The 288,358-nt window shown below is 39.7% G+C and overlaps 4 protein-coding genes across 12 annotated transcripts; all 4 read left to right on the top strand.

Moving 5' to 3' along the window:
* Positions 1-5,234: 5,234 nt before the first annotated feature.
* On the top strand, positions 5,235-71,362 carry LOC127624262 (laminin subunit alpha-4-like). 2 transcript variants are annotated; one of them, XM_052099005.1, is made up of 40 exons: positions 5,235-5,544; positions 13,477-13,578; positions 14,245-14,372; positions 24,288-24,368; positions 24,675-24,889; positions 27,302-27,402; positions 30,172-30,352; positions 32,342-32,425; positions 32,982-33,133; positions 33,297-33,407; positions 34,387-34,498; positions 35,039-35,203; positions 35,286-35,479; positions 37,681-37,797; positions 38,304-38,452; positions 38,557-38,698; positions 39,862-39,955; positions 40,826-40,942; positions 41,851-42,036; positions 42,224-42,363; positions 42,711-42,875; positions 44,062-44,207; positions 44,357-44,519; positions 44,768-44,901; positions 45,130-45,301; positions 45,426-45,557; positions 45,724-45,866; positions 45,983-46,112; positions 46,296-46,433; positions 46,558-46,691; positions 46,818-46,976; positions 49,052-49,205; positions 49,290-49,474; positions 49,604-49,793; positions 52,568-52,723; positions 59,410-59,566; positions 60,282-60,412; positions 68,324-68,417; positions 68,686-68,805; positions 71,124-71,362. In XM_052099005.1, exons 1-40 carry the CDS (start codon positions 5,449-5,451, stop codon positions 71,267-71,269), a joined length of 5,616 nt encoding a protein of 1,871 aa, XP_051954965.1. In that variant the 5' UTR covers positions 5,235-5,448; the 3' UTR covers positions 71,270-71,362. The 2 variants fall into 2 exon arrangements, with proteins under 2 accessions (XP_051954965.1, XP_051954964.1); XM_052099004.1 differs by having other exon boundaries at positions 5,237-5,544; positions 59,407-59,566.
* Positions 71,363-74,071: 2,709 nt separating this feature from the next.
* Positions 74,072-101,200, top strand: tube1 (tubulin, epsilon 1). The gene is made up of 12 exons (XM_052099012.1): positions 74,072-74,209; positions 74,429-74,502; positions 77,593-77,645; positions 77,789-77,843; positions 81,384-81,499; positions 91,355-91,476; positions 93,384-93,571; positions 93,978-94,150; positions 96,687-96,827; positions 97,070-97,210; positions 99,785-99,959; positions 100,129-101,200. Exons 1-12 carry the CDS (start codon positions 74,185-74,187, stop codon positions 100,276-100,278), a joined length of 1,413 nt encoding a protein of 470 aa, XP_051954972.1. The 5' UTR covers positions 74,072-74,184; the 3' UTR covers positions 100,279-101,200.
* Positions 101,201-145,883: 44,683 nt separating this feature from the next.
* On the top strand, positions 145,884-161,015 carry LOC127624276 (solute carrier family 22 member 6-A-like). Its single transcript, XM_052099021.1, has 10 exons — positions 145,884-146,535; positions 148,132-148,235; positions 150,991-151,145; positions 151,344-151,512; positions 152,253-152,379; positions 154,891-154,997; positions 155,771-155,982; positions 157,869-157,977; positions 158,460-158,672; positions 159,466-161,015. Exons 1-10 carry the CDS (start codon positions 146,176-146,178, stop codon positions 159,536-159,538), a joined length of 1,629 nt encoding a protein of 542 aa, XP_051954981.1. The 5' UTR covers positions 145,884-146,175; the 3' UTR covers positions 159,539-161,015.
* Positions 161,016-168,511: 7,496 nt separating this feature from the next.
* LOC127623867 (tyrosine-protein kinase fynb-like) lies at positions 168,512-269,662 on the top strand. Of its 8 annotated transcripts, XR_007968102.1 has the most exons (16): positions 168,514-168,657; positions 188,236-188,277; positions 220,748-220,980; positions 221,903-221,999; positions 233,369-233,467; positions 234,558-234,661; positions 234,757-234,906; positions 238,947-239,111; positions 242,832-243,011; positions 243,483-243,559; positions 250,602-250,755; positions 251,774-251,905; positions 254,428-254,830; positions 267,090-267,182; positions 269,206-269,348; positions 269,483-269,662. XR_007968102.1 is itself a non-coding variant. In XM_052098441.1 (14 exons), exons 4-14 carry the CDS (start codon positions 220,758-220,760, stop codon positions 254,634-254,636), a joined length of 1,590 nt encoding a protein of 529 aa, XP_051954401.1. In that variant the 5' UTR covers positions 168,514-168,657; positions 188,236-188,277; positions 213,872-213,956; positions 220,748-220,757; the 3' UTR covers positions 254,637-257,821. The 8 variants fall into 8 exon arrangements, 7 of the variants coding, with proteins under 7 accessions (XP_051954400.1, XP_051954401.1, XP_051954402.1 ...); XM_052098441.1 differs by lacking the exons at positions 267,090-267,182; positions 269,206-269,348; positions 269,483-269,662 and adding an exon at positions 213,872-213,956 and having other exon boundaries at positions 254,428-257,821; XM_052098442.1 differs by lacking the exons at positions 267,090-267,182; positions 269,206-269,348; positions 269,483-269,662 and adding an exon at positions 211,003-211,097 and having other exon boundaries at positions 254,428-257,821.
* The last annotated feature ends 18,696 nt before the right edge of the window (positions 269,663-288,358 follow it).

Raw genomic sequence — 288,358 nt, 5'->3', positions numbered from 1 at the left:
CGCCTCTGTTGTGCAGGACATGACGCGCCAAGTGACTCTGCCTTTTTTAGTGGGTTTTCGCATTCCTTGAATTGTTTTGAACTCTCAGGCGGCATTAATGGAAATTTAGACCCTACTGTAACGTATCTGGCAGGCAATGACACAGGAGCAGATGATGATGTGATGACGAACCCAGGTGCAGTTTATTTACATAAGTGTACTCCAAAAACCCTAACTAAAAACTTGAACATAAACATGAACTAGACTTGACATAACATGACTCGACAATAGCTTGACTTGACCTTGACTTGACTTGACCGAACCATGACACAACATTACATCAACAATACTCGACAAAGGACAATGGCAAACATGAGGGCTTAAATACATGACATCGGGGTCCTACCCAATGGGGGAGGAGGTTCTACAAGAATTGTGACTGGGGCAGAGGGGCTTCTGCCCAATGACGATGCAGTTTACCAACAGGGAAAAGTTTCAGCAGAGATATACATCGCAAGGGGTTACCTACGGGGAACCGGCGCATGCGGAACACCTGTCCCAGTACGGGGCTTAGTTAGCACATGTACTGACCCGGCAGCGAGTTTCTCCGCAAACTCGCCTGCCACAGGGCTTGGAGGAAGTCAACCAGGGAACACATTTGTGAACGCTACTGGGAATCAACAACGCATATCTTCAGCTTAAGGGAGGTGAAAGTTGCTATGTACAAGCAATATACCCGGCCGTCTGACCCGGACTTACCTGTTCATTCCTGCTAAGACACGGGACAAAACCCTCTCAACGCGGATATTGTAGAATTTTGAAAAGGTGTTAGGTGTAGCCCAGCCCGCTGCTCTGCAAATATCTGTTAGAGAGGCGCCATTGGTCAGAGCCCAGGAGGCCGCCACACTCCTGGTGGAATGGGCTTGTAGCCCTGCAGGGGGCGGCACAAGCTGAGCTTGGTAAGTGAGCTTGGTGGCGATTTCCACCCGTAAAGTGGCGGTATTCTTGCCCTTCACCGAGGTGAAGTGGACGCCACTGAACCTGGGCGGGCGCCTGGCAAACTGAATCATGTAGCCGGATTGGATGGCCCGGGTCAGCCATTGTAACGGATTGGTGAGTGTGAGCCATGCGTCCAAGCTCCGGGCGAGGGGGACCAAGGGGACAATTTTGTTGGACATATCATCGGTTGGGGCCTCGCGGGAGGGCAGAGCAGAGAGGCCACATTGACGGGGCTTGGGCCTTGTGGCCGTGTTGAGTCGAGAGACATTGAAGCACCTGACTCCTGATACTCACCAGCAGATTGGTCGAGGAGGGGGGAGGAAGTGTTTCGTCCCCACGGTCCGTCGAAACCCTCCAGGATTGAGCCTGTTTGTGCCACAGCTTGGTGCGCAGGGGCGGAGAAAACGTCACATTGCCATGGTTATGTCCTTGCAATGATGCATACTGTATGATCCAGCCCCTAAGAACCACCTTAAGTGCCTCGCAAGCCACACCCACAGAGGATACTAAGGACCAGTTGGTCTCCATATTAACATTAATTTCAGCCTTTAACACTTGTTGAAAATCAGGATTTTGCAAAAGTGATAAATTAAAGCACCAACTATATGATTTCTTTTTCTCCGTATGTGGCATCACCTCTAAACAAACCTGGGTGTGTTCTGAGACTAAAATGTTTTCAATTGAGCAATCAACAACAGATGAAATGAGGGAGATAGTTTAAAAATCTATTATAGTATAAATCTTATGAACTGGTGAAAAAAATTTATAGTCCCTACCACATGGGTTCAAAGTCTCCAAATATCTGTAAGGCCAAGATTTTTACACATCCTGTGAAGCGTCGATGTTGCTTTAGGAGGCTTGCACACTTTTGCTTCACTATGATCAAGACTGAGTCCATCAAAAGATTAAAGTCTTCTCCCAGTATTATATCATAAGGGGTGCTAGTGGCTTGCAACATCCCTTCAAGATCTATAAAAAAACCCAGGTCATCAACGAAAGGTGCGTAGATATTAGCCAAAATCAACCTTTGCCCCTGAATTTCTGCTAAAACAATAACGATTTGTCCTAATTTATCTTTAAACTGTTTGAGACATTTGAATTGTAGATGTTTACTTATCAATGTAATGACTCCCCTGCTCTTACTTGAGCCAGCACTAAAGAAAAAATGACAACCCCATATCTTCCCATATTTTTCAGCTTCCTGTGGGGAAAGATGCTTTTCTTGAAAAAACACTATATCATATTTCTTACATTTAAGAAAAGAAATAACCTTCCTTCTTTTTATGGGGTGCCCCAACCCATTCACATTCCACATGGAGAGATATAATCCACTCATATTTTTTGGCATTTTGACATATTAGAAAAAATAGATTGTGTGTCAAAACCAATATCATAAAGACCACATTAGTGTAAAAATCAAACCCTAAATCTCCCACCAAACCAAACAAACAGAAAAAAGAAAAACGTGCGCATTTAGCCCATGCACGACCATGCCAACCGGTATCCAAAACTCTAAACTCAAACAGTCCATGTACGCATACGAGAGTCCATTAGATTGCTCAAATCAAGTGTTTCAATACAGATTTTGTGAGATAGAATTAAACAGTAAAAAATTGTCTATAAGACAAACTTCAGCCAATAAGTGGAATAAACACAAAAAAGTAGATTCATCCACATAACTGTTCCTCCACAGAACAAGCCCTAGCCGCTAGTGGAACAAGAACAAAAAAAAAAGTTCAGCTTCCTCGGACAGTCAAATGAATTTTCAGTAAACCAGCCCATTCGGCCAATTAGTGCAACAAAAGACCCAATCACTCCAATGTCCTGCAAGAGATGTTCCACAAAACAAACTCGAGCCACTAGGCGGAACCAGCACAAAAAGAAACAAAGAAGGCACCCATCTTCCTCAGGCAGTCGAGTGAATGTTCAGAGAGTTAGGCCCCATAAACAGCAACATGAAAATCACCAAATGGCTTACTCACTCCAATGTTTTATAAAGGACAGTGCTTGCTGTGGGCGTGTAAATTCTCTACAGCCATCCTTAATATCTATTCTCAGTTTGGCTGGAAACATCACAGCAAATGCGATCTTATGTTGATGTAAGAGATTCTTGCATTCCTTGAATCGATCACGTTTCTCTTGTCGAATTCACAAAGTCTGGCAACAAGAAAATGTTGTGGTTATTCCAAGAAAGCTTTCCTTTGCCCTCGCCTCGTGTAACACAAGATCTTTATCGGATGATCTCAGAAATTTGTCCAGAATCGATCAGGGCCTGTCTCCCTCAGCGGATCTCTGAGCCAGGACTCTGTGAGCTTGCTCGATATCCTGTTCATGGCCTGTTATGTTGAGTAGACTCGGGAAGAGCTCTTCTAGGAAATTCACCATATTTCTGCCTTCATGCTCAGGAATTCCAACAATTCAGATATTGTTTCGCCGATTACGATTCTCCAAATCCTCCAGTTTTTCCAAAATGCCCTTCAAGTCTGTCTTGGTCGCTAATGGGTTAGCAGCTAATTCCCTCTCTAATGACTCCAGATAATCTATCCATTTTTCAATGTCCGACAATCTTGTAACCTACCTAGAGAATTGAATCTCCATAGAAGTGATCGATCGACATATTGCAGTCAAATATTCCAAGTCTGCGATGACTTTTGCCAGCATTGCAGACATGCTTGACAGTTGGCATTGAATTTCTCTCGCCACACCGTCCAAACCGAGTCCCTGGTCTGCGGCCCTGTCTGGGGTATCAGCTTGAGTAAGTGTCTTTTCATGGCTCCAGAGCCCAAAGATTTTGAATTCTTTGACTTATTGTCTTCATAAAACAGTTAAGAATCAGGGTGTAACAAATCTCACCCGTTTATGATATGAAAAGTATTAAAACTAGAAAAGTGAGCAGAGCTTGCCGCTTACACGTTCGACCCTTGCATGACGTCACGTGACTCTCTCAACAATGTAATTTTGACTAGGTGCAACATGAATAACACAACAGTGCCTGTCGACTTGGCTGTTTTTTTTTTCATAATTTTTTTTAAATGGGATTTTATCAGATCCTTCATAAAAGTGTTGTGAGCCATGAACAAAACCAACTGGTTGTGAGGTAAATTACAACATTGACACAAATTTTGAGTCAATGTTGTGTTGTCTTGAAGGACAATAAGACAAAGTTGCAAGACTGTGTACATAACATCTTCCATGAGGGAATGAACTATAATCCCATGAAGCACTTCAACTGATGTAATCTAATTAAAAACAAAGGATAAATACTATTAAACGTTTTGATTATAAAAAATATTTACATTTTATTGAAAACTGTTCAGATTATATATAAATAAATAAGTTGTTTATGAGTGTAGGGAGACCAACCAAACACACACTGCATCAGAGACTGAAACACACACACACAAACACTCTGCATTTTTATATGTTCATTATAAACTTATTTTTGTTTGCCTATCAAGCTCTTTTCCTCATGGGCACCACTGGCTAGTCCCCACGATGTATATGATATATTGTCCCCACAACGTAAGCCAAACCCGAACCACATACACATTCAAATACTTAACTCCCATGACCCTCTTACAGAGGTGTCCACTGACTTCAGTCCTTTCGGAGTCTATAAATAAACTTTTCTTTCCATTACAGTCTATGTGGTAAACATACAGTAGAATGAATTAAAAGGAATGTTTTGGGCCCCAAAAGTATCTGTGATATGTCTTTTTGGCTCTAGTGAGTGTAGTATCCAAACATGATGCACAATTTTCTATTCTGGACTGGAAGACAGGGTAGAGTTTAAAAACTCATGGGAGAGTAAAAACTCCTATTTAAGATTTTTCACTTCTAATTTGTGACTACGCAACAAAGAGTAACCAACACATAAGACAGGGGAAGACTGACCCTGTTGTGTATGTGTGTGTGTGTGTGTGTGTGTGTGTGTGTGTGTGTGTGTGTGTGTTACAGGAGGACAGTGAGATGGTATTTCCACAAGGTTCATGATGTTAAGAGACAGCCACATTTGGAGGGTGGGCCACAGCCAAGGTCAAAGGATAGTGTAATATGCAGAGGGCTGTCAATCAACTGATCTCTGTCAGATCAAATTAACCAAAGTTTCACTAGAAAACAAAAGCCATCTTTATTATTCTTTCAGGGTTTGGATTCTTCACACTAACTTTGTCAGCAACATGTGATTTCCATTCAAGATCTTGTGAGGGAAGTGTTTGTGTGTGGCTGTGTGAGGGAGAGGGGGCAGGGGTGTATGAGAGAGGAAGTCCAGAGAGATTGTTTTACAGGACTCTGGGCAGAGCTGGCGCAAGCGAGAGAACGTGAGAATAGACGAGCGCAGTGAGAGGCTGGAGTAAGAATTAGAAAAAGTATCAAGGGAAGAAAGAGTCACAAGGACAGAGGAAGAGCTCTGTAGCGGGGAACATAATCACACACATTGCCAGGGCTCGCAAAGTCACTGCGGGTGGAATCATGGCCTCTGTGCTACTTCAATCTTTCTGTTTTCTTGGTATCCTATCAACACTCATACTTGAAGCTTACTCGCAAGAGTTTAACACAGTTTACAGGGTAAGTCCTCTCTTTTTGGCTGAGAAAAGATAAAGATATTCACAATTGAAATAATGTCATATAACAAAAGTCTCAGAATGGGTCCAGATCTAAGGTTATATATGTATTTTAAAGTATAAAAGTGCATGCTGTGGGTCTAGTGCTATTATTATTTGCACATATGCTTTTAATTTCAGAGCAAGTTCTGGAATATTTGAATTGTACTGCACTCTTTTTAGCTCTGCGTTCACACCCTATTGCACTGTTTCCACGTTCAAAGAGCATGATCAAATTCTCCCAGAACCAGTGTGTTTGACCTGTGCTATCCATCTTAGTTTTATAGCTCTATTATTTTGCACCTTATTTGTGTCCATTTTTATTTTTCCTATGGAATTTCAGGAGAAGCATCTGAGACAAATTGATCCTTGTATGAAACATGAGTCAGAACTCTATCAAGTATTCTGAACTGTGAGAGAGCAATCTTTGAACAGTAATACTATGGGTGTCCACTTGTTGAGTTGAATCTAATGTTGTATTGACATTCAGGGTTTAATAGGCCATGAAAACAAGCTGCAAAAGATCTAAATTGAGAGAGAGGTTTATGCATATGTGTAAGTGTGTGTGCCGTGGTCTGGAAAATTGCTCCCCCCAGCAGCTGTTGATCGTCTAGATCCTGAGGTTCTGAGGGCAATGTCACTCCCCACAGGAACCTCAGCAGAGGCGAATGGAGGCCAGTGGGCTATGCGAGTGGGACCACTTATATCTGTACCAATGAATTTGCTGTGGATCAGACGAGAAAAATCCTCTGTTACAAAACCCAATGACCTGTCTAACTAGAGAGCATCTTCCAAATTAACATTTCAGTTAGGATGCTTAGAACTCTGCTTAAAAATAGTTCAAACCAGCCATGGATGTTTAGCTGTTTTAATCTTGCCTAAGCTGGTTAAAACTAGTCTCCCAGCCTGGCTAAGCTGGTCTTCATCTGCTCTATCTGGTCTCCCAACCAGCCCAAGCTGATTTTGCTGAGAGGTCAGTTGGTCTCTTATCCTGATCCACTGAAAAGTACCCAAAACCTTTCTAAAGACAGAGCTTGGGCTGGTTTAAACATTTAAATTATATAATTTTTTTTTAAATAAAGCAGTGTTAAAGCCAAAAACAAGAGTTTAGATTGATTATACTATAGTTTGGCTCAAGAGGCTCTCATGTGAATGTAGTCAGATTTTCTGAAATTAAGTAATGATGTTAATCTCATGAGCTTGTCTGCACAGTTGGTGTGTGACATGTTGAAATTAATACGTGGTGTGTTCGTCCACTCACTCTATCTCAAAAGGAAAATATCAGAAACTTAATTGATTCTCTGAAGTAATGTAAACAGTGTAAGAAATAGAGAACGAAAGAGAGATGGATTGCAGACGAGGAGGAAACGGTTGTTGCCATTTGCGAGAATGTCTCTAACAGGCCTGAAATGTGTTTATATTGGCCAATGTGGATCCAACTCAGGACTGATGACACTTTGGATCAAGTTCAGTTTGAATAACCATATATTCTTTGGTTACAACCATTCCAAATTTTACTGTAATGCATGCAGAAGGCAATCGTGACTAATAGCTAGCTATGTGCTTTTATAGTCAGGCATGAAGTCAAGGTCAACTTTGCAGAATATTCTGGCCAAGAACGTCCATTTAGACAGGAAGTGTTCGTCTGACTGAAAAGTAAAGCAACCAAACCGAGTCATTAGTTCTTCCTCAGAAGTGCACATTGTATCTACCAGGTACCTTATACCACAACTTTATTTCCAGGTGGACTTGTATAAACATGTGCACTCTAATTCTTAAAAGTTGTGTAAAGCTAGCCATTCAGATTGGGGCTTGTGGTTTTTACAAGCGCTTGCCATTTCTGTGTGCAATATGCATCACAGTCTGTGGACGTGCAATCTGACACTGAGATGATGGATTTTTTTAGCTTGGCTACATGATAATCAACATAAATTGGCATGTCTGGGAAACAAGAAAAGAATACCCTACATTTTACAGTACATCTAGAACCTTCTACTGAACAGTTAATAGTATTAAGCTATTTGTACACTACAAAATGAAATGCACATTCAATGCCACATTCTGTACACAATCTATCCTTATTCATGAGTTTATGATCACATTTTAACAATCAATTCTTTGTTTCAAGTTCTTCTTTAAACGAGTAAAATGAACAGATTCTTAAACATTGCTATTATACAAGAATGCAAATGTACTTTCAGTTTCCGGATAACCATTTATTTGTAATTGTTTTCATTTATTTGGAAAAGCCATCCTTTGAATGAGACCTTGGACTCAAAGAGCCAACTCTGATTATATAAAACTGATTCAGAATAAATGTTCCTGTCTAATTACAACTGTAATCAGCTCCTCTTATATTCTGAGAGATAAAGAAAAATAGTTCAATTGGAGCAGAGATTGCTCATATATTTACTCTGTATCAAATTAAAGTGGGTTCTACACTGTTGAGACAGTGAGAGTGTGTGGTGTGTGAAGGTCGGCTTTGTTCTTCCTGGTGTGGGAGAGGATTGAATTAAATACATCTCACTACACTACATTGCTGTCATGCCACTCAATAATCCGGCAGAGAGTTCAGAGGGTATGAAAGAAATTCTTTCGAAACATGTGGCTCATTATCAGGGGCTACACTATAGACTAGTGACTGCACTATACCTTCAATTATACCTGCATTGATACAACTCCCCAAAGTAGATGTATACCTGTGACTATGTTTAACTGATTGATCCTAAATAAATCTTTGACATATAAACATTGTTTTGTTTTGTCCAGGTACTCAAAAATCAATGTCCTATCAATAAAACAACATGAATAAGGACTCTCAAATTTCATACGCAAACACACACTCAAGGCAGAGGTTTTGTTTCTCACACTGTTCAGCAATGACTCAAACATGGAATCTGCTCCAGCTTCCCACGATCCTTTGCTCTGAGAGTGCCCTGTGTATAAGTTCTCATGACAGCTGTTTAGCAGTCTGGTAAATCGAATCATTATCCAAGGGGGGCCCAAAAATACTGTAGCGCTTACATTGACTTCTGCCTTCATTTTCCAGGAGGCATCCTCAGAAACATTTGAGCTTATTGAATATCTTTTAATCTCTCAAGCAGCCTGTCCTATGTTCACGAAACGGCTCAGTCGGAGATGACTGAATTAAACAATTCTCACTACACTATATTGCTGTCATGCCACTCAATAGTAGAGAGTTCTGAGGGCATGTTTATTGGGGGTTGCATCATACAATTAAAACGTTTTACTATATACACCTTTATACAGTTGATAAAACACTCATAGATTCTTCAAACATGGAGACAAAAAATAGACAGAAACTTACCTTGTACAGTGCATAGGTTGTGTAAATTAGGTATCACATCTATGTCATTTTATTTGTGATCCATGTGTTTATTGGCAGGATCAAAAGGTGATAAGAAGCTCTGGCTTGGAACCTCACTGTTTTATTGGCAACATTATGATTCACATTAACCCACAACTAGAGGAAAGAGGAAAATATGACATTGTGCACACAGCAGCAGATTGTGAAATCCCGTTTGGATCTCTTAAGAGGAACACCAAACCTGACGAGACTTTTCGGTAACACTTTAGAATACTGTATCTTACTTAATGCATAACTAATAAGGAATTACTGCAGAACTAATAGGTCATTCTTCATTAACACTTAAGTCACTACTATTAACTACTAAGGAAGATGTGTTAACTAATAAGTATGTAATAGCATTTTATAGTTGTGTTAAGTAACAATTAGCTAATCAATAACTATTGAATTCGATCATGCCTTCTGATGAACTACTTTTAATTATCTACTAATTCAGCTTCAGGAGAAATGACTATTGAGTATCTACTCGTTAGTAGTTAATAGTAGTGACTTAAGTGTTAATGAAGAATGACCTATTAGTTCTGCAGTAATTCCTTATTAGTTATGCATTAAGTAAATACAGTATTCTAAAATGTTACCGACTTTTCCTTCTGGCATTGCATTCACACACACAAATGTAACCCCCATAGTGATGTCATCCAGTGTCAACCATTTTTCATCTGATGTTGTTTGCACTCGCAATTCAATAGCAACAACAAAATCAATGGCTGCAACCGAAGAAAAAAAAAAAGAGCAGCCTGACTTTCTGCCTAATCAGTTAATGGCTTAACCAACTGTTTTTTTTTATGAATAGAACTCTTAAGAAAAATTGTCTAAGAACAGTTTGAAAAGTGCATTATGTTCATGCCACCTCTGTATACAGCCTTCGATGGCAGTATTTTACAGTTTTCGGATGCAGCCAACAACACCAGGATCGTAGCTACAATTTGGTTAGGGCTCTTTTACACAAATAGTTTCTTGAAGTTACAGTCTTTATACTGGGTGCGTGAGCTGTGCAAGCAGCGTGTGGAAGCCGCAGTGAGAGGAAAGATTATGTGCCTATTTTAACCACTTAGCACATGCTGAGCTCAACGGAAAACATGTTGAAAATGTACTATAAATCTATTTATCAATAGAATATTTTACAATAAAAGCTTTTATGACTAAAAATAAATACTGTAAAACTACTCACCAATTGACTGAATAAAAGACATCTTGATGCTAGTTAACCAAGTAGTAAAAGGCATGCCACACTTTCCTCATGTAAACTAGATTTCATGATGGTTTAGTTTATAATAGAGTAAAATTACCAACTCTCGATATACACCTTATAATTTATATCCATTCTCGCAAGGAAAAATTGATGTAGTTAGTCAGAAATTACTTTATTTCCTGTATAGTCATACAGTACAAATAGTACAGATGCAATGGAAACTCAAAGTGTGTCTTTCGTTCAGGTCACAAAGCTCTGCTCACCCCTTTCTCACACACACACACACACATACACACATGCACGCACGCGTGCGCACACACACACACACACACAATATGTTAGACAGTCAATTCTCTTTGGATACTTTGTTGTTTTTATGTTATTTTTGTTAAGGGAATTGGAAAATTAGCACAATCCTGAGGCTAGCAGCTACAAGTTTGTTTACTGATGGCGGCTGCCAACTAGCGTTTCTCTTTTCTTTTTGCGTCATACTTGTTCGAATAATTACATGTTGCAGCACCTCCCAATGTCCTTCTTCTGGGGTAGAAGTACCTACCCCAGAGTAGGTGAAACAAGTCCCTCTAAAGTCCCTCAAAATGGCTAAGCGGAAGTACAGTTCCTTATTGCGAAAATGACTAGCAGTACTAATTCCAAGTAAAAGTACCAAAACAGGCTTTAGTTCCTGCCATGGGAAAGGGCCTATTGTTTATTAGAGCCTGTGCTCGGCCAAAGGAACTGAGAAGTGATAAAAAGAAGAGCGTTTGCACCTCATGGCAAATGGGGTTACATGGCTGCGTGCATAAACAATCCAATGCCCTTTATGGTCAAACTGGTCATCAGACGAGTTATTAATGTTGAGTGATTGCAAACAGGCAGAACAAAATCAATCAGGTTTGTGTCAAAATATCTGATCTGAGCATTAGACCCGGCAATGGCTGTATATTATGTCTTTAACATAAATGAAACAATAGTGAAAGGAAAAAACACTCACCGCTATACTGACAAGAAAAGCACTCAATGTTCTTAGTTTATTTATTTGATTGTTTCTTTAAGTTTTTTTTTTTTTTTACTTATACTGTATATATTTACTCATATAAAAAACATGAAGCAATGTTTACTTATAGAAATATTTACACAAAATGTATAATTCTCTCACCATTTACTCACCCTAATGGCTTCTCAAACTTGTATGACTTTCTACTGGCGGAGTTATATTTTGGAGTTACCCAAAACCAAGTGGATTTCTTCAGAAGACATTGATTAATCCATCGTATGAATCATATGGAATACTGTTACGGTGCCCATATGTCCTTTCTGGTCCCCGTTGACTTAAATCATATCTCCAATTGGTATTGAGAATTGTGAAATTATACTGGTATCGGTGTCAACTACTAAAATTATCCTAGTAGCTATGAACATATTGTCATGACAGCTCTTGTAATAATTTGTGCAAGATAGAGAAATCATAAAAAAATATTGTTGGACTAGGGTTATACGAAGAGGTATGACATTAATTCCCATAGAATTCTCAAACAGAAGAGAACAGAATTTCAAATCAGTTCAATACAGCATCAACATTTATATAGCCTCCTATCCAATACTTCTGAATAGAAATAGAAATGTCAGTGATGGACAGACAGATGGACAGACAGACAGATTGATAGATGGATGCAGTGCAACACTGTTTCAGAAGGGTTAAAGACTCTCTTCTGTTATAACTGATCTGAATGTACCATGCTAAAGTACTTCCATATGCTGTCTTTTGATGCCGTGAGACTGTTGTTCTGGTTTTGATTGCTCCCATATGACGGCCTGGTATGACCCTCAGGCTCTGCGGCAGAGTGCGGTTTTAGTATTGCATCCAGTTAATCACTAAGCCATCTTGTGAATAAAACAGTCAGGAGGGACCTACTGCCAAGTTTGTTCCTCCTCAAGCTCTCTTTGGGATTAAAAGAAATTACACTGAAAACCCTAAAAATTGTACTTAACTCAATTGACTGAGTAATCTAGTCCCCTCAGTTGAATTGAGTAATGGCGTCTCCAAAAATTGTGTAATTAAGTTGACTTAGCTTGGTGATCATATAGAATTAACTTAATTATTTAACTAGGTAACTAGATGCAAGTCGACTTAACTCATATTTACTATTGAAATATTGTATTGTAAAGTATTGTTTTTCTACTTAATTTTAGTTGAACTGACTCCAATTTAGAGCATATAATAACCAATGATGTCAATGGACAGGACATGTCGACTAATTAATCGGATTAATCGCATACATCATTATTTGCTGAGAAAGCCCCCCAAATAAAGATAATTAATCAATAATTAATTAAAATATCTATAATATAATATGTAGGGCCTATAATAAAAATATATTAAAGAATTTTAGTTTGAAATAAATTGTATTATTGTGGCAGATAAAGCATTGATGAGACAATTTAAAAAGTGACTTAAGAACTCAATATATTGTTTTATTCTCATATCATTGAACAAACCTACAGTTGATAGCAAATTTGTTTCCCATTGAGTTTGTCAGTGTGTCCAGTTCTCACAGTACGCATTCTTGTGTTCCGTCTGTGCTATTTTTAATTGTCACTCTATGTAAATGTGTATGCCCAAAAGTGCTGAACGCTGCACACTGTGCTAGATAGCTACCGCTTTGGGGTGTGTTTGTAGTATGCAAACCTAGTATGTATTGTCTTTCATTGTCTTCAGTACACGAGCAATAAAATAATTTTATATATATGCGATTACAGTTGAAAAGATGCCAGCTTCATTTCCTAATGCCCACAATGGTGCACACAACAGTGTTGATTTATTACACGTTTACATACCGAGCCTCCGTATTGCAACAATGAATGCGTACAATCATGATTTGAAGTCAGTTTGAAGTGAAAAAATACATAATGATGTGAATAAAGCACTGAATCCAGCAGAAACTCCAGCATTAAAGGCATATTTTAAGTGCTTATGACAGACTTCACTGTGTTCAGTTCACAGTGAATGACTGGCACCTGGAAAACGCTCGCTCACCTTCAGTGCAAAACGTGCCAGTGGAAACTTTTTCAAGAAATGTTTAATTAAGGCAACTTTATTTTTTTACAGTAATGACAACATATTGGTTAACAGTGCATTTCTGACTTTTGGCTTTTACAGTACTTACTGGTACAGTAAGTCTATCCTGAAAGGTTTACACATTATTGTTAAAAAATAATTTACTCTATGGAAAAATTGCTTCCGGAAACCTTACACTCTTTGTCTCAGTTTGTGATTTTACTCCCTTTATTGCTCATGTTTGTGCATTTCTTCATTGCAGGTATGTGCACGAGGCTTCTTCTTGAGTGAGCAGGAGACCTGTCTGCCCTGTAATTGTAAAGGGCATGCCGATAGCTGTGAGGACATCACTGGAATATGCATTGTAAGTTTGATTTCAAAACTGTTTCATGAAGGGCCGAGCAGGCCACCATCGGGCTGAATGGTTCTGAGCATGGTGAGGAAAGGTTCAGCAGGGTACGATTACAAATTGTTCTCGTTGACTCAAAGCCAAGATAACTTGATAAGTTAGATAACTAAGATAAGTTTCTAGATAGCTGGCCAAGTTTGCTAACAATTGTTGATAGAAATGACTGCATATTTAGTATTTCTCCATGTTTTATGATGTACTAGTAAAGTACATTATTTTTCTATGCGCCTCTTTCAACTGGGTGGGAGATTACGCTAGCTAGCTCGTTAAAACACAAGTATCATTCGTCCCAATGGTGGAAAAGAGACTATGCGTTCAACTTTTTCAACTATCTTTATCTAACATAATATTCCACAGCCAACTACTTTTAACAGTAAACAATGGGACCATGTGGAATGAGTCAATGCATTCTCTAAAGAGAATTTGGATTTTAATTGAAACCAAACTGCTATTGTGAGAAATCTCTAATGAAAACGATGTGGAGCCATTATGTTGATTGCAAAAGCTTCCAGTAAGAGTGAAAACCTCAAGAAGTCTAAATCATGCTGCAGATTTCTGGCGTAAATCAGAGCAATTACGGTTTCATAAGCAAATATGCTTATTTTGCTTGTTGTGCTTTAGGAATGTCAGAACCACACTGTTGGAGATTTCTGTGAACAGTGTGAAGACGGCTTTTTACCTGCATATCTTCCTGACGGCACCTTCAGTTGTAGACCGTGTGCCTGCCCGCTCTCACTGGAGTCTAACAAGTGAGTCCAGACTTCTGCACTTTATAACCATAACAGCACTTAGGAGACAGAATCATACTTTTCCCGTGTATAATAATAATCATAATAATAATAATAATAAAACACTGGTTAATTAAAAGCAAACAATAAATTAAACGGTTCTTAGTCTTTCTCTGACAAAGTTTCTCCATCATTCACTGATAAATAAAAGGGATTGTGTCTGAGCATTGAACTTGTTCACTTGCACCAGTATCCTTTCAGTTCAAACTAGTTTTCAGTCTCTAAAGCACACATGTAAAAGCACTGATTATTAGATGCTGTTAATACTGTGTTAATATTGTACTTTTCTATATCTACTCAAATGTACAAAGATAGAATTGTATAAATTAAGTTTTGTACAAATACTCTATGTCCGATAGATGGTTATACATTTTTGTTAATAAGGTCTCTAGCATAAGGGATCAATTATTCCTCCTTTAACATGTGTAGAATAATCGGGTTTAGGGAGATTCTCACCTACTTCAGAGAAATCCATAAGAAATTGTACATCAGTTGCAACCATCTAATTGTCATACAGATGTTGTTGCTTTAAGACTTTTCAGGGAAGTCATCAGGACCTTAGGCCCTGCATTGTTGTCTATAGTAAAAAGCTTGCTAGTATCAGGATGTCCTAGATGAGTTGAAGATTGTGATAGTTTAACTACCTCTGAAGAAATCCTCATTAGATCCTATAGTTGTGAATAACTATTGACTAATCTTAAAGTGATCATTCATCCAAAGGCGGAAATCGCGGTAGGGTCGGGGGGTCAGGACCCCCCCATCTGAGGGTCATCATTCTTAAAATAATGTTTATTGTCCCCCCCAACATTTTTATGACATTTTCGCCCCTGCATTCATCTCTCAAATATTAGAGAAAGCTGTAGCTACAGTATACAGCTTTGGTGGTAGTGAAGGATAACAATATTTTTGAGAAATGTTTTTCAGGATTTAGAGCAAACAACAGTGCAGAGACTGTCCTTTTTAAGGTGACAAATAACTGAAGTGTTGCTTTATTTAAATACAGCCTTTGATACAGTTGATCAGATCATTTTAATTGATACATTGAAGAGATGGGTGGGAATATATGGGGTGGCATTATATTGGTTTGTTTCCTACTTGTCAAATAGGAAATTTGCAGAGTTTATTGGAGATGAGATGCCCTCCTCTTCAACAATTAATTGTGGTGTTCCACAAGGATCCCTGTTAGGGCCAATATTGTTTGCACTATATGCAGTATGTTACTGCAGTATGTTACTGCATGGTTGTGTGATTCGACAATTCAACATTTATTTTAATTGATATGTAGATGACCTTCAGTTGTATTTTTCTTTGAAGCCAAATGATCTGACTAATTTAATTGTTCTTCAAGCTTGTATAGCAAACCTCAAATTTGAATGGCATGTAATTTTCTTCAGTTAAAAACTGTTTAAATAGAGTTTGTTATATTTGGTCATGGCTTTAAAAAGAGTCAACACTTAGACAGGTGGTGAGAAATATTCAGCAGGTGGTGAGACATTTGGGCGTCTATTTTGATACAAATACAAATTTTGAGTTCCATATCAGGCAGTTAGTTCAGTCTTGTTTTTTTTAGTTCAGATGAGGAACATTTCCAAGGTTAGACATGTCTTAAATATAAGGGGTACAGAGAAGCTTACACATGCTTTTATTTAGACTCACCTAGATTATTGCAATGCCCTGGTTCAATTTTAAATCAGTGCACTTTAGTACAGCTCCAATTAATGCAAAATGCTGCAACTTTAGTTTTGACATGAACTAGATTATTCACTGCAGAAAATCGTAGATTTTTTATTAGGAATGACAACGAGGCTGAGAGGGATTGATGTACAGTCTTTTCAATGGACTGTCCTACAGTTTAAAGTGTTTTTATGAGTTATAAAACCCAGATATCATGAGTTGTGGAAAATCAGATGTGATCAAGGAGCTTTTTACTGCTTTATACCATGCATGCCATTGAAGAGATGGTAAGTCTATCCCTCATAGCCTCGTCAACATTCCCATTAAAAATCAAAGATGGCGCTACAGTGAATAAGGTCTATTACATACTTTTCATTGATTACCAATTCATTTTGGTTGATTTTAAGATTTTATTAAATTACATATATGGCATTACATGGGTTGGCGCCAGAATATTTAACAGAACTTTTAAGACCTTATGAAACATTTAGACTTCAAAATCGTTTGGTTATGTATGTAACCTCCGTTCCCCGAGGGAGGGAACGACATGTTGTGTCGGAGAAGCGACACTAGGGGTCTCTCTTGAGCGCCGATATTCACCTCTGACCTATTGAAAAGGGCAATGAGCAATGGCAGTCAGTATTGGCATACCCCGCCCCCGCATGCGGGTATTTAAGCGGGGCAAATACGGAAGTTCAGTCAGGATTTTTCTAAGGAGCCGGAAATGGTACGGCCACAACAGTGGCTCGGTTCAGCGACATGGCGGAGGAAAGACACAACGTGTCGTTCCCTCCCTCGGGGAACGGAGGTTACATACGTAACCAAACGTTCCCCTTCTGTGGCTTTCTCCACGTTGTGTCGGAGAAGCGACACTAGGGGACCCATTCCAATCTTGCCATGCGCTGAACCGTGTATGTGAACCGCCGATACAGAGGCGGGCAGGGATTCCATCCAGTGCCACGCATCGTCCGTACCTGGCTGCACGTACCCTTCCCCAATGCCCCATAAGAACATCGGGATCCTTTTGGTTACCCTGGGGGGAACAAGGCGATGTTTGCCAACATGGGAACGGGCCAGCCTGGCTGGGCCTCTTTTCTCTCTATGTTTCTCGCATAGAGCAATCACGGCCGGGGCCCTTACACGCATATAGGGAAGGGGGTCTTATCCCAGACCCTGCGGAGACCACACCTGCCCTTTTTCTTGGGGAGGAAAAGTGGTAGACACGTCACACGGCCGTCTTAGAGCTCATGTGGAAAGTATGGTGCGGTGGTAGATCCAGCCTCGAAAGGGGAGTTGCTACAGCACGGCGACCGAGGCAGCTGTAACTGCCTAAGGGGAGACACGGGGTCCGCTCGTAAGGGGACAGAACCGTGGAGTTACACACAGGGGAGTCCGAGCAGGAGGCCTTACCTGTGGAGCACCTATACCAGTACAGGGTAGCCATTAGGGTACCGCGGTGGCTGGGTCGGCGAGTTCCTCCGCTGAACCAGCGGACCCGGAGGGCTGGGGAGGAATCGACCAGGGGCCCGACTTCGGAGTGGAAGCCCTGGGAAGAAGAGCACTACTTTACCTTGGCGTCAGGAAAAGGGGCTGAGCGCAAGCGATCCACCCGGCCGGTCGGTCTACGTGTTACCGAGTTCTACGGGCTCGGACCTGACAAAACACGAGGCGCTAACTGACTCAACGCGGAGGTTGTAAAACCTCGCTGAAGGTGTTGGGTGTTGCCCAACCCGCGGCTCTGCAGATGTCTGCTAGGGAGGTGCCCCTGGCCAGTGCCCACGAGGACTCTACACCCCTTGTTGAGTGAGCTCGGACCCGCAAGGGTAGGGGCACGCGACCTGGGTGTGATAAGCCAGTGTGATGGCGTCGACAACCCAGTGGGCGAGCCTCTGTTTGGAGATGGCATTCCCTTTCTGCCGTCCCCCAAAGCAGACAAAGAGCTGCTCAGAGCGTCTGGTGCTCTGTGTGCGGTCCAGGTAAATGCGCAGGGCGCACTGGACATAGCAACGAAAGGGCTGGGTCTGCCTCCTCCGGGGCAGCGCTTGCAGGTTCACTACCTGATCTCGGAGCGGTGTGGTAGGAACCTTGGGCACATAGCCCGGTCGCGGTCTTAGGATCACAGACGTATCTGCCGGACCGAACTCCAGGCAAGTGTCGCTGACAGAGAACGCTTGCAGGTCCCCAACCCTCTTGATAGAGGCAAGCGTGATCAGCAGGGCCGTCTTAAGGGAGAGGGCCCTGTGTCCAACTGATTCAAGCGGCTCGAAGGGAGGTCTCTGGAGTCCTGCCAAGACTACCGAGAGATCCCAGGAGGGAACTAGGCCTGGCCGGGAGGGATTCAACCTCTGGGCGCCTCTCAAGAACCTGAGGATCAGGTCGTGCTTACCCAGAGATTTGCCGTCTACAGGATCGTGGTGGGCAGCAATAGCTGTCGCGAGGAGCCTGAGTTCCGAGAACCAAGTCCGAGTGGGCCAGTAGGGGGCCACCAACGTGACTTGCTCCTCGTCCTCCCTGACCTTGCACAGCACCCGGTGCAAGAAGGCTCACTGGGGAAATGTGTACTTGCGCAGCCCGAGGGGCCAGCTGTGTGCCAGCAGCGTCTGTCCTGAGGGAGCCTCTGTTAGGAGCGTACCAGAGCGGGCAGTGGGAGGTTTCCTGGGCGGCAAACAGGTCTACCGGGCCTTGCCAAGCCGTTCCCAAATCAGCTGGACCGACTGGGGGTGAAGCCTCCACTCCCGCCCGGGCAGGCTTTGTCATGATAAGCGGCGTCCGCTACGACGTTGAGCTTGCCGGGGATGTGAGTGGCACGCTAGCGACCTGAGTCGCTGCTGGCTCCATAGGAGGAGACTGCGGGTGAGTTGTGACATTTGGTGGGAGCGTACGCTGCCTTGGCGATTTATGTACGCCACCACCGCGATGCTGTCCGATCTCACGAGGACATGTTTGTCCCGAACTAACGGGAGGAACTTCCTGAGAGCAAGAAGGACGGTCAGCAACTCCAGGCAGTTGATGTGCCAACGCAGCAGGGCCCCTTTCCAACGGCCCGCTGCTGCATGCCCGCTGCACACGGCACCCCACCCGGACCGGGAGGCGTAGGTTGTGACCAGAACGCGTCGGGACACCTGCTGCAGGGGCACTCCTGCCCATAAAAAGCAGAGGTCTGTCCAGGGTCGGAGTGTTTTGAGGCAGGCGGGGGTGATTCTTACCCGATGCGTGCCGTGGTGCCATGCTTGTCTCGGGACTCGAGTCTGGAGCCAGTGCTGGAGTGGTCTCATATGCATCAACCCCAGCAGCGCGACCACCGTGGAGGACGCCATATGCCCCAGGAGCCTCTGGAAATGTTTTAGAGGGACCACTGTGCCTGGCTTGAATGAAGCGAGGCAGTCCAGCACCGACTGAGCACGCTCGCTCGTGAGACGTGCTGTCATTGAGACTGAGTCTAACTCCAGCCCGAGAAAGAGATGCTCTGAACCGGAGTGAGCTTGCTCTTTTCCCAGTTGACCTGAAGCCCCAAGCGGCTGAGGTGCCGGAGCACCTGGTCTCTGTGTGTGCATAGTAACTCTCGAGAGTGTGCTAGGATGAGCCAGTCGTCAAGGTAGTTGAGTATCGCGGATGCCGGCTACTCAGTAGCGGGGCAAGGGCTGCCTCTGCGACCTTCGTGAAGATCGCGAGGGACAGAGACAGGCCGAATGGGAGGACTTTGTACTGAAACGCCTGGCCGTCGAGCGTGAACCGTAAGAAGGGTCGGTGTCGTGGCAGAATTGAGGCGTGGAAGTACGGCGTCCTTCAGGTCTACTGCTGCGAACCAATCTAGATGCTGAGCGCCAGCCAGAATATTTCTCTGCGTGAGCATTTTGAATGGGAGTTTTAACAAGGCCCGATTGAAAACTTCGCAGGTCCAGGATTGGTCGTAAGCCGCCGCCTTTCTTGGGTACAATGAAGTAAGGGCTGTAGAAACCCTTCCTCATTTCGGTTGGAGGGACGGGCTCTACCGCGCCCTTGGCTAAGAGGGTCGCGATTTCTGTGCGCAGGGAACTGGCATGCTCGCCGTGTACTGCGAAAAAGCGGACGCCCCTGAAGGGGGGCGGGAGCCGGGCAAACTGAATTGCGTAACCGAGTCGAATGGTCCGGTGCAGCCAGCGTGATGCGTTGGGAAGTGAAAGCCACGGCCAGCCGGGGGGCAGTCGAGGGCAAGCGGAAGGCAGGATTGCCGCGTCCGGTGTACCGGGACTGTCGTGATCTGAAAGCAGATTGCCGTGAGAACGGCATTTGTGGGCCATGTTACCCAGAGGCAAAGGAAATAGCTCTTTTATTGAGAATGTGGGTACCACAGCCCCCGTCAGGGGGTGTGGCAAATGAAAAAACAAAGGATTCTCCTCCAGGCCCTCCACCGGGGGATGGAGCGGTCTTACCACCTCCGGAGCTAACGTCTTCGGCTCTGGGTCGGCTGTCTCAGGAATGCTTGGGAGCCTTCCAGGTCCTAGAGGGGGTTCGTGAGACAGGGGGCGTGCGCCGCCTGCGGAGTGCTCGACGCTGGGGCTGAGAGAAGGGCCTGGGTTGAGGCGGAGCAGGAGCTGGTTTCTTCGCAGGGGGACGCCCTCGGTGGGCAGACGGGGCAGGGCCCGTAGCGGCAGGTCTGCGGCGGGGCATGATGTGGGAGATGGCCTCCGTCTGCTTCTTCACCACGGAGAACTGTTGGGCGAAGTCCTCGACGGTGTCACCGAAAAGGCCAATCTGGGAGACAGGTGCGTCCAGGAAGCGATTCTTATCAGCCTCACGCATCTCGACCAGATTGAGCCAAAGATGGCGTTCCTGGACCACTAGGGTGGCCATCGTCTGTCCGAGTGCCTGCGCTGTGGCCTTCATCGCTCTCAGGGCAAGGTCGGTCGCTGAGCGCAGTTCCTGCAGCACATCAGGATCAGGTCTACCCCGTGCATGTTTCTGAGAGCTTTGGCCTGGTGGACTTGCAGGAGGGCCATCACATGCAGGGCGGAGGCAGCGCATCCAGCCGCACTGTAGGCCTTCGCGTTGAGTGAGGATGTTGTCCTACAGGGCTTGGATGGGAGTACGGGGTGACCGCACCAGGAGGTAGGGCTACCGGGGCATAGATGGTACACAACTGCCCTATCGACATGGGGAATCGCGCCGTATCCGTGGCACTCTCCGCCGTCGAGGGTGGAGAGAGTGGAGCAGGTGTCACCTAGACGAGCGGAGAGCGGGGCTCTCCACGTAGACGTCAGCTCATCATGCACCTCCGGGAAAAACGGGACCGTGGGGATGCGAGGCCGCGAACGGCGCGCTGCCCCCAGGAACCAATCATCCAACCGTGAAGGCTGTGGGGAGGATGGAGGGTTCCAATCCAACCCCATGCTCACGGCGGCCCGGGAAAGCATGTCAGACATCTGCGCGTCGGCCTCAGCCTGGGCCTGCTGGCAGTCGAGGGGAGTCCTCAGCATCAGACACCGCACTCTCCGATGCAGCGGTGAGCTCATCTGCTTCAGACTCGGGAGGATAGACGGCCAGGCTGTGAGGCGGGCCGCTATCGCCGCGAGCTTGGACGGGGACCAGCGAGCATGTCGGGGAACGGGAGGTTTGCGGGGGGCTACCCGGCGAAACCAAACCCGCTGCCGCCCCCAAATCGCCCCCAGCGCCAACCGCATCGTCCTCAATCCCGGGGTGCAGCTGGGGTGGCTTGCCTTCTGTTGAAAGCAAGCCGCGACCGCAACGTGGTCATGGTCATGTTCTCGCAGTGAGAACATGAACCATCCACAAACGCCGCCTCGGTGTGATCGCGGCCCAAACACACGAGACAGCGCCTGTGGCCGTCTGAAGCGGAGAGGCTTCTACCGCATCCAGGAACGACACGGGGCGGAAAGGCATCTTGAAAAAGCCGCTGTGTTTGCTCTTTTAGAGAAATTTGCTCTTTTACAGGAAATTACTCTTTTAATACACAGTGTGTGTGTGTGTGTGTCTGCGCTGTCGAAGCGCTCAGGGGCAACAATGCACGCCGTGCAAAGTACAGAGAAAGCCGCTGTTGTGCGCCATCAGATCCAACAGCAAGCAGATCGTCAGAGATACAGGAACGTTCAGGGTGTGTATTCTCGCAGCAGACTGCAAACAGACCATCGGCTCCGAAGAAATTTTCTGACTAAACTTCCGTATTTGCCCCGCTTAAATACCCGAATGCGGGGTATGCAAATACTGACTGCCAACTCTCATTGGCCCTTTTCAATAGGTCAGAGGTGAATATCGGCACTCAAGAGAGACCCCTAGTGTCGCTTCTCCGACACAACTTGGAGAGAGCGACAGAAGGGGAACTTCTTGACATGAAATGTTGGCTGTTTTAAGACGCAGACACAAAACGAATGGTTTTAGAGCATTTGTAGTGAAGGCCTCACGATTATAGAACAACCAGCCCTGGGATTTTAGATATGCTGAATCTGTGTCTGTTTTGAAGTCTCGTCAAAAGTCTTTGTATTGGTCTGTTCTTACTGCTATGTGAATGTGTTTCATTGAGTGTGTTTTGATTTTATGTTTTGTAAAGTACATTGTGCTAAACTGCTAAAAGGTGCTAAACTGAAATAAAGTTATTATAAAATATCTACAAATACTGATGACATCACCATGCAACATCTTATGTCAACTACAGTGACTCCACTCTGGATGTGTCATTAAAAGTATCACATTCATCAATAAAGCTGCAATTATATGAGCATCACAATTGAAAATTTCTCTGTAACATCAACTGGACCTGGTAAGGAGTCCACAAAAACATAATAAATATAGTATGTATGTATATATATATATATATATATATATATATATATATATATATATATATATATATATATATATATATTATGGCTGTCAATCGTTTAAAAATTTTAATTGAATTAATTACATGGTGTCCCGATTAATTAATCGTGATTAATCGCATATTATACAAATATTTACTGAGAAAGCCCCTCATATAACAATAATTCAATATATAATGATGAAATAATGATACATAGTTATCTTTAAATATTTAAAAAGTATATATATATATAAATAAAAACTATATTCAGATAATTAAAATGCATTACATTCTTGTTGCAGAAGAGTTAATCATTGATAAGACAATACAAAAAGCGGCTTTAGAATACAATGTATTGTTTACTACCATATTATTGAACATAAGCCAATCATTGGCATACAGTTCACAGCAATCCATTTCACAAGTGAATTTGTCAATCAGTTCTAGATTTATTATTAGGGCTTGTTTAAGGATCCGTCAATGAACAGCTGCGTCAGACATGCTTGTGTAGCGTCTTGGATGCTTTGCATCATAAACATAAAATGTTTAGGTTACTATGTCAAGTTAAATATAGTTTAATACTTAGAACACATATTGAGATCACTTAGTTCGGATTTGCGCTCCATCAAGTGTTTTGAACGCAAGAACGTAACACGTGTTTGTGTTGTTCTGCTGCTCAAGGGCGTTTTTCTTCACTGTATAAACTGCACATTGCCACGCAGCTGAAGCTTCACTTATTGCCCTCTGGAGTAAACAGGTGGTACTACAAGCTTGCATTACTCATGAATCTTCCATATTACGGTCCAGGGACATTGCGATTAATGGCGTACATTTTTTTAACGTGTTATTTTTAGTCAAATTAATCTAACTGAATTGACGCGTTAAATCAACAGCACTAGTATATATATATATATATATATTATTTATTTTTGTCTTTTGAAGATGTATAGCCAGGGTCCAAAATTAACATTCGCTATGTGCCAAATGCAAGTAAAAAAATAATTTTGGCACATGTGTAAATTTATTAGGAAATGCAATACAATCAATGGTTTAAATAACTACCATATAAGGATGTTAATCTGACTAATGTAAGTGATACAAATCAAACTCATTCTACGCCATCTACAAAAGAAAACATACATTTGCTTTTCTTCAGTGGAAAATTTACCATAATGAGTTTCTAGAACTCAATCACGAATATGGAATATTTCTTGCAGTAGAGGACTAAAAATAATGCAACATATTTGTAACAAGTATTTATGGACAGAACTTTTGGAAATTTTTATTTTGGATAAATAAAGAAAAAACTTTTTTGAAGTGGCTTTGGTCATAAAAAAGAATGAATTCTCTCTCAGAGAGAGGGCAGCAATCTCTTTGATGACTTTGATTGTTCTGTGTGTCCACAGCTTTGCAGCCCACTGTGATAAAAGGGGTGATATTCTGAGATGTATGTGCCAGGAAGGGTATGTTGGACACTACTGTGAGAGGTCAGTTTTCCACCCATACACAGCACATTAAACAGAAGATGCTTTTTCGTGTAGTGATAGGCTGATAAGTTCATGGATGGTGATTTTCCGTTTGGAAACATTTTTAGTGAATTTTGCATGAATATTGTGTAAAATAAGTGTTTATTCCAGCAATTTTGTGCAAATACTGTATGTACTTTACATATCTCCATTATTCCGGCCACCCAGCTAGATAACAGTATCGGCATTGCCATTTAAAAACCCATATCTGTCTGTGATTAGTTTCACGATTTCATTAATGACATTGTTGCCTCTCTCACCACCAAGATGTGCTCCAGGTTACTATGGCAACCCCATGAAGGTGGGCGACTCCTGTAAAAAGTGTGATTGTAATGGTAACTCTGACCCCAACCTGATCTTCAACGAGTGCAACAATGTGACAGGCCATTGTTTGAACTGCTGGGGTAACATCGCCGGGGACAACTGTGAGCGATGTGCACCAGGTTTCTATGGTGACGCCATCAGTGCCAAAGACTGTCAGGGTAGGTGCCAGGGGCGTAGAAATACATTGCTGACCATTTGATTACCTAAGTATAAACACTAAACACACCAACAAAAATAAATAATCAAGCTCAAATAAAGCCAAAGCAGGATCAAGCTAATTTGAAAATGATGCTTGTTATTCAGTCATGTCAGTGGTCTCACGTGGTCTGAAGCCTGTTTACAATCACGGCAATTTATTGGCTGATGGTGCTTAAGCGACGCCCATAGGGAGCCTTCTGCGAAAGGTACGAGCCTATATACAGCAACTAGAGAGAGTATGGCCAGCCACGCAATGTCTCGTTCCCTCTCAGGGAACCAAGGTTATGTAACCAAGACGTTCCCTTTCGAAGGAAACTTTTGCGTTGCGTAATGCAATTGGGATGAATACCATCACTCCATGTGAACAGTAACTGTAAACTCTCCAAGCCAAGTGTCTTCAACAGGGGGTCGGTACCACAGGGGTCCACAAATTATTGTTTGATGACCATTGGCATTTGTAATAATCGTTCACTCGCACGCGAGCGACAGCGAGGATTGTGAATTTTAGTCAATCGACATGTTGAAGTCCTTCGCATCTGCATGCCAAATCTATTAAAGTGTGACTAAATGGTATAGTATGCATAGTCAGTAGAAGCGCGCAGCCCAGACAAACCCTTCACATAGCCATACTCATCATGAGCCACTCAATGCACAACGCACATCAGGTTTAGCAGCGCTGGGGAGGGCTGTGTGAGTAAATGCGCCTGCTTTGCGTTGGTCACGTTGTGCGGTTGAGCAGATGACAGCCTGCTTTCAGAACAATAGCGTACTTGCCTGGTGTAAATAAATAGTTAGTCTGAGATTATCAAGATGACATACACGGTCCTCAACATTCCACACACACAAGACGGTGTCCTCACGTGTTGTCACTTAAAAGGGAGCGCATAGTCCTCAGTTCGGCGTGAGTTGCTTTTAATTAGGCTTGTGGGACCACAGACTTACTCCCGATTGAGTCATTACGCAACATTACGCAAGTTTTCTTCAAAAGGGAACACAGTGTACCCACCAAGATGAACTGCATTCTTGTCCACACATTGTTCAGTGCAACAACCTTGCTGCAGCTAAATGTTTGGTACAACCTGATTTTAAATTATATTTTTGACTTGAGTTAAATCAGTTAATTTACATGTTAGCACATGAAAAAATTGTTTAGGTAAAAATTGTATTCTGTGTTGACCAATTCTTCGTTAAATGTGCTTAATCTATATTAAATATGATTTTACATTATTCATATTATTTTCCAAAAGGATTTTTTTTAAAGTTTAAATAAAAACAATCTGAACCTAAAAATGTGCTTTGTGTGGTAACATCTAAAATAGATCAGGTATCTCCTTAAGGTAACAATTGCAGGTTGCCACTTTTACAGAGTGTATAAGGCACTGGCAAACTCTCTAAATGTACAATTAACTCATACTGTATAATCGGTCAATCATTTTTTATTCAAATGTTTCAGCTTAAACATGAATTTTATGCAATATTTGTTGCCAATGTGCGTTTACAAAATTAATGTGTGAGAAATTGCATGTATGTAAGCAATAGACTGTTACGCACGAACAGAGTAATGTTGAAAGCGACACATAGTAATAGAGTTTACACTTTTTGGGGTAGTCAACCTACGAATGGCTTACTTTGATTTGTCTCTGCATTAACCTTGTATAGGAATCCTTATGATGCATTCATGAACTTCAGATAATTACATTTTTTTTTTGAATCTTTCATTAAGATTCTAAAGCTTTAGAATCTTAATGAAGATACCTTGTAGAAATAGAAATAGCTGAAGTGCATTTCAGTTAAAGGATATTCCGGGTTCAATATAAATTAAGCTCAATCGATAGCAAAACATCTGGGTTACAGTGAGGCACTTACAATGGAAGTGAATGGGGCCAATTTTATTATGTTAAAATACTCACTGTTTCAAGTAGCCACAAGACTGTATATATATATATGTGTTAGCATGATTTTAACCTTTTCTGTGTAAAGTTATAGCCAATTTTAACACTTCGTTGCCATGGCGATGTAATGTCAACACACCCTGAAACCCTAAAATGGTTGTAAAAATTACAATTTAAACAACTTTACAGCTCAAATAATACATGAGTTTTAACAGAAGAATTAATGTTAGTGCTATTATAAAATTATAAGCTTCACATTTCTGCCTTTAAAGCCTCCAGACATTGGCCACATTCACTCGCATTGCAAGTGCCTCACTGGAACCTCCATTTTAGGTTTTTTAAAGAAAAGGAGGGATGAGTCAAAAAAATCTTTTGGGTTAATCAACATTACGCCACAAATGCTGTCAGCTGAGCTTAACTTATATTGAACACTGAATATTCCTTATAAGTTTTTTGAAAGTTTCTCTTTCTCTGTTTCAGAGTGTACGTGTAATAAATGTGGTACTGCATCATGTGATGACAGGACAGGTGTGTGTCACTGTAAGCCTGGGGTCACAGGTCATCTGTGTGACAGGTGTGAGGTATGGACATGTGCAGTGTTTCAGAGTATTACATAAATATCATGTCTGCTTGGCAGTGTAATGATGGGAAGTTAGGAGAAGGTAGACAGGGGTGTGGATCCAAATGCTGGTTTATTAACAAACTGAATAAAATAAACAAACACATGAACAAAAGAACAGTCCACGATGGGAAAATACAACTAAAGCACGGACGAACATAAAGACGCTACACGGGTTGGGGAAACATCCACGAAGGGCAGAACGAACACGAATAAACATCCAGGGAATAAGAAGACCAAGAGTGAACATCAGGGAACGGGAACAGCGAACGTGAAACGACATAAACATTCAACAATCGACAGTCACTAAACAAAGAACCAGGGTTTAAATACACAAACACAATGAAGACTAAACGAGACACAGGTGAGAACAATGAAGAGTGCAGGCAGTGAGAGAGGCCAGGAATTGTGGGAATTGTAGTTTATATAGAGACAGTGAAACACGGGGCGGACAACAAGGAAAACGTGACATGGAATATGACGTGCTGAGTGAAACAGAAAACGCGGACCGGACCACAAGGAACGTGACATAAACGTGATGGGTGAAACAGAGAACATAGGGCAGACACACAGGAACGTGACAGGCAGGTTTAAAATAAACAATTGATTATTTATTTGCGCATATATGGGTGTCACTTATATCCCAGAAATGTATATTAATTGAAACAAACACATTTTAGCATTTTTCCTTTTTGTCAGACAAAGGTCACATTAAAACTTTGAAACTTCTTGGGCACTATTTACCATGCCTTCATCATTTATTTTTGCAACTTAAAAAAAATATATAATAATAATAATAAGTTGGTACTTTTGCTATTTTCTTTAGATGTTATCATTTTAATCTTGTAACAGCATTTTAATCTTAAAATATTTTAATCTTTTAATCTCATAATAATATACTGTGATAATCTAAAAATGAAAGTAAAATAAAGAAACCAATTAAATTATAAAAATTATTTACATACATTTTGACCCTGTCCCTCAGTTGTGGTGTCATTTCCACCAAAACCTACACATTTTCCACAAATGAAGTATTTTAAAAAGTGTTTTTGGAACACTATTTTAGGGATCAGAAATTAAACAGTAAATCATGACTTATGATTATACTTGTAAGTGACTAGTTTTGGACTTGTGTGGCATTAAATGTATTTATTAAGCCTTTATTGGCTAATTTCTTATTCTTGCTTTATAGTCCCTCTATATTTGAGTTTGTCATAACTCATAACAATGATTTTTTTAGCTAAAACAAATCATACCAATAGCTAGTATGATGCAAAATACATCCTTATAAAATATACCAATATAAAACAGCAGGTACATTCTGACCACTTATTTGAAATTATTTCAGGTATTGTCCTCAAGTGTAATATGATCAAACTGTATCATATTTCAGGTGTTGTTGCAATTCACCAATGCTGGTCAATAACCTTTAATTCAGTCTGACAGACTGATGCATGATAAATGGCTATAAACATTTCTACCAGCTGGAAAATCCAGCTTAAGCTGGTAGCTGTGTTTTCAGACTTGGTTGCTGGTTTCTAGGTGGTCCAAGCTGGTCATTAGCTTGTCCAAGCTTGTCTTTAGCATCAGCTCATGACCAACTTAGACCAGCTCATGACCAGCTTGGACCAGCTACCATGTTTCAAAACACATCTGCAGTTTAAGATGGATTTTATGAAACCGTAATTTGCATTATTTTCATAAAAAATATGGATTGTCCACATGACAATGGGATTACTCATCTGTTTAACCTCTATCTGTAATAAACTCGCATCGTATGAGCCAATCTCCGTCCAAATATGGAACTGCACTTGTCACAAATACATGAAGTCACATCGACCCAATATCAACCTGAACTCGTTATACTGGACACTTTTGTTAACTTTTTGTGATTTTGTCACAAAGTCAGAGCTGTGTGGCTTTAAAATAGATTTGCGAGTGCATATGACACGTTTTGAGTGTGCGCTGTCGTATATATGAAAGCAAGTGTCAACTTTTGAGCGAGAGCCAATGATATCCGAGTGCAAGTGGAGAGATTTGTGCTCGCACAACCAGTAAATGGATGCGCTCTCAAATTATATGCATGCGCTCACGACATTAACGGTGCTATAACGCAATAGAGCTATGCTCTATTAAGCCAATCATTTTCATTTATCTTCACAATAGATTTTTATAGTATTTATGTATGTTTTGATTTCACTTGGTGAACTTATCATCAATCTCAGTGCCACCCCTGACATGCTCTGGCGCCCCCCCCTTGCCTCCCAGTTTCAAAACCGTGGCCCTATTCTATATGGTAGTTTATAATTTGGGGTGCAAATAGCATCTAACACTATTTGCCCGTAGTGCAAAGAGGATGCTTTTTGTTGTTATTTACACTAAGCAACAGAAGTCTCTGCCTTCTATATTTATTTTATACTTATAAGTTGCACATTCAGATAGTGTAATGAGAGCCTATAAAGGATGTATTTTGCACCTAACTAGCTATTGGTATCTTAATAAGTAAATCGTTAGGAGAAAAACAAAATGTAAAGAGGCTATTAGGGTAAGAAATCAACGAACAAAAGCCTAACAAGTTTAACTTAGTTTTAACTAAGGAAGTTCACATTTCTGAAAGTGGAGCCAATAGTGCCCATAGTTGAAAAACCACCATATATGCTCAAATGCTTCCATACACACACTGAGAACATCTAATCAGCAACATCTGAATCTTCTAATGTTTCATCTGTAGGAGGGTTACTCTGGATTTGGCAGCTGTATGGGATGCCATCGGTGTGAATGTGCCTCTGCAGCTCTGCGTGCCACCTGCCACCCTCTTACGCACAGTTGCCAGTGCCGCCCGGGGGCCGGAGGCCGGTATTGTGAACGATGCCTGCCAGGATTCTGGGATTACAGCACATCCGGCTGCCAAAGTAAGTATGAACCGTCTCACTGCATATGGCCTGATTCACTGCTGCAGTAGGTTCAGCCCATTTCACAGCCCTTGCAACAAATTCCTCAACTTCCAGATCTAGGCAGGGCAGACTGAGGGAACTGTAACTTTTATTTGCGAAGCATATTGGACTCCCATCAATATATGTGGATTCCCATCAACTCTGCCCCAGAGCAGTTCTTTGGTGCGCACCAAAGTTCGGCTTTCACTAACCAAACCCTTATGCCTACCAAACTCTTTAGACATTGTAGTATTAGATTTGTGTCATCAGTGAGTACCACCATTTTAGTAGTGGATCATATCAATGTATCTAGTTGGTAGTGACTCAAATGGAAAACATGGTAGATTCCCTTTACTTTTACTACCAAAATGTCAGCCATGGGGAGCTGCTCGCCAAAGGCAATTTCTGAGGATACAAGAAGCTATGAGAAATGCAGTTATCTGTAACAGGCAAATTATATGTTATCAATACCAGTTCACTTCCGCAAGTTAGAACGGATTGCTTTCGTACGCATTGTGAAGTGTACTGGAGTCAACATGAACTGTAGCCAGGGATGGACTGGAAATCTGGCACACCTGGCATTTTCCCGGTGGGTCGATGCTCTTTGGGGCCTATCAGGGTCGAACTGGCCATTGGAAGAACCGAGATCCCCCCAAACAAGTTATGGGCCAGTTGCCATGTAAAATCCCGGGCCGATTTCTCTTCCCAGTCCAGCCCTGACTGTAGCCATATCGTAACAATTTCAAATGGACCCAACAAGTTCTAATGTGAAAGCATGCAGTATTTCAGCAACTTAAGTTTCACTTAGCAACAGCTAAAGGAATAATTCATCCAAAAATTACAATTCTGTCATCATTTACTCACCCAAACTTAGTTCCAAATCCAAACCTATGCCACTTTCATCCATGGAACACAAAAATAGATGTTATAGAATGAAGGCCACACTTTTCCAAAATGACAATAAATCAACATAAAAGTTGTTTTTGACTGAAAATCTTGTTCTCTGAATTCTTCATCTATTTAGATAGGATGCCCCCAACAAGTCAGGTTTGACGTCATTATCATCTGTTCATCACACAAAGCTATCGTATGACTTATATACTGTAGTACAAGTCTTATGGATTACATTCATGATTCTTTTTTTGTCATTCTGAGGCTTGACAGCCTGAGTACCCATTTGCTTTCATTACATGGAAAAGAGTGGCCTGAACGGAAGTCATACAGGTTTGGAAAACAAACATGGGGGGTGAATAAATGATGAAAGAATTTTCATTTGGGGTGAACTATTTCTTTACAATTTACAAGTACTCGTCATGGCCATTTCCCTGTTCACTACTGTACTCTTCCTTCTGGCCTGTGAATCTTGTGAGAGAATGAATGGGGTCACTATCTTCCCCCCTCCTCCAGAATAGAACAGTGCTGTTCCCACAACCCATCATCACTCATGATGCAATGAAGGCATCTGCAAACCAACACAGCTCTGTGGCCACCTGCAGATGAGCATGGGGATTACTACTAATAATGTATTACATATGACATCATCATTACCACTCTAACATACCAGTCTCAGTCTAATGCAGTTCTGGTCCATGGAGGTTTTTTAGTTGTTTAGTGTATCTCCAACGTTAGAGATTATAAACATATGTGCTGAAGTTTGTCGATCTGTTGCACTATTATTTCCATTCAATGCTGTGGATATTTGAACTTTGCTGGGAAATATGCTGTAAAAGTTTAACTTTTCTCTTCAGCTGCTCAGGGATGTATTAATGATCATTTGTGTGTCTGCAGAGGGATGTGTAATGTTTCATTTATAATATGTGTCTCTTTCATTAAATTAGGTTGGACATTTTGTGTAATACACTTTGTTTGTGCTCAAGGTTGTGTAGTTGCTCAGTATGCATGTGATTTTTTTGCATAAAGGTATTTATTATGCTCATTGTGTACTGTTTGAATGTGTTTCTCACTCAGAGTGTGATTGTCCAGAGGAGAATTGTGACATGCACACAGGAGAGTGTCTGCCTGAGGCCTCACAAATCAGCGAGTGCAACATCAGTGAGTTCAGTTATGACACAACACAATTAAACAATTATAATAATTCAAACAATATACAGTGGGGTTCAATAGTCTACACTGAATATCTGGGATTTTAAATATAATTTAAATTTGGAAATAAATATCATTTAAAAATATTAATAAGAATATTTCAAATTATTTTTATATTATTGATATTACAATATCATTTTGTCATTGATATACAAAATCAAAATATGATTTTAAACTACATTTTAAGAAAAGTTTAAACAAAGGAATGGAAAAGTATTCTATGCAAATTTGTGAAATTCTTGTTAATTTTTCAATGCAACCTTTCTGTTTACTATGCTGAAAGCATAATTAATCATTATTATTATTTATAATTTTTTTTTTATTTTTATTAAAAATAGCAGCATGTCTTACATCACACGCAATCAAATGCATGGATCGTTGAATTGATTAAAAGACAGACAGAATGATCGACCGACCGACCAACAGACTGATTGATTATTTTGCCACACAAGTCTTCAGTACATAATTCCTAAAAAATTGCACCCACCATTCCCCACCTGTGCAGACTGTGATGCGTGTATCTGGAATCTGATTGGAGACATCCGTCAGTCCAACAAAACTCTGGACAAGGTCAGAAACAGCGTGCTGAACATTTCTTCAGGAGCTGCTGCCAATGACCGGTTAAAATACTACAACTACACAGCGCACAGACTACAGGTAACAACACTCCAACCGCAAAGATTACAGTGAAATGCACCCACATGTCACAAATTACAGGAAGAACACAAGGTTATTTAAGCAGGTTGACAAATATTATGGGCTGTAGTTGAAATAGAGGCTTTCAAACAAAAGTTGATGCTGTGACTGTGTATTGTACCAGGCTCAGTTTGTAGGTTGGAGGAACAAGTCTGCAGTAATGAGGTCTGATACAGGACACCTGGAGGAACAAACCGCAGAGCTGCTTACTGAAATGGATCTGCTTACAGGAGCGGTAACTATCATTCCAGCATATCCTCATTATCATTAATTACTTATCTGCATCCCTACTTTTTTCCTGTCATGTGCTGTGCATAGGTGCGTCTCATCTCACTTCCTAGGTCCCCATGTCGTAAATCAGTATATAGTGAACAGGGATTTGTGCACTGGCAAGGGTGTTGATCCACTGAGCATTGGGAGGAAACTTATGACTCAATTATCTGGACACGATTATGAGGTCATACATTAAAACGCAGCTTGTATTAATCAACAACACCAATGTGTAAATTACATTTTCGTGGTAGATTTTAAAATGTACAGTGTTATCATTAAAGATAAATGGCATGAATAAAGGAAAAAATACAAAAGGAGTGTATTTTTAACCTTCTCACAATGTGTTACATGCTGCTGCACAAATAGACATAACAAACAATCCCCCATGTAGCAGATCTAGCCAGGCTGAAGCTGGGGTTGTGGTGGGTTTCAGATAAGAAAAATCTCGCAACACACTGCAGAAAAACCAGCTTCACTGCAAAAGAGAGGCAAGTCGATTGGCTGCCAGATAACAAGTCAGAGGACCAATCAACATATGTCTTGCTAGCCATTTGGCTTAACGTGTCACATGTAAGCAAGCCGATTGGCTAACAGATAACAAGTCAAAGAACCTATCGGCTATATATATAATATATCAAATAAGTATATAATATACTTTGAATTCAGAAATTGAAAATATGATCATCATAGTACATGTGCATTCAAGTAATTGTTTTGTGTGAATTGCATTTTTATGTATTTTGGATAAATAATAAAACTTAAAAAAATAAGACTTTTATTAAAGCACATAAAATGGCAGTTTGAGTAAATGCTGTCACAGGAAGACGTACCAAACAATAGTCTAAACAAGTACACGTTTACATAGACAAACAATGTAAAAATAGCACAGATGAACAATAAGAATGTGCCCACAATGCTGTTTGTTCATGTTGTTTTGTCAGGAGGAAGCGGTGAAATCAGTGGGAGAGCAGGTGGATCAAGAGACCCTTGAAAGCTCCACGCTAGCGAAGACACTTAGTGCTAACCTCTCATTTCTCAATGTCCTCATAGAGGGTAATATGAGATCTCCCATCCATACAAACCAACACATCATAAACCACAAAAAAATAGCTTCTTTTGAAAGCTTATCGTGGACTCTATTTAAAAGAGCAGGGCTAATTGTCACTCTTTTGACTTTAATGGTTAAGATTAAGGTTTATTTTTGAAAGTCAGTTTATTGCCCAGGAAAAAAGATGCAGTTAATTACTCACATGTTGACCTTTTGTGAAAACATGCCACAATAGCAATGTTGTAGCCCCATCACCCCATCTACAATTATTTTGTACTCTCTTCAAGTGTTTCAAACCAACATACAAAACCACTGTTAGAGAGAGAGAGAGAGAGAGAGAGAGAGAGAGAGAGACAACATACTTTTGGATTTTTTGGACTTCAAACATATTTACTGAGATATAGCCCTTGGGAGAACTAGCCCTGGTCTCTCCTATTTGATCCTCAGCTCGGGTCTAGATTTGCGACCCCCTCGTTTCAAGTTATGTCTTCTTGTTTTCATTGCAGACAAAGAGCTTGTCATAAATCCTTCTGTGTGTGTTTCAGATATGATCAGGGATTGGGAGTTGTACAGTGTCCATCAGGATTTGGATCCTGAGGTGAAGAGGCAGAAAACAGCAGAGGCTGAACGTATCTTGGGCTGGATGAGGATTCTGAACCTCTCACCCAAAGAACCGCTTGCTACTGACGAGTCTTCCAAGGCCCATGAATGTGAGTTTCTTTCGAACTGAGTTCTGCTTGTGTGAATCTGTGTGTTCTCTCACTCAACTTCTCCAAACGTGTGTGAGTGTAGTGCTACGGCGTGTGCGTCTGCTGGAGAAAACTCTGATGACTACGCGGGGGCGTCTGTCACCTGTGCGAGAGGTGCTGGGTCGATTCGCTTCCAGACTTTCTCAGGCTCAGGATCTCCTCAACAAAGCAGAGGACTCAATGCAGCAGACACACAGCAAATACAAAACCAACCAGCTCAAACTTCTGAGGAGAGAGGTACCTTCCACACACAATATTACAATTGTTGTGAATACATAAACCAGTTATGTGAGAGGAGTAGAGAGACAACAATTTACAGGTCATTCAAGCATTCTGTTTAGAACCTGCCTCAACTCTACTCCAGGTTTGCCATTTCTAGGGCCCTATGATTTCAGCTATGCCGAAAAAGCAGACGGAAATCTCAGAACTGAGTAATAAAATGGAATTAAGAATAAAATGATGAATTTCACAGAATTTGAATGAATTTGGGATGAAATGGATGAAAATAGTGTAGTTCATTTACTCACCCTCATTTTGTTGCACACCTGTATAACTTTCTTTCCTCTGTAGAACAGAAGAGAAGATGTCATGCAGAATGTTAGCCTAAATTACCATTCACTTTCATTGCATCTTTTTATCAATACAACGAAAGTGAATGGTGACTGAGGCCATCATTCTGCCAAACATATCATTTTGTGTTCCACAGCTGAAATAAAGTCATATAGGTTTGGAAAGGAAGGTGAGTAAATGATGACCAAATGTTCTTTTTTTTTTTCCTTTTTTTTTTAAATTAAATTCACACATAAAAAATATAAATAAAGCTAAAAAATTACTATTGTACATGGTTATGCAAAGTATAAAAGATTTGTGTTGATTTTCCATTTAACCACAATGATAACATTTTGGTCCTACCCACCCATACCTGCTAATAATTACTTCTTCTTTTTTTTTTCTCAACAAAATATGTAACTTTTTAACCCTTCAATTATCTTAGGGTCATTTTTGACCCAGTACAGGTAAAGAATAAGTAAAAAATACAGCATGGTTAAGAGAAACAACCATTTAAAACAAATAGTTCCTTTCCATTGTCATCAGTTGACAATTTCAAATCAATTTTGACTCCTATGGGAAGAACCCATTTTACCTTTGGAATTTCTTGATGTTTTAAGGCTTTAAAATGTCCTAAAATAAAGCCAAAAATGTAGCTCATAGCCCAATATTAATCTCTAGCTTCCCCACCTGCTCCACTTGGTACAGCATCTTTCCCAATAATTACATATTTTCCTCTCAAATCGGGTTTGTCAACACACACACACACACACACTCAAACTTGTTTTTATATCATTGTGGGGACTCCATAGACTTCCATGCATTTTATGGATTTTATATAGATCAAACAATGATTCTGTCCCCTAACTCTAACTCTACTCCAAACCTAACCCTCACAGAAACCTTTTTGCATTTTTACATTTTCAAAAAAAAATAACAAAGTATGTTTAATACCATTTCCCTCGTGGGTACCATTGGCTGGGCCCCACAAGGTAGGTATTCTCAGGTTTTACTAAACTTGTGGGGAAATTTGTAGTCCCCACAATGTAGTATAAACATGTACACACACACACACCGTATGTATTTATTTTTTTTACAGTTTTGAACAGTAAATATGTTAGTAAATAAGTTTACTAACTTGATTTTATATGATGGGGCACTATGGGGCTAAAGGCCCCCAATGGTAAAATGTAATTTAATTTTCTCCTAAAACATTAGATGGCTGAAAGAACTATTATGGCAACTTTTTGAAACCCCTGTAACACAGCAATAAATTGTTTGTCAATAGTGCGAATGAATGGATTTGTTGTAATGATGGCAATTTTGGCTGCTGGAAAAAGGCAATAGAGTTTCATTTGTGAAATAAACATGTACTAACATTTTATCTCCAAAAAATGTAAACAGTTAACTTTCTTCAAGCAGTATAAACCAGAAATTGTTGTAATATAGTTAAGCAATTTTAAAATGCCAAAAGTGATTGATATAAACGTAAGCGTAATGTTTGCCAAGTTTTTTATATATATATATATATATATATATATATATATATATATATATATATATATATATATATATTTATTTATTATTTTGTGTTTTTAACAATTCTTAAAGAAATTATCTACTCCTTTAATATTCAATACATATAACCCCCTAAAAGGAAGGACAAAAGGAGGGTGTGGTTTCTTTCGAAAATAAGGGGGTTCATGTAACTGTAATGGAATTCAATTACTGTATCCTGATTAAGTAACTCAGTTCCATAATATATTGCGTTACTACCCACGCCTGGTGGATTATCTGAAATTATAGAAATTATTGTCTATTTTATCATGTTGTTTATTGTTTATATTATGATCCAATGTCAGATAAACATTTCATTCCCACTAACTCAGGCACAGCAGCAGCGTCTTAAAGAGACCTACGAAGATGTCAATCAGACCCTTGCTACTACTGAGGAAATTATCTCTGTGGCAAATTTGACCGTCATCGAGATGGAAGATATGGTGATGGTAAAGCTAACTGTCTTACACATTATATGATATATACAGTGTATTATTATGTCCACAAAGACAAAACCTTGTCTGTTATTTTAGTGACACAAACACACATACATTTTTTTTAAAGAATGATCACACAGATCTTTTTTTCTTCGCACATAGTTTTTAAATTAAATTTAATAAACACTGGCAGGAGTGTAGAAGATTAGCAGTGAATAAAGGCTTACATTTTGGTCTGTTCATCACACAAATAGCTATCAAATAGCTGTAGAAGGCTTAACATATAGTGCATGAGTTGTTCTGACTACATTTATGATATTATTATGGTGATTATTTGGTGTTTTTTGGCGCTTTACAGACATGACCCAAAAGAGCAATGTGAAAATAGATGAAAATGTCTACTTTGGTGTTCCATGGAAACATTAACAGCATACACATTTGGAACGATATAAGGATGAGATAATAATGGCCTAATTTCTATGTAAACTATTTATATGCTACTCTTACTGTGCGTGTAGAATGTGCGACAACAACATGCTGAAATCGATGGGGCCAATGTGCTACTGGAAAGGAAGACAGAGAAGCTGTCTATGTCAGACAGAGATCTAGTGCTGAGAGCTGAAGACCATGCAAATGAACTGGAGAGACATGCCGAAGAACTCAAATAGTAAGTGTCATTCAACTTTATTCAAATTAGAAACACCAGCATTTAAAGGAGAATTCAGCTCACTCCATTAGTATTGTTATAATATACTCTGATCTCTCCTTTAGTAATCTGAAAGGCAGTGACGCAAACGGACATGTGCAGAAAGCCCTGAGCGCCTTGAACGTATATGATAATATCGTCAAATACATCAATGACGCAAACATCACTGGCGTGACCACTCTCAACATCTCCAGCAGGACTCATGATGTAAGGAAGGATGTCGATTCTGTTATTGTAAAAGTTCAATTTAGAAGATTTTAACAATAATGATCTTATGACTCTTCATTCATCAGTGGCAGCAGATAGGGAGAAAAGATTAATTCCATTTCATGCTCATAAGAGCCCTCCAAAAGCAATCTGTCACTGGTAAAACATCTAGAATAATGATTACTACACTACATACAATTTATACTGTGTGTTATCTGGGGGGTTAAAGGGAATAGTTTTCAATTGGGATACACGATTTTTGCCATCATAATGGTGTAGTTCCAGCATCAACCAGAAGGGGCTCAGGGGTTGATGATAACCAGCCAATTCCTGATCCCCTGGTTAGGACTATTACTGCATTCCATTCAATTTGGAAAGTCATCATTTCCAACTTTCCACTAGGCAAATTGCAAATGAACGCCACGTAAAAACTTACAACTTGGAAACTAGAGTGAAAAATAAGAACTCCAATTTATTTAGCCAAGATGAAAGTGCATGATTTTACAAAAAAGCTTTGCACAAAGGGAAGTACACGCAATTACTAATAAATATGAACTTTTACTCTTATAATACTCATCAATGAGTCGAGGTTCACATAAGATTATAATAAAACCTTTGTCAACGTTTGCCAGTCAGTTGTTTAAAAAACAGTCGATTTTACAAATTTTTTTAATCGTACACCCGTATAACAAATGCCAACATCGCATAGCATAATTTATCCTCTGCAATTTAGTTGGTAGGAGACTTCACCGTGTACAATCAGAAACACTTGCTAAGCTAACGGGAACATTTCTGTTTTGTTTCCATATACCGTAAGTCATCTTTCAAACATGGTGCAATGAATTGCCTAAATGGTCAGAGATCTGAGATATCAAGTTGGAATATCCCACATCCGACTTTGAATGGAACGCAACATATGTTCCTTTGAAAGAAATATTGTTCTAGAACTAACTAAAGATGTTCATTTAGGAATATGTCTCACATGGCATGTACCATGGACATAAATGCAGTGACAATGTAGCAGTCATTCAAGTGAAACTCCCGTCAACTGGTCCGAAACTCTCTCCCAGTGCCCTGGCCTTCTTTACCGTTGAGTCCTGGAAGCCAAAATGTTCACAATGATTTTTGTGATTATCTCATGTGTTTCCTGATGTTTCTCATAGGCTATTGATGGATTAAACTCTCAAATGAACATCCTGAGTCCTCAGAGTGACAAATTGTTAAAAGAGGCAACGTCCCTACGCTCTGAACAGAAAGGTGAAGCAGAGAAGGCTTTTCCCGCTATTTTCTACTTTCAGGATATTTTGGATTTCTGTGAGCATTTAACAATAAGGTCACATTTATGAACATTATTTAATGCATTAGGAGTCATGAACAACATTTATTATCTATGTAATAATATATTATCTATATTCATTGATGAAAGAACATCCGTTTATATTTACTCATGCTCATTAATTTTTCATTAATGTTAACATAAAAATGTTTACTATATTAGCAAATGAACCTAGTTGAAATGAACCTTAACCATGATTAACAAATGCTGTTGTTGAGGGTGTTTCTCAATCAGCTCCCTATATTGTGAATCATTATATCGTGAACACAAATTAGGGCACTGGCATGTGTATTCAAACACAGATAAATTACATAAACAAAGAAATACATTTCAAACGACTGTTTGAAAAGAATGCTTCCATTTCATGGTCATTATGGATGAAAAACATCTCATTTAATAGATTATAAGGTTTTTACTTTTTTGATATTTTACACTTGTGCTCGTCTTCTAACGACTAGGAGTTCAGAAGACATGACGACATTTCCGGTAAGGGAACACAGTATGCGACGATGCTCCCTGGTTTTTATGGTACATTGTGGAAGTATTTTTGGGAGCGAATGTTTCAGTGCACTGGAACAATTGTGCAGTTGAGACAGCCCTAGATATGGTTGACTCTAGAGGCTCCCAAATAGTAGTTAACTAATGTTAGTAAATGGAACCTTATTGTAAAGTGTTGCCAAATTTCCATAAGATGCTCGTATGTCAAACTCCACATTTCTCTAGTATTGTCAGCAGAAGTTTTGGATTATACATGTTTTCAAATGTTTAATGCATGTTTATTTCCTTTGCAGAGGTTGAATCCACTGTGCTCGACAACAAGAAATACATAGAGGAGACCAATGAGATGATGGAGAGCTCTTCGAAAAAACTAGCTAAGATCATCAGTGACATCAATGCAATTCAGAAAGGCAAAAATAACAAATAGTTCCTTTTCATCTTATTGTGTACTGCCTGTTTACACCTGGTATTAACATCCATTATGGGAAAACCATATCGGGAGATTGTCAGAACACATTTGTAAAGCAAATGCCAATACACCCTAATGTGTCCTGGGCAACATCGAATGATGGCCTACTCCCCGTCAATCATCCGTTGCATTAAAACAAGTGTTTGTGCTGCTTTAACAGAAAACAAGAGTCCATTCTAAAGATCTGGAAAAGTCCAAACATGTAAATGAACAAATTCAGTTAACATAGAACCTTAACTAAAATAACAATGAGTATTTTGCTTGAAATGTCATAAAACTGCACACTACATCTTATTCAATTTTCATGAGAGTGCTAAATCAAAAGGCAATTTAAGTGCCAAAGCCACACGCAGCTGGGCATGGATGGGAGTGTTTGTGCCATCTTTAGGTGTATACACGATAATTGTGGGTGTATTGACAAAAAGATATAAGAGGCAGATGTTAAAGAAGTTACCTTGTGCTTACTTATGCCTGGGGCAGTGGTGGCTCAGTGGTTGGGGCTTAGGGTTACTAACCAGAAGGTCGGGGGTTCAAGCCCCAGCACCACCAAGATGCCACTGTTGGGCCCTTGAGCAAGGCACTTAATTCCAGGTTGCTCTGGGGGGATTGTACCTGTAATAAGTGCACTGTAAGTCGCATTGGATAATAGCATCTGCCAAATGCATAAATGTAAATATAAATGCCTAAAACTTGTGTGCATGAACAAAAATGAAAATTTCTTTGGCCATGCCAAATAACTTAACTGACTTTGTGCGTATGATGTATTGCATAACACTACGCTTAAGATGTAGGACCCTACATGTTTGTAGATGTGCTTGTTTTATGTTTATTTCTGTGTTTTTGTGTCAGATCGGACACCAAAGCGTCTACAGTTCACTCAGGAAGTGGCTGAGGGCACTCTGAACCGCTCGGCTGATGTGTTGCAGATGGTGACACCCATTTTAAAGAGAGTAGAAGAGTGGAAGGACAACATGAAGAATGAGGCGTATTCCCCTGCAGCATTTGAACGCTCTGTGCTGTCAGCTGGCGAGGCGGGTATGACCCACTTCCACAAAACAGAGAAAAGTAGCATTTACTACATTATTTACTACATGAGCAAATAAAATGTATTCCATACTAAACAATGCATAATCCTTTAGTGTATGTTGGCTTTTTTTATCAGTGAATCTGTGCAGGATTCTGTAGAGTCTTGCTGATGTCTTTTTATTCACTGTGTGTTAAGTGGAGGACCTTTCAGAGATTGTGCCAGAGCTTCTCAATAAGCTGCGTGTGGTCGAAGTGAAAAGACCTGTGAATAATGTCTCCACAAACATTATGAAAATCCGAGAGCTAATTGCTCAGGCACGCAGCGTCGCCAAGAAGGTACATTACTGGCAATAACAGATCCTCTTGTCTGAGTAAATTAAAACCAACCCACTAATTTCCTATAACAGTAGAGTTGCGCAAGTAAAAATCCCATTCAGTTTCCAAAGAGAAAACTATTTTAGCATTAAGAAATAAACCTTTTGAGAGAAACCCACCTTGAGTTCCAACCTCTACCATAAGGTTGTTAAACAACGGTATATGTTTCTGTAGAAGCCATAAGTCAGTGTGATGTGTTAACTAATATCATTTAAATATTTAACGCTGTTAAAGTTTAAGGGCTGTATAGTGTTATTGATATCTAGTTGCATTGTCATGCTTGATGAAAGCAAGTTGTATGATTGCAGGTGCAAGTGTCCATGAAGTTTAATGGCCAGTCTTCCGTGGAGGTTCATCCGCACTCCAACCTAGACGAGCTCAAAACTGTGACGTCTATCAGTTTCTTCATCAGAGTGGACCCAGACAAAGACCCCATAGAAGACCGCTTCCTGCTCTACCTGGGAGACAAGCAAGTGAGCACTAGCAACAGAGGCAGGGGCCAAAGGGGGGAACTGCTCAACCTTGAATGTGTGAAGTGCTGTCACACATGAATAGTGCAATAGAGAGGATTGTCGAAAGTGAGGGGCCAATGGTGAATAAAAGGCCAAATTAATAAAGGATAAAGACAGAGTGAGAAAGAGATAGAGTTGGCACTCAACACTCCCAGCAGGACTTTCTCAACAGACATAGCTGCGCAATAAAGCCAAGAGATAATATTCAAAGTCTGAACGAGGAAGACAGGAAATAAGAGCCCTAGAGAGAGAGAGCGAGCACTTGCCAGCTAAAACTTCAGAGGCAAAACTCAAAAGACTACAGATGAAAGAGAAAAGAACAGAAGCATACGTGAAGGAACAGTACATAGAGAACAGAGAAAAAGATTGTTGTGAATATGTGAACAGTGCAGCCTTTGAGTGCAGACTGTTTCTGTTACTCCCAAAATAGAAAGAAGCCTTCAAAGACAAGAGATCATTTACATAAGCTTCTTTAGACATCACATTCACTATTTGATGCAAGAAATACATCTGCAGTGTATCTTCTCCACATCCATCCCTCTATATTTAATTTGGTCTCTTCACTATGGGAATTCAGAAGTTACTGTCTGATGCCCTGTTAAATGTCCTGTTCACCCAAAAATCCATTGTGTATTTATGAGTGTTATTAGAGAAGCATGGTGCTCAAGCAATAACATGAATTGATTAGCATTCAAACAATGTGCAAAATCTTGACTGAACCCCTAAAATAGGTTTTATGTGTGCCTTCCGAATATTTTGAATTTTATAAATAAGCCACATAGAGTACTATTATGATACTTTAGGGTGCACTTTCTTATGTTCAAATTATGTTGACATTGGACTTCCACAATATAGGCCAGACTGCCTTCACAGCAATCATGAACCATTCTGAAGTTCAAGTGAAGTGCACCCCAGGGCCAAGGTTTTAACTTTTGGTGCAGCTCTTTGGTGTGCACCCAAGTTCGGAAAGCAAATTTTGCACCAAAACTACATCAAAGGTCCAAACCAAAAGTTCTAGTGTGAAAATGTTCTCTAGTGGTTCATGTGTCCTGATTTCTATTCAGCAAATACGTGTGTATTAGAAAACATGTGCAAAAATGTTCTGTATTATGTTCATTTAACTTTTTGTGTGTACGTGTCCATGTAGGGACAAAAGGACTACATGGGACTGGCCATAAAGAATGATAACTTGGTGTATGTGTACAATCTGGGAGGAGAAGATGTAGAGATTCCCCTCAGCTCAAAGCCGGTCAGCTCCTGGCCTCCTGTCTTCAACCTTGTTAAAGTGGAGAGGTAAAACAACTGATCTGATCTTCCACAAATGCTGTATGGTTTTTTAAGGAAACTGTTCACACAGAAAAGTTATTTAAAACTTTTTGGGCATATAGCTGTGTCATTGTCTATCATCATTGGATTTACCCTCATTTCCTTTTCTTTGGTAGGTTGGGTCGTCATGGTAAAGTGTTCCTAACTGTTCCGAGTCAGGACACCACAGCAGAGCAGAAGTTTATCCAGAAAGGAGAGGCAGATGGAACTGACTCCCTGTTTGACCTTGACCCTAAAGACACTGTCTTCATTGTGGGAGGAGTGCCAGCTGATGTGAAGGTGCTTAAAAAAAAGATTTAACTCACTTTTCTGTTAGGATAATGCCCAAGTTGCAAGATCATTGTGTAGAACACAGAACATAGGCCCAGACCCTCCCATATTCAGCCAGATGTTGATTTTGGCTGCAGAGTTGAATAGCTTGTTGGCTTTGTACATCCATAATGCATTAGCCTTTCTTAGAGAACCAGTCTACTTAAAAGGTAAGTGTTTTAGTTCTAAATTCTAATTATGTCTTCACATTCTTTCAGCTTCCTCCAGCTTTGAGCTTGGCTCCTTTTGTTGGTTGCATAGAGTTAGAGAACTTGAACAGTGATGTCATCAGTTTGTACAACTTTAAAAAACTTCACAAAATGGATGTTGTGGCAACAATGCCTTGTCCCAGGTAAAGAAACACTTTCCTAAATCCCCATCTCCTATGTACTTTGGAGGTATGTGGTGAGGTTTCAGCATGCAAAGAGTTAAAAAACTTCCATTATCATAACTCTAAATGTCAACGGGCAGTCTCTGATATTTCTCACTGAAGCTGCTGCTGTCTCTGTGTTTGACTGAGGTCAAAAGTGGCACTTCATCTATGGCTTGTTTACACATAACGATCTCTCTATATTTCCAGGCATAAGTTGGCTTTCTCTCAGAGTCGTGTGACAAGTTATTTATTTGATGGCACTGGCTATGCTTTAGTCAACAACATTGAGAGAAGAGGCAAAATTGGCATTGTCACTCGATTTGATATCGAAGTGCGAACTGTTGCAAACAACGGCGTACTCTTCCTAATGGTTAACGAGGTAACATGTTTGCATTATAAATCTTGTTCTGAAATTATTTTGAATATGTATTCATTCTGGATACTAAAAAGCATTCAAACTGAATGACTGTGTATATTATTTAATTTATGATGGACTTCCTTAGACAAATTTCTTTGTGCTGGAGCTGAAAAATGGGTTTCTACGTCTGATGTATGACTTTGGTTTCACCAATGGCCCTGTCATAATGGAGGAGAATTTAGCCAAACTCCACATCAACGATGCCAGATATCACGAGGTGAATTCTATCTTGAGGCCTCTTTCTGGACGTCTATCAAGTCTTGTATTCAAATGTTTAATCACGTACTGTGAAATGCTTCATCGGATGTTGTCAAGAAATACAAATGAGTATTTGGACATGCTTGGCAGGTTTTAACACCTCAATGTTTGCATTTCTCTCTCAGGTGTCTGTAATATATCATCACACGAAGAAGGTCATTCTGCTAGTGGACAGAAGCCATGTCAAGACCTTGGAAAATGAGAAGAAACCATTACCATTCTCTGATATCTTTATTGGAGGAGCTCCTTCTAGCATTCTGCTTTCTAGGTGAGAAACTTGGCATCATCAAGGTCTAAGACTATCTTTAGTCCTACATAAACAAAATTATGCACAGGTTCCCAGAGAAGTACCTATTTGAAATATTCCATATGACTATCCCCCAGGCCAGAGCTGTCAACTCTGGTGGGGTTGAAGGGTTGTGTGAAGGGATTCCAATTCCAGAAGAAGGACTTCAATCTCCAGGAGGAGCCAGGAACCATAGGGATCAGCAGTGGATGCCCAGAGGAATCATTTGTATGTAGCACACATTCCGATCAAAATAGCATGGCAATATTGTTATCATTGCCACATTGGACTGTTGGCTAGTAATATGAAGTGAAGACTGCACCAGTGTATTTAGAATAGGGGAAGTGCACACTTACTATAAACAATTATTTGTTTGTATTATTTACATTTTTTGTTGTCTTCTACCTGCAGATGTCCCGTAAAGTATATTTCACAGGTGAGGGCTACCTGGGATCCACAGCTAAAATTTCACCATTCCAGACATTTGAGGGAGGCCTGAACTTCAAAACCCTACAGTCCAATGGACTCCTATTCTACCACAAAGATGGGGTACAGTTCTTTTTATAAAGCCTTACCCTTTCTCTAAATCATAACAGGCAGGCAATCTAATTCTAACCCAAACTCACAAAAGGCACGAAGGTCAAATTCTTTTCACTCTTGCTCTCCATCTTAGTCAGATGAGTTTTCTCTCTCACTGGAGAATGGTGCAGTGGTACTCCAGTCCAAAGGGACCAGAGTTAGATCACATAAGAAGAATTACAATGATGGACGATCTCATTTCCTGGTTGCAACCGTATCAAATCAAAAGTAAGTTACTGGCTTTTCAAATCAATGTTCCACCTTTCCCTAATGAATACTTTATTTCAAATTTAGCTCTGAAGCTGACCAGGTATCCTTATATGTATAAGCTCATTATATCAACAATTTTGGTAGGTATGAACTTATCATTGATGACATAGACAAGCAGGAGAAGAAGAAGCCAGCCTCCACGTCTCAGTCAGATAACACTCTGAAGAGTTTCTACTACGGAGGCTCTCGTACAAGTTCTATACAGAATTTTACTGGCTGCATCAGTTACGCTTACATTAGCAGGTAATGCACTGTATTCCACACATCTACAACCCACACTTATTTTATACCAAATACAGCTCCAAAACATGGTGAGCTGCCTTGTTTCTATTGTCTACATAGGCAGTTGCATTCTCAGGGAGCATCCTAACTGAAATGTTACCTCATGTAGGCTGTGAGATACACTACGTGTCAATACATAAAGTATGCCGCAATCATATATATTGAATGCATCAAAATATTATACAGTGTTGTGAAAAGTATTTGCCCTTCCTCATTTCTTCTATTTTTGTGTATTTTCCATAGTGAATCGTTTTAGATCTTCAAACGAGATATAACATAAAAAAAGGAAACCTGAGTAAACACAAAATACTGTTTTCAAATATATATTTTTTATTGAAGCAAAAAGTTATCCAACACCTATATCTCCCATGTGAAAAACTTACTGCCCCCTTAAACTTAATAGCTGGTTGTGCCTCCTTTAGCAGCAACAACTGCAACCAAGCGCTTCCGATAACTAGAGATCAGTCTTTCACAACACATTTGTGGAAGTTTGGCTCCCTCTTCTTTTCAGAACTGGAGGTTCATTGGAGGTTTTTCAAGTCTTTGAGGTCTTGCCACAGCATCTCAATTGGGTTCTAGTCAGGACTTTGACTAGGCCACTCCAGAACTTAAATTTAGCTTCTTTTGAACCATTCAGAGGTGGACTGCCTCCTATGCTTTGGATCACTGTCTTGCTGCATAATCCAATTGCGTTTGAGTTCAACTCACGGACTGAAGACCAGACGTTCTGATTCAGAGCAGAATTCATGTTTCCCTCAATTATTGCAAGTTGTCCTGGGCCTGAAGCAGCTAAGTATTCCTATACCATCACACTACCACCACCATGCTTGACCATAGGTACGATATTCCTTTTGTGGAATTCTGTGTTTGATTTATGCCAAATGTAACGGGACACCTGTCTTACAAACAGTTCCACTCATGAGTCCACAGAAAATTCTCAAAATGTTTGAGGATCATCAAGGTGTGTTTTGGCAAAATTCTGATGAGCTATAATGTTCTTCTGGGTAAGCAGTGGTTTTTGCCTTGCCACTCTTCCATGCATGTCATTTTGGCTAGTGTCTAGAACAGTAATCTTTGTTGATGTGAGAGAGGGCTGCAGTTCCTTGGATGTTGTCCTTAGCTTTTTTTTTGTGACTTCCTGGATGAGTCGTCGCTGTGCTCTTGGAGGAATTTTGGAAGGTTGGCCACTTCTGGGAAGGTTTACTACTAGGCCAAGTTTGCTCGATTTGGAGATAATGGCTCTCACTGTGATTCTTTGGACTCCCAGAGCCTTTGACATAGCTTTTTAACCCTTCCCATGCTGATGCATTTCAAACACCTTTTTCCTCATCATTTCTGGAATTTATTTCAGCCTTGTCATAGTGTGCTACTGAGTGAGACCTTTTAGCCAACTTCATGCTGCAGAAACAGTTCTATGTAGGTGTTGATTTGATTGAGCAGAGCTGACATTAATCAGGCCTGGGTGTGTCTAGTCCAGCTGAACCCCATTATCAATGCAGTTTCATAGATTTGGGGATTTAGTAACAAAGGGGGCAAATACTTTTTCCACACAGGCCCAGTTGGTATTAGACAACTTTTTTGCTTCAATAAATAAAATTATTATTTAAAAACTGTATTTTGTGTTTACACTGATTGCCTCAGTGCGGCTCCAACTGCACTGAGGAATATTGGTCACAGTGTTTACACTTTAGATGAGTTACTTCATAATTAAACTGATAGACATGATTTGAATGCACAAATAGATTAAAATATATATTAATACAGGGATCACAAGTATCAGTCCAATATCAGGAGAAAAATTATCATGATATATGATTGTATTGGCAAAGTCCTACATCATATGTAACTGATTTGGAACACCATTCACAGGCAGCAACTCTGCATGCCACAAAACAGTGCACTTCATGTGAAGCATATGTGAGACTGAACTCACAATTGCTTCCAATAGAGTTAGACATTTATTTCATCTTTTTTTTCAACAATAGGTTAAGTCTGTGGTCATTTATGGAAGTGTGCCATGTGTGTGTATAATACAGGCAGGATAGAGATATAGACCCAGAAGATTTCCAGCGATACAGTGAGAATGTGCAGGTGTCACTACAGGACTGCCCACTGGAGAGACCCCCAGCTTCTCTGCTCAATAAAGATAGCAGAGATTCCTCCAGACAAAGGCCAGGGCACTCCCGCAAGGTGCAACAGACATGCACAGAAATACATAGATACAGTGTGTAATTATGCATATGCATACTTAAACATTATGTTTGCTGCTCTCAGGTGGGCAGGAATGAGCCCAGCCTACCACATAGCTTGAAGAGCAATCCTTTGGATGTTCCAGAGACAGAGGATGCTTCCTGTTACCTGTCCTCCCGCCCAAGAGTTACCCACAATGCCCACTACTATGGAGGCTTCGCTCACAGCCACCATGAGTACACAGGCATTGCCAATGCTATCAGAGATGAGTGAGTACCAGTGCTCATGATTGAAAATGGACTTAACTATATTATTCTCTATTGATTTTTCCAGGAATCCCATTAGTTCAAATGACAAAACTTAATTAACAGTGATCTCCATTTTTCCATCTCTTTTAGATCTTACTTTTCTCTGTCTCTGAAGACAAGTTCAGCATTTGGTCTCGTCTTCTACCTGGCTGACGAATCTGAGCAGAACTTCATGGCTCTGTTCCTCACTCATGGCAGACTTGTGTTCACCTTTGGCTCAGGCCAAAACAGCGTCAGAATTAGAACCAAAGAGAAATACAACGATGGACAGTGGCATTATGTAAGGAAGCTAACAAAAGATTCACTCATGAATTTAAAGATGTCACTTGTAAAATCCTTGCCACTAGCTCCAACAAAAGGAATTGCAGAAATAATGGTCGGTTAGAAACACATGGAAGCCCACATGTCAAATTATACTTCACCTTAATACTGGCATACCACAAGTATCTTTTCAGTTGTTAGCTTCATTTGTATAATCGTTTCCCATTACATCTATTTGTGACCATACAGTATGCTTTTTATTGCAAGCCCTGAAGAGACAGACACAATCACCTACAATCACAGAGTCATGTAATTCACAGAGTAATCTGCCTATTGAATTACTGTCAAAATGAGGCATTGCAATAAGTGACAGGGAAATGGAGAGAAATGTCAGAGGAAGTTGTTTAATATGTCACCCCTTATGTTCTTAAAACCTCCAACAGTAGAAGGCAAAAGTTCAGCAACAGTCAGTAAGTGTGACATCCCCAACCAAGGTCTGTCACGATAACTAATTTTGTTGGACGATATATTGTTCCGGAAATAATTGCGATAAACGATATTATTGTCATTTAAAGACCATTTTATACCACTGATATAATGATAATATAATAGCATAATAATGCAGGAACACCATTTCAAAGAGCAAAAAAAACTTTTAATTCTTAAGAAAATTCAGACATTGGAATCGGAATGTCAAAAGAAATTGTAGTCTGAAAGGCCCCTCTTCATCTCCAACTGAGGTTTTTGTTTCCAGCTCGGAAAACTGGATGGAATGGTTGTTTTAGATGAGCTTTTAGATTACAGGGATCAACATTAAGCATTGTGATGTGCTTGTCCTTCGGACAAGTAAATTGGTCATTTACTAAAAATGTTACTTGTCCAGAGAGAAAAATATTATAAATTATACATTTAATACTGTATGTGGCTCGTTGACAAATAACATAACTGCAAACCTTTATCAAGATTGAAGATTTATCAACATATAAAAATTAATCAACAAACCCACACCTTTACAATTAACATGTCCTTTCTAGAAACATGTCTTACATCCCTGAAAAAACAGAGATTTTTGGCATGTTCCAGCAGGATATCAAATGTCAGATGGAACAACCCACAAAAAAAATCATAATATTCATGACATGAAAATTAATAGTATTTGTTAAAATTACTTTTACATAAACAAGTATTTTTTTTTATTTAAATAATAAATAATTAAAAAAAAATTTACTTGATGGTTGTATGATCCAGCATTTTAGTTATTAAATAAAAAAAATTGGATGTGTTCAAAATTTCTGGTATGTTCAAAACCGCATGAAACAAACATATAGTATAGTATTATAGTTCTAAGATTTATTTTTTACATTATTTTTTTAGATTATGTAGATTTCTGTTACAAATGGAGGCAGCGAAGCAGACGAGGAGATGCGGATCCAATCGCAGTTCAACTTTATTAAGTAAACAAACAGGCAAAACACAAAACACGGGAACAAAGGAAAAACCCTCAATGGGGAAATAAAACATAAAACTAGAAAACACGGGCAGGGAACACATACCAGGCTAACAACAACATTCAACGAACGACAAGGAGTGAACAAAAGCAGGGCTTAAATACACAGGGAGTGATAATACAAATGAGACACAGGTGAAAACAATGAACAAAATGGCAGCGATGATGGCAGGTGGATTCTGGGAAGTGTAGTCTTAAACAATGACAAGTGAGACAGTGGAGCTAAACAAGGGACAAAAGTGAAAACTATGGAATGCAAAAGTGACAAAAATGGCAGAGAGAGGGCAACAGTGAAACAAGACAAGGAATTCCTAACAATTTCATTATGGAGAATGTTTTTTTCATGTATTTTAAAGACAGATAATATATTTTCATTTTATGTATATTGCTAATATTATAGTGTTTATATTACCATTTTATTTAAATGTTTGTATATTATTACATATTAAAATTGACTGATTCACATGGCAGAGAATACCTGTATATGTCAGAAAGAGCTCCAGAGAGATGAAGATGAGAGATGTAAAAGGTGTTTAAATGTTAACTGGAATTACTTATTATTACTTAATAATTTAAGGTTTCAATCAGGCAACTTAATGTAAAATTCCATTTATTGCCACTTTTCATTGTCACTGTTTTTAAACAAAGTCGACATAACGGTTCCTTCACGTTAATGGGATCTCCCCTTTCATTCGGCTTAATGCCAAAATGTTCCCACACCGGAGCTCTGGAATGCGGCTTTGAAACCAAGTCCATTTGTACTTATTCTTCCAAACCTTCTGGCTGGAATTATGCAGTCATCAGGAAAAACAACTTCAAAACAACTATTAGCTTCAAGTAAGACATAATCTTCACCTGTCGCTGTCCACTGTGTGTGTGTGTGTGTGTGTTGTGTGTGGAGCTGCCTGAGCCCTCCTCCGACACAGAGCGGATGAGAGCACAGACGCAGCGTGACTGGCAAAAATGTTAGTGACATTCATTCTAATGTAAACAAACATGCATGTAAATACAATGGGCAATATCGAGGTCATGTCCATATATCGTTCGATATGTTGATAACGTAATTATCGTGGCAGGCCTACCACAACCAAAATCCAGCTGTTTCAAGTTGGCAAGTGTGATGCCGCTTTTGAATGCCGAGATGTTCATTTGTTGGATTTGTCAGTCTTAAAATATGTTCTTCAAGTTAATACTAAGTGTTGACATTTAGTTTGCCCTATATCGCTCTTACACACTCTTTGTTTATGACACTCTTTATCTGTCTCTGTCTGTCTCTCTCTCTGTAGTTTGTCCTTATCAGAGATGGGAATATGGGCAGACTGATAATTGATGGTCTAACAGTATTAGAGGACAAAGCTCCAGGTGGAAACATCTCACTGCTAGTCCACGATCCTCTCTATGTAGGTGGGGTGCCACCTGAACGGGCTCAGAAAAACATTCAGGTATAGTGATCCCAAACAAAGGTACTTTCTCATGCCCCTAGGTGCAGCAAATCATTCTAATGGAATTATGACTTTAATTATCACAGGAGCTGTCAATCATTTTATATTAACCATGTTTTGGGAGTGTTAGGCTTTTTGTTATCACAGTATGACACTTCTCATCTGTCAAAATCTGTTGCCCAAGAGGCGTTCTACAAACACGGCTTAACGAGCACGACCCAATGAACTCTGTAGAAGAGCACTAAATATTCCGATGCCTCAAGCTGTAGCACCCTGTCACAGTAAACCTAATGAAATATCTTGTGTTCTTGCAGGTTAAGAAAATAGTATTTAATAGCTTGCTGGAATTTTGTGTGAAAGCTTTCACAGTCATGGACTCTCAAGTTCTAGTGAAGCCTGTGGGGTGGACAGCGCTCTGGGATGCAAGCAGCTGCACCAGAGTAACTCACTTGCGCTGTTACCCTCACAGATCACTGCCAAGCACATAGAACATGTCTGTTGATAGTGATAAATGATTGTATCTGTTCCTTGTTTTGTTACACCTTGAGTAAACCTTGGGAAAGTTTTATGTTTTAGTTTAGTTAAGCTTTTTATTGTCATCGTACAGTTTAAGCTAGTTAAAGCTATCGCCCAACGTGAATCTCGAAGCCAAGACCATGAGATTAAAGTCACATGCTTTACCAAATGAGATAGCCAGGCTTCTACATGTGTCAGTTTACATCTCATTAACTCAGTACCTCAAGTTTTTAGTTAAGGGACCAACTTTAGCAGGATTACCTATAAATTATTTTCATACATTTTTCAGTCTTATTTAGAGCCTTACAACTCCAACCCCCAAAAACATTGTACGCAAGTATGTGATCTCAAATGCTTCTAGCTCAGTTTATTGTGGCGTTGCATTCTGAAATGCAAAACATACAGTACATGCTACAACCCTAAGTGAGGTTCAAACCCATGCTGTACCAACTGAGCTAACAAGGTTTCAGTACCTTCTGGAGCAGCATCTAACTAGTACCTCTAGAGTTTATATAATAGGCAAAGTTTAGCAGGATTACCTAAAACAAGGGTTGGCAAACTTTTTGACATTTTACCGTACTATGTGTGTAACGTTTCCCACAAGAAGGAGGACAGGGAACAGGTGTTCAGCAACAGGTAAGCTTTTAATTCTCTTTTCCAATACACAATAGTGATCAAGCGCACTGAGTTGGCTTGTCATCTCCCCCTGACTGGAGGCTCGGTGTCTGCTTTTATGCCGCTCTCCTCGTGCTCACTGGAATTAGAGACAGGTGTTAGGCATAATTTAGCTCAGGTGTAAGCGCCCTTACCGCTTTCCTCTCCCGGACGGGCGCTTGACCACGCCCCCGCTGCCACATACCCCCACCGCCCGACTCAGGCCGGGCACCATCCGCCTGCCCACCACCCCCCATTTCTGGAGAGAAAGTCGGCGACAGCCATCTGCACCCCTGGTCTGTGGACCACCTTGAATTTAAAGGGCTGGAGAGCCAGGTACCAACGGGTGATCCGGGCGTTAGTATCTTTCATGCGGTGGAGCCACTGGAGTGGGGCGTGATCCGAGCAGAGGGTGAAGGCCCGCCCCAGCAGGTAATACCGGAGGGTGAGGACCGCCCACTTGATGGCCAAACACTCCTTCTCCACGGTGCTGTACTTAGTTTCCCTCAAAGAGAGCTTCCGGCTAATGTACAGCACTGGGCTCCTCCCTCCGCCACCTGCGAGAGTACGGCCCCCAGCCCTCTGTCTGAAGCGTCCGTCTGCAAAATAAAAGGGAGAGAGAAATCAGGTGCATGAAGAAGCGCCACAAAGTGCGGCTTTAATCTGCATAAACGCCTGTTGACACTGCTCCGACCATTGAACCGGATCTGGAGCCCCCTTTTTAGTGAGGTCAGTCAGCGGGCTGGTGACGTCCGAATAATTAGGCACAAACCTTCTATAATAGCCAGCCAGCCCCAGGAACTGCCTCACCCCCTTTTTGGTCTTAGGTCTAGGGCAAGTCGCAATCGCCGCGGTCTTATCAATTTGGGGACGCACCTGGCCCAGATACCGTACCTCCACACGCCCAATCGCGCACTTCTTAGGGTTTGCCGTGAGCCCCGCCCGCCGCAGCGATCTCAGGACGGCCCTCAGATGTTGCATGTGCTGCTGCCAATCATTGCTATAAATGATAATATCATCTAAATAGGCAGCGGCGTACGCGGTGTGAGGTCTGAGGATCCGATCCATGAGTCGCTGAAACGTGGTCGGCGCCCAAACAAACCGAAAGGAAGCGTCACAAATTGGTGTAATCCAAACGGCGTTGTGAAGGCTGTTTTCTCACGGGACATTGGTGTCAAGGGATCTGCCAATAACCCTTTGTTAAATCCAAGGTCGAATAAAATCGAGCAGTACCTAACCGATCGAGCAGTTCATCAACACGGGGCATTGGGTACGCGTCAAATTTAGACACCGCGTTGACTTTTCTGTAATCCACACAGAATCGAACAGACCCATCACTCTTGGGAACAAGAACAACCGGGCTGGACCAATCACTGTGGGATTCCTCTATTACACCCATATCAAGCATCGCATCTAATTCCTCCCGTACTATTTTCTTTTTATGTTCGGGTAGCGATAGAGCGGCAACGCACCACCGCGCCCGGCTCGGTCTCGATGTGGTGCTGTATGATGTTTGTACGGCCCGGTAGAGGGAAAACACATCCGCGAAATTCCTTTTGTAATTCGGAAACCTCTGTGAGTTGCCGCGGTGAGAGTTGGTCTCCACAAGTAACCGGAGTGTTAAGATTGTAGTCTTTGTTTACCTCCGGTCCGAGCTCCGCCCTCTCGGAACTACCGTGGCCAACGTCACAGAGGCCGCCTCCTCCCTCCATAATTTCAGGAGGTTGAGGTGATAAATTTGACGTGCGCCCCTCTATCGGTACGTTTAACTTCATAATCGAGATCCCCTACTGGTCGTGTGACCTCAAAGGGTCCTTGCCACTTGGCGAGTAATTTAGAGCTTCGATGTTGGGAGTAATACAAGTACCTTATCCCCGGTGCAAATTCCGTAGCCGAGCACCCCTGTCATACAGCCGGCGTTGGCGTTCTTGAGCTTGGAGCAAATTCTCCTGTGTTAATCGCCCCAGTGTGTGGAGTTTTGCTCTAAGATCGAGAACGAACTGAATTTCATTTTTGCTATTAGAAGGTCCCTCCTCCCACGCCGCGGATGACGTCAAGGACACCACGGGGCGTCGCCCGTACAGCAGCTCAAACGGGGAGAACCCTGTGGAGGCTTGTGGGACCTCTCGTACTGCAAACAACAGGGGTCTAGCCACTTATCCCAATTTCTAGCGTCATCGGTATGCAATTTACTGAATCATGTTCTTGAGCGCTTTATTAAATCGTTCCACTAGGCCATCAGTCTGCAGATGGTAAACGCTAGTGCGAATCGATTTAATGCCCAAGAGCTCGTAAAGTTCGCGAAGTGTTCGTGACATAAAAGTCGTGCCTTGATCGGTGAGGATTTCTTTCGAATCCCCACCCGGAGATTATCTTGAAGAGTGCCCCGCAACACTACGTGCAGAGATGTTGCTCAGAGGCACTGCTTCCGGATATCGCGTCGCGTAATCCACTAGGACTAACACGGCGATGTCCGCGTGCTGACCGTTCTAATGGCCCGACGAGGTCCATCCCAATTCTTTCGAAGGGGACCTCGATTAATGGTAGAGGGCGCAATGGCGCTTTGGGGTGGCCGGTGGGTTTACCAGCTGACATTCACGGCACGCCGCACACCACCTGCGGACGTCACCGTCAATGCCCGGCCAATAAAAACGGGCTATTAGACGGAGAAGTGTTTTCCGTTCCCCTAGGTGACCGGCCATAGGATTATAGTGAGCCGCCTGGAAAACCATTTCCGGCGGCTCCGTGGAACCAATAATTGTGTTACTTCCTCCTTTGTTTGAGCGTCCTGCGTCACTCTATATAACCGATCTCTAATCATGGCAAAATATGGGTATGAAATGGCGATGCCCGGCCGGAGCTGTTGACCATCAATTACTCTCACTTGGTCAAGAGCATGCTTAAGGGTTTCGTCCCGCGACTGCTCTAGAGGGAAGTCCCCTCAGGGAATTCCCTGAGAGGAGGGCGGCCACCTCGCCCTTTCCTCGTCATCCCGAGCAGCCGAGGACGGCCCCGGCTCCGCCTCCCCTGCCAAAGCATCGCACACCGCACACCTCTTTATGCAGGACCCATCCGCACAAATACCCTCTAAAATATCTTTAAAATTCGGCCAATTATTACCCAAGATTAGCGGATGGGTGAGGCGGGGACTAACCGCTGCCTCCATACTATGTTTTTTTTTCCTGAATTTAATCACCAAAGTCACCATGGGATACTTGTGAACATCCCCATGCACACACCTCACCCTCACCAGTTTAGCTAAACCCAAAGCCCCGGGTTGAACCAAGCGTTGGTGGATGGTGGTCTGATTGCAGCCGGTATCCAGCAAAGCTTGGTAAATACCCCCCCTGATCCTTACCGGAATCAGGTATGCTCCAGCCCGATAAGGGGCAGCCTGCGGGACGTCGGAGACCCGCACCACCGTCCCCACCTCCATCAGCGAACACTGATCCCGGAAGTGGTCCGGGTCTCCGCACCTCCAACAGGCCGGCCCAGGCGTTGCGGCCGCACTTGTGCTGGCGGGCGCCCCCACCTGAGGAGGAGAGCGGCTGAAAGACGGGGAGTGGGAGGGTACATTCTCCCAAGGCTGGAAAGCTGGTCTCTGGAACCCTCCACGCCTGCGCGGGGCAGGAACGGGCCCTGGGGAGAGAACAGAAGAAGAGACCAAAGGGGAGGGGCGAGGGCAGTGGCAGACACAAGGGAAGGGGAGAGAGAGAGACGAAGAAGAGGGCTCGTCCGCCCTCGGGATCGCCGCCAGATGGTCCTCTGCGAGACGAACGGCTTCCTCCAGCGACGCCGGGCGGTGGCACTGGACCCACTCCACCGTTTTCGGGGCAGCCGCTGACTAAATTGCTCCAGTACCACCTGATCGATAACACCCTCGACGTCGCGGTCCCCGCTAGTAGCCACCTCCGACAGGCGTCCGGAGCCGTTGGGCAAATGCGAACGGGCGACCGGACTTTTCCAACTTCATGCCCCGGAAGAGCTGACGATTCTCTTCCGGGCTCCGACCGACCCGTTGCAAAATGGCTCTTTTAGGTCTGAATAGGCCAGGAGGTTAGTTGCCGGCAGTTGTTGAGCCGCGAGTTGAGCTTCCCCGGACAGGAGAGGAACTAGGCGGGCTGCCCATTGTTCATGCGGCCAGCCCCAGATTTCTGCCGTTCGCTCAAACAAATCCAGAAAGGCCTCAGGATCGTCTGCTACCCCCATCTTCTGTAACGTGGGCGGGGGCAGCGTGGACCGGGTGTCCGGGGTCGCGGCTGTGGCCGGCGCGGCCTTCTGGCTGAGGAGGCTCCGGATGGCGTGCCAGTCCTCTGCCTGAGCCCGCATGATCTCAACAAACCGGCGATCCTGGTCCTGCCGGAGCTCAAGCAGGGTTTGTTGGTGGCTCTGGTGTAGTGCCGCGAGGGACTGGAGGATCTCCGTCAGCTGGGAGGACTCTACGGGGCGACCCATCTCCATACTTGGATGAACAAATCCTGGGTTTCGGTACCAGTGTAACGTTTCCCACAAGAAGGAGGACAGGGAACAGGTGTTCAGCAACAGGTAAGCTTTTAATTCTCTTTTCCAATACACAATAGTGATCAAGTGCACTGAGTTGGCTTGTCATCTCCCCCTGACTGGAGGCTCGGTGTCTGCTTTTATGCCGCTCTCCTTGTGCTCACTGGAATTAGAGACAGGTGTTAGGCATAATTTAGCTCAGGTGTAAGCGCCCTTACCGCTTTCCTCTCCCGGACGGGCGCTTGACCACGCCCCCGCTGCCACAATGTGTTTTTCTTTTTTATGTAGTTTAATTCACCGTCATTGTGTTTTAGTAGCGTGTGTGTTGTATTGGAAATCTGAAATATTAATTGCTTATTCTTTTTTTTACATCATGTGTTGTTCTGAAAGCCAAAAGCAACAAATAAAATACAAAAATAATGGATATCATCCGCTCAACTATGCTGCATGACACACGCAAAGGTGATGCGTTTACATGCACTGCCTGCATTGATCTGCACCTCAATATCAACTGCTGGTGATGACCGAATGGTTTACACACGCTGTGCTCGTCCACTAGTGCAGTTTCATCACACTTTATTTGTGTTTAGCTTCATAATCAGTTCATAACAACGTACAGTAAAACATCCTTCAATTTCCTGAAACATACTGTTTGCAAGTATGTGAATGTAAACACTTCTAGCCAGAGACAGATTAGCTGAGAGGGATCACTTGTATTAAAATGAATAGGAGAAATTGGAATGCCCAATATGATGGGTGAAAAGAAACTCCCGCCTTACAGGAAAAAGAGCCAATCAACATTTTTTATAGTCACGTCTGCTGTTAGTTAACATGAGAATGTGCACGTGCATTAGCTGGACCTGTCTTATACAATAGTGTTTTTTGTTTGTTTGTTTGTTTGTTTGTTTGTTTTGCATGATCCGAGTTTAAGAAGCACGGAAATGGGCAAATTATTTGTAAACATAGGGCTGACAAACAAATGACCATTGTCACTCTGCTGTTTTCTCCTCTAGAAGACATCTGTGTCTAGCTTCTCGGGCTGCGTGCAGTCTCTCAAACTGAACAGACGCTGGTTTACCTCGGCCTCCCACCGTTTTGGGGTCACACCCTGCTACGAGGGCCCCTCCGAACCTGGGACATACTTTACTGAGGAGGGAGGATATGTGCTCCTGGGTAAAATACGATGCAGCTCTAAAACTCTCTCTCTCATATTCCCTTAATTAAACCCATGCTTTATTTCTGAGAAAGAGAAGACAGTATTCTGACAATGGCTCCGTGAGCCCTGATGAGTCTATCCACATCATTTATTTAAGTTTTTTATTTGTTCCTCAGAGACATTCATGGAAAAGTGATTTAAAGGGGAAATACAGTTTCAGTCAATATATACTATTTTGCACTATGTGGAAAAAAAAACTAAAAACATTATCTCATCTCATATCATCTGCCATTTTGAGGTACAAGCCAAAAAAACCTTGCAAACCCTTAACATAAGCTAGAACTATAGACAGACAGAGGCTCCTGTGAGAGAAAAGGAATGAGATATGCCTGATCTTACCATGGTGAAGCAATCTGGTTGGTTGGTGCAGAGGTTGAAGAGGATTCAAACAAACCTCAAGGTCTTGGGAAAAAGAGTTGCAGCTGTTGAATATGCATAGAGAAATTTCACACCCCACTGTGGTGGTCAAGGGGTTACACGTTCACATAACTTGGACTAGCTCAGCTGAGGACACAATTTCAGCATCCACTTTAGATGAACTAAATACAATCACACAATTGCCAATCAAGAATCATATTTCTTGTTGTCTGAATGAATGTCATATTGTGCTTACAAACAGATCCAGGGATAGTATCCTAATGTAAACCATGCTTTTTTTCACCTGACCTGCAGATGACTCTTTTACATTTGGACAAAGATTTGAGCTGGTGATGGAGGTGCGCCCCCGCGTGGCATCTGGAGTGCTGCTGCATATGTTCACTGGAGAGAAGGAGTATCTTACCATGTACATCTATCACAGCCAGGTTTGAAGATCATATCTGAGATCTTTTAAAACCTCCTTATGCATTGTGGTCAAAGTTCTGTGAAAAAAGAGAATTGCAGTGGTTATTATTTCATCAAAAATAATTAGTGTTTTTTCCCATTAAAAATGTTTTACTTCTAAATAAATTAATTGTAATTTTGAAATATATGTATAAAATCCTGACCACTCACATTAGTTGAGCAACCTTATAAAGCTGTTTTATTCTACATGGGGCAACCCTTTTAGAATCACATGACCAGCTGAATACTACTCGCCTAATCTTAGTAACCATCTTGCTATTTGACACTTTCACTCTTGTATTAAATGAATCATGACTGATTGTGAATACTAGATGTCACTGTAAATCCAAGATTGAATGAGCAAAAAGTTACTTAGTTCACCTTTAATACAGAACAAATTCTTAAAACTTGTACCAGAGTAATTGTAGCTTTTATTTTTAAATGTAGCTTTAGCATTTTTCAGTTCTATCGTTTCTATGGATGGGACGATATATCACGAACCAAAAAAAAAAAGACAAACCATATTGAGGCAAAACTAAATATTTCAAAATATGCAACATTCATTTTTGTCCATGTGATCATAAAATTAATGACCCATCATAAAAATAATGACCTGTCAAAGATCATAATCTCTCTATCACTTGATTTTACCCCACTACGCTTATTTCCTATACCGTTTACAGGGTTCCCTTATCGAGAGGTCTCTCCTATTGCGTAAGTAGCTTACACTATGGGAAAACTCAGTTTCTCGAGAAATATTGAAGTCTTTATGTAAAACGCATTGCAGCTGCACAGCAGACAGTGATGAGCGAGGCAGCTCGGTCATTGGCTGTGCTGCGGCAACTGCTCGAACCAATGACGGGGCGATTTAGAACGCGCCACCAATGGGGCGCCCGCTTCAGCGCTCATAGCCTGCTGAAATTAGCATATGAGGGCTATATAATGAGCATCCCGTCATTCCGGTTCTTTAGATTTAATCTCCTTCAGCGAAGACCTTCTCTTCGCTGGATCCTCCGGATTGTTGGAGTCTTTCGCGCCGTTGAAAAGCTACAGCGGGACTGCTAAGAGGACGCCGGCACCTTCAGCCGCCTGAAGCCTTCTGCTACGCCATCCGGCGCGCGATCGCATATCCTTTTACTAAGCATATCCTTTTACTGCAAGCGCCGCCTCGCGACGCTTTTTAAGTAAAAGAGTGATGTTTCTAAGGCGTTGTTTCAGATGCTTTCAGCCTGCGCCTCGTGCAGAGGCCCTCTTCCTGACGGGGATCATCACATCATTTGCACTCGCTGCCTGGGACCAGACCACGCAGAAGCTGCACTCATTCAGGGCGGATGCCCCGAATGCGACTCACTGGGCCTCGCCGGGCTGCGCGCACACTTTGCCGTTTTCACCGCAAGCGAGCCGGCTGCCACCGTGCTGCCACCTCTGTTCGAGCCGCGCAAGAAAAAGCGCCGCTCACCGAGGATGCCAGAGCACGTAGACTTCAGTGACGTCACGCCGGCTCAGTCCCCGCGTGCTTCACCGCTACCAGAGATCTCCCCGCCGCCCACGAGAGCGGACCAGCACCCCTCCAACAGAGCGGTGGGTCTCGTCTCGTTTCGACGCGCCAGGGGACGACGATGGAAAGGATGACATTCTTTCTATTGACGCTGCATCCAATGACTGGCCGGGCTCGTTCGACCCCGCGCCATCGACATCAGCGGACACAAGCGCGGGCACCAGCATGGAAGAGACCGCCTCAGCAGCAGCGAGCAAAACGTGTTAAACATTACCCAGTCCCCTTACAGGCGGCTGGAAATGTCTGTACAGCAGTCGATGGGCCAGTCACAGAACTCGCTCACCTGCACTCAAACGCCGTGTTAACGGCAACACACAGAAAACACAAAAATCATTTTCTGCCTGTGTCACTAAGGGGTCACGTGTCCACGCTAAAGTGCGACTCCCACTTATCAATACTGTCCAAACAGTGCCAAATACTTCCCCAGCTCCAGCTGGACTGACCCATAAATGTAGATTGTGTGCCTACTGTCATGTATGCACCACTACACACAAGCACTGTTCCCACAGTTATAGACGCTTCCCCAGTAAAAGCGGGAAGTACTATAAGTATAGCTGCATGCCTGCTGTCATGCACGCACCCCTACACACACATACCCATACAGTTTCACACAGCTCTCTAAATGCCGCAAGCATCACAGATGCAATGCGCGAGCTAAGAAACTCCCCGCTAAATGCGGAAAGCTTTATGTGGCTGCGTGCCTACCACAGTATGCACCCCCACCCATAAGCGCTGGCCATACAGTTCCAAACAGAGCCGCGAAGCATCACAGATGTGACGCCAGGTCAAGAAACTCCCGCTAAGAGCGGAAGCTTTATGGAAGTGGCGCGTGCCTATGTATGGACCCCCACCAGTAAACACTGTAGTTTCTAACATTTCTCCGGCTCTTTCTGCAGAGCATTACGGAGATAACGGCGTGCCTGTAATCTCACACGCACTCAACAAAGCTGCTCAGCTGCACAGACGCCTCTGAGAGCTGTAAGCTCAGTGTAGAACATTAGAACATTACCCAGTCCCCTTACAGGCGGTTGGAAATGTCTATACAGCAGTCAATGGGCCAGTCATAAAACTCGCTCACCTGCAATCAAACGCCGTTTCACGGCACACACACAGAAATCACCAAAAGAGTCATTTTCTGCCTGTGTCACTAAGGGTTCACATGTCCACACTAAAGTGCGATTCCCACATATCAATACTGTCCAAACAGTGCCAAACACCTCCCCAGCTCAGGCTGGATGTCTCAAATATGTAGATCGTGTGCCTATTGTCATGTATGCACCACTACACACAAGCACTGTTCCCACAGTTATAAACACTTCCCCAGTAAAAACGGGAAGTGCTATAAGTGTAGCGCGTGTGCCTGCTGTATTGCACGCACCCCTACACACAGCTACCCACACAGTTTCAAACAGCTATGCCGCAAACATCACAGATGTAATGCGCGAGCTAAGAAACTCCCCGCTAAATGCGGAAAGCTTTATGAACGTGGCGCGCGTGCCCAGTATGATGAATGCACCTCCACTTCAAAACACTGTTCATACAGTTTCAAGCACTCATGCTGTCAGCATTTCGGAAATAGCGCATGTGCCTGTACTCTCACACGCACCTCTGCACTCGGCACTCAATACAGCTGCTCAGCAGCACCTGCGCCTCTGAGAGCCGTAGATTCTGTGTTAGCACAAAGCGATTTGCTGGCGGGCCCATACGTCACTGCGACACACCCCAGCCGGCATTCAGCCCATATCTGTCGCGAGCAGAAGCCTGGGAAAAAAAAAATAAATCCCCGACATGCCGAAATGGGTTTTTGAACATAATAAAACACGGATACTCACTTCAATTCGCCAGAGACCACCCCGCTTTTCAGCGGTGGTCGAGACGAAAGTGAGGAAAGATGTGTCACATGTTCTACGCACCGAGGTGCTCAAACTGATAGAGAAGGGCGCTATAGAAACTGTTCCTCCCTCTTTGAGCGAGGCAGGTTTTTACAGCCGCTATTTTCTCGTCCCAAAAAAGGACGGTGGCCTTCGCCCCATCCTGGATCTCAGACATCTGAACAAAGCGTTAATGATTCGCTCGTTCAGAATGTTAACAACCAAACACATCACATCCCGATAGCGCCTCATCACAGGCCCTTTCTGAGATTCGCTTTCGAGGGACAGTCATACCAGTACACAGTACTACCATTCGGCCTATCATTGGCCCCCCGTACATTCACGAAATGTATGGATGCAGCACTTCCCCCCTGAGACAGCGGGGAGTGCGGATACTGAATTACCTCGACGATTGGCTAATCATAGCACAATCAGAGGTTCAGTTAATGACACACAGATCTTGGACTATCAGCCATTTACAATGCCTGGGTCTGAGAATAAATTTTGCAAAGAGCGTGCTATCCCCCAGCCAGAATATTTCTTTTCTGGGAATAGTGCTAGACTCAGTGCAGATGACAGCGCCTCTCATCAGAGCTGCGCTTTATTCGATGCCTTGCAACATCGTTCAGAACGGTGCGCGACGCCCGTCAAACGATTTCAGAGAATGCTCGGCCTCATGGCCTCGGCATCAGCTGTACTCCAGCTAGGATTGTTGCACATGCGTCCTCTCCAGCGCTGGCTCAAGAGCCGCGTCCCCACTCACGCCGTGGCGCTCAGGCCACTTTTTGATCAGAGCGAATCACGGCTGTATAAAAGCCCTGACGCTCTGGAAAGCCATAAAATGGTATCAAACCGGCGTGAGTCTGGGCGTGAATACGCGGAGAAAAATGATCACGACAGATGCCTCCAAAATAGGATGGGGGCCCTTTACGAGGGCAGGTCTGTTTCCGGTTTTTGGTCAAACCCGAAAAGCGCCTACACATAAACTGTCTGGAAATGAAAGCGGTCGCCTTGGCTCTCAGAGCCCTGCTTCCGTACCTGCAAAACGAACACGCCCTGGTCCGAACGGACAACATGACGGTAGTTTCGTGATATAAATCGCCAAGGTGGACTCAGGTCGAGCTCCCTGCACTCTATGGCCAGGAGCTCATTCTATGGTCACAACACCACCTGCGCTCGCTAAGAGCAGCGACGCGTGCCAGGCGCCCTGAACCAAGGAGCGGACATGCTATCCAGAGACAAAGTTCTCCCAGGAGAATGGTCTCTCCACCCTCTGACGGTTCAGTGGTTATGGCTGAACCTTTGGCAGGCGGAGGTTCGCCTCCAAGGAAAACGCCGCGACTGCCCTCTCTTCTCAAAGCACGGACGCTCGCCCAAGTTTGGCCGAGCCGCCCTTGTATGCTTTTCCCCCGATCGCGATACTGCCTCAGGTCATCAGTCGGATCAGGGAGGTGAAATGTGCAGTGCTCCTGGTAGCCCCACTCTGGAAAAACCAGACGTGGTTTCCAGAGCTGGTACAGATGATGCAATCTGCCCCATGGCCGATTCCGCTGAGGCAAGACCTCCTTGGACAGGCCAGCGGGATGATTCTTCATCCCCGCCCCGATACCAAGAGCTTGAACCCCAAAACGTGCGAGATACCGTGCGTACTCGCCTTTTTGCATAAGCTGCTGGAGGCGGGCCGCACACCCTCCACGCTCAAAGTCTATGTGGCTGCCATAGCGGCGTCACACAGTCCTGATAAAGGACATTCATTAGGAAAAAACGATCTGATCGCTCGTTTCCTAAGAGGCTTAGGAGGATGAACCCTCCTCGCCCACCTTCGGTGCCGATCTGGGACCTGGCCACGGTCCTGGGCGACTCAAAGGTGCCCCGCTCGAACCTCTCCGAACCGTGCACCTCAAGCAGCTCGCTCAAAACCACGCTCTTGCTGGCACTTCGCTTCAGTTAAAAGAGTGGGCTGACCTGCACGCGCTGTCATCAAGCTGCTTGCCTGGAATTTGGACCTAACGACTGCAGAGTTGTCCTTAGGCCAAAGCACGGGTATATTCCTAAGGTGCTCTCCACTCCCTTCAGAGCACAGGTGATATCTCTGGCAGCGCTATCGCCCTCAGCAGACGAAGGCGACGCAATTTTACTCTGCCCGGTCAGGGCTCAGAGTATATTTGGAACGTTCTGCCCTGTTCAGACAGACGGAACAATTATTCGTATGCTTTGGCAGCCGAACTAAGGGTCTCGCTGTTTCAAAGCAACGAATATCGTGCTGGATAGTGGATGCTATAGCGCTAGCTTATGAAGCCAAGAGCCTTCAATGCCCCTTAGGCGTCAAAGCTCACTCTACGAGGAGCATGGCCTCCTCGTGGGCATGGTCGAGTGGGATACCCATTTAAGATATTTGTGGCAGGCTGGGCCTCGCCTTCGACATTTATCAGGTTTTATAACCTACAGGTCCCTCACTACATTCCAACATTCTATCAGTCTGACTGTGGAATGAGCTGGAGTATGTACATGCTGGGCATTATCTCCTCCCTTATAAGGTCCGTCTCTGACCGACTTAGAGGGTTTATTATGCATACCAGTACACAAAAACTCAGTACATAAGATGTGTACTTGTGTTTAGTACAAGGAGCCCCACCTTGTAGGTAAGGGCTCTGTCATACCCCACTAAATAGCTCGCCTCTGGCCGGCTTGTGGAATAATCACTTTGCTTTAAGGCTCAGGCACCTGCCTCTGGCTTTATACAGCTGAAGTCAGCACGCACGGCGTTTTACATGGGGTTCCCATAGCGTAAGCTACTTACGCAATAGGAGAGACCTCTCGATAAGGGAACGACTCGGTTACTAACGTAACCTCGGTTCCCTGAGAGAGGGAACGACTATTGCGTAAGCTGCCGTGCCTGTGCTTGGTCAGTCGCTTCAGTCGATTGAACCTAAAGAACCGGAATGACGGGATGCTCATTATATAGCCCTCATATGCTAATTTCAGCAGGCTATGAGCTGGCGAGCGCCCCATTGGTGGCGCGTTCATCGCCCGTCATTGGTTCGAGCAGTTGCCGCAGCACAGCCAATGACCGAGCTGCCTCGCTCATCACTGTCTGCTGTGCAGCTGCAATGCGTTTTACATAAAGACTTCAATATTTCTCGAGAAACAGAGTTTTCCCATAGCGTAAGCTACTTACGCAATAGTCGTTCCCTCTCTCAGGGAACCGAGGTTACGTTAGTAACCGAGTCGTTCGCACAAGGTCCTTGAAGTGCTTAAACTGCTTGAATATAGTTCTTAAAAATGTAAGTACTGGAATACCTGAAAAATCCATCAAAGATGAGGTCCCGCATTCCAGTCATTGAAAAATGTGTCTTTTAATACCCTTTATTGTTCTTTAAAGCCCATTAAAAATTTAACAAGATCACTGAAAACCGAGACGTCTCTCTCGTTAATAAGAGATGAAGTAACTTCTCTTTTCTTATTGGCCTATTGAATATATGAGAAACTCTTATTTCAACTTTGATTATTTATAATGTATTAAAAACAATATTTTGATAAGAAATTTTAATGTGAAATTTGCACAAACATTAATAAAAAAAAGTGTTATGATTTTAAATTGAGATTATATCAAATTGTGAACCTCGCATCATATATTGAATCGAATAGTGAGGTAAACATATCATCCCATCCCTAATAGTTTCAATTTAGGGTCTGTTAACACAACAAAGTTTTTAACTAAATACTGAAAACTTTTTATGCGTTTTGGCTGTTCGTTTACACGACAATGCCGTTTTTGTGCCTCAAAATGAAATTTTTTGAAAACGCTTTTCAAAGTGTACGTTTCTGAAAATGATGCCGTTGTCGTCTCCGTGTAATCATGCAAAAGTGCTAATTTGTGAAAACGATGACGTCATTCACAAGCGTATTACGTGTTCAGCCTATAGGCATGAATTTCGAGAACTTCGTTCCTTACCTCCAGGGCAAAGAGACCAACATGAGATCACCAGCTGGAGTCCTTAAAAAGGTGGCGTGCTTTATAGTCCAGGGGCACTTGTAGTAATAAAGCAACCTCATCGTCCATCCTGACAAAATTGCTCGAAGCTTTCGCCATCTTCATTGCTTGTATTCACTGCTCTGTGGAACAATGCTTATGTGCGAAGGCACGTAGTGCTACTTTACAGGTGACTTCGCCAACTATTGCCTGGCATGCCTAATACAGTGTTTTTAGTTGTTTTCGCAGATCTGTGTGAATGGGGATTATTTTGACAACGTTGTTGTCTGTACATGAATCTTTTAAAAACGCAAAGGAAACACATTTCCGTTTTTAGTACATCGTTGTCGTGTAAACGTATCCTTAGATTTATCTAGTTTCAGTATTTTAGGGCTGCCAAAGTGAATGTGTTTAAATGTTTAATACTGTTAATACATTTTTATTTGAGTTTTTACAAACAATAATAATACTTACTTGTACATATTTTTAGGTGTTTGTGGTGGTAAATAATGGAATTCGTGAGTTCTCCACACACGTGTCTCCTAGACAGGGAATCTGTGATGGAAACTGGCACAAGATTACAGGTAGAGACATAAAATGAATAAACTTTTACTACAAAACCTCCAAGCATTGTATTATTGTGTAATTTTGAGAAACAGCTTAATGCATTAGCAATAGCCTGCCTTTTTATGATACTTCTTGGTATCTATCCTGTACTTTAAGATTTTCAAATCATCAAACTTCCCTAAGTTCCCTGTGAAACATGTCAACCTCACTGTGTACTACATGCTCATTGCCTACTCACTAGTGCAATGCTAACATTAAGCTTTTGTTGATTGTTTTGCTTTCCAGTGATTAGAAATGGAAACGTGGTGCAGCTGGATGTGGACTCAAAGGGGAATAAAGTTGTGGGGCCTGTTAATCAAACAGCAGAGAGCACCAGCCCTCCAGTGTTTATTGGAGGAGCCCCAGGTCAGTCGTTTTTTTTCACATCAGAGAAAATGATCAGTATTGTCACGGTCTAAACAAAGTGAAAGGTGGGATTAAAATGAAAATCTAAATTCTCACTTCCGACCTCAAAGCGTACCAACATCACACATGTATGTACACACCACAAGATGGCATCATGACACAAGAAAATTGCATGGTAATATGCCAAATTAGCAAAAAATTCAAAGTCATGAAACTAAAATGTGTCATGTGTTCCAAAAATATAATTATACATAACATTATAATTTTATTAAACGTGCCTTCTCAGATTCACGTTAAAATTAGGCAAGTCACCACAATCTTGGAAATGAGGACAAATGAGTTGAGTGATCACTTCACATATAATAAAACACAGCAAAGTTAAATATATAATTAAATTAATTAATAATAATAATAAAGACAACAAACAATTCTTCCAAGTAATATACAGGTGAAACTCGAAAAATTCGAATATCGTGCAAAAGTTCATTAATTTCAGTAATTCAACTTAAAAGGTGAAACTAATATATTATATAGACTCATTACAAGCAAAGTAAGATATTTCAAGCCTTTATTTGATATAATTTTGATGATTATGGCTTACAGCTTATGAAAACCCCAAATTCAGAATCTCAGAAAATTAGAATATTACATGAAATCAATAAAAAAAAAGGATTTTAAATACAGAAATGTCGGCCCTCTGAAAAGTATAATCATGCATATGTACTCAGTACTTGGTTTGGGCCCCTTTTGCATTAATTACTGCCTCAATGCGGCGTGGCATGGATGCTATCAGCCTGTGGCACTGCTGAGGTGTTATGGAAGACCAAGATGCTTCAATAGCGGCCTTCAGCTCTTCTGCATTGTTTGGTCTCATGTCTCTCATCTTTCTCTTGGCAATGCCCCATAGATTCTCTATGGGGTTCAGCTCAGGCGAGTTTGCTGGCCAATCAAGCACAGTAATACCATGGTCATTGAACCAGGTTTTGGTACTTTTGGCAGTGTGGGCAGGTGCCAAGTCCTGCTGGAAAATGAAGTCAGCATCTCCATAAAGCTTGTCTGCTGAAGGAAGCATGAAGTGCTCTAAAATGTCCTGGTAGACAGCTGTGTTGACTCAGGACTTAATAGAGCACAGTGGACCAACACCAGCCGATGACATGGCTCCCCAAACCAACACAGACTGTGGAAACTTCACACTGGACTTCAAGCATCTTGGATTGTGTGCCTCTCCATTCTTTCTCCAGACTCTGGGACCTTGGTTTCCAAATGAGATGCAAAATTTGCTCTCATCAGAAAAGAGGACTTTGGACCACTGAGCAACAGACCAGTTCTTTTTTTCTTTAGCCCAGGTAAGACGCTTGACATTTGAAGCCCATGTCCAGGACCCGTCTGTGTGTGGTGGCTCTTGATGCAGTAACTCCAGCCTCAGTCCTCTCCTCATGAAGCTCCCCCACACATTTGAATGGCCTTTTCCTGACAATCCTCTCCAGGCTACGGTCATCCCTGCTGCTTGTGCACCTTTTTCTTCCACACTTTTCCCTTCCACTTAACTTTCTATTAATGTGCTTTGATACAGCACTTTGAGAACATCCAACTTCTTTTGCAATTAACTTTTGAGGCTTTCCCTCCTTGTGGAGGGTGTCAATGATGGTTTTCTGCACAACTGTCAGGTCAGCAGTTTTCCCCATGATTGTGAATTCAACTGAACCAGACTGAGAGACCATTTAAAGGCTCAGGAACCCTTTGCAGGTGTTTAGCTGATTAGAGTGTGACACTTTGAGCCTACAATACTGAACCATCCATCCATCGTCAACCGCTTATCCTGTGTACAGGGTCGCGGGGACAATACTGAACCTTTTCACAATATTCTAATTTTCTGAGATTCTGAATTTGGGGTTTTCATAAGCTGTAAGCCATAATCATCAAAATTATATCAAATAAAGGCTTGAAATATCTTACTTTGCTTGTAATGAGTCTATATAATATATTAGTTTCACCTTTTAAGTTGAATTACTGAAATTAATGAACTTTTGCACGATATTCTAATTTTTGAGTTTTACCTGTACAGTAGTTCATTAGTGTGAGGCCAGAAACTCTACGTAAGTGTCCAAATGCAATGTTAAGCGTATTGCGTTTCATTTGAATTGCTTTGACGCGTTCCAGAAAACACAATGAATGAAATAAAAATTGTGTGATGTGTACATGTGTACATGTACTGGTGTTTCATAGTTATCTGTTCCCAAACCAGTGTCAATAACTATGGATTGTAAATCTTAAAGTGACAGAGTTTACAAACTGTTTTACATTTTTCTCTGCTCCAGCCTCCATGTTGCCTGAGAGTCTCCTCAGCAGGAGGGGCTACACAGGCTGCATAAGGAACCTGTCTGTGAACGAGTCTCCTGTGAGCTTCAGTAAAGCGGCCTTGGTCAGCGGTGCAGTCGGTGTGGGCACCTGTCCTGCTGCCTGAGCGACTTCCACTCTGGGTCTCAACAGCAACAGAACCAAACCTTTGTTAATGCTTATCTACCAATAAAGTATAAAGCAGCATTGATGTCTCTAACATGCCTCTTTAGCATTATTTAAGGCTATTTTATATTTTACTGATGTACTGCAAATAACGAGCAATGCAATCATTATACTAACTTGACACTAAAAGATCTTAAATTGAGGTCAAGGTCCAATATAAAGTCTTGTGTCATCAAAACACTGATACTTTTTTGAATGTAAAAATTGCAAAACAATTACAAAGCCATAAAGTAAGAGAGTGAGAGAGAAAAATAATGTTTGGAATGGAATATTATCTTACTATACTTACTGAATACTGCATAATGTTTTGTTTTTTTTAAAAAAGACAAGTGAAACAGTAGGTATTATGCTGCCTTCACATGCTATCTGAATTAGCGTAAATATGAGATTCCTTCTTGGAAGATGCACATGAATGATCCCTAATATAATTTTGATACCCAGGGACTAAAAACTAAATGTTTTTCATTTCGGTTCATTCTGAGCAAAAAATTTTTAATTCGGAAGTTCTGCAGCCTACTTTACAAATGTTTACCTGTTAGAACAAAATAAAAGAATGGTTAATAATGTTATTTTTAAAATGGCAGTACTGTGAGCTAAGGGTGGGTGAAATACCAGTTGCAGTGTTCTCAGATCTCGCAAGAGATTCAAGCAATGTGGTCTGGAAGAACATGCCCAAAATAAGTCACTTGTCTCACCAAAATAAGTGAAAATAAGCATATCAGCATAGAAATCATAACAAGCATACAGTTAATTCCAGTTTAATTTTTATTGTAGATCTGCATCTAAGTAAAAAGACAGCAGCATCAAATCTGTATTAATGCATCATATCTAACAATAATTCAGTGAAGACTTGGAAACAACTGAAAATTTTACTTTTTACTTCTAATAATGTTTTCCTTGCATCTGGATTAACCGTACATTGAGTAATTATACATAGTTGTGAAAAAGGTCTTCAGTCACAGAATGCTACATCCACAATGGTCAAAGAAATGTGTGATGCAGAAGTTTCCTTTAGAATCAAAGCTCGTATTTTTTCAGGCAAAATGAAGTAGTGTAGTTCCAGAAATTTACTGTGATAAACCCTTTGGCCATTGGTTTCATGAAAAAGTTATTGGAACAATTAACCGGCATTAAAAATAAAGTTTTTACTCCAGAACAACTGAAAACGACTTAGTTCCCGTTTTTGGTAACGTTCTGTAAAAAAATAATTCTATAAACCATTTTTAGTCCCTGTTGATAGCTGATTTTCCGAGTTGGGAGGAGATGTAAACTTTTAACATGGTGGAGGAGAGTATGGTTTATGTTAAGAATGAGAGGTAATCATTTTTCTAAATACGTTGTGCTAATTGTTAATGCTTGCCGTTTCGGTCATATTCATTTATCTATATCAGCAACCATTTGAAGCATGCTTTACATTTTTAAACTGTGAAAATAGCTTGTATTTGACCAATATTCCATTATCATCAGCAAGCTAACTGAGAAATAGGCCTATGTATTATGGTGTCAAAATAAAAGTTCCTCAAGAAATATGTATGAATGAACCCGTTGTCCATGTTTCCTGTTCTTTCTGATAACAAAACATTTGAACACAACATACTGGCAATTACCACTTCAGAAGTGGGAAGTAGGATAAAACAGATGGCACAAGAGGGCAGCATTATTCCACAATCAAAATTTCAAGTATCAAAATTAATATACTACATTGTTGTCACATGAACTCTTCACTTCCAAATCCAGCTATCAACTTGGAAATAGAAACTATTTGCATTTTAAATTCATTCAATTATTTTAAATGGTTAAAATTGTGGCTAAAATGATCACTGATTCATTAACATTTGATATCAAAGAACAAGTTAAGCACATTGCATTGTACATTTTGCAAATGTGAGTTATGGAGGTACTGTATCCAAACAGAAAATGTGCTTAATGTGCACAGTATACATACTATAAACTGCAGAATTAGTAAGAGCTCCTCACTGCTTTATCTGACTAGCTGATTTTCTGCTTCATTGTGTATTTAATAAAGCTGATTTGAATGATAATATTCAAATAGTATCTGTATGTACAGTAATTGAAAAATGGGTGTAATGATGGACTGAAAGCAAAAATCTTTGAATACAGTGAAACGTCTCACATTCAGTTCATAATGTGGACAACATAAGAACAGTGGAACGTAATAGAATTTAAAAATAATAATATGCTGGCTGTAACTTCAAAACCATATAAAACCAGCCTCGAAGACCAGCTAGGGTGGGGTTATCAGCAAGGATATTAATAAACTTGATTTAAAATACAATTTTGATACAGGCTGTAGAGGATTGTAAAGAAAATAATAAATAAATGTGAATTAATAAATGCATTATTGGCTTTAACAAACATATGTAAGATAGTTCCAGAGTTTGGAAATACAAAAACAGCTATTTATGATTAGGTTGTGTTTAATGTAAAACAGACAATCCAGAGATTAAATACATTCATTATTTGCAGTGGACTGTTATAGCTACACACATAAATGGAAAGTGTAAAGAAAACACTTTTTGTGAGAAGTGGAAAATGATCATTCACTAAAGCACCAACGATGAACAACGGGACAAACCAATCAAGAATTTAAAGCAACGAGAAAAACAACCCCTCAGAGGATACCACAATAAACCAATCACTATTTAAACCGATGAGAAAAGAAACCAAACAGAACTTTGATCCTGCTTACGTCATCAACCCACGACCATTTTCAACTAGAGGCGCGAAACGCCCACTATTTCTATGGTAACACTACAGAACGTTACTCACAAAGCAGCAATGGTGTAATAAAGTCACATTTGGGAATGATCTGATGTTATTCCACGAACTCTAAAGATGACACAATCCATAGTGGTTCAAGGTAAGATAGTTTATATCTGCAGTTAGCGTCACGGACTAATATAGCGTTGAACGCGACACAAGTGTCTTCGTTACAGGAGCTGTATAGATAGTAAAGCAAACCGCTGTTTACCTTTCTATGTTTAGTTTCTCAACTATGTGGTAATACATCCGCCTGCCAGTGAGCCTTGAGCTTGTCTCTTCTTACCTCATGTCTGAGTTTTGTGTTGTTTTTGCGCAGTTGGTCAGTGCGGGAATCAGGTGGGATGCAGATTCTGGGACCTCGCGCTCAGAGAACACGCGCACGTCAATCAAGTGAGAACTATGACGTCATGCACTAGCCGCAAATAATACATTTATGATTATAATTTAGCATTTGCACTGATGATTATTTTTTTTTTAAGTTGAGCTGAGTTTTCTTATTGTGCGTGCGTGCAGTGCAGTGCATTCAGAAAGTATTCAGACCCCTTAAATTTTTTTTCACATTTTGTTATCAGAATGAGCTTTATTGCCAAGTATGCTTGTATATACATTCTCCTCTGTCATCAACAAGGCATCTTCTTTTTTTTTTCACCATTCTCTATACATTCTAGAGACTGTTGTATATTAAAATACAAGGAGATCAGCAGTTACAGAAATACTCAAACCAGCCTGTCTGGCACCAACAGTCATGCCATTGTCTAAATCACTGAAATCACATTCTTTCCCCATTCTGTTGGATGATTTGAACTTTAACTGAACCTCCTGACCCATATCTGATGATTTATACATTACATTGCTGCCACACGATTGGCCGATTAGATGAATAAGTAGATGTACAGGTGTACCTAATAAATTGTGCAGGGGGTGTGTGTGTGTGTGTGTGTGTGTGTGTGTGTGTGTATATGTGTATATGTGTGTGTGTATGTATGAATATATATATATATATATATATATATACAGGTGAAACTCGAAAAATTAGAATATCGTGCAAAAGTTCATTAATTTCAGTAATTCAACTTAAAAGGTGAAACTAATATATTATATAGACTCATTACAAGCAAAGTAAGATATTTCAAGCCTTTATTTGATATAATTTTGATGATTATGGCTTACAGCTTATGAAAATCCCAAATTCAGAATCTCAGAAAATTAGAATATTGTGAAAAGGTTCAGTATTGTAGGCTCAAAGTGTCACACTCTAATCAGCTAAACACCTGCAAAGGGTTCCTGAGCCTTTAAATGGTCTCTCAGTCTGGTTCAGTTGAATTCACAATCATGGGGAAGACTGCTGACCTGACAGTTGTGCAGAAAACCATCATTGACACCCTCCACAAGGAGGGAAAGCCTCAAAAGGTAATTTCAAAAGAAGTTGGATGTTCTCAAAGTGCTGTATCAAAGCACATTAATAGAAAGTTAAGTGGAAGGGAAAAGTGTGGAAGAAAAAGGTGCACAAACAGCAGGGATGACCGTAGCCTGGAGAGGATTGTCAGGAAAAGGCCATTCAAATGTGTGGGGGAGCTTCACGAGGAGTGGACTGAGGCTGGAGTTACTGCATCAAGAGCCACCACACACAGACGGGTCCTGGACATGGGCTTCAAATGTCAAACGTCTTACCTCGGCTAAAGAAAAAAAGAACTGGTCTGTTGCTCAGTGGTCCAAAGTCCTCTTTTCTGATGAGAGCAAATTTTGCATCTCATTTGGAAACCAAGGTCCCAGAGTCTGGAGGAAGAATGGAGAGGCACACAATCCAAGATGCTTGAAGTCCAGTGTGAAGTTTCCACAGTCTGTGTTGGTTTGGGGAGCCATGTCATCGGCTGGTGTTGGTCCACTGTGCTTTATTAAGTCCAGAGTCAACGCAGCCATCTACCGGGACATTTTAGAGCACTTCATGCTTCCTTCAGCAGACAAGCTTTATGGAGATGCTGACTTCATTTTCCAGCAGGACTTGGCACCTGCCCACACTGCCAAAAGTACCAAAACCTGGTTCAATGACCATGGTATTACTGTGCTTGATTGGCCAGCAAACTCGCCTGACCTGAACCCCATAGAGAATCTATGGGGCATTGCTAAGAGAAAGATGAGAGACATGAGACCAAACAATGCAGAAGAGCTGAAGGCCGCTTATTGAAGCATCTTGGTCTTCCATAACACCTCAGCAGTGCCACAGGCTGATAGCATCCATGCCACGCCGCATTGAGGCAGTAATTAATGCAAAAGGGGCCCAAACCAAGTACTGAGTACATATGCATGATTATACTTTTCAGAGGGCTGACATTTCTGTATTTAAAATCCTTTTTTTTATTGATTTCATGTAATATTCTAATTTTCTATGATTCTGAATTTGGGGTTTTCATAAGCTGTAAGCCATAATAATCAAAATTATATCAAATAAAGGCTTGAAATATCTTACTTTGCTTGTAATGAGTCTATATAATATATTAGTTTCACCTTTTAAGTTGAATTACTGAAATTAATGAACTTTTGCACGATATTCAAATTTTTCGAGTTTCACCTGTATGTGTATATATATATATATATATTATACACCAATTAGCACTATTATACACTACATAATATTGTGTAGGTCCCCCTTGTGCCAAAACGCCGGCAGCCCGCATCTCAGAATAGCCATCTGAGATTATATTCTTTTTAGCACAATCGTACAGAGCGGTTATCTGAGTTACCGTAGACTTTTTCAGTTCGAACCAGTCTGGCCATTCTCTGTTGACCTCTCTCATCAACAAGGCATTTCCGTCCACAGAACTGCCCCTCACTGGATGTTTTTTGTTTTTGCCACCATTCGGAGTAAATTCTAGAGACTGTTGTGTGTGAAAAATCCCAATTGTGTATCAAGCAGATACGGGTTAGAAGCTTCAGTTAATGTTCACATCAACCATCAGAATATGGAAAAAATTTGATCTCAGTGATTTGGATCGCGGCATGATTGTTGGTGCCATACAGGCTGGTTTGAATATTTCTGTAACTGCTGATCTCCTGGGATTTTCGTGCACAACAGTCTCTAGAATTTTCTTGAGACTGGTGAGCATGAAAATCCCAGGATATTTGTTTCATCAATGGAAATGTAATTTATTAATTATATAATTAATTTGCTTTTGCATTAATGACAAATGGGTGCAAGGAAATTTTGTATTTATTCACTTGAATAGTTATTTTTGAAAACACAAAAATGATCAAAATCAGACCATTTAAAACTGCACTATTGTTTTTAAATATGGAAAAATCAAGCAGGTTGTTGTGGAATGCTTTTTTATATTTGCCGCCCTAAAGGTTATTGCCACATAAATCTGTCTCTGTGTTTTTAATGTTTTTCTCACCCAGCACCTGCTGTGGTCTTCTGATCTAAAAGGCTCTAGCCTTCATGAGTAACTCCATTGCTCAGTCTCTCTGTATTTGTCTCTGCAGAAGGGAGTTTACGATGAGGCCTTAAGCAGCTTTTTTAGAAATGTCGACCCAAGGTAACCTCACTATCTTTCCCTTTACGGTCTGCCTGTCCCTCTCTGTCCATTGCCATTCCACATGCCTCTTCTCATCTCTGATTCATGTAAGTTTACAGTGGCATCTCACATGAGCACTGATGGTGTGTATGGTGCATTTGCAGGAGATCTGGTGGAGCAGACTCTACTGGGGGCAGGATCACAGCTCTGAAGGCCAGGGTGAGCACCATGCTGGGAAATGTATAGATGTTGGGGAATGGAGACAAGTTTGACAGCTGCCATGTTTGCATATGTGGGCAGTTGACATGGCGTGTAATTCTTACTATCATCAAAGAAAATGGCTAGGCTTTTTTTTCTCTTATATTTTCATCTTTAGGCTGGGCAGCTAAGAACACATTTTTGTCTGTAAATATATACAATTATCCATTTAGATTGTTTAAAAAAACAAACAAACAGAATATTCTTCCTAATAAAAAAACTGAAATATCTATCAAAATGAACAATGTGTATAGAAATACAATTTGGATATATTTAAGTAATCTAAATGAAAAAGAATCTACACTATTTGGTCACCAATTTTGAGACTCACAAAATCCATTTATAATTAGGTGATCTGCTAATCAGGACCTCAACTAGAGCTACAGAGAAAATTTTCACACTTGGAATTTGTGAGCAGCATAGTCTAATGACAACTCATAATATATCGTACGACTTGGCTCATATGAAAAGGTATGACTTTTATTCCCATAGACCAACCAATCAATTAACAGAACTTCAAATTGATATAAGACCAGTTTTAATCATCAAACTTTAGCTAGCCTCCTATCCAACACTTTATAATAAGAAAACAAATATTCATTCTATATTTATTATGCAATACAAATGACTGATTTAATAACTTAACTGTGGTAGTTGGTTAACGAAAGTTATTTTCCTATTACAATCATGATTAGGTTTATGTTTGGGTGAGGGTTTAGACTTTTTTGTTAGGGTTTAGGTTAGTGATTAAACTAAAATTCATGATAACATTGGCTTATGTATTGTTCTCTATAGAAGTTAAAGAAGTTACTTTTAGCCCACTCGTACTTACGATTTTGCCATCTCATACTATTATTGCGACTTGTCTTTAGAACGGGTTGGTTGTGCGTGGTTCAGTTATACCTCCACACAAATGTATTTATTACCATTACCTTGAATTGTAGAATTGTAGTTTTTTTACAAGAAATATAATGTCTTTCATTTAGATTAAGTCAGTTTCATTGAGCCACAGAATTTAGTTGGATTAGGACAAATTAATGTACTATGTATAGCAGTTTTAACTCCACTTCATTAGGTTTGTCAAACTTTATTTACTAAGGTTTATTTAATACATTTTCTTATGTTGGACCAACCTAATTTATTTCATTAATCATTGGTAAATGTCAGGTGAGCAAGTGTAAGGACCGTGAAACTGTTGCCCTGTCAATTTAATAGCAACTGCTTATAGAACCAAACAGCCAGTGTTGCCAGTTTAGTGACTTTGTACCCCCTTAGTGAGTAAAAGAGCCAACTAGTGACTAGCCACAATTTTAGTGACTTTTATAGTCTGCTTTAGCAACATTCTTCCATATCTGGTGACACAAAAAACATCTTATCGTGAATGATGTCTCATTTTTCTCTGAGTTCTAGTGTCCTCTGTGTCCTTAAGTAATATGACTGACCTGCATGCCATCAGGAGTTGGATTTATGTGCATATGGATGTTCTATAAATCGAATGACTGGCAAGCTTGCGTGTTGTTGGTATTTGTTGCAACAATCTCAACCTCATTTCATGTGCATGCTCTCCGTTTAGAAAAGAAAGGTCAGCCTACAGCAATAGAAGAGCAATACGAAATTATCAAGCAGGGCAAGAGAGGGAGAAAGAAATGAACCCCTAATCTATAATAAAGTGTAGAGATAAGTGATATGAACAAATAAGGTGTTAATGTCAAAAAGTCATTGTGGCACAAGTAAAACACACTGATGGGTCAACCTCACACAACAGATATGTAAAAAATATATATATTTATATTACATCTCTAAAACAGCTGCACTTGAGGCATACAGATCTATGTTTTAAAATATATAATAATAAAAAAACATCCCCAACACTACACCACTGTCTACCCCCGGTTGCTATTGCTTGGATAACTTTGGACTTTGTTCAATAATGCAGTTTAATTACAAAAAATAAAAATAAATCCCCCACCATCTGAATGTTTGATAAGTTCCATTAGCGATAGCTATATGATTATTAGTTAAATACTAATTGGTAAATCATTAGTTGTTAAAAAACAAACATGTGATTCTACACCTTTAAAGAATTGCTGTAGCTCTTTACGGCAATTAATTTACATACAGTATGTAAATTTGCCGTCTTGTGTAATAAATGATGTCATCACATGATTTAGTTACATTTAGCTACATTTCAGCGAGACTTTGGCGACTCCCCATGAGAAATACTTGGCAACACAGCAAACAGCACTTCAATCAAGTATCTCTTGAAAGTGAATGTCCATCCTCAACCTAATTACAAGCACCATTCTTCATCACAATTGTAAACCCCAGACTCCAGCATAACAGACATTATTTAAATACCAATATAACTGTAACGCTGGGAAGAAAGTTCAGGAGCTGGATCTAGGTGCGGCAACAGAGATTAATGAAAAATAAACAAATGCAAAGAACTGGGAGACACGGGAACAAAGAAAACATCCACAATGGGAAAAAAAAACAAACAGGCAAAAACATCCACGAAGGGCACGGGCAAAACACGGTAGGTCTAGATACATTCAAATACATACATTCAACAACTGACCAAGACTGAACAGAAATCAGGGCATTATATACACAAAGACTAATAAGTAAATAAAACACAGGTGAGGACAATGGAAGACAGCTGGCAGTGATGAGGGCAGGGAATTATGGGAAGTGTAGTCCAAGGGAAACAGATGACAGAGGCAAAACACAGGGCAGACAACAGTGAATCGTGACAATAACAGAACATTAAACATTAACAAATCTCTTCCTATTCGCATTGTGTTCAAAAATGCATAAAATAACACTTTTTCTTCCTATTCAGTCCCAGTTTCATCAATGCTACATTAACACCACTAAAAGTATTAATGTAGTCCAGAGACAAATAGATTAAGTAAACATTCATTTTAATAGAAATTCAAATAGACAGAACACTATAAAATCAAGTTGACAAAATATAAGTAAATTGAACATTCAGCAAATATCTCTTTTATTTTTCTATAATTTTTTGTGTGTGTATTATTAATGAAACTGGACATTTTTATGTCTGTAATGTTTGTTCATTTATTCGGTTCTGTGTGATGCCTCCACATAATAGAAACACTTATGTTATGTTACGTATGTTGGTGTTTAATGATTTGAAGCAATGTGTAAAAATAACTGAAGACCTCAAAATGCCCTGCAATGTGACTGCAGTGTCCTTTGGTGTGAAATACTAAACGGCATCAAAACCTTATATAAACAGCATTTTACTAATTGTATAATCATGGTGAAAGCTGTTTTCCTGACCTTATATTAATTGAGAGATTAAATTGAATATTTATACTTTTAAAACAGCAGGACCATCTAAATGAACTACTGAAGTCAAAAGGTTGATGAAACTATTACTTGTTATAGCATCTAAAACATACATTTTGACCTAAAATCTTGTTGTTTAATTAATGTTCAAGTCCATTTGTAGACTACCCATGTTCATGTCTGCAGGCTGTGTTGGTGGATATGGAGGAGGGAGTCTTGGGCGAGATTCTACAGGGGCCATTGCGTCAGCTCTTCAGCAGCAAGCAACTCATCAGTGATGTCTCTGGTTCAGGGAACAACTGGTGAGAACAACTCTGTTGAGAGTCTGTCACACATACTTGAAACTCTTCCGCTGGGATTTATTTCTATTTTCAGTGGGCGTAGCATTGCTTCTTTTAAAACTGACACGGTACCAACCTGTATCAATTACACATAGTTTTGGAAGGAAAACTGTTGCATGCATGTTTCTGTGACAAGATCCAATTAATTATTCAGGGTGACAGTATTTTCATTTTCAGTCCGAAGCTCATGTCATTTCTTTGAATGGGTGTAATTCCTTTCCCTGCACCGAGCTTTTGTAAAAATAGGAATGGAGCCATCCATGGTATTTGTCTTCGGTGAGTTGATGAATGCAGGTGTAAACATTTTGAATGCTACAGGAAAGGAGTTGTGATCTCCTGAACTCTTCCTAGAATGTTCATCCTCTGGAGACAGTTGGTACCCATTTTTCACTAGTAAGCACTACCTCAGTAAATCAATTCAAATCAATGTTTGGAATGTTGTGATTCACCTCAGAGGTGTTTGGTTTGGTTGATTTCTTAGAACACTTTTAAGCAGAATATTATGAAATCCCTGGATTGGGGAAAATACTTCCGGAACCAAAACAGCTGAAAAAGTGGGTGGGCACTGTTGTCTCATTGCGCTCTCTACCTGTATGTATATTGCATATTATATGATGGTGTTCTAGCAGAAGAATACAGATGTTCCATATATCCATTCGAGGCGCAAGTTCTTCCGTCAAATCTAGGGAAGTAATTTTTTAGACATTTTCTTAATTGATCTCAATTAATCGATTATTCTTTAACAGTAATACTGCAAATCAAACATGGAGGACATGGATATCGGTTGCGTTATAAAGTAGTTCCATGTACAAATGTTTTTATGACCGTACTCAGTTTTTCCAAAATGTTTAAATGTACTTGTTCATTGAACTGTTGTATATAAGCAATATCACACTCGCAATCATGCGAGTCGTAATTACCGTAATTTCCGGACTATAAGCCGCAACTTTTTTCCCACGCTTTGAACCTCGCGGCTTATACAATGACGCGGCTAATATATGGATTTTTCCCGCTTTCAAATTTTATAAAAAAAAAAAACATTCTGTGACGTGCTCAGTTTTTTACGGCGTGAAGCTTTCATTAGACCAATGAAATTGCCGAACGGGTTAAGTTCAAAACAACTTTTTTGTTTACTGTTTAGATTAAATCGAGCACGCTCAAACTTCCCATCATTCTGATTACGGTAGTAATTTTGTCACCCTCACCATGGCAAAGACATGGAGAAACGCATATGATGCTGCTTTCAAGTTGAAGACGATTGATCTGGCTGTTGGAAAAGGAAATAGAGCTGCTGCATGGGAGCTTGGTCTTAATGAGTCGATGATAAGACGTTGGAAACAGCAGCGTGAGGAATTGACTCAGTGCAAAAAGACAACTAAATCTGAGGCTATTCAACTCCGACACCGAAGGAGATGACTTCAGTGGTTTCATGTGCACAGGAGGAGGAAGATAGTGACCAATGACTTTCTTGGTAGGCTACTGTTTACTGCAAATGTTTTATTACAAGCCGTGTGTGGCAGCGGGGGCGTGGTCAAGCGCCCATCCGGGAGAGAAAAGCTGTAAGGGCGCTTACACCTGCGCTAAATTATGTCTAACACCGTGTCTAATTTCAAGTGCCCTGCTTCACGTGTCCTTCTTGGGAAAACTGTCACACGGGCACCAGTGTGACAGTTTTCAGCAGGGCACTTGACGTTCCAGGTAAGGCTTTTAATGGCCACAGCAATGTTTACAATCAATTTTATAAAGTTTTTCAATTCTTCTATGCGCCAACACTAGACTGACGTGTGTCACTCTCTCAGCTCTGTGGCTGCTGCCTTTTTATGCCGCTTTCCCCATGCTTACTGATATTAGACACCGGTGTTAAGACATAATTTAGCTCAGGTGTAAGCGCCCTTACCGCTTTCTCTCCGGACGGGCGCTTGACCACTGCCACACCGTTTCGTTAAGCCTATTTATCTTTGTTACGCGTGTTTCGTTAAAGCCTGAGTAAAGTTAATTTGTTTCAATGTACCGGTAGGCACCTGCGGCTTATAGACAGGTGCGGCTTATTTATGTTTAAAATAATATTTTATTTAAAAATCAGTGGGTGCGGCTTATATTCAGGTGCGCTCAATAGTCCGGAAATTACGGTACTCGTTCTGTAATTACCTACGGCACTCGGCCTGTGGCCTCGTGCCTAGAGCCGAATCACAGCAGTGCTGATGTAGGGCCATATCATACTCTTGCTCGTGTGATATTGCTTATATATATATATATATATATATATATATATATTACACAGATTTTTCTCTTATGGAAAGAAATTGGTACTTTTATTCACCAAAGTGTCATTCAACTGATCACAATGTGTAGTCAGGACATTAATATTGTGAATAATTGATAAGACATGTGAAGCCTTGAGAGGATCGGACGTGTGAATGGCAAGCTGTGCGCATTTTGCTAGTTTTAACACTTTTAATGATATAAACTGGTGAGATTCGATACACTCTGTTTCATAACTGTTCTAGGAGGAGAATATGTCAAAGAATTCAAAATCCTCTGGCTCTGGAGATATTAAAAGAAGCTTACGTGCTCAAGCTAATACCCCCGAGAGGGCCGTGAGCCAGGGAGATGATTTAGTTGCTGACTTTGAGAATCTTGAGGAAGTTGGAGGACATGGAGAACTGTAGCCGGTGGAATAACGTCTGTATTGTTGGAATTCCTGAGGCTGAAGAGGGTCGGGATATGGTGAAATTCCTGGATGGGCTCCTTCCGAATCTGCTCTATATAACAGGCCATAAGCTGGAAACTGAGTGAGCTCACAGGGTTCCGGTGCAGAGACAAGCCACGGAGGGAGACAAGGCACGATCAATTTCGATAGAGATCTTGTGTTAGGCGAGGAGAAAAGGAAAACTTTCTCGGAAAAACCACAGCATTGTCTTGTTCCCAGACTTTGCAAATTCGTCAAGAGTGAAATGTGATTTATTCAAGGAATGCAAGAAACTTGAACATCAACGGAAGTTTGCTTTTGCATTGATATTCCTGGCCAAATTTACAATAGATGCTAAGGGGGGGGTCGTAAAACATTCACATGCCCACAGCACGCGATGTTCTTCATAATATCGATGGAGTAACTAAGTCATTTTGTGTTACTTACGTTGCAGCCTAATGGACCGGCTCACTGATCTATTTGACTGTTTGAGGAAACTGAGCTTTTTTTTTTTTTTTTTTGGTGTTGGCCTAGAAGCTGGAGTTTATTTGGCAGAGTGGCACACCTTTGGAACAGTTTTGTGGATGAATCTACATGCTCTTTGAATTTGTTCTTCCTGTTGGCTAGAGTTTGTTTTATAGATTATCTTTTGCTGTGTAATTCTGTCTCACAAAATTTGTATAGAAACACTGGACTTGAGCTGTCACGGGGGTCCTTGTGTTTAGAGGGATGGACGCCAGCTGGTCAGCACATGTTTTTTTTTTTTCTGTTTGTTTTGTTCCGGGGGATGTTTGGGTTTTAATGGTTGCACCAATGTTGGAATGTGGTCTTTATCATTTGTGTTTGACACACACATTTTTTTTTCTTATGTCAAAATGTTAATATGAGTGGAAAGAAGGAAGGTTATTTCTCTTCTTAAGCGTAATAAATATGACATAGTGTTTCTTCAAGAAATGCACCTTTCTCCGAAGGAAGCGGAGAATGCATCTGGAAAGATATATGGTGGGCATGTTTTTGTACTGCTGTCTTGAGTAAGAGCAGGGGAGTCATTACACTGATAAGTAAACCTAAAATTCAAATGTCTCAAACAGAGTAAAGATAAATTAGGAAGAGTTATTATTGTTTTAGCTGTAATTCAGGGGCAAAATTTTATTTTGGCAAATATTTATGCACCTAACATGGATGATCAGGGCTTTTTTTATAGATCTTGAAGAGATGTTGCAAGCCGCTGGCACGCTTCATTGTGTGTCCTCTGTTGCTGTGGCTTGGGAGCCACTTAAGGTGGTTCTTAGGGGCCGGGGTCATACAGTATGCCTCATTCACCAAAAAATCCAAAGCACAAGAACTCGTAAAATTGGAAGGGAATATTAAAAGCGGCAAATGTCGTCTAAAGGACCGATTGAAATGCAGATGTATACTATTTTGTCGTGGAAGGTGAAGTTTTAGCTATTCAGGGCAAGACAGTCATACTTCGAGTCGGGCTACTTCTGGCTAGATATATAAAACAGAGAGAGTCTTTTCCTACCATTCCCTCAGTGAAATCTGCTGTTGGTGAAATATTTACTTCAGCCATTGATATTAATAATGCTTTTAAAGGATTGTATCTTTATAGTTCCACATCTTTGTCCACTGAAGAGGATATCAGAAACTTTGTGGAACCATTAGAACTTCCTAAACTGACGACTGAAATTATCTTGATTTTGGGATAACCTTGGAGGAGCTTGGCGAGGTAATTAAGGTGTTGCCTACAGGCAAGTCTCCGAAGCCAGATGGCTTTCCCGCTGAGTTTTTTTTAGATCTTGCGCTACAGAACTAGCTCCACTTTTGCTAGAAGTTTATACGGAATCATTAAAAAATGGAAAGCTTCCCCAAACCCTGACGCAAGCCCAGATCAGTCTGATTTTTAAAAAGATCCAAGCGAGTGTAAGAGTAACCATCCAATTTCCCTTATACAGCTAGATGTTAAAATATTGTCAAAAATCTCTTATACATATAGATCAGGTGGGGTTTATTTGGGGCCGTAACTCTTCTGATAACATTAGGCGTTTCATCGATATCGTATGGTCTGTGGCAAATGATCAGACTCCTGTCGTTGCCATCTCACTTGATGCCAAAAAGGCGTTTGATATGGTAGAATGGGAATATCTTTTTAAGATTTTTGAAATGTATGGGTTCGGGAATACCTTTTTTGGGTGGATTAAGTTACTTTATAGATACCCGGTACCGGTGTTTCAAATTAATGGTATTTTAAAAGTATTTTATTCCCAGCAAATTTGTGTGATTTAGTTAGAGTTAATTTTGACCCTTTTAATAAAAAGATTTTTGACTGTTGTGGGCTTCATTTATATATATATATATACAGGTGAAACTCGAAAAATTAGAATATCGTGCAAAAGTTCATTAATTTCAGTAATTCAACTTAAAAGGTGAAACTAATATATTATATAGACTCATTACAAGCAAAGTAAGATATTTCAAGCCTTTATTTGATATAATTTTGATGATTATGGCTTACAGCTTATGAAAACCCCAAATTCAGAATCTCAGAAAATTAGAATATTGTGAAAAGGTTCAGTATTGTAGGCTCAAAGTGTCACACTCTAATCAGCTAAACACCTGCAAAGGGTTCCTGAGCCTTTAAATGGTCTCTCAGTCTGGTTCAGTTGAATTCACAATCATGGGGAAGACTGCTGACCTGACAGAAAACCATCATTGACACCCTCCACAAGGAGGAAAAGCCTCAAAAGGTAATTGCAAAAGAGGTTGGATGTTCTCAAAGTGCTGTATCAAAGCACATTAATAGAAAGTTAAGTGGAAGGGAAAAGTGTGGAAGAAAAAGGTGCACAAGCAGCAGGGATGACCGTAGCCTGGAGAGGATTGTCAGGAAAAGGCCATTCAAATGTGTGGGGAGCCTCACAAGGAGTGGACTGAGGCTGGAGTTACTGCATCAAGAGCCACCACACACAGACGGGTCCTGGACATGGGCTTCAAATGTCAAACGTCTTACCTGGGCTAAAGAAAAAAGAACTGGTCTGTTGCTCAGTGGTCCAAAGTCCTTTTTTCTGATGAGAGCAAATTTTGCATCTCATTTGGAAACCAAGGTCCCAGAGTCTGGAGGAAGAATGGAGAGGCACACAATCCAAGATGCTTGAAGTCCAGTGTGAAGTTTCCACAGTCTGTGTTGGTTTGGGGAGCCATGTCATCGGCTGGTGTTGGTCCACTGTGCTTTATTAAGTCCAGAGTCAACGCAGCCGTCTACCGGACATTTTAGAGCACTTCATGCTTCCTTCAGCAGACAAGCTTTATGGAGATGCTGACTTCATTTTCCAGCAGGACTTGGCACCTGCCCACACTGCCAAAAGTACCAAAACCTGGTTCAATGACCATGGTATTACTGTGCTTGATTGGCCAGCAAACTCGCTTGACCTGAACCCCATAGAGAATCTATGGGGCATTGCCAAGAGAAAGATGAGAGACATGAGACCAAACAATGCAGAAGAGCTGAAGGCCGCTATTGAAGCATCTTGGTCTTCCATAACACCTCAGCAGTGCCACAGGCTGATAGCATCCATGCCACGCCGCATTGAGGCAGTAATTAATGCAAAAGGGGCCCAAACCAAGTACTGAGTACATATACATGATTATACTTTTCAGAGGGCCAACATTTCTGTATTTAAAATCCTTTTTTTTTATTGATTTCATGTAATATTCTAATTTTCTGAGATTCTGAATTTGGGGTTTTCATAAGCTGTAAGCCATAATCATCAAAATTATATCAAATAAAGGCTTGAAATATCTTACTTTGCTTGTAATGAGTCTATATAATATATTAGTTTCACCTTTTAAGTTGAATTACTGAAATTAATGAACTTTTGAACTATATTCGAATTTTTCGAGTTTCACCTGAATATCTATGATTGGGAAGGTTAATGGTATTAAAATTAATCGTATTCCAAAATTAAATTACCTGTTGCAATCTCTTCCTATAGATGTCCCTCTCTCTCATTTCAAGCAATTTGATAGCAGAGCGAAGTCCTTCATTTGGAATGTAAACGTTACATAGGCCGATTGACAAAGGTGGGCTAGGCCTACACAAGATTTTGTTTTACTATTATGCATTCGGTCAGACATTTGGTTCATTGGTTGCTTCTACCTGAGAGAGCCCCTCCCTGGTTTTGTATTGAACAGGAAGTTCTTGCCCCTATTTTGCCATTGCAAAGCCTTTCTATTAAACTAACCGAAGAACTAAATTACACCCTGTTATCTAGGATTTGCACTCGATAGTGTTTAATTTGGACATTTATTTAAATGTAGCCTCGAGCATATGGCTGAACCCAAAATTATGTATTAATAAGTCCCCTTTCTGCTGGTCAGAGTGGATTGTGAGGGAGGTTAATACGTTCAGAGACCAGTATGAGAGTGGAGTGTTGAGTTCCTTTTGAAAATATGGTACAATAATTTTTACAGCTGCACCACCTGCTCTTTTCTATCCTCTATACTATTTTTGAAAGTAACATACACCCCTAAAGCAGTAGATACTCTGGGAGTGGTGATTGTTGCTTTTGGAAAAGGTCATGAGGCATCACTGTATTACTCCCTGCTATTTCAGAATCTGTGGAACGGAGCTTTGGCTTCTCAATATTATAGGAGAAAGATTTAAACTTTGTATTGGAGGAGGGAGTGTGGGCTAGGATTCTAAAAAATTAGGGGATCGATGTCAGATGGTGCGGCCTCATTTTGAGAGTGGTGCATGGAGATGGACAGGTTTGTGACATATGAGGAGATGTCTTATAGAAGGCTGGGCAATACGAGCTTATATGGGCATGATAAAAAAAAATGTGTGTGCGTGCTTGTGCTTATCACTTTGTGGGGGACCAAATGTCCCCATAAGGATAGCAAACCCCCAAATTATTTGTCGTTGGGGGACAATTTGTTGTTGTTTTTTTTAATATTTCTAAATATTTATGACCAATGGGTTGCGTGTTTGTGTCGGGTGGAGGGATGTTTTGGGGGGTAATTTTAAATAATTGTATTCCGCATTTTCTATGTTTATTTAATTTGTTGAATGAAATCAATAAAAATTGTATTGTAAATCATAAAATAAAAAAAATTCACAACTTCTTGAACTACTTCAAAAGAGTTCTCATCAAAAAATCCTCCATGTGCAGCAATGACCGCTTTGTAGATCCTTGGCATTCTAGTTGTCAGTTTGTCGAGATACTCGGGTGACATTTCACCCCACACTCCCTGTAGCACTTACCATAGATGTGTCTTGTCAGGCAATTCTCACATACCTTACAGTCTAGCTGATCCCACAACAGCTCAAGGGGGTTGAGATCCATAAAACTCTTTTCCAATTATCTGTTGTCCAATGTCTGTGTTTCTTTGCCCACTCTAACCATTTATTTTTGTTTTTCTGTTTCAAAAGTGGCAAAAGTCCTATGTTTCAGTTTAGGAGCCCTTAGTCATGTTTTAGTCTGGAGCCCATTATGAAGGCAGTTTCGTAGATTTGGAGATTTTTAATTAAGGGGGCAAATACTTTTTCACACATGCCCAGTTGGCATTGGATAAATTTTTTACTTCGATAAATGACATAATCATTCAAAAACTGCATTTTGTGTTTACTCAGATTACTTTTGTTTTATGTTATATTTTGTTTTAATTTTTTTAACGATTTAGTATGAGATATACACAAAAACAGACGAAATCAGGATGGGGCATGTACTTTTTCACATCACTGTTTGAGTTCATTAAAAAAAGTTGTGGATCATGGTTATAGTTCAGTCCTTTTGACTTATTTTTATATTTGAAATTAAGTCCAATCATAACGAGCTGCATAAACACAGTACATAACATACAGCTTTTCTAGTGATGGTGAGATCCCAGCTGAATGAGCCTTCGTGCATTCCCGGCCTTGTCGATGTTATACATTGCCATTTTTCTTAATGGGAATTGCTTTGGTTATTCATTCATGCAGACAGTATTTGAGCTGTTCCTGTAAGCTGTTGTATGAACAGGACAATTCAACAGTGACATGTTTTGGTATATGGTGGTCAATCACAAATACTGTAGCTATGGTGGCTGTCAAGCTTAGATCAGCTTATCCTAGTCCTTAAGTCTACATAACAACATGCATTTCAAAACTCCACTTCAAAACTCGTTTCTATACATGGATAAGACCAAACCTGTTAGCTCATGTGACCAATTGGCAGGTTTTTGACAGATGTTTACTGTTCAGCCCAATGAAAATGGTTTGTAAAGAACACGGGAACACCTTGTCAAGAAAAAAATGGATTTCTAAGATGCCCCCACTCCCCCTCCCTTAAGACTGCTTGTTACTATTCCTCATATACCTCAGAAGCACCTGACAGCCTCCAGGCACTTTGCTGAAATTCAGACTTTATGATTTTGAGTGTTTAAGTGGCTTGTCATGTATCAGCACTCATGGTTGATTGCTTTGGTTCAGGGTGAAATGACACCAGCCAGTTTTAAAGGAATAGTTCACCCAAAAATGAAAATTCTGTCATCATTTACTCTCCCTTATTTTGTTCATAACCCTTATGACTTTCTTTTTTGCAGCGCAACACAAAATAGGTTCAGACAACTTTGATTGTATAGAAAAAAATATGCAAAGTAAATGGTGACTGAGGAAAACGTTTTTGTGTTGCACAGAAGACAGTCATATACAGGTTTTGAATGAGTCAATGATGACAGAATTATAATCTTTGGGTGAAATATCCCTTTAACCTATGACTAAAGAGAAGTCAGACTCAAGAAAATAAGTGGGACCACCTTTAAATCATTTTTGTTTAGCTCTGTTCCAAAACCTAGTGATCTGCCTACCCAGACAGCATTTTAACATCAGGTTAACAGCAGGTTAGCAGGCATCATACAGTAGATGTGCTCCACAGTCCTGATGCAAAGGCTATTCCAAACACTAGGCTGCAAGTTTAGAGTTCTATTTTTGCATTTGTGTTATCATAGTACATCAAGGTCTTTTACGTTAAAACAGAAAAATAAATTTTGATCCCTAATTAAATGATTCCTTTTATAATTAATTAGAATATTGTTTTAAGTTTATTTCAATTAACCAACTGATTTTTGTTTGTTTGGTGTCTGATCTTCAGGGCTGTCGGGCACCACACATACGGCTCGGCCTATAGAGAGCAGATTGTGGATCAGGTCCGCAGGGCTGCAGAACACTGCGATTGCCTTCAATGCTTTTTTCTCATTCACTCCATGGGAGGAGGTGAGCTTCTATCCTGCACTCCCATGATCTCAATCAATTTATTATACAGTTCAATTAACAGGCTGTTTTTTCTGTTAGCACAGTTGTGCCAACGGTGCAAAAGTTTACTTGCCGTTTCTAAATATATTACTATTTATCATAAATCTTTTTTTTCTTTTTTCAAAAAACAAATATCAACAAAGAAAATGATTAATTAATCAAAATAATTGTAATTTGCAATAACAGCTTAAAATGTTAAAGCTAGGGATGAGAATTGTAAGAAATGTAACAATTCCTGTTCCGATTCCTTAATGGTCCCATTAATGATTGTTACTTTTGAGGAAGGAATGCTCAAATATTTAGTAGTGAGTCAATTGTGACTTCGTGCCCATTTACGTCACAACTAGGCTAAGTTGTAATGTTCGTATAGCTGGCGCAACAGGCCCCAGAACACATTTGAAGAACAATAGAAAAATGTCTTAGCTCAGTAGGTCCTTAAAATGCAAGTGAATGGAGATTTGTCTTTTGAAGCCTCATGAATCACAGACACTCAATGTAAACGTCATCCATACGACTCCAGCGGTTAAATTAATGTCTTCTAAAGTGATTCGATTGCTTTTGGTGCAAAAGATATCAATATTTAACTACTTTTTAACTGTAAATTGTCGTTTCCAGTAAGCTTTAGAATCCAGGAGAGGGCGATCACGTGGTCTCTCGTGTGATTGTTGCCATGATACAGAGGTAATCTCACGTTCTCCACTCGATTGAGGCATCCAGGATGAGCACACAAATGCACCATTGTGAGTAAAGAAACAGATCTAAACCAAAATCAACAAAGCTTCTGTACAGTGTTCCTCCTCCTCACTTGTAAACAACGCTGTTCTTCTATGTGTTTTGCACGTGCCTCAGTTCTCGTGTATCTCACGTGCCAACGAGATAACATCACACTTGCTGACCAGAAGCGATGATTTAGAGTTAAAAAGTACTTAAATATTTATCTTTTTTACAACAAAAGGGATTGTGGTGCTTTAGAAGACATTCATTGAACGTATGGATGACGTTTACGCTGACTATCTGTTATTTTTGGAGTTTTAAATGTCAAATCACCATTCACTTGCATTTTAAGGACCTACTGAGCGGAGAGATTTTTCACATTTTCTTCAAATGTGTTCTGGTGAAAAAGGGGTGAGTCATGAGGGTGAGTAAATAATGAGAGCATTTTCATTTTTGGGTGAACTGTCACTTAAAGTAAAACTTTACATAACACAATGACATTTCTTCGTTCATTTAGAAATGGACATGATAAAAGACATTATTTTCAGATTAATTCAGTATCTGCTCCAACTGGTGCTTTTGATTCAGACTGCAAAAAAGGGCTTATAAGTGTCACTAGTTCGGAAACCAGATAACACTGGTAGTGCTGTGTGTTTCACGCTGTAGATTCAGTAGGGGGCAGAGCTGCTACTGAATATTGCTGCAGGAAACACTGAATTATTTTACCATTTGGCAAAAAATTGCATGATCAGGAACCTGTAAATGGTTCTGGTATTTCTATTTTAAGTTGTAATTTTTTTAAAGGAACTGGTTCAGAAAAAGGACCTGTTCTCGTTTCCCAACCGTAGTTACAGCAATAATGTAACTCTGACTGACTGCGTGACTTCAAAAGACTTCACTTCTAAACTTTTGCTGGAAAATGACAGCATGCAGTGCAAAACATTACTGATTTGTTTTAAAGTTTAACACATTTTAACTGATGCTTCCAAGACTAACATTTAGAAGTCTACAAGACAGGCCGTTCCTGCAATTTTGACCGAACTTTGCCTATGACAGCTAGCTAGATAACGTTATGCTGGTGACATATAAGAACATAAGCACTGGCCTTATTTTTTATAAATCTTATTGTTGAGCCTTTTTATTTGTGTACTTAGGGACAGGATCGGGTTTAGGTACATTTGTGTTGAAGCTTCTAGAAGAGGAGTTCCCAGAGGTCTATCGGATAGTTACCTCTGTCTACCCGATGGCAGAAGATGATGTCATCACCTCTCCTTACAACAGTGTCCTGGCCATGAAAGAACTCACCGAGCATGCAGACTGTGTCCTGCCTGTCGATAACCAGGTATGCCTTTCCATTTAAAGCAGCAGTTCACCCAAAAATTACAATTGTGATCATTTATTCACCCTTATGTCACTCCAAACACATTTGACAAAATTCCAATTCTTTCTTCTGTAAAACACAAAAAGTAAATTTTTGGCAGTAGTTGTCTTGTAGCCAATCGCAGTGCACCAAGTTTGAATGAGATGCTTCCACTGTATTAAATGAATTAAGATCAGTGTGCACATTCTGCTTAAAATCTTCTATTTTGTTCCACGGTAGAAAGAATATCATTGAGATTGAGTGACATGAGGGTGCATTATGATGACAGAATTTCCATTTTTGAGTGGATTCTGCTTTTAAAGGCAAGTGAATACTGTGTCAGGATTAGGCAATCAATTATTCTTTCTCTTTGCATTTTCTTTTGAAGTCTCTGGTGGATATTGTTAGTAAGATACAGCATATGTCCCACACTGGCAAACTTGGCAGTGTCATCAAGAAGGAATCAACCATAATTTCTGGGCAGGGAGGGATGGTGAAGGTCGAGAAGCCCTTTGATGCCATGAACAACATTGTGGCCAACCTACTTCTTAATATTACCAGGTACCAGATATTTTTAGATGTATTGGTTGCTTTACATTTCATGAAAGTGAAATTAACCCATTAAAAAAAGGTAATAATAATGCCTATTTATAATCATTAAGGCTAATTGAAATTATACATGTTTTAAACCTGAAACTAAGATGTACTAAATGCAAAAAGTGTTCAAAACAGAGTTCTTAACTGTAAAAGTAAACAAATCTGCAAGATTGTACAGCTGGCTCAATGAGCTGAGTTGAGCTGAGCTGTGGTCAATTAAATACAGAGAAACATCAATGAAAGGTTTGACACATCTTCTGCCCTCTACACACATTATAATCAAGAAGTGTCTCTCATTGAAACCGAAGTAGACATGTTATTGAAGGAACAGTGGAATTTTTGTTACCCTGCAGTGATCAACATACAGTATCTTACGGAGTCATATTAATTTAAAATCTTATAGCATATTAGATTATATGGTATACCATTACAAAACCAGTACATTTTGAATTGGTACATTATAGGGTCAAACCAAATGTCCTTGAAATATGCCTTCAAATCAAGATACACAAGTTTTTACTGGGCACTATGGTGTTGATAATGTCAATTGAGATAAATGTAGGTTCAGTGTAATAAAAAAGTACTCTGTTGCCACGCAAAGGCAAAACGGAATAACTACTTGTACATATTTAGTCACAATTGAGTTATGACAGAAATTGTTTTTTTAGACTTGATCTGTCCTGTAACGGGTTTGGCTCAACTTGGCTCAGATTCAGAGAAAAAAGAATGGGAAAACTGACCAATCCATATTGGACTGGCCAACCAAATTATCAAGTATTGACTAGATTCTTTGGTATTGACTTGGTACCAAAGTACTGGTACTTTTGACATGCTTACTTAAATATTTATTTCCAGTGTGACTTCTTTATGGCATGTGGTGTGTTGCAACTAGCTTTAGTGCTTAAGCCAACCTCAGTTCAACACTTGTATCTTAAATAATGTCCATATTCACACTGTGTGAGGTGATGGTAAAACATTCATACCGGAAAGTATTCACGGCGCACAGAAACATTTCTGGAGCATTGAAGGTCCCAATGAGCACAGTGGCCTCCATCATCCGTAAATGTAAGAAGTTTGGAACCACCAGGACTCTTCCTAGAGCTGGCTGCCCTAGTCAGGGAGGTGACCAAGAACCCAATGATCACTCTGACAGAGCTCAAGCTTTTCTCTGTGGAGAGAGGAGAACCTTCCAGAAGAACAACCATCTCTGCAGCACTCCACCAATCAGGCCTGTATGGTAGAGTGGCCAGACAGAAGCCACTCCTCTGTAAAAGGCACATGACAGCCCGCCTTGAGTTTGCCAAAAGGCACCAGAAGGACTCTCAGACCGTGAGAAACAAAATTTTCTGGTCTGATGAAACAAATATTTAACTCTTTGGCCTGAATGGAAGGGTCATGTCTGGAGGAAACCAGGCACCGCTCATCATCTGGCCAATACCTTCCCTACAGTGAAGCATGGTGGTGGCAGCATCATGCTGTGGGGATGTTTTTCAGCTGCAGGAACTGGGAGACTAGTCAGGATAGAGGGAAAGATGAATGCAGCAATGTACAGAGACCTCCTTGATGAAAGAGCGCTCTGGACCTCAGACTGGGGTGAAGGTTCATCTTCCAACAGCACAACGACCCTAAACACACAGCCAAGATAACAAAGGAGTAGCTACGGGACAACTCTGTGAATGGTTTTTGAGTTGCCTAGCCAGAGCCCAGACTTGAACTCGACTGAACATCTCTGGAGAGATCTGAAAATGGCTGTGCACCGACGCTCCCCATCTAACCTGATGGAGATTGAGAGGTCCTGCAAAGAAGAATGGGAGAAACTTCCTAAAAACAGGTGTGCCAAGCTTGTGTCATCATACACAAAACGACTTGAGGCTGTAATTGGTGCCAAAGGTGCTTCAACAAAGTATTGAGCAAAGGCTGTGAAAACTTTTGTACTTGTGATTTAAATTTTTGTTTTTGTTTTTTTGAATTTGCAAAGATTTCAAACAAACTTTTTCACATTATCATTATGGGGTATTGTTTGTAGAATTTTAAGGAAAATAATGAATTTCATCAATTTTGTAATAAGGCTGTAACATAACAAAATGTGAAAAATTGAAGCGCTGTGAATACTTTCCAGATGCACTGTATATTAGTAATGTGCTGTCTTCGCTGACGTTCACCATTATTTACAATTGTTTTGTCAGACCAGCCACAGATCAAATTACAGTTGAATTCAGAAGTTTACATACACCTTAGCCAAATATATTTAAACTCTGTTTTTCACAATTCCTGACAGTTAATCGTAGAAAACATTCCCTTTCTTAGGTCAGTTAGGATCACTATTTTAAGAATGTGAAATGTCAGAATAATAGCTGAGAGAATGATTTCTTTCTTTCATCACACACCCAGTGGGTCAGAAGTTTACATACACTGTTAGTATTTGGTAGCATTGTCTTTAAGTCGTTTAACTTTTTGATCTTTCAGCAAAGATGTTCAGATTTGATTTCTTCTCTTGCAGCTCAGCACGGTTCGAGGGCTCTCTCAACATGGACCTAAATGAGATAGCCATGAACCTGGTGCCTTTCCCACAGTTACACTACCTGGTGTCCAGTCTCACTCCCCTCTACACACTCGCAGATGTCAACATACAACCACGCAGGTTTACACCCAGTTTTTCCTCATATAATGTTATAACAGCCCTACAAATTTCAATATACTTGCTTGTCATTAGTTTTGTTTGCTGAAGCAAGACACATCCAGTCTAGATCTTAAAGCTTCTTCTTATGAGCTGATGAGTTAAATCAAGCTAGACAGTGCTGGGGTACTCAAGGAGCAGGACTGACAACCACTGTTCTAGTGTGTCATCTGTCTATGGAGTTGTTATTGTTCTCTGTGCTACAGGCTCAATCAGATGTTCTCAGATGCATTCAGTAAGGACCATCAGCTGATCAGAGCTGACCCCAAACACAACCTGTATCTGGCCTGTGCTCTCATGGTGCGAGGGAATGTTCAGCTGTCTGATCTGCGCGGGAACATTGAACGGTTCATATCCTCTGCCTTTCTCACATATTTTCATCAATCACTTTCTATTTTCCCAGCCTAATCTCTGAACCTTGTTCCAAACCTTACTGAGCTGCGTACATAGGCAGCTATCTTTTAAGGCAGCATCCCAACCCAAATACTCACCATCTTGGCTAAAATGATGTTTGTTGCAGTGCATTCTGGCATTGCCTAATACATGTGGTTGCTGCCTTCTGAATTCAGTCAAAACAATGTTGTTGTTTTTTTTGCTGTCTATGTAAGCAGCGTACTTGATTTTAGAACAGATGCTAAATTCAGAATAGCACACTACCGTACTACATACTATTTCTGCCATTTAAAGATACGGTTCCAAATGTATCCAGCTTCTATGTCACTCTTTTTTTTTTTTTTTTATAATCCATGACATGATCCTTAAATAATCCATGATCATTTTATTTGATTTTAAAGGGATGGTTCTCTCAAAAAAGAAAATTATCATTTACTCACCCTCATGTCATCCCAGATGTGTATGGCTTTCTTTCTTTACCAGAACACAAACAAATATTTTTTGAAGAATATCTCAGTTCTGTAGGTCTATACTAGGGTTGGGCGATGTCCCCTAAATTGGCAGTTGACGATGTTGACAGTAAAACATCGCGATGGACGATGATATCGTCGGTGGGGGTGGGGGGTTTAATATAATTTCATATAATTTTCAAAAATTATATGAAAAATTATTATTTTGTTATTTTACTAACCCAACTAATGACTCGTCGGCGCTTTATCAGTAGGTTGCACGACACGTGAAGCATTTTTTTTTTTACTTTCACTTAAGAAGAATTGTGCACTTTTTATTTTAAAATATCTCTTTACATAAATACTATTTTCCACTTAAAAACTATAATTTCGTTATTTTACTCACTGATGAGCAAAAGGTCGAGGCAGAAATGACCATGTACCTGCAGGAAATGGCCATTGATGGGGAAGAGGACCCGCTGACTTGGTGGAAAACGAACGACAAAAGGTTTCCGTTCATGGCAAGATTAGCACGGAAATATCTGTGCATATGTGCTACCAGTACTCCATCAGAGCTGGTCTTCAGCACAGCGGGTAGTGTAGTTACTCCAATCCGCAGCTTATTAAAACCAGATAAAGTGAATATGTTGGTATTTCTGGCCAGAAACATCGAAATTTAAACATGGTCTGTGGTGAAAGATATTAGACTTCTTTACGCATTTTTCGCCATCCGCTATGGAGCTATTCGATTTTGCATATTATTTTTTAAATGTTCATTTGTGTAGTTCATATGACCACTTTACAATATTTCAATAACATAATTTATTTTGTAGCCTGTGCTGAAGTTAATTGTGCTGCTAATTATAAGTGAAATGTTAATGCCGAGTTTCGGTCTGAGTGTTGTTCCCGTTTTCTTGTTCTTTATTTGTTGTTCTTCTATGTTTTAATAAATGTGTGTTATTCATATTCACCTTGTTTCTTTCATTTGATTTGACATTATGGATTTATGGCCAAGGAAATTTTTCTTTAAAAGTATTAACCAGACGAAAGTTATTTGACGTTCAGCTGGTCTGGGTTTATCTTAAACTGCCGCTTCAGTGTATACAAGAGCTATGTGACAATGAGCAAGATTTTCTGAGACACTACAACTACTAATAATTAATTAATAAAGGCTATTTTCTTGTAGCCTACAACATAAAATATTTTAATCTAAATGTACAGTGTAAGACATGTAAAAAAAGACAAGAAGCTAACAATGTCAAGATCAATATTTGTGTAGCCTGCCTGACACGGTATTTTCACAGACTAACACGTCACGTCTCTGGCATATACTACAGTATTTAAAATAGCATATATGCATTAGTTATATTCTCAATTTAATTTACAGAGCAATCCCTGCAAAGTTTTTAGGTTAACTATAGAAGAGACTAGGATTAGTGAGTCACACTAGCAAGACTCGCAAAAGGGGGCGTGGCATCACGATGGTGGCTCTACATTGTGATGTTGGTCAGCCATCGTCCATCGGCACAACCCTAGTCTATACAATGCAAGTAAATGGGTATCAGACCTTTTGTAGCTCCAAAAATCACATAAAGGAAACATAGAGGTAATCCATAAGACTCCAGTGGTTAAATATAAATCTTCAGAAGCAATATAATCGGTGTGGGTGAGAAACACCCTAAACCTTTTTTACTCTAAATCTCCACTTTCACTTTAACATCTGAAAGACACATGTGGTGAGTGACTCTTTAGTTTTACTTTCACATCTGAAAGTGATAGTGGAGGTTTAGAGTAAAAAAGGACATAAATATTGTTCTGTTTTTCACCCACACATATTATATCGCTTCAGAAGATATGGATTTAAACACTTAAAACACTATGGATTACTTTAATGTTTCCTTTATGTGCTTTTTAGAGCTAAAAAGGTCTGATCAATTTTATTTGTGTTCTGCTGAAGAAAGAAAGTCATACACATCTGGGATAGCATGAGGGGTGAGTAAATGATATGAGAATTTTCATTTTGGGTGAACTATCCCTTAAGTTTCCATATAAAGTCTCTGAATTTTCTGTTTTTTTTAGGCTAAGGCCCACGCTGCCATTTGTCCCATGGAATCAGGAAGGATGGAAGACCAGCCTGTGTTCTGTCCCTCCTGTTGGTCACACCCACTCCCTGCTGGCCCTGGCCAACAACACTTGTGTCAAGTCCACATTTAGTGAACTACGGGAGCGTTTTGTGAAGCTCTACCGCAGGAAGGTGTGTGCCAAAACTGTCCAAAAGTTTTCAGTGCGTTCAGACGCTAAGTGAGCATACATGCATTGACCGAAAAATGTTTGGACACTTAAGCCACTCTTAAACTTGCATGAATGTCTTTGCATGAAATATCAAAATATCAGTTTGATAGTGTTTGTTGTGCATCTCCCAGGCTCACCTGCATCACTATCTCTCAGTGGATGGCATGGAGTCAGCTGGATTCAGTGAGGCGCTGTCATCTCTCTCAGATCTTATCGAGGACTACACGCACCTGGAAAGCCCTATCATGCCCAATGCCCCTAGACTTACCATTGCAACCTGACTTGAAACTAAAATGAATATGGCTATGAAAGCAGCTTTTTGCGAGAAAGTGGCGTTCCTGCTTGCATGCACCTTATAAGCAGCTTACCCTTTACTCCCATATACATACGACTCCGTCAGTAAGCAGCTTTCTTCACAGCCATGTAATTACCCCGTGATGCTTGGGTAAATGACAAACAACATGGCATGCATTTGCTTCACTTTATTTCCACATATTCCAGAGTTGTTGCAGTGTTTGATTCCTTGTTCTATTGCGACCTGCAGCGAAATTGCGCTGCAATAATGGGGTTTCCCTCTCACATAAAACTCTGGGATTCCCCCAATATAGAAGCGCATGTTCACGAATGTGTGGGGCAGGCGATATTTTATATTGGTATGTATAAATGGCTTGTAGTTTGTATGTGTATGTGCATTTCCCTCTGTACTCCCAGAAATGTTAAATACTTTCCACTGTGTTGATTGCAATGCAGTGTTCCAGTCATTGTAAAATTAGAAAAATTCCTTAATGTCCTGGAAATTAATAATTTATCCTGGGAAATTATTAGTTATTAATATTAGCGTAATACAACTGTTTGCTTGTGTCACTGGCAAGGTTACATGTATTGATGTAGTGCAATTTTTTTTTTTTTCATTCCAACCCTGCTGTAGTGTTAAATACAAAACCATTCGAGTTGTACATTTAAAGACAACGACGATACTCGAACTAAAGATTTTCGATTTTTGGAAATTGTTTCACACCAAGGTGGTAGCGTGGTGATGCAGCCTTTACACCTCGGTATGTAAATTAAATGTAAATTATAGATTTTCAATCATTCAACATTGTAGTCTTATACATCACTGAATACAGTCATAAAAATTGCATTAGCTATCAAATGTGGAATGTCATGGAATTTGACATGTTTGGGATGAAAATGCATAATTTCATTAGAATCTCAATATGTTCTAGTGTGATTATTTGCACATTCTGCTTGTGCCTCCTGTTCAAATAAATGTGTGAAGCCGGTCGCTCGTATGCTGAAAACACCTTATCGTGAGCATCACACGTGCTCTAGATGTGTGTCGTTGATGACCGTGAGCAGAATGCTCTGAGGTGTGTAGCACATATACTGTATATACACTCAGTGATCACTTTATTAGGAACACCTGTACACCTACATACTCATGTGATTATCTAATCAGCCAATTGTGTGACAGCAGGACAATGCATAACATCATGCAGATACAGGTCAGGAGCTTCAGTTACTGTTCCTTCTTTTCCTTAAAAAAAATTAAATAATCGAGTTTACACTAGTGAGGCACTTAACGTGAATGGGACCAATTTTTGGAGGGATTATAGTAAGTAAGCTATTTTACAACTCTAAAATCATGTTAACATGCATATTGTTTACATCTTGTGGTTATACTTATGAAACAGTATTTGAACTTACCATTGTAAGCACCTTAAAGTAACCATGATTTTTGGATCTCTCTGGAGAAAATTAATGGGACTTTCATTTCCAAAACCCTACTGTTGCACTCTATTCCTTAGAGATATTTGGCTATATGCTAAGCTAGCAAGTGTGTTACACACACACACCAGTTATTGAAAGCAAAGAAATTGTGGTGACCAGCTAATCTGAACACCTAATGCTTGCGTTAAAAGGCAGTGATATTTTATTACATCTTCTGTAGAAACCAACTGGGTTCTCCAAACTCTCCTGTGAATAAGGTCAGGTGACATACAATTTGGTAAACATAAGCCAGAAGCCATGTTTGATATGCAAACATGGATCATAAAGACAATATAGCACCTTCAAATGCTTCAATGAATAGTTTACAAATATTTCTCACACATTTTGCTCGATTCCAAACATGAATGGTATACAGATATTCAGTTTAGATTGTGTATGGACAGTTGTACATTTAGGCTGAAACATGCTCTACACAAGTACGCGAACACTGGCAGTTCTAGCTACACAAGCTTAATTTCACATATTGTTTCGTTGCCACAAAAGGCGCTATAGAGGGTCTTCTACAGTTAGTTTTCTTTTTCAACTACTGTCATTTGTGGGGCATCAGTTAGAAGGGAATCTTGCAGATCAAGTTTTCATTTTAAGGTAAATCTATCGCTCCCTTGAGTACTACCACATTAACAGAAGTTTGCACATTTACAAAGTACAATGGGCCGTGTGCTTGCATGGTCCATGTATTCATGTCTGCGTTTGTGTTCTTGGGTAAAGTATGTTTCTGCCATTCATTCTACCAATTTTACATTAGGCAAAACTGAAACCAAAACAACATGTCCCTTAGATTGAGTATAATGTCTGTCTGTTTTATATTAAGTGAAGCTCTGAGAACTTGTCATTGGGATCATGGTACAATGGGTGGTACTTCTTAACTCTGGTACAGCCAGACAACTTCTCATCTGAGTAGAATGTGTTTTAGGGCACATCCACACTCCTTTTTCAGTTTCCTAATGTCACCATTTTTCCAAAGGATGCGGTTATGGGGTGCATCTTGTAATGTGGAACAACACATATTGCGCACTGCTCTGCGATTCCCCTTATTCTTAAAGAATTGATTTATATTTGGCGTTGGCTAAAACATACTTGTTTTACAACATTTATAGGGTTTAAAATAATTTTCGGCGAAGGCAGTGGTTCCCAATGCTGTCCCTGGAAGCCTCTAAAACTACACAGTTTGGATATCTCCCTAATCAAACACACCTGATTCAGCTCATTAGTGGAGACTCCAAGACCTGAATTGGGTGTGTCAGAAAAGGGAGATATAAAAAACATGCTGTGTTGTGGTCACAATTTGAAACAAATTGTTTTTATTATTACTATTATTCATTTTTTGTGCATGTTGGGGTAGCTAATAGTCACTGCTATTAACATCAATTTATGGCAGTTTTCTGTTTAGGTGAGGCTTTTGTATTCAGAATCAGCTTTATTGCCAAGTATGCTTACACATACAAGGAGTTTGTCTTGGTGACAGGAGCTTCCAGTCTACAACAATACAAACAATACCAAAAACAGCAGCAAGACATAGGTAATTAAAAACAAAAAATAACACAATATAAATAATTATACATATACGTACATACACTCACCTTCATACATACACACACGTAGTGTAAATCTAATACAATCTGTTATATAAAGAACAAAAATACAGTATTCCTGTGCATGCATGTTCTTGAATGTTTGTTTCCATGGAGAAGTGTCATGAGATGCACACAAACATGTAATTTCCCCTTAAGCTTCTTAGTACTAACAATACCATTATATAGAATTCCTCTTACATCAGTATGTATAGTATTACACCTGACACAAAAGGTCATCTACAGTTTGTGAAGTCCTGATCTTTCATTCCATTCTGTCAGTCACTGTATTACTTCACACCTAAAGAATAACTCCATTTAAAGAATGAAAAAGATTTCACTTTCTTTCAAATACACTTTGCCTTCTGATATTCAGCCACCAAAACTCTTAAGAACAGACAATTTTAATATGCAGATTAATGGAAAAGCAAGTTTGAATCAAGGGCATGCTGAGTGACTCTATTCAGGCTTGCTAAGGAACCTATTGGCCCGGTTCCTAGGTTGGGTTGAGTCATGTTGTGTTAACCTCCTCATGGTCTCTATAATGTGCGGTTCTTTCTCTCGGTGGGGCATGTGGTGTGTTGTGCATGGATGCTGCGGTGGATAACATGAGCTTCCACACGCGCTAAGTCTCCACGGTAGCAAGCTCAACAATCCACATGATAAGATGCGCTGGCAACTGAGATTCTTTCTCCACCACCCGGATTGAGGTGAGTCACTACGCCACCACAAGGACCTAGTGCGGAATTGGGAATGCCAAATTTAGGAGAACCCCCCATCTGGTCATTTTAAGGCAACACACACACACACATTATATAAATATATATCCTTTTCTTGTAGTCCATAATATTTTAATGATTATTTCTGAAGTGTACCTGAGAGATAATCATTCAAATATTTAGTTACTACAGTACTTATTTCTCAGAATAAATGGAATCATATGTTGAAAAATATGGGTATTTCTGAATTAATGTATTGCTTTAAACATTGAGCCCCATTTAGGTCACAACCCACCCCCATCAAAAACATACAGTCGTCATAGGGCTCTACCAACTCTGTGAGCTAGTTTATGGGTTAGGGTTAGGGTAACATTCTAAACCTAACATTCTCAGCTCTCTAGTGATTAAACTAAATTTCCCTTTAAAGTTAGTCACATCGACGCTGCATCAGTAGCTGATGCAATCGGAGCTCCTCCTAGGGGTGGTGACCTTGAAACCCTTTAGCATCATGCCAGTTTGATTGGCTGGTGATGCTTGGCGCTCTGCCTTTTGTGTGAGAATTTACCTTTTTCAGGGTCGTGTAGACATCTGTCATGCTCTGGAACCCTAAATCAATGCTTTGTCATTCTAATCTGCACCTGGTCAGCAAGTAGAACTTCTCCCTGCATGCTACGGCAAAAACCGTATCCTTAAAAACTTCCGTGTTTGCAAGTTTGTTTGTTTTTGTGTTTCTTTTTAAGAGTACAGTATATTAAGAAACTGAAAGAGCAATTTGCTGAAACAATGTCCTTTTAAAGACAAAAATGTTTCTCAAACGTTTTTTACTATGTGAGTGATATATCCCTATTTCCGATGGGCACATGTCCGGTCTTTTATGCATAGGCCAAGCTCACGCTGAAGCAGTGCTTGTGGGGTCTGATTTTGTTCACTGTAAATGCATGAAGCTCAGGATGCTGCACTCTCACCTCTCTTTCATTCAGAAAGTTAAAGTCATTCCCTCGCTCCCATTTCACTCCTCCTTTGAGAGACCACTTAAGGAGGTGCACGAGGCAGTGATATATAGTATATGTAGATTATTAGGAGGATTTGTCACCGGGACACAAATCTTGCACCTCCAATCCTCCATATAGAGGGTCTTAGCCTGTTCAGTTTTACCTTGATGTTGTATTATTTTTAGCAGTGACGACGATGAGGGAGATGCTATATCGCTATATGCTGTGACCTGTCACACTCAGTTGATGAGCAGAGAATTTGTATTTCCCTTTGATTGGTGGAAAACAAGGCTGTATCTGCTTCAGAGACTGAATTGGTTAAGGACTTGAGGTCAATGACTGTTTAGCCCAAGGCACTTTGGGCTCACATCCATGCTGTTCAAGGTGGTGTGACTCTGCACTCAATGGCGGTGTTTCAGGCATATTAGGCCGATCTCCTCAAGGACTTGGATGAGAACCGTTCAGCCCAGAGTTCTTCAAGAGGTGTGTCGAGCCTCAGATTTGGCACTGGCTCCAAAGGTGGCCAAGAACACTTCTCAGTGTCTCTGCAACAATCCTGTCGCTGTCCTGCAGTGCTGTCCAGGGATTGAGATCAAATGTTTGTTTTTATTGTCTCCGTGCTAAAAGTGTGTCAAGACCAATTAAAGTTTGCAAAGCTCATTGCAGTTGCACGAGGCACAAACATACATATTAAAACTGGCAAATTTCCAGCTTTAACCAACATGTTTTGTCCTCCGAGAGTGGGTGGCGCTCAAACCCCAGTGGTCACAGACATGCCTCTTTGTCCTCCCACCTGCTACTTGGATGCATATCACGGTCTTCCGGGGCTCTCCAGCTGGATACTGAACACAGTACCGGTGCAGGACGAGCCAATTCCATGCTCAGAGATACAGAATTACCTCGCCAAATAAACAGAAATAGAAAGCGTATCAAAAGGCAAATTACAGAAAGGCTTTTATATACTTATTTTCTGATCATGCTAAAGAGTGGTGGGTTACAGCCCATACGGGACTTGAGGCCCCTGAATCGGACACTCAGGAAGTCTCGGTTCATGATGGTGACTCAGAGGCAAGTCCTTTCTCATGTCCACCCTTTCAAGTGGTTTGTGTCAATCAACCTGAAAAAAGCATACTTTCAAGTGCATATTTCCCCTCGACACATGCAGTTCTTGAGATTCCGCTGCATTCCAGTTATGCAGTTATGGGACTGCATTCCAGTTCTAGGTCCTAACCTTTGCAATGTCCCTGGATCCTTGCACATTCATGAAATGTGTTGGTGTGGTGCTCGCTCTGCTGAAGCTATGTTAAATGTTGAATTACCTTGATGATTGGTTGCTATTACCTCAATCAAAGGCACAGGCATGCAAGAACACAGACCTGTTGCTCATGCATTTGGTGTAACTGGGCCTCAGAGTCAACTGGAAAATAAGCATGTTGTTGCCCAGTCAACAAATTTCCTTCTTAGGAATGGAACTCGACTCTGTAACCATGTTGCACACCTGACCGATGAACATATTCAGTCCATTCTTCTAGACTTGACAAGGATTAAGCTGGGGAGAACCCTGCTGTTGCATCAGTTTAAGGAAGTGTTGGGTTTGATGGCCCCTGCAGCTGCTTTCACCCCTCTAGGCTTGCTACTGATAAAACCTCTACAGTGCTGGCTCAGATCAAGGGACCCTCATCATGCTTGGCGACACGGTCTCCTTCGCCTCATAGTGATGCTTTTCTGTTAATCACTATTTGAAGAAGGGCCAAACTTTATCGGAAAGGTGTTACACTTGCCTAGATGGCCAGACCGAAACATTAACACAGATGCATCTAACACAGGCAGGGGAGCCCAATGCAACTGACCCAAGCTTTATTAGTCCTGGACTCATTTGCTCACAGAAGACCAGCAAAATGTAAATATCCAAAGCCAGAGTGGTAGAGACTGCATGTCTGGCCCCTGAACGGAGCTTGTTTAACACAACAGTTTAATTAATAATCAGAGATTACATCTGCTCTGTTCTGCCCACCTCTTTGGACCCATTGCAGTTTGCCTACCGCAACAACCGCTCCACTGATGATGCCATTGCATCTACACTGCACACTGCTCTCTCCCATCTGGAAAAAAGGAACACATATGTGATAATGCTGTTTGTAGACTACAGCTCAGCATTCAACACCATAGTGCCCTCCAAGCTTGATGAGAAACTCCGGGCTTTGGGCTTAAACAGCTCGCTGTGCAGCTGGATCCTGGATTTCCTGTCAGGCAGACGTCAGGTGGTTAGAATAGGCAGCAACACCTCCTCATCACTGACCCTCAACACTGGAGCCCCGCAGGGCTGTGTTCTCAGCCCACTCCTGTATTCCCTATACACACATGACTGTGTGGCAACACATAGCTCCAATACCATCATTAAGTTTGCTGACGATACGACGGTGGTAGGTCTGATCACTGACAATGATGAAAGAGCCTAGAGAGAGGAGGTGCACACTCTGACATGCTGGTGTCAGGAGCACAACCTCTCCCTCAACGTCAGTAAAACCAAGGAGCTTGTAGTGGACTTTAGGAAGAAAGACGGAGAACACGGTCCCATCACCATTAATGGAGCACCGGTAGAGAGAGTCAGCAGTTTCAAGTTCCTTGGTGTCCACCTTACTGAGGAACTCACATGGTCCGTCCACACTGAGGCTGTTGTGAAGCAGGCTCACCAGCGCCTCTTCTTCCTGAGACGGCTGAGGAAGTTTGGAATGAACCAACACATCCTCACACGATTCTACACTAGTAATGTAGAGAGCATCCTGACTGGCTGCATCACCGCCTGGTACGGCAATAGCACCGCCCACAACTGCAAAGCCCTGCAAAGCCCTGCAAAGGGTGGTGCGAACTGCCAGAAACATCATCGGAGGTGAGCTTCCCTCCCTCCAGGACATATATACAAGGCGGTGTGTGAAAAAAGCTCGGAGGATCATCAGAGACTTCAGCCACCCGAGTCATGGTCTGTTCTCACTGCTACCATCAGGCAGGCGGTATCGCAGCATCAGGACCCGCACCAGCCGACTACATGATAGCTTCTTCCCCCAAGCAATCAGACTGTTGAACACTTGATCTATCCGGATCAATAATTACTACATGAGAGCATCCTGACTGGCTGCATCACCGCCTGGTACGGCAATAGCACCGCCCACAACTGCAAAGCCCTGCAAAGCCCTGCAAAGGGTGGTGCGAACTGCCAGAAACATCATCGGAGGTGAGCTTCCCTCCCTCCAGGACATATATACAAGGCGGTGTGTGAAAAAAGCTCGGAGGATCATCAGAGACTCCAGCCACCCGAGTCATGGTCTGTTCTCACTGCTACCATCAGGCAGGCGGTATCGCAGCATCAGGACCCGCACCAGCCGACTACATGATAGCTTCTTCCCCCAAGCAATCAGACTGTTGAACACTTGATCTATCAGGATCAATAATTAGCACTGCACTTTATTCATCTATAATCTCACACTGGACTGTCAACATATTCTCCTCAATACAACTACTTATATATATATATATATATATATATATATATATTTAATATACTCTTACTTATTGTATATTGTGTATTCTATATTGTGTGTATTGTCTACTGTACATTGTATATAATTATTGTGTTGTGTAAGTATGTGTACATTTGATATGTAAATTGTGTTGTGTAAGTATGTTGTTTACTGTAATTGGTATATGTCTCATCACTGTCATGACTGCTATGTTGTTCGGAACTGCACACACGAATTTCACCTACTGTTGCACTTGTGTACATGGTAGTGTGACAATAAAGTGATTTGATTTGATTTGATTTGACAACAGGGTTGTCGTAACCATTGCTAGGCACCATAATACAGGTTAGGGCATCCTCAGCAAGGTGGGTATATGCCTTAAAGTGGCAACTTTTTGCTAATTGGTGTTCCTTCTGTACAACACTCTGCTTTCTGCAAGACGGTGTGGATGCAGGACTCACTCCATCCACGCTCAAAGTATATGTTGCTGCCATAGCAGCCACTAATGACCTCTTTGAGATGGTTAAAACCCCTCACCTCACTACCGTATGAGTCTGGGACATGTCACTGTTATTAAATGTTCTTACGGTTATACGTTTGAGCCACTAGTGGATCTTTATGCCTTTTCAGTCAGCAACTCTTGTTTGGAGTTCAGACCGAACCTGTCAAAGGTCATTCTCAATACCAAAAAGGGATATGTGCCCAAAGAGCTGGAAACCCCCTTTAGGGCTCAGGTTGTTACCCTGAATGTGTTATCTCATCCTCCCTTTGAGTCAGACGAGGCGACTGCACATGCTCTGCCCTTTGAGGGCAAAACAGGAATCGATAGATGGACACCTAGAAAGGGAAATCCATGAAACATTTCACTGGACTTTCCATTGAAATAGTGAAGGGAATGAGGAGGGTAACGAGGAGAATAGGTTTAACAGATGAGAAGATAACTAGGCAAACAAGGGGTGGGGTTTCTCTTAAGACAGCAGACACGAGTGCACATGGCAATGAGAAAACACAAAAGGTGTGTTTGACATCATGCAGCACTGCACAGTCCAATTGGCGGCAAACTTGAAGTATTGCATGTCGGTTAGAAATTTTGTCCGACTTGGGACGCCACCACCAACATGCACACCATGACTTATGCCCTCAAGGAACCGCAAGAGTGATTTGAGAGCAGTTGCCTGGCTCAGCCTCTGCAGTTGCTCCAGAGGAGCTGCACGAGCTCGGAATGAAGACACAACTTATGAGCAATTGGCCACACTCACAATGTAACAATGGTGATGTGTGATGTTCGCAATGGCATACTTCACATACTACTCTTACTACTTCTGGTATTTCAGTCTATAGCAGAAATAAGAGTAGTTTGGTAGTATGCCATTTCCAAGCTGTATATTCTGACACCTCCAGTTCAACGTAATCTCTCACAAATCTGTGTTTTTGTCATCGTAATATCATGTTTATTCATAAAAGAAAACATTAAAAATTATTAAAGTACAGACTCCTTTAGTAGTATTAAAATAATAATTTTATTGGACTTTCTTGTACACACAACAGGTACTGTATTAAGCTGCACATAACCTTTTCAAATAAAAAAAAATTCTGGTTATGTGTAAAATTCAAAAATCTATCTATCTGAATTCCACTTCATCTGCAATAAAGAAAACAAATATCACACGATCTGCTGTGACTGGTGTGGGTTCATCACATGATGGGAAGGGAACTCCTCCCCCAAATGCAACCGGCAAATCTCACCAATCGATAAATCGAGATGCTGTTCAATTTGAATACAACTAAAGCCAAGTGCACTCACACAACACAAGTACCAGGATCCAACCACAAAATCAATAAACCAGATCCTGACACAAGACAAATAAGGCTAAACACAGAAAGTGTCCCCTGGAGGCACAGACCAGGGCGGGGCAATAGACAATGGCAGAGACGGTGGCACTGACTAGAGCTGGACCAACAGAACAAAACAAGACGCCACCAGCATGACAGATCAGGGCAGGACTGGAGCACCGGACAGAGGCTATGGGGAGGGTGGGGAAACCCAAGGGGTAGACTCCAAGGTAGGAATATGTTCAGGCAGCCAGAGAGGAGGGTCCAGAAAAGGGGCAAGGTCTGGCGTCCGGGGAGGAGGTTCCAAGAAGGGGTGGTGTCTGGCGGCCAGGAAAAATGCTCCAGAAATGGAGCAGGGTCTGGGACCCGGAGGGGCATCTCCAGGAAGGGGGCGGTCTACAAAGACAGGATGAGGTCAGGAAGCCTAGGAGCGGGTATGAGGTCAGGCAGCCTCAGGACAGGGATGAGGTCAGGCTCAGTGTCGGCCACTGGGGAGAGGTCAGGGATGGCGGTGGTGGAAGGAAATGAGGAGGGTTATGAGGAAAACAGGTGTAACAAATGACAAGATAACTAGGCAAACAAGGTGGTGGAGTTTCACTTAAGACAGCAGGCACCAGTGCACGTAGCAATGAGAAAACACAAAGCCAAGTGCACTCACACTTCAGAATACAGCCACAAAATCAATAAATTAGATCAATCTAAGTAGCATGATCCTCACACAAGAAACACAAGACTAAAACAAACACAGAAAGAGAAAAACAGATGTCCGGTCCCGACGCTGAATAAAAACTGACAATTACAGTATATGTTATTTATAATTATTTTATATATAATATACAAATAATCTTTATTTGGGGGCCTTTCTAAATAAATGATAAGCAATTAATTGCAATTAATTTAATCTGCATATCATTTACTGTACAGGAAATTAATTCATTTAAAAGTTTTAATCGATTGACAGCCCTAGCAAAGCACAGATCATAATTTCAAGTACTTTTAAGTTAATTTAGGTGTGGATGTGATCAAAAGTTGTGATTTACACCACTTTTTCTTACAACTGTTTAAGATTATTACAGTCGTAAACTAGCGTGCATAAAAGCCCTTCACAAAAGAGTCAAACTGCTATAGATGCCACAAGGCAAAAACAATTGCTAACCGATTTATTTCACAGACTGATTTTATTGAGCAACTGGTTGCTTTCTCCCTACCCCAATCCCTCTATGTTAATACTATGTTACTGTAATTATATGGCTGTTTCTGAGTTTAGCAGCAAATCCACAGGCTTGGCATGGCAGGGAAAAAATCAGATCTGGATGTCAACAAGCAATGCTTTACACCGCTCAACTGACTACTCTACTGTTATAGCAGCCTATGGAAGAAAAACATTAGCCGTCCCAGCTGCTTTTACAGTGTCTACACTCAGCAGGCAGCAAATATATAGCACTTATACGAGGTAAGGTCTGAACTAAGGCATGTTGAAGTGGCACACCCAGTCCTTTTCATTTTCTTGCTTAGAAATACCACATGAGCATATCAGTTTCCAGTTTTTCTTCACATTCATTTGGGTGGATTATGTCCAAGAGCTTTGACAAGACAAGAAATAAATAAACCTTTGGAATTTGTGTTACATTTAATGATAAAGTTTACTGTTTTTCTTTTAGCCATGTTTACTGTAGTGTTACTGTGGTAACACAGACATCAGCACATAAAAATTGCATTTTCATAAAAATACAATTAGTTGAAAAATGTATTTCTGAGACAAGATCTATTTAGCAACACCATGAACTCTGAGGGGGTTATTCACTAAACCGTTGCGCCACCTGCATCTTATTCACTAACCTCCTGCAATAGTTAAGAAAATGTTTAAAATGTATACATTTAAGATAATAATTAACATAAAAATATTATATAGCCTATTTATTTAGATTGTGCTGTATACACAAAACGCCACACTATTTGCCTGGCACAAAAAAAGCAATGTAAGCATTAGAAATTCATCTAATGATGACAGAATGAAGGAGAAGAGCATTATGACAGGATACTGTCTTCTTTTGCATAACACGTGACAGCATTTTCATTTTGGGTGAACTTCAATAAATTTTGGTTAAATTGTCAGTGTACTGCAACTTCCAGGGTCACCAGAGATCAAAACAAAAATCTGAAATTTACAGAATAAGCTCATTCTGTGACAGCAGGATAAAAATGTGAATTGCCAAAACATAAGTGCAAAAACACTTACTAAAACAGTTTATTTCCCTTTATTAGCAGCTGACAGGTTTTAAATAGTCTTACATCATTGAGAAACCAACCTGTCATAAGCACTTTGCCAACTTCTTCATGGTCCAGTACTTAAAGACCCCATGAAATGGCTTGACGAGCACAGTTTTTATTGCTATGTTGAAGTATTTAAGATTGAAATGGGATGTTAGGGCGGGACATATTGAAGGGCTTTCCATTTTTTGTCTTCAATAGCCAAATGTTTTTATTTTCCATCACAACGGTGAACCACGATTTGCTACTTGGTAGTATTAAAAGGAGGGGCATTCTCATTCCAGAGAGCATTGCATTGGTTAAAACATTGGACACACCCTTGAGTGCAAGATGATGTCATACATTTTCCAGGAAGGAAACGAAAATTTGGGGAAAGTACATTTTCGTAAATCTGCTATAAGTTAATATTTTAGTACACCTGCACAGATAACAGACAGCTCAGTTTGTCTAGTTATAAATCACATTAGCAGAGTATGAGCATACAGTGCTGTGAAAAAGTATTTGCCCCATCCTGATTTCTTCTGTTTTTGTGTATATTTCATACTAAATAGTTTTAAAACTTCAAACAAAATCTAACATAAAACTAAGGCATTCTGAATAAACACAAAATACAGTTTTTAAATGAAAATGTTATTTATTGAAGCAAAAAGGTTATATAATACTAACTAGGTCTGTATGAAAAAGTATTTGCCCCTTTAGTTACTAAATCTCCAAATCTATGAAACTGCATTCATAATGGGGTACAGCTGGACAAGACACACCCAGGCTTGATTACTGCCTAAATAGACATTTTTCAGAAGCATTAAGTTGGCTAAAAGGTCTCGCCCAGTAACGCACCATGCCAAATTTGAAAGAAATTCCAGAAATTATGAGAAAAAAGGTGATTGAAATACATCAGTCAGGGAAGGGATACAAAGCTATTTCAAAGGCTCTGGGACTCCAAAGAACAACAGTGAGAGACATTATCTGCAAATGGAGCAAACTTGGCACAGTAGGGAACCTTCCCAGAAGTGGCCAGCCTTCCAAATTTCCTCTAAGAGCACAGCGATGACTCATCCAGGAAGTCACAAAAAAGCAAAAGACAACATCCAAGGAACTGCAGGCCTCACTTGCATAAATAAAGGTCACTGTTCATGACTTCACTATGAGAAAGACATTGGCCAAAAATGGCAACCATGGAAGTGTGGCAAGGCGAAAACCACTGCTAACCCGGAAGAACATTACAGCTTGTCTGAATTTGCCAAAACACACCCTGATGATCCTCAAACCTGTTGGGAGAATGTTCTGTGGACTGATGATTCGAAAGTGGAACTATTTGGAAGACGGGTCCCGTTACATCTGGCGTAAATCAAACACAGAATTCCACAATAAGAACGTCATACCTATGGTCAAGCATGGTGGTGGTAATGTGATGGTGTGGGGATGCTTTGCTGCTTCAGGGTCAGGGCGACTTGCAATAATTGAGGGATTTCTGCACTCTACCAGAAATTCCTAAAGGAGAATGTCCAGTCATCAGTCTGTGAATTGAAGCTTAAGCACAACTGGATTATGCAGCAAGACAATGATCCAAAGTGTAGGAGTAAGACCACCTTTGAATGGTTCAAAAGAAGCTAAATTAAAGTTTTGGAGTGGCCTAGTCAAAGTCCTGACTTAAACCCGATTGAGATGCTGTGGCAGGACCTTAAACGGTCAGTTAATGCTTGAAAACCCTCCACTGTGGCCAAGCTAAAGCAGTTCTGCAAAGAAGAGGGGGCCAAAATTCCACAACAGTGTTGTGAAAGACTGCTCTCCAGTTATTGTAAGCATTTGGTTTCAGTTGTTGCTTCTAAAGGTGGCACAACCAGCTATTAAGTTTAAGGGGGCAGTAAGTTTTCACATGTGTGATATAGGTGTTGGATAGCTTTTTATGCGTCAATATAATATATATATATATATATATATATATATATATATATATATATATATATATATATATATATATATATATATACACTCACCTAAAGGATTATTAGGAACACCTGTTCAATTTCTCATTAATGCAATTATCTAATCAACCAATCACATGGCAGTTCCTTCAATGCATTTAGGGGTGTGGTCCTGGTCAAGACAATCTCCTGAACTCCAAACTGAATGTCAGAATGGGAAAGAAAGGTGATTTAAGCAATTTTGAGCGTGGCATGGTTGTTGGTGCCAGACGGGCCGGTCTGAGTATTTCACAATCTGCTCAGTTACTGGGATTTTCACGCACAACCATTTCTAGGGTTTACAAAGAATGGTGTGAAAAGGGAAAAACATCCAGTATGCGGCAGTCCTGTGGGTGAAAATGCCTTGTTGATGCTAGAGGTCAGAGGAGAATGGGCCGACTGATTCAAGCTGATAGAAGAGCAACTTTGCCTGAAATAACCACTCGTTACAACCGAGGTATGCAGCAAAGCATTTGTGAAGCCACAACACGCACAACCTTGAGGCAGATGGGCTACAACAGCAGAAGACCCCACCGGGTACCACTCATCTCCACTACAAATAGGAAAAAGAGGCTACAATTTGCAAGAGCTCACCAAAATTGGACAGTTGAAGACTGGAAAAATGTTGCCTGGTCTGAGGAGTCTCGATTTCTGTTGAGACATTCAGATGGTAGAGTCAGAATTTGGCGTAAACAGAATGAGAACATGGATCCATCATGCCTTGTTACCACTGTGCAGGCTGGTGGTGGTGGTGTAATGGTGTGGGGGATGTTTTCTTGGCACACTTTAGCCCCCTTAGTGCCAATTGGGCATCGTTTAAATGCCACAGCCTACCTGAGCATTGTTTCTGACCATGTCCATCCCTTTATGGCCACCATGTACCCATCCTCTGATGGCTACTTCCAGCAGGATAATGCACCATGTCACAAAGCTCGAAACATTTCAAATTGGTTTCTTGAACATGACAATGAGTTCACTGTACTAAAATGGCCCCCACAGTCACCAGATCTCAACCCAATAGAGCATTTTTGGGATGTGGTGGAACGGGAGCTTCGTGCCCTGGATGTGCATCCCACAAATCTCCATCAACTGCAAGATGCTATCCTATCAATATGGGCCAACATTTCTAAAGAATGCTTTCAGCACCTTGTTGAATCAATGCCACGTAGAATTAAGGCAGTTCTGAAGGCGAAAGGGGGTCAAACACAGTATTAGTATGGTGTTCCTAATAATCCTTTAGGTGATATACTGTATATATATATTTTTTATTTTTTTTAAACTGTATAATGTGTTTACTCAGGTTGCCGTTGTTTTATGTTATATCTCATTTGAAGATCTAAAAAAAAATTGTATGAACACAAAAATAGAAGAATCCAGGCAAATACTTATTCACAGCAAAGTATATTAAAGGGCCGCTAGGCCAGCCAATATGGCTTATAGAAAGACAAGGATGTTTTTGGCTAGTCTAGCATTGATTGTGAGAAAAGAATTGAATTGGTGGCCCTTACCTGACCCAGAAATGGCAGCAGAGCTCAGCACAGTAGTGAAAGCATCATAGACAGCAGGCAAAGGAGCTCTGGGCAGCCAGAGCGAAGATAGACAGAGAGAAGGCTGGGGGAGAGTGAGCTGACCTGTCTGAGAGGTATATAAAGCTCCCTCTTTCTCTTCACCAAACACACCTTTCCCCTACAGCAGCTCACATACATGTCCATCTGAAATGTTCCACCCTCCCTATACTCTCTCCCTCTCTTTACCCTTTTTATCATTTCCTTTCTTGTCTCACTTCTCATCTTTTTCTGATAACAGGGTGTTTAGAGTTGAAAACTGTAATCCAAAAATAAATACTGTCTGTTTGACAATAAAATTTTGTGGATTTCAAATTTTTTTTATTGTAAAGAAGTTCAGTGGAAAGGCACCCGTCTGCCGGCGGGTCATCCCCGCCTTGCTCGACCTGGGAGGAGGCAGGAGGGTAAAAACAACAACAAAACAATATAGGCAAGGGCGCCCCTGGCAGTGGCTCCTTTGCTCCAGGCGTTCAGGGAGTCCAGTCCCCGCTCGCCTCGCGGACGGCGGCCGTTCTCCGCATCCGGACGATCGGGCTACTCAGTCCCCCATCGGATGGCAGTGGCACTCCCCTGGGTGGATGGCAGTGTTGAGGACTCTGCGATGGGCATCCCTCCTCCTACCCGGGTTTCGGCACCAATGTAAAACAGTTCAAGGGAAAGGAGGAGGCGAGAACTGGCTTGACAATATAAATAATAGTTTTAATAATAAACTGAATGAAAAACACACAAACATAAACACACAGAGCAGCTGCCTGTAATTCTCTCTCTCTCTCGAACCATCGTCACCGGCCGCTTTTATCCCTCGCGCGCCAAATAAGAAATTCCAAAATGTATTCGAATTTTTCAGTTTAACATTTTTTTTAATTGATTGGCTGAAAATAGAATTTGTCATGAACATTTCCACATTAAATTAGGAAAATACACAACAGAAGAATTTTCACTAGTTGTTTTAGACTTTTGGGACCCACTGTATTTATAAATTTTCTGTTTCATATTCTATAATAAGTGTTTTTGCAGGATCACTAAAGTTAAATTTACATATAATACAAACATTTGAATATGGAAATCAACCAGTTTTCCCACTTTCTAAGAATCCCGGGCTGGGTTTCCCAAAAGCATTTTAAGTCTAAGTAGATTGTAGAAACCATTGGTCTCTACGATCAATTTAAGCTTGTGATACTTTTGAGAAACCCACCCCAGGTCATTTTTATTCTGGCTACGCACTTTCCCTTGTAACTTGTGTTTTGGTGGAGCTCTGTGTATTTGATTTTACATTCCTGTAATGTTTGCACAGGGTAAATAAGTCTCTCTTTCGCTCTCTGTCTCCTACCAATAGAGGCTTAAAAATCATTTTGCATTCAGATTAACTGCAGACTGACTCTACAACACTTTCTGGCCAAAAACCATTCAAACACTTTTAGTATCACTGTGCTGTTCCATTCAAAGTCGGATGTGGAATATTTCTAATTGATATCTCCGGCTACACACCATATAGCTTTTTGTTGTCTGATGTCTGGAAGATGGCATATAAAAAAACAAAATTGTATTGCTAATATTTGTTTTACAGGTATTTGATAAACATCAGTGAAAATAATTTATCCTGTTTTACATATGTCTCTGCAAATGTTTGCTTAACTGGTTGATTTATCATGTATAGCTTTTGAATCAATGATTTTTATTTGCGTAAAAGAGAATGTTATATACTGTATTTATATAGTGTATTATTATTATTATTATTATTATTATTATTATTATTATGAGTCCTGCAATGATAAACACACGTGCCATACAAAAATAAATTAAATAAAACGTTAGTCTTCTTGAATTCTCACATGCATCCCATGATTCTAGGGACAGTAATGTTTTGACAGAAGTTCATAGGCACAAATAACTCCATCTCTTGCTCACCCGCCACACAGTTTTGTCAGATTTGACTGCTTATTTTAAATATGTTCTGGTGTTCTGGAGTGGTGGTGGTGAAGTGGGCTAAAGCACATAACTGTTAATCAGAAGGTCGCTGGTTTGATACCCACAGCCACCACCATTGTGTCCTTGAGCAAGACACTTAACTCCAGATTGATCCGGGGGGATTGTCCCTGTAATAAGTGCACTGTAAGTCGCTTTGGATAAAAGCGTCTGCCAAATGCATAAATGTAAATGTTCTTTTATCATAATCTTGACCAACCATTTTGGAGATTTTGTCTTTCCCCATTCAAGTTGACAGGAGCTGCACTTTTATTATGCTTGTTTACATAGAAAAATAGCTGCACAAACTGCCCAAGAGTGATCCAAAGATGGCCGCTGAGTTGACTGATTACCTTGAAAAAGAGTCCTCATTGAAAGGATCCGGAAATACGTTTGGACCGCTCTAATTTCTTTGTTTTTGTTTATATTATTGAAATGGTCTATATTTACAGAAAATTATAGCTGCAAAATTGTGAGATTATAATCTGCATGACAGATTTTGTTTTAAACTGTGGTTGGAGTTTGAACAGTTTTGCCAGTGCCCTAGAAATTTGATGTTGTTTTAAAGGGTCTCACTTAGTTGGCGAGTTTTTACAGTGCTAGTATTTAAAGTTTCCACAGTTGTATCATGCCAAGATTTAGTTTCTTTCAAGGCCAAACCGGCCAACCATATCTGAATTCTGTGAAATTTATTAAGAACCAGCACTGGGGTAATCCCATGTTAAGGCTGTGAATTTATGGATGCTATTGTCCCACCTGATGCTGTCCTCAGGAAGAGACTGACCCAAAGATACTCAACCCAACACACCTCTCTGATTTCAGACTCTCTCTTACAAAACTAACAGAACTAATCTAAAATTGTAAGGCGATTTTCAGCATCTTAATTGGGCGACAGGACTGGAGCCAGTATGTGGGTGTTGCTGAGCAGCATTCTGAGACCTAGTGTAACTAACAGTCTTTCACATTTTTTGTTGTTAGAATAGTTTCTAAAACCGTACAAAACAGGCTTGGAAAACATTTCATTCTAATTTCATTTCATAAGCATGCACCAAAGAAACAAGCATGCTCAAATACTGAAGATGTATATTGGTAGAAAAATGCTGTACATTTACATTTAATTACATTGTATTCAGTGTGACTTACAAGCAACTGGTCATACAATAGCCAAAATAATAATAATAATAATTAAATAAAAAATGTTATTGACAGTTTAAGTCTTTTTTTTTAATAACTTTTTTGAATAACTGTTTTAATAACTAATATCAGATGTTAATGAAACCATGGGTGGGACACATTTTCCATTCTAAGTTTAACACAAAGGCGCGAGGAACAGCTATAATAATACATTAACAAATCCAGTTTTCTGTCTCTAACATCATCGCTAACCCTTAGGGTCATTATATTATCATTTCAGGACAACTGTTTCATCATCCTGTCTTGCTAGTTAATGTTTATAGCCCTAACTGGGACAATTGTATCTGCCTAATTTAAATTCCAATTATTTGATTTTAGGTGGAGACCTTAATTGTGTAATGGACTCAATTTTAGACTGCTCCAACCCTAAACCCCATGTTTTCTCTAAAATGGTAGTCGATTTGTCAGCCTTCACGAATCAGACTGGGTGTTTAGACCCCTAGTGTTTTCTTAACCCCCACAGCAAGTTATTCCTTCTTTTCACATGTAAATCATTGCTATTCAAGAATCAATATTTTTTTCTAGAAACAAATCTTCTTTCTTCTTTAAAAGGAGTAGAATATTCAGCCATTGTAGAATCTGATCATGCTCCCATATTACTTGATCTTTCTTTCTCACTTTAAGCGATTAAACTCTGCATTGCTGACAGATAAAACCAGTTCCTAATTCGTGTCAAACTCTTTTGACAGTTTTCTAGATTTTAACTCATCTGAGCTGGTTTCTCCCTCCCTCCTCTGGGAGACACTTAAAGTTGTGCTCAGAGGGGACATTTTATCATATTCTGCTTACATTAATAAAGAGAGGAAAGAAAACAGCAATAGCTAATGTATGCAATATTCTACATTTCCTACACCTGAACTTTATAAAGAATGGAATTCACTTCAGCCCCAATTTAACTTACTCTCAACATCTCGCACAGAGCGGCTAATCCTTCAGTCATGAGGCTTTTCCTATGAGTATGGGGAAAAGGAAGGCCGACCCCTGGCTTATCAACTTAGATCTAGAGAGGCCCTATTTCCCAAATTGAAGATGAAACTGGTCAATTGTCAGTTAATCCCTCACAATCAATAACACTTTTAAGGATTTTTATGCTAACTTAATAAATCAGAGGCACCTAGTGATCAGTCACTGCTGACAGAGTTTTTTGATAAAATAAAGGTTCCTACAATTTCAGTTAAACAAAAAGATTTAGATCAGCCTCTTTAACTTCAGAAAATTTCTAATGCTTTCTCGGCGATGCAGAGTAGCAAGCCCAAAGGATTCCCCATCGAATTTTATAAAAAAATGTTCTGTCAAATGATCTCCCCTTCTACTCAATATATTTGAACATTCTCTATCCCAAGGTACCATGCCAAAGTCTCTTACTGAAGCACTGATTACACTTTTACTTAAACCTGGTAAGGAGACAGCTAGGTGTAGTTCGTATCACCCAATTTCTTTGTTAAATGCCGACATCAAAATTCTAGCAAAACTACTGGCTATTCAATTAGAGTGCCCCTCGGGTAATATTATTTCAACCGACCAGACTAGTTTCATAAAAGGTCGGCATTTGTTTTCTAATGTCCGTCATCTTCTTAATGTCCTTTTCACTCCCTCATCTCAAAGTATTCCTTAAGTTGTAGTGTCTTTAGATGCGGAAAAGACATTCGATCGGGTAGAGTGGGACTATCTTTTCTTTGCAATAGGAAGGTTTGACTTTGGATTCATAGAATGGATCCATCATATCCAGTGGCTTCAGTAGTTACAAATAATTGCGATCAGAAAATTTCCCGTCAAGGGGTTTATGTCAGGTGTCGTGATGTTACACGCCCGGCCCCTAATCAGGCTAATTAAGCCTCCGAGAGGAATAAAGGCAGACAGGAGAAGGCAGTGTGACAGAGAGAGAGAGTTATGGGCAGCTGTCCAACACCTGTGTGTGTGTTTGTCTTTTTGGTTCAGTTCTTCATTAAATATTATTTATATTATCAAGCCGGTTCTCACCTCCTCCTCTCCATTAATCCCTTTACACTGGTGCTGAAACCAAGGAAGGACAACACCAGTCTCTCAAATGATTTCATGACCATAGATGTCAGAGCGACGTGTCTGTAGTCAATAAGTTGTGTGGTTTTGGGTTTCTTCGGGACAGGATTGATGATTGAGATTTTGAAGCGGTATGGGACTTCACACTGTTCCAGCAGCATGGGACTTCACACGGTTGAAGACCAGAGTGAAGATGGGATCCAGCTGGTTAGCACTGGATTTTAGACAAGCAGTTGAAACCATCTAGGCCATGTACTTTCCTTGTTTATTGATTTTGGAAGACACAGCACACCTCTTCTTCACAGATCTTAAGTGCAAGTTGGGTAGAATGAGGGGGAGGAGGGGGGTTGCAGGAGGTGTTGATGTTTGTGTCATGTCAAGACAATGTTATTTGTATAGCGCCTTTGACAGCACACATCGTTTCAAAGAAGCTTTACAGAAAATCAGGCATTAACAGAAGATAAAACTGTAATGTCTATAATGTTGATGAGTCATCATTGTGTAATTAGATAAAATATGATTTTGAATTGTGTTTAAAAATATATATTTTTAATAATAATTGTATTTATAACCCCAGTGAGCAAGCCGAATGTGACTGTGGCAAGGAACACAAAATTCCATAATATGTTAATGGGAGAAAAATAACCTTGGTAGAAACCAGGCTCACTGTGGGGGCCAGATCCCCTCTGGCTAACATCATGAATATAATGCCAATATTACTTATGTATAGTGCAATTCATGGTTTAAAATTATTAAACTAAGTAAGTGTTAAGGGACAGTGTTTAAACATAGATTTTGTATGAACTGTAAGATTAATGACTAATGTCTTTGAAGTCCATCCTATATTAACTGCAGAAGTTCACATAGATGCAATTGTCCTTGTTAATTGACTGATGAAGGGTTTTGTTGACAATTGATAGTCTATGTATTACATTTCAAGAGTGTAGTCCATCAATAGACTGAGGTGATGCAGGCAGAGATCAGTGAGTTTCATCGCAGTTTAATATCGCCTGTAATTTAGGTGAGGTTCGCTGTGGCCCATCCAAGGTTCAGACAATGGCATATGAAGTATCCTATGTCTTATGGTTGGAGTTGGCATCAGTTCATCCTCTGAAGTCCAACATAATAGACTGTAGTGATGTATGGCTGGCACCGGCTGCATGTAGTCCTTGTAGCGTCTGGAGGAATCAATGAAGGATAATCATTAACTCAGCAGGTCCATGAAAACAAGAACTTACTGTTCCAACTCCCCTAATTACTGCAATAGCGCCGACTAGTCTCCACGAGCAGAATAAATGTATTGACAAAGAGACAAGGAACTATTGACAGGAAATCCTCGTGACTGCTAAGCCCCCCCTTTCCCATATGACTCGCCTCACACCGCGTGCTTTACCATGTGAGATCTTGAACGTAAAAATGTGGGTGTGTGTGTTTTTCAGTTTAAACTTAGAAATGTATGTCTAATGAAATATGTTTTAATCCCTGTGTGTTTATTTGTCTGATGATAGATCAAAACTAGTTGAAAGTAGTTCATTTGTGTAGTAAAACCTGTTATAGTTAATAAGAGGCCTTATATTTAATAGCCTAACAGTGTATATCCATGTCTAAGTGTACCAAATATACTTTTCTTGGTATCAAATTAAACCTTACGATTTGTCCTAGCTGAATTCGAATATAAGATCTCCGTAGAATGATATTACGCTATGTTTTACCATCTTTTGAGTCATTCAGCCCAAAATCTCTTACTGTCATAAACCCGGTCATAAACATGCAAATGAGCCTTGACAAAGGAATCATTCTCCTGCCCCAATGGAAGGAGAATTTTACGACCCCCAAAGAAATGCTCAGACAGAGCTGATTCTCACCAAATTCGTACTGAGAAGGAGAAATGACCCCTTTTAATCCTATATATATATATATATATATATATATATATATATATATATATATAATCCATGTGATAAAAATACTGACATGTATCTTATGTTCCATCTCATAATTTTCCTAAATGTTGTTTGGTCTATGTTTCTTGCAAACTCTCATGGGTTAATGTTTCAGACTTTGCATACCATGGTTACCCGAAATCATATGTGTGGCATATTTGGTCTCTATAACTTGGTATTTCGAAGATTGAAATGACTGTGTACATGATATGTCGATAACAACAACATATTAGTATTACAAGAAGATTTTCTAGTTTCTTCATCGGCTACAACCCCTCTCAGAACAAAGGGCCATAAACCAAATTCCCGCCTGAAACTTCCACTCTTCTTATTGGTCGAGCCAGTGAGAGGTGGGACACGTTTTCTAAGGGCATAAATTGCACCAACAACGGACCTTCGCTCTCTTATCTCTTAGCTCTCTTATTCCTCTTCCCTTATCTCCTCTTATCTTCGAAAGCTCTTATCTTCTGCCTCTCTCTCTTGCTTCCAACTCCCAACTTACTTCATCTCTCCTTGGACTTTCCCCGGCACCCCTCTCTCTCCTCTTCTGCTGAACATTTGCAACTGCTTGGAACAACCCCTCAACTCTCTCTTCAAGTGAGTCTCAACTCCACGCTCTGGAAACACCGAACTGAAATCCTCCGCCTCAAGAAAGCCCCGAGGACGCGACATCCACGCAGCCTTGCTCAGCCACACATAGGCCCATTTTGCAAGTATCATTTCATCTGAAATCCAAACGCGTTAAAGTGTGTAATTCCATTTGCTGGCTCTTAAGGGTTAACTGTTGTAATAAGTTGCTATCCTTAATAATCTCTTTATTTTCCTTATTGCTTCTACTCTGTTTATTTTATGTTTATTTTATGTTTATTTTATGTTACATGTTAAGTGTCTGTTTGTCAAGTGTAGTGATATATTCTAGTTCCTTGTATTAAACCCAATTATATGCTTGATTGTCTGTGTGTGTTGATCATAAAACAAAGCCTCTTTAATGTGCGATTTTAAGCTACGAGCTGATATTATCAAAGTAAGTTAACGTGCTTTGATGAGTAGCTTATAACTAAGAATAAACCTTCAAGGGAATTGATCAGGAATATTTAGCAAAGCTGTTCGCTGGACGAACTGACTGGTTGCGGTAGCCTACGGGTCAATTCCATTGAGGGTCTAATTAAATTAATATAGCCTGTCTGCATATAATGTATATTCCTAATTAATTATAATTCGTGGTGTTTAATTATCTATATATATTTGAAGCAGACTCCTGGACTATATAAGCCCTTTTTGGGGCGTTTTTACAATGTGTATGGGTATCCGGGTCAAATCGTCTGATTAATCATTGATTACGATCATTGAAATTAATTATACATTTCCCCAAACCTGACCTGCATACCCTACATCCTCATCACTCAGAGACACCCAGCAGTGGAGTCCAACACAAAGCAGGAATGGAGCTGAATCCAGCTGGTTCTGGTGACCTCAGGATAGGAGTCCCAAGGTTGAGACAGGGAAACAAATACAATTATGTAAGCATAGATGCCATTCAATTTATTGCAGAGTTATAGATCATGATCAATATTTCTGGTTTCTGGTTCCGGCAGACCAACTAAAGCAGCCTAATTGTGTGTTGAAGGATAAATTAGGAGTATGCCTGGCTAAATAGATGAGTCTTAAGTCTAGACTTAAACTGAGGGAGTGTGTCTGCGTCTCGAACAGTGTTAGGGAGACTATTCCATAGTTTAGGAGCCAAATATAAAAAGGATCTACCGCCTTTTGTGGATTTTGATATTCTAGGAACAATTAACAAGCCAGAATTTTGTGATCGTAATGAACATGATGGAATATAGCGTGGTAGAAGGTCACTTCAGTACTGCAGAGCAAGACCATTCAAAGCTTTGTATGTAGTTAACTGAATTTAAAAATTAATACTAAATTTAACAGGTAGCCAATGTAACGATGATAAAATGGGACTAATATGATCATATTTCTTGGTTCTTGTTAGCACTCTGGCTGCTACATTTTGAACCAATTGAAGTTTATTTATTGATCTTGCTGGACATCCTCCCAGTAATGCATTACAATAATCTAGTCTTAAGGTCATGAATGCATGAACTAGTTTTTCAGCATCAGCAACAGAGAGCATGTGCCGTAATTTAACAATATTTCTTAGGTGGAAGAATGCTGTTCTACAAACATTGGTAATTTGATTTTCAAAGGACATATTGGTATCAAATATTACACATAATTTCTTCGCTGTAGAATATGATATAACAGTACATCCATTGAGAGTCAAATTATATTTTAGTGTCTTATTTTTAGAGGTTTTTGGTCCAATAATTAGTACCTCTGTTTTTTCAGAATTCAGCAGAAGGAATTTTCTGGCCATCCAATCTTTGATTTCATTGATACACTGCTAATTTGGAGAAATGTTCATTTTTGTTGGGTTTAGAAGAAATATAAAGTTGGGTATTGTCAGCATAACAGTGGAAACGTATTCCATGATTCCTAATAATATAGCATGAATAAGAAGAAAAGCAGAGACCCTAAAACTGATCCCTGTGGCACTCCATACTTAATGTTTGTTTGATTTGACAATTCCTCATTTACACAAACAAAGTGGTAGTGGTCTGCTAAATGGGACCTAATCCATGCTAATGCAAGTCCATTACATGCCATCATAATTCTCCAGCCTATTCAAGAGAAGTTCATGATCTATCGTGCGAAGGCACCACTAAGATATAAAAGCACTAGAAGAGAAATACAGCCGTGATCAGATGATAAAGTGAGCAAGTGATTTGTAACTCTGATAAGTGCCGTCTCTGTACTGTGATGGGGCATAAATCCTGACTGAAATTGTTGATATAAACCATTTCTCTGTAGAAATTAACATAGTTGGGAGGACACTGCCTTTTCTAGTATTTTCAACATAAATGGTAGATTTGAAATTGATCTGTAATTAGCTAATTCTCCAGGATCAAGCTGTGGCTTCTTAATAAGCGGTTTCATAACCGCCACTGATAACTGAGTCTCCGTGGTGTCATGCACAGCGAGCCATGTGACAAGATGCATGGATTGACTGTCTCAGAAGCAGAAGCAACTGAGACTTGTCCTCTGCCACCCAGATTGAGGTGAATAACCGCACCTCCATGAGGACCCACTAAGTACTGGGAATTGGGCATTCCAAATTGGGAGAAAAAGAGAATAAAAAAATTTTAAAAAGAGGAGGTTCTGCGATTACGGGAAATACCTCTGTTTGATTATACATTAAGAAGAATTGAAACAACATGATTTGAATCTAGGATTTACCCACTCTTAATCCTAGAATTCCACAACGTCATAAATTAGACAGCCCAGGCATCAACATTGCTCAGAAAGGCCCCTCAGCACGACTTCCTGAACTTCCACACAGAGTTAAAGCAGACTTCTCTTTGAAAGGTTTCCAAAAGACCATCAGATTTGCATGACTGGAATACTAACACATTTCATCTTAATCCAGGAACATTCTATACAAAGTCATAGAATTGCTACTTGCTACTTTATGATTTAACCTTCTAAAATGTGCAGAATGCATTTAAATCCACGATTTATACAATACCTAGGCTTGCTAGGCAATTCTGAAAATTGCTTTGAACTGTGGTAACTTGTATAACTGACAAATTAATGATTATATCCTGATGTACCTCTTTAATATGTGTGTAATGTTTTATCCATGTTGTTTAACCAAGGAATTAACCAGTGTGTTTGTAACCAGGGATTTTCATGTTTTGTTACCTACACGTACAAATATTAATGAAAGAATGTCAAATTTGGTAAGCAAACGCTCGCTTAGTTACATGGAGGAGGCTGATGACAATGAATTTTATGTCTCTTGTACCATTCTCAAGATATAAATGTTCATGATTAAATATGCACTATTTTTAAGAATCTGAAACAAAGGACCATAAATCAACTGTTGGAAAAGACTGCCCAGTTGACCACGTGACTCTGAAAAGTCACTTATGATTGGCGCAGGACACCTTTGTGGATGTGGCCAATTTCAGTTCAAATGTTTCCAAACAGGAAAAACACGCTCTTCTGTCTTCACGTGCTTGTCTCTCCTGCTCTGCTGACTGCTCAGATTTCACTCTGACTCTTCCCTTGTGGTCTTCTCGGGATCTCGTCGGAACCAGGTCCATGCCATATGAGGTCCAAGGGAGCTCGGGACTCAAAGTCTCGAGAAAGCCTCTCACTCTCTACGGTTCACACACCCATGAGAAGGCCTCTCTTCAAAGCCAATCTCATCATTAATACAGACAATAACTATACGGTCTTACAAAGGTCCAAAACATCGACGAAACGAACTTTCACCAAGAGCCAAGAACCAAGCAACACAAAGAACGCAAGGAAACACCACTACACGCAAGTACAACTCTAATATTTTGCTCAAAGTGCTGTTGTATTTGCTAAATACTTTAGGTAATCCAATAGCAAAAAAAATGTAGACTCAAAGAAGGGTAAATGGTTCTTAAGGCATTGTCAACAGACTTCATAAAGTTCATTTTCACTCTATTGATAATTTATTTCACATTCTGTCACGCTTTTCACCAACCTGTCTCATGTATATATGTGTTAAATTAGATTTATGTTTAGAATAGTAATAAAGTTTGTCTGTATTCAAAGATGATTGACTGTGGTATATTTTGATAAATAATCACATCCTTGTTTCTAAAAGATTTCGCTTCAAAGCTGTACCTAAATACATTTGATTTTATTTTCAATAAGCTGTGAGAATAATATCACTCCAATAAGTGAATTAATCATAATTCACTTATTAAAGCTAATTCCTTACAGTAGAAATTGTGAGCGGATACAACAAGACGTTGTATTATGATATTAATGGTGAGAATAATCTAGTTATTTGTCATTTATCTAATTTATAATGGTTGTCGAACGTGACTAATTCCTTTATACATTTCGTTACCTAATAATATACAATAAGGACAGTTTAATTTAGTTCATAGTTCACATATTTTAAGACCCTAAATTCCCTTCTAAATTTAGCATACCAAATTCCCTTACATATATTGGTGTTAGAAGATGGGCATGTTAACGGTTCCCATCTAAATTCATCAGTACTAAATATGTGGTGTGAGAATGAGGGCACTTTAATGATTCTCTTCTAAATGTTGCATACCAAAAATCCTACAATCTTTAAAGAGCATAACTGGTATTAGATATAACATGCATGTTGGGTCTTTTGATTTTTTTTATGTTTTGTTAGCACTTCATGAGCTATTCCCTTAAATATATTGGTGTTGGAAGATGGGCACGTTAACGGTTCCCGTCTAAATTCATCAGTACCAAATATCCTTACATATAATGGTGTGAGAATGAGGGCACTTTAATGATTCCTTTCTAAATGTTGCATACCAAATATCCTACATATAATTGTGTGAGAATGAGGGCACTTTAATGGTTCCCATCTAAATTCATCAATATCCTATACTCTTTTAAGAGCTTAGCTGGTTTTGGATCTAACATAAATGTTGTGGCTTTTGATTTTTTTTATGTTTTGTTAGCACTTCATGAGCTATGACAGTGAAGGATTGAAGTTGCTTTTGAGGACAATTATGGGACACAGTTTTATGAGGTCCATTTTGGGGTAAACCGTGCCTTTTAAGGGTCAAAGCAGAAAACCTGACCTACCTGTGTCTGTATATGTTAGTAAAGACTATGCTCTTCACTATCACCCTCCTCCACTTTGAAATTATAAACCTGTGTATGCTGCTTACATACTCATTACTGCTGTTTTGTAACCCTGACTGAAGAGTTGCATAAAGTGCACTTGGGGGCAGTTTGAATCTCATCACATAATCATTACAGGACAGAAGCTTTTAGCTAATGATATTATATAAGTAAATGTAATTTTTTGGGTATTTCTTTTTTTACATTTTCCTTTGGCAACTCACAGATACTATAAATCTACCAGCAATCATTTTTAGAAACATTTATTTGTGCAGAGCAAATGTCTCTACATTATAATTATCGTAAATATGTTAAATAATTTTATTAATATACTATATTTAACAGCAGAGTATTCTTCGACTAGATACTTTGATGAAGTAATGTTCTTTAGCATTTTAAATATTTAAATTTTTTATTCAAACATGCAATCTTTTAATTTCAATCTGTTAGCCTATAACTGGCCCTATAACTGAAATTCCTCTTTTAAGAGCTTAGCTGGTATTGGATCTAACATACATGTTGTGGCTTTTGATTTTTTTTTATAAGTTTTGTTAGCACTTCATGAGTGAAGGATTGAAGTTACTTTTGAGGAAAATTATGGGACACTGTTTTATGAGGCACTGTGACAGTTGATTGACAGTTAAATAGTTGCAAATTTATTTCTGATTATTTCAATTTTATCAGTAAAGAAATTCATGAAGTCATTACTATTGTGCTGTGACAGAATATCTGGTTCAGTCGATGCTTTATTCCTAACCAATTTAGCCACAGTACTGAATAAACACCTAGGATTGTTGTGGTTGTTTTCTATGAGTTTGCTAAAAAATGCTGACCTTGCTACTTTTAGTGCCTGTCTGTAGCTACAGACACTATCCTTCCAAACACAGCAAATCTTCATCTTGCTCTCCATTTTCCGAGCTGCTGTCTTGTGAGCATGAGTGTGATCCTAGTACCATGGTGCGGGCCTTTTTTCTTGAATTTTCTTTAATCCAAGAAGGACAACACTATCAAGAGTGCTAGATAAGACTGTATTTATATTTTCTGTTATTTCATCAAGTTCTTCAAGACTTATTGGCTTACTGAGTATGTGAGACAATTCTGGAAGATTATTAGTGAAGCTATCTATAGTGATCGAAAGAATAGTTCTACCTGAATGATAGCATGGTGTAGATTGAGTGGCATTAGCTGACTGCAGCAAACAAGAGACAATGTAATGATCTGAGATATCATCGGTCTGTGGTAGAATTTCTATAGTATCAACATTAACTCCATATGACAGAATTAAATGTAGCATATAATTATGGCGATGAGTTGGTCCTGTCACATTTTGTCTGACTCCAAGAGAGTTGAGAATATTGATAAATGCTAATCCCAATGTGCCTTTTTCATTCTCTATGTTAATGTTGAAATCACCAACAATTAAAGTTCCATCTACATTAACTAATAGATCTGATAAATTAGCAAATTCACCAAAGAAACCAGAGTACGGCCCGGGTGATCTATACACTGTAGCAAGGGCAAAAGACGACAGAGATTTTTTATTTATATCTGACTTAGCATTAGTTCAAAAGACTTAAACTTACATCCTGTCCTCTAAGTAACACCAAAAACTTAATTGTAAATTGTAGCTACACCTCCTCCTCGACCCTTCAGACAAGGCTCATGTTTATAACAATAACCTGGGGGAGTAGATTAATTTAAACTAATATATTCATCCGGTTTAAGCCAGGTTTCAGTCAAACAGAGCACATCCGAACTATGACCTGTAATAATTTAATTTACAATTAGTGTTTTGGTAGAAAGAGATCTAATGTTTAAAGTAAAAGAATGCTTAAACAAGCCTAAGGTGGTTTGCTGGTCTTAGCTGATCTCAAGTACCTAAAACCCTTCTAAAAATACAAACAGATCAGGCTTGCAGAGACCATCTAGGACCAGCAAACCAGCATAGGTTGATTTAACATATTTTTTTGCAGTATTTTTAGGATTTTAATATCTTAATATTTAGGATTTTAAGTATTCCTCATGATACTGCACTGAGAATTTAAATATGCAACTCTGACACATAACAGTTTTTAAAGAAGGCCCTTCATGTAGTTTCTCAAATTTCACATGCAAGACATGAGATGAAAGGCTCTGAAAGCCTCCGGTGGCTAAATGTTCGAGCAAATGCCACTTGAGTGACGTGAAGTTCAGAACGTGAGAGCGAAATATGAACTCATTACACAAACACTGACATGCACACATAACACTCACTCATGTGTTACACACACATTGATGCTGTTACACAAGCAACAGCTTTGTTGCCAATACACCAGGAGCAGAGGCGTTAAAGGAGCAGCGTAAAACACACTCCGACTTCCTTGATGAAGTTATACCACTGCTAGCTGGCTTCTTGCCAACTACACACACATTCATTAGCTATTGTTATAGAGAATTCACCTGGACGAGATTCATATTATTGCTTTCATCTCTACTTGATATTATATAGTAAGCTGATGATCAAGCCAAAGTTCCTCATCGCCATTCATTCATTTAAATTTGTTAAAGGAATGATAACCCAAAAATTTAAATTCTGCCACTCACCTTTATGTCATTCCATACCTTCCTTTTTTTTTTTTTATTCTGATGCAACTTTTTTCATATATCATTGTATAGTTATTTCAAAACCACACCTGTCAAGCTCCACAAACAAACAAAAAACAAACACTAAAAAGTTACCATAAAAGTAGTCTATAATACTCTTGCGCAATATTCCAAGTCTTTTGAAGCCAAACAATATGTTTGTGTGGCAAGATAAAATTAAAGGAATAGTTCACCCAAAATTAAAATTCTCTCATCATTTAAGAACCCTTCTACCATCTCAAACAGTTTGGAACGATTTGGAACACTGCATAGGTGGCAACTCAATGCATGATGCAGTTCCTCACTGTAACCCAAATTTTTGCTTTGCTTTTAAGAAAAGGAGGAACGAGTCAAATACATTTTTGTGGTAATCAATATAATGCCACAAATGGAATATTCCTTTAAATAATTAATTATCAAAAAATATTCACAACTGATATAATAATAATAATTTTAAATGGTAAAAAAACGTATATTATAATTAGACTTTACTAATTACTTAGTTGAAAAGTAATCATATTACAAATTTCTGTACTTTGTAGATACGTTCTATAACACTTTTCACATGATGTTTTTTTCTGCTCAACAAATTCAAAATACTGTTTATATTTTCTGCTTCGCATGTAAGTCACATGCATTATACAGTATGTTCAGTTGTTTAACCCAAGACACATACTTAAAAGTAATTCACTTCATTGAAAGTCAGTAACTGTAAAAGATTCAAATAATTTACAACATACAATATTACACAACGTTTTGTCCACAAAAGTCATTAGATTACAGTAACTAATTATTGTGTAATTAGACTGTACTCAACACTGCCTGGCACAATGCATATATAGGTCTCATTTGTAGCTGTAAATAAGCATGAATGAGATTTGAGAGCTACAGCGGAGAAGAAGATTTTACAAATCAATTACGAATAACGGCTTCAATTTAGGTCGGTTCAAACCATGACTTCAGAAGATTTCGGAAGAGGGGTTGTATGAGTTCTTTTCTTATTGTGCCCTTTTTAAAAATATATATTTGTTCTCTTATCTATAATAGCTGCTACTTAACAAATCCTTTTAGCTTTCACTGAAGTAACAGAAAATTATGGGGTCGAAGTGGCATTCAGGTAAGTACATGATGACAAATTTTCCATTTTGGGGTAAACTATTCCTTTAAGGGTCAGAACAGAAAACCTGACCAACCTGTGTCTGTATATGTTAGTAAAATCTATGTTCTTCACTATGGCCCGCCCCACAGCTCCACCTTGAAATTATAAACCTGTGTATGCTGCTTACATACTCATTACTGCAGTTTTGTAACCCTGACCGAAGAGTTGCATAAAGTGCACTTGGGGGCAGTTTGAATCTCATCACGTAATGATTACATGACAGAAGCTTTTATCTAATGATATTATATAAGTAAATGTCATTTTTTTTGTTTTTTTTTTTTTACATTTTCCTTTGGCAAATCACAGATACTACAAATCTACCAGCAATTTTTTTTAGAAACATTTATTTGTGCAGAGCAAAAGTCTCTACATTATAATTATCGTAAATATTTTTAATTGTTTTATTAATATACTATATTTAACAGCAGAGTAGTCTTCGACTAGATACTTTGATGAAGAACTTGAACATGGCAGCCCCCAATGTTAGCTTTTAAGCATTAGCATAACGTCAGTGTTAGTATCTGTCATTCATGTTACATTTTAACCTACTACCTAGAGATAGATAATAGATTAATAGATTTAATTCAAAGGCATAAAAACTTTTGAAAGCAGAACAATACTGGCCATAGAAAAAATCATTTGTAGGTCTTAATTTCTCACAAAGTTAATAGAACTTTTCTCTTCTCAGGTAGAAAACCGTTTCACTGAGCATGAGTATGTGTCATGAGCTTATTCATTTATGAATAAATTTAGTTTATCATGATTGCTCTCTGTACTGTACAAAAACATGCTTTTTGTCCACAGAATGATGTTATGGCATTTACCAGCAAGGCCTAACTGCCCATGCTAACCAATCTTGACCCCCTGGTCACTGCTGCTCATATCACTGGAAATCGCCAACTTTTAGTGAAATATTAATGACTTCTGGTCACTTTGCTCTATGAATGAATGAAAGAACTGTATGAATGAACGCCCCCCTTAAAGGTGATTGGCTTCTACTCTGTACAACTGATTGGCTTCTACTCAGAGGCATTTTGAGAAGTGTCAGATGTTACGATGTATTACATCTAGTGCAATTCCTATAGCTTGACTCATGCAGCATGAACAGTAGTGCTCAAATTAATACTGAACACTGAATGCTCTATTTAATTCAAATCACATACACACACTGGTGGCCAACGTTTGGAATAATGTACAGCTTTAGCTGTATCGGAAGGAAATTGGTACTTCAACTCATCAAAGTGGCATTCAACTGATCACAAAGTATAGTCAGAACATACAAAAAACAGCACCAGCACTATTTGAAAAAGTCATTTTTGATTAAATCTAGACAGGCCCCATTTCCAACAGCCATCACTCCAAGAACTTATCCTTGAGTAATTTTATACTAGAAAATCACTTGCCATTATAGCAAACACAGTTGAAAGCTATTTGGTTTGTTATATGAAGCTTAACATTGTCTTTGTTTTTGAGTTGCCACAGTATGTAATAGACTGGCATGTCTTAAGGTCAATATTTGGTCAAAAATGGCAGAAAAAAGAAACAGCTTTATTTAGAAACTCATCAGTCAATCATTGTTTTGTGGAATGAAGGCTAAACAATGCTTGAAATTGCCCCAAAAACTGAAGATTTCACTACAAAAAAACTGAAGTTGTACTCTACAGTCTTCAAAGACAAAGGACAACTGGCTCATGTAAGGTGCATGAGAAGTGTCCGACAAGACAGCCACATCTATGGCAAGTGCTACAGGAAGTGTGAGGTGAAATGTCACCTGAGTATCTGGAAAATCTGCAAAGCTCTCATTGCTGCATGTGGAGGATTCTTTGAAGTAGTTTAAGAAGTTCTGAAAAAAAAAAATCAAATTGTAATAGTAATTTTCACGTTATTAATGTCCTGATTATACATTGTGATCAGTTGAATGCCACTTTGGTGAATAAAAGAACCAATTTCTTTCCATAAGAGCAAAACATATACATTATTCCAATCATTTGGCCGCCAGCATAGTTTAGACAGTTGCATTGCATAAAATTATGGTGTGGCCTACTATTCCTTTGGTGCACCAATGTTTCATTAACTGCAGACACACCTGGATGTAACATTTACCATTAAAACAAAAAAGAAAAACATTATTATGGCTCCCTCAGTTTGATTCATAAAGCAGTTCCATTGTAAATATTGACCCTGTTTGTTTAATCTGTTTGGCACATTATACATAAAAGTCTTGCTTAATAGATAGGTGTTTCCTGTTAAAAAACCCCAGCTCCAAGCTGTGACCTTTATGCTACATCTATACAGGTCTTAACATCTTCTTGTTTCGATAAGCAACAGAGAAGAGAAGGCAAAACAACAAAAACAAAACAAAAAGGTTTCAGTCTAAATTTTCATTAGAAAAGCTCAGCTGGCCTGAGGGGGGATTCCTGAACAACCACTCATACAGTAGTTGCTTTCAAGTAGTTTGGCTTTGCAGGAGTTCAAAGTGTGAGTGACATTTGTAGATTTATTGCCTGATGTCACAGGAGAGTGATTTTAATAAATCCATATTTGTGCTTCAGACAGCCCAGCAGAGCTTCCCTTTTCCTCTGTTAATGAATAATAGAAAACAATGATCTAAACATCCTATAATGTAACAGTAAGAACTTTTTTGTAATCTCCAAAGAACCAGATAGCCAATTCAGTTCAGCCAAACATGGTTCTTATTGAGAAAGGTAACTGTATTTAGCTGAAGATGCTGCAAAGAAACATCTTTTCTTTAAGAGTTAAAGGAATAGTTCACTATGACAGGGCGGAGAGCAGGGCTGGGTTGTGATGCTACACAACCGGCCCCTAATCAGGCCAATCAAGCCTCATAGACGGATAAAGGCAGACACCTTCAATAACACCCAAGTTCCTTATTAAGATATTATTTATATTGTCAAGCCGGTTCTCGCCGCCTCTTTTCCATTAATTGCCTTACACTGGTGCCGAAAACCGGGAAGGAGGAGGGATGTGCGGTAGTAGAGTCCTCGCCACTACCATCTAACCCAATGGAGCAGCCGCGGCCATCTGCCGGAGAGCAGACGAACGGCCGCCAACCGCAAAAGGAGAAGACGCTCCTAAGCGACCACCTGGAGTGGAAAAAAATGTCATAACTCGATCTTCCAGTGAAACAACAGACTTCTCTCTGGTGGTGTATGCAGAACTTCTCCAATCTGTTTAAACCATGCCCTTTTCTTATAAATACCACTACCTTGCGTAGAGATCAATCGAAGCATCATTCGCATTTTGGTGAGGATGGCAATGTGTATTTTCGTCTGTTTTCCTTCAAAACTATCATTCCTTAACCCAAAATTCCTTGGTTACGGGTCAGCTGACTTGAATTTACATTCTGAATGAGGAGGAATAATGGCGGATTTGCGGTTGTGTTCGAGACATTTCACGCCTGAATTGCTGAGATGATCACTACTGAATGCAATGCTTCGGATATCTCTGGAGATTATTTATATTGTTGAATGTAGTTATCTTGGGATGTATGATATAATAGTGTTTTTTGCCTTTATATTTAATGTATTGTGATTCAAAACATTAAAATATAAAATAATAATCTCGTTTTCAGCGGCTACAGTCTCATAAGCAAAGACTGCAATTTGCTTGTGTTTTTATGTTGTCATTTTGATCGTAAATGTGTTGAGATCACTGCTTAAATTCACCAATTAGCGGCTCTGACACTGGCAGCACAGTAGTAGGGGTGTGTGTGTCCGCTGCAAACTCACATTCATATCTGCCTCCATTCCGCTGGGCAACGCCCACTTTTCACAATCCATTCAACAACCAATGGATAAAATCAAATCCCAACCCTACACTTTTTTCTTGTTCATTATGTCACAATACGGACGTAAAGTTGGTTGCAACTTTAGTTTTATTTGTGTACTTTAATTTGTGTTCTGCAGAAGAAAGAAAGTCATACACATCTATGATGGCGTGAGGGTGAGAAAATTAATAAAAATGTGTTTTGGGTAAACTGTTCCTTTAAGGAGCCTGGAATAACAAAAGATTGCTAACCTATCATTTTGTATCTGTTACATACACAAAGGAGGCAAAACCACACAATGTAAGCAAATTGACATATCAAACTTTATGTAATACATTCATTCATAATTCTTCAGAACTAGTTTTGATTCACAGACAGATTAAAATATAACATGTTTTAACATGTTCTCTTTTTGTATATTCTACTGATATTGGTTAAATTGTGTATACGTTAAATGTAAAGACATCTGAATTAAATAGGATAGGGTTTTTTAAAATAAAAATGGTAACACTTTCTAATATGAAGCTCATATGTATAATTCATTGTAAAGTCATTATAATGCATTAATGTCTCATAATACACCTTATAATTTGTAACTTATCATAAATGATTGTAACCAGAATTATAATACATTATACAACTTACCTAGTCATAGTTATACCTTAGAGTATAACACATTATAACACCAGAAACATCCAATTTTATCTGCAGAAGTTATAATATATAATATACTGTATGTTTATTATATTTTAAGTGTCAAAAGTAATGTCTTCTTATATCCATAAGATATTTCATCGTTATAATTGGTTATAAGACATTACAACTCATGCTGGAAATTATTTACATAACACATGCACAAAATACAAAATAACACCCATTAAATGTACATTTTGAGATATTACAAATAACACTTGTAAAACTACAAGGTTCAAATATATCAGAAACTCTCGCTCAAGAATAAAATATGTATGTTAATCACACATGTAGCCAGTCTTCTTGGGTGTAAACATACTTCACGATTCTGCTGCGTTAAAATTGAATGTTGCTTCGAATCAAATTACTTTATTGTCACATTACCATGTACACAAGTGCAACAGTAGGTGAAAGTCTTGTGTGCAGCAACATAGCAGTCATGACAGTGACGAGACATATACCAATTACAATAAACAACATATTTACACAACACAATTTACATATCTAATATACACATAATTACACAACACAATAATAATATACAATGTACAGTAAATACTACACATAATATAGAATACACATACAATAAAAAATACAAATAAAGAGTATATAAAAAACATATATATATATATATATATATATATATATATATATATATATATATATATATATATATATATACTGTAGTTGTATTTGCTTGTGTTATAAGCAGGGTTGTGGAGTAATGGAATACATCAACGGGAATACATATTTAAAATACAAAATATAAGTAACTGTATTCCACTACAGTTACAATTTAAATAATTGGTATTCAGAATACAGTTACATTCAAAAAGTATTTTGATTACTGAAGAGATTACTTTGCATTTTATTGTCATTTGTTTCATTTGTTATTTAGTCCTTTCAGATGGAAAACATTAATACATATAAATGATGCGATCCAAAGTGCATTTGAACAGCGGTGAAACACATTCTTATGATGATTAGATGGGCTCCCTCAAGATAATGTTCATGACGTAGTGGATAGAAATGGCCAATATTTCACATTTTCTTTGGTCAAGTTTTTAGAAATGTGCACAAAAATGTATCTAAAATAATCTATATGATTGTGTAATGTAACCACACTAATATATTAATAAGTATAATAAAGCATATTGCCGTTAAACACACTATCCGAAGATTGACAGTGACGCCTCTGCTGCGTGTGTCGGAAACAGACGCCAGAGTGAACTTCTGCCGTATGTAGATTGTCATGCTGGGCTCTTGCACAAGCGGCAGTATTTGACACCACAGGAGTGAGAAAGGGTTGCTAGTTATATTTCATATAGTAGTATTGTAATGTGACTGTCACCTTAGCTTTCAAATAAGTTTACATTTAGGATGCCAGTGGGGTTGTTCTAAAGTTAGGACACTTTTTAAAGATTTTTGGTAAATCAGGATGCTTCTGTAATGCTCTTTTCCTATCTGTAGTTGAGACAGGATAATGCATTTAGGAAATGTTATTCTGTAATAGCTTTTGTCCTGAATGAGATCCTAACTGAAATTGTCATGGTTACCAAACAGATGGGATTCTAAAGTTAGGATTTTTCCACTGATATATAATATAGAACTGGATTGCTCATGAGGTCATAACAGTGAAGCCACTGCACCACCATATTGCTATGCCCGAACATTCACAACTATATCAACACCCTATTGACTATGCATGTCCTACACATGTAATTATTTATTTATTTAAACTCGGGACACAAACTTGTGGACAGTTTTGGCCACTTCCTTTGGTGATTGTTTTGCTGCTATGATAGAGTGAACACCGAGGCAGGTGATGCTCTGACATCGAGATCCGTGTATATGTTCTCCCTCATAAAAAATATTATCCACAACGAGCAAATTACAAATAAAACATGATTGTCACTAGGGGGCGAAATGCAAGTCATAACTGCAGGTCGGAAACAAGGAAACAAAGGTGTTTTCACCTGTAAGTCATTAATGCTATATGAGGGTTGCATACCAAAATGGCCGCTAGAACACTTCGGGTGGCTTCACCTCCTACTGGCAGTTTACCGTTGCGTCGGCGATCAAGCTCTATCCACCTTTTTCCTGCATGCATAAAGTGTTCCACGATTAACCTCTTTTCAGATTCTGGTCTCTAATGTTTTCGCTCAGATCGGCGTATATTCTTAGTGTGTAATGTGATGTTTAATGTATTACTATTGTAAACATTTTCAAAAACGTAGCTTTAAAGTGCCGATTCTTAACAGAATTGAGATGACCATTTTTTGACAATGCTTCACCTAATTGTGTAGATGTCATGAAGCGATTATCCAAAGTTAGTTATGTTGACATCATTTACTACTTTGAGTTGTTATGAGCTTGAAAATTATTTAGACTCCAAATAACACTTAAATGGTTGTCTTAATCGCTCATTTCATCACTACCATTTAATATGTATTTTTGAAAGTAATATTTAGATGAACTCAGACAAAATTATTTCAGAAGAATACAGCTTTAATTTAAAATATTTTAAATGTATGTAATCAGTGACAGTGTGTGAGAGAGACAGAGAAAAAACATAATTCCATATTTCCTGCAAAGCTAATTAATAGCTAATATTCCCATTGGTGTCATTGCCTGTTATAGGCTGATTCCCAGTACATCTCTTATAGCACTTTTAATAACAGTGCTAAATTTTAAATGCATTCAAAATTTTGCATATGTCTTATCTTTGCATAATTAATAATAATAATAATAATAATAACAAATATAGCCGTAAGCGACTATTGTCCGGGGCCAAGCACAAATGGCGAGATGACAAACAAGCAAATTTGATAGAAAAGATGTGGATGCTGTGAACAGTTGTGTTGGTGTGACATTTCACCTGCTTTGAGCACAGTTTGTCTTAAGTTATAGCGCCCCCTAGCATCAAAAATGAACAAAACTCGTTGTGTTACCTCAGAGTGTTTTCTTGTCCATGTGTGCAAATTTTGTTAAGTTAGATACAGGCTAATTAGTCATTATAGGTCACACCCAAAACATATTTGCTTATATATTTGGAACGATTCACAAAATTGTATATGTGGCTTTGAGTTGACACCCTGCAGTTTGGTTATTCTTTGAAAATGCACTAGACAGACAGCTTTCGCTGTTGCGCACTGTCTTCGTGTTTATATCATCATCTCCCACTGAACATGTGTACATGCACGACTAGTGTTGCGGACACCTCAATTGTGGGGCCTTGGGCGTAAGCACAGACAAGCCTGTGCATTCATGCTCCCACCAGCCCTTAGGTGCAGGGACAATAAATATGTCAACGGCAGTTTACTAAAAAATGCAAGACAGTAGTACCTCTACAACCATGGTTAAAATAGCTAACATGACTGGCAACTGTTGTTTGCAGCTGCAAGACCATTTCGTTGCTATGTTTATCTCTTTGTAAATTATTGCAATTTTAGGAGTGATTGCTGTGTTCCGTACACACATGGAACAGAACATTTAGAAGATCAGATATTTTTATGCAACTGTCACTCCCAAAACCTTCAAGTATGTATGTGCCCATACACTATTGACATTATTTTGCAACACGGAAGTAAGCAAGCACTTGATTTTTCCGGCAAGAAGCTTTGGTTGTTATTACCCACAATGTAAATAACTAAATGGAGAATAAAACAATCGCAGGATGTACAGCAGAACAATATGCTAATGTAGGATACTTTTCTAACTACAGCATTTATAGTAAGGAAAAAAGTAGATAATTTACTTGTTGCTGTGTTGTATTAGACAGACAAGTCTTTGAAAAGTGTGTTCGTAGAATGAGTGTGTGCACTGTGGAAGTTGGGAACAGATTCGTAGAATCCTTGGTTGAAGCTTAGTGAGGTACAGAACAACGCCCAGCAGAGATGGGCGATCTTCCGACACGTGGGTAGAGACAAGGTATCATCCGTGGACGACCAGCTGACATGGAGCAAAACTGGAAGGTAATCACACACCCGACACGCAGGCAGCCAACAGATACATGAGACAGGACCAACTAGACAGAGAATGTGAGGTTAGTCCTCAACATCATTCAACAATCTAGCAAAGATACTGAGAACATGAAGGGCTTAAGAAGGGAGTGAATTAGAGGAGAACAGGTGTTACTCAGCACGCTAATCAGTGTCATTATCAGCATTCCCCCGGGAACAATCAGTGTTCCAAAAAAACAAAAAACAACTTGAGTTGTCCTCATAAACCATGTTTATAGCACAATTACATGTGTATAATCTAGAATAGAGCTAGTGATAAGTCCTCCAAAAACCATATATATACCTGAACACACTCACAGGTTACCTTTAAACACTCAAATTAGAACCTTGGATCCCTCATCTCCGGAAACAGTAGATTTAGAATGTGCTAACAAAATTTTAAGCATTGCCCACAGTGGCCAAATTGGGAAGTGTTTTTGAAAGTAAGGGCACATGTGAGCTGCAGTTGAAAATTTTCAAACAATTTTGAAAAATGCCCACAGAGTGGCGCCAAAAGAGAGTTGGTTTTAGCTGTAAATGATTTTTAGTTTTTCTCAAATGCTTTGGCTCACTTCTCGAATGAGAATAATGTTTTTCAAAACTTTTTTTTTCAAATCTCTGAACAATTAGATTCTTGTTCACACTAGATTTGAATGTCTGATTCATTTAAGCAAATTGCACATATTTTGGCACATGTGAGCAAAAGAGTACGTACAATAGTCTACAATTTGCACAATAACTAAATGCACATGGCTTGCTGATCAAAACAGATGAGTTGATTCTCAGTGAAATTGACATTCTCTTCGCAACTTCTAAACATTCTTTCATCGTGTGAGCCATCACGTGCAAAATGATACATTCAGTCGTCAAAATCTGTCAGAGATACATGTATATTCCATAAATACCTATGACCTACCTTGTGATGTTAACTAAATATCTGGCCAGACCAACAAGAGCAACACGATCTCCATCAAAAAGATGTGAACTTGTAGTGTTACATACTGTGAGGAGGTACAATTTATTGTTTTTTTACAGAACTACCGCAGGTTTTTCATTGTTGCTGTTTTTTTTTTTTTTTTGCTTGCTTGTTTTTTGCATGGATGTCATTTTATGGCAATTTTCTGTTCACTATATATGACTTTACATGTAAGAAATGTGTAAAAATGGACATGCGAGTGTAAATTTACATGTAACACATTGCTACAAAAATACATTTACTGTATACATACAAATGTGCATATCCTATTTCCGTGTACTACAGTATTGACTTTTCCCAGTAAACTTACCTACTGTTGAAATCGGTATCTAAAAACTCAATAGCCTTCAGCTAAACAAAAATGACATTTTTGTATGGAACAGTAACCAGTACGGCTCATAAAACAGTTGTGACAATTGCTCTTACAGTTTAGAGAATGTTTCAAAAAATGATCCAAAGCGATTGAGAAAAACTGTGATACAGTGAAGAGGAATGCATATTGTATTACTGTAACACTAAACCCTACCGTCAGCAGAGCAGACGCTAACAGACACTAACACTTCCAACATTCTAAAGTTGGCTGTTGTATTTAGAATGTTGAGAAACAAAATTGTCATGCTCACACTGATCCAACAAACACCAAAAAACTACCGTCTTTACTTGTCGTTGTTCGCCTTTGAAGATGGCTGACAAGTAAGAGGATGAGAATTAAACCAAACATGCACAATTTAATATATAAATATTTTACACTTGATGTTTGAAAGTTGATATTTTAATATTTTTGCACAAATTAATCTCTAATTATTGTCTTGCCTATTTGTAGGCTATACATGTTTCCTCACGTGTCATCCACACACACTGCTGAGCCCAACACTAACATGAAATTATGATTTTCTTTAGAAAGGAATGGAATTCTTTAACAAGTTCTCAACAAAAGTTGTTTGTTCAAGTTTGTTGGAAAATCATGCCACACTGCTCAAACATTCTAAGACCCGACAAATGCCAATTAATCATGTTGAAAGCAGATGCCAATGAAAGCCAACAAACGCCAACAGGGTGATCACACTGATTCGACAAAACCCAACAAGTGTTGGATCTTGGTGTTTGTTGGGGCAGTGTGAATTGGCCTTGAGAGGTAAATGGAATCTCCAAATCGCTTTCCTCACTCATTGTGTGGGCACGATTGCTTGCTGGTTTCAATGCCAGATGAGAACCCAGGTCAGCTGAGGCAACGCACTTCCAGTTGTACCATAGGAGAAGGTAAACATATTTGAACCGATTCAAAAATGTCTGATGGGAGATGGCGCCTGTCAGTAAATAAGCATGATGGGCCGATGCCAGGGTACTGGAACATTAGGAGGCAACTTCTTGCATGATCATGTTTGTTTTACACATCAATTTAAAAAAGAAAAAGAAATGTTAGTTTTGTAGATTTGCAAAGAAATTAATATGTAAGCACAATTTATAATTGTCCACAAAACGAATTTCAATATGTTAAACATAAGCCTTAAGACCAAAAGATTATGAGTTTTTAAGATCTAAGAAATGTAAATTTGATCAAGTGTGTACATATGACTGTTAAGTGTACAAACTCACATTCTCACACCCTTACTTTGTCCCTTGACATAAAGCAGCTGATCTGACATCTGAAGCAGGAAAGTGTTAACTCTACATTAAAAAAATCCAGCATGAAGAATTGATTTAAAAAAAAAAAATCCATTGAGCTGAGACAACTGCCAGAGCATGAGACATTTGCTGGAATGTAAGGTGGTCATGCATATTTCTATGCTCTTACCCACAGACTTTCATATTTCCTTTGATTTAATTATCTTAACCTTGACAACTAACGCATATGGCTTCAGCCAAAACAGAAGTGAAAAACTAAACGGTGTTTAACACACTAAACTAAGCAGTTTTTAACACAGCCTCATTGATAACACAGTTAAGTTTTATTCTGTAATCCTTGAGCCAAACTAATGATGCATGCTGGATTTTTGTGAATGGCATTAGTGTGTATTTAAGAGAGCTGTGCATAGATGTTTTCATATACAGTATATTTATTGTGAGTCAGTGTGGGTGTGTGTATGTGTTAGACTCCACTCCCACACCTCTCTGAAGAATGCTGAAAAACAGCAGCTCCCATTGATGAATGGATGGATGGATAGATAGATAGATAATTTATGGAATTTATATTTAATGAACGAATTTAACTGATTTTATTTTATAAAATAAACTTTGCCTCAGATGTTCCTACTAAACTTCCTTTGAAGAGATATAAGTAGACACAAATTAGACAATTGTACACATACAGTAGGTGTTTAGAGCTATACAATTAATATGGACAGAATTGCGCAGACAACTTGCTTTTATAATTTTTTTAGCCTGATCTCATAACAATTTGTGCTAAAAATGCTGCTAAAAGTGAGTTAAATGTTCCTACCCTAAACCTAAACCAAACCGAGAGTATTATAAAAACCAAATGTGAGATGAAAAACATGTCGACTCACGTGCTCTTCAGGACTCGTAATCGGTCATTCGCATAACAAGTGCTATGCTCTATGAGTTGAGCAACTGTGCAATTTGATTGTGCTCAAACAAGCTTTGTAAATGTAGTTGGTTATCTAATGCAAATGTTACAATTTCTACAGTACAATGCACAAGCGCTATGTTAAAGTGTTTATATGTCATAACATGTGATTGTATGTTATTAACTGCCATTTTACTCATGATATGTGTGAAAGTGAATAAAAGACGTTGCTTGTGACTCTAGTGTTCATTTCACCAGGAAACTACTGCAAGACATACAATGAGGCAAGCAAAAATCATTTAGCAAAAAATGTAAAGTTTTGTAACATTTGAAAAAGTTTGAGTTGATAATTAATTATTTGACATTTGATTGTATCTTGACAAAACTGAGTAGAGTTTGAAACATTGTATAGATCTATTCCAAAAGTCTAGAGAAGACACATCTGTATTAAACACTTGGGCTCGTAAATAAAAGGTAGTAGGTTCCAACCTTGCAAGCGGTTGCAACAGTTATGCCGTGATAAAAAAGGTCTGAGAAAAGCATGAGAAGGAAACTTAAGTAAAAGTCTATATTTGCTTACTTGTGATTGTTATTCCTATGGGTAGAGTTCTATTGTGTAAAGTAATGAAAAAGAAATCTACTGACACTACAGCATGTGTGAAAAAGGCACAACAGCGTGAACAAGCAAACCTCATTTACTCTTACACTTCCTCTGTTATCTCCCTCAAACACACAGGCATGAAGTCTGTGAATGAAACAAAAAGAAAGAGGAAGAAACAGGTGGAGTCTGAGAGAAGACAGGAACTAGTCAGCGAACTAGTTACGCAAGTGTGTAATGAAGATGAGAGAAAGTTTCAAAGTAGAGACGGTCCTCCCATTAGGGCATAGATATGTTCCTCCCCCTCACCCAAATGACCCTCCCACTTCCACTCCCTAGCTCCTCCCCCTCTCTCTCACTGGCTCATTGAAGATATCTGGGTCACTCCCAGCCCTCCCCTCCTTATATTTCCCTTGAACAACTGGAACGGCTAGAACTCAGCTGTAGCCCTCTCCGTGCCTCTACCTCTCCTTCTCACTCTTACTCTCGCTCTCGCTCTCCCTCCCTCTTTCTCTGCTACAGGTGTGCGAAGACCTAGGCAAGCCATTCACGCTGTGCCTGTCCCTCCTGGCCTGAACTAGATAGCATTTAAAACATCATAATACTGATCTGACATCATCTAGGGCATTACACACATATGCAAATATTCAAATTCCTGGAGTGTCCAAAGAATCCTGGGCTCAGACATCCATGTCTGAATAGATACAGTGTGACACAGAATTTTCATTTAGTGACATTCAGAGACAGGCAGGATGAACTTTGACGAGGTACTGGACCGGATTGGTGGGTTTGGACGTTTTCAGAAGACGCTCTATGTGTGGATCTGCCTGCCACAGATCTTCTTGGCCTTCCACATGTTGGTGTCTATATTTACTGGTGCCGTGCCCCCTCACCTATGCAGATCTACCTGGCCACCAGGCGACATTGACGGTCCTGGGTTGGGCCTCAACATCAGCAACGCTCCTGGGGAATCGTGCTCTTCCTTTCAGCACAGCCCACTGTCCCAGCTTAATCACAGTGACCTCAATCTACCAATTACTGAGCACTCAACCGGTTGCAAGGGTGGATGGGAGTTCAGCAAAGATGTCTTCCTCAGCACTGTCGCCACAGAGGTGAGTGCTAATCTCACAGCAATGGGGTTGAATAAGGATTCAGAAGTTTTTTGATATAACATGCATGATGTTTCCTACGTGGCGTTTCCTCACATTGTGTGATAGCTGTGATGCAATAAGATTACAGTGACAAGCAATTTGTCTGTCCACACTGTCCACTGCAGTGCAATGTGGCACAATCACAGCCAATCAGAACATATTTATGTTGGCTTGACAAAGCCATTGGATTGGGTTTTTCAAAAATACCTAAACTTAGACCAAATTTTAATACTAACTCCTTTGTCAGGCTTACATCAAAGTATGACAGACTTCTCCTATCTTTTTGTACAGTTATGGCGTGCGGGATTTTTGACCAATGGGAGTTCACAGTGGGTGGGGCTATCGTGGAGTGCTGGTTTGGAATAAAACTCTGATTAACATGAGATATTTTGTATTGCTTGTTGCTTAATTGTGTTATGTATGGTTAGGACATGTTGTAAAAACATGTTCTCTCTGGTGTTATATGACTGGTTGTGTGGTGTGGTTTAGATGGTTTGGGTGCCAGGCTGCAGTGAGAGATTCTGGCCTCCTGTGGTGAAGGCATCTCATACCGCTTCTTAAAGAGGTGTATCTCATAACACTGCGAGACGGGTCAATGGAATGGCCTTTTTCATGCTACATTTGACTGGTGACATGGAGAACGGGAAAGCAGGACAGATGAGTTGCTCGCAGTAGGACCTACCAGCAGAACCTGCTTTGATTTGCAAACACTGGATGTTGTCTTGGCCTCACAATAGGGGCCCGACCATCTGATACTTCTCTCCGCTGTCCAGCTGTCCAGCTGAGGCGGTGGGAAGGGGAGCTTACAGGGTATGGGGCATGGATCTGGGAATAGGACAAGATATATTAATACAATAACTTCAAAGATCCAGCCAAAACACTAAAGCAAAGGCACAGTGTGGTGAACTTATAACAGTCAACTGGCAGTTGGCATGATATTTAATTTTACTGTCCCCTTAGAAAAAGGTCAATCATAATTCCCGTTGTTTTTTTTTTCTTAGCTGTCCAATTTCGTTGGACAGCTAAGAATACCTTTTGTCCATTAATATAAAATTATGTACTCAAATTGTTTTTGTGTAAATGTAGAAAATGGCCTGCTGTGTGACTATCCTCATATGAAATACAGAATCAAATAAAAATGAACAATGTAGAAATAAATACTATTTAAAAATATTGCCTGGTCATGAATTTACATATTGCACTTTAAATGTCCTTTGTAGCTTATTACTGAGTCCTGTGATATGACTCGTAAAATCAATTTCTAAATATGCAATCTCTTGGGAATCCTTTAAAATCCCGACCCCAACAGGAAGTAAAGAAGGCATTTTCAAAGCATTAAAATAAGTTAAAACTTAATCAGCTGAACTACCATCTGATGGAACACTTTTCAACTTGGTAGATCATATTGGTCAGGCTGGTTAGGACTAGACCCTCACCTCAGACCAGCAAAAAACCAGCTACCCTTGCCTAAAAACCAACTTGAACACCTTAGCTTCATATGACCTGGGTTTGTTTTCAGTGATTCACTCCATTTTCCAATATCACCTTATATTACAGTGGGATCTAGTGTGTGAAAATGCCACTTTGAACAACATTGGTTCATCTATCTATATGTTTGGGCTGCTGGTTGGAGCTGTGCTGTTTGGTGCCCTTGCTGATAAGTAAGTAGAATCACCTCAAGATATTTCAAGACACACACACACATACTGTACACATAAATGCAAAGATTCTCAGGTGTAAAAAAAAAAACAGAATCTGAAATGTAATGACTGATATATCATATGCTGACAAACGGTTCTGAGTGACATCACTTATGAGATAATCAACAAACTCTGACCCTAAATACCAGGAAAATCTGGATTTTTAACATGTATAAGTTACTGGAGAATTTTTTTTACACAGTGAACACGTCCTTCCAGCTGAATACAGCATGTCAACAAGCTGACAATGCGACTCTGTCTGTAAGAACCTCAGTGCACCCTCTTCACCGTTTATTTACACACTCTCGAGACAACTGTGAGGGCAACTCTGCTGTATGTGGGCTTCTATTTCAGTGGTCTTGGTTTTATTTACTGATATTTATAGAGAATGGATGACTGAATTCTTAAATGCTTCTTTCCCATCTAACAGGGAACGTTCCAACAACTTTGGTTAACATTATGTAAAGTTTAGTAACAAATGTTGTTAATAGACCATCTGTATAATACTATTAGTATTTGATAAAAGTTCTCAAAATGTTAGGAGAAAACATTCTGAGATAAACATTGATTGTACATCTTACTTAAAGTGAAAACTGATTTTTAGGAAGTTTTTATGTTTTCAAGAATGTTATTCTAAAAAACATAAGAAAAAAAACACTTACTGATGTTAAGAAAATTGGACATTTAAACTTTTCCACAATGACAACATAACTTTTGGAATTAATTTAAAGAACACAAATTTGTTAGCTGGGTTTTGCTGTCGCCAAATCAAAAGTTTCTGAGGTATTGTAAACGCAGTGGTCTCAGAGAGCGCCTCTAATATGCTGCACATGTTTACATCTCAGTGTCGGAGAGACAATACCAGCACTGTGGTGTGAAAACATTCACTGCTGAATGAACTGAAGGGAGAATGTGTGGTGGAATTCTCAATTATACTGGAAAGGCTGGAGAGAATGATACTGTCTAGGAAACCGAATAAGACTCTGGGACGGATTCATTGGACCGTCTCTTTGTTGTAGCATGCGGTTTGTCAGTGCAAAAACCTGCACCTTGAACTAACCAACCACAATCCAACTTGACAAGGCGCTATATACTTATTGAACTTAAGTCTTTGTCTTTCTTTTTAGCATAAACACACCAGCAGTTCACAAGTCCCTTATTCACAAGTCAGCGCAATTTTCCTAGTGCAAGAAATTAAATGCGCAGTTACCACCTGCGGGAAGCAGGCAGTAATAGGAATTTTATTTAAAAGAGTTTATCTGTGTCCATTTTCTACTGATCGTGTCAGCAGCAATTTCTGTGTTATACTTGTATAATCAATTTGCACATTACACAGATTTGCCCACTCGATTCAGTGACAAACCCTTCCATTTTAAGAGACACATGACAGATGTAAATAAACATGGCTACAGGAGTTGGCTGCGGTTGCTGCCCTGTTCTGAGTCTTGAAAGAAATGGACCAAACACATTTCTTGGGAGGAAAGACTTACAAGTTAAGGTCCAATTTGAGCAATTGTTCGACATCTCCATTTCTTGTACTTCTTCGCCCAACACACCTATAAAACATGTTTGATATTTTCCATTGAGATGAAATCATAGTCTGAAGGTGAGAAATTGGAGTCTGTACCAGTCATATCATACATAATCTTCTGGAAAATATAACAACTATGACTGGCCCAAAATCTGCAGACTGGAGCCCACAAGTACTGACTTGGCCCAACTGCAAATCTGGGCTGAAATCATGTAGCGTAATCCATCCATAAATGACTAAAGTTCATCCATGCAACTCTATATGGCACAAGATGATTGGTTCTCTGACTTTTTTCTCTGAACATGCTATTTACTCAGGTGGTTTGTTGGGGGATTCCTTCGACCAGCTTGCATGGTTAGGTCTGCTTTGGCCATGATACATACAAGCATGTCTTAACAAGGAAAGCCTTTGCCAAATCTGGCTGGCGCATATCGCTATTTTAGGTCTTTAGATTAAATAAATTCACACATAGATAGTCTAAGTCACTTAAGTTAAATTATCTCTGGGATTTCCTGAATCAGGTCACTAGCATTTAAGCTAATCAGCTAAGCAGGCTGGGGTTCACATAGAAATTAATTCATAAGTATCACTCGGTGCACATGGCTCTTCAGAGCAGCAGCAGCACATAAGTCTTGGCCTAGTTCTGCCTGGTTGCGTTTTGTGTTTGTGTTTATGCATTTATGCAGCTTCCCTGCATATTTGGGGAATCGTTTGTTATGTTTACTTGTGCAGCAGGATGTAAAACATGCTCGGTATGTATGTATATGTTCTAGCAGTAGCAAGTGTCCATACTTGTGCTGCACGGAGTGGTGGTGGGGTAGTGGTCTAAAACCACATGACTGGTAAACTGGTAATCAGAAGTACACTGGTTCGATCCCCACGGCCACCACCATTGTGTCCTTGAGTAAGGCACTTAACTCCAAGTTGCTCCAGGGGGATTGTCCCTGTAAGAAGGGCTCTGTAAGTCGCTTTGGATAAAAGCGTCTGCCAAATGAATAAATGTAAATGTAAATGTAAATGTAAATGTAAATGCAGTAGCAGCAGCGTAGCAGATCTAGTCCACCAAGACCAGAATCCAATCAATATGTCATACCCACATTCACATGCTAAATCTTTCTGAGATTTGGCATGACTGAACTAAGCTTAATTACACAGTAAGCTAACTGAGGTTCTGTGCTGTTTTAGGTATGGCCGCAGAATGATCATACTGATCGGTTTAGCGGTGCAGGCCATCTTTGGAGTGGGTGCAGCTTTTGCCCCAAATTTCTACATCTATGTCCTGCTTCGCTTTGTGGTGGGCATGACAGTGTCGGCAGTGATTATGAATGCATTTGTTTTGGGTAAGTAAGACATCAACTAAAGACTTCAACATCTTGCCCTGTTCTGTTTTGTCAAGGTCTACAGAACCTAAAAAAAAAAAAAAGAATCCTCAAAGAGATATTGTAGCATTATCAACATTTTGACTGCAAGAGACAACTGTCTGGTTTACTGTGAGTGAAGATTACTGTCTACTGTGTGCGTTCTGTCTGGTTCTGTAGGTACTGAGTGGACAGGCCCCAAAGAACGCATGCTGGCAGGTGTCATCACAGACTACTTCTTTGGTTTTGGTTACATCCTGCTCGCAGGGGTGGCCTACCTTATCCGAGATTGGCGTAAATTGCAGTTGGCCATCTCCGCCCCTGGCTTCCTCTTCCTGTTCTACATCTGGTGAGTTCCACAGGAGCTGGAAACTTATTTATAGGAAACACAAAAACAGGTCACAAGGACATATTTTCACTTCTCTAATGCTAACCAGCTGTAGGGAGGAGGAGAGAAGGAAGAAGGGAGAGAGGGAAAAATTGGGGAAAAGAGAGTTGCGTCCAAAAGCTTAAAAAGGCTGTATTTGGAGGTAGTAAGGCATCAAGGCATGTCTGAAAACATTATTTACATACAGTAAATGTCTGCAGAGATGCCTTTATCTAGTAATTTTTTATATAGCATAGATGCATCCATCACTGTCTTAGATCACTCACAATCCTGTGTACAATTCTACCGTTGGTGAAAAGAATAAAACGATATCCGAAGGAGCTGTTGAATGAAGCAAATGTTGATAAATGTCCAGTTTTCTTGAGACTGAGAAATAAGAATTGTAGGATCTAGATATTTGCTCAGTATTCTCTGAAGCCCCCTTGAGTTTGTTTTAGATCATTAGACAACGTTACACTGCCTTAGAAGGTACCTTCAGACACAAACACTGCCTGTGAAGTCACAGACTTACTTGGAATTGAGGCATCAATTCAGTTGCCTTAGCTTTCGGATGTAACCAGGCAGATTGTGATTGGCAAGTTTCAAACTTTAATGCCTCACATTCATGTTTTTATTAGATTTTCCAGGAAAATAATGTGTGCATGTACGTGTTTGCGTGTGCATTCTGGTATTCACGTATGTTTATGTTTCTGTGTTCACAGGGTGCTCCCAAAGTCTGCCCGTTGGTTGATGGCCAATCAGAAGCATGAACAAGCATTGGATCTGATTCGTAAGGCAGCACTTATTAACGGCAAACCTCTGGACGATGATGACATGGAGCTTTGCAAGGTATGGTATACTTGTAGTCTCACGTAGCCAAACTTTGTTTCAGCTAATCCTGTGATTAGTTCCTCAGAAATGCTAATAATATCAAGCAGATATTGTACCTTTTAAATACAATTTTGTTTCCCAGTAGACTGAAAAAACAACTTTGTATCAGACAAAAACAAAAAGCTCCACTGGAGTCAGGCAATCTGACTGGCGCTAGTGGTTTTAACATGTCCAGTTTTGTGTGCAATATGCATCAGACGTGAGGTTGAACTTGGTCTGTGGGTGTGGGGTGCCTATTTCTGGGTTTTCATCTAATTATATACATAAAAATGTTACATTTGATTGGAAATGCTTGATATTCACGTGAACTCTCAATATTCACTTAAAAGTTTATGCACTAGGCAGAGGTTTATTTTCTAGAGTTTTGCATAGGTCAAAATGTGCATTAAAGTTGCACTAAGACATTTATGTTGAAGTGGCTTACTTTAGCTTACACTGACACCTAGTGGCATGGATGCTGCATCATTCAAACGCAGTAGTTTTCAGTAACCAATGCCACTGTAGAAATTCACTATGCACAGAAAGCCAGGATTCATTTAATCCATGAATGAAAGTGTCAAATAACAGGGCAGTTTCTAAGATTAAGTGAGTAGTATTCAGTTGGTCATGTGATGCAAACATGGCTGCCCCCATGATGTGCCCCCGCTCCATGTAGAATGAAAGAGCTTTTTATAAGGTTACTGATATTACTAAACTCTTCATCTCACATGATTTTATACATATGTTTCAATATTACTATTAATTTATCTAGAAGTAAAACTTTTTAAATGAGAAAAATGTACTGAGTGAACATTTTTGGTGATGAAAATGATGATGTGTTTTGAACATTTGTGCATGTGTTTCATTCCTTCTCACAAAAGCAATTCTTCAAACATAGCCCTTGACATTCGGAAGTGTTTAACCCACAGCTGGTCATTAAATTGGCTCCTTACAATCCACCATAACAGCTTTGAGTGTGGCTGTTTTCTGGGTTTATGGAGGCTGGTGGTGTCTGGGCATATGGGATGCATTAACGCACCGGCTTACACAGCTGATGCCTAGGGGCCCACAACATCCAGGGGGCCCAGCTCATCCGCCACCCCATTTTCCCCGTCCATGTTTGCGGGAGGCGCGTCTAAATGCTTTCAGTGGGAGACACGTTTGTTGACACGGAGGTGGTGCGCAACTGTGAAAGGCATCCGTGTAGCGTATGTTCAACGCATAGCAGGTACCCACCCTCCCCCACCCCCCTCTCAACAACTGAAAGGGGGCCTTCGCTGAACAGCGAGCCTATGGGCCCAGAGGTACCTTAAAGCGCCCCTGAAATGGCATAGCAGCCATTTCAGCACACATTATTTAAGATATCACACTCATTCTGCCGCGTCTCTTGGCAGTATTTAATAAAATTATGTACAGTGGCGCAAATACAACTCTCACCGAACCAAGTCATTCAGCTGCTCTATCATGACCAGGCAGGCTCCCTCAAGAAAATATGCATGATGTAGTAAGCTAGATATGGAAACATGCAATGATATTGCATTTTCTTTGGTTGAATTTTACGAAACATTTGGATAGAAACCCAGCATATGACTAGCATTCTCTTAACCGTCTTTTACTGGAAAGACCTGTTAATTCTATAATTGCGTTTTTGCCTTGGGAAGTGTGGGGTAGTGTGGGAACTATTAAATGGTATAGAACTTGCTAATTTTCACTTAGTGTGAATGTTACATACTGTAGGTAGTTATGCAAATAAGAAATACATTCATAAATGTCATCTGTTTTAGGAGTAAAATAGCATCATCAAAAAAACTCTAATTTGCCAAACTGTTTTAGACAAAGCAAGTTACAGTGGGCTATTCAAATGGACACTTGTGTTGCTCAAGACAATAATGGCTGACCGTATCTGCCCTTCCTTAGATCCTTAGAGACTGACAGCCTCAGACATCAATAATTGCATTGCATTTCTTTTCCATACAATGAAAGTGAATGGTCACAAAAGCTAACATTTTGTCTAATAGGTCTTTTTGTGTTCCAATAAAGAAGGATAGTCATAGGTGGAGGCCTTGACTTTCTAGATTTTGCAAGATTTTTTCATTAGCTGGACCTGGCTGAGCTGGTAGACCATCTCGGACCAGCAATAAACTGGCTGCCATGTTTCAAATATGAGCTTGGCAAACTGACATAACCAGGTTTTTCCAGCAGGACTCATGACCAAAATTATCTTCAAGCCCAGCCTGGATCCCACCAGCTAGTGGTCCAGCTGGCCAACAATCTAAACCATTTTGGACCAGCCAGAAACCAGCCACCATGTTGAAAGGCAGTTCCCACATTACACTGGTTTTAGCTGGATTTTCCTGCAGGGCTTTGCAGTTATATTTGCATTTTATCTGGAATGTAACCAAGTTACATCTCCCTTTAGAAAGGAATATTCAAAACATTCTCAGTCATCCAACTTCAAAGGAGTCACATTTAATCTCTCTTACTTTGCAGAGCACCAAAAACTCAGAGAAACTGCAAGACCTGCGAAAGTACACAGTCATCGATCTGGTCCGAACGCCCACAATGAGGAAACAGTCCCTCATTCTGTTCTACCTCTGGTAATACAATACACTCTTAAATGCAAACAACACAACCTAAATTCCCAATGAATGGTTCAACAGTTGGTCTTAAGGAAACACCATTCACATGTTCAAAGCTCAGATCTAGAATTCTCAGAGCAAGCAAAAAACTGAAGAAACAGATTAAGTAAAGTCAGAAAGGAAAGAAGTAATGCAAGAGGAAGAGATCAAAAGAGATATCAAGAATGTCTAGACTCAACTGCACATGCAAGTTAGTTACTTGAGCCTTATAAAGTAAAATCTCTGAAAATCATTTTTAAGTCTGAAGAAAGCTACTCTCACTCTCTTCTATAAGGAAAAGGTTTTAGTTGTGCAACTTCATAGGAAAAAAAAACCACTCTGTTAAGAAAAATCACATTAATTTAGCCTAATAAATATTGTTTAAAAACAAGTCTAAATATCTTACACAGCTTAGCTTCTCAATTAAAGGTTTCTTGCATTCAGGACATTTATATATATTTTGTTCTGGAAAACAAGTAATGTATAGAAGTACAGTAAGTGCACAACTCTCTTCAGATTTACTTTTAACATTTATTTATTTATTTATTTGGCTTTGCAGTAATCTATTTCACTTACACATTCCTGCATTTCATGACTGTTGTTCTCATTTCTCTGCATTATGCATATTTTCCTTTTTGTACAATAATAATCATATTATTATTAATAATAATAATTTAACTACTTCTGCTGTAGCTCTGTAGTTCTAGTTCACAAGATGGTGGTATGAATTTTACTGACTGTGTTTGTTACAGGTTTGTAAACGTCCTGGTGTATTATGGGCTTTCACTCAATATATCAGACTTTGGTATGAATATCTACCTGACGCAGATGATCTTTGGCTTGGTGGAGATGCCAGCACGTACCATTACACTCTTCACCCTAAACCGCTCTCGCAGGATATCCCAGTTAGCATTCTTAGCAGTAGGAGGCATGGCTTGCCTTCTCACCATATTCATACCTGATGGTAGGTTAAAAACTCAACATCTACTCAACTAAGCTCTACAATCACTAAGACTCAAGAGGTCCACCTAAAGGGTTATCAAATTATCCAGCTGCAATGTGTGTAAGATCCTGTCAGTCACTTTAAGGCAAGTAAGGACACGTGGTGGACATATTTATAATGCAACTAGGCAGCAATTTTCTTGTCAAAGAAATTTGGAGAGATTATTTCCATAGTCTGAAATCTCCAAAACTGTTGGTCAAGATTGCATTCAAATGACATACTTCAAATCAGCAATAACATCTCCCAACAATGGTATCATAAACTGTGCTTCAAAGCACACCTTATGTGAAGTCAAATGACTAGCAATGTCTCTATCAAAAAGTTGATTGGCTCTTTTAACTGTAAGGTGGGACTTCTATTCCTACAGCTGCCATATTTAGTGTTACGATTTCCCCCATTGATATTTATATGAGCAGGGTCCAAAATGGCTGGTTGTGCTGTATGTTGTTGATTCACAAAAAAAGAATAAACTCAAAAGAGTGCTTTGTTGCAGAATCAGACCACTAAACTGGCGTTGCTTTATGTTTCATGGTGTAGATTCAGTAGTAATGTTGCGGCGCTGCCGTATTTTAGTTTATTTTAGTTTTTTTCTTTTTCTTATGTTCGAGATCTTTTAATGGAACCGGACATCTTAAAAATAATTTGGTCCTTGTATTTTAAAAACCAGTTCCCAACACTATTACTTAATTATATGGACAGCTAGCGATAGCAATCAACAAATTTTAAGTGTGGTGGTTGGTAATTAAAACTTACTCATCCACTGAAAATCCATCTTCCCTTCTTCTCAATGGCTTGAATGGTCCTGAACATTGCATTCATTGCTTCTAGATTTCTTAGACTATCAATGAGCAGCGAAGCTAGCTAAATTCTTTGTTATCTTTTGGCTGCTCCCATTAGGGTTCGCCACAGCAGACAATCCGTGATCCACATATTTGACAGGTTTTACGCTGGATACCCTACCTGACGCAACCACCAGTGGCTGGGGGACACTCACTCACACCTACGGGGCAATTTAGAGTCTCCAGTTCACTAAACCTGCTTGTTTTTGGACTTGTGGGGGAAACCGGAGCACCCGGAGGAAACACATGCAAATACGGGGAGAACATGCAAACTCCACACAGAAAGGCCCAGTTGAGCTGGGGCTCAAACCCGGGACCTTTGAAACTAGCTAACAAATCATTCTGAAATGATTCAGACTATAATAGCAGATTCATTCAATCTAAACATTTTCTGGTAATTGCATCAAACACCTGTGACCATGACTGTAGGCCTAGGTACCACTCATGAGGACAAAACTGGAACTTGTTACATTCATTTGGCACAGATATTGGTAGAAAAGAAAAAGTGGGAACCTGACAATGTTTAACCATTTTAATTCATCTACCAAAGTGGCATGTGAAATTCACCAGCTAAATAGAAAATCTACCAGCATTTGCTGTGTTCATTTCAGACATTGTAAAAGAGTGACCCATCTCATCCTATGATGTCTCTGGCCCTGTTTGAAATTGGAATTCTCAGCCCTAATGGCCCTCCTCCGAGTCTACCCTTTCCTGCTTGGACTATTTGTCCATAGTCCATTGTAGAGTCCATACCAGTCTTCAAAGGGGTGCATCGAGGACACATAGCAGCCATATAGGGGACACCCTTGAGCCCCCTTCTTGACCAATGAATTTCATGGCTCCTCAGTTTTTATAACACTGCTTACTACTGTGGATTGTTCAGAGGTCTGGAGCATTCGGAACTACATCTAAATATCTTGACATACACAAATTATTTGTTTATATAACTTCAATAACATACAAATTGTATAATCCAACCTCAGTCCTACATCATTTCTGTCCCCTTAGATCTGTCCATTGTTCGCACAATACTTGCCATGGTGGGTAAGTTTGGGATCACCGCCTCATTGTCCATCGTCTACATCTACTCAGCAGAGGTCTTCCCAACTGTCATCAGGTGAGCAAGATCAAAATAAACTGCTCAGGTTAATAAGGTTTCATAGGGGGATTTGATAAATAACTAAGACATGTGAACAAGTTCCAAACAAATTGGACTGTCACTGAACTCATAAATCAAGTCATACCTATGTCAATTGTACCACACTGGGAAGAGGCGGATTTAAACAAAATGTGCAAGTACACGAGGACCTCAAAAGCACCTTGGCGATAGTCACTCTTAGTTTGTGGGTTGCCCCTACTGGAGTTCGGTTGCCAGCTGGTGCTTATCCTTTACCACCATCTCCCAATCTGATGGGGTGACTCATTTTCAAAGATATATCAAATCAGGCCAACAAAATAATTATATTAATTTATTATTAGGCTGTGTTCACACTTGTTTTGCTTGCCTGCGTTAACATGAACTGTACCCCAGACCACTTCTGAGTTAACTCAGCTGCAGCTTGCTGGTGTGAAAGTCTTTCTTTCTCTCATTTTATGCAGACAAAATGGCATAGGTATGGGTTCGATGTGTGCGCGAGCAGGTGGAGTGATTGCACCCATCATCTACCTCTTGAGAAACATCAGCCGTCATGCCCCCATGGTGGTGTTTGGCCTGTGTCCGCTAATAGGTGCTGCCCTCACTATGTTTCTGCCTGAGACAGCCCATACGCCTCTTCCAGACACAATAGAGGATGTGGAGCGCACCAGTGCCAGGTGAGATAACGCCAAACCTCCCCACTCTAGGTCAACTATATTAAAGATGGATTTTTCATTGGAAAAAAGGGGAAAGATTATTGGATTATAGAAAGACTGTGAACATTAAAAATCTTTGTTCATTTGAGAACTGGAGTAGACCAAGTGTGTTTGATTGAGTTCTGATGTTGGTTTTTAGCAGGCCAACATGGAATTTGCAGAACTACGCACAAAACTCAGCAGATTTTCGCAGGATTGAAAAGCTCATCATTCAAGTTCTATGCACTCTCTAGCCTCACACAGCCAGACCTCTGACTTTGGCAGAAAGTCTGGTTACATATTCCAGTTAAACTGAATAAGATCGACCCCTTAGACAGAAAGAGCCGTTTGACTGACATGTAAAGCAATCAATCACAATATTTTTAATTATTATTACAAGCTATTTAGTGGTGGGGTTATCTGATATATAGTACCATAACGACAACATGCTGCACTCTTCAAGAGTGATTGCACAGACAGCACAAGTGAGAGTACAGTAGAGAAAATAAAGTAATACTTGTGGGACTCTGAAATGATGCCAGCACCCTCACCAGGGATTTCTCCGTGGTCGGAATTGGAATTTGGAATCATCTCGTTTTAATAAAGAGAGCTGGATAGAACAGAAACCAAGAATGAAAACAACTGAAGTGCTTAACTTCTGCACTCCGACTCCGGAAAACCACAATATGCTAATATGAAAATATTTTGTTCAGAACAGATCACAGTTAAGCCTGATACACTTGCAATGTTGTTTATCTTTGCCCTTGTTTTACAGTGCTAGGGCAGAGAAGTCGCAACATGCTCTATATGAAGAATGTCCCAAACAGAACCCCAACATCATCCTGTGAACACCAGGCCTACATTAGACTGTCTCCAAACAGCCAAATTAGAAGTTAGGACTTTTCAGCTCTTATTTTGGACTTTTCTTCCCAGGAGTACTTTAATATTGTTATGGAAGCTTATGGAAATGCAGCCGAATTCTGTGGCTAGCAGAAAGCCAGGACTATATTTCACAGTTTTTTTTTAGTTTGGATGCAGTTTTGTTACATTTGTACAATAATGGACATTAATATGAGGGCATTTGCAATTTGTATCACCTTTTTTAAAAACCTGGTCCTAATTTTGCATTGTCTTTACAGGTGATTGTGTAATTTCTGCACCATTCTGTAAAATAATTACTGTCTTTGAATAGGTTTCCCGAACTCTCCCCCCTTCTGTAACTGGTCATGCATACAAATTGTCCCATCCACAACATTGTTTGAGCCAGTATTTCTGTATCAAGCTGGTCGGGATGCTCAAACAGTATTTACATTTTTCAGGCTAATCAACCTACAAACTCGTTGCTTATTTAGTTAATATATTAGGATAGGAGAAAGTATTTTAACACAAAATTGCACACTTCAACTTTAGGACTCATGTTTGTCTCCAGCTATGTTTAACTGTGCTTTTTTGTTTGTAAATAATGTACATTTTACAATTACATTTTAAGAAATGTACAGTTACATACAGCAGGCTGCATTTCACAATGTTTTTTTTTTACTCTCATTTCAATTTGTTTCCAAATGTGAGAACTAGCAGGGTGCAAACACATGCCTTGTGCATTCACTTCCTCACATCTGCTGTCTCTCGTTCACTTGTATGTTTTCACATCTTTCCAAAAGGGGACTGCAGAGATTGTAATGAAATTCTCCTCACAAAGGCACCCACAGAAGACTTTCCCTGCTGAAAAGACCAGCTTATCTTGTGTTTTGGGTGTTAGTCCTCAAGCATGGGATGCTGGTGTCTGCACCGGGCTTTTAAACTACCCGACCAGCATAATTCCACCTAGACCATCATGGAAATTGCTGGTTAAGATGGTCTTTTTAGCAGGTTTTTTCTGCCTCTGGAAGTTTATTTGATTTCACTGCACGAGAGAACTAAAACCCTGTTGGAATTCATTGGGCTTTGATTGAAAATGGCAAAAGGCCCACTTACGTCAGATAGAGCTGATTTTCACGCTTCCAAAGTCCTCTTCTGCCACACTTCCATTTTCCAATTAATTCTGTGCTTGCCTGTCATTGTACAGTGGGCATATGTGGAGAGGCTGAAGCAACAGATATGCTAACAGGAAGTGATGTTCCAGACTATAGGAAGAACTCTATGTCCTGACACCATCTGCAAACAGAACGTCCCAGAGCATGTGTGGGTCATTACAGTCTTCACTCAGAGCTCAAACTAAAAATGTAAGGAATAGTTCACCCAAAAAAGAATATCCTCTCATAACTTCAAAATATTTTTTGCTATGTTAGTCCTCACAATGCAAGAAAATGGTGACCACAATTTTGAAGCTCCAAAAGCATATAAAGGCAGCATAAAAGTAATCCAAATGACTCCAGTGGTTTAACCCATGTCTTCAGAAGTGATATGATAAGTGTGAGTGAGAAACAGATCAATATTTAAGTTCTTTTTTTTTTTTTTTTACTATCTTTTTTACTATCAACTTTTGTTGTTGGTGATTCACATTCTTTGTGCATATTGCCACCTAGTGGACAGGAAGATATTTATAGCAAAAAAGGACTTAAATATTGATCTGTTTCTCATCCACACCTATCGTATCGCTTCTGAAAATATCAGAACCACTGGAGTCATATAGATTACTTTTATGCCACCTTTATGTGCTTTTTGGGGCTTCAAAATTCTGGTACACATTTACTTGCATTGTGAAGGCCAACCGAGCTAAAATATTCTTCTAAAAATATTCATTTGTGTTCAGCAGAAGAAAGAAAGTCATGTACATTTGGGATTGCATGAGGGTGAGTAAATGAGCAGGGAATTTTCATTTTTGGGTGAACTATCCCTTTAAGAGCTTGAAAATATCAAATAAATAAATAAATAAAATACAGTATTATTAGCCTGCTGTAAAATCTTAATATAGAATGTGATTTATTTTCACATTTTAGATTTAGTTTCTCTGTGAAACACATTTACATTTCTATAATTTGTTATTTTTTAGTCTTTTCTTTTTGTTGTATTTTGATCAAAAAAAAGAAGGAGATTCAAAGAAAAGTAATAAATTAAACATTCTTTTCTTCAGTAAATGGGGAAAACAGGAATTTCACATGATCCTTTGTCTCTTGTTTTGCCATGTTGGTATGTCATTAAACCAGAGGCTGATTTTCATGGTCATTTTAAAGTACCAAAGCAAGAGCCACAGCTGCTTTTGCTATCTAAACAGTAAAGCAGTTAGTTAGGCAGGTTTCACCATTGAAGGTTCAACTCATATTAACTACTGCTCGTTTATTTTTAGCTGACTATCACCACCTTCTGGAGAGAAGCAGTACTTGAACTAGAATCACTCTGTTTGGCTCTGCTTAATGTTTTATAAAATAGCAACATGTATTTACTGAGTATTTTCATCATATATATATATATATATATATATATATATATATATGATGAACACACCACACTAATTCACGAGTTTTGAGGTGAATTAGTGTTTTGAAGGTGGTTTAGCATGAGATATGCCCAACTTTACATTACAAAGCTATAAGTGTTTATAATGAGACTTTTCTCTTTTTTAAATTATTTTAATAATGTCCTAAAAATATATATAATTAAGGGTGACATCTCCATTAATTGACCAATCATACTAAAGGAACACAGGTCTGGATTGTAGCTTTTATTTAGAAGTTAATATTTCAACACTGCCTCACAAAAAACATATTGCATTTTTACATTTTCATTAAGACATTATATACAGTAGTATGTTTAAACCAAATAATAAAAAAAATTATAAACTGCTTTCATAAAAGGAATCATAGTCCGCAACCATTTCAAAACTTGTTGATTTCCTTGTGGACACATCTGATCCCCAATGAAGGCAAAATGTGCCATGTAGGCAAAACTAGTGTGTGTGACAGCAGCTGCAGACCCCTGCCTGTGTGACACTGCACCAATGTTCTCATACTGAAAGCCTTTATACATGTTTACCAGTGCCTACTGTCAGAACTCCACATGAGCAGGTTATTTATGACCCAAAAAACACAACTGGACTGTACACAAACACAGGTGGACCCCGACAGGAGGTAAAGTATATGTGTTTTTGTGTTTTTGTTTTGGAAACATCCAAGTTCATTGGCAAGACAAAAGCCTTTTTTTTATACAATACTAATACAAGCAAGAAATATTTCAAGGTCACAAGGAAGTGAGTTAAGAGAGTATAAAGATCAGCTTTTCATTTGTTTATATGGTACAGTTGAAACACTTTTTATTTCACACAAGATGTCTTTATCTGTCTAACAACAAAATGAATGTTAAAAGCCTGCATGCATTATTGCTGTTTATCACAATTATTGTATGATGACAAGGAGTGCATCTGTTGCAACTGTCCCCATGCTGGGACCATTTAGCATACATTTATAATGTACTAAATAATGCATTAGGCCTAACTTATGTGAAATATACAGACACTTTTTATATTCTGTGACTGTTTAATTTCTTCTTTTTTTTTTTTTCAATTGCTTGCAAATGTATCAATTCTAACACATCTGCTGGAAATACTCTCTTGGTTTTCATAAGCCTGATACACGGCATCCTGTGACATGCACACATGCAAACAAACAAACAAACAAACAAACAAACAAACAAACAAACATATTTACAATCTACTTTACTAAATAATTTCCACAATGTTATCTATCCATCCATCCATCCATCTATCTATCTACCTGTCTGTCTGTCTTTTCTATCTATCTATCTATCTATCTATCTATCTATCTATCTATCTATCTATCTATCTATCTATCTATCTATCTGTCTGTCTGTCTGTCTTGTCTGTCTGTCTGTCTGTCTGTCTGTCTGTCTGTCTGTCTGTCTGTCTTTTCTTTCTTTCTTTCTATCTATCTATCTATCTGTCTATCTGTCTGTCTGTCATCTGTCTGTCTGTCTATCTATCTATCTATCTATCTATCTATCTATCTATCTATCTATCTATCTATCTGTCTGTCTGTCTGTCTGTCTGTCTTTTCTATCTATCTATCTATCTATCTATCTGTCTGTCTGTCTGTCTGTCTTATCTATCTATCTATCTATCTATCTATCTATCTATCTATCTATCTATCTATCTATCTATCTATCTGTCTGTCTGTCTGTCTGTCTTTTCTTTCTATCTATCTATCTGTCTGTCGTCGGTCTGTATTTTCTATCTATCTATCTGTCTGTCTGTCTGTCTGTCTGTCTGTCTGTCTGTCGATTTGCCTCTGTCTGTCCATCAGTCCTTTCATCCATCCATCCATCTCTCCGTAATGGATGTAATTCTAACTAGCTTTCTACCAATCATTTAATTCGTTTATTTGTGTTATCTAAGCTTTTTGACTGAATAAAAGCTAACAGAATTCTGAAAGGAGCATTTGCTTCCATGTTTTTATGTAGTGGGGGTACAGTTGTCACACAGTGTTACATCTGTCCCATGCTGACCATCTTGCATGTTTGCCTGAATTTCTTATTGAAATTTCATCCTAGCATGTCCCAAAATATGTTAATTTTAAGTGCAATCAAACAAGCAAAGTTTCCTGTAATTGTCAGACAGGAATAATTATTTATTCAGAATGAAAGATGATTAAGAAAATAAAATATTAAAATAATAATAATAGTTAAAATAAAGATTCTGAGCAAGTTGCTCTCCTTTCTGGTTAGTAATAAGAACTCTGCACAAGAGGGTGCTAGTAATATCTGCGTAATGGTTTTGGAGTGTCTTCCATGAGCATCGACTGTTGGTTTACTAAATATGGAAATACTTAATTTAATTTAAGGAAGCCTTTTTACATCAAGATCTTGAATCATCAATTTGTCTGCTTGACCCTGTACCCACAAAACTTACAAATGGCTCTGTATAATTAAAACCTTTACTTGAGTTGTTATAATTTATTATTCACTCCCTATGTGTAGGACAGAATGGCTCTTAAAAGAGATCTATTCTAGATCCTTGTAATCTTGAACTGTACATTAAGTCAGAGTGTGACAGGACAGAGGGCGGGGCCGGGTCGTGATGCTACATACCCGGCCCCTAATAAGGCTAATCAAGCCTCAGAGAGGGATAAAGGCCGACTGGAGACTGCAGTGGGACAGAGAGAGTGATTTACGGGTAGCTGTCTGACACCTGTGTATGTTTGTCTTTTTGTTTAAGTTCCTTATTAAAATACTATTAATATTGTCAAGCCAGTTCTTGCCTCCTCCTTTCCCTTTAATCCCTTTACACAGAGTTTCAGTCCTAGTTTAGGCTATACAGTCAAAGTAACTAACGGGTATACTCTGATTGTGGATATATTTCTCTGTTTGTAACACTAAACCCAAGTACTGCATACTCTTCCCCCTTCCTTGAAGTACTCATCCTGTCGGTACCTCATCTTTCCTTATCTATATGTCAGCTAAACAGGAATGTATGCCTCCTCAACTATTTTCTGCTTTCAAAAGATGACTCAACCTGCCTCAGATTCCAAACATTCAACAAGCTTGTCTTCTTGAAACTACTGAACATCAGAATTACTGCATGATATAATTATCATATGCTTATCTTTATTAATATTATAAGGCTAGTTTTATAATTAGCACTGAGACAGTATGTTCTGGCAAGAATATTTTATCGTAAAGGGTCCTTGAGCATTGAACAGCACAATATAAATAAAATGCAATATTATAATTTCTATCGGGAAGACACGCAGGCTTGAGTGAAGTTTAAGATTACATTTATTTGATAAATGTAAAACAGGAAGTAATGTCTCTCTCTTTGGCGTAGGCCCCGTCCGGCGGTCCGAGGGAGTTGTACCCAGAACCGTCATGTTCTGCCGGAGATAGGAGGCAGGGGCGAGGAGCCTACCCCTGTGCGGGACAGGGCTCAACTGGTGGTGGTGGGGTGGTGGAGGTTGCCTGTGTTAGCACACTGAAACAGCAAAGCGATAGATTGTGAGCAGATAGCTGCTAGTCTTCCCGCTAGAACTACGCTGCGCTTCCATTACTCCCAATGTTTCTTCTTATTCTGTCTCTCATTTGCACAGGTCTTTACAGCTATGTATAGAAAAGTTTAGAGAAAAGCATATATTAAAAGTATAGAGCTGTACAGTCCTGACGTCATTTTGTAGGCCAACCTGAAAGAGGGTTTTTCAATTTATGAGTAAAGTTGGGTCTGTGATTAACATGATGTTCAAAACATCGCATTTGAATTTCATAACAAAATTCAAATTTTTGTACTTGTCTAAAAAACTTGCTTGCTTGGGTTAATAATCCAATATTATTTCTCAGTTGTCCATAGTAAAATATGCAGGAAAAGCATAATAAACAAATAATCAAACAAATATTTTATCGATGATGAGATGATATCTATTGTTGATAAAATGTTATATGTCATTGCAGTGGGGAGGATCTTAAGGGTATAGTGATTGAGCTTCTAGTCCACTCAGAGGCCAATATATCTGATTAAAGAATGGAGGTGGAGCATGAACTGAAAATTAGACTGAATGTCTATGGACGAGAACATCTGTGAGGGCTGGGATGCATTAAAGCGCCACCTACATTTCAGATCTGCATATTGTGATGGAAGGTGATAGAGATAAAATATGTTTTTCTAGTATTGCTGTCATCTAATAGAATGAAATAAGACTTTTTGCAGGGAGGTCAAGTAAACAGAACCAGGTTGTTTTTTTGTTTTTGCTGTCTGTTAATCATAAAATTGTAAACATATACAATATTTTTTATGAACGGGTCTTTTTTAATTATAATTATTTTAGGGGTTTTCTGAACAATTAGACAATTTTGTATTTTTTATTTTTTTTTTGCAATAAATCCACAATATGCATAAATGGTGAATTTTTAAAGGGATAACTCTCCTAAAAATTAAAATTCGCTCATCATTTACTCACCCTCATGCCATCCCAGATGTGTGACTTTCTTTCTTCTGCTCATGCACACATTAGACTCATTAAAGTCATCAACAAAATTTCCATAAATATACATATTTATGTTTGTGTGTGTGTGTGTGTGTGTGTGTATACTCTACCCCTGTATTTCATTTGAAAATATGATTGCCTATGTAGAGCTAGATTATTAATTATTTATTTGACCAAAACTTTGTGAGTATCATTAATTAAAGCCATTATCAATATTTTGGTTTTACTGAACCATTTCTGAATTTTTACTTGTAAAATAACCATGCATTTACTCTTTACAGTTTTGTCTCATATTCACTACAACGCTCCTTCACAATATCCAAGATGAGAACTTTACGCAATGGCAATTTTCTAAACAAAGCTGACTTAGAGGTGCAGTATAATTCAAGTCTGGGTGTCTGTAATGCACGCATATGCTTTATGGCCTGCCGCTCAAGAAACAGGAAAAGAAAAGATAAAGCTGTGCGCAAACAGAGGACCAACCATGGCAAGCCGCCGGTGGCATGCCAGCCAAAAAACGCAGGTGGACAGACAGGTCATTGTTTGCTGGGAATTAATCCAGTGGTTCAATCCATTTATTCTAAAGCCATATGATAGGCGAAGGTGAAAAACAGTTCAATATTTAAGTCCTTTTTTACTATAAATCTTCACATTTGACCAGCCCCAACCAGTAGGTGGTTGAATGTGAAAGTGTAGATTTATAGTAGAAAAGGACTTAAATATTGATCTGTTTCTCACACATTTATCATATCGCTTTTGAAGATAATGATTTAACCAGTGGAGTTGTATGGATTACCTTTATGCTGCCTTTATGTCCTTTCTGAACCTGTTGGTCACCATTGGAAAATGTGGTCACCATTCACTTGCATTGTGTCGACCTACAGAGCTGAAATATTCTATTAAAAAAAAATATTTGTGCTCTTTTGAAGAAAGAAAGTCATACACATCTGGGATGGCATAAGGGTGAGTACATGAAGAGAATTTTAATTTTGGGGTGAACTATCCCTTTAATTTCGAGTGTAATGGCCTCAGAGATAAAGTGAACATTATACAACTGACTTGTGTAAAAAAAAAAAGCTCATATATCAGAAAAGTGTTTACTTTCAAATGATGTGTACAAGTTTGTGTGAGGGTTAGGTTTAGTCGATAGAAAATATAATTAACATGGTATAGAAACAATGGATGTGTATGAAAAGCCATCAGGGATTAAACTTTTTTTTATGATTTTTGGGTAGATGGTGTAGTTACAACTTCTATCAGTAGAGGCTAAGTGAAACCGAAAACTGACCACGTTATGAAGTATGAAGACCGGTCGATAGATGGAAGCATCGTGTCAGACGTTTTCTTCCAGTCATCGGCGAGCATCTCTCAAAATCTTTGACAGACTGCAACTGCAACATTCACCCAACAAATATCGAAACATAGATCTACATCTGACTGTGTGAGTTAACATATTTTAATCCAGCAATGAATAGCTTTATTCGGTTTAAGCAGGGTTAAAGTTCAGGTCAATAGAGAATTAAACACACTGGCATATTGCTAGAAAGCATATCAAGGGGGAGGGGCGACCTCATTTGATACAAATGCTTTATGGATTGATGGATTTCCATCAGCCATTCTCAGTTACCTTTTCCTCACACTTCAAGTAAAAACTCCACGAATCCATAAAAGCGTCTGGACTTGCGTGTGTAGTTTCAATGCCCGGCGTGTTCGATCCCCGCCTACCCTGTTTACAAACCTAGTGGGTGGGGGTTGATTGACTGCTCCCTCAGCCAATAAAATGCCCAAGCTCAAGTTGAACTCTATCCACTGCATTCTATTGGTTGAGAAAGCTGTCAGTCTTAACACAGACCTTTCATTAAGTGTCATTATTATGCTGCCGCTGCGCTATCCTTATCTGCCACAGGCAGCAGCCGCTCGGAGGACTGAATAAAATATCTTGCTGAAAAGGTATCTACTCGCTGTTCCCTTTTCTTTACTTCACGGAGATCTTCAGGATTGGTGTATATACCATGGAAAACATTAACATTTAGGCGATTATTTGGGTAGGTGCATTATTTTTGCTGGGCAATGTAGTTTATAAGAAATGGAAGCGTGCTCACATCCATGCATTTCAATACATTCTCATATTTTTTATATGTAGATTTATACATGTGTTTATATTATAAATGAGTCTTTGTGCTTTCAAATGTGATATGTGATTTTTGTTGCATGCAGTGATTGGACTGCAGACACAATGTTGCCTTTTAACGGTTACTGATATTTCTTATTATGAAATATCAGTTTCTTATAATGCTCCTGACCTCAAGTCATTCTGCTGTGTCGGCATAAACCTGCAGTCTGCATCCTTCAGTTCAGCCCAGACCCTCCCTTCAGCTCAAAACGTGTGTTTGTTGTTTGTTTACGCCTTAAGAAGAGTATTTCTGATGGAAATGTACTTGCCAGATTAATCTGGGTTATTGTTGCTTAATTATGATATGGGAATGGGAAATGTTTTGGTTCTCTTCTCATGGGAAAAGTTAAAGTGTGTGTGTGTGTGTGTGTGTGTGTGTGTGTGTGTGTGTGTGTGTGTGTGTGTGTGTGTGTGTGTGAGCGCGTGTATTTATCACTTTGTTGGGACCAAATGTCTCCATAAGGATAGTAAAACCTGAAATGTTTGACCTTGTGGGGACATTTTGTTGGTCCTCATGAGGAAAACAGCTTTTAAATCATACTAATTATGTTTTTTGAAAATGTAAAAATGCAGAAAGTTTTCTGTGAGGTGTAGGGGTAGGGTTAGTGTTAGGGGACAGAATATATAGTTTGTACAGTATAAAAACCTTTATGTTTATGTAAAGTCCCCATATAACATGGAGACACAACGTGTGTGTGTGTGTGTGTGTGTGTGTGTGTGTGTGTGTGTGTTTATCACTTTGTGGGGACTAAATGTCACCATAAGGATAGTAAAACCTGACATTTTTGACCTTGTGGGGAAATTTTGTTGGTCCCCATGAGGAAAACAGATTATAAATCAGACTAATTTAGTTTTTGGAAAATGTAAATATGCAGAAAGTTTTCTGTGAGGGTAGGGTTAGGGGACAGAATCTATAGTTTGTACAAGGGCTGCACGATTTGGGGAAAATGTCATATTGCGATTATTGAGGTCAATATTGTGATATGCGATTGCGATATAATAAATGGTATCATGAGTCAACTTGCTTGGTTATCAAGGAAAATGCACAAATAGATAACTGATAATGCTGAAATGTGTATTTCTCAACTCAAACATACAAACTAGCAACAACTATAAATGCACATTGTTTTCAAATTAAAATATTTTTACAAAATTAAATAATATCTTTGCATTACTGCAAACTTGTTATTTTCTCAATATTACACCTAAACAAAATAGAACAATAAATAAGAACATAAATGTAATGTAATACCGTTCCAGGTATCAGACAGGTGCATGCCTAGATTTCCTACTAGCCAGGCAGCATTCATTATTGTTAGAGACACGGCCTTTACAGTATGCTCCAGTTCCAGTTTGTAGAACATCAGCCTGTTTCTGAGATCTGTGTGACTCAGAGCTGAGCTTACTAGTTTTAATTGGTTCTGCATTTAATGTTCCAAAGAACTGCTTTTGGTTAAACATAACCTTTTTAGAGAAATAGTCATCATTGAGAGTACACTCAGTGGGAAAACCTACTTTTGTAGTGTATGGCAAAATGGGTCACTAGAACACAGCAATAATGTTCTGGAAGAAGATTCTATTCAATTTCTCCATAAAGAAATGTATTTTAACATTAATGTGTGAACCTTTCAAGACAGACCTACCTTGAGCTCCAATGTTGTTAATTGATGGTATACTTCTATAGAACCACAGCTTCTCTTTTGGAAAATGTATTTTCGTGGCCACTTTACAAGTGAAGAGCAACATTAAGTCAATAGATGTATACTGTACCATCATTCTTATTTAAATTATGTCATTTGCAATGCTTCATATTAGGGCTGGAAGATATGACCAAAACATTATCACAATAGACTGATCCCTCACAGCCTCGTTGTCATTCCCGCCAAAAAAAAAAAAATGGTGCTGCTGTGAATAAGGTCAATAGGCAGCACATTATGGTTTTTAGACCGAGCCTGTTTGTCTCTTTACAAATTATTTGTGTGTGAGTGTGTGTGTGTACTGTATATTTTTGATTCTTGATCAGTTTGTTTGGCTGCTGTTCATTCTTTCCCATCATAATTAGCATTGGATGCACTCATGAACCTTCACACAGTAATGCACACTAACCCTCCTACACATCACACACATTAACTGCTCCATCTGGAAAAATTAAGTATGCTTAGTGGGATATGTGGCGTCTCTTACGGTCTTGATGAGGTGGTGGAAATTACACACTGCTTTTTTGCCTTTCTCTGTCTCTCGTTGTAGAGTGTAGTGTCTTTGCTCATTACCTTTAGTAAAGAACAACTAATTTTGTGTATTTATTTTTGTTACTGAAATTTGATAATATATTATGCCAGGGGGTTTCAAACTTGGGGCCTAAGTAATTATAATAGTAACATTATAATATTTTCTTTTGGCTTTTCTATAATAATAAATTGTCTTTTTGATATCACACTAGGCAATTGAAAATACATAGCTAGAAATGTCCCCCAATTAAATATAATTCATATAATACTGTAAAACAGTTAAAGGATGGGAAAGGAGGAGGCTAGAACCGGCTTGTCAACATAAATAATAATTTAATAAGAAACTTAAAACACAACATAAACAAACACACATGCGGACATGTCCGTAATTCTCTCTCTCTCGAACCATCGTCACCGGCCGCCTTTATCCCTTGCGTGCCTCATCAGGCCGATTGGGGACCGGGCGTGCGATATTCCGACCGGCCCCGCCCCCCTCCGCTCCACAAATACGTAATAATTCAAATATTTAAAAAATATAATATTTAGGCCCTATAACAAATATTGCATTATTGCGGCAGATTAATAGCGCATTGATTAAACAATACAGAAAGTTACTTAAAGGTTTGCTCTGACTTTTTGTTCATTTCATCTTGGACTTAGTGACACCTAGTGGTGTGGATGCAGCATCATTCAAAATCAATAGTTTTCAGATACAGATGCCATTGTAGAAATTCACTATTCACAATCAGCCATGATTAGTGTAATCCATGAGTGAAAATGTGTAATAACAAGACGGTTACTGAGTTTAAGTGAGTAGTATTCAGGAGTAAAACATTTTAAATGGGGAAAAAAATTACTGAATGCACCTTTAAGAACTCAATATATTGTTTGTTTTATTCTCATTTCATTGAACAAGCCTACAGTTCACAGCAATCTGTTTTACATTGAGTTTGTCGTGTTCTAGCATTCCTTCTGCATTTTGTTTTATTTTTTATTGTTGCTCTATGTACAGTACACGTTCGTGCCTCATATGGAAGCATTTGGAGGGGTTCACAGGTATTCAACGTAAGAAACGGCCAATTTATAGGACACTGTGTCCTTAAGATTCCTGCATTTTATTCTTAAATTTACTTGCGCATCAGGGGGCATGATAAATGTATATTTTTAGTCTCTCTAAATCAGACATGGGCAACATACACGGCTCATTTATCGTAAAATCTTTTATATTTTTCATTGGATATTTCAGTTAACTTGCATTGGGACCTAACGCGTCTCCATAAGCATTTAACATGCTCAGGGTTGCCAGAAGAGGAGGCGCAACACCCCCAGTTTGAGATTTATACTTGCGCAAATTGAAAATATTCTGCCTAATGTTATACTTATTTGGTGCAATCTGGCAACCATGCACGCGAGTGCGTTATTTCTATCTCTCGCTTTCCCCTTTGAACAAACTTGGCGATCTGTAGTGCAGTATTCTGCTCAAGGAAAAGTGTTATACGGCTACTCTGTGAACATTCTTTGGTCTGCTTGTGATGTTTGGGTCTACTTTGCAGGTAAACATTCTCAGTGATTAAATTAAATATAAAAGTAGATCTCCATTATATGAAATACCATATGACAAAACAATAAATATATTCAGTAAATCATTTCAATTGATAGTAGGGTTGTGCCGATGGACGATATCATCGTCCATCGTGATGGCTGACCAACATCACGATGTAGAGCCAACATCGTGATGCCACGCCCCCTTTTGCCAGTCTTGCTAGTGTGACTCACTAATCCTAGTCTCTTCTATAGTTAACCTAAAAACTTTGCAGGGATTGCTCTGTAAATTAAATTGAGAATATAACTAATGCATATGTGCTATTTTAAATACTGTAGTATATGCCAGAGACGTGACGTGTTAGTCTGTGAAAATACCGTGTCAGGCAGGCTACACAAATATTGATCTGGACATTGTTAGCTTCTTGTCTTTTTTACATGTCTTACACTGTACATTTAGATTAAAATATTTTATGTTGTAGGCTACAAGAAAATAGCCTTTATTAATTAATTATTAGTAGTTGTAGTGTCTCAGAAAATCTTGCTCATTGTCACATAGCTCTTGTATACACTGAAGCGGCAGTTTAAGATAAACCCAGACCAGCGTAACGTCAAATCACTTTCGTCTGGTTAATACTTTTAAAGAAAAATGTCCTTGGCCATGAATCCATAATGTCAAATCAAATGAAAGAAACAAGTTGAATATGAATAACACACATTTATTAAAACATAGAAGAACAACAAATAAAGAACAAGAAAACGGGAACAACACTCAGACCGAAACTCGGCATTAACATTTCACTTATAATTAGCAGCACAATTAACTTCAGCACAGGCTACAAAATAAATTATGTTATTGAAATATTGTAAAGTGGTCATATGAACTACACAAATGAACGTTTAAAAAATAATATGCAAAATCGAATAGCTCCAGAACGGATGGCTGAAAAATGCGTGAAGAAGTCTAATATCTTTCACCATAGACCATGTTTAAATTTCGATGTTTCTGGCCAGAAATACCAACATATTCACTTTATCTGGTTTTAATAAGCTGCGGATTGGAGGTAACTACACTACCCGCTGTGCTGAAGACCCGCTCTGATGGAGTACTGGTAGCACATATGCACAGATATTTCCGTGCTAATCTTGCCATGAACGGAAACCTTTTGTCGTTCGTTTTCCACCAAGTCAGCGGGTCCTCTTCCCCATCAATGGCCATTTCCTGCAGGTCCATGGTCATTTCTGCCTCGACCTTTTGCTCATCAGTGAGCGTGGCTGTGGCTGCTCTCTTCGCAAGAAGGCTGCCCAAAGATCGACTTTTTTTCTTAGAGCTAATATATTAAAAAGCCCGGATGAGTAGGCTACTAATTAGTTGGGCTAGTAAAATAACGAAATTATAGTTTTTCAGTAGAAAAAAAATATCTATGTAAAGAGATATATTAAAATAAAAAGTGCTTAAAAGTGCACAACTCTTCTTAAGTGGAAGAAATATTTTTCCCCCTTACGTGCAACCTATTGGAAAGCGCGGATGAGTCAGTTGGGATAGTAAAATAATGAAATTATAGTTTTTAAGTGGAAAATAGTATTTATGTAAAGAGATATATTAAAATAAAAAGCGCACAGCTCTTCTTAAGTGAAAGCTTAAAAAAAAATGCTTCACGTGTCGTGCAACCTACTGATAAAGCGCCGACGAGTCATTAGTTGGGTTAGTAAAATAACGAAATTATAAATTGTCATATAATTTTTGAAAATGATATGAAATTATATACCCCGCATATCATCGCCATCGATGTTTTACTGTCAACATCGTCAACTGCCAATTTAGGGGACATCGCCCAACCCTAATCGATAGTCTTGTTTTAGGTGAATATTTGCTCTTGTGTTTTTTTCTTTAATTTTTGCTGAATGTACAAATACGTTCTCCAATCCTTAATATACAGAGGGAAATGTAAGCAAAGTGTAAAAACTGTGTTTCTGTGGTGGCATCAAAACATCTGTTTGCTTGAGCATCCCTGTGAGTTTGTCCAACCATTGGCAGGGCAGAGGGATTTAGGAAAATGGAAAATATTCCATGAGTTCCACCACATGTTTCAATCAGCTATCAGTTCAGGTCTGTTTACTTAGAATTTGAAAGCACTCATGCCTTATTCTGTTGACATCATTGGAGTTTGGTTACTGTCATTTGTCTTTTCTTGTTGATTGTTTCTATCGGCAACAAAACATTGCATTGGTCAATGCTGGGTGATTCATCTTCTTTGCATGGCAGTTTCCTTCCCAGATTATTCATAGTTGCTTTTTTTACGTCCCTGAAACACTGCTTGAAACTACCTCCAGGAAATTCAAATGCATTCTCATCCATGCAAAAGTACAATGCATTGCACACAAACGCTTTTTTGGAGTTTTTTTGGTGTGTGTTGTTCTTAACTGGGTACCACTACTGCTTGCAGTTTGCTCAAATCAATCATATAAATGCCTAACATAAAGAAGAAATTGTATCCATAATGCACATTGCTTGGTTGGTGTAAATGTGAAAATATTTTGTTGTCACTTCGTCTCATCCTGTGAGACATATGGGACCCATTCTATACATAGAGCCATGCTTATGTTGTCAAGCATAGCCCTAACATCCCTACATTGGCTGCTGTATCGGGGCTCGACAATAAGGACTGCCCTATGGCCCGGGGCCAGTGTGAGAGAGGTTTGGGCCAGTTGCTAGAACTGTCACTTGCCCGATCAGGCCAGTGCTGCATTTATAATGCTAGTGTTAGCAGACAACGAGTTTTTACGATTTTACAATGTAAAGACTGACTTTAGTGTGAGCCAATAGCATTGGAGTGTGGGCTGTGAAGGAGCATATCATTGGTTTGAGCCACTGAACTAATACGCCCCATTTCCTCATTCAATTTATGAATGAGCAAGGATCAGGGTCTTATTATGACCGATTGACAGAGGAGGCATGTCGTTTGTTTAGTTTGGTAATCCCGTTTAACAAGGAGAGAAAAGAGCTGGATTAATTAAGAGTAAAATTGACTAATGACATTACAATTTCATCAGGACGTAATTAAAACCTGTAATTACTTTCAGGCTATGTTGACTTTTTTGTATATTCCATGATGGTCATGCATGGATGGTCTTTGAATCTTGTATATTACATTACACACAGTGGTGGCCAAAAGTTTGGAATAATGTACAGATTTAGCTGTTTTGGAAGGAAATTGGTACTTTAATTCACCAAATCGGCATTCATGTGATCACAAATTATAGTCTAGATATTACTGATTTGAAAAACTGCACCATCGCTATTTGAAAAGTCATTTTTGATCAAATCTAGACAGACCCCATTTCCAGCAGCCATCACTCCAACACCTTATCTTAGAGTAATTTGATACTAGAAAATCACTTGCCATTATATCAAACACTGCTGAAAGCTATTTGGTTCATTTAATGAAGCTTAACTAAACAAGAGGATAAGTACATCAGAGTCTCTAGTTTGAGGAATAGACACCTCACATGTCCTCAGCTGACAGCTTCATTGAATTCTACCTGCTCAACACCAGTTTCTTGTACAACAGTAAAGAGAAGACTCAGCAGTGCAGGCCTTATGGGAAGAATTGCAAAGAAAAAGCCATTTTTGAAACACAGACATTGGACAACAGATAATTGGAAAATAGTGTTATGGATCTTAAAACCATTGAGCTTTTGTGGGATCAGCTACTGTAAGGTGCGTGAGAAGTGCCCGACAAGACAGCCACATCTATGGCAAGTGCTACAGGAAGTGTGGGGTGAAATGTCACCTGAGTATCAGAACAAAGTGACAGCTAGAACACAAGGTTCTGTAAAGCTGTTATTGCTGCACGTGGAGGATTTTTTCTTATGAGAACTCTTTGAATTCGATTGAAGTCCTGAACATTGTTTTCAACAATTGTTTCCTGACTATACATTGTGATCTGTTGAATGCCATTTTGATGAATAAAGTACCAATTTCTTTCCATCAGAGTAAAGTCTGTACATTTTACATGTGTGTGTGTATGTATGTATGTATGTATGTATGTGTGTGTGTGTGTGTGTGTATATATATATATATTAGTTAGATTCACACCTCTCCATTTTCATTAAAAATATATATTTTTGGGACATTTTAATACAAATCCGCAGATACAACAAATCAATATCATGTTTGTGGAGGAATTTGGAATTTGCAAGCGTGATATATTTTTAGCCTACATGAATTTTTGACATTTTGCGTGGCCTACAGTGTTGCTTATCTAAGATGAGAAAGATGTACTTTAACCCACCTTTTTTGTTTTCCCCATGTGAATTCAGAACTTTTTCTCAGGCCAAAAGTATTTTTTTTCCCACAATGATTCTTTGCTTGTGGTAGCTACTTATTACTGTATACTACCTCCCCTATTGGCGTTCATTCTCAACATCTGTAATTTTGTGTATCTGTGATCAGGATGTCTAACTAAAGGCCTGGTTGCAGGTTATGGAGTGGTATTGGAGCAATGGAAATGCTGATGCTCTGACTTTCAGAAAGAAAGAAAAAAACGCTCCTCCGGGGCAAATCGCTTCTATTCATTATTAACGATTGTAACAAGTTCACAGGAATGAGGAAGCATGAGACAATGATTTTCAAACTCAAACTTTGTCTTTTAATTGAAAAAATACAATTAATCCAAAAGGCGGATTAAATCAGGGCAGCGTTCAGTATAATGGCAACAGTCCACACACAAACAGCTTGTCAGCTGGGCTCTCTCTTTCCCTCACAATCTGAGGACTCACCCTTTTATTTACCCTGTCTCTCACTGCAAACACAGAAACAAGCAATTACCAGCAATTCATCTCATATGAGAACCCTTACCGCCTACTCTCTTCCAGACAAATGTTTGACCATGCCCTCGCCTCCTCAATGATCTATATACTTCCATTATATTAACAATCATGTTTACTCATTGAGACGATTGGGACCACCGATGTGTATCGTACAGTCTGACAAGTAACAACCTTAAAGGACTGTAAAAATCCTACAGTGTATAGCGGGCATAAGACGCCAATAGTACAGCAAGAAACATCATGTTCAAATGGAAAATATGTAAAATGTCAAATAATTAGGGCTGTCGATTTAGGACGTTAATTCAGTGGAGTTAATTATATTCCAAAATAAACATATTAAAACTTCGACTACATTTAACCTGACATGGCATCCTAAAAATGCAGTTATTATGACATAATGATACGAGGATTGGGAATGAGTAATTTTGTAGTTGAGTACTCTAACCCACAAAAAACGAGTACCTGCTTAGGCTACTTGTAACTAAAATGCACATAAAAAATAACAAGTTTGACACAAATGTGAATGTTTAGTTTTATTCACAAATGTTACCAAAAATGGTTTCAAAATAAGATAACTTCAAATATGAACCTTACACATTAATAAAAATGTAAAACAAAAAAGATTATAAAAAATAACAGCAGAAAACATTTGTACCAGGGGCGGACTGGCCATAGGTAGAACCGGGTAGCAGGCCGCAAAACAGGGCCGAATGGGCCGCGATAAGCTGAAATGGGCCGTTGCGTTATGCAAAACGTGACACAAAACGGTGCCGCGATATGCCGAAGGAGGCAACAATATGCCCCCCATGTGTTATTTTTTTGTTTTCTTGTTCTTTATATTATACATTTTTATAGGTGCTTTTCTTTTGATCCATCTGTAGTTCTCTGTGTATGTGGGTGATCAACAACAGTGGGACAGTCTCTTTCACCTGGCCTCTGCTGAGGTCATTACATATCATTGCAGCCCACGTTGCACTGCTCTGCCCTTGTGTGGGGAGCCCATGCCTGTTCTTTTGAGAGTGACCATTAGCAAAGCTTTAGAGAGAATCAACAATTGGCCACTTTGTTGCCTCAAATTCTCAGATGGGAATTTGCTCTCTGATGGCATTGTTTATTTGTATGTGCTATCTGCGTTTGGCACCAAATTCACTAAAGGAATTGTGCGAATCGGGTAACGGTGCAACAAGTTGCACTATACAATCCCGCAGCTTACAGGTTCTGAGGGATGGGTTGTGAAGGATGACTAGCAGACTTCGACAATTTGGCATAGTTTACTGCGACTGTTCAGCATTGCTTCCTCAACCAGTCCAGGCACCTGAATCTAAAAGTGCGCTCGACTAAAAAAAAAAAAAAAAAGTTACATTTACAGTAAAAAGTCACAAACTGGATATTAACCTTCTGAAACTGTAAAAATCTGCTATTTACTTTATAAGGTATTGTTATTAACTGTAAAAATTACAGAAGTGCATGATGACTTAAAGTTCACCAATAGTGGCTCTTCCAGGAGCAATGAACAATAAGCATTAGTTATACTCACACAAACACTAAACACCATCAGGGTAACACATATGAAATTAAAATGATGCAATAAACATTAACTAAATTACATCAAATATAACACAGAGCACCCCAATGTAGGTAACTGCTATTAAAAATAAGAAGAAACATAACTATTCCTATAAAATATAATTAAATTAACTGGGTCACAGGGAATTGTGGGAATGCCCGATTATTGTTTTTTACTGTAATTTAAACAATAATTTACAGTAAAAAAGTACTTGGACTCTCTTGTTAAACAATGTAAATGTTTACCATTAATTATACAGGAAAATCATACTTTTTACATTGAAAATTTTTATTTTTAAAAAGTTTTATTGTAAAAGCTACTATATTATCTTAAAATATATATATAAAAAATTACTGTTTATATTACAGTTAGTACTCAATCAATTAATGTTTTTTTTTTCTGTAGCATTTTTACAGTCTTTTACTGTTAACAGACATTTACTATTACAGACATTTCTTACAGTGTATGGCGCATTCTTTAAAAAGCTTCATTTGTATAAAAGGTGTTGTGTTTAAAAGATTGACAGTGACTCCATGTAAGTACACTAATGCATTGCTAAACCAGTGCATATCGCGTCTAGTTAAAGCTAGCGCTAACAAACAGAATTTCTAAAATAAACTTTTTTTTCAAAACAGCTTTCTGAAAATGCCCCCATCAGCTGTTGGTAGAGATTGTCCCGATGCAAAAAAAACAACTGAAAGTGGTGCAACTGTTTAGTGAATTTGCCCTTCGGTCTAAACGGCTGAAAAACATTTGCTCATCATCATGCATAATAATTCATGAAATCTTGTTCTTAAGCTCTGTGTAAAAATGAAAAGTGCCTAAATAAGGATGTTCCTGTTCTAGGAAATGTGCACATTTCCTGTGAAAATGATGCTAGTTTGCAAAAGTTAGTGTATGTTCAATGGACAAAATGAGTTGGTGGCCAAGGACGTAGCCCTGAGGCACCCCAAGGTTATGTTTTGGATTAATGCAAATTTAATGACCGTAAAATGAGTTTGACCTATAGGTATCTCATAATTTATGTTTAGTGGAACCTATTGTGGTTTGGGGTGCAAAATGTACTTATTTGTTTGTTATGAAATGCACCATTTATTTCAATGTTATTCAAAGTACTCTTATAGGCCACAGAATACTGCAAACTGTAGTGTGCCTCTTTGTGCTGCGTGGTTTAGTGACACACATCCACACAATTGATGGCCAAATATGATTGCAGGGTGTTTCTTGTGTCTGGGTTAAATTAGACGGTCTGGGGGTGAAATATATATCACGTGTGTGTGTGTGTGTGTGTGTGTGTGTGTGTGTGCGCACACACGCGTTTGTTTTTGTCAGATTATGATAGCTGTCTGGGGAGCAGACTTTCTAAAGGAATTCAATTAGCTGGAACAGTTTGCTTCCTCACAGTCCCCAGGGCCAAGGCTGATTCACAAAAACACAGCCACGCTTTGTCTCTTATCAAACACCCTCTTCACCTAAACAGCTTTCTGTATGAGTGCAAAGCATTGTCTAAATAACAGACATCAAGTGAATAAATGTAGATTAACATTGATGGCACCCATTATGTTTTTTACTTTTATTATAGGGGAGTGTGGTTACTTTTTCTTGGGAGCATGGTTAGTTGTTTTTTTGCCATTTCATTCTTCCGGTTTAGAAAATTAAGTTAAAGCAAAATCTGCTATATTTTACTTCAAGTGTAGACAAACGTATAGAATCTCACTGTTAATTTTATTGCAAGGATAATTTGACACGAAGTATTCCTGTAATGTTGCTCTTTTTCTCACCACTCTAAATTCAATTAAATATGCAATAATAATTTGTTATGCATCATATTTTCTGTACCTGTTTTTCCCTAATGAACATTATTCCATGTGTATTTATCTCACTGCACCTTGTGTTATATTATCCAGGCATTAAAAAAAAAATTGCTGCCTTTTTCTGCATATCGGGGCACCGTTTTTTGGTCCGTACTGCATAACGTGGAGGCTTTTAGCTTATCGCGGCCCATTTCGCGGCCGACCCACCGGCCCGCTCGATTCTCCCAATGGCCAGTCCGCCCCGATCGCCCCCAAAGTGCCGTCGGACCACTGGGAAAATGGCCTGTATGCCAGATTATCAGCCCTGCTTGCATTTTAAGCGGATCGTTGAGGCTATGATTCACAATGTTTGTCAGTTGAAGGCGTTATTGTGCCACTGTTAAATTTGACATCTACCGGAAAAAACAATGCTGCTCTTTTGCTCTGTTTTGGTCTCAAAATTATTTTTGGAGGGCGTAGTTTTGGAATGAGGGGGTGTGGCTAATTCAGCGGCTCAGTTACTTGCTAAATGCTAAAGTCGCTTACTGCACCTTTAATTGTTCTTTTAAAACTTGTTTTTTGTTTAGTTTTTTTAAGCTGTAAAGTTGTTTAAACTGCCGTTTTAGTGTTTACAGCATTACATCATCATGGCATAGTTGTAAAATTGGGTATAACTTTACACTGAATAGGTTAGTAAGTGATTTTATCCAACTAAACATGTTTACACACATATTGTTTACTTGCCGTGGCTAATATACTTTTGAAATGGTGTATATTGTAACGTTTACAGATTGAACCCATTTACTGCCATTGTAAGTGTCTCTATTCTCTTAGCAGTTCTAGTTTTGATGGCACTGCCTGCCTTTACTTAATTCTCAAAATTGTGAACAAAATATCTGAATTGTTTTATTTCCAAACTGTTCTGTTGTCTTCACTCTTGTCTTTACACGTTCACACTTTTGTCCCATGATAGATACAGCAAAGCCCCAAAATTATTTTGCTTTTGTTTCCACATTTTGATGTTCAGCCACCTCTATCATGAGTGAGAGGGACTGAATTGTTCTGCCTGACCTCCCTCCCATCCACCCATTTCCCACCCACTACCATCCCACCATTTTACATCTTTTCAAGCCCATTTCATGAGCCTTTTTCCAAGATGTAGATGTTAACAACAGGTGCTAGGGGGATTTCATGGCACTTTAAAAGTAACAGGCCAGTCAATTTTCAAGTTCATAATTTCTTAGGTTGTCATGGTACCAAAATGTCAGTTTTCAGTACCACAACCAATGAAATATAAAAGTTCTCAAAAACAATTTGCTAACGGATAGCTCTCTCCAGGTTCTATAAACATCTGTGGCTCTGTCTACATTTGGAACACAAAGTGGACAAGCTTCTAGAAGAATGTGCATACATCTCCTGACGTAGATTATGTTTCAAGTGTTTTCGGACTTTATTGCTGTGGGTGGTGGTATGTGCACTCTCTTCTGAATTAATGACATTCTCTAGTACTGTTGGGCTCAGCTACGTCAAGTGTTTACATTGTACAAACCCAAACTAAATGCATCTGTGTGTTTTGAGCTTGCATATCTGGAGTGTTTGTGCATAATTTATGTCAGGAATTGTCTTGCTTTGGTTTAAGTCATTCATACATGCATGTGTTTGTATGCAACAGTGGAGCTTTGTGCAGTCAGCAGAGAATATCCCACCATGCCACTATTAGTGAGTAAATACTGAAGCATTCACTTGAATTTCTCCTGTGGCCTGAGCTGCCCTCTATGTGATGTATGCAGCATCTGTGTTTGAGTGAATTTCACATCAAATTTGAGCTAGCCTCCTATCTAACACTATATTTTACAAATGGAAACACATATGACTTTTTTTTGTTACTTTTATGTCATATATGACTGATGTATATAAATAACCTGTTATACGCTTCAATGTTTACCTTCTTCCATGGTACACAAGTTTTTTCTTACAACCTTGTTTGTTTGTTTATTTTTAATCTATGGTAGTAGAAAGACTGGTGTTGTTAATTTTTTTTCCCATTCCATTATCACTACAAGTTTTTACAGCTGTGATTTTTTTAAAATCTGATATCTATTTTGATCGTACTTCCAAAAGATTGACATTTTTAGTAACATTACACACACTATTTTTTTTATTTTTTTTTATCTACAGTATGCTTGTACCATACAACATGATGATGTGGTGTGACAACAATGTAGCATACTACTGTTTTAAATGTGCATGTTGTGGAATAATGCAGAGTTTACTTTATGTCGGAATAACTGTAATTCCGATATTGCAACTCAGAGATTCAACTCGTAGCTGTTCATGTCCTGGGACCTTAGATGTTTGTTTCTATGGCAACAATCACAATGCCAAAACAGCTTAGATATCGATAATAGCTAAATATATTTTTCACTGCATTCATTCAACTACCGAATGTGTCATTGCAAAATGCTTAAGAACAAAGAAAGCACTCCAGGAATCCATGACAAAATACAATATCATATCAAACAGAAATATGCATTCATTGCCTTTAACTTTTGAGGCCGCTGCTAACTGTTCTTCATACATGACGTCACGACTGTCAAGTCAAAGCTTCTATACTGTAGAATTCAGAGTTTACAAAAAAGACATGAACGCTTTTTACAAGTCAGAATTTTGTTATTACGCTAATTTCGATCTGATGCGAAAGCACCATAATGCCTGTTGTTCACTAAACAAATATGTGGTATGTGGATAATGCTGCACATGTTTACCAAAATAGTAAGCTAGTATAGAGATTGTATGCAATAGCAGTTGACTGGACCTGGAGCTGATGAGACTGAACATGTGGGCTGAATAAATTGTGATCCGGCTTGATACATACAACCAACAGTCCAAGACACACACTCCAGTCCTTGTGCAGCGGACAGGCAGAAAATGAAAGGTTTTCCCTTCTATGAGCTATGCAAAGTGAGCGCTTCCTCTCATTTATGTCCACGCAGCTCTAAATATATGGCAGAATCCTCAATTAAAGATGTCTGTCTGCCTGCTCAACACACTCAATGTCTGGATAAAGATCTCTAGTCCTGAGAGAAAGATTGGGGTCTTTTTGACTAAAAGGCTACATGAAGGCAGCACACCAGCATATTTTCATGGATCCATAACAGTTTTTATGAATGTATATGTGCATATCTGAACTTTTTTTGTTCTGACTTGCAGACAGATGACTAAACGATTTGAGATTATGGACATGTTTGCCTCCGATTCTGGTGTTATTTTTCATTCAGAATTTATTATTGACAGGATATTGGCTACTTCTCAACTAACTACCACACTTGCAAAATTCCTTCCTTCCTTCCAAACTTACTTCCTTTCTACCAAACTTCAATCCATCCTTTCTTCCTCCCATCCAAACTTCCTTCAAAACTTCCAAACTTCTTTCTTCAAACTCTCTTCCTTCTTTTCTTATCTTCATTCCTTTCAAAGTACCTTCCTTCAAACCTTCCTGCCTCACTTCCAAACTTAATTCCTAACTAACTTCATTCCTTTGTAAACTCCATTCCTTTCTTCCAAAATGCATTCCTTCTTTTCTTCCAAACTTTTCCCTCCTTCCATCCAAACTTCTAATCTTCCTTCTAAGCTTCTTGTTAAACTCTTCCATTCCAGACTTCCTTCAAAACTTCCAAACTTCATTCCTTCTAACCATCCTTACTTCCAAACTTTATTCCTTCCAAAGTTTGTTCCTTCCTTCAATACAAACTCCAATCTTCAAAATGTCCTTCCAAGGTTCTTTCCAAACTCCTCCTTCCTTCCAAACTTCATTATTTCCTTGCATCCAAACTTCCAAATTTTCTTCTAGGCTTCTTTCAAACTCTCTTCCTTACAAACTGACTTCATTTTCCTTCATTTTCCCTTTTTTTTTTTTTTTTTAATGGATGACTATATTCTTTTAAAGATGCATGTAACTGGCAAAGTTTAAAAACCTTGTTTTAGTGCAATATTTTGTTGACAGGTGAGTATACAGACCATTTGTGTTGTCTAGGATACATCAGGATGAATTTGTGTTTACACCACAAATTCAAAGTGGTTATGTACATTTCTGGCTACATCAGAATGTGATTTGAGTAATTGGATAATCACAAAAAATTTTAAACCCTGTTTTCATCTGTATTTATCGCTGACCACTTATAATCGGATAACACAAGATGACATAATATGGATGTAAAAACATAATCTTGGAAGCCAAGCATTACTGTACGACCAGGCTTCATTGCTTTTAGTAATTATCTTTTCAGCCTTTGGCTTTTCATTTAACACAGATCCATTTAGTGCTGCCATTATGTCTATTATGTTGAATACCAAGTCAATCTGTTTTTGGTGCCCATAGTTCAGACCTAATTTAGAAAATGGGTTATTAAATATGGCTCTCTATGGAGGTTAATTTTATTATCATCGAATGTGCTTTTGCTCATTTGAGTTTGTTTATTAGGAGTTACAATTTGTAGTGCTCAAGCAAGGATGTAGGCTAACCAGTGTCTTGTGCAAATATTCATCCATTGACCTCTATCAATAATGGCCTTCTAATCATGCCTATATATATATATATATATATATATATATATATAGCTACATTTTTTTGTTTCTTTTCCACTTATAGCTGGTGTGTGCTGAGCATTTTGACAGCCATCGTATCATCCAGTTCGATGCTGCACACTTACAGTTGGGAGAAATATTTTAAGGGTGCCTATTTTGGTGCAGACTTGTGTTGGTTTGAGTTTGGTTTGCTTGGTTAGTGTGAAAGCAGTCAGTGGAATCATGTGTGCATCAGTGAACCGCACGTTAGTCCGCTGGAAAATGTGGTCTGGGGGGGGCATTTCTTAAAAATTCTGGTGTGGTTTGCAGTTGGTATGAAACCAGTCCGTCCTAAATCGTGGAAGTAGGTTACTTTGAATCTTTGAAAGAAATGTATTCGGAGATAAGCTATAGATGAAGTTACTGTTACAACAAATTCTCCGCCCGCCCCTTCTAGGGTTCTTTTGGTAGCCCAGAAAATAACTGCTGTCTATGGGTGCTTTGCTCAAATTGTGATGAAACTGCCCAAAAAGTGCTGTTTATGGGGATGGAACACCCCGTTTCCCACAGATTATTGGAGAGTGTGGCTTCCTTAAATTTCCACCAGATTGTTGCATCAGGAAAAACTCTCCCTCAGCAGCTGTGGTTCGATATTAACTTTTTTTTTTTACGAAGAAATTACTTAAACTCTGATTGTAAACTGTTTTTTTTAATTTTTAAAAAAGTGCCGATCACTGTGACAGATATGATGTCAAATATGATCTAACAATGATTTTCCATATACGATATAACATCGCAGCACATGGACTACTGTTTTTGAAAGGATACGTGAATAATTGAAATTGTCTTTGCATTTATTTTATATGCAGTAAATCATATTGTTAAATTGAAAACAGCTGTTAAGATTTGATATGGAATATGATCATATTTAAATAAGAATATTATTAGTTATTGTATGTGGGTTAATCATTTAAGCAGTAAAGACACATAGCATGTCTAGTGGTAGTTTTTATTTTTATATATCATATTTCTTAGGCTTTGGAAGTGTTAAACATGTGAGGATTTGTATTCATCAACCTGTTACATGTCCGACATAATAATACAGGCTCATTGAACCAAGATTAAACTTGTTTTGCTGATATTTCTGAAAAGAACCCACATAATTTCCTCACTGTAAACCACAGATAAACCATTTATAATAACTTCTTTTAACATTAAAATACATTATTACAATCTATAAAGATGATTGAAACTGCAGCTCTGACTATTTCCACCATTGAAATCTGCTGCTCGAAATAACCCGGAAGCATGGTTTCCTGCTGTGTGACATCAGAGTAATTGAATCTATAATCAATAGAAAGAAGAGCTTGCATTAGGCTGATACGAATATCTATGTATTATGGTGTCAAAGTAAAAGTTTCTCAAGGAATATGAACAAACGTCCCTCGATTGCACACGCTTCATGCAGCTACATTATAACTTAATGGCTCGCGACTTATTTCATTATAATATATGTCATTGTGCATTTCTTATCATGAAGAAAATTGGCAATACGCAGCTTTATTAATACGAGGGAGTTCGTTTTTTTTGTGTGAGTTAAAGATGGATTGAAGTGAACAGAAAGGTGAGAGAGGAAGTCTTCGCCCCATTATACACGGCAACAAAATACATTTTGATTTGTTTTTGTTTTGGCTTGTTTTCAGATATAAATATGTAAAACTCTTAAAACAACATACATTTTCTTTAGCAGCTATACTGCAGCAGAAAAAAATATTATCTGAGAATGTTGAATATAATATTAAAAATACAAATAATTTAAAATATCTAAAAAGCCCTTAAAAGAAGATGCATTCACATGAGTAGCAGCATATAAGATATTTAGATTTGCTTTTAGAGAACAGATCTTGAATATAAGTATATTTAGTTTTTACTGCACTCGCAGAAGTATAACCAAGTGAAAAAATACACTTTTATACAAAATACACTTACTGTATATTTAATAGACTTTATCTTAAAACAATCTAAATATCTTATATGTTGCTTCTCAATTAAATGTATCTTGTTTTAATGATTTTTAGACATTTTTAAATGGAAAACAAGACAAAAACATTTGATAACAATAGGATTTTTTTTACTGAATTAAACTTATATATATTATACTTATATTTACTGAATATAATATATAATATTATAATCACATTAATAAGAAACGATATACAAGTTTCCATATTCTGTTTGTTTCATGAAGTAATTAGCAAAAAAGATTGCTCCTAAGTAACATACATGTATGTTTTTGTCATCTTTGCTTCAAGAACATTAACAAAATATGGGATATGGCAGCAGATGATCCCGATTAAACCAGCCCCAAAAAATAAAGGAATAAAATAAATATTGTCGGTAATTCGACTATCGGCGCAATCATAATATTTAGATTTTCCTGGTTATCAGCAAATTATATATCAGCCGCTGATATTTCACACATCCCTATCTGCCAGTTTTTTTTTATTTTTTATGCCCTTCACATAAAAAAGTGAACTGTTGTTTTTTACATGTCAGTCATATAGCCTCTTTTGGTGTAATTGAAGGTGGTTCTTGGTCTGACAAAGCTGCAGTGTGAACGAGACTTTGTGTCGGTAGTAAAAAGTCTGGCTATAGGAGACTAGGGCTTTGTTTGCTTGCAAGGTGTTGATTTTGTCACATTGTTGTAATCTGTCTCTAAAAATAGCAGCTAATACAGTTAAGTGCTGGGACAGAGAATGGTTGATTGTGATTAAACTGTCCTAGAGTGATTTGAAATGTTTCTTTTTTATTCTTTTTTTTTGTCAGTTCTTAACCAAAAGTCCATAATCCAGATCAGAGCAGATCGTAAAGCTTTTTATCGTATTATACATGTAATAATAATCTTTCTTCCTCTTTGTTTTTAGCAATGTGGAGGAAATAAGGATCGTGCTGCCCTTGAACTTCAGGTGAGTGGAAAAACTCTTTGCATCAGCTGGGGTGGGCAGGGATTGAGTGTGTGATGAGTTACAAGCAGGCCCACACAGAATCTATGCTCACACAACATTGCAGAAAGCTGTCAGTTTCCACAAAATTGGAACAAGCATCATTCATAACTAGAGATGATTAGTTATTGATATTAACACTTTTCTAATTTTCTAATACTGACAATTGCCGCCATTGATTAGCATTCAACAATGCCAGTACACAACTTATTTGATGTATTGTTGGCATAAATTACTCCTTTCATAATTCGAGAAACTGATAACCAATATTTTTTTTTTTTACCAATATTCACACTTTTCTATTTAATTTGGAATTTACTTTTTAATATTGAGTCTACTGACAAATTCTGCCATCCAAAAGCACCCAACAAGCTGATAGACTACTTACTTTGGAATTGTTGTGTAAATTACTCAAGCAGAATTCATAACTATATGTAGATGGGCAACCAAGTGCTGCCATTGTTTAGCATACAACAATGCCATTCATCACTTATTTAATGGATTTTTTTGCATAAATTACTCAAGCTTCTTTTGGAGATCGACCGCTAACTGCTAATTTTACAGATATTCATAATTCTTCATTTGGAATCGAATCTTCAAGATATAATCTACCAACAAATTCCACCATCCAATAGAACCCAACATGCCATTACACTACTTATTTAATGTATTGTTTTCATAAATTACTCCAGCATTATTCATAACTAGAAATAGATAAAAAAAAAACTTTGTACCAGAAAGTGAGCTAAATCTTGACAAAACCAGCCTTTGGGGACATTTGGAGAGGACTCAATTGGATAAATCATAAATAATAATTTTTTGCAAGATGCATTTATTGTTATTGTGTGGGTTAGGGTTAGTCTATAATAATTACAAACAAATTTAATTAAAACAAATCAATAGGTGTGTGTGTGTGAGTGTGTGAAAGTCAGAGTGAGTTTAGTGTAGGGTGTGTCATCTCTGAGAAATGAAAACGTAATACATAACAGTGTGTGTTTGACTCAGAAATGTGTGTGTTAAGTCATTCAGCACTGGAAAGCACTCTCTATGAAATCAGAAAACTCATGAAGTGTGTGTTTTGTGGAATATAATTTGTAATTCCAGATGCGAAGACATCTGGAAGTGATTAGACTCTGTGGAATGGAGGTTTATGCCATTTAAATGAGTCACTGGTTCTAATCAGTGGAATAGTGGAACCAAAGTCTATCTAGCAATTCAGTCCACTAGTGACCATCTTTGAAAAGCTCCTAGAAGGCTATTTCCAGTCATGACAGTGCATCTACTTGAATGGGAACACAGAAATCTCAAAAACAGTTGTTCAAGATTATGATAAAAGAACATATTTCAAATCAGCAGTAAAATCTGACAACGCTTGGATCAAAAAGTTTGCTTCTTTACATCAGATTACGCTAAAAACTTGATTTTCTCTGCTTGTATAGCTAAAGCGCATGCACATTCTCGAAATGATTGACAGGCGATGTCTGTATCTAAAAGGTGATTGGGTCTTTTACCTGTAAGACTGGACTTCCTATCTACAACTATTGACTGTTGGGTGCTAGAGCTTCTTGGTTGGGCATTCCAATTTCTCCCATTCATTTTAATAGTAGTGGCCCGTCTCTGCTAAATAGTCTCTGAGCGGAATTGCTTTCTACTCTCCTGTGCCCCTCGGTCTCTCTATCTCGTGTGTGTGTGTGTGTGTGTCTGAAAAAGAAATACACTGGTCAGTGTTTTAAAGTGCAGGGCCTGCTGGATTGTATCAATGGGAGGTAGCACATCAAAGATGTATAGCGTGTGCATCTCTGCAGGCCGGACACTCCTTCAGCATGATAAAGACAGCCCTTAGCTAACTCGCATAAAAGCAGCCCAATGTGGCTCCAACAAACATTTTCCACTTTCATGGTTTGTCCAATATTTACATTCAGAATTAATGTTATCTGCTCCGGCGCTCTATCTGTGACAGTTGAAACGCTGTCATGTAGGGATGGGAATCGTAATGACGTCAACGATTCCGATTTCACTTAACTATTCCATTAATTTTCTCCAAGATTCTGTGATTCGTGTTTTTATTCTTTTTTTCTTTTATTGATTCAGTGAAAATAATTGATGGTTTTTATAAGGATTAATATAAATAATCGGATTATTATGCTGATTGATACAGATTTCACGATTCGATTCCAATTCACAAGTTTATGATTCAATTCCGATTTTGATTACATTCAATTAATGTGGTTATAATTCAGTTATAATGTCCTTTTTGCTTACTTATGAAATAAATGATCTCTTAGGTAATGCTGTTAATAATACAGAGGAACTATGATCTAGGTACATTACGAAAATATAAATTTGACTTATTATGTTAAACTAGTTTTTGAGTGACGTTTTAGCTTTTTAAAAATGAACAAATCCATGTATTTAATAAATAAATATTATATTATATTGCATATATTATTTTTTGTTACATGTTTATTAGGGCTGTGAATAATTTTTTTTTTTTTATTAATTCAGTTTTCTGTGATTAATGGCAATTTAAATTCTGGTACATTATATATTATTAGACACATACTTGTACCAAAGATTAATACCTGTAAAAATATGTATACATGCCATAAAATCAGTGAACATGTTGCAGTTGCAATTTGGGCAATATCTTCTGGTGATTCACAGTGGACTTTTATTAAGTATAGGATCAATCAGATCTAATGGGAGCCTGGCTTAGTAGCCTGCCAGGAACATCTCTGGGACACCTTTTTCCTATTGCATGAAGTTTCAGGAACTAAAAAAAACAAAAACGGATTCATTAACTGCGTTTTATTTAACGCGTTAAACAAAAAATATAAATTTCAGAAATTAAAGCTTCAAAATTCCCAGCTCTAATCATTATTGTTTAATGGCATAATTTGTGCCGTTTACAGTTATTTACATTGATTTGTTGAACACATGCAAAAATACGGTACTGTCTCTTTAAGAAAACCAGCTGTTTTGTAAAGAGCATCTGTAAATGAGTGCAAGTTAATGAGTGAGACTCAAACAACTTTTCCTCTCAACAAGCTGTGAAAGGATCTCGCTGCTGAGCACTTCACGACTAAACTACACAATTAGTGGTGAGCAAAATGTAAACATTTTCAACAATTTGTCAAATACTGTATATACATAGTCTCATAGTGTAACATTTGTTTGCAAGTGATTTCCCTTCATTGTAGTGGAGGGTAGCGCATAGAGTAAAAGATTGATCTTGAGATTTAAGAATCGATTTCGAGATCGTTCAATTGAAGATCACGATGCATCTGAACATTTACCCATCCTATTGTATTGTGAAATTGGATTGATTGGAGGGGAGGGGTAGAAAATGAGACTGCTGACATCAGCTGAAAAAATGTAATTTCAGAGGTGGAGCAAGTAATTTAATTTTTATTAAAGATTACGTAGACAATAAAAAACAAATTGGATTGTGTTGTGCACAAATGAACCGTGTACAGTAGGGCTGTCATGATTATGAAATTTGGTTAAGATTAAATTATGATTAATTGTCTGTTCTAGGGGTTTCATGATTGTCATATAAATTGTCATATTTCTTAAGGTGCATGTGTGCTTCATACACCTAAAGAAGTCATTTTTACATATTTAGCTTGAAATATATAATTCAAATAATAAAATCGGGATAAACTATAATGTCCTTTTTAAGGCTTTAAAAACTTAAATCATGTTTTAAATTGCTAAATATTTAAAATATGTCTCTTTTTGGTCAACTTTAGTATTGCTCAATTTTTTACATCTACACTGTTTTTTTTGGAACTCATATATTATATAAAATAAAAAAAATAATAAAACCTTTTTTATATACAGTATTTTTATTATATTTATATTATGCAATAGTATAAATATTATGTTCTAATATCTTTACTTGTGTTATTTTAATGCTCTTTGATTAAACCCACGAGCCTTTATTTCCCATGAAGCAAAACTTTTGAGAATTTGTTTCATCATTTTATCACTGCACCAAAATGCTGTAAGCGTGTGTAACACAACTTCACAGTTTGAGCGGGTTTTCCAGGCTTAGGTAAGACTTTCAATCGGCAACTTCACTTAAACAGATTAGCTTCACAAACACACTCCCCATGCTCACTGGAATTAGAAACGGGTGTTAAACATAATCTAGCTCAGGTGCAAGCGCTTGACCACGCCCCCCGCTGCCACAGCGTGCGTCTCCTCTGTGTCACTGCGTATATGAACCAGGAACATTTGCTTTTACATGATCATTTAAAGTGAAGCCGGAGCTCTTTGCGTTCACTATCACTTAAACTTATTTGTTTATGTTTTCGCGGGAGTTTTGCGTGAGCCTCTGCTGACAGTGAGCGCATCTTAGCGCTTCATGCGCTCTTCCGGACAGGAGCTGGTTGACGTCCACGGTGCGTCTCAGTGATGCTCTGACTCGGAGTTCAACTGTATGTCCATGGCATTTATACAGTATATTCGCTTCAAATTTTATTATTTCGGCATTAAAATGTGATTGAAATTAGAATGCCCATTAATCGCAGTTAATAGCCACGATCAGACGGTTATTTAATAATCGCGACAGGCCTAGTGTACAAGAATATTGGAACATTTTGAAAAAGTAAATACATTTTCATTTCATGGACTCGTCAAATAGACACGTTTTAAATTACAATACTTTTGAAAGGCTTCTCACTTACATTGTAAGTGCTTTACTGTAACCACTATTATTGCTTGTTATAACTAAATGAGGAAATTAAAAATTAAAATTTGTGGCTATCAAAATGATGCCACAAATGCTGCCGATTGAGCTTAATTTAGATCGTACGTGTTAGTTCGTGTATTTTTTCTCTGCTAGTAAAAATAGTTCCTTGAGAAGCCATTGCATCATGCTTTCCATGTTGCCAAGCAACACATGAATTGTAACCGTGTATGTGAGTGGAAAGGAGCGACAACAATTTCCCTTCCTTGCTCCAAGTGTTCTGTAATCACTTGCTCCACTCCATTTTCATTGGACTTTGGTGCTTTGTGCAACAAGTGCTAAGACACAAGTAAAGGAAACGAGGATGCACAATTTTAGAAACGCTAACCCACCCACATACTTCTATTTGATTCTAAGTTTGCATTTTAATTGAACAGAAATATTTGAGTGTGCATTGGCCTGTTGCCGCACTGCATTTATACTTCTCACACCTCTGAGTGTTCACGCCCAGCACATGTGCATGCAACAACCTAAACAAATGCTCACCCTGTCATCTCACACCTTCCACCATTACCACCTCTATGATTTACATGAGCATCCACATCCAAATGTCACAGACATTACGTGAAACCACACCATCTCCTCGCAGCTGCAGTATGGCGGTATGTTTGCATAATTAAGAGAGAAGCCTTTAAATCGAGCGTTCAGCCCAGTCTCCCTAAAGAGGGTTCATGGGGCAGTATTAATACCCTTTAATGGACAGTTGAGGATTGGAAAGGGCCAGCTGTTGCTGTTGTATTATGCCTGGTCAGAGCTGTCACACACACATTGTGCAAGGCTGTTTGAAGGGCACATGATTCTCGTTGGCATCTTCACACTCTCAGAATAAGAATTATCTCCTTCTCGACGCTTGCTCTCTTAAGGGGTGGCCACACTAGACTTCGCTCCATTCACTTCCATTCATACACATGCTAACGTGAGACCTGAAATGCAAGCTCATGTGAAGAAAGTTTCATCTTACAAAGTGCCAAAGGTCAAGTTTGACCTCTGGCCTGTGTATTGTATGATCAGAATTTGCATGATGTGACCAGTGGAAGATTGTAACATCACAGATTGACCTCTTGGCTTAATACAAAGAATACAAATGTCAAAGCTGCATGGATTGTAGGACTGTGGGAAAATGGAGCAGATGGTATATTTAAAAATGATTTTTTTATTTTGTATTATTCATTAAAAAGAGAAACCATTGTGTATTGCAGGTCCTGAAGTGATTTCACATCTACAAGGCTTGTGTGACTGCAGTTTTTGCTTCTCTCTGATTCTAAATCAAACTTGCTTCGACACAAGCAAGGTTGCTCTATTCGCGGTTGCCAAGAGCTTGACTGGCGGGTTGAACTTTGAAATTGGCCTCTATTGGTTTAACACAGAAACCAAAAGCTCTTTATATTGAAAGGACAGTAAAGAGAAATGGACACTGGAACATGGGTAGAGAGGGTTTGCCTGATATCATGGTGCTTGGATATATTAGTTTGAGAGAGAAATTCCTGCTTAATGCATTTAAATCAGATGTGTTTATGGGAACGGAGCATTTGGGTCAACCACACAAAGAAATTTCTAGGTCATATTTCACCCCAAACCAAAAGACAAAAAATTATAAATGATATTTTGCATAAACATTAGCATACTTTAGGAGCATTACCATTTTTGGGGGTTGTGACATTATATTGATTGCAGGTATTTTGCACATTTCCCACCAAATTCTCACTACTGTAATGTAAAAAAAGAAAATCTGTTTTGGGTGTAATGTGATTAAATAATTAGCTATTGTAAGTAAATTACTTTTTCTTGTAATTATTGTAATCAGATTACAGTTACGAACTCACTTAGTTACTAACTGTATCAGTTATGTTACATTACTTGGGTTGCACATTTCACTAAAATAATATTATTTATATAGAATATATTTAAAATGTGATTTGCGTTCATGCATGCATCTGTTCATGTTTCTGAGACAACTGAAGGGGGTGTGCCTTAGGCCACATCCACACTTATATGTTTTCATTTGAAAATGCATCTTTTTCTCTACGTTTTGGCATCCCGTCCACACTGAGATAGCATTTTTTGAAAACGCTCTCCCAAGTGGATGAACGGAGATGTCTGAAAACAATACCTATTTGTTGTCATGTGACGCAGTCATGTGATCCATTCAACCAAAACATTCAAGACGGCATCCCGTGTTGTAGCAGCGCTGTTGTGCCTAATTGCGTTGTTAAAGATAAATGTTACTTTGAACAGCATTCACAATTGTGTTTCAGACCGTACATGCCAACAGTGATTTGTTGCATATGCAGTAAGGGGATTTAAGCGTTTTCAGACATTTTGGTGTGGACAAGCAGCTTTTGGAAAATCCTTAAAAACGGCATTGTGGACGGAGAGTGTTTCAAAAACGAAAAAATAAAGGGCTGCACAATTAATCGAAATAAAATCGAAACCGCGATATGACCTTGTGCGATTATTAAATTGCAAAGGGCTGCAATTTAATTAATTAAATAAATAGTCTGCTCCCTTCTAAGTTTATTTGCGCTGCTCTGTCCAGTTTATATTAAGTTGGCGCGTTGTTTCAGTGTTTTCAGAGCGGTTCTGTGCTCCACAACTCCCTCTCATGCTTAGAGTAACAGAAGTGCTCCGAGTTCGGTTCCGTTTGCTTACGTGCGTTAAACGCTTTATTTACACTAAACTGCCGCGTCCTATGTAAAGCGTTTTTTATCATCTGCGGTATCAGCATCTCAGTCTCCGCAAGGCACATGTATCATAATAATATCGCAGAATACAAGATGGGCTATAATTCAAACATCTTTATTTAATGATTGCTGAGCAAACAGCATTAACAGTAACCCCTGTAGAGTCCAGAAACATCTCTTCATTCTCCTGTCGTTTGTTTACCTCTCACCAGAGCCATATAGAGAGAGAGTTGCGACAACTCCATTGACTCCAATGGAACGTTTTTTTTACAGCAATGGCGGCTCGTGGAGCCTCTCAATAGTTCCCGGAAGTAGCAGCAAACACATGCCGCGCCGTAGAGATGCAGCAGAACAAACCGTTTGCGACGCACTTTTACAAGGTGAGACGTTTAAAGAATAATATTATCTTATTCTGTATATTATCAGTACATCTAAATAAAAATAACTTGTAAATTAAAACCTTATAGTTGAGTATTACTCATTAAATTAGGAGATAAGGGATGGTATCGGATAACTAACAGATTAGGCAAGGATTGGAGCTGGATAAAGTATTGTATTTTAAAATGTAATTTACTCCTGTGATGCCAAGCTGAATTTTCAGCCTCATTACTTTTGAATGGCAGTTTATATACGAGTATGCTTAAGTTGTTTTAAAGCTGAATATATTGTGTATATGAATAAGTATTGTAAGAATTATACATTAGATATATAATATTTATAATACATAAATAATTATATTACTATATATAGAATTGTAAGAATTGTAAACAATAAGCTTCATTTCACAAAATGTTACATTTACGTAACTGCTGCTAATAGTTAATAGTTCATTGACCCATTGTGCGGTCGCGAGCTGGAAATCACCTGTCACCAGCCTGTCTCTGTACTATCTGAAAAGTCATAAATATGACATTAGTTACCATGAGATTAGTGAAAACAATGAACATGAGGTAACATAAAAAGGCAACAGAAACCCTAGCCTGAAATAAGTTGAGGCAAATAACGGTAAGCGAACACTAATCCTCAAATATTAGCTGATTTGATCTTTAAAAAACAACATCGCTGTAACAACATACTCATGCTACATACATATGTCGGTGTTACATAAATGTATAAAATAAATGCATTTATTGACTACTAATTACCAGAAATCGCAGTTCTGTCACTCTACTCTAACAGTTTGAAATGCCCGCCAAAGCACTTCCTGGAACTATCTGAAGTCTACGTGAATCACGTGACGGTCAACATTTAGAACTTCCGTTGTCGCAACTCTCTCTCTATATGGCTCTGGTTTACCTCTCACGAGAGAGCGTGTCGCTCTTATTACACTCCCTGCGGAAACAAGTGAAAGCGGAACTAATATTACCAACATCCAACAAAAGGAAGGAACATACATATAATAAATCTATATCAAATATTTAGTTACTATAATATAATGCATTGCTAAATTAAATATAAGAAAATAATTAATACAAATAATTAAATGAAATGGTGAAAAACTAACCAAAATGTTCACTTTAAGTTTAACTTCGCCAATTGGTTATCAGTTCAACTTCAGTTTGACATTAAGCCTCATTCTTTAGGACTATCTTATATACATTAAAGAATAGTTTGTATAAGCCTACTAGTTTTTAAGGCCTAGAATAAAGAGTAACTTTTATATTTTGTGTATACTAAATTATTCAATCAATCAACATTATTTTTGACAGCAAAAACTAGGCAACAACTATGTTTTTACCAACAGGGAAATTTAGCTAACAGTGAAATTGAGCAGAAAGTTTACATATAACCAGTTTTGACAGAGCTGATAATAAAAGTTAAATGATCAGCATCGATTGGTGAGATGAAAAGAGAGAGAGAGAGAATGTTTGTTTGTGTTTGTGAGTTTCCTGCTGCTGGGGTCTGCGGTCATATTCTGAGAAGTGGTCCCATAAACAAGAGCAATACACGTGTAGAGATACGTTTGGGTGTCATGCTCTTTCTTTGCATATATTTGTATGTCTACTTCATAGTCTGTCTCTCATATCATATAATGTGATATACCATGTAAGCACACATCTGTTGCCGCTTTTGGTTATGACATACAGTACACTATTATTCAGAGTTTTTTAGACTGCAGATTAAATTCTGTCATAATTTACTCGCTCTAATGACTTTCTGTCTTTCGTGGAGCACAAAAAATATATTTTTACATGGCTATTGATTTTAAAATAATTGCAAATGTAGTTCCAGCTTGTTGCTCAAGCTGCCATCTCACTAAACGAGTAGTCATTTCTTGCACGCTTTTGTTATTCATCATCAATACTACACAAATGTGTCCAAAAACTGAAATGTACTGTCAACATGTGCTATTATTAGTCAACTTCTAATGATCAATAAGCTTACGCCATTAATCTTTATAATGAACACATTACCAAGTCTGGGCTCAATGAAAATCCAGAATTTCACACTGGTAACTGTGTCATTTTTTGGCATTTATGTGCGCTCGCGCTGTAAATACAATCATTCTGACTTAACTTGAAGACCGCATTATCAGCAAAAGGTTTAGGGTAGCCAGTCCCAGAGTTAGAATAATTTTAAATCAACCCCCATTTAAAAGCTACATTTGTAATTGAAAATATAAAGTAACAAATATAAACCATGATAGTGAATACAAAGCACTTTTTTATGGCAAATGTTCCTGGTCGTAGTAGGTTCATACACACAGTGTTGACCACAGAGTGTTAATGACATGCTGTGACACAGAGGAGAATTGCGCTTACTCTGTTTCTGTGGACTGATGAAATGATGAAACAAAGTCTTAAAGATTTTGCATCATGAGAAATAAGGGCTCATGGTTTTACTCGGAGCTTTAAAATAACGCGTGACAGAAATATGCAACCTTAACAACCTCTGAGCTCACAGTTGGTCTATCTTTAAAGGTTTACAAATTATCGTTAAAAATCAAGTCCCCTAGGGAAGCAATACATTATGGTATGGCAACAATTGGCGTGAGTTTGGGGAAGGATGTCTCCCCTATGCTGTACACACTCCACACCAGTGTGTTGTTCATGCAAGACATGTTCTTAATTGCTTTGTATAACTGTAGACTGCATGTAAATAGAGTAAATTGAAGATAATTTGACCGATGCCTATTTACAAAACCTGTACAGTTGGATCACGTGCTGCGGCTCTGGAAAAACAGATTCGAACAGAATCACACATACACTCACATTCATTTGTGTAGCCACCCATTGACCATTTCAAACCTGATGAATGCCTGCAGTGAGGCCAAAACACTTGCTTTTCAAACACACACTCACACACTTGTGTGTGCATGGATGGTATAAACAGTTCTCTCTCGTCTCACACTGTCGATAATGTGCCGTGTGGAGGAATCTGTTCTCCTAGCAACCATGCTGGTTTGTCTGATGGGTCTCCTGTGCTCCTTTCTGACTGTCAGTCAACTGTGTAGCAGGAAATCCCCCATCTCTCACACGCACATACACACACACACGCGCACGCACACACACACACACACACACACACACTGATATGCCATCACTTGTTTACAAAAATCAATTCAGGACTTTAGCAGTAAGGCATGGTTGCCTTTGAATAGAATTAAACACTATGACATAAACAGACATAAAATTGTGTGCCAATTTATTGTTAGTTTTTAGTAAACGTCAACGTGTTTGTGCGTGAGCAATGTGTAATGTGTTTTTCACTGTCCTGATTCAAAATGACACATCATTTATTGTATTCCAACTACATGTAATTACATTTTATTAGACATTTAATGCCTTCAAAACAAAAACAAAAGTTTTTATAATTTATAAAATGTTTTAAATAACTTCTGTTGTACCTAACATCTAAAAGTCTGGGGTCAATCAACTCGTTTCTCATTACTGTAATGCCTCCTTATTCATATACAAGAATTCAAGAAGTTGCATCTCTACTTCCTTTCCCAAACACCCTGTATTCGTTCTACAGCTACTGATGCTGATTTTGTAAGCCAATTATTTTTATGATCAATTTTGTCTAGGGTCGTCCCTTAAATATACTGTGTGGTTGAACACTAAATTAGTTTTTAAATGGCTTTGTATGATGATATTTCCACTCAGACGTTGTTGGCACTTCATTTGGTCACCTCATTACCACAGTGTGCCCAAATGAAGCACTCAACAACAAACACGCAGTCTACAAACTTAAATATCACTAAGATTATATGAAGGCTGCACATAATGCACACTTCAGAGAATATGCTAAACAGCCTGTAATTTAAACCAGTGAAGGAACACGGGCACTGCAAGGGCGGCTTTGATGCAGAAGTTCACATATGGACTTCGTTCAGACATTCCTGAATATAACAACAGGATATCACTCAAAAACTACACAGAAAATACTAGAACTTAAATAAGCTTAAAGTTTGGCTGATCTAGTGTGTGTGTGTGTGTGTGTGTGTGTGTGTGTGTGTGTGTGTGTGTGTGTGTGTGTGTGTGTGTGTATGTGTGTGCGTGTATTTATCACTTTGTGGGGACCAAATGTCCCCATAAGGATAGTAAAACCTGAAATTTTTGACCTTGTGGGGACATTTTGTCGGTCCCCATGAGGAAAACAGCTTATAAATCATACTAAATTATGTTTTTTGAAAATATAAAAATGCAGAAAGTTTTCTGTGAGGGTTAGGTTTAGGGGTAGGGTTAGGTTTAGGGGATAGAATATAAAGTTTGTACAGTATAAAAGTCATTATGTCTATGGAAAGTCCCCATAAAACATGGAAACACAACATGTGTGTGTGTGTGGTGTGTGTGTGTGTGTGTGTGTGTGTGTGTGTGTGTGTGTGTGTGTGTGTGTGTGTGTGTGTGCACGCTATAGCTAGTCTTTATTTACTATAAGGTACATTCTAAAGAGGTACATATTAGAGCATAGCTAATCGTCATGGCAAATAAAAAAAGAAGTCATCCACTATTACATTTCCATGACTTTCCAAAAAAGGAAAAATGAGAGGGAGAGAAATGAATTATGGCAGTCAGAAGAGAGAAAGCTGCCAAATTTGCTGTATATGAAAACCCATTGCAGTGGGGGCCTGTGTAGCTCAGCGAGTAAAGACGCTGATTACCACACCTGGAGTCGCAAGTTCGAATCCAGGGCGTGCTGAGTGACTTCAGTCAGGCTTCCTAAGCAACCAATTGGCTCAGTTATGAGGGTGGGTAGAGTTAAGATGAGATAACCTCGTGGTCACTTTAATGTGGTTCTCGGTGGGGTGCGTGGTGAGTTGTGTAGATGCTGCGGAGAATAGCTTGAGCCTCCACATGCGCTATGTCACCGCGGTAATACTCAACAAGCTATGTGATAATTGACGGTCTCAGACGCGGAGGAAACTGAGATTCGTCCTCTGCCACCCAGATTGAAGCGATTCACTACACCACCATGAGGATTTAGGGCACATTGGGAATTGGGCATTCCATCAAAAAAGGAAAGAAAAAAAATACTTCCCATTGCAGGAGTGCTGACGTTTTCCAATTGAATGCCAGAGTAATAAAACACAAAGAATAATGTTAAAAATGAACATTTTAAGGAAAAAAAAGAAAAGGAAAAAGGGTCCACATCAGCACTCTTGGAAGGCTGCTTTTTGTCTAATCAGATTACAGGACTGTAACTAGCTGCTATATAAGGGAAAGCAATATATTTGTTTGCTAGGTTTATTATTCATGTTTCTGACTAACAGTTTCTTAACGGTTGAGACATTAATGACTGACGTTGAGACAATAATGTCTGTTTTTAGATTTCTACTGCTGCTGCACTCTTGTGAGAAACACCTCTCATGTCTCCAAAGTGGAAAGTTTGTGTGGTTGTGTTGCTTTGTCATACTCGTTTGATAAGATGGTTTAACCACATCCTCTCAAACAAACATCCCATAAGTGCACACAATCATAGCAGCGCTGCAAACATAGGGGTTCAGCATTACTGCAGAACAATAGAAATCATCACCACACCATGAACACGCTCCTATTGTCATGAAACGTGAGCAGTCTATGAAATTATCTATGTTCTGAATGACTTTTCCACAGAAAAGTCTCTCTCTTGATGGATTCACGGCACCTTGTTGTCTCTCTTGGTCGGGCTGTTGTTTTACTGTTCCTTTTTCTTAAAAGTGATTTGTGTAATTTCAGTGCCACTAGTGTCACCACCAAAAAATAACTGCCATTTGGTTGGGCTAACAGATAGTTCTGTACCAAAGCCTTGCCATTGGTTGGCACCAAACTGGTAGTCCTGCCACAAACTTACGTATGTTATTGGTTAGCAAAAGAGATAGTCCCATCTAAAACCCCAGCCATTGGTAAAACTAACAGATAGTCCCCCCTAAAACCACTTAGTTGGAGAAAGACAATGTCCAAATCAAGATTTGACAAACTTTTCCCATTTTTACTGATCGTTATATACCAGCTGGAGTAATTATGTCTTCCTTTTCTCACACTTACTAGAAGTAACCAGATCTATCCTGCATCCTCCTTATTACCTCTATGTGACTGGGTTGGCCAAGTTTCTGCATACCAAATAGCTGTCATTGACGTGTATATGTGGGCGGTCATGTGTTGATGTATTTCATTATGAGTCATTTTTCAGGTTAGTTTCACGATAGGAGGTTTTGAGTTCTTGATGTTACAGTATGTTTTTATAGTACAATTGAAAATTTCTGTCACAAAATTTAGTTTTTTATGATATGACCCCTTTAATACTTCTTTTCAAGTACTGTAGCTATGACTCCATTGCGCACAGGGACTTGTGATGTGATTTTTGTCTCTTTTGATGGTGAAACTTGAGGGTTATTGTTTCATTTCTATCATTTGACTTGTTGAAGTTTGTGCAGATATTCATGTCAAATCTGTGGCCAGTGAGTGTAAAATGGGTCCAGTAATGCACATTTTTAATGCATCTCACTCTTTAAAGGGATAGTTCACCCAAAAATTTTAATTCTATTATTTACTCACCCTAATGCCATCCCAGATGTGTATGACTTAATTTCTTCTGCTGAACAGCAGAAAGAATATTTCAGCTCAGTAGATTTGGCCTATAAGTGAATGGGTACCAAATTGTTTTAGCTGCAAAATGCACATAAAGGCAGCATAAAAGTAATCCATAAGAATCCTGTGGTTAAATCTGTAGACTATTTTGAGGAATATTCATCGGTTTAAGGAAGTGACATCTTTGTCCCTTGTACATTTCCTGCTAGTTGTCAAACTCATTCAAATCAACATCGGGAGGCTCTTCATTTATAGTGACTTGAACACAAGTAACATTACCAACATTATTACGATTGTAATTGAATGTCATTATTAAAATTTGGACCATGTTGTTCGGTGGCTGGATCCTCCCTGGATGCCTAGAGCTAATGTAAATTACAGTGTTTAGATTGCTGATAGAGCAACCACAAATGGATGCAGCAGTGAAGCGAGCTGACAGGATATGTGCAGTAATAACAACTGTAGGATATGTAGCAGCACACATCTTTAGTAGGTGAATTACATTTTTGTCAACTAATAGTTAGTTTGATAGTTAGAGTTTAGCTGGTTAGTTAAGTCAGAATATTTCCTTAAAAACTCTAAAAATGACTATAGATCGCCCAATATAATGAATGAAGCTGCGCAATTTACTTGCATTTAGCCATTTAGCAGACGCTTTTATCTTAAGCAATTTACAAATGAGGAACATAAGCAATTTGTCACACAAAAATCAACAAAATCTGTGGTATTGCACTGGCAAGATCTCAGGGTAGCTGGAGTAGCGTAAAAGCTAGTGCGGAAGAAAGAGATACACAAGTATAATAACAACATAAAAAAAATACCTTGTCTGCAAGTCACACGCTTACAACTTTAACAGCTTCTTTGATTTATAATAGGAGTCATCCAATATTCCCGACCTTGCCGTTAAGGAAATCAATATTTCCAGCATCTAAACTATGATACACTTTCACCTCCTCTCTTTCGTAGACATGCTCCGTGTCAAGCGCATGTCTGGATACGTCACTTCAGGTAAACATTTGAGGTTCTTTTAGAAAACGTGTTGACTCCGAGTCTTATTTAAAGAATCCAGTAATGACACCTCATTGATGATTTTCAGTTTTTGTACATATATCTTGTTTGTTCTGTTTTAGCTAGACTCTAAAAGGACATGCTAGTCATTTTATTTTGACAGTCTTGTTTATAAAAATGCAGCTACCGGAAATGCTTCAGGGCAAGACATGCGCAGTGGCATTCCAATTCCTTTCTTATTGTTTATGTGTATAGATATATGATAGGTGTGGGTGAGAAACAGATTAATATTGAAGTCCTTTTTTACTATAAATGCTCCTCCCTTCCCAGTCGGGGGTGATATGCACAAAGAATACAAATAAAAAACAAAAGCAGAATGTGAATAAGAAGTGAAAAAGGACTTAAAATATTTTCACTCACACTTATCATATCGCTTCTGAAGACATGGATTAAACCATTGAAGTTGTATGGATTGCTTTAATGCTGACTTTATATGCTCTTGGATTTTGGTCACCATTCACTTGCTTTGTGAGGACCTACTGGGCTGAGATATCTTCTAAAAATCTTTGTTTGTGTTCAGCACAAGAAAGAAAGTCATACACATCTGAGTCATTTCTATGCCACAAGCGGCAACAAATGGAATTACATTGTTTCCATTAACTTTTTGTTTTATCAAAAACACTGCTTCCACTCTTTAACAGTTAAGGATTGACAAGGAGGAGGCAGGAACCGGCTAAACAGTCAACATAAAATTTTATATCAAACTCAACATAAATAAACAAACACCAAACTAGCGTCTCCAGCTCCCCTTTATCTTGCTCTCCCACTGATCATCTGACCATGCCCTCCTCATCATCACACTCTCCTTTCCGCCATTGCCCCAGACTCACAATGTCCCAATACCCCCACTTGCAGTTTTGGTCTTGACTAATTACCCACATGTCTTGCATATTTCTGGTGTTTGGCCACTAGTGTGCAAGTAGATGTGAGAAATTCGTGTGTGTGGTGGACTTTGATAGCATGTTGGGACACTCGTAGACTTAAAAGATGTTGATGCTGGTTGCGACAGCTGTTTTTGTCTTTTCACTCAGCTGAAGACTGAGATTGTTTTTGGTAGCAGTGACTGTTATAGAACACTTAAAATAATAATAACTGAAAATGTATTAATACACTACTGGTTGTTGGAAGTGTATTTTGCTGTAAAAAAAATATGTAAGTATTTATAATGTTTTATTGTGTGATAATTGTTGTAAAAGTTGTACTTTATAACATTAAAATTTTTTAAAAGGGTTAGTTCACTAAAAAATGAAAATTATCCCATAATTTACTCACCCTCAAGCCATCCTAGGTGTTTATGATTTTCTTCTTTCAGCCAAACACACTCAGAGTTATATTAAAAAAATATCCTGGCTCTTCCAAGCTTTATAATGGTAGTGAATGGTACCTTAGATTTTGAAGCCCAAAAAAGTGCATCCATCCATCAAAAAAGTAATCCATACTGCTCCAGGGGGTTAATAAAGGCCTTCTGAAGCAAAGCGATGCGTTTTTGTATCAAAATATCAATATTTATAACTTTATAAACTATAATTACTGACTTCCGGTAACGCCCATCCACGCGTTCAAGAGAGAGTCGAGTTCCGGCGTATGATTTAGGCGTAGCGTACGCTCCGGTGAGAAGTGACGAACGTGGAAGCGCAGAGGATAGAGCAAAACAAAATGCCGGTCACAAATTAGAAGTCAACAACGAGGATTTTTAAAGAAAAATGTCAGAGGATTTCGATATAAGAGAAGAAGAGATTACGTTTTTTGCCCAGCGCTATTTGTTTGAACCAGAGTACACTGACCAGGAACTCCGGGAGATGGAGGAGGCTGCAGCAGCAGCAGAGGTGGCACAAACAAAAGGATCTGGTAAACGGAGAGGACGAGAGACGAGTTGGTGCTCATGCAGGAAATCCGAGGTAATGCCAACAGAGGCTGAGAGTGTTTGCTGCCATGATTGGAAGATTGGAATGACTGGATAGATGCATGAACGCACCATCTTAAGACTAATACAAATCTACAGTATAGCTAAAACAATTCAATACTTTTCGCCGTTTTCCTTTGCTGTAAACAACGTGTGCTTCTGTGTTCGTCACTTCTCACTTCTCACTTCGTCATGTCATATGCCGGAACTCAACTCTCTCGTGAAAGCAAAGACAGCCATTACTGGAAGCCAGTGATTATAGTTTATAAACTCCAGCCAGGTCTCCTAACCAAATTGGCCCGGTTGCTTGGGAGGGTAGAGTCACATCGGGTAACCTGCTTGTGGTCGCGATTAATGGTTCTCGCTTTCAATGGGGCGCGTGGATCGCGAATTGTAGCATGAGCCTCCGCATGCTGTGAGTCTCCGTGGTGTCATGCACAGCAAGCCATGTGATAAGATGCGCTGATTGACTGTGTCAGAAGCGGAGCAACTGAGACTTGAGTTGAGTAACCACTTCACCATGAGGACCTACTAAGTAGTGGGAATTGGGCATTCTAAATTGGAAGAAAAGGGGATTCAAAAAAAGTTTATTTTAAATACATAAAGATGAGAAAGAACTTATGGTAGTAGTTGATACATTTTTAATTTTAAAACATTTACTAGACCACATATTGTATGCCACACTGGCTGATAAATGACCAAAATGACCAGTAGTATTAGGCAAGAACAAACAAAATAAGGTGATTTCTGAGAAGGATAACGCAGAGGTATATAAATAAACACATACAAAATATTTAGTAATTATGATGCTGATTTTAAGTCATACAAATATATGCTGATCTGATTATAATAAATAACTTATGTTGAAAGCTTCACTTAGGTGGGGTGTTGCTCCTGATCGTGATGAACTCTGGGATACACTTAGCCTAAAAGGCCGCTCTGAAGTGGTATTCGCAATAGTGTGGATTTAGTGTGGGTTAAGTGCACTGAGCTTTGGCATGTTTTTGACATGGGATAGTCTAGAACACTTCCCGTCGCATGCACACACACTCAAGTGGCCAAGACCGCATGTGTGGGTATTGGGATATGGCCACAGTAATGTTCTGAGGCAGATGTTGACTTGTTGGAGATTTAGACCAACCAGAGCTGTTTTGCTCAAACCAGAGCAGATCAATGGCTGTGACGTTTACACCAGGGTTCCCACAATGGAAAAAGTGGGATTTCCAGGCCAGAAAAAGTTGTTTAAATAAAAAAGAAATGTGTATTGTGAATATTAGTTTTTACTATGATATATCATGAAATTTAAATGATTTAAAAAAAAAAAAAAAATCCAGTAATCATGAACAACTGGAAAAGTCATTGAAATGTATTGGTCAACAGGTTTGGGAACCCGTTTTACACTCTTCAGCCTACAAATGGCTTTGTCTCTGTCTCTGCATAATAAACTGTGATTGGGGAAAGTACAGTATTTTGAACAAAAATAATACCTTCAGCTTTTAAGATGTTTTTCCAACCTGTAACCCCTTGGCTTTTTGTATTGGATTACTTGAGCTTGAGGAAACTATGGAGATTCAGGTGCTTATCTGAACAATTCCAAGCTTCCTCTTTTTCCCCAAAACAAAAGCACAAATAAATTTCCACATGGATTAATGATGACGTGACATCTTCATATGATGACCTATACGGGTAATCACTACAACATGTGCAATCACACATGCATGAACATCACTCAATATCTCTGGCCTAAAATACTGATCTTTCATTGATCAGAATGTGCAAAGTGTAAATGGTTTTGAATTATGGAATGACTCATATGTTGCCCATGTGTATTAAGATGAGGAATTTGTTTTAGGAGTTAGGCCAAAATAATGTAAGGTTCTGATTGGCCCAGATAAATCATATCCCTTCTTAAAAGAATAGTTCAACAAATAATGAAAATGCCATTATTTACTCAACATAATGTTGCTTCAAACCCATTTAACTTTCTTCCATGGAACGCAAAAGAAGAAAAAACAATTTTCTGCTTCTTTAATTTTTTTGGCAAATACATTTATGAAAGTGTATAGTGACTCCAGAAAAAGATCACCTTAAAACCACAGTAAAAGTAGTCAATAAAAAGTTACATTCCTAGTCCTCTGAAGCCATACGATCACGTTTTGTGATGAACAGACCAAAATCTATGTTATTCACACTCAAATCAAATCATTGATCAGCTCCCAACTGCAGCACCCAAATTAATATCGCCCTACAGCGCAGGTTTGATGTATATCGCAAGCTCTTTCGACAAATTCGTCAATAATAGGTATTTATAATTTTATATAATTTTCACTAGTTAAATTCTAATTCTTGAGATCAGCAATGGAATTACTATTGGTTAAAAGGAAAATTTTTGCACTAGTGAAATTTATTCTTGATATGGAAAATTACGTCATTACTCACAGAAATATTGACAACTCTAATTCAGTTTTGAACAGGAGTAAATGACAGTTAATTGTGAAATTCTACTAGTGAAAATGCTAGTACAAAAAATTACAGCTTTTTTTTTTTTTTGACATCAAGAATGGCTATTTCTGTGAATAATGTCTTTTTTACATCAAGATTGAATGTTTTATTTGTGCAAACCCAGCTACTGAAATGAAAAATTTTAAAAAGTTCAGATTTGAAATGGTGTACAGTCATTATTGTAAGTTGACAGTCATTATTGTCCAACCTGCGGCATAGTGGCGATACTTAATTTGGGCAGTGGTGTAGGAAGATCTGAGAGTGAATTATGATACATTTCATTCTATCCATCAAACAGAGTGATCGTATGGCTTCAGAAGACTTGGAATGTAGTCATATCAACTACTTTTAAAGCGGTCGCACATCGGATGAGAAGATGTGCGATGTGCAGGTGGCAGTCCAATGTTGTGAATAGTCAACATGCACAAAAGTTACGAAAGTTTTTGTACATCTTCAACGATGAACAAAGTGACGTTGATGAGTTTGCAGGTTAGTGTGTAAAACTGGTGTAATTGCGCAAACTAATGGTGACATTTATTTAGCAATTTCTCTGAATAGGTTTTATTCAAGCTATCAAACCACAAATAGGCCTATTTGTAACTGAAAATACATTGTGTAGGCTACATGAAAGATACATACACACAATGTGTCATCCAGAGATGGCCAGAGTAAATAACCTATGTACTTCGATAAAGATTTGAGTCTAATTTAATGGAAAACTATGCTGCGTGGCAGAAATTTGAGCAGCGTCCGTGGTCGTAGCTGGGTGGTGGTGGTGTGCATACTTTTCATAGAAAACTATTTTGTTTTGAATTTTAGAATGCACCATGTTGTTTATCAGACGCATCCGGTTTGCGACCCCTTTTACTGTGGTTTTATGATGTTTTCTGTCCTATTTGGAGCTTGATAGACCAGAATCATTAATCACATTCATTATATGACAAAGTTTTCCATTTGTGTTCCATGAAAGACAGAATTCATTCAGGTTTGGAGCAACATTAAGGTTAATAAATAGCTGAACTATTCCTAGAGTATTTAATGACCTGTGCAGGACTTTAGGGAGCTACTGTGCATGTGGATAAGAAGATTTAATGGGTTAGAGAAAGTCCTCTTTGTTCCTCATCTTTAAGCTCTGTTAGCCAAAAAGCAAAAAAAAGCCAGTTCATAGGTCAGGCTGGCAGAGCATGGACACAGCTGCATTATTAACACAAGGTCATTGCTTATTTTACATCCTGGGTCATCTGATCTAACAGGCTCTCTCTTTTATCTCGGAAATCATGATGGCCACCACTGGTCGGCTTTAAAGATGCAGCTGCGGTCAGGGAAGTTGTCTTCGTGGAGTATTTTGGCCTACATGATGTCAGTGTCGGTCAACTGTCCATCATCTGATGTTCCTAAATGTTCTGATCTGCTAAATCAAGCCTTTATGGTGCTGGACACATCCATTACAGGCCCAATGATAAACACGATTAAGACCTAGAGAATTCACTTTGAATACCATCAAACCTTACTGACAAAATAGCAGTAACTCACGACTTTGATATTACAATTTTTACAGTTAAATATGTGAAGGAATAGTTCACCCAAAAAAGTATTCTGTCAATATTTACAGAATTACAACAGAGTTACAAAAAAACAGAATAGTTATTTGTGTGTAAATTATTCCTTTTAAGATTTTAGTTGCTCTAAAATGTGTTTAAAACACAAGACTAAGACATTTACATTTTTCACTCTGCTTCAACTTTCACCATTTTACTGAATCCTCCCTTGTTCATATTACTCAAATAATTCATGTAACAAAGTGAACTTAAATTAACTGAGCATTCGATAGTGAGAGAAATTTTGTAAATCAATTATTAAATAATGTGTTGTTTTTTTTAATTAATTTAGCACATCCAATTTAGTTGGATTTACTCAATCAATTAGGTTGCCTTTACTTGAAGTATTTAAGTTGAGATTACATAGAAGTTTTCATTTATCATGAACATGTTTAAAATGAGTTTCCTTAGAGTCAAGTTCAGCCAAAGAGTTTTTTTGAGGGTTGTTGCACATAACTGAACTAATGTCACAGTCTGTCTGCACCTTATTCAAGGACTCTTATTTTGAAGTTCTCTCCCTCACTACATTTCCCATAAGTCACTGCCCTGATTACTCCTTCATTATCCCCACCTGTGTGTCATTCCCTCGTTTAATCCTTAGTGTATATATATACTCTTTAGTTTTGTCAGTCTGGGTCAGTCCTTGAATCGTTATGTTTGCTCTACTCCAGTGTTTGCTCTACTCCAGTGTTTGCTCTACTCCAGTGTTTGCTCTACTCCAGTGTTTGCTCTACTCCAGTGTTTGCTCTACTCCAGTGTTTGCTCTACTCCAGTGTTTGTACCACTCCAGCTTTATGATTAAAGGATTTAAAGTTCCTACTCCTGCGTCTCCTATTGTATCCAGTGACACCAAACGTTACAGAAGGACTGACCAACACAAGAAATACGGATACCCACATGACCATGGACCCAACTAGTTCATTCATGGAGCTTTTCAGGCAGGATCTTCCCCTCCTGGAATATTCCCTTAAATTCTACCAACTCGCAGTTACAACCGACATTGCAGATCCATACCTCAAATCTATCTGTGTTATGGGTTTAAATTTCCACAAATTCACAGCTCTTCCGGAGGCAGGGAACCTTTCCCTATTGGACTTTATCATGGCCACTCTGATACTCCATCTACCCTTCTTCTTAGAATTTGTTCATCTACCAGTTTTCTCTCCTCTCCTAGAGGGTATTGGCGGTAACTCCAAGCCTTCCACGGCCCCTGTCTCCAAGCCTTCCACGGCCCCTGTCTCCAAGCCTTCCACGGCCCCTGTCTCCAAGGTAACTCCACACCATTCAACTTCCCTAAATAATTTTTTTTGGGGGGGCTCACCCTATCCTGATTCCAGTGGCCGATTCACTGCTGCAGTCAGCAGCAGCGGCCACGGTCAGCGAGCCAGAGCCAGTGCCTGTAGCCTCGACCGTCCCAGAGCCAGCGCCTGTAGCCTCGACCGTCCCCATAACCACGCTCCCTGTTGACCCAAATAGAAAGAGAAGAAAGAGGGCACCTTCTCCCCAGTCTCTGCTTGTGATGAAGACCGCAGAGGTCATCCCTGAATCTTCCATGGCTCTGCCTGCCTCTGCTCCGCCTCCAGCATCTTCCACGGCTCTGCCTGCCTCTGCTCCGCCCCAGAGTTTTCCACGGCTACTGAAGACCAACTGAAGAGCAAGATGAAGAGAGGGCAAGAGCGCAAGAGGACGAAGAGTCAAGAGAGAGACTTCTTCCTGTTTGGAACTATTTGAACTGAGATTGGCCGTATCCCCCAAACGTGTCCTGCGCCAATCAGAAGTGACTTTTCAGAGTCACATGGTCAACTGGGCTGTCTTTTCCAACAGTTGATTTATGGTCCTTTGTTTCAGACTCTTAAAAATGTCCTGCTCAAAAATAGTGCATATTTAATCATGAGCTTTTATATCTTGAGAATGGTACAAGATACATGATATTCATTGTCATCAGATATTTCTTCATACACAAACAAATGTTTACATACTAAACATGACATGTTTTTATGGATGTTATACGTGTAGGTAATAAAACATGAAAATCTCTGGTTACAAATTCACATTGGTTTTACACATTGCATTTTATGAAGTTAAACCATTCTTAGTAAAATGAGATAAATCATACAAAATTAAAGATTATATTTATCAATTATAGGTGATTGCACATTTTAAAGAGTTCCATCAGTCTATAATCCTTAATTTGTTAGGTACAAAAGTTACCACAGTTCAAAGTGATTTTCAGCATTATCTAGCAAGGCTAGATTAAGATTAAATGTCTTACAGTTCTTAGTGGTCCTTGTAACCTTACAAAAGAGAAGTCTGCTTTAACTGTGTGTGGAAGATCAGGTTGCAGAGGGGCCATTCTGACCAATCAGGACGCCTGGGCCGTTTGATTTATGACGGTGAAACTTTCCAAACTGAAAGGCTGTTTTTTTGTGTTGAAATGTTGTTTCAATTCTTCTGCATATATAATCTTACACCTCAATCCGGGTGGCGGAGGACAAGTCTCAGCTGCCTCCACTTCTGAGACCGTCAATCCGCGCATCTTATCATGTATCTTGGTGTGCATGACACCGCAGAGACTCACAGCATGTGGAGACTCATGCTATTCTCTGCGATCCACGCACAACTTGCCACGCACCCCAAGGAGAGTGAGAACCACTAATTGCGACCACGAGGATGTTAACCCATGTGGCTCTACCCTCCCTTGCAACCGGGCTAATTTGGTTGCTTAGGAGACCTGGCTGGAGTCACTCAGCACACCCTGGATTCGAACTCACGACTCCAGGAGTTGTAGTCGGCGTCAATACCCAGACTGGGAGCTTTTTATAAAGATGCTAAAAGCAACTTTCAGCAAAGTCTAAGACTGATTCTGAGGTGCTGACTGAGGTGAATGAGACGCGGTGTAAATTGCTTTGAATACCGGAACTAAGGTTAAAAAGGTGCTGTATAAGTGCAGACCATTTACCATCTTAACACTTATGAACACTTATTCTTAAGTCTAGGAATAAGAGTAAAATGATGTCATTCTCAGAATTAACACACTTAAGACTAAAATTTTACTCTAGGTGGCTTTATACATACAGCCCTAGGTCTGGTTTGTACATTTATCAAGCGTTAATTGGACAACAACAGTTTTCTCCATTAATAATTTCTAAGTGGTGGAAAAGGTCGCTCACTTACATGACACGAATGTCATCTTGCCCAGAAATCATTACAAACTAGCAAATATTTCTCTCTCGCTCTCTCCCTCTCTGATACGGAGTTAATTTAACACAATGGTGCCGCACCAAGCTGCGCTGACCGTGTTTGACAGATGGTGTAGATGGATGCCAGTGACTTCATCTCAGCTGGATAATGGACGTGTTCCCCTAGTGTGTTTGCTAGCGTGACAGTCTGGGATCAGGGTTTAGTGTGTGCACGCATGTGCAGGCATTAAAAGCTGTGCAGAGATGGTTGCTTACAAAGCAATGACCCAAGATCTGGGACAAGGTCATTTTTGCTGTGACAGCTCAAATCCATGATCCAGCTATAAGCATTATTGGTACAGTACTGTGGCCACCTCCTTGTTGCTTTGCAACCTTGAACAGCCTATTTAAATAGTTACAATGCCAAGTCTAGGAGTATATCGGAATGCAAACTATGGAAAGACGCTTGAATGTGTATTTAGGTCGTTTATCTTGTAGCAAGGTTAAATGAATCTATGTGGTTAAATGAAATACATTTTTAAATCCAAATAAATTATTTCAATCCAAAGTAATTACATTGAGGTTTGACACTGACTCATTATAGGACTCGGTACTGCAGTAATGAAACAATCACAATTTCGAAGACTCTATACCACTCTCTCTCTCAATCTCTCCAGAATCTCTGCTCTTTGTGTCCTTTCATCTTTTCTTCTCTCTCGTTTCCTTCTCATACGTATATTCTTTATATATATTTCCCTTAAGAGAGCAGCTCACTTATCTTCTGCAGACAGCCCTTAACCCCATAACTCATACTCTCCTTTTGTTTCCTCTCCCCTCGACTCCTCTCATCTCTTCTTCTCTCAGTAGTCGTCTGGGTGATAATTTGAGGTTGGAGGTATTCTATGTCCACTGGAAAGGTGTGAAGTCCATGGAGAATTCCCGAGGAGAGGTCAGGCATTGAGATCTTAGCAGAGGACAGTAGTTCTCTGATGATATTCCATCTATACCAACTCCTCTAAATATGCATGACCCCCAACAAACGGAATTGTGTAAATGTGTAAAGCTTGCCACTCATACACTGATAAAACCTCATCATAAGCATCATGCATGCACGACAGAGAGCAAAATTCACCCAAAAATGAAAATTCTCTCATCATTTACTCACTTTCATGCCATCCCAGATGTATATGACTTTCTTTCTTCAGCAAAACACAAACAAAGGTTTTTATAAGAGTATCTCAGCTCTGTAGGTCGACACAATGCAAGTGAATGGTGATCAGACCTTTTGTAGTTCCAAAAATCACAAAGTAATGCATGCTAAGAATAAGTTCTTCAGAAATTATATAATAGGTGTGGGTGAGAAACGGAACAATATTTTTAAATTCTAAATCTCCACTTTCACTTTTACATTCAGATGTGAATGTGGATATTTAGAGTAAAAAAAAAAAAAGGGGGTCTCAAATTTGTATCTGTTTCTCACCCACACCTATTATCTCTTCTGAACCACTGGAGCGTTATGGATTATTCTGTTTCCTTTGTGATTTATTTTAAATTTTTTAAGCTACAAAGTTCTAATCATCATTCACCTACAGAGCAGAGGTATTCTTCTAAACATCTTTGTTTGTGTTCTGCTGAAGAAAGTAAGTCATACACATCTGGGTGTAACGAACTCTGATCCTCAAGTTCACCCCGCCCCCTCTAGCTCTCACGCTCGCTCCCAATCACCAGAATATTAGTTTCACCAGCACGGTTCACTTCCTCTATATATACTCTGCCCTTTCTCCCCACACTTGTTGGTTATTGTTTAGTTTACCCCTTCGCTTTGCCAGCTCTAGTGTTTCGCTAGCTTTCCCCTGTCTATTCTACTCGCTTGTTTTGTCTTTGTGTATTCTGATCTCCCGGCTTCGACCTTACGCTCCCCTTACTACTCTTCTCTGGATTTGCCCCTTTGTCTTCGACCTTACGCTCCCCTATACGACGCTTCTCTGGATTTGCCCTTTTGTACTATTGGCTTTCTGCCAATAAAGCAGTTTACCTGACATTGTGACTATCTCTTCATGTGCACGTGACACTGGGATGGCATGATGGTGAGTAAATGATGAGAGAATTTGTATTCTTGGTGCGTGCAGCACATGCAGACTATTTATTTAAATGATTAAATTGCAGCCTTATGCAGTTTAATAAGCACATTAAGCCACAAAGCTAACTGTTTTTTCCAGAAGTGAAAAGCTGTCATCAACAACATTCAAAATGAAAGGGCTTCATTCGGTTTTCCTCCAAAATAAAAGCTCAGTTTAACTAGACGCATGAAATTGAAGAAATTGCATCAGAAATAACACAACATATTTTGTAGAGCAAAATGTAATATTCAATGTAGTTGTAATAAATAAAATAATAAATCATTAATAATGACATTATATTTAAGCAATATCTCACAAGCAAGATTGCGGTTATACTGAATAAAAGTTTACATCAATGTCATCATTAATACTGTGATGCCTTGCTGTGCAGCACTGTAATTGATAATAAATACATCAATAAATAACTCTGTGTTTTGGATTGTGAGGTCAGGATCTGTATAGAAGCACAATGGTATGTTGACAAACAATTGCTGTTTCTAATATAAAGTTCTATGAATTCATTTTCATCTATGTTTTTTGATGATAATGATGATACAATTTAATTAAACTTTAAAACGGAACTTCCCTATTTTAAGACGGTTGTTATTAGTAAATTCCATTTGTTGCCGCTACACTAGTCATACAGAAATTACTTCTCTGTCAAATCTAAAGTAAGGTTTGCAAAAGTGTGTTTTTATGTCACATCAGCTTTTAATTAAAAAATCCTTGGATGAACATTGTGTTCCTGAATCCAACGGAGAGTTTCCGATTCATGTTTGCAATAAACTGTTGTTTAAATGGGCATTCTTGAGCTGTAAATAGGAGGATGTGGGCTGGACACAAGTTAACACCACTAATGGCCAGCAGGTGGTTCTGCTTAGGGGCAAGGAATCCATAAGATTTGCATGATTAGAGGAGGAGAGAAAGAGGACAGGAGGCATACTCCGGTGTAAGGGTTTGTTGTCCCTTGGCAGTGCTGAGTGCTGGCCTGCTGTTTGACACACAGCAGGGGTCCGTCTCACAGAAACTGGGAGAAACGTAGAGAAAGGAACTGGGGAAGGAAGGAATTCTCTGTTCCTGTCATCAACAAGAACTGAGAGGCCCAGTGAACTTCGTGTGTGTGTGTGTGTTTGTGATGTTTTCATTTTTGTCATAACTACAATCATTCATGAGTGTCGACAGAGCAATATTTGAATACAGAAAATATTCTTTGCTTATTTAAATATGATCAGATCTGAACTGAACTTTGCTTATTTAAATATGATCAGATACAGAGCTGATCTAAACATGATACAGAGATTATCTGAACCTGATAGAGAGCTGGTCTAACTCCAACAAAGACCCTGTTTACACCTGGTATTAATATGCTAATATTAATACTATTTTACTTTTTCACGGATTATTATCATGCTGTAACACAATGACTTGGTGATCGATGTATGTCGTCATGAAATCATAGTCCCTTCTCTCGAAATCCGAACACAAGGGGTCAAAGAGCTGATCTAAACCTGACACATAGCTGATCCAAACTCGACTCATGACTGATCTAAACTCGACACATAACTGATCCAAACTCGACACAGGACTGATCCAAACGTGACACAGATCTGATCTAAACTCGACCCATAACTGATCTAAACTCTACTCAGGACTGATCCAAACTCGACTCATAACTGATCCAAACTCGACACAGAACTGATCTAAACCTAACACATAGCTGATCCAAACCTAACACATAGCTGATCTAAACCAAACACAAAACCATGATGCATACCTGAATTGGAGCTGATCTAAACCCAACACATGGCTGATCAAAATGGCTCTAAACCCGACACAGAGTTGATATGAATAAACATAGGGCTGATCTAAAACAGACACAGAGCAGATCTAAACCTGAACAAAGCTGGTCTAAACCCAACACCGAACTGATCTAAACCTGAAACGGAGCTGATCTAAACCCAACACTAGGGCTGCAACTTACGATTATTTTGATAATCGATTAATCTAACGATTATTCGACTATTCTGCGATTATTGCAATGATTAATCATTAGCTCTTAACCGATTATTCAGCTTGTGCCCCGGCTTAAAATATTGTATTAAACGTGCTTACTAACAATAACGAGGACAAAATCATCTTTTAAAAATACCTCTAAATGACATTCACTGAATTAAAGGGGGAAACATACTTTTTATTAAGTTCAATTCAGTAAAGAAATTCACTGTAAAAAATCCTATTTGTCTCGTTTTCATCTAAAAATCCTTAAAACAAGATCAATTTACTTGAGAAGCAACATTTAAGATATTTAGAATTGCTTTAAGATCATGTATATTAAATATACAGTAAGTTAATTTTTCACTTGGTTATACTTCTGCGAGTGCAGTAAAAACTAAATATACTTATATTCAAGATCTGTTCTCTAAAAGCAAATCTAAATATCTTATGAGCTGCTTCTCATGTGAATGAATCTTCTTTTAAGGGCTTTTTAGATATTTTAAATTATTTGTATTTTTAATATCATATTCAACATTCTCAGATAACAATTTATTCTTCTGCAGTATAGCTGCTAAAGAAAATGTACATTGTTTTAAATGAGTTTTAGATATTTTTATTGGAAAACAAGCCAAAACAAAAACAAATCAAAATGTATTTTGTTGCAGTGTATAATGGGGTGAAGACTTCCTCTCTCACCTTTCTGTTCACTTCAATCCATCTTTAACTCACACAAAAAACAAACTCTCTCTTATTAATAAAGCTGCGTATTGCCAATTTTCTTCACGATAAGAAATGCACAATGACATATTTTATGATTCAATAAGTCACAAGCCAGCGCGCTATAATCTAGCTTTAGCAAGTGCGGGTTCGAGGGACGAGCGTCCCCACGACAGAGTGCGTATCAGGTGGGTGCAGTTTTAATCTCTCCCCCTTAGATCGGGACATTTGCGCAACTCATAGAAGAGTCTCTGACTGCACAGAGAAATCCAATTTTCGGAGTTTGTAGTTAATTACATGATCTGCTTCTGTATTATTTGTACTTTAATAAAGCTATAACGCATTAAATATAACTGCATTTAAGATGTAAAGTCATGGTGTTTCCTTTAAAGAGCTCCGATTCCACTTATTCCACAACAAGAGTGCTTCTGTATTTACTTATTTGGTATTTTTGTATAATTCCCTTGTACTTTGGTGATCTACATCACCTGAAGCTGTGAAAGTTTAGATTGCATCTGAACTGTGATCTGTTTTATTCCTCTCCTCAGTCAGACACTAACTGCAGTGCTGATCTCGTGTGTCATTTTTTTGAGTTTATTGTGATCCCACGTTACGTTAAATGAGATCAAACGACTATTCGACAATGGAAATTTTTGTTGACTGTTTTTTTTATTGTCGACATTGTCGATAACGTCGACTAATCATTTCAGCCCTACCCGACTCTGAGCTGCTCTAAACCCCCGACTCTGAGCTGCTCTAAACCCCCGACACTGAGCTGCTCTAAACCCCCGACACTGAGCTGCTCTAAACCCCCGACTTTGAGCAGCTCTAAACCCCCATCTCTGAGCTGCTCTAAACCCCCAACTCTGAGCTGATCTAAACCCCCAACACTGAGCTGCTCTAAACCCCCGACACTGAGCTGCTCTAAACCCCCGACTTTGAGCAGCTCTAAACCCCCATCTCTGAGCTGCTCTAAACCCCCAACTCTGAGCTGCTCTAAACCCCCAACTCTGAGCTGCTCTAAACCCCCAACTCTGAGCTGCTCTAAACCCCCGAAACTGAGCTGCTCTAAACCCCCGACACTGAGCTGCTCTAAACAGCTGAGCAGCTCTAAACCCCCTACACTGAGCAGCTCTAAACCCCCGACACTGAGCTGCTCTAAACCCCCAACTCTGAGCTGCTCTAAACCCCCAACTCTGAGCTGCTCTAAACCCCCGAAACTGAGCTGCTCTAAACCCCCGACACTGAGCTGCTCTAAACCCACAACACTGAGCAGCTCTAAACCCCCGACACCGAGCAGCTCTAAACCCCCGACACTGAGCTGCTCTAAACCCCCGACACTGAGCTGCTCTAAACCCCCAACTCTGAGCTGCTCTAAACCCCCGACTCTGAGCTGCTCTAAACAGCTGAGCAGCTCTAGACCCCCGACTCTGAGCTGCTCTAAACCCCCGACACTAGGCTGCTCTAAACCCCCGACACTGAGCTGCTCTAAACAGCTGAGCAGCTCTAAACCCCCGACACTGAGCTGCTCTAAACCCTCGACACTGAGCTGCTCTAAACCCCCGACTTTGAGCTGCTTTAAACCCCCGACTCTGAGCTGCTCTAAACCCCAGACTCTGAGCTGCTCTAAACCCCCGACTCTGAGCTGCTCTAAACCCCCGACACTGAGCTGCTCTAAACCCCCAACACTGAGCTGCTCTAAACCCCCTACACTGAGCTGCTCTAAACAGCTGAGCAGCTCTAGACCCCCGACTCTGAGCTGCTCTAGACCCCCGACACTGAGCTGCTCTAAACCCCCGACACTGTGCTGCTCTTAACCCCCGACACTGAGCAGCTCTAAACCCCCGACACTGAGCTGCTTTAAACCCCCGACTCTGAGCTGCTCTAAACCCCAGACTCTGAGCTGCTCTAAACCCCCGACTCTGAGCTGCTCTAAACCCCCGACACTGAGCTGCTCTAAACCCCCAACACTGAGCTGCTCTAAACCCCCTACACTGAGCTGCTCTAAACAGCTGAGCAGCTCTAGACCCCCGACTCTGAGCTGCTCTAGACCCCCGACACTGAGCTGCTCTAAACCCCCGACACTGTGCTGCTCTTAACCCCCGACACTGAGCAGCTCTAAACCCCCGACACTGAGCAGCTCTAAACCCCCGACACTGAGCTGCTCTAAACCCCCGACACTGAGCTGCTCTAAACCCCCGATACTGAGCTGATCTAAACTTGATACGGAGTTGATCTAAACCCAACATGAATTTGACTAACTCTACTAGAACATTCTGCTGTGAACTATCTTCAAAGACAACTTTCCTAACAATAATTTTACCCAAAATTGGAACAATATTTGCTGCCTTGCAGACACTAGTATGTCCTTGAGGAAATGCAAATTTAGTTGTGAAAGTTCTTTCCATCTGTTTTGGTAAATGACTCTCCCCACAGACAAACGGATGTTCTGGAAGAGTTCTTGAAGGTTCCTGTTGGGAGTTCATTGTCCGTCAGACAGTTTAGCTGTTGTGCTGCTGATGGATCATGGGCTGAACTTCCTAATTCACTTTTGAAATCCTGTACTGATAAAGGGAAGGATACACACACACAAACACAGTTCTTTGCACACTCTGCGTGTGCCTATAGTGCTTTAGTGAGTGAATTTCCTGCACCCACAAGAAGAGTTTGCAAAGCCAAAAAGAAAAAGAGAGTCAGTTTATATTTAACGGTGATAAGTGTGCAATTTTTCAATGTTGAAATACTTTCTCCTATACCTGCTTAATGTGCAGACATCACCTTTTTTGAAATTCCATTTGGTGATTTTAGTGATGCAGAAGTTACACACTTAACAGTTTTTGTTTTTATAATTTGATTTTGTGTTATTCATGAGATTTCTGTTAAAATGTCATAACAATTCTCTTTTCAGATCATAGAGGATGGGCTGTGTTCAATGTAAGGATAAAGATGCAGCTAAAATTACAGACAACCGGGACACCAACTTGTCTCAGAGTGGAGTGGGTAATCGGTATGGCGTCGAACCCACACCACAACACTACCCCGGTTTCGGCGGGGTCACTGGGGTCACACAGGGTTTGACGGTCTTCGGAGGGGTCAACACATCAACGCACCAAGGAACAATCCATGCACGAGGAAGCACAGGTAACACCCACACATAAATAAATAAAATGAAAATTTGCCTGACACAAATTTTTATACAGCTGTACCCACACACACCTGTTCACTATGCAAATGTGCATATTTGAAGAGTCATTATTTTTGCAGTTCTGTTTGATGATGCTATATTTATAAGATGGAGTTTGACATCACATCCCGCTACCCATATTTAATGGATGGTCCGACATTTCACATTCATGAAATCAAGTGTGAGTGTCCCTTTATGTTCAAATCCCCAATAAGTTTTCGATCATCACTTGATCTGTGGCATGAATCTTAGGGCTGCCGAGCGTTAAAAAGTGAGCCAGTAAGTCAAAGCGGATTGTTTTACAATCATGTGCTTCTGGATTTGTTCTCAATGAATATTTTCAGGTTCTTCATGTAATGATAGGTTGTCTTAGCTTGAGTATGTCCAATGACAAATTTCGGAAATCTTGTGAGTGTCATTTGAGACAAACAATAACATGCAAAGCACTCCCATAACAATCAAGATGACAATAGTTGACTGAAGATGACTTTGCACTGCTAGATGTTAGGGCTGAAACTATTAATCGACATCATCGACAACATCGGCAGTAAAAAAATTGTCGACAAATATTTTCTTTGTTGAATAGCCATTTGATCTCATTAACATAACATGAGACACGTGAGAGCAGCACTGCAGTTCGTGTCTGACTGAGGAGAGGAAGAATTACACATCTCACAGTCCAGATGCACTCTAAACTTTCCAAACAGCTTCAGGTGATGTAGATCGCATAGTATTACACAAAAATACCAAATAAGTGAATACAAAAGCATTCTCGTTGTGGAATAAGCAGATCCGAAGCTCTTTAAAGGAAACACCCCGGCGTTAGGTGGTTTTAAGTATTGTTCTCATTCTCTCTCTCTCTCTCTCTCTCTCTCTCAGGTATAACTCTGTTTGTTGCTCTCTATGACTACGACGCTCGTAGTGAAGATGATCTCAGCTTCAGGAAAGGAGACAAATTTCAAATAATCAACAGCACGTAAGACTTCACGGGTTGACAATTTTGCAATTTATGCATCAAGAATATGTATTGCATTCTAAGCGTTGCCACTAGGGGTGCTATAGAGAGGCTATTAACAAACCTTTTCAGGTCAACACTGTAAGAGCAGAGCAACAATTTGAAGAATCTTTCTGAGCAAGTTAAAGTTAGTTAAACTGTTGTATACCACGGACGGCTCAAGGGCTGGGCTACCGGGGCTTAAAGGAATATTCCGGGTTCATTAAAAGTTAAGCTCAATCGACAGCTTTTGTGGCATAATGTTGATTACCACAAAAATTTATTTTGACTCATCCTCCTTTTCTTAAAAAAAAAGTCAAATGGAGTGAGCAGGGTTTCCGCGGGACATTGAAAATCTTTAAATGTCATTAAATGGATTTTGCTAAAATTAAGGCTTTAAATGGCAATAAAAAACATAAAATGTTATTCCTACATGCATTAAAAAATTTAGATAGTTTTGAAAAATTATATTACCAATTTATTTTGAATATAACCTTCATAATTAATAACTTTGTTTGCTGTTGCAAAATATGGTAAACAGTTTGGTAATTGCGTCCAGCCGGTGCAAACTTGCCGTAACGCCGGATGTTTGGACAGCGGTGGGCTGGGACCTGGAGGAGTTAGAGCAGAGAAAGTACATTTCGGAAAGTCGGAAAGAAATGGGGAAGTGCAATATCCACCAAAAGTGGCTGGAAGACGAAGAATTTAGGACATTGTTGAAGCCTCCAACAATGTGGTCAACATTGAGAAGGAGTTTGTAGTGTTTATAAAAAAATATTGGTTTGGTTAGAATGTGACGCTGCATGCGGAGGTGTGCTGGTGTCTGAACACTGCCTTGCAGCACCACTCATACACATCAATGAAGGTGTTTCTGAGTTGTTCCAGGCAATGTGTCCTGATTCACAAATAGCCAAATCTTTCACCTGTGGAAAGGATAAAACCAGCTACATTTTAAAATTTGTTCTTGCCCCATACTTCAAAAATAAACGAATTTCTGCACTTAACAATGCAGGACCATTTGTGTTGATGTTTGATGAGAGTTTCAAACAGTCAACAAAAAATAAAAAACTAGATGTCCATGTTCGATTTTGGGAGGATGGTTTTGTCCAGTCCCGTTATCTTGGATCACAGTTCATGGGGCATTCAAAGACTGAGGATCTGCTGCACCATTTCAAATTAAGTATAGTTGTACTTTTTGTTAGTGGAATTGTATTTGGATGAATTAAGGATGAAGGTTTTGTATAGAAGTATTACAGTGCTCTTTGTGTTGATTAGTGCATATAGTATTCTGTGTTTTTATTGCAAATCTAGAATACATAATCAAGATACAAGAGTCTTTGTCATTCCTAAGTGAATCTTTTTGCTTTTAGATGATGCTTTAAAAAGCTATTTTTGAAAATTATAAGAGCAAATTTGCAATAACCAAACAAGTCAGTAACATCTTTTCAGTTTTTCTTTTTGATGTCAGATCATTTATTTAGTTCTATTCTTAGGAATGTGTGCACCTATTAGACCTGAAGCATCTCCTTTCCATTAGTATGAACAGGGAAGTAGAGACTTGCAACATTAAAGAAGAAACTGTTGAGGCCCAGAGACTAGTCTGTTATCAAGTTAGAGCTTGTGGAGCGGGGGGTTCTCAAAGTGTCCCTCACAAATGAACTACTGGCTTCTGTAACCTCAGCCAGGACCAGACACAGGATCTAGCTTGATGAAGAGAGGAGGAAGAGAGAGGGTGCCATGCGTGGACTTAAGAGAAAAGCTTTGGAAGATGAGCTGGAAGAACTGAAAAAGAAAATAGTGGTGTTGACGGAGGTTTGCGCCAGCCTTCAGAAGGATGCTGATCAACTAGCTGAGCAAGCTGAAAACAAATTTAACACACTCAAATTGGCTCAAAATATTACAAAATCTAATACTCTGATGAGATAAAGGGCAAATGCAATCGATTGAAAAATGTTGAGTCAGTGTTGGAAGCACATGGATTAATTCTCTTATTTACACACTGTGTAAATACTGTGTATTTTCTATAGCATTTGAATTTTGCATACATTAAGATCCAGCCTTTAAAATTTCAGAGTTTCAGAGTTTTTTCTTCATTGTCCAGACTGATTTTGGGGTTATAGTTGAAGGCGGTCACATTACACAAATTTAAACGTAATGGCTTTTTTCCAGTCATGGCCTGATTTTTCAGTATGCCTAGCATTCAACATCTAGTTGATTGGTACTTTGTTAAATCAAATTTGAAATACCTGCAAATACATTTTGACATATTAAGTTGTCTCTTGTAGGGATGCACCTATAACACTTTTTCTCTTCTGCTCCGATTCCGATATCGTTCCGATATCCCGATCCGATACCAGTGTTGTTTTTTTGCATAATCAGTTTAGAATATCTTTACATTATTTTGTTGAACTAATTGGATGTGCTCTTTAATATGTAAAGAAACACAAACCTCTAACTACACATTATTTCAATATAAATGTATAGCTTATTAAGAAATACTTTATTATTAACTAGTATACTGAATAATGTAGCAGCAAATTAACAGTAATTCCAGTATAAGTCATCAGTAGAAATTTTTTATTTTTTTTCATCCGTAAATGGATGAAGTTTGTAAGCACCAGGACTCTTCCTAGAGCTGGCCAACCGGCCAAACTGAGCGATCGGGGGAGAAGGTCCTTAGTCAGGGAGGTGACCAAGAACCCGATGGTCAGCGATGGTCACCTGGCCAATACCATCCCTACAGTGAAGCATGGTGGTGGCAGCATCATGCTGTGGGGATGTTTTTCAGCGGCAGGAACTGTGAGACTAGTCAGGATCAAGGGAAAAGATGAATACAATGTACAGAGACATCCTTGATGAAAGAGCGCTCTGGACCTCAGACTGGGGTGAAGGTTCATCTTCTAACAGGACAATGACTCTAAGCACACAGTCAAGATAACAAAGGAGTGGCTACGGGACAACTCTGTGAATGTTCTTGAGTGGCCCAGCCAGAGCCCAGACTTGAACCCGATTGAACATCTCTGGAGAGATCTAAAAATGGCTGTGCACCGACGCTCCCCCTCCAACCTGATGGAGCTTGCGAGGTCCTGCAAAGAAGAATGGGAGAAACTGCCCAAAACTAGGTGTGCCAAGCTTGTAGAATCATACACAAAAAGACTTGAGGCTGTAATTGGTGCCAAAGGTGCTTCAACAAAGTATTGAGCAAAGGCTGTGAATAGTTATGTACATGTGATTTATTTATTTATTCGTTTTTTTTTTTTTTTATAACTTCGCAAAAGATTTCAAACAAACTTCTTTCACGTTGTCATTATGGGTATAACTTCGCAAAAGATTTCAAACAAACTTCTTTCACATTGTCATTATGGGGTATTGTTTTAAGTAGAGCTAAAATATTGCGCACCGCGTGAAGAATAAAAATAGCTACGAATGTGTCTGTGTAAACAGAGAAGTGCCATTCTCTGATGCGCTGGAGCTGCTTGTGCATTTTGTATGTTTACTTATTAAACACAGCCTTTTGTGATTCACAGAGCTATCGCACGTCTTCAAGTGGCTTTGAGTCATATTAACTACTTTTTAATTGTGCTTTTATAGTTCTTTTATGTAATTGTTTTGTGCTTGACAGTTACGAACATGACTAACACACAGTATCGGATTTGGATCGGGCTTGTCGGACCGATACCCTATCTGTCTAAAAGCTTCTGTATTGAAGCCGATACCGATCCAGGTATCTGAACGGTGCATCCCTAGTCTCCTGAGCCATTTCTAATTCAGTTACAAGTCATACAGTTTCTTTAAATTATGTAGATTTTCTCAAATATCCAAGATTATAATCATTGCATCATTGTATAATTGAATGGTTACAGTTCAGAATTTGGGACATGGGCATTTAATTTTTTTTTATAGATAGATAGATAGATAGATAGATGGATAGATAGATGTATCCGTGGTTAGTCATGGGTCATGTATGGCATTAAACATTTTTAAAATGGCATTATAAAGCATTAAATTAGATTTGATGATACCTGCAGAAACCTTGGTGAGCCCCTACAATGGAAGTGAATGGAGCCAATTTTTGGAGGGTTTAAAAGGCAGAAATTTGTAGCTTGTAATTTTACAAAAGCACTTACATTTAATTATTCTATTAAAACTAGTGTATTATTTGTGCTATAATGTTGTTTAAAATTTCATTTTTACAGTCATTTTAGGGTTTGTTTACATTACATTACATCTTCATGGCAACAAAGTTGTAAAATTGGCTATAACTTTACACAGAAAAGGTTGTGATTTTATCACATATTTTTTGTCTTCACTACCAATCAACTAAATGTTTTATACTATAGAGTATTTTAATTTTCCAAAATTGGCCCCAATTAATTTCCATTGTAAGTGCCTTACTGTAGCCCAGATTTCTACTTTTTGTTTTTTATTATTTAAGAAAGGGAGGGACAAGTCAATGTTTATATTATTTATTTATTTAAATGTATTTAAAAATTTTTGTGGTAATTCATTTTATACCACAAATACTGTTGATTGAGCTTAACTTGCATTGAACCTGGAATATTCCTTTAAGCCACATATGTTTTCTTTGAAGCCCCCAAAGTTTTTATCATCTTGAAGTTATGCCAGAAGTACCGCTGCTGCCGATATCAGGTTGATTCTAAAACACACTATATTTTAATATTTGAATGATATACTTTAGTGTATATCAATTAATAATACCTGTCTTTCTATAGTATTGACATCAATTCAGTACATACATGGCATTTTCATTACAGTTGCTCAGTTGTCGTGTAAGTCCTACTTTAAACGAGTGCTGAAGCTGTTGGTTGATACAGGTGCATGTTCATAAACGGGTGAAGCTTTGCTGTAATGTGCTCTGTGACTTCACCCTTCATCAATTCGAGTCCATTTTCCTACCAGTGAAATGTCCTCACCTTCACAAACACTTCCTGCCACCCCAACCACCTTGACATCTTGACAGGAAATGCTAGCTTCTGGTGTTCAGCTGTGCTTGACCACAGTGATTCTAAATGGAGCTCAAACTAATATAATTATAGCTGTATATTATACAAACAGAACATGCATACTATTAAAATATCACACCCACTACTCTTACTACTGAATTGCAGCTTATTTTTCACCCATTTTTCTTTTTTAAGTAATACATTTTGTCAATATTTCATCATGCCATAATTTATTCATTTTCATCACTTTTACTCTGACTAAAATGGCATGTAAGTTCAGTCCCAGGAGGTAGTACTGAAGGTGTGGACCACCCACTTGATGGCCAGACACTCCTTCTCAATGGTGCTGTACCTCGCCTCTCTCGGCGAAAGCTTCCGGCTGATGTACAGCACCGGGCCCTCCACAAAGCACAGCTTTCACCTGCACAAAACCTGTTGGCACGGCTCTGAACATTGGACCGGGTCTGGAACTCCCTTTTTTAATGAGATTGGTGACGTCAGAATAATTAGGTACTAACCTCCTATAATAGCCAGCCAGCCCCAGGAACCGTCTCACCTCCTTTTTGGTCTTGCGCAATTGGATGTGTGGAGGTACGGTATCTGGTGTTCCACTTGGGTCACAGGCAGGTGTGCCCCCAAATTGATAAAACCGCAACGGTTGCAGCCTGCCCGAGACCCAAGTGGAACCCCAGATACCATACCTCCACCCATCTAATTGCATACTTCTTGGGGTTTACCGTGAGTCCTGTCCATCGCAGCGACCTCGGAACCGCCCTCAGATGATCTATGTAATGATGTCGTCCAGATAGGCAGTGGTGTACATAAAGTGTGGTCTGAGGACTAGGTCCATAAGACGCTGAAACATAGCGGGGACCCTAAACAAACCGAACAGAAGGATCACGTATTGGTGTAAGCCAAACGGTGTGGAGAAGGCCATTTTCTCACGGGACATTGGTGTTAAGGGGATCTGCCAATAACCCTTCGATAAATCCAGTGTTGAATGAAAGCGAGCCACGCCCAACCAGTCGAGCAGTTTGTCAATACGAGGCACTGGATACACATCAAATTTAGGCACCGCATTGACCTTTTTTATAATCCACACAGAACCAGAATGAGCCGTCACTCTTCGGAACCCGTCCCAACGGGCTGCCCCAGTCACTGTAGGATTCTTCTATTACGCCCATATCGAGCATGGCCTTAAATTCTTCCCGAACCACTTTTTTGTCATCACTAGAGACAATTGCTTTCCACTACCCCTGGAGTTGTTTTGATATGGAGTTTTATGAGGTTCATAAACCCGGAAAGGGGTGAGAACACTTTCGAGAATTCTCTCTGCCACGTCTGTGATTTGCGATGGTGAGAGGTGGTATCCGCAAGTTGGCTCATAGCCAAAGCCATGGGGACAACCTCCCTTCATGGTTTTAAGCGGTTGAGGTGGTACATTTGCCATGTTCTGTCCCTATCCATTAGACTCGCCGTGTCACCTCAAAGTGCCCTTGCCACTTTGCGAGTAATTCAGAGCTTGATGTGGGTTGTAATACGAGACCTTTATCTTCCTGTTTAAATTCCCATAGCCGAGCTCTCCTGTTATACAGCCGGGTCTGACGTTCTTGAGCCTCTAGCAAATTCTCCTGCGATAGTTGCCCCAATGTGTGGAGTTTTGCTCTCAGGTCAAGAACATATTGAATTTTGTTTTTGCTGTTTGAAGGTCCCTCCTCCCAATTTTCTCTCACAACATCTAAGACACCGTGTGGCTTTCACCCATACACTAATTAAAATGGGGAGAACCCCGTGGAGGCTTGCAAGATCTCTTGAAATGCGAATAACAGGGGTTCATGCCATTTATCCCAACTATGAGCATCTTCATGCACAAACTTACGAATCATGTTTTTCAGGATTTTATTAAACCGTTAGACCAAGCCGTCCGTTCGTGGGTGGTGCATGCTTGTCCGAATCGATTTAATACCCAATCATTTGTACAGCTTGTGTAGTGTATGTGACATAAAAGTACTGCCTTGAACAGTGAGGATTTCTTTCGGAATCCCCACTCAGGAGATCATTTTGAAGAGTGCCTCCACAACACTACTTGCTGAGTTGTTGGGTAGAGACACTGCTTCCGGATATTGCGTTGCGTAGTCCATCAGAAACAAACACAAAGCGATATCCGCATGCTGTCCGCTCTATTGGCCCGACGAGGTCCATACCTATTTGTAACGCTTAAAGATGGGCAAGGAGGAAGCTCACATAGACAATTATTTACACTTTTCAATGTATAAAGAAACTGAACAGCCAGCTACGTCATTTCATAAAAACATTTAGATACTTCGTACATCTCTCTCTCTCCTCTTCCGCTGTCTCCTCTCCTTCAAATCTCCTCGCTCTGCCGAGATGCCACTCATCTCTGCCCTGCGCACCACATACCCCCATCGCCGAACTCAGGTCAGGGATTTCTCCGGGCCTGTGACCTACAACCACCCCATTTCTAGGGAGGGAGCATCGATGCGGCACACTGGTCTCCAGATCTGACCTGAGCGTGCCTGGCAGAGGCAACAGGGTTAAAGAGAGGAGCAAGGGAAGAGGGTAGTGCAGTCCCCAGAGCCGAGGAGCCGGTTTGGGAGGGGTTACTCCCCGTTTCGGGAATGATGAATAGGCGAGAGGAAGGGGAGGAGAGAGATGGGAGACAGGAGAGAGAGAGAGAGAGAGAGAGAGAGAGAGAGAGAGAAGAAAAAAAGGATCTCTGGGCTTGCCGGCTCCCGAATATGCCGCCATATGGTCCTCTTTCAGCTGTATGACCGTTTAGATCAGCATACACCAGGAGGTTATCTGCTGGTAACTGCTGCGCTGCTAGTTGGACCTCCCCGGACAACACCAGAAACAAGTGGATCGCCCACTGGCTGCTTGGCCAACTGCATACCCACCATCTGCTCAAAGATTTCCAAGAAAGCCTCTGGATCATCCTGGGCGCTCACCTTGTCCAGGGGAACATGGCGCAAGACTGTTCAAATGTCTTGCGCCCCTCATAAACCTGCAAAAAAGCGGTTGTTAACCCATTGTATTAGTCTATTCCACATGACAAGGCGATATGGCAGTTAGATAAACCTTGACGGTAGAAAAGGCCCTGCCTTTATCTAAAAGTTCCTGCAGAAAACACAAAACATCTGCCACTGAACATAAAAATGGAACAATGTGCTCACCATTGCTCAAACACAGCCCATTTCCAATCATGCATGGAGCAAGTTGAAGCAGCTCTAGCACTTTGAATTGTTTCAATCCCCCCCCGGGGGTGGGCAAACCTGTGACACTCTAATTTAGCCTCTCACGGACCAGGCCCAAAGAACTACTCTGTCCAGGGTGGGGTGAAATATTTCCCCCTGCGCTTGCGACAGGAGATCCCTGTGCAGAGGGATCTGCCAAGGCTGGGCACCCAAAAGTTGAATTCTCTTCACCAGCCACAGTTTCCCCCAGGATTGCAGCTCTGAGTTTGGTACTGCCTGGATGCACAGAGGAGATTTTTATTTTTGTCACACACGTTTTTGTGCAAACTTTCCTCCTCTCTCTTTTCTGACCCCATGGGTGGAGAGGGGAGATGCAAACTGAGAGGCACTGGGGAAATTGGTGCCATCACTCAAATTAAATCGTTTGTGAATGAAGGGTGTAGCACAAAACTTATGGTTTGATTCCTCTTCCGAGTCCTCTTGGCTGGAGGGGTGGGAAAAAAACTCACTTCTTGAGGTAGGAGGGGAACAGAGATTCTGCTAGTGCTGTTCACCCACTCCATGTCCCAAACCAGAACACTGGTTAGGTCGCCCGTCTCTTCTTGTTCCCCTGAGGGTTAGACAGACGATGTTTGGCCACCGCTGCAACAAAAGAAGCTTTGTTTCTCGGCTGGGGCTGTTTCGGCTGTGCCCCTTCCTGCCCTGACTGCTGGGGTGGTGGGGGATGCCTGGTCTGGGTTCTAAAACCAGATTGTCCACCTCTACAATTGGTTGTGAACCTGGGACATGACTGCTGCTGGGGACAAGCAGTCATGTCCCAGGGAAGGGCAGGTCTCGAATGCTTGAATACACAATACTAAGAGAATAAGCAGTGTGCTTATTTGGAACACTGCCATAGCCCAATTATTGAGTCCTGCTGAGGATAGCTTCCAAAGATCTTCACGGGGAAGAGAACGAGAATGAAGTAGGCACCTATGGCAGTGGTTTATTGAGGTGGGACTCCATCACTGCTGTGATTGGTCTGTCAACTGTGTTATTGGTGCTTCCAGAATTGGCCACACCCAAGGCTTTACCCATAGTGAGATACCAAAGGAATGTTAGAAGGAGAACACAAATTTGTATAGGTAGCATTTCAAACATTGATTATTATCGAATAATATTTCTGAAAATACTGCATAGGTTGTAGGTATGTTAAAGGGCATTTCATACTGAAAAAAGTGACTATTTGCAGAGAAATTAAAGACAAACTTCGCCCCTAGTGTCTCTGCAGTGGCTTGGGGTGTAATAACAGTGTGGGATGTGCTTTTTTAAATATTTTATGCGGACGACCTGGGTTCTGCCTCCACTCTTTAATATTTTCTCATAATACTTCTAAATACTAATTCAAATTTTATAGAGTAAATATAGTTAATATAGTGCAAAGAAGATTCTTTTTGTTGCTATTTACTCTTGGTGCTAAGGGATGGTTTTCCCCAAAATTCACCCTTGTTCCAAGTCTATTTGGCTTGCTTGCTTCTGTGAAACACAAAAAGAGATGTTAGGCAGAATTTTCACCAATCACTTTCATTGTATCTTTTTCCATACAACGAAAGTCAATTGTGACTGAGGCTGTCACTGTACCTAACATCTCGTTTCGTGTTCAGTGGGAGATAAAAAAAAAATCCAATGGGTTGGAAACACATTAGGGTGAGCAGATGAATGTTATCAGATTTGTTCATTTTTGGGTAAAATATCCCTTTAAATTCTAATTCTGATTACAGTGCATCCTGTTTGTTACCTCAATTCAAATTCAGGAATTTAATTCTAGAAAAATGTAGAAACCTCAATTCAATCTGAGTAGCATACAACCCAGCTCCACAGTATTTAATTAGTATGCTAGTATTCCATTGAGAAAATATCCAGAGTGTGTAACAGCACAGTGCTCTCTGCTGCCTGCTAGCGATAATGCAGCGGCTCTCTCCAGCGCCTGAAATTGAGAGAGGCTGGGCAGTAAGTGCATACAATCATTTTCAGAGTTGAGAGAAGGTTTTCTTGGAAATTATGTTTGGTGAGAAGAGCACAAGCTATTTGAGATCCGTTAGCGGAGGGAGATATCACATGAAGGGCACATTAAAATGAGACAATAGAGCATTATCGAATAAATGGGACATTCACAGAAGTACACAACCAGCTGTTTTTCCACTCTGTGTGTGAAAGTGTGTGTGTACTTTAGATGTTATTAGAATGTGTTTTTTTTACTTGTGGTGTTTTTGCAGACTTTTAAAGGTTTACAGGAGACTGAGTCGAGACAGTGACTGATACGCTGTGATCGAGTGATTATTCCAAATAGGATGTTTTTTAAAGGGATTGCTCAACCTATATAACAGTGCACAATTTTATTAATGATGGATGCATGGAGGGATGGATAGATAATTGAGTGAATGGATGTATAGATGATTGAGTGAATGAATGGATGGCTGGATGGATAAACTGATGAATAGATGGACGAATGAATGAAAACATAAACTCTAACAGCTAACAACTAACTGCTACTAATTCTGTTTATTTTTATCCAGATGGGTGGGTGAGTGAGAGAGAGAGTGAGAGAGTGAGTGAACGGATGGATGGATAGATGGATCAACAGATGATTAGATGGATGGATGGATGGATGGATGGATGGATGGATGGATGGATGGATGGATGGATGGATGGATGAATGAAAATATGGGCAGATGGATGGTTTGTAATATGCAGCTACTAATTTGGTTTCTTTTTATCTAAATTGATGGATGGACGAATGGATGGATGAACTTGTATGGATGGGTAATTGTGAATGGATGGATGTTATGAATGAACAGATGGTTTGTAATCTGCAACTACTAATTGTGTTTCATTTTATCTAAATGGATGGGTGGATGGATGAACTTGTATGGATGGGTAATTGTGAATGGATGGATGGATGGATGGATGGATTGATTTATGGATCAACAGATGAACAGATGGTTTGTAATCTGCAACTACTAATTGTGTTTTTATCTAAATGGATGGATGGATGAATGAATGAATATACGGGCAAATGGATGAGTGGTTTGTAAACTGCAGCTATTAATTCTGTTTCTTTATATCTGAACTGCTATATATTAAGTGTCACTCTGATAAGAAGCTAAAGTTTGTGTGTTTCTCTGTGTGTCAGTGAGGGTGACTGGTGGAACGTGCGCTCTCTCACTACAGGAGGGACCGGCTACATTCCCAGCAATTATGTCGCCCCAATGGACTCCATCCAGGCCGAGGAGTAAGTATTGGATCTGTTTGTGTGGGAGATGCACCCAATATTTTATCTGACCAAACCAGTAGTGTTCAGGGTTTGGGTGAAGTGATCTCATTCTAATCAAAACCACTTTAACTCATTGTCCCCTTAGGAGGATGTCCCCTAAATACATCCAGCTATGTACCCTTTTGTTGTTCCAAATCTGCGTGACTTCATTCCATAGAATGCAAAAGAAGATGTTATGCAGAATAGGAGTGCGTGTGTGCCCGTGTGTGTGTGTTGGTCAATATGGCATTCTTCTTGGACTTAGGTTTAATTTACAGATGCTGTTGTAGAAATTCACTATTAACGATCAGCCATGATTAATTTAATCCTTGAGTGAAAGTGTCCAATAACAGGGCGGTTACTGAGACATAACGCAAGTAGTTTTCGGCTGGTCTTGTGATTCTGACATCGTAGCCCCCATGAGGGGACCCTGTTCATGTATAATAAACAGCTTTTGTGAGGTTGCTAATATGACTCCAGTCTTCATGCGAGTGCTCATCATATTATGCATGTGTTTCAAAATTACTATTCATTTCTATAGGAGGTAAAAAGGAGTGCACCTTTTAAAGACTAAAAGCCTTATGTAATGTAACCCCCATTGGTGTGAGTAGATGATGACATAATTTTCATTTTCAGGTGAACTATTCCTTTGAAACGAAGTTCAGATTTAAAGAAAACAGAGCAGGCTGAACAAAACATCTGATTTCTGAAGTTACAGTATGGATTAATGATGTCTTTTTAATGTTGTCAGGGTTTTTTACATTTAATTTTACACAGCCAAACTGATGTCAGCTTCTGGCTCTGTCAAGCATGCTTAACTTTAACCAGCGGAAGATGTTTGGATTGCAAAAAAGATTTTTTTTTACTTGAGATGCAGAATGAGTCTTTGGGTTTTCAGAGTAATCTAACAGAATGTAGTGAGGTTTATACTTAAAACAAGAATAAGAAGAAAACCAGAGCAACTAGAACAACAGTATTAATATACAGGATTACCTCATTCTAGCTTTGAATTCTAATTAAGGACATCTTTATTTCTCTCTCTCTCTCTCTTTATTTCTCTATTTCTCAGCTGGTATTTTGGTAAGTTGGGCCGTAAGGATGCAGAAAGACAACTTCTGTCCACAGGAAACCTGCGCGGCACCTACCTGATCCGTGAGAGCGAAACCACTAAAGGTGCTACACAGTTTTACAACACCTTCTACTGCACTGCACAACCTCATTGCACAACACCATTTATCTGTTGTTTCTATTGTGTGGCTGTGTGGCAGGTGCCTTCTCTTTATCTATCCGCGACTGGGACAATGTGAAGGGGGACCACGTGAAGCACTATAAAATCCGTAAACTAGACAGTGGAGGATATTACATCACCACCAGATCTCAGTTTGATACTCTTCAACAGCTGGTCCAGCATTATTCAGGTAACACATAAACACAATTATCATTCCACAGACCTAATACATAGAGCTCAGCATTGACATATTTCATAGCTGCAAGTCTGTGTTGTCAAATTATTGTTTCTAAATGTTGTGCTCGCAGAACTGAAACAACCATCTAATATTGTCTTAATGGAATAGAGTTAATTACATCTTGATCTCTATGTATGAGTCAACAACATTTATAAAGTCATTTGGGCCATTCTCTCTGTATCTAAAACATAAATGAAATGTGTATACAGAAATGCAATTACAATGGAGGTCTAAGAGGCAATCTTACAGCAGCAGAATAAATCAAATTGATCATATTCATTCAAAAGTATAGCCATAACACATGCGATGAGACCCTAAAACTTGACCAAACATTCAAAATATTGTACCTATTGTACCTAGCTACAAAATATACAATGAACTGACCTTTAAGAATCTGCTTGATTTATGCATTTTAAATTAAAAGAATACTTCTTACACGGCTTCTCGTTGTGATGAAGAGTTCTCAATGGAAATTTTGTGTTTTTTTAAAGTTAAGAAACTGTATGTTAATGTATATAGACTATTTTAGGCACAAGTGCATATCTTATTTTTTGTGATTTTCTTTTTACTTGTGCTGTACAGCACTATGATCATCCATTCACCTTTTTGGCTTCTATTAAAGAGACTTTTCATGAGCATGGTACAGAACGGTTATAGACACATTCCCACATGAGCACAGTTCGTCCAAGGCCCCCTGTATCACCGACACTGGTAAATTTATATCCAGTCTTTCAATTCATGTCATGACCATGTGAAGCCAGTAACCTTTCCAACAATAACATTTACATTTATGCATTTGGCAGACGCTTTTATCCGAAGCGACTTACAGTGCAATTATTACAGGGACAATCCCCCCGGAACAACCTGGAGTTAAGTGCCTTGCTCAAGGACACAATGGTGGTGGCTGTGGGGTTAGAACCTGTGACCTTCTGATTAACAGCCCTGTGCTTTAGCCACTACACCACTCAATAACGGTTTCATAATGTTTCAGAAATGTTTTCATGGAGCAAACGGTAACAAACCGAAGTTCATCCATCTGCAAAAGTTTTCTCACAACAAAAAGGATGATTTAGACATTTTTAAAGCTTTTTGAATGCTAAAATTAATACAAGTGCATATTTCTGCTTTTAGACTTCCAATGTACATGCTTTACTGTAAACATGTGTTTGTATTATTTTTAACAAACTAAGGAATGTGTCAAAAATATTGTCTGTGCTATTTGTCACAAATGCTGCTTATTGCATTTAAATTGTATTTAATTTCACTGAAAGGCATATGCAGACAAGCTATTAGACCCATAAGTGTACACATGCATTGCTCATGCAGCATCCCATAGGAGCTCTAGTCTGTATGAAAACCTCATGTCTGAATAGCTCTCACGTTCTCCCTTTATCTCTCAATGGGATGTGCTTTTTCTATTCTCCAGTTAACATATTGACTGTTAATGCATCTAGATTGTGTAGTATGGATTTTAGATAGTGTGTGCATTTTACCTTTTCCATTACCTCCCATACTGAGCCCAGTGAACAAACATATACACAGATGCGCATAAAAAAATGTGTCAAGATGACCTTATCTGTTGTGTATCTGCATCAATTGCTGTGTATTCTGCTATTCTGAATTCTGTGACTCTCAGGGATCATGTTTGCTTTAGCTTTCACACTTTCCCATCGTTGACCATCTTCACTTTTAGCATGTGTTTGTCCACTTTCTGCATCTTCTTAATGTTTCTTTTATTTAGGTTGTTTTCACACTTGGTTCAAGTGATTGGTCTGAACCCAAGTGTGACTCCACCATCCTCCCTTTTGCTCTGAACGGCATACCCTTGCATCATCAACATGGTTTCCGCCATGTGCGCTAGCTCTCACTTTGTGGTAACCTTTTTTAGTAATGTTTCCATTTGCTTTTATGGCCAAAATATTTAAAAACACAGAGCAGCATCAAAGTCTCTTTCAATTCAAGTCAGTCCACTTGGTAGCCATTTTGGAATGCATACAAGGATAGCTTGGAGAAAGAACGGGGAAAGATGGAAATCTCTAAAATGGTTCAAGATTATAATCAAATAACATTTCAAATCTGCAGTAAAATGACAACAATGGTATCATAAATTGTGCGTCTTTAGCTCAGATTGTGCAGTCTTCATTCAGGCTGGTCCAGCTAATGTGTGTGTGTTTAAGTTAACTGGCAGGTGATGTCTATCAGAAAGGTGATTGTCTCTTTTACCTGTAAGGCAGGAATTCCTTGTCCACACCCGCGATATTGGCCATTCTAATTTCTCAAATTAATTTTAGTGTAAGTTAGTAGTGCACGGATCAGGACATTTGAGCCTGATTCGACCACTCTGTATGCTGTATATCTCTGATTTAAAACTGAGTTCTCACAAAATAGCGCTAGTATCAGTGACCGATGAGAGATTTAGAGTGTGCATGTTTGAGTTACACTGAGAGCACTCATAATCACTCAAACTGCCTCTATTGCTCCACACCGTCTGAGTTTTATCATGTCAAGTCATTTTTATTTGTATAGAGCTTTTCACAACATGCATCGTTTCAAAGCAGCTTTACAGAAAATCATGCATTAACAAAAAAAAATCAAACTGTAATATCTATAAAGTCTTGATCATTGTGTAGTTTGATTAAATATGATTGTACATTTTGTATAACCCCTGTGAGCAAGCTGAAGGCAACTGTGGCAAGGAACACAAAACTCCATAAGATGTTGGTTAATGGAGAAAAATAACCTTGGGAGAAACCAGACTCACTGTGGGGGCCAGTTCCCCTCTGGCTAAACAGAATGAATATAATGCCAATATTAGTTATTTGTGTGCAGTGCAAGTCATGGTTTAAAATTTGTAAGATTTTTTTATTGAACTTGAAGATTAATGACTAATGTCTTTGAAGTCCATCGTGGATTAACTGCAGAAGTTCACATAGATGCATTGTCCTTTATTAGTTGGCTGATGAAGGCTTTTTTTGGCAGTTAAATGATAGTTTATGTATTCCATTTCAAGAGTGTACTCCATCAATAGGCAAAGTTGATGCAGTCAGATATTAATGAGGTGCATTGCAGTTCAACCAGCAGGTTATTTTGGTGAGGTTTGGTGGGGTCCATCCTAGCTCCAAGGTTCAGGCAGTGGTATATGAAGTATCTGATGTCTTACAGTTGGAGTTGGCATCAGTTCACCCTCTTTTGTCAAAAGACTGAAATGATGTCTGGCTAGCACCTGCTGTAGTTTGTCATCATCATTCAGCGACACGTAGCAGTTTAGTCCAACACCAAGCAGGAACTGAGTGGATCTGGCTGGCTCGGTTGAGACACGGAAACTAATAGAATAATACTAGCGTAGATGCCATTCCATTTTATGCAGAGTTATCGATCATGATAGATGTTTCTGGTTCCGTCAGACCTAACACTAAAGCAGCCTAATTGTGTGTTGATGGATAAATTATGGTGTATGTCTGGCTAAATAGATGAGTCTTTAGTCTAGACTTAAACTAAGTGAGTGTGCCTGTATCCTGAACAGTGTTGGAGGGACTATTCCATAGTTTAGGAGCCAAATGTGAAAAGGATCTTTCTCCTTTTATGGATTTTGATATTCTAGGAATTATTAACAAGCCAGAATTTTGTGATTGTAATAAACGTAACAGAATATAGCATTCACAATACAATTTGCAAAATTTTTGCTCCAAAAAACACAATTGCTGAAGAAACTGCGTCATTTTGTGATGCTTCTATCACACTATCTGCTCAGGTGTGGACTTGCATTGCTCTTGAGGGATCACACTACCATGCAATTTGATCATGCTCAAAAAAGTTTATTAGTATAATTCCTTCAGTGTGTGTGCATACGGCAACACTATCAATGGGTGGAAGTCATTGTCATTGAATTCCCCCTCTCCTGAAACTGTATACTTTTTTCTTTATTGCTACTGATGCTTTTCTTTTCTCTCTTTCTGACTGTTCTCCTTCTCTATTTGTGTATGCGGGCTCAGAGCGGGCAGCGGGGCTTTGCTGTCGCTTGGTCGTCCCTTGCCACAAAGGGATGCCGAGGCTCACTGACCTGTCTGTCAAAACCAAAGACGTGTGGGAGATCCCACGGGAGTCGCTGCAGCTCATAAAGCGCTTGGGCAATGGCCAGTTCGGGGAGGTGTGGATGGGTACGGCCCCTCCAATGTGCTTGGCAACAACCAACCAGAGAGGGAAATGGAGTGAGGTCATACTGAGTGGCAGAGTCACTTTACAAATGTTTGAATATACAAGCTACTTTATTTAATATGGGGTTCCCACTCTTATTAGCAATGAAATTCCATGATTTTCACCATGAATTTTACAGTCATTCTTGATTACAGGATGAGATTTTTTGGTATTTTTTATTATTATTCTATTGAGATCAATTTCTTGCCAATGAAAAACATATACAGTACTTAATGGAGTGTTCCGGGGGTCAGTACAAGTGCTCAATTGATAGCATTTGTAGCATAATGTTGATTACTACAGAACATTTTCAACTTGTCCCTTGCAATTTTGTAGCAAATGATATATCAATGTTTAGGCCACAAGAATATTCAGACATCGTACAGTGACTGACCCTCTCAGAACAGCAAGACTCTCCATCTCTCTCATTGCATGTTCCCTCGTCGCCCTGTAGTTAACACCTCTCCCCCTCCAACTATCCTCCTATAGAGTGTGCAGATGGTTTGTGCTTTACATTAACGGGTGTGTGCATGGTCTACACCCCTGATACGGTGGGACTTAGCCATGATTCCTGGGAAATCGCCCGTGATTCTCTGATGCTGGAGGTGAAGCTGGGGGCAGGGTGTTTTGCTGATGTTTGGTGTGGTAAGACAATCACCTCCTCTCCCATATACTCTGACCTCCACTCAGTGGGCATTTATTATGACTAATGCCTGTGTTTGTGTACGCATAAGGCCCTAAGCATACTATAAATTAAGTACGTGTATGCAGACGCTTCTATGTACAGTACCCAAGCTCAATTTTGTACGTTCCGAAATGTGTCCGAACACAATCCATATGAAATCCATGATGAAAGACAAAATGTTTAAATGGCATTGCTAAATATTTATTGAATCATTTATTTATACATTGAATAATACACTATTATGTAGAGGGGGGTCAAAATGACAATTTACACTTTTGATTTTGGAGCAATAATGTATTTTTGGACTCTCAAACATTTTGACATTGTGAATAAATTGGTAAAGTACAGTTCTAGTTTCAATATTGTGTACTTCTGACCTTTTTTGTCAGACAAGAAAAAGAAGCTTCATACCATACCTTCATACCCATTTATTCACATAGACACAATAATGTCGAAATGCCGATTTTCGAGATTCCAATCATGCACTATTGCTCCAAAATCATTGCAGAAAATGGCAATTTTTACACCCATCTACAAAATAATGGGTTACTCCGTAAATATTGTCCATATCATTGAATATTTTGGCTTTCAATTGGTTGGTTTGACCAAACCAACATTTTGTAATGGTGCGTTCACGTCATGTCGGAATTACCGTAATTACGAGATTCCGACTGGAAAAAACGAGTAGTATTCGGCTGCTCATGTGATTCTACATGGCAGCCCCCATGTGCAGACCCTCACCATGTAGAATAAAATAGCTTTTACCGAGATTACTGATATGACTGCAGTCTTCATTGTAATGTGAGTGGTTATGATTTCCTACATATATTGCAAAATGACAAATGTCTTTTAGCAGTTCAACTTTAAAGAGGGAAAAATGACTGGGTGCACCTTTAGACATTTTACAAGAACTTATGGAGGTGAATTAATAAAGGGATACACATTTTACAGTTATCAACAACAAAGCCGTTTTGGCATCATAAGTGTTGCTATAGAAACAAATATCTTACGAGTTCTGAAGACACGACTAGATCAGAGTAGAATCTACGAGTTGTTATCTCGTAATTACAGTCATTCTGACATGACGAGAAGGTACCGATATTCTACAAACTTGGTTAAGGGGTTTTTCAAAAACCTTCTTAGGGACTGATGTTTGTTACAGCCACAGTAACGCATGAACGCATTATTAGTATGTTTTCTTTTTTCTTTTTTTTTTTCTCCTTTTCTCCCAATTTGGAATGCCCAATTACGACTACTTGGTAGGTCCTTGTGGTGGTGTGGTTACTTGCCTCAATCCGGGTGGCGAAGGACAAGTCTCAGTTGCCTTTACGTCTTAGACCGTCAATCCGCACATCTTATCACGTGGCTCGCTGTGCATGACACCGCGGAGACTCACAGCATGTGGAGGCTCATGCTACTCTCCACGATCAACACACAACTTACCACGCACCCCATTGTGAGCGAGAATCCCTAATCAAGACCACGAGAAGGTTTCCCCATGTAACTCTACCCTCCCTAGCAACCGGGCCAATTTGGTTGCTTAGGAGACCTGGCTGGAGTCACTCAGCACACCTTTGATTCAAACTCACGACTCTGGGGGTGATAGACAGCATGTTTACTATGTTAAACCGAACAAAACTTAGGCAAAGTTTTTACTACACACTCACGTCTGATTTCGCACTTGCAAAAAGTATGTTTTTGGCCTTAGTGATCTTAGTTGAGATGGTTGTGCTGGTGTGCACATCTTTCTCTCTCTTCCTCCCCTCCCTCCCCTGTAAATGTGCATCCCAGAATATCTCCTGGACCTGTCTTGCCTTTAGGACACTGTTGGCATTTTGTTAATGAGCAGAGGCGCCCACAATAGTGAATGAATGTGTGTAGATGATACAGAGTTGGGGAGACGCTGCTACTTTAAAGGTGTTATGAATGATATTAGGCGTTTTACCAACCTCTTTACAGCACCTCTAACAACATATAGTGTAGCTTTTCCAGTTACAGTATATTTTCCCAGTAGATTAAGTAGCTATTAATGTCAAATTTGATGCTGTAATCCTTCATTATTCTTTCTAGCATCTCCTTTTGTGTTCCACAGAAGAAAGTAAACGCATTTTACCATGAAGAATGAATACATTATTTTACTACCTCCACCACCACAGTGTCATTTAAAGGCAAGCAGATACCAGTGTTGAATTTAACAAACTTGTTCTATGCATGTCCTGCATTAAAACAGCCGATACTCACAAGTCCAGTGCACTCTAAAGTGATCTTTCAGTTTCAAAGTGCCAATTTTATAGAACTGCAGTCCAATTTAACCAGACATCTTCACTGGTATAGTGCTGCACCATGCACATTCTCTGTAAATTACATATTTCATATTTTTTTATTGCAAATTGACTGCTTTTCTATCTAAGCAAGGCTTATTATAGAATTCCCCCATTCACAAAAAGTCAGTGCTATTTTCCTAGTGGAATTAACATTGTGCTGTTACCGCACACAGAAAATTAGCACAATAAAAAAAAAAAAAGGAAATATTTGTATAAAGAGATGTTTTGGAGCATATTCAATTAATCAAATTATGGACTAGAGCAATTTAAACAGGCATATCTCCAAACAGGCCACAGTTGAGGGCACTTTCTGCATTTATGGATTACAGTGGTGAAGTGATGCTGTGCAGCCCCAGTGAACCATTCCAGACTGCCGTAGTCGGCAACATCCTCCACAAACTAGCACTCACAACCAGCCTGCAAAAGTAGGAACTGATTTGCATAATTCCTTTAGTAAACCTGGTGGTTAAACAACACAGACAGCATGTAAAAATAAACAAAGCTATCAGCTGTGTACTTCTGTGAGAATGGCTGCTTTAATTGCGGAATAACTTTGCATGAACAGAAGGAGGATGGATTTTTCTTGGGTGCATGAAGGTCGATTTGCAAAGACTGTTTGGTCAGATGCTTTGTGGTGCAATACTAACTGTCAGCTGTGTGGTTTCTGATGTCAGGAACATGGAATGGTAACACTAAAGTGGCAGTAAAGACCCTCAAACCTGGCACAATGTCTCCAGAGTCCTTCCTTGAGGAGGCACAGATCATGAAAAAACTACGACATGATAAACTCGTGCAGCTCTACGCCGTGGTTTCAGAGGAGCCCATCTACATAGTCACTGAGTACATGGCCAAAGGTCAGTCAGAGGCTTATGTCATAATAATAGGGAATAGAAGGGGTTAAATGGAGGACATCTGGAGAATATCTCCATTTTAGCCACTGAGGGATTTTGTGGTCAGGTGAGAAAAAAAAATCAAATTTAAGATAGAGGATTGATGCTCTGACCTCACCGAGGACCCCAAGCAGTTTATTGGACAGAAAAAGAAAGGAAATTATAGTGGACTCAATTTAGCAGACATTTTACCGGATACTGCAAGAAAACATAATGGTTAGTGGGTGGGTAAAATTGTAATATAGTTTAAGAAGCCATATTCTACTCTGTTGTAGCATTTTAATTTTTTATCCCTCTGAGGTCAACTTATTATGATAATCAAGGTTAATTTAGGTTACAGACAAGCAGTGCAATATAAATTGTTGACATGTGTGAATGTGTGTACATGTGCCTCTTGTATTGGCTAAGCTAACATGTTCATGTGGCATTTTTCAGGGAGTCTTCTAGATTTCCTAAAGGATGGGGAGGGACGGGGGCTCAAACTGCCCAACCTCGTCGACATGGCCGCCCAGGTACACCAACATGCTACACGTTAAAATAAGTGTGATTCAAAACCACTTTTCTTCCATTTTTTGATAAAGATGACGATTATTATCTTTATGTCAAGTCTAAGTGTATTGACATGCATTGTAAAGTTTCACTGCCAAAAGTTGTTCACAAGAAACCGAACCCCTTATAAACAATTTCAAGTTCTGAAAAACTTGCCACAAATTTCCCACTCATTATTTTCACATGCAAATGTGCTGGCAATTCACTGCAAATGTTTGCCAGAAGTTTGCATCTCCTCACTGGTAGTGGTGAACCTGCCGCAAACTTTTGGTGGCAATGAAGAGTTTGCCGCAAAGCAAATTTGCATGTGAAAATAATGAGTGCCGAATTTGCCGGAACTCTATTTTTGTAAGGAAAGATCTGCGTTAATTCGGCCTGCAATAAAGTGACATTGTTTTACATGTCCATATGTAGTGGAAGGGGTGGAGTTACCTGGCCATGTTGCTGGTCTGGCACTAAAGCTTGCGGCAACAAATCACATGAGTTTGAAACGTCACTTCAGTTAGCTATTAAACTGTGAATGCCCTGTAGAAAAAAAGTGAATGTCCAAAATGGAACACATTCAACACTTTCATACACTTCATATCACAAGCCGGTCTCGAACCCAGGTCTCTGGTGAGAGAGTGGCACTGACTATCCACTGAGCCACAGAGCAGTAGGTTGGGGCCCAGAAGGAAGACAAACACAGCACATAAGATGAGCCAAAAAATTTTATAATAAAAAGTAATGTCCCAAAAGAGTCAACTTGGCACAAGGGGAAAAAACAGAATACAAATCCTCTCAAACCAATGAAGAAAACTTGAAGAGGAGATATCCAACACAAAGCTCAGTAAGTCCAGCAAGGGAAAAAACTTAGAATTCACTCCTCCTAGTTACAGGGCAGGCTGAGAGAGCAACACAAGGGACTGGTAGCTAGCACATTCGAAAACCAAGTGACAAACAAGGGAACTGAGGTAATACATAGTACCAAACAAGACACAGGTGAAAACAATGATGATAAAAGAGAACTAGGGACATCTAGTGGGCAAAAATGGGAATTACAGGTAAATACATGACAGGACCCCCCACTAGGAACGGCTCCTGACGCTCCCCACAGGACAACCCGGTCTGCGAGCGCGGAACTCTTGTATCAACTCAGGGTCGAGGATGTCTCTGGCAGGAACCCAGGAGTGCTCCTCAGGACCGTAGCCTTCCCAATCCACCAGATACTGCAAGGACCGTTGTACCCGACGGAAGTCCAGTATCCGATGGACTGTGTAGGCCGGCTGTCCATCAATAATACGGGGTGGTGGAGGAGGTCTGTCTGGGGGGGGCAAAGGGAGAAGACAAAACAGGTTTTAGGAGAGACACAAGAAACGTGTGATTAATTCTTAATGACCTAGGTAGGTACAACCGGTAAGTAACTGGATTGACTTTCCTGGCAATGCGGAATGGTCCAATGAACCGTTGGGAGAGCTTACGGGATTTCACTCATAATGACAGGTTCTTTGTGGAGAGCCATACTCTTTGACCTGGGCGAAGGGAAGGAGCAGGTCCGCGATGGCGATTGGCCTGTCGCTGATAGGTTTGCGAGGTCCGGAGAAGTTTGGACCGGGCCTTCCGCCAGGTTGACTGACACTGCCTGACGAACCTCAGGGCTGAAGGGACTCTTTCTTGCTCGGGAAAGAGGGGGGGCATAAATCCAAATTGGCACTCGAAGGGTGACATGCCTGTAGCGGAGGATTTCAGGGTGTTGTGGGCATTCTCGGCCCACACAATGAATGATGACCAGGAGGATGGATTGCTGGCAGCCAAGCACCTCAGGGTTGCTTCCAGCTCCTGGTTAACTCTCTCTGTCTGTCTGTTGGACTCAGGATGGAATCCTGAGGACAGGCTCGCCATCGATCCCACCAGCCGACAGAAGGCTTTCCAGAACCGGGAAGAGAACTGGGGTCCTCGATCAGAGACAATGTCCTGGGGAAAACCAAAGACTCGAAAAACATGTTCAATGACCAATTCAGCTGTCTGTTTAGCGGAGGGTAGTTTAGGAAGTGGAATGAATCTGGAAGCCTTGGAAAAGCTGTCTATAATGACAAAAATTGTGGCATTACCGTGAGATGACAGGAGGCCTGTGATGAAGTCCATGGAGAGATAAGACCAGGGGCGTCGAGGGATAGGAATTGGAAACAGAAGGCCCTGAGGAGCACGGTGAGAAGCCTTGCTCTGGTTGCAAGTGGTGCAGGCCTTAACAAAAGTCTCAGTGTCTTCCTTAATCGTAGGCCACCAGAACCGCCTTTGGAGAACCTCTAGGGTGCAAGCGTAACCCGGGTGACAGGTGAGAGGAGATGCATGAGCCAGGACAGAGTGGGGAATGAACAGACAGCCCGGATCAGGTTCTCGGACTTGAGCCTGTCTGACCACATCCACGATCCTCCACCGCACCGGGGCCACAATCCCGTTTCCGGGGATGATGGATCTTACAGAATTTTCTCGGACAGAAGGGGCAAAGATTCGAGACAGGGCATCTGGCTTGAGATTCTTGGACCCTGGACGATAAGTAAGTGTAAATTCAAAGCGGTTAAAAGTGACCACCTGGCCTGACGGGGATTCAGACGCTTAGCTTTTTGTATGTACTCAAGGTTCTTGTGGTCCGTAAGAACTTGAAAAGGATGAGTAGAACCCTCGAGCCAATGTCTCCACTCCTCCAGTGCCAGTTTTACTGCCAAGAGTTCCCAGTCCCCCACATCATAATTCATTTCGGCTGATGTAAGGCGATGGGAGAAAAAAGCACATGGGTGAAGCCGCTCATCCTTTCCTCTCTGAAAAAGCACAGCTCCCACTCCTACATCAGAGGCATCCACCTCCACGACGAATGGAACTTCAGGGTCAGGCATAGAGAGAATGGGTGCGGAGGTAAACAGACACTTGAGCTTGGCGAAGGCGGCCTCGGCTCCTGGGGTCCACTGGAAACGGGTGTGGCTTGCCTTGGTGAGTGCTGAGAGATCTGATGCCACAGAGCTGAAATTCTTGATGAATTTTCGATAAAAATTGGCAAAGCCGATAAATCGCTGGATTTCCTTGACTGAGGCTGGGGTGGGCCACTCTGACACAGCCTTGACCTTGCTGGGGTTCATGAGCATATGGCCGGGTTCCACTATGAATCCCAAGAATTGCACCTTAGTGGCATGGAACTCGCATTTCTCTGGCTTGACATACAAATGATTCTCCAGAAGGCATTTGAGCACTAGTCGAACATACTCAATGTGTTCTTGCAGGGAACTCGAGAAGATCAGGATATCATCCAGATAGACAAACACGAAGATGTTGAGCATATCCCGGAGAGCATCATTAATCAAGGCCTGGAACACCGCTGGAGCATTGGTCAGGCCGAAGGGCATCACTTGATATTCATAGTGACTGGTGGGTGTGTTGAATGCAGTCTTCCACTCATCGCCTTGCCGGATGCATACGAGATGGTAAGCATTGCGCAAATCGAGCTTGGTGAAGACAGATGCTCCCTGCAACAACTCGAACGCTGTTCCCAGCAGTGGTAAGGGGTACCGGTTTCTGATGGTGATGCTATTTAATCCACGGTAGTCAATGCAGGGCCGGAGACCCCCGTCATTCTTCCCCACAAAGAAAAAAACAGCTCCTGCAGGTGATGTGGACTGACGGATGAAACCAGCAGCAAGGGCCTCCTTGATGTAGTCATTCATAGCTGCATGCACAGGAGCCGACAGAGAGAAAATCCGGCCTCTGGGGGGACAGGTACCAGGGAACAAGTTAATAGCGCAGTCATATGGGTGGTGGGGTGGCAGTGTTGTGGCTCTCTGCTTACTGAATACCAGCTTAAGTTGATTGTACACACTGGGGACTCGGGAGAGGTCAATGGACTCTTGGAACTCGGGAGGTGAGACAGGAGAGTCAGAGTGTAAACAGGTGGTTTGACAAGTTGGGCCCCATTGAATAAGGGATCCGGTTGTCCAATCAAACTGTGGATTATGCAGTTTAAGCCAGGGGTGACCAAGAATGAGTGAAAATTCTGGGGACTGGATGAGATAAAAAGTCAGCTTCTCTTGGTGATGATGGACTGAGAGAGAAAGAGGATCTGTGGCCTGGGTGACGCCTTCCACGCCTAGGGGTCTTCCATCCAAGGCTGTAACTGCAATGGGTACAGGTAGGAGTCCAGATGGGATTCCATGTTTGCTGGCCCAGGTGGTATCCATGAAATTTCCAGCTGCTCCAGAGTCCACAAAAGCCTGTAGGGGGTGACTGTGAGAGTTCCACTTGAGGGTAACGGGTAGAAAAAGACCAGAGTTAAACGATAGGGAGGTGAGGGCAGCTCCCGTTACAGTCCTCTCTGACCTGCATGGTGTCTAGCGTTTCCCTGTAGAACAGGACAAGTCACTCGGAAGTGGTCGGTTCCGCCGCAGTACAAGCAGCAGTGCTCCCGCATGTGTCGATCTCGTTCTCTTGGGGTGATCTGGGCTCGGCCTACCTGCATAGGCTCAGGAGGTTCTTGGTCAGAGGGAGAGTCAAGTATAGGGGTTTGATAGATGGGTCTAGCTGACCTGCGGTTGAGTGCCCTCTCTCGAAGACGATTATCCAGGCGAATGGAGAGCTCGATGAGGGTCTCAAGATTCACGGCTGGTTCTCGTGTAGCGAGCTCATCCAAGATATCCTCTGAGAGCCCAGAAGAAAAGCTGGCCATCAGAGCCTCCTTGTTCCAACCACTCTCTGCAGCTATGGTACGGAACTGGATGGCGTACTCCGCCACACTACGTTGTCCCTGGTGCAGGGAGAGAAGACGTCTGGAGGACTCCCGACTGGTGAGGGGGTGATGAAAAGTCAGCCGAAACTCATCTGTGAAAGTCTGGAAACTAGCACAGCAGGGGCTCTGTGCCTCCCATACAGCAGTGGCCCAGTCCAGGGCAGTACCAGAGAGCAGAGTGATCACATAAGCAATCTTGGAGCGATCAGTGGGAAAACTGGACGGTTGAAGATCAAAAGTTAAGGAACACTGTGTCAAGAAGCCTCTACATGCACTCGGGTTACCTGAGAATCCTTGGGGTGGAGGTAATTTCGGCTCAATGGCAGACATTGGCTGCTGGACATTGACTGACGGAGGAACAGGGGCAGAAGGAGCAGGCACTGCCAGCCTCTCAAAAACTTGCTTCAGAGCAGGGAGAATCTCAGCCAACAGCTCTGAATATTTGGTCAGCAGTTCCTCTTGATTTACAATCCGTTTCTCATGTCTCTGCACACTAGCTTCAAGGCGGTTGGAGTACTCAGAAGTGCTGGTTGTCTCTGGATCCATGTTGACTTGGTTTTCCTGTCACGAGCCGGTCTGGAACCCGGGTCTCTGGTGAGAGAGTGGCACTGACTATCCACTGAGCCAAAAAAATTTTATAATAAAAAGTAATGTCCCAAAAGAGTCAACTTGGCACAAGGGGAAAAAACAGAATACAAATCTTCTCAAACCAATGAAGAAAACTTGAAGAGGAGATATCAACACAAAGCTCAGTAAGTCCAGCAAGGGAAAAAACTTAGAATTCACTCCTCCTAGTTACAGGGCAGGCTGAGAGAGCAACACAAGGGACTGTTAGCTAGCACATTCGAAAACCAAGTGACAAACAAGGGAACTGAGGTAACTTAAATACATAGTACCAAACAAGACACAGGTGAAAACAATGATGATAAAAATGGCGGGAAAACGGGGCACAAAAGAGAACTAGGGACATCTAGTGGGCAAAAATGGGAATTACAGGTAAATACATGACACTTCATGCCTATGTGCATATTATGTAGTGTGTCATGTGGGACATGGTTACTGTTTACACACGTTAGGTGGCGGCACTTCTTTTGGCACCGCAGAAAATAATTGCAGTTAATGGGCACTTTTTTCAAATTGAATTTGAAATGCCCAAAAAGTGCTATTTGAGGGGTTTAAACCCCCCGTTTCCAAAATATTATTTGAGATTTGGACTTTTCTATAACGATCGTTGGGTCAGGAGTCAGGACAAAGTCCGGATCGCCGTCCTGGTTATCGTGTCTACTCTAATAAGACCCATTTGCCCCACAGGCTGGTTGGTAGATTTAACATTTTCTTTACAAAACAATTGCACAAACTCCAGTTGCAATTTGGCTGATTTTTATTTACAAAGTGCAATAGCTGTGACAGATATGATTTAAAATAGGGTCTAACGATGATCTTCTATGAACAAGGCCATAATGGAAGGTATCTAATGGGATGAATGGGACACTGTTTCGCCACAACCACAGCACGCACTGGCCTTTTATGTAAGGACATTTATCAGCACAATTACTGCATTTATTTTGAATGCAGTTAGTAACCTTGTTCAATCTGCTGTTATTAAGTTTGAGTATTGAGTAAGTCAAATATTATTACTTGCTGTATGTGGATCAATAATTTGAGCTGTAAAGATGCATATTGCATGTCTGAAAGTAGTTTTCATTTTTGCATGCCATATTCAGGGTTTGGGTTTTATATGCTACATTTAGTAACATTTAAAAAAGAAAAAGTCTGAATGCCATTGCAATAGATCAAATATAAAACCAGGTGTCTATTACTTTAAAGAAAGATGGCACAAGCACACTTTTTGTTCTTTCTTTAAAATAAATAACTCCTGGTTTGATATTTTATCATCTTATTCAGAGGCATTCATGTATTTGTGTGTTTTAAGTGTCCAAATACTTTTTGGAGCCATTGTACTGTACATCAATCATGTAGCAAATTGAAACAACTTCACTGTCATCAGTGTTATATTTAATCCTATAGAAACACACAATCTGAAACTACCCTGTTTAAGCCTGTGCTGTGTGTATAAATATATAAAATTTTTACATCAGCATTCTATTTCCCTTATTGTGCACAAAGCTGCAGAACTTCAGTAATCTTGCTTCGATTTGCCTAAAGTAACCTCAGTACTGTTCTGTAGGGATTTTGATTGAACTTTGGTCAGCAGATTTAGCCTGCCCAGTGTAAGTGTGTATGTGTGTGTTCAGGTGGCTGCAGGCATGGCCTACATCGAGAGAATGAACTATATTCACAGAGATTTGCGCTCTGCTAACATTCTGGTGGGTGATAACCTTGTGTGCAAGATCGCTGACTTTGGCCTTGCCAGACTCATTGAGGACAATGAGTACACTGCAAGACAAGGTGAGAGAGACATGCTACAGAGCAGATTTATTCCTCGCCACAATTCTGGACTCATGCATGCTCACTGCATTTGATATACTTATGCAACATTGTGATGCCAAATAAAATACATCAATATATTCCAAAATCTCCCATCACCTTAATATATTAAAGGGATAGTTCACCCGTAAATGAAAATTCTCTCATCATTTACTTACCCTCATGCCATCCCAGATGTGTTTGACTTTCTTTCTTGCAGAATGCAAACCAAGATTTTTAAAAGAATATTTCAGCTCTGTAGGTCCATACAATGCAAGTGAATGATGGTCAGACCTTTTGTAGCTCCAAAAATCAAATAAAGGAAACATAAAATTAATTCATATGACTCCAGTGTTGAAATCCATATATTTAGAAGCGATATGAGAGATTTGGGTGAGAAACAGAACAATATTTAAGTCCTTTTTACTCTAAATCTCTACTTTCACTTTCACTTTCATATGTGAAATTAGACAGGCACCATATTCGACTTTCAGATGTAAAAGTGAAGGTGAAAGTGGAGATTTAGAGTTTAAAAAAGGGCTTAAATATTGATTTGTTTCTCACCCACACCTATCATATCGCTTCTGAAGACACGGATTAAACCACTGGAGTCATATTCATTATTTTTAACCTATTAATTTCTCTGTTACAAATAGAACTGAATAACTCTTGGACATAGCCAAAATAACAAATGTTCTCACATGAAGTTTAAGCAAATTCCATGTTTGTAAGGCCTGAAGAATGTGATTTTTATATGCAAGTGTGGTGAGCGGGCTCTCGATTTTCTCCTAAATATTAGAATAAATGTTATTGCAAATTTGTTGATGAATCATAATGGAAATGTTTGTACACAGGTTTTACACACAATACACGAGTATGCATGGTTAGTGAGTGAAACCCATTGTGTTGACCATCAGTCTCTTGTTCAACATCTCTTCCTGATTTCCTTATTTTAATACATTCTTCTGTCTGTCTTGTTTCTCCTGTGGCTGTATTTAAGGGGCTAAATTCCCCATTAAGTGGACAGCACCAGAGGCAGCTCTGTACGGGAAGTTCACCATTAAATCTGATGTTTGGTCATTTGGAATCTTTCTTACGGAACTGGCGACTAAAGGCAGAGTGCCATATCCAGGTACATGACTAAAGAACAGAATCACAACAGGAAATCTGAATAACCATGTGTTCTTAGAACAAATTATTACATAACTGGTTCCATGTAATCCCTATTAAATTTGTACTTCTAATGGTGTAAAATCTCTGGAGGATGTTATGTAAAATTACTAATGTGATCCTGAAGTTTAAAATACATTTTTAAAAGCCTGAACAATATCTGACCTGCATCCAAAATTAGCTGCTAGTCTTTTTGAAGACCTTACTGAACATACTGTGTATCCCAAAATTCATGAAGTGTGACATTTCTGCGGCACTATTGTCACCAAACAAAATAAAAATAAAAAATGGTTTCCTTAAGACTCCACCTCTGTCTGTCATGGTTGGACAACCAAATTGCCCCATCCAAGGAGAAGACCACAGAGCCACAGCATTTTCACTTTTCAGTGCAATCAACCTATTTTTGGCTTACTTGTAGCTGTTTTGGCCAAGATCAGTTGAAAGTATTTTTATGTCTAAAAAATACTCTTTGTCCTTAAGAATGCCAATGAATAACAGTTACGATAAATCCAACTTTAATAAGTTTGTCTTAAAGACCAGCCTGATCTCACAGAGAAATCGGAAAGAGTAGGTTGACTTTTCTTTAGCAAAAAATGGTGCATACTTACTGAAATTTAAAACACTGCCCCCAGTGGCCAAAGCGTTAAGTGTTATAGGCATGTGTGAGCTCCATTTATGTCCAGGAGAGGTTGCAAAAAACTAGTTGTGAAGCGAGTTCATTTCAGTGTAATAGAGTGAAGAGGAATGCATGTTTTACAAACTGAAATCCTAAACCTAACCATTAGTGGAGTAAAAAGGAAATGTTAGGGGGGAAAGTGAATGCAATCACCTCCTGTTTCAATGTGGATATGAACCCGGGTCTCTCACGTTGCTGATGCAATGTGCTGCCGGTCTAGCCACGTGGGAAGGGTAAACGCACTGAAACTGATGCAGAAGTGTCTGGTGGGAAATGTTGCATGTGAGTGAGTCGGCTTAGTGTTGCCGAACCTAGGGCACTGGTACTTTCGGAAACGGTCGCGACTTCTTGTGTGGTCATGTTCAGTGTTCTGTGGAACAGCAACATCAGTGCCTTTGTAATGTTTTTCTATGACCATAGAAGTGTATGCTGTGGCAAACAAAGCTCTGAATCCAGGTTTTAATTATTATCTGTCAATAAGACAATGGTGAACTAAAATACACAATATGGACTTGATGTTTCTTAACAGTAAACCACTCCTTTAATTTGAGCCCAGACTCTGCAATGATGACGCTTAAACACTGACACATGGATAAACTAGAGCCACAAGAATCCTTATAGGAAAACTCCAGAGGTCTTGGCTGATTGCATCATGATTGCAGATGTTTGCAGGCATTCAGATCTTTTGAAATCTGGTCATGTCCCTGAAGAACATGATGAATCCTCTGGCTTCACAAGTAGAGTTCTGTTCCAGGATCCCAGGTCTTTAGAAGCAGTCTTTGTCCTGCCCCAGAGTTTTAAAGGTCCACTCTGTAATTTTTGGAGTATGTTGTCTTGGACTAACACTAACACCTAGGGGCCTGGGTGCGGCATCATTTAGACACAACAGTTTGCAGTTACTAATGCGATTGTAAAAATTCACTTTTCACAATGTGAGATTTAGGGAATATTATTTGGCTGGTGATCCTAACATAGTTGCTCCCTTTAAGGGACCCTCTCCATGTAGATTTAAGCAGCTTTTATAAGGTTACTGATATGACTGGAATGTTCATTTCATGTGAGTGATCATGATTTTATACATATTTCAAAATATCTATTTATTTCTTTGGTAGTAATACTTTTTTAATGAGGAAAACATTGATGTGTGCACCTTTAATCATTGTTTGATTGCAACACAGAAGTTTTCTGAGGCCATTATTTATATATATATATATATATATATATATATATATATTAGGCCTGTCGATTTAACGTGTTAATTCAGTGCGATTAATTTTATTAATAAAACTTGTTAAAAAAAATTACGCAATTAATCGCAATGCCCCAGGACCGTAATAAGGAAGATTCCTGAGAAATGCAAGCTTGTAGTACCACCTGTAGTACCACCTGTAAGGGATCTCAAGATGTGTTCTAAGTATTAAACTATATTTAATTTGACACAGTGGCCTAAAAATGTTATGTTTATGATGCAACGCACCCCAGACGCTACACAAAGCATGACTGATGCAGGTGTAAATTGACGGGTCCTTAAACAAGCCCTCATAATAAATCTCGATTGAGAAAGCTTAGGTTAGGTGCACATGCCAGAAATAAAGCCTCAGTGAAATAACGCAGCAAAAGGAAATCAATTGAAAATGGCCCAGAATTGCTCACAACATGTATTCATTTATTTAGCTATGGCTACCCCCCACGAATAAGATTACGATTTATTAACATTACCCTTTTCTGCTTAGTCCGCCATGGGGATTTTGCTATAGCTTTTAAGATGAACAGTCTTAATGACTTTGTATTTCTGTTGCTGTTGGTAGGCATGAATAACAGGGAGGTGCTGGAACAAGTGGAACGTGGCTACCGGATGCCGAGTCCTCAAGACTGTCCGAGCTCTCTACACGAGCTGATGCTTCTATGCTGGAAGACAGACCCCGAAGATCGACCCACTTTCGAGTACCTGCAGGCCTTCCTTGAGGATTATTTCACTGCGACAGAACCACAATATCAGCCCGGAGATAACCTATAAACACTCCGCATCATGATCTCACCCTCCCAGCCCATGAGTCTCAACCCTCCTGTCTGGAGGAATGTACAGCTTTACCTAATTTCCTTGTTACTCTCACTGTGGTCTCACGCCTGAAGACTGAATCGCTTGCACAGACTTTGCAACCTGACGAGTGTATACAAGAGCAAGCTGGGATTGTGGGCAATGTTGGGAAGGTAATGTTCAGGGTTTTCACCATAACCATTATAATGATATGAATTGCCTGTATTAATTGTAAATATGAGATGCTTGTTTATGGTATATTTTTGGTTCGTTTTCAGTCATGTTTTGTTTCTTACCCCCGCTCATCTTTTAGTTTTGCTTTGCAAAGTAGCAATTAAGGTTACGTTAAAGAAGCTGATCTTTGTGAAGCGTTAACCTCTATGAACGGTTTTGCTATCTACCGATGTGGCGAACGCTGTTCATTTGGGCCTTGAGAATGTATATAGTTTATTTGTTCTCCCCTCTGCTGGTGAGATTGTGCTCTAGTTAGAAGAATAAATCTTCAGAGCATTTTTATGATTCTAGTGATTTTAAAATGGCTGCAGACTCAACCTGCATAATAAGTTGATTCCTCAGATTTCGGTTTGTTTAATTTATTTTTTCTTTTGCAATGCTTAAAGAAATCATTCACCCAAAAATAAAAATTCTCTCAGTATTGACACCCTTATGCCATCCAAGATGTGTATGACTTTCTTTCATCTGTTGAACACAAATGAAGATTTTTAGAAGAATTTCTCAGCTCTTTTGGTCCATACAATGCGAGTGAATGGTTGCCAACATTTTGAAGCTCCAGAAATCACATAAAGTCAGCATAAAAGTAATAAAATCCACACAACCCCAGTGGTTAAATCCATGTCTTCAGAAGTGATATGATAGGTGTGAGTGAGATATAGATCAATATTTAAGTCCTTTTTTACTCTAAATTCTCCTCCCTGCTCAGTCAATCTCCACCAACTTTCACATTCTTCTAATTGTGTTTTTGGTGATTCACATTTGTCATGCATATCGCCCCCCTACTGGGCAGGGAGAAGAATTTCTAGCAAAATAGGACTTGCATATTGATCCATTTCTCACCCATATCTAAAGATATGAAATAAAACACTGGATTCATATGGATTCACTGCATGACTTCATATGGCCAAATTCTTTTGCATTGGAGCATCAACATTTACTTGAATTGTATGAACCTACAGAGCTGAGATATTCTTCTAAAAATCATTATTTTTGTTCTGCAGAAGAAAGTCATACACATCTGATATGGCATGATGTTGAGTAAATTAGAGAATTGTCATTTCTGAACTATCCCTCCAAGATGCTCAATTAAGGTTGTGTTGACATCTGTAAAAACTGTTGTACTATCCAAAGTACCAGCTGTTAACCTAATGTAATAACACAAGTTATTTTACAAATGATGTACATTACAGTTTTGTATTTGCTGCCAAATGTTAAGGACTTCTATTTTTCAGCATACCTCCACTTGCTCACTCACTTGATGAAACAAGTCCCATTTACAACTTTTTATTGATATTGATTGTACCATTGTAATATTAATGTTTTTCCATGGTGGAAGAACATTTGTTATTCTCATTTTAAAGGTTTAAACATTTCCCCCAAGTATGTTTCCCCATACTTGAAAAATCTGAAAAACACAGCCTTCCTAGGCAGAATACGGAGGTAGGCGTCAAGGAACAACTCTTCGAAAGTATGACAAGCGCAGATGTTTTTAGCTGCACAAGCTCGATTTTGTGTGCCATTGCATTCCGAAATGTGCCAGACTGCAATAGAGCGCGCCAACTTTTTCTGCCATTTTGGTTTCAGAATTATGATTAATAAAAAAAAAAAAATTCATAGGGATTTAATAAAATCCTTCATAAGATTTCTAAGCCATGAACCAAATCTACCATCTCTAGGATGAATCACAATATTATAAACTTTTGAATTTGAAGCCAAAAAAATAAGGAAATTAAAATCACAATATGTACTTACCATAATTCATATATAAACAATATATTTTAATTGTATTGCAAAATGTACAGAAACAAATATATAAGTAGTTTGAGAGAAACCGCCTTGATTGCATTATTCGCTGTGCTTCATCTGAGTTGGCAGTCGCCGCAGGGCTTTTTTGGTGCACTTTGTTTGCCGCGACTCTGATTCTGCTATTACATATTATTTTGAAAAGTGAACATGAAAAAACTGTAAGCTTCAACAGAAGCATATACCATCGGTTAGCAACCTCAGAGCCCATGGTAGGACTGTATTTAAAGGTTTTAAAAATCCATTTGCCAATGGAGAAAATAAATGGGATTTTATTTCCAAAACCAGACAGATCTATTCATAACGCAAGTACAGCGTTGCCTGTGATATCCCAAAATCACGTTTGTGCAGTTGGGCAATTGAATGAAAGAATAAAAATCGTGTGGAGCACTTGAAACGAGCAAATTAACTTATAAATGTAAAAAAATAAATCCAAATTATGATTGTATTTCTACAGAGAAATAAGCATAATAGTCATTAAGTATTTGCTTGGTTACCTCAAATGCTCACTTGAATTTCTTCTAGATAGAAAACTCATCATTAGACATGATGAGACGGTGCCTTCGAGGTCTGAAATCCTTTAGGAGGTACCTGTACCTTTATGCAAAAACACTGTCATTGCAGGGCAGTGACTGAGCAAGGCAGCTCCCTTCAGTTTCGGACTCACTTTTAGTGACACTCAGACAGCTGTTCCGAAAGGGTCACTTCATTTTCTGTTTGCCAGAAAATGGCAATGTGATGTGATGGAGGGAGAATTGGGTTCTGTTGCCCCTCAGGGGTTGCCACGACATCCAGTCTGTATCCTGATGCACCTCTGTATTCTTATTCTGTTGATTTTGTCCACAATGGAGGATACTTTGTCTTTTCTTTTTTTTTTTGTCGTAATGTATTTTATTTAACCTGTTTTCATTTGCAAGGGAACACTGCAAAGTTTTTTCCCTTGTTGGTTTGCGCAGTGGCCATCATAATGTCTCTCAAATCACGTCTTTTCACATTGTTTGAGTTATGTGTTAGTTTAACATTACTGTGTCAGTAACAGCCTCAAAATAATTTTTTCCATTCCAATTTTTTTTACAGGCCATTTTGTTAACTCAGTTCCCATTTGGAAATAAAAAGTACAGTATTTTACACTCTTTACAAGCGTATTCCTCTTTCCTCATTCTTTTATAAACCCTATTGACTGTCAAAGAAATGAGCTTTCAGTTTGGCTTCAGTGATGTTTATGTTGTTATTTATTAGCAGGGTATAATCCAATTATGCAGTAATTAATGTAAATTATAATTTTCCAAAAAAGTAGTGTAATACATTGCATTATAAATTATTGTAATCAGATTAAAGTTACTGAATTTCAATTAAGTTAATTACATTACTGTACATTACTTAAATTCATATTATTTATGTAGAATGCATTCAAAACATGATTTGGGTCCATACACTCACCAAGCAATTTATTAGGAACACTATGGTCCTAAAAACGTGCTCAACATGGTCTTCTTCTGCTGTAGACCATTAAAATGCCATAAAATCATGCAGATATGGGTCTGGAGGTTCAGTTAATGTTCACATCAACTATCAGAATGGGGACAAATGTGATCTCAGTGATTTGGACTGTGGCATGATTGTTTGTGCCAGACGGGCTGGTTTGAGGATTTCTGTAACTGCTGATCTCCTTGGATTTTCACGCTCTATAGTCTCTAGAATTTACAGTTAACTGTACGAAAAACAACAAAACACCCTGTTGATGAGAGAAGTCGACGGAGAATGGCCAGACTGGTTTGAGCTGACAGAACGGCTTCAGTAACTCGGATAACCGCTCTGTATTTCATAGCATTTCAGAATGCACAACATGTCCGACCTTGAGGCGGATGGACTACAACAGTAGAAGAACACGATGGGTTCCACTTCTGTCAGCCAAAAACAGACAGCTGAGGCTGCAGTGGACCTACCATCTGTATGGCGCAGCAGAAATCAAGATTCGTCAGACCAGGCAATGATTTTCCTATCATCTACCGTCCAGTTTTGTTGAGCCCGTGCCCACTGCAGCCTCAGTTCCCTGTTCTTAGCTGACAGTAGTGGTACCTGGAGGGATATTCTGCTGCTGTAGCCCATTCGCCTCAATGTTCAACGTGTTGTATGTTCAGAAATGCTTTTCTGTATAGCACTGTTGTAACGTGTGGTTAATTGGGTTACAGTCACCTTCCTGTCAGCTTGGACCAGTCTGGCCATTCTCCTCTGACCTCTGTCATTAAAAAGGCGTTTCCATCGCTCGCTGGATGTTTTTTTGTTTTTTACAGCATTCTGAGTGACACTCTAGAGACTGTTGTGTGTGAAAACCCCAGGAGATCAGCAGTTTCACAAATCTTCAAACCAGCCCGTCTGGCACCAACAATCATGCCACGGTTGAAAATTATTTTTTTTTGCACTGCACTGCTTCCACACAATTGGCTGATTAGATAATAACATGACTAAGTAGGTGTACAAGTGTTTCTAATCAAGTGGTCGGTGAGTATAATATAACATAAACAAAATATTTTTACATATGTGAATATAAAGGTATTAATTGAAAGGAGGAGGCGAGAACCGGCTTGACAATATAAATCATATATTTAATAAAGAACTTAAAAGAAAAGACAGCTGCCCGTAAATGCTCTCTCTCTCTCTCTCGCACCACCATTTGCAGTAGGCCTTTATCCCTCTCGGAGGCTACCCTGATAATGCGCTGGGTGTGTAGAATCACAATCCGGCCCACCCTCCACCCTGTCACATTGAAATAAAGATTAATAAAAATTCAAAATGGTTTCAGTGAGGGTTATCTTATAGGGGATAACCTATAAGCCTATAGAAGTCAATGGAAAGTCCCCACCATTATAGAAGAGGGAGAGTATGTGTGTGTCTGTCAGAGAGTGTGAGAGTGAGTGATGTTGGAGCTACATGTGAGCCCTCCTACCTGTACATCTGGTCAGAGTGATCTCTTATAGCTCACATAACTCCTATCTGCTCTTTGATTGCAATCATCTGTGAAGATCCTGACACCGTTACATCCTCTGCTGCAAGTATACCAGCATTTTATTCTTTAAATAGACTACAGTTATAACAATATCCACACCATTATACTATATATTTTAATATTGTGGTTTAAAAGGATTTTGTGATATGTCTATGTGACAGGGTGGAGGGTGGGGCCGGGTCGTGATTATACACACCCGGTCCCTTATCAGGCTAATTAAGCCTCCGAGAGAGATCGTTTACGGACATGTCTGTCATGTGTGTGTTTTTGTCTTTTGTTTAAGTTAATCATTAAAATATTGTTTATATCGCCAGGCCGGTTTTTGCCTCCTCCTTTCCATTTAACTGCTTTGCAGTCTAAAACAATTGTCATTTTTAAGAACTGTTTATACAGTTGAAGTCAGAAGTTTACATACACTTAGGTTGAAGTCACAAACTCATTTTTTAACCACTCCACAGTTTTAATATTTGCAAACAAAATTATAGTTTTGGCAAGTCGTTTAGGACATCTACTTTGTGAATGACATGAGTAATTTTTCCAACAATTGTTTACAGACAGATTGTTTCACTTTTAATTGACTATCACAATTCCAGTGGGTCAGAAGTTGACATCACAAGTTAACTGTGCCTTTAAGCAGCTTGGAAAATTCCAGAAAATCATGTCAGAAACTCGTGTACTGAATTTGAGGTGTACCTGTGGATGTATTTTAAGGCCTACCTTCAAACTCAGTGCCTCTTTGCATGACATTATGGGGAAATCAGCCAAGACCTCAGAAAAAAAATGATGGTCCTCCACAAGTCTGGTTTATCCTTGGGAGCAATTTCCAAATGCCTGAAGGTACCACATTCATCTGTACAAACAATAGTACACAAGTATAAACACCATGGGACCACACAGCCATCATACCGCTTAGGAAGGAGATGCATTCTGTCTCCTAGAGATGAACGTAGTTTGGTGCAAAAAATTTAAATCCATCCCAGAACAACAGCTAAGGACCTTGTAAAGGTGCTGGAGGAAACAGGTAGACAAGTATCTATATCCACAGTAAAATTAAACCTATATCAACATAACTTGAAAGGCTGTTCGGCAAGGAAGAAGCCATTGCTCAAAAACCGTCATAAAAAAGCCAGACTACAGTTGCAAGTGCACATGGGGACAAAGATCTAATGTTTGGTAGAAATGTCCTCTGGTCTAATGAAAAAAATGTGAACTGTTTGGCCATAATGATAATGACCATCTTTATGCTTGGAGGATAAAGGGTGAGGCTTGCAATCCGAAGATCACCATCCCAATCGTAAAGCATGGTGGTGGCAGCATCATGTTGTGGGAGTGTTTTGCTGCAGGAGGGACTAGTGCACTTCACAAAATAGATGGCATCATGAGGAAGGAAAATTATGTGGATATATTGAAGCAACATCTCAAGACATCAGCCAGGAAGTTAAAACTCGGTCACAAATGGGTCTTCCAAATGGACAATGGCCCCAAGTATACCTCCAAAGTTGTGGCAAAATGGCTTAATGACAACAAAGTCAAGGTGGCCAACACAAAGCCCTGACCTCAGTCCAATAGAAAATTTGTGGGCAGAACTGAAAAGCATGTGCGAGCAAGGAGGCCTACAAACCTGACTCCAGATTCCAGAAACTTGTTGTGAGAAGCTTGTGGAAGGCTACCCAAAAATCTTGACCCAAGATAAACAATTTAAAGCCAATGCTACCAAATACTAACAACGTTTATGTAAATTTCTGACCCACTTGGAATGTGAGGAAACAAAAGCTGAAGTAAATCATTTTACATATTATCCTGACATTTCACATTCTTAAAATAAAGTAGTGATCCTAACTGACCTAAAACAGGGAATGCTTTCTACGATTAAATGTCAGGAACTGTGAAAAATGTTTTGGCTAAGGTGTATGTAAACTTCTGACTTCTACTGTACATGTGGGGGCTATCATAAACGCTAATGATTATACTAATAATTTATTATGTAGACTCAGATTTATGCGAGGGAACATTAAAAACGTTGCTTTGAGGTTTATACTTTATTTTGCTAATGAAGATTAATAGCTGAAAATGGACAGTATACGCTAACATTTTGTCCCCCACTTTCTCACCATTATGTTTTTTCAAACCCATATTACTTTATTCCAGGGGACACAAAAAGTCTCAGTCACCATTCAAATTCTTTGTATTGAAAAATGAAGTCACTAGGATTTGGAACGAGGGTGACAAATTATTTTTGTTTTTGCTTAAACTATCGCTTTATGAAATACCTTAAGTAAATCCCTGTTATGATAACACTTTTGTGAAATCCTTACTGTTGTTTTTGGTTAGTTCAAAGGCGAAAAGGTGAAACATTGGTTTTAAGTAGCATTGTCTCCATAATATATTAATCTCTAGAAGACATCAGTTAATCAGCTGGTGTCTTATGGATGATGTTTATGCTTACTGTCTGTGATTTTGGAGCTTCAAAAGAGAAATCTCCATTCACTTGCATAAGAAATGTGTTCTGGTGAAAAAGAGAAGTCATACACAACTAGAATATCATGTGGGTGAGTAAATAATGAGAGAAGTTTAATTTTTGGGTGAACTATACCTTTATAAGAGTCGAGATGGCTCTTTGTTTTTTGTTTTTTGATCGTGCCTCACCTGAGTATGTAGATGTCATGAAGCGACGGTCCGAAGTTAATTATGTTGATATAATTTACTACTTTGAGTTATGACAGCCAACAACTGCAGAAGTTGAGCCTCAAAATATCACTTAAATGGCTGTTCTCCATCTGAATCGTTCGTTTTGGTAGTTTTTACATTGTGTCTCGAGACCAGAAATACAAAACAGGCAATTAGAATCATCATATCGCCACCCAGTGGTTGCTCAGGAAAACTGTGGATAAGGTTACTGATATGACTAGAGTCCTCATCTCATGTGTGTGGTCATGATTTTATACATATGTTTCAAAGTTAAAAATTAATTTATTTGGGAGTGAAACTTTTTTAATGGGTGAAAAAATGACTGAGTTAACCTTTAAAACCAATTGGACGCCGAGCGCTAGACAGGTAGAATCCCACCATGTTGATGCATATGGTTTCCAATGGTTCTGTTTTTCACAAACCTTATTGGTTAGCGCAGACTCTATGCTCTGCATTATTTGCATAAACGTGGGCTTCCCCTAATTTGCATAAAATAAAAATGTTTCCTCGAAGAAGCAAAATCAAGGTGTGCATGTACAGTCTCGTGACAGGTGAGAAAACATGTTACAAACATATACGTATTTAATGAGGCTATTTATGTTTTTATCTATATAAACGTTGTTTATTTAATCTTGCGAACTTTAAAGTGCCCATATTAGGTTCATAATTTTATTTTGGGGATCTACTAGAATAGGTTTGCATGCTTTAATGTTCAAAAAACACGTAATTTTTCTCAACTGGGGATATTAGAGAGTAAGTGAGCAAGTTAGCCATGCACTACTATGGAAAGCGGCCATAACATTAGAGCTTATAATTATGTAAGACTCTTGAGATCGGCCATTATGTTACACAGTTTTAGGTAAAAGCCGGCCCACAGCTGAATAGTAAACCCTTACCACAACAATAACATTACATAGCAAGTTAGCCGAGCACTACCGTGGATTGCAGATGTAAAATTACCATTTGTAAAAATAAATCCATCTCCTCACTTGATCACTATTATGATGATAGCATAATTCGACACAATTGTAGGTAAAAGTGGGCCCGCAGCTGATCAGCAAAACTATTTCAACACAATAACGTTAGCTAGCAGGTTAGCAGAGGCCTACAACTGCGCACTGGGTGTACACCGTAGCTAAAACACAAAACTCAGCATTTGAACTCTCGGCAGCTGATAAATCCACAAATAATCAAGCATACTTACAGGTTTTGATCGTGAAGCACAGATTGTCCCAACAAAGTGGGAGCCACACCATCTTTCATAAGTAACCGACTTGAAAATCTGGCATTAGTTGTGGTTGTATTGTTAAATAATTAAAATACATTTTAAACACTGATTCTTCAATTCGTCTGCCTTTGGAAATCCAATCAAAGAGGTTTTGTTTTCGCAGTGAAGAAAACAGCATCTTCTCGACATGCCAACAACACTAACCCAAGTCATCCTGGCCTCTGCTATAACTACGGTTGTTTGAGGGTGGGCCAAAGTTGCCCTTAGGCTGGTATTATGCAAATGTTTTACATAGTGACATAGATACTTTATGGAAGAAATGGCTGGACATGTGGACTTTGTGCTTTGCATCTCTGCAGACCTTTTACATGCACTAAGAGCTATATTACACATTAAGGAAAGGTAAACTCCCAAAAAGCATAATAGGGCCTCTTTAAATTAAAGTGTGCTTTTTGTTTATGAAACACTTCAAATAAGAGTAGTTGATGCATAACATGTCCATGTACCCAAGCTAAGGTGATTTATTTTTTTTAAAGTAAGGTGGTTTATTAAGTTTATGTAGTCCTCGCGTTCAGACAAGTGTCGTAACATAATAACTTGAACTACCAACTGTAGTCTATAACATTAATATGTGCATGTTCTTCATTTGACAACCACACAAGTGTTAATTTTGAACAATGGCTGTTTCTTTAACTTCGGGCACTTGTAACTCTGTGGACTTCTAGAAAGTACAGTCTCATTAAAACATTTTTCACACACTCGCTATTTTCTTTTTTTATGTACTTGCATCAAGAGATTTATATTTTGTTTTTGTTTTTTCCTGAAAGTCATCAATATTCCCACTACTGTCATTTCCAGCACATCTCAAGTTCTATGTTGTGTTTCAAATAATTGTGTGATGGAGATATATAGTGTTTTGTAATAAGAAACCTGTTTTTGAAAAGTGTGTTTGTGCTATATTCCTTAAAGGGATAGTTCACCCAAAAATGAAAATTCTCTCATCACTCACTCACCCACCCCATGTCATCCCAGATGTCATGCCATCTCAGATCTTTCTTTGTTCTTCTGTACAAAAACAAAGATTTTAAGAAAATATCTCTGCTCTGTTTATTTAGTTTATTTAATGCAAGCCCAAAAAGTACATAAAGGCAGTATAAATGTAGCCCATGTCACTTCAGTGCTTTACCGAGCAAACAGCTCTGTGGATGATGCTGTCAATATGGGACTGCATTATATCCTGCAACACCTTGACAGACCAGTGAATTATGCAAGGATCCTATTTGTGGACTTCGGTTCAGCCTTCAATACCATCATGCCTGTTCTTCTCTCAACCAAACTGACCCAGCTCTCCATGCCCACCCCAATCAGTCGATGGATCATCAGCTTTCTGACAGACAGGGGACCCTCACTATTAGCACTACTCTCTGCTCCTCAGGGATGTGTTCTCTCTCCACTGCTCTTCTCCCTGTACACGAATGACTGCACTGCACCCCTCTGTCAAGCTCCTGAAGTTTGCAGATGACACCACGGTCATTGGCATCATCCACGATGATGACGAGTCTGCATGCAGATGGGAGGTTGATCAGCTGAGAGAAACCCCCCCCCCCCCCACTGTATTGAGTAGATTTAATTTTTACTTTGTTTTCAGTTATGCACTTTTTGAAATCATCAAGGTGTAGTTTCCAAGGCACTCTTCAGTTCTTAATTAAACCACCACTTTTTGAAAATGTATTCACAATAAAATGTAATTTGTGCACACCCCCTTTGCTCTACCCTCCAACCTTCGTATAACACCATTCACCGGTGGTGATTAGACCTTAATCACTGTGGTGGTAAAAAAAAAATGCTACCGCAACAGCCCTAGTATAAACACAGCCTTATTAGATTGCTTTTAAAACGTAGTTTAAAAAGTAGAAAATCACATCTCGATATTGTGCTTCGTGAAGCTGTGCTTGAATGGAAGTGTTCTAATCTTGTGCTGTCGCTAGTGCCACAGAAGCCTTAATGTGTTTTGTTGCCTTAATGTTGATGTTGTTTGATTTCATGGGGTCTTTAACGTTTTCGGTTTCGCTGGTCAAGTATGCACATTTAAAAACAACAAAAGTTGAACAGAAGTGCTGTACAATTAGATATAAAATTAGATACAAATATATAAAAATAATCAAACAAAATAAAAACAAACAAACTAAACATCAATAAACAACATGTAACCTAGATCTTAAATAGTACCAAATGATACAGAGTAAAAATAGGTTTTAGGAGAAGATTTAAAAATGGCTAAAGATGGGACGGACCTTTAGTGTAAAGGGAGATTGTTCCAGAGTTTGGGGGCGACAACAGAGGCTCGATCTCTAGAGATTCTAGAATGCAACGCGAACTGATAAAAGAAGTTCCTTACAAGATCTAAGCATTCTAGGAGGTGAATATGGATTGACAGTGCCTTTTACAGATAAATAAGAATTTTAAAATTAATTCTAGCCTTGACAGGAGGTGAATGAAGGGCAGCTAATACAGGGGTAACGTAATCTCTTTTTTTAGTCCCAGTTAAAAATTGGGCAGTGGCATTTTGAACCATCTGCAAACAAGATAAAGCAGACTGAGGTAGACCAGCATATAGAGAGTTACAATAATCCTGCCGTTAAGTAATAAGAGCATGGATCACAGTTTCAAGGTCTTTACCAGAAAGAAAATGTAGCAACAGACCTCAATTGAAGGAAACTTCCCTTAGTAACAGCACTAATCTGTTTGTCAAACAGTAATGATTTGTCAAATATGACCCCAAGATTTTTGACATGCATGTGTACATTGGAGGAGAGCAGGCCTAACTGGGCTTCAATGACAGATGAAGTCATGGCAGAGCCTAAAATCAATACTTCAGTTTTGCTTTCATTTAATTGGAAAAAAATGATTCGCCATCCAGCCTTTAATTTCCTCTAAACACATAAGAAGAGCATCAACAGAGCAGCTGCTTCAAGCTTAAGTGGTTAAAGATGTTTACTTTTACCATTCCCAAATGATTCGTTAGAATTGTGTTGCCTGTTTTGTAATTTTGTTCTAAGAAGTCACCATGTCAAGTTCACATCAATTAGAATGAAGTCCCAGCAAATGTTTGCTCCAGTTCTGTCAGATCAGTGTGGCTTTATTGATGTAGCTATAACTGAACTGTTTTCAAATTAAAGCGTGTAAGTTCTGCGCCACTAGTACCAAATAGAATTGCATAAATATGTACTGTTTTCAAACAACTCTACTATTGGTTGAACGAACATGTAGCCTGCCCCAAACTCTCATTAAGTCTGGCTCAGTCAGGCTGCTCAAATAAACATTGCAATTTAGTTTGGTGCCACCAGTGGTGAACAATTTACACACTTCAACTTTAAATCGCATAATTACTTTCAAGTGCTGGTTTTTCATATGTTTTCTTTAGGTCAGTACCCACCAGAGGTTACTATTTTTATTTATTTTTTACCACTAGCAGTGTTTCCCTGAGCAGCCTGCAAATTATCCACAATCCAACACTGCACCATCAGCCCCTACCTGAGCATGTGAGGTTCTACACTCAGAACAGGTAACTTTCTAAACTCAGTTTCCAATCTGTAATTTTTCAACAACAAAAATGAAAGGGGCCATATCATGAGGAATCAAATTTCCCTTGATCTTTTGAGATCAAAAAAATATTTATATACTATGAAACAGACTGTAACTTTCAAAACGTCCCCGTTCAAAAAGAGCATTTAATGAAAATAAACTGTAAAACATCTCGTTCTAAACTCTGCAGCTACTGAGGTTAAAAAGATGAATGCATCGACACATTGAGAAATGAGAAATTTGGATAAATATTTATTCCTAACCCCAGAAGTACTAACAATAAAAGTAACATTTGTGGATGTTTGAACGTCTAGACCTGCTGTTTGTTGCTGTATGTAGCACATACCACTCTGCATATCCTTCTAAAAGATCCCAATCTTAGACACAATCTGCTCATTTGATCATTTCAGTCACGGATTTCAAGTCAAGTCAAGTGGTTTTTATTGTCGTTCAACCATATACAGTTAGTACAGTACACAGTGAAACGAGACAACATTCCTCCAGGACCATGGTGCTACATAAAACAACACAGGACAAACACAGAACCACATGAGACTACACAGACTAAATAACATACCTATATAAAGTTACTATTGCTACCTTTCATGTGAAAGGGAGTGAAAACGATCATTTAAATCTTAAGAGTTAGAGAGAGGTTGGAAAATTGTGATGGAAAAACCTAATTATAATTTACCACAATTATGGGGAAAAAGACAAAGAAAAGACAAATAATGTATGATATGACCCCGTTAAGGAAAGGAAGTCAAATCATGTATCTACTACAGTATGAGAAATCATTTGACAAAGTTACAGTGTAAAACTAAGTCAGAATAATTGTTCTCAGCCGATTTGATCAGGGTGCGTCTGGGCATTTTGTTCGAGAAGTTCTCCTTCTGGGATTCTCTGTGTCTTTCAGTGGAATGACTCATTGTATCTCATTGTTTTGTGGTTTTAGTATCCATAGCAATGATCAAATCAAATCACTTTATTGTCACTCAGCCATATACACAAGTGCAACAGTGGGGGAAAGTCTTGTGTGCAGTTCCAAGCAACATAGCAGTCATGACGGTGATAAGACCTATAACAATCTACAATAAACATCAGGGCCCGTATGTATAAAACTTCTAAGAAATGCTCTTAAGAATAGTCTTAAGCTTTGACTTAAGTGTCAGAAAATACTTAGTAAAGAGTAGGACTTTTTTAAGTGTAGGAGACTTTTATAAAGCAGCTAAAAGCAACTTTCAGTAAAGTATAAGACTGATTCTTAAGTGCTGACTGAAGTGGGACTTAAGTGCTGTGAACTAAGGACTACAATGATGTGAACCCAAAATGTCCGCCCTGAACCTCTGAATCAGCCAATAGTGAGCCTGCAAGGGTGAGGTCACAGCAGCATGACACAATTAATTCATTATTTAATTAAGACATAACAATTATTTCAATGTTTCAATTTATTTAGAATAATTCGTTTTTGCTTTGTGCAAAAAGATTACAAATAAGTACATACATTTATTTCACACAATTTTAATAGTTTCAACACATTAATTAAATGGATGCTATTGAAGTAATTAAGCTGATGAATCACATAATTAAAAATTGCACTCACAGCTGTATATAAAGGAAAGACAAAAGTTGCAAATTGGTAAAAAATGGATGCAAAAAGAAAACCAAACTGGTCCAAGGAAGAAAATCTTCTTCTAGTGCAGTCAGTCCTTAAATGGAAGGACGTGATAAGAGGAAAATTCAGTCTGACTTTAACAAGCAAAGAAAAGAAAAACGCATGGCAACATATTGTACTGACAGTAAATGCAGCATTTCCTCAGACAAGACGTTCAGCAGAGGATTGTGAGAAAAGGTGGTACAATGTGTTGGCAACAACACGCAAGGAAATTGCAGCATATAAAGAAAGCATGCGAGCCACAGGTACATTTTATTTGAGCTTATTAAACCATTTTATATGAAATGATTGTCTCCATGTGGTCAGCAGCTGGGTTCTTGTCAAACAGGTGGGGGCCAGGTTTCCATGTAAACCTCTGTCTGAGATTGGCGAAATAGTAGAGGAGATACTTGGTACGGCCAATCCCTCTATTTGTGGCATTCCAGATGCCCCAGACCCTGCACTTCTCAAATTGAAGGAGTTACAAAGATGGTAAGAAGAAAATTATGCATGTAATAATGTATGCATGTAATGTGCCTTTTTAATAAATTGATAGTATTTCAATCACCACATTGAATTGAATAAACATGTTTGCACTGTTTAATATTTTCTGCATGTGAATGTAGTGTGGATAATTCTGGAGCCGGTACATCAGATGCATCTTCTCCTGTATCATCTCAGGACATCTCCCTGTGTCCTCCAGATGACCCTCTGCCTCACAAGACACTGGATTTGCACAGGGCGCAGCCACTGAGGATGACATTGAGTCCCTTAAAAGAAAAAAGCTCAAATTGCAAATTAAGTTGCTGGAAATTCAAAATGAATATTACTCACTAAAACTGAAAAGAATTAAGAATACTCAATGATTGTACATATGCTTTGAGTAATAAAATTGTGTAAGGAAAAAATAGTTTGTTGTTACTTATTGTCTACAAGTTTGCTTACCCAAAATGTGAGTTAGCAAAGCAGTCCCTGAATGATGCTCTCCCCGAAATGCTTTGTAATGTGTGTTCGGTGGTTTTGTCATCATTCTCATCATAATCATGATCACTGTCATCATCACCATGATCGTCATTTTCATTGTCGCATCATCATCATCATCAAGCAATGGGAGGTTACGAGCTTTGCAAATATTGTGCAAAATGCCACAGGCCATAATAATGCGACAAGCACGCTCAGGTGAATGTCGAATCTCTCCATGAAGGACATGGAATCTTCTTTTCAGCTGTCCAATTCCTCTCTCAACCACGGCTCTTGTTACTTTGTGTGCTCTTCATGACGCAAAAACAATGAAAGAACATAGGTCAGATAAGTCAAGAATGCACTCATTGAACAAAATTGGTATCTTGTCTACAGTTCAGTCCAGTACCTGTTATAATTGAGCTGCTGTTCTCCTTGAGGTCTTCTGTAAGGGGTGAGAAGCCAGTGTTTTAAAGGGTAACCTGAGTCTCCCAGCAGATGACATCCAGGGCGAACATAATTTTGTTCGAATAACCCAGTGAGGCCACTCTGGGAAAGAACCCGAGCATCATGTGTTGACCCTGGCCATTTTGGCACAAGATCGAGGATCTTGTAATTGGCATCAAATACGACTTGAACATTGATGCTGTGGAATCCTTTTCGATTGATATATGTCTCCTCATTTATACTTGGATCAATGATGCGTATATGGGTGCCATCGATGGTTACAACAACTCCAGGGAAACCCGCAATCCTCATAAAATATGCTTGCTTTTGCCGTATAGTTTGAAGGTCAGTTGGGAAGTCAATGAACTGCCTTACTATGTCTAGTGTGGTTAGTGCAGCAACAGTGGTATTTAAGACCCTGCTAACTGTGGACTGTGATGGCCCTAAGTCATCACTGGTGCATTGCTGCATTTTTCCAGTCGCCAAGAAACGCAGAGTCATTATAACTTTCATTTCTGCAGTTAAGGCATTGTTTCTTACAGTGGGAGAAGTTATTGAATTTCTGACTAGGTCAGTAACAAAAATAATACCCTGACGATCAAGCCTGTATCGTTTGATCAACTCTCTGTCATCATATAATTCCAACACATTCTTACGTTGTTGGAAACTGCGCGGCCTCCTCCTCTCTGCTGCCATCTTGTTACTCCTAACTGGTTAGGAGACCTCTCCAGCTCTCTTAAATAATTTAGGAGCTGAGACCTAGTCTTAACACTTAGGAACCTTTATGAATCACACTTATTCTTAAGAATAAGAATAAGAGTAAAATTACGTCATTCTTAGAATTTTGACACACTTAAGACAAAAAAATTCTCAACAAAATATACAATTAATAATATACAACGTACAGTATACAATACGCACAATATACAAGAACAAATGTATATAAATGTGCAGTAAGGTTGTATAGTGTTGTATTGACATTCAGGCTGTCGGTTGATAGTCATTTCACACTGTGTGCCTGTGTGTTGTTAAGAGAAATATAATTATGACAGTTCAGTGTGAGATTAATAAAGTGAATAAAGTTAATTAATAAAATAATAAAGAAATTAATAAAGTCTGGCATTTCACATTCCAAACATCCTCAGCCGTCTCAGGAAGAAGCGGCACTGGTGAGCCTTCTTCACAATGGCCTCAGTGTGGAAGGACCATGTGAGTTCCTCAGTGATGTGGACACGGAGGAACTCTCTCCATCGGTGTTCCATTGATGGTGATGGGGCTGTGTTCTCTCTTTTCTCCTGAAGTCTTTCTGTTTTTTATTTTTATTTTACTACTGAATGTTTACTAGTCTTGAATAATTACTTAAGAACTTGAAACCATTATTCCATAATTAGCATATTAGTTAGTGTTATTATTTGTTGTGGTTTTGAAGCTGGTGTTGAGAATCGTCAAATTTCACTACAGACTAATAAAATTTTGGTATTGTGATAATGTATAACCTATATTGTACATGGCAGATCTTGCTGCAATAACATGATGAAAAAGTACATCTTATTCCATACAAGTGTGAGCACCCCTGCTGTAAATGATGGCGATGGAGGCTTTTCTTTATTTGACTACCATACGTAACATGAAGTCAGAAGTTTAAATACACTTAGGTTGAAGTCATTAAAATATTTTTTTTTAACAACTCCATAGATTTAATATTAGCAAACTATAGTTTTGGCAAGTCATTTAGGACATCTACTGTACTTTGTGCATGACATGAGTAATTTTTCCAACAATTGTTTACAGACAGATTGTTTCACTATTAATTGACATTATCACAACTCCAGTGGGACACAAGTTTACATACATTAAGCTAACTGTGCCCATAAACAGCTTGGAAAATTCCAGAAAATTATGTCAAGCCTTTATACAATTAGCCAATTCGCTTCTGATAGGAGGTGTACTGAACTGGAGGTGTACCTGTTGATGTATTTTAAGGCCTACCTTCAAACTCAGTGCCTCTTTGCTTGACATCTTGGGAAAATCAATAGAAATCAGCAAAGAACTCAGAATAAAATTGTGGACCTCCACAAATCTGGTTCAGCCTTGGGAGTAATTTCCAAATGCCTAAAGGTACCACATTCAACTGTACAATAGTATGCAAGTATAAACACCATGGGACCACGCAACCATCATACCGCTCAGGAACGATACGCATTCTGTCTCCTAGAGATGAATGTAGTTTGGTGCGAAATCTGCAGGTCAATCCCAGAACAACAGCAAATTATCTTGTGAAGATGCTGGAGCAAACAGGTAGGCAAGTATCTATATCCACACTAAGTCCTATATCGACAGAACCTGAAAGGCTGCTCAGCAAGGAAGAAGCCATAATGACCATTGTTATGTTTTGAGGAAAAAGGGTTTGCAAGCCGAAGTACAACATCCCAACCATGAAGCATGGGGGCAGCAGCATCATGTTGTGGGGTGCTTTGCTGCAGGAGGGACTAGTGCACTTCACAAAATAGATGGCATCATGAAGAAGGAAAATTATGTGGTATATTGAAGCAACATCTCAAGACGTTGAAGTTAAAACTCGGTCACAAATGGGTCTTCCAAATGGACAATGACCCCAAGTATACCTCCAAAGCTGTGGCAAAAATGGACAACAAAGTCAAGGTATTGGAGTGGCCATCACAAAGTCCTGACCTCAGTCCGATAGAAAATTTGTGGCAGAACTGAAAAAGCATGCGCGAGCAAGGATGCATACAAACCTGACTCAGTTACACCCAGGGCCGGTTCTAGACATTTGGAGGCCCTAGGCAAAATGTATGTTGGAGGCCCCCGCTATGCCCTCCTCCCCTCCACCTTTCAGAATTCACGAGTTCACACTTACATCAAATTAAATAGAGTAAAGATTATGCGTATTTGGCATGCTGTCCAGGGGAGGGCTCCAGGCTCTAAATTTTGGCCAGATTTACACAGAATTACATTGGATTGCATTGTAACAACATTGTGTGTTGTTTACATCCAATAAGAGATTATTAAAAATCAAAGTGAGGAGATGGGGGCGATGGAGGGATGCTGATAAACTGTCAATGAACAGAGTTAAGTCTGCAGTATATATACCTCTTATCTCATTGATTATCTGAATGTGCTCCTCCCAAACTTTGTTAATAAAACATCATTTAATAAAAAAGACTTGAAAACAGATATGATTCCGAACCATTTTATTTATACAAAACCTGTTATAAGTATTTTTATATTTTTACTTAAATGTGCATATTAATGTAACTTTAATTAAGGTAAACAAAAAAAAAATCATCTGAAAAGTCATCTGGACCAGCACTTATTATTCTTATTCCATGGGCACCTACAGAGGCACTCTTCTGCTTTTTTTTGAAGCAAACTCATCAATAACTACTTCATAAGAAATCTGCTGTGCGAGTTCTCTGTTAATACTGATTAAAGGAAGTCCACTAAGCCGTTCCTGAGTCATTGTGGAGCGCAGGTAATTTTTTACAAGCTTCAGTTTTGAGAAACTTCTCTCGGCAGCTGCTACGGTTACTGGCAGGGTAACTGCAATTCTGAGAGCAATCCAGAGGTTTGGAAATATCTCCTGCAGTTGCTTCTGGTGAAGAAATTTCAGAAGCTCCAGGGCTGTGTTTTTTGATGGTAATGGTGGAAGGTTGAGGATCTCTTCTGCCATTTCAATTGCATGCTTAAGATTGCATACTTATTTTCAATAAATATTGCAACAGTATTTATGATTGGAAAACGAAAAAAATGAAGACTATTATGGTCTATAGTCTATTATGATAGACTAGAGCAGTTAATGTAGGCTAAAAATCTGCATTTTAGAAGATATACAGACTGTTTTAAAACATAATAATGCTTTAGTATAGTGCGTTTGCTCTTTACTTTTTCTGTAGTATTTTGCGAGTCAGCTCCTGACTAGGGCTGGAAATCGATTCTAAAAGAATCGATTCCTTGATTCAGAGGCATTAGGAATCAAGATTCTATTCCACAGGTTGTAATCGATTCCATCGAGGAGAATCGACTCCTTTGTAAGATTCAGTTCAACAGTTAATCATGAATTCGCCTCTATCTCTCCAACAGTGACTGGAAGTCAGACTCTTTCGAACGTATTTCTTTTTTCTAACAAAAGTCTGCATTGTAGCTACATACGCTCGGATTCAAAGTGTCAGAAGCGAATTCAGTCCATCAACAGTGCTCACGCTCTTTTGAACTGGAAATAACCGTCAAATGATCTATCTAAAAATGACGCTGATCGTTAGAATCAGTTTATTTTTAACAATACATTACAATCACTCAAAAATAGATGATACCTGAATCACGAGCTGCACTTTCTTTGCATGCCTGCTTAGCCTTACGCTTAGCAGCCCCTGAAGGATGAGTTCGTTTCGGTGCCATCAGATAAATTTGCAGAAAAGTTGGATTTTATTCATCTACAATCTCTTCATTCATAAATTCAGAGGTTGGGAGTGACTCGCATGTAAACGGTGATATGAATTGGTTTAACTACAGGTGAATGACAATTGTTATATCTAATGGACAAACAGCATAGTATTTTGCTGCTCTTGATTGGTGGATAAGCATGTGTATGTTTTGGAGGCCCCGCCTCCAAGGCCGAGGCCCTAGGCAACTGCCTAGCTCGCCTATAGGTAGCGCCGGCCCTGGTTACACCAGTTCTGTCTGGAGGAATGGGACAAAATTCCAGCAACTTATTGTGAGAAGCTTGTGGAAGGCAACCCAAAATGTTTGAATTTTCTGTAAGCTGAATTTTCATGAATTCATGAAAAATCATTCTCGCTACTATTATTGTGACATTTCACATTCTTCAAATAAAGTAGTGATCCTAACTAACCTAAGACTTTTTTTTTTTTTAAGATGATGATGAAGAAAAGGAGAGGCAAGTCAAAATAAAAATATTTGTGTTAATCAACATTATGCCACAAATGCTGTCAATTGAGCTTCACGTTTTTTTAACCCGTAATATTTCTTTAAGGATTTTGTATTTATCAGTCACATTCACTTCGACAGTTACTTCAGATCGCCACCAGATGTCCTCATCGCCCCACTACTCACCTGAGCAATCATCTACACCAGGGCTCTTCAACTGATGAAAACTTGGCGGGAGAATATTTTTTCAAGTATTAATCTTAGCTAGCACTTTCAGAGATAAAATGTCTATTCTTCCATTTTCTCTATATAGTATCAACATATTCAGTGAGAAAAAAATTAGACCTGCAAATATTTTGACTGCACACATTTAGCCAGTGCAGGAGCCAGATGTTTGTGCACATTATCATTGGCAAAAGAAGAACAAACTGAGTTGATGCTGTGATTGAGATGGCTGACTCACAGCTGTATTATACGACCAAATATAATGAGGACATTTGCAGGTTCAGATTCACGTTATCACTTTTTTACGAGCCCTGCAGACCCCGAACAGATGAGACGTTCGATCGTTTGACACTTCAAAAAATATTGAATAAAAGCAAACATTTCAGTGCATTTTTTTTAAACGTTTAGTATTCATAATCGATTTCTCTTTTGTTGCCTAACATGTGCAAGTGCACATTTTTTTTGTTTGTTTTTTGTTTTTTTACTTCTGTAGATTTGACCGCACACCACACAACTAAGTAATTTATATAAATACATATGATTAAAAAAGACACGATCAAATGCTCAACTAAACGGTGCGATCAAAGCAGTGTAACTAAACTATCGCCAGAAAAGCATTTATGCGCTGAGTGCTCTGGTATTTCAGATGGTTAGGGAATTTTATCAAAAAATCAATCAGAGGGCCAGACAAAGATGATGTGTGGGCTGGAGTTGGCACGCGGGCCGCCAGTTGACTAACGCTGATCTATAGCAGATTTTACAGAAACAAGTAATGGTCACAGTTCAGGCTTTTAAAAGATCTGAATAACTTCAGTGCATCTTTGCTTGACAAATAAGGGGATACATGTAATGATTAAAGTAAATGTGTGAATGTTTTACCAAACAATATCATGCGATCAATCATCAGATCAAGATTCATGTGTGAAGTAGCAATCCTGTTTTAACGAGACTTAATTTACAGATTAAAAATAGAAAATATGTAGAATGTCAGGCACAATAACTAAACACCAATATAAATAAACCATACAAATTAATAGGCCCTATCTATGCAAGGATTAGAAAAAGTGGTGTAGGAGAAGAAATCAAAGTGTCTTTCTAGCAAGTCAGTCCACTGTTGGCCATCTTTGGAACACTCTCGGGAGGCCATTTCCTGTCGCTAATCTCAATATCTAACTGACTGGGGAAACACTCAAATCTCAAAAATGGTTGGTCAAGATTACAATCAAAGAGAATATTTTAAAATTAATCTCAGTTGCCTCCGCACCTGAGACGTCAATCCACGCATCTTACATGTGGCTTGTTGAGCCCATTACCGTGGAGACATCGCATGTGCGGAGGCTTCGCGCTATTCTCTGCAGCATCCACACACATCTCACCACTCGCCCCACCGAGAGCAAACCACATTATAGTGACCACAAGGAGGTTACCCCATGTGACTCTGCCCTCTCTAGCAACCGGGCCAATTTTTTGGCTCAGGAGACATGGCTGGAGTCACTCAGCACGCCCTGGGTTCGAACTCATGGCACCAGGGTTGGTAGTGAGCGTCAATACTCGCTGAGCTACCCAGGCCCCCAACAGGACATTTTACTTTTTCATCAACTCTCATTGGGAATTCTCATTACGCCCATTTCACACATACTCCGTTTGCAGTGCGTATGCGGTGTGTATTTTTTTCCGTACTCATGTTAACAGGTTAGAGCTTTTACACTGCACGCGGATGCAGTCCGTCGATCCGTTCCAGTTGCGGTGCGTATACAGCAGTGCAGCGATGGTTTACGGACCAAGTCTATTTTTGCTGCGCTGCACCGCACTGAATTAAAGTGGCAGTGCATTGTTCACATTAAAATAGACATAGATTGACAAGAAACTGTAATAATTTCATCATATACGCATAATTACAGTTAATGTGTTCTACAGTTACTAAATAAAAAAAGTATGATTATAGTCCCAAAAGTTGCAAAATGCCATCATATATGATTTTTTTACCCTAAAAAAAGACAGTGAACCCAAATGCATCTCATTCTTCTCCTTATTAGCAACAGATATAGCGTGATAGCTTTTTCTTCTGTCAACAACTCGAACTACATGTAAAACAAAGAATCACAATGATTAAAATTAATTTTCATACTGTTTCACTGCCTTAAACAATCTGAAAGATAACGTTTGGATTTAAAAATTCCTTACACATTTTTGATTTTGTGGCACACAGAAGCTGCGGATCAGTAGCGCACTGCAACGCAGCATATGTGAAAGCACTAGCGCGTGCTGCTCCTGTACCGTAGCTATACGCACTGCAAACGGAGTAGGCCTATGTGTGAAACGGGCGTAACACCTGTCTAGTTTTTCAGTGAGGACTGATGGGGGCTTTTAAGGAGAGGAGACAGCGGCAGAGGAGAAGCTATGTGTGCTGTCCGTTGCCGTTATAATTTATGTTATGTGCGTGTGAAGCTGTACCGTTGCGCTTTGAAGCGAACCAGTGTTCTGTTGAATAAAAAGACATTCCTGTGTTGGAATCGCTGTCTCTCACTTCCTCATTCCCTAAACTTCAGGATCTTGCTACATACGGTATATTCAACACCTCAGAAAACGACTCGGTTACTAACGTAACCTCGGTTCCCTGAGAGGAGGGAACGAGTATTGCGTAAGTAGCTTACGCTATGGGAAAACTCAGTTTCTCGAGAAATATTGAAGTCTTTATGTAAAACGCATTGCAGCTGCACAGCGGACAGCAATGAGTGAGGCAGCTCGGTCATTGGCTGTGCTGCGGCAACTTGCTCGAACCAATGACGGGACGACTCTGAGCGCGCGACCAATGAGCGCGCTTCACGCCCAGGCTCAGAGCCTGCCAAGATTGGCGTGGCTAAGGCTATATATTAGGCGCCCCGTCATGAGCGTTCTTTAGGTTCAATCGACTGAAGCGACTGACCAAGCACAAGCACGGCAGCTTACGCAATACTCGTTCCCTCCTCTCAGGGAACCGAGGTTATGTTAGTAACCGAGTCGTTCCTCTCGAGAGGTCTCTCCTATTGCGTAAGTAGCTTACGCTATGGGAACACCATGCAAAACGCCAGTGCGTGCTGACTTCGCTCTATAAAGCCAGAGGCAGATGCCTGAGCCTTAAAGCAAAGTGATTATTCAACGAGCCGGCCAACGGCGAGCTATATAATGGGATAAAACAGAGCGCCTTTGCCCCAAGGTGGCTCATGGTGGGAGCTCATTGTAAAAACATAAGCACATATCTTATGTACTGATTTTTTACTTACTGATATTCATAAAAACCCTCTAAGTCAGTCAGAGACGGACCTTATAAGGGAGGAGATAATGCTCAGCAAATACATACTCCAGTTCATACTACAGTCAGGCTGATAGAATGTTGGAATGCCATGAGGGGACCTGTAGGTTATAAAACCTGATAAATGTCGAAGGCGAGGCCCAGCCTGCCGCTGCACAAATATCTTCAATGGGTATCCCACTCGACCACGCCCACGAGGAGGCCATGCTCCTCGTAGAGTGAGCTCTGACGCCTAAGGGGCATTGAAGGCCCTTGGCTTCATAAGCCAGCGCTATAGCATCCACTATCCAGCCGATATTCTTTGCTTTGAAACTCGCGAGACCTTTAGTGCGGCCGCCAAAGCATACGAATATTTGTTCCGTCTGTCTGAACGGGGCAGAACGTTCCAAATATACTCTGAGCCCTGACCGGGCAGAGTAAATTAGCGTCGCTTTGTCTGCTGGAGACGATAAGCTGCCAGAGATATAACCTGTACTCTGAAGGGTGTGGAGAGCACTTTAGGAATATACCCGTGCTTTGGCCTAAGGACAACTCTGCAGTCATTAGGTCCAAATTCCAGGCAAGCAGCGTTGATGACAGCGCTGCAGGTCGCCCACTCTCTTGACTGAGGCGAGCGCCAGCAAGAGCGCAGTTTTGAGCGAGAGCTGTTTAAGGTGCACGGTTCGGAGAGGTTCGAACGGGGCACTCTTGAGTGCGTCCAGGACCGTGGCCAGGTCCCAGATCGGCACCGAGGGGGGGCGAGGAGGGTTCATCCTCCTAGCGCATCTTAGGAAACGAATGATTAGGTCGTTTTTCCCTCATGAGCGTCCCTTGTCAGGATTGTGTGATGCCGCTATGGCAGCTAGGGTGGAGGGTGTGCGGCCCGCCTCCAGCAGCTCTTGCAAGAAGGCGAGTACACTTGGTATCTCGCACGATTTGGGGTTCAAGCTCTTGGTATCACACCAGTCACTGAACACTTTCCACTTTTGGGCATATAAGCGCCTCGTAGAGGGCGCTCGCGCCTCAGTGATGGTTCTCAACACTCCACTGGGGAGGTTCTCGGGAACCCGTTGAGGGGCCATGCATGAAGGGCCCACAGATCGGGGCGGGGATGAAGAATCATCCCATTGGCCTGCCTGAGGAGGTCCAGCCTCAACGGAATCGGCCATGGTGCAGATTGCATCATCTGCATCAGTTCTGGAAACCACATCTGGTTCTTCCAGAGTGGGGCTACCAGGAGCACTGCACATTTCACTTCCCTGATCCGACTGATGACCTGAGGTAGCATCGCGATCGGGGGAAAAGCATACAAGGGGCGGTTCGGCCAGACTTGGGCGAGCGCGTCCGTGCTTTTTGAGAAGAAAAGAGGGCAGTGCGCATTTTCCCTGGAGGCGAAGAGGTCGACCTCTGCCTCGCCAAAGGTTTGCCATAACCACTGGGCCATCAGGGGGTGGAGAGACCATTCCCCTGGGAGAACTTTGTCTCTGGACAGCATGTCCGCTCCCTGGTTCAGGACGCCTGGCACATGCGCTGCTCTCAGCGAGCGCAGGTTGTGCTGTGACCATAAGATGAGCTCCCTGGCCATAGAGTGCAGGGAGCTCGACCTGAGTCCACCCTGGCGATTTATATACGATACTACCGTCATATTGTCCGTTTGGACCAGGACGTGTTCATTTTTCAGGTACGGAAGCAGGGCTCTGAGAGCCAAGGCGACCGCTTTCATTTCCAGACAGTTTATATGTAGGCACTTTTCCGGGTTTGACCAAAAGCCGGAGACAGGCCTGCCCTCGTAAAGGGCCCCCCATCCTATTTTGGAGGCACCTGTCATGATCATTTTTCTCCGTGTGTTCACGCCCAGACTCACGCCGGTTTGGTACCAGTCGACGGCTTTCCAGGGCGTCAGGGCTTTTATACAGCCGTGATTCGTTCTGATTAAAAAGTGGCCCGAGCGCCACGCGTGAGTGGGGACACGGCTCTTGAGCCAGCGTTGGAGAGGACGCATGTGCAACAATCCTAGCTGGAGTACAGCTGATGCCGAGGCCATGAGACCGAGCATCCTTTGGAATCGTTTGACGGGGCGTGCGCGCCCGCTCTGAATGATGTTGCAAGGCGCCGAATAGCGAGCGCGCGCTCTGATGAGAGGCGCGCCGTCATCTGCACTGAGTCTAGCACTATTCCCAGAAAAGAGATATTTTGGCTGGGGGATAGCACGCTCTTTGCAAAATTGATTCTCAGACCCAGGCATTCTAGATGGCTGATAATCCAAGATCTGTGCGTTGTTAACTGACTCTGTGATTGTGCTATGATTAGCCAATCGTCGAGGTAATTCAGTATTCGCACTCCCTGCTGTCTCAGGGGGGAAAGTGCTGCGTCCATACATTTCGTGAATGTACGGGGGGGCCAATGATAGGCCGAATGGTAGTACTGTGTACTGGTATGACTGTCCCTCGAAAGCGAATCTCAGAAAAGGCCTGTGATGAGGCGCTATCGGGATGTGAAAGTAAGCGTCTTTCAAATCCACTGATAGGAACCAATCCCGGGAGCGAACTTGCGCGAGGATATGTTTGGTCGTTAACATTCTGAACGAGCGAATCATTAAAGCTTTGTTCAGATGTCTGAGATCTAGGATGGGGCGGAGGCCACCGTCCTTTTCCGGGACGAGAAAATAGCGGCTGTAAAAACCCGCCTCGCTCATAGAGGGAGGGACAGTTTCTATAGAGCCCTTCTCTATCAGTTTGAGCACCTCGGTGCATAGAACATGTGAAACATCTTTTCTCACTTTCGTCTCGACCACTGCTGAAAAGCGGGTGGTCTGCGAGCGAATTGAAGCGAGTTTTATTATGTTCAAAACCCATTTCGGTATGTCAGGGATTTTTTCCCAGGCTTTTGCTCGCACAGATATGGGCTGAATGCTGGCTGGGGGCGTGTCGCAGTGACATATGGGCCCCACCGGCGAATCGCCTTGTGCTAACACTGAGCTTACAGCTCTCAGAAGCGCGGGCGCGTGCTGAGCAGCTTTGTTGAGTGCCGAGTGCAGGGGTGCGTGTGAGATTACAGGCACGCGTGCTATCTCCATAATGCTCGCAGCATGAGCTGGAGAAATGTTTGAAACTGTATCGACAGTGTTTACGGGTGGGGGTGCATACATTGTAATAGGCACGCGTGCCACTTTCATAAAGCTTCCCGCTCTTAGCGGGGAGTTTCTTGGCTCGCGCATCGCATCTGTGATGCTCGCGGCATGAGCCAGAGAACTGTTTGAAACTGTATGGGCAGCGCTTATGGGTGGGGGTGCATATACTGTAGTAGGCACGCGCGCCACTTTCATAAAGCCTCCCGCTCGCGGCGGGGTGTTTCTGGCCATGCATACAGTGTTTGTGTGTAGGGGTGCATGCATGACAGCAGGCACGCACGCTACCTTTATAGTATTTCCCGCTTTTACTGGGGAAGTGTTTATAACTGTGGGAACAGTGCTTGTGTGTAGTGGTGCATACATGACAATAGGCACACGATCTACATTTATGGGGCGTCCAGCTGGGGAAGTATTCGGCACTGTTTGGACAGTATTGATATGTGGGAATGCGCACTTTAGTGTGGACACGTGACCCCTTAGTGACACAAGCAGAAAATGAATCTTTTTGTGTTTTTGGTGTGTCGCCGTTAAAACGGCGTTTGATTGCAGGTGAGCGAGTTCTGTGACTGGCCCATTGACTACTGTACAGACATTTCCAGCCGCCTGTAAGGGGACTGGGTAATGTTTTACACATTTTGGAGAGAGTGGCCCGGCTTTTGCGAGACACGCACTCTCTCTTTTTCTTCCTATGGCTAGGAAGACTTACGAGGCTCCGGGTTCAGCACGATCTTGGGCCGAGGTCCCCGTCGCTCAGGCGGCTGCTTTCGGTTAGCGGAATGCGAGCGGCGTCGAGCGTCTGTTTCAGGTCTGTTTTTTGGCTGGGAGACGGGAGGCGCCGCTCTGGCTCGCTGCTGCTGCTGAGGCGGTCTCTGGCAGCTCTGTGACGAGCTGGAGCGCTTGGGCAGGAAGTGACGCATAGCCTGCGAATCCTTCCGAGCTTCAGTGAAGCGTTCCGCGAACTCTCTTACTGCCGGTCCGAACAGGCCGCTTGGAGTGAATGGCGCCTTATCCACGTCCTTCATCTCCGTTAGCGTCAGCCACAGATGGCGCTCAAGGACAGTCAGGTTAGCCATGGCCCGGCCGATGGGTTGGGCGGTGGCCTTTGTGGCTCACAGGGCTACATCAGTGGCGCTGCGCAGGTCCTTGAAAGCCTCAGGTTCAGGTTCAGACTCGTCCATGGTGCGGAGAAGTTTGGCCTGATAAACTTGCAGAACAGCCATGGAATGAAGCGCTGACGCAGCTTGGGCGGCGGCGTATGCGCGACCGGCGAGAGCTGAGGTAGATCGGCAGGGCTTCAAGGGATGAGAAGCTTTGGCTTTCCATCCAGCGGTGGAGGGTGGGCACAGATGGTTGGCCACAGCCTCCTCGAGGGGCGGGGTTCCCTCGTAGCCTCTTTCTCTTGCGCCGTCTACCGAGGAGAGCGAGGAAGAGAAAGAAGGCTTCAGGCGAGCAGAGTGCGGGGCTTTCCACGATTTTGTGAGTTCGTCGTGAACTTCGGGGAAGAAAGGGGATGGTCTCTGTCGAGGGGCCTGCCGGCGCCCTGTAGGAACCACTCGTCCAGCCGGCTGCGGGCGGGTTCTTCCGGAGAAGACCAGTCGAGCCCGAGGTCTTCCACGGCTTTAGATAGGATGCGGACGATCTCCGAGTCCATGCTGGTGCCCGTGCTCGCGTCCGCTAATGTCGACGGCGCGGGGTCGAAGGCCGAGCCCGGCCAGTCGTCGGATGCAGCGTCAATGGAAAGGCTGTCATCCTTTTCACCGTCGTCCCCTGATGCGCCGAACGAGACGAGACCCACCGCTCTGTTGGAGGGGTGCTGGTCCGCCTGCGTGAAATGGACTGGCGGCGGGGAGTTCTCGGGTAGTGGTGAAGCACGCGGGGACTGGCCCGGCGTGACGTCACTGAATTCCGCGTGCTCTGGCGGCCTCTGTGAGCGGCACTTTTTCTTGCGCGGCTCGAACAGAGGGGACGGCAGCACGGTGGTAGCAGGCTCGTTCGCGGCGAAGGCGGCGAAGCGAGCGCGCAGCTCGGTGAGGCCCAGGGAGTCACATTCGAGGCATCCGCCTCGAGTGAGAGCAGCTTCTGCGTGGTCGGGTCCCAGGCAGCGAGTGCAGATAATGTGACGGTCCCCGTCAGGAAGAAGGCCTCTGCACGAGGCGCAGGTGGAAGGCATTTGGAACAACGCCTCGAAATTGCTCTTTTACTAAAATACAAAAGCGTATCAGAGGCGAACATTTGCAAAGTAGCTTAGCAAAGGATATCAGGGTGATGCGCGCCGGATGGCGAAGCAGAAGGCTTTGAAGGCGGCTGAAGGCGCCGGCGTCCTCTTAGCAGTCCTGCTGTAGGCTTGTCGACGGCGGGCGAAGAGACTCCAATAATCCGGAGGATCCAGCGAAGAGAAGGTCTTCGCTGAAGGAGATTAAATCTAAAGAACTCTCATGACGGGGCGCCTAATATATAGCCTTAGCCATGCCAATCTTGGCAGGCTCTGAGCGCGCGGGCGTGAAGCGCGCTCATTGGTCGCGCATTCAGAGTCGCCCCCGTCATTGGTTCGAGCAAGTTGCCGCAGCACAGCCAATGACCGAGCTGCCTCGCTCATTGCTGTCTGCTGTGCAGCTGCAATGCGTTTTACATAAAGACTTCAATATTTCTCGAGAAACGGAGTTTTCCCATAGCGTAAGCTACTTACGCAATAGGAGAGACCTCTCGAGAGGGAACAAAACTCTTTTGAGAAGAACAGTAACCAGAAGGTTATCTAATGCAGGTTTTGAATTCGTTTTTAAAGGTATTTTTGCCCCCTTTCCAGTTATCAGGTCTTGATGGACTGCACCAGGCATGACGACAATTTTAAGAAGAAAATAATATATATATATATATATATATATATATATATATATATATATATATATATATATATACCAGAAAATATTCTTTGAAAATGTTGTACATCCAGACATGTGTTAATCATTATCATGATTTTGCCTTTGCATATAAAAAGACTATATAAGCGAAGTTCCCTGTTTCCAGGTTATTCCCAAATAGTTCTCTGCTGCAAAATTTAATTAGCAAATGGTGGCACAGAAGTGCACCAGGAGTGCATTTATTTAATTCTCACTAATTTCCTTTTTTTTTTTTTTTTTTGCTGTAGTCGATTAAAAGCTTAACGTTTTGCCATTTTGGGCTTGGCCCATTTTTCTTTTTACCCAGGAGTGTATGTGACTATTTTATATCAACAAAAAACATTTATGAACATGGATTAACAATTAACAATTGATAAACATTTTAGAGGCACTATGGGAATACTCTTTTAATAACACCTAGAAGTTCTTTTAAGTGTGTTGCAACTTACAGTGGCATGCAAAAGTTTGGCACCCCTGATCAAAATTTCTGTTGCCGTGAATAGCTAAGAGAGAAAAATGATGGCCTGATTTCCAAAAGGCATAAAGTTAAAGATGACACATTTCTTTCCTATTTTAAGCAATTTTACTTTTTAATTTCCATCTTTTACAGTTTCAAAAAAATAAAAAAGGAAAAGGGCCCGAAGCAAACGTTTGGGCACCCTACATTGTCAGTATTTATTAATGCCCCCTTTGACAAGTATCACAGCTTGTAAACGCTTTTCGTGGCCAGCTAAGAGGCTTTCAATTCCTGTTTGGGATCCCCAAAGGATCTGCCTATTCTTCCTCGCAAAAGTCTTCTAGTTCTGTGAGATTCTTGGAACGTCTTGCATGCACTGCTCTTTTCAGGTCTATCCACAGATTTTCAATTATGTTTAGGTCAGGGGACTGTGAGGACCATGGTAAAACCTTCAGCTTGCACCTTTTGAGGTAGTCCATTGTGGATTTTGAGGTGTGTTTAGGATTGTTATACTGTAGTAGAAGAGATCCTCTTTTACATATGGCGTGATGTTTGCTTCCAGAATTTGCTAGTATTTCATTTACTCCATTCTTCCTTCTACTAATGAAATGTTCCCATGTGCCACTGGCTGCAACACAAGCCCAAACATGATCGATCCATCCCCGTGCTTAACGGTTGGAGAGGTGTTCTTTTCATGAAATTCTGCACCCTTTTTTCTTCAAACATACCTTTGCTCGTTGCGGCCAAAAAGTTATATTTTAACTTCATCAGTCCGCAGGACTTGTTTCTAAAACGCATCAGGCTTGTTTAGATGTTCATTTGCAAACTTCTGATGCTGAAATTTGTGGTGAGGATGCAGGAAATGTTTCTCTCATGACTCTTCCATGAAGGTCATATTTGTGCAGGTCTCACTACACAGTAGAACAGTGCACCACTACTCCAGAGTCTGCTAAATCTTCCTTAAGGTCTTTTGCAGTCAAACAGGGGCTTCAGTTGGCCTTTCCAAACAATGATTGTGAACCCTAACAAGCTAATTAAGGTCTGTGACCTTGGTAAACGTTATCTGAGAGCTCAAATATCTTGGGGTGCCCAAACCTTTGCATGCCACTGTATATGATGCATTTGTACAGCAAGAAATACTCTTCCAAAATCTAAAGATGTCCATGACGTATCTAATATCATTAAATATTGAAGTCCGTGTTTAAAACCCTGTATTTGACGGTTGTTTGAGAGAGAGATACAACAAAGGTCTGGGTGGCGTCAAAGGCAGGCTTCTTTGTTCCCACATGATTAAGGTTTCACAGGAAGTGCCAAGAAAACCATCATCATACCAAAATTCATTACAAACCACAACCTCCTACATACAGTACATAGAGAAAAATCACCTCATGTAAATCTTCTTTTTATACATTTGTTTCACAAACTCATTCTCCACTTACTCAAGCACTCACACACATCTTATCAGCCTGTTTCAGCTCTTCCTGTATAGGCCTGTTTGAGTGGGTCAGAGGCCAGGATGTTTGTGCTTTCCATTGACTTGAAATGACACCTGATACTTTATTATTGCGGTAAGACTATGATTAACTGCAACCCAGTGACCTGCTACCCCTGATAAATGCTATGTCGGAAAGGAAACAATAAACCACTAGTAAACATTATTCTTTCCCTGTCTCAGAGATACAGAAACATGGTTATTTATAAAGATGTTAGCACTGCTCATTAACAAGGTTTTCATTAAATGCTGCCAAGATGCAATGTATGGTATTATACGGGCTGGGGTCTGTGGGTAGCAGTGTTTCACATATAGAAATAAATTCTCAGAATAATATAATTAATATTGTGTAATGCAATTTATACCCATAACATGTACAAATACAACTGTGTTTAAAAAAACTGGGAAAACAGGGAGATGCATTTAAAGAAAAAAAAACTTTCAACTGTGTGTTTTTTTGCTATGTCCTTAATTTTTTTTATCTAAAAAATATGTATATATTTATGCGGTAAGATCTGTTTTAACTGTTTTATTCTAGTAAAAAATATGATGTAACATGACTAAATCAGCCTGAATACAGCCTGAATAGGTCACACTAACAAAAATAAGTTCAAGGGTTAGATCAGGTAGAAATATCTCCTTAAAGTGATAGTTCACTTAGAATGAGTAATTAAAATTATGTCATTATTTAATCACCCTCATGCCATCCCAGATGTGTATGACTTTCTTCTGCTGAACACAAATGATGATTTTTAGAAGAATATCTCAGCTCTGTTGGTCCATACTATGCAAGTGAATGGTGGCCAGCACTTCGAAGCTCCAAAAAGCACATAAAGGAAACATAAAATGAATCCATATGACTCCAGTGGTTTAATCCATGTCTACTGAAGTGATTCGTTAGGTGTGTTAGAAACAGGAACCACATTTTAGCCCACCTCCCCTTTTTTTATACCTTAAATCTCCACTTTCACATTCTTCTTTTGTGTTTTTTTGTGATTCACGTTTTTCATTCATATCTCCATGAGGAGAATTTATATAAAAAAGGACTTAAACATTGACCTGTTTCTCACCCACACCTGACATGGCACTGGTGTTGGATGGATTACTTTTATGCTGCCTTTCTGTGCTTTTTGGAGCTTAAAAGTTCTGGCACCTTTTACTTGATTTGAATGTAGGAGCTGAGATAATCTTCAAAAAAATATTTGTCTGTGTCCTGCAGAAGAAAGTAAGTCATACACATCTGGGATGGCATACAGAATGAATAAATGATGAGATAATTTTAATTTTTGAGTAATCGATCCCTATTAGGTAATGTTCTTTACAGTCTATTTGGAGGTTTGTAACTGTTTTCATGAAAGAGACACTTAAATGTTTTGGTGGTGGGAATGACATTCCAAAAAAGTTTTTTTTAATAAAATGGCAGACACCATGCTAAGGTCTTCCTGAGGCAAAATTTCATAGCATTTTTTGTCTTAAATACGCAGCGGTGTGTGCGTGTTCTGTTTTCTTCACACAGCACATGGTGTATTTCATTTCAGGAAATCTCTTCACTGACAATGTTGTCTTCTTGATGAACAAGTACAATAACTTTTGAAAAAGTTTTAAGGGGATACATTATTTGCTGTTTTTTTTTTTTGCACATTTTTTAAAGAAAAAGAAATACTACGAATTTTCACACATTATATAAATTATTTATTTCACTCTGTTTAAATCATCAT

The sequence above is a fragment of the Xyrauchen texanus genome, chromosome 30 (genome assembly GCF_025860055.1).
Source record: "Xyrauchen texanus isolate HMW12.3.18 chromosome 30, RBS_HiC_50CHRs, whole genome shotgun sequence".
NCBI classification, from domain to species: domain Eukaryota; kingdom Metazoa; phylum Chordata; class Actinopteri; order Cypriniformes; family Catostomidae; genus Xyrauchen; species Xyrauchen texanus.
The sequence above is the reverse complement of the archived record's forward strand: the minus strand, read 5'-3'. Positions and strand labels throughout refer to the sequence as shown.

Excerpts from the sequence above, each read along its gene's own strand:
- LOC127623867 (XM_052098440.1), top strand. The coding sequence starts at position 220,758 with ATGGGCTGTGTTCAATGTAAGGATAAAGATGCAGCTAAAATTACAGAC. Across the intron at positions 233,468-234,557 it reads GACTCCATCCAGGCCGAGGA|CTGGTATTTTGGTAAGTTGG; the intron begins GTAAGTATTGGA and ends TCTATTTCTCAG. Across the intron at positions 243,012-243,482 it reads CACTGAGTACATGGCCAAAG|GGAGTCTTCTAGATTTCCTA; the intron begins GTCAGTCAGAGG and ends GGCATTTTTCAG.
- LOC127624276 (XM_052099021.1), top strand. The coding sequence starts at position 146,176 with ATGAACTTTGACGAGGTACTGGACCGGATTGGTGGGTTTGGACGTTTT. Across the intron at positions 154,998-155,770 it reads CTCATTCTGTTCTACCTCTG|GTTTGTAAACGTCCTGGTGT; the intron begins GTAATACAATAC and ends TGTTTGTTACAG. Across the intron at positions 157,978-158,459 it reads GTCTTCCCAACTGTCATCAG|ACAAAATGGCATAGGTATGG; the intron begins GTGAGCAAGATC and ends CATTTTATGCAG.
- LOC127624262 (XM_052099004.1), top strand. The coding sequence starts at position 5,449 with ATGGCCTCTGTGCTACTTCAATCTTTCTGTTTTCTTGGTATCCTATCA. Across the intron at positions 27,403-30,171 it reads ATCTGTGTGACAGGTGTGAG|GAGGGTTACTCTGGATTTGG; the intron begins GTATGGACATGT and ends TTTCATCTGTAG. Across the intron at positions 46,977-49,051 it reads AGTTACGCTTACATTAGCAG|GCAGGATAGAGATATAGACC; the intron begins GTAATGCACTGT and ends TGTATAATACAG.
- tube1 (XM_052099012.1), top strand. The coding sequence starts at position 74,185 with ATGACACAATCCATAGTGGTTCAAG. Across the intron at positions 74,503-77,592 it reads AACACGCGCACGTCAATCAA|AAGGGAGTTTACGATGAGGC; the intron begins GTGAGAACTATG and ends TTGTCTCTGCAG. Across the intron at positions 96,828-97,069 it reads GTCAACATACAACCACGCAG|GCTCAATCAGATGTTCTCAG; the intron begins GTTTACACCCAG and ends TCTGTGCTACAG.